Source organism: Pristiophorus japonicus, chromosome 14, assembly GCF_044704955.1.
Source record: "Pristiophorus japonicus isolate sPriJap1 chromosome 14, sPriJap1.hap1, whole genome shotgun sequence".
Lineage (NCBI taxonomy): Eukaryota > Metazoa > Chordata > Chondrichthyes > Pristiophoridae > Pristiophorus > Pristiophorus japonicus.
Window position 1 is genome coordinate 106668337 of NC_091990.1, and position 288358 is coordinate 106956694.

General features: G+C 47.8%; 1 protein-coding gene across 1 annotated transcript; it reads right to left on the reverse strand.

Moving 5' to 3' along the window:
- Window positions 1-20044: 20044 nt before the first annotated feature.
- galnt18b (UDP-N-acetyl-alpha-D-galactosamine:polypeptide N-acetylgalactosaminyltransferase 18b) lies at window positions 20045-200412 on the reverse strand. The gene is made up of 12 exons (XM_070898742.1): window positions 200347-200412; window positions 198858-198918; window positions 196687-196882; window positions 169445-169611; window positions 129692-129875; window positions 124630-124827; window positions 112456-112570; window positions 76856-77041; window positions 72871-73008; window positions 56483-56578; window positions 40048-40212; window positions 20045-21488 (listed from the first exon to the last, which is right to left on the reverse strand). The coding sequence occupies exons 1-12, from the start codon at window positions 200410-200412 to the stop codon at window positions 21351-21353; spliced, it is 1710 nt and encodes a 569-aa protein (XP_070754843.1). The 3' UTR covers window positions 20045-21350.
- Window positions 200413-288358: the final 87946 nt, after the last annotated feature.

The following is a 288358-nucleotide window of genomic DNA, read 5'->3' on the forward strand; positions in this document are numbered from 1 at the left end:
AATAAATGTCTTATGAAAAAAAATATTTTTCTTATTTTTTTAAAAGATTTTAAATTATGATTTAAAATAAACTTACCTTAGTGGGCAGGGTTTTTAACATTAAAATGTGTTTTAAAAATGTTATTTGACTATGTTTTTGTACGTTTTAAAACTCTGACGCTGGTAAACGTAGGCTATGCGCCTGCTTTTATCGGGTGCAAGAGTTGGGTAAATACTGCAATCTTGCCCACGTGAATGTCCTGGCTGTGGGGATATGGAGAATCTGTCAAACCAGAACTTAACAGATCGGAAAAGCTGGTTTTCGGCGCATGCGCATTGCGTGCTGAAAACCGTTTTTTGCGATGCCTTCCCGGGTCCGTACACACTCCGTACACACTCCGTCTGAACTTGGGGAGGCCGGGATTTCTGTCCCATTGAAATCACGTAGTGGGGCTATGGGCAGGAAATAATGCAGAAGTTATTTGCCTTAAACCAGCTCAGTTGGGCTCTGGTTTTAATCTTGCAGGTTGTGGTTTTGTGAACAAAGTTTTATTGGGCAGTTACTGTCCGAAGACATATATTGAAAGGTGTGCGAGAGTCACGTTGGGACTTCTGGGTTGCTGGAAAAGTTGCTTCCTCTTCTGAAAGGATTCTGACTCCAGTATAACCCGGGATCGATAGAAAAATGATGGAAGCCATTGCCGTTACAAAATAAGTAACATTTTAAGAACCTTAAGTTGCTTCTCAAATAATTGCAGACACACAGACACAGGGGCATTGCATTTGGGGCTTAAAGCACTTGACACGAATCTACCGGATCAAAGTGCAATCATAATGATAAACAGAATTGTGTCCTTTATCAAAAATAGAAATCAAACTAGTCAGAATCCAGCTGCAGATCTCGGGGGCGGGAAGGCAGCAATAATAACCGTGCGTCTAACAGCAGAGGGCGCTGTGGGCCTGGTCATAACTGAGTTCGAGGTAATCAGGGGCAACGAGGGAACAGGAAACAGCTAACGAGTTGAGAATAACTTTACCTGACTGCACCCAAACTCATCAAACATCCTATTTGTTGGGCTTCCCAATATTGTGCACAGTTTGTGGACTCCAATTATAGGGAGGGTCGTCTTCTTCGGCAGTCCCTTGGGGTCGAGGATGACTTGCTTTCACACTAATATGAGTTCTAAGGTGACTGAAGAGACCAATGTGGGATCTACAGTCTCTGTCACAGGTGGGGCAGATAGTGGTTGGAGGAACGGGTGGGTGGCGTGCTTGGGTTGCCGTGCGCTCCTTCCGCTGTTTGCACTTGGCTTCTACGTGCTCCCGGTGAAGAAACACGAGGTGTTTGGTGCCTTCCCGGAAGCTTTTCCTCCACTTTGAGCGGTCTTGAGGGATTCCCAGGTGTCGGTGAGGATGTTGCACTTTATCAAAGAGGCATTGAGGGTATCTTTGAAACGTTTCCTCTGCCCACCTGGGGCTCGCTTGCCGTGTCGGAGCTCTGGGTAGAGCGCTTGCTTTGGGAGTCTAGGAAAACAATAGGGAGGGTATAAAAGTAGTGTGAGTTCACTGGGACCTTCCTAGGGGTGAGGGGTCACCCTTGTCAAGAGAGATTGGAGGAGTTTGTGTTTGTCCCCTTTCCCTAGGCTGAGACAGTCAAGGGGTGACCAGGGTTATGATGGGACAAAGCGTGTCACCACACATCAAAAGTAAGTGATTGGCTGTAAAGTGCTTTGGGACATCCTGAGGTCATGAAAGCTGCTGTAAAAATCATAGAATCATAGAAATTTACAGCACGGAAGGAGGCCATTTCGGCCCATCGTGTCCGTGCCGGCTGACAAAAAGCTATCCAGTCTAATCCCACTTTCCAGCTCTTGATCCGTAGCCCTGCAGGTTATGACACTTCAAGTGTATATCCAAGTATTCATTAAATATGGTGAGGGTTTCTGCCTCTACCACCTTTTCAGGCAAGTCTTTCTTTCTTTAAGAACATAAGAACCTAAGAATTAGTAGCAGGAGTAGGTCACACAGCTCCCCGAGCCTGCTCCGCCAGTCAATAAGATCATGACACTAGTTTGAGACCTAGCTTTCTCACCCTCAAACTGAATTTGAAATTCTACCATGCTATGATCACTCTTCCCAAGAGTCTCCTTCACTACGAGCTCAATAATTAATCCAGACTCGTTACACATCTAAGATAGCCTGCTCCCTGGTTGGTTCTACAATGTATTGTTCCAAGAAACCATCTCACATACACTCGATGAACTCTTCCTCAAGGCTACCTTTGCCAATTTGATTTGTCCAATCAATATGAAGATTAAAATCACCCAAATTGATTGTACATCTTGATCTTCTAAGCCAATATAATTTCTCACTACTGCGCCGATCTCAATCTTTATCAACAGAGCTACCCCACCTCCTTTTCCTTTCTGCCTATCCTTACAAAATGGCAAATACCCCCGAATATTCAGTTCCCATCCTTGGTCACCTTGCAACCACGCCTCTGTAATGGCTATCAGGAGCTGGGTGCGTGAACTCATTCATTTTCTTCTTCTTCTCCTCCTTCTCTTCTCGGTTAACCACTGGCTGGGCAAGTTGCATTTCTTTGGTGTGTGAAATGAGGAAGGCACACGGGTGGAGTTGTGGTGCGGGGAGGGCAGGAAAGCAAGAAGTGCATGTCAGAAGAAGGATAACATATAAGGATACCAGCATCTTGTATCATTTCAGCCCCAGCGCTGGCCAAGGGCTCGGCCATGTCCCTGCCAAGAATGGCTGAGTGAGTGATTGGGGTGAGGGTTGTGCATTGAGCAGTGTGTGGAGCTAGTGGTGCAGTCGGTAGGAGACGGCTTTTGAAGATGCATTCACTGACCTTGACCAGTGGTCTGAAGTCATGAAGCTACTTTGGGCACTGGAGCCAGGTGGTGGGAGTGACTCTGCTGGCAATGACGGCCTTAGTGATGTGCTCCCACATCGTTCTTTCTGGAGGGCCTCCTGGCCCCTGTGGGTAGAGGACCTCTCTTGCAGTGTTGACCCTCTGCACAAAGCTGGAGTGCTGCGTATGAGACACCCTGGTTTGCCGAGCCATTTATGTTAGTGCTGAGGCACATTTCCCAGTTGTTGAAGTTAGGACGATAATTCAGTTTTAGCAGCTGAATATTCACATTTCGATCTTCTTTTAAAGATTGAATATTTCTTAAAAGTCAGAAAGGGCTGAAAAATGTATTGATTCACTGCATTTTATTTTGTGTAGCTTCAGTGTGCATGGCTCTTTTAATTCTCAGGCCTCTTCATTGCCCACAATGCCCTGCAAGCTCCACAGCTTTTGCTCCCAGAGGCTGTGGGAAGCTGCAAGGCCGGACCTGGACAGGAACTTCGGCCTGGATCCCTCCAGCAACACCACCCTGGTGTAGCATGGAAGATGAGCACTGCACCAGCTTTCTCCATGGACCCACAGACCAATTTCACTCGGTTAGCGTTGCAGCCATTTCCAGCGGCCGTTAACCGCAGTTGCTGGTATCATGGCAACTTTGCTAGCGAACATGAATTTTCCCCCCTCAGTGTTTTAAAATCTATCGATCTCTGTCTTGAAAATATTCAGAGGCTAAGCATCCACAGCCCTCTGAGGCAGAGAATTCCAGAGATTCACCACCCTCTGAGTGAAGAAATTCCTCCTCATCTCAGTCCTAAATGGCGACACCTTATCCTGAGACTGTGCCCCTAGTTCTAGACTCTCCAGCCAGGGGGGAAACAGCCTCTCAGCATCGACCCTGTCAATCCCCCTCAAAATCTTATATGTTTCAATATCACCTCTCATTCTTCTAAACTCCAGACATTATAGGCCCATCTTACACAATCTCTCCTCATAAGACAGCCCTCACATCCCAGGAATTAATCTATTGATGCCAGGAATCAATCTCTTTCTCTCTTCCCCTTTCTCTCTCTTTCACTTTCCAACAAGGCGGCAACCAGAGTGTCCAAATTTACATTGATCACTGAAAGAATGAAAGGGAAGGTTAGAAACAGATTCTGCGCTGTTTGGGCTGAATTCACTGCCAGACCATTGCTTCGATCAGTCTGTAAATGCTGCGTGGAACGTGCTATCATTCAAGGGGGGGGGGGGGGGGGGTGTCTGTTTTGCTCAATTAACCTCTGTTCTTTCCGATTTTAGGACTGTGATGTATAATTTGTGCCCTGGCCAGGAAACTGGAGCATGTTTGGAGAGCGTGAAACGAGGGTAATTGGAGGTTGATTGACGTGACCCCAGTTTTGCACAGCAAGGATGTCATGGCAGTTTTAAGAATGTCAGTAAAAGTGACCATGATGGATGGTGGGTCTCCTTCCCTAAAGGGACGTCAGTGAACCAGTTGTGTTTTTACGACAATCCAATAGCTTCACGGTCACTGTTACTGAGACCGGATTTATATTTTCTGATTTTTAAAAAACGGAATTAAAATTCTCAAACTGTGCATGGTGGGATTTCAACTCGGGTCCTCGGGATTATAAGTCCAGGAACATTACTATCACAAGCCACCGTGCCTGAGAGCTAGCAATACAAGCGTGCAGAATGGATAGAATGGGGTTTCTGTCCTGCGAGACGAGCTGCCCACGTGGCCAGAGTGGGTTTCTATGGCAACCAAACTGCTTCACACTGATGATACGCTTGAGTGCCGGGATAGTGCACACACTCGCCATGTTTACGATGCCCCAATTTACTTTTCTGCTCCAGTATTTTTCCATCTGCGATCTATTTTTGAAACCAGGTTGGGTGAGGCGCAGGCTTAGGGTTCCCAACTCAGATTGGGCCCATCCCTGGAGGTGTGGCCACATGACCCCCCTGCCCGCTATTGATCGCCCGCCCTTGCAGAGCCCCGCCTTTTCCGCGGCCAATTGGAAAGCGAGCAGACTCTTCGTTACCTGATTGGGTGATTCTTGACAGTCAGCCCACTGTCCGATATTTATACAACTAATTCTTTTTCATTCATTCACGGAATGTGGGCATCGTTGGCAAGGCCGGCATTTATGGCCCATCCCTAATTGCCCTTGAGAAGGTGGTGGTGAGCTGCCTTCTTGAACCGTTGCAGTCCGTGTGGTGAAGGTGCTCCCACAGTGCTGTTAGGGAGGGAGTTCCAGGACTGTGACCCAGCGACGATGAAGGAACGGCCGATATATTTCCAAGTCAGGACAGTGAGTAACTTTGAGGGAACGTGGAGGTGGTGGTGTTCCCATGCTCCTGCTGCCCTTGTCCTTCTAGGTGGTAGAGGTCGCAGGTTTGGGAGGTGCTGCCGAAGAAGCCTTGGCGAGTTGCTGCAGTGCATCTTGTAGATGGTACACACTGCAGCCACGGTGCTCCGGTGGTGGAGGGAGTGAATGTTTAAGGTGGTGGATGGGGAGCCAATCAAGTGGGCTGCTTTGTTCTGGATGGTGACGAGCATCTTGTGTGTTGTTGGAGCTGCACTCATCCAGGCAAGTGGAGCGTATTCCATCACACTCGTGACTTGTGCTTTGTCGATGGTGGAAGGCTTTGGTTGTCAGGAGGTGAGACACTTGCCACAGAATAACCAGCCTCTGACCTGCTCTTGTTGCCATGGTATTTATAATAAACAAAACAGTTTGAAGAAAATGAAAAAAAAAACATTGTTTCTCACACCCCAATAATTTTCCTCAGGGTTGCTGGGAGCAGTGTCCCAGAGATTGATCAGTAATCCCCAATCCCCACTGTACTCTTCTCCACTTACAATGATGGGGCAAACATATTCTGCGCCTCCGTCAGCTATAGGATACTTGGGAGCAAGGACAAGAACATAAGAACATAAGAAGCAGGAGTAGGCCACTTGGCCCCTCGAGCCTGCTCTGCCATTTCATAAGGTCATGGCTGATCTAATCATGGACTCAGCTCCACTTCCCCGCCCACGCCCCATAACCCGGTTAAGCAACGCCACATAAGAACATAAGAACATAAGAAATAGGAGCAGGAGTAGGCCATTTGGCCCCTCGAGCCTGCTCCACCATTTAATAAGGTCATGGCTGATCTGATCATGGACTCAGCTCCACTTCCCTGTCAATCAAAAATCTGTCTATCTCCACCTTAAATATATTCAATGACCCAGCCTCCACAACTCTTTGGGGCAGAGAATTCCACTGATTTACAACCCTCTGAGAGATGAAATTCCTCCTCCTCTCCGTCTTACATGGGCAACCCCTTACCCGCTTACAAGGCCCTAACTTACCCCCAGAATCCAGCTCTCCCAGTGAACTTGGCCTGCGATTATATTGGGATCATGTTGGAACAGCCACGGATTATTGCGAGTCGCTGCAACCAAACCTCTATAATCGAACCGCCTGGAGGGACAAGGGCAGCGGGCCCAGGGGAGCACCACCACCTCCAGGTTACCCTCCCTCCCCAGGCCCTTCGCAAGGAACCGGTGGATGGACAGAACCAGTTACTGTCATTGACTTCAGGGTCCAGGCTGGGACTGACACCTAAACTGCCCCCAACCTCCTCCCCCTGTCTCCGCACCCCCAAAGAAAGAAGGATATTTGTTTCATCTAAAGGAGTTTCCCTTGGTAAGGGGTTTGCGTTAAGCTCTGATATCACCCGTCCTGGCCTGACAGCCTCCACCTGAGGCCAAGGGCAGGCATCCCAGGTACACCCACCACAGGCATTTCAGCAAAAGGGCCGACCCCCTGACCCTGTGGGGTCAACACTGGGAGGCTGAGTGGATGGGCCTCCTGCGGATTTCTGAGGCACAAACCTCTTTACTGCCCCTCTGACAGTGCGGCGCTCCCTCAGTACTGTCCCTCCTGCAGTGCGGCGCTCTTTCAGTACTGCCCCTCTGACAGTGCTGCATTCCCTCAGTACTATCCCTCCGACAGTGCAATGCTCCCTCAGTACTGTCCCTCTGACAGTGCAGCACTCCCTCAGTACAGCACTGGTTTGTCAGCCTGGATTTTGTGCTCACGTCCCTGGAGTGGGACTTGAACCCACAAACTTCTGACTCCTAGGTGAGAGTGCTGCCCACAGAGACACGGCTGACACCTTCCATTTGGAAGCACAGCAGATTAGACACAAATGCTTGGGCTTCGGTTTAAGACACATGATGGTCAGGACAGTTACATATGTTCCAACTTGTTGGTTCCTCCTGCCTGCAGTCACATCACAGTTGGGACAGTTCATGAGATCGAGGCAGCCAAAGCCTTCAAATCCATGTTTTCTCAATAGAACCCTTCACTGAAACATGTTGCTATGGTAACTGAAGCTGAGAAATCCGCCACTGAGGTCGTAGGGGCTGAAATACATTTCCTGCAAAAGAAAGAAATCTGAAGAAGTAATCACTGAAATGTTTTGAAAAGGCTCCAATGGGCAATTTTAGTCAATGGTCAATTATCCGAAAATTACGTGAGTTACATTTATTTTCTGATCCCATCATTTCTTTTCATTTCCCAAGGTTCCTGCTGCACCGGTTTGTGAAATGACTTCCAATATGATCTTCAAAACGCAATGGTCAGTAATTTGCAGCCCGCAGAGGCGTGTATGCGGTCTGCGCGCACCCGCAATGGCCACACACGTTCCATGTTTGGGAACGCGCTGCGCGTGCGCTAAAATCCGCAACTTGCAATCTGTCAAGTATCTTCTCGACCGATCTAGCACAGCGTCAGGAACAGGCCCCCCCTGCCGTGGCCGGAGAGTTGGGCTATTTGCTCAACTTCTGCCCAACGAATGCCCGGTAAATTCTTACGTCTGGGGAAAGCTGGCCTAAGGTCTACTTTTGCCAGCGTAAGAGTTTTAAAAAACAGAAAAATAAATTGCGATCAATAATTTATGCATTTAAAAACCTGTGAAATAAGGTAAGTTTATTTTTAGCCCCTTTGAACATGTAATTTTTTTTAATGTCAATTACATTTTTGTTTTAAATATTTAATTAAATGCCATTTTAATTAATTTTAAACCGGTGATATTTTTATCTATTTATTTGATGTGTAGTATGGGGGTATTCCCATTCATGGTTACAGGGTTTCTGTACATACCGAATCCCCGTAAGTTTGAATGGGGATTCCTTTCTCTCATTGGTTGGAGCCAGGTCACGTGATCCCAAGGGCACTTGCGAACCACCTGCACCCAATATACGTGGGCCTCGACCTGCGGGTACCCAGATAGACCCAGGACCGCGAGTCTCCGTACCTCCCGGACCACCAGGTACGCGGGCATTTTATTTGCGGATTGGAGGCATTTCCTCTGGCCGCAAATTCAGATCCATTGGAATCGGTGAGATTGTTCGAGGAGTAATTCAAGCACACATTACCGCAAGTTCCACAGAAACTTACGCCACAGGAAGAGGCCATTCTGTCCATCGTGTCTGTGCTGGCTCTTTGCGAGAGCAACATAAAACTAATCTCACTGCCCCGCTCTCTCCCCATAGCCCTGTATCAATCCCAAACTAATCCCACTGCCCAGCTCTGTCCCCATAGCCCTGTATCAATCCCAAACTAATTCCATTGCCCTGCTCTCTCCCCATAGCCCTGTATCAATCCCAAACTAATCCCACTGCCCCGCTCTCTCCCCATAGCCCTGTATCAATCCCAAACTAATCCCATTGCCTCGCGCTCTCCCCATAGCCCTGTATCAATCCCAAACTAATCCTACTGTCCTGCTCTTTCCCCATAGCCCTGTATCAATCCCAAACCAGTCCCACTGTCCCTCTCTCTCCCCATAGCCCTGAGTCAATCCCAAACTAATCCCACTGCCCCGCTCTCTCACCATAGCCCTGTAACAATCCCAAATTAATCCCACTGCCCCGCTCTCTCCCCATAGCCCTGTAACAATCCCAAATTAATCCCACTGCCCCGCTCTCTCCCCATAGCCTGTATCAAACTCAAACTAATCCCACTGCCTCGCTCTCTCCCCATAGCCCTGTATCAATCGCAAACTAATCCCACTGCCCTGCTCTCTCCCCACAACCCTGTATCAATCCCAAACTAATCCCACTGCCCCCTCTCTCCCCATAGGCCTGTATCTTCTTCTGCTTTAGATATTGATGCAATTTTCCCTCCAACAACACTCAAGAAGCTCGACGCCATCCAGGACAAAGCAGCCCATTTGATTGACACCCTATCCACCACCTTAAACATTCACTCCCTCCACCACCGGCGCACCGTGGCTGCAGTGTGTACCATCTACAAGATGCACTGCAGCAACTCGCCAAGGCTTCTTCAGCAGCACCTCCCAAACCTGCGACCTCTACCACCTAGAAGGACAAGGGCAGCAGGCGCATGGGAACACCACCACCTCCACGTTCCCCTTCAAGTCACACACTATTCTGACTTAGAAATATATCGGTTGTTCCCTCATCTAACTGGGTCACAATCCTGGAACTCCCTCCCTAACAGCACTGTGGGAGCACCTTCAAGGGGCAATTAGCGATGGGCAATAAATGCCGGCCTTGCCAGCAATGCCCACGTCCTCAATACTGCCCGTCCGACAATGCAGCATTCCTTCAGTACTGCCCCTCCGAGAGTGCGGCGCTCCCTCAGTACCGCCCCTCCCCTCCGACAGCGCAGTACGGCGCTCCCTCAGTACTGCCTCTCCGACAGTGCAGCGCTCCCTCAGTACTGCCCTTCTGACAATGCGTCGCTCCCTCAGTACTGCCCCTCTGACAGTGCGGCCCTCCCTCAGTACTACCCCCTCCGACAGTGCAGCACTCCCTCAGTACTGCCCCTCTGACAGTGCAGCACTCACTCAGTACTGCACCTCCAACAGTGCAGCACTCACTCAGCACTGGCACTGGAGGAGGCGAGTATGTGAGCAGTGAGGTAAAGACTCCACATCTCCCTTTACAATTTATTGCCGTGTGTACGCTACCTCGGATTACTTTTAATTTTCCGATTCATTTTCTATTAAACCGTGCCTGTTATATATGTAAACCTGTAAATACCTTGTGTAACCACCAGAGGGCTCATCCACTGGAGTCCCAAGGGAGCCCAGAATCCCTTGGGAGCACCTATACTTTCGGAGGCCTCACAGGCTGGAGAGGCACTCTGGAGACCTGCAGTGAAAGACTAAGGTCACCAGATGACGAACCCCACTGCAACAATGCAGAGAACTGTGGGCATTCTGGAGAAATTTTCAGAGGGAGATGATTGGGAAACCTTCGTGGGGCTACTCGACCAATACTTCGTGGCCAAGGAGTTGGAAGGAGAAGCGAACGCTGCCAAACGAAGGGCGATTCGCCTCACCGTTTGCAGGGCACCAACGTATGGCCTCATGAAAAATCTGCTTGCTCCAGCGAAACCTACAGAGAAATCATATGATGACTTGTGCACACTGGTCCGGGAGCATCTTAACCCGAAGGAAAGCATTCTGATGGCGAGTTATCGGTTCTACACACACAAGAGGTCTGAAGGCCAGGAAGTGGCGAGCTATGTCTCCGAGCTAAGACGCCTTGCAGTGTATTGCGAATTTGAAGGACATTTGGAACACATGCTCAGGGACTTCTTTGTACTTGGCATTGGCCATGAAGTAATACTTTGCAAGCTTTTGATTGTAGGGACCCCAACCTAGAGTAAAGCCATAGCAATAGCCCAGGCGTTCATTGCCACCAGTGACAATACAAAGCAAATCTCGCAGCACACGAGTGCTGCTACAAGTACTGTGAACAAAGTAATGTTGTTTTCGAATCATAACGTACAGGCTAGGCCTCACATGCCTGTAGTTGCACGTCCGCAGATGTCTCAGAGTCCACCATCAAGGGTGATGAATGTAGGCCATTAACACCTTGTTGGCGCTGCGGGTGATCATCATTTCCATTCATGTCGCTTCAAAGGGTATGTTTGCAAGGGCTGTAGAACAATGGGACACCTCCAACGTTTGTGCAGGCGAGCTGCAAACCCTGCTAATCCTGCAAATCACCATGTTGCAGAGGAGGACAGATACACGGTGGATCACGATGAACCAGAGCTTCAGACTGAGGAGGCAGAGGTATATGGGGTGCACACATTTACCACAAAGTGTCCCCCGATAATGCTGAAGGTTGAATTAAATGGACTCCCGGTGTCAATGGAGCAGGACACGGGCACGAGCCAGTCCATTATGAGCAAAAAGACTTTTGAATGCACCAAGGCCTCGAGGCCAGTCCTGACTCCCATTCACACTAAACTGAGAACTTACATAAAGGAACTGATCCCCGTAATCGGCAGTGCTACTATAAAGGTCTCCTGCGATGGAACGGTGCATAAGTTACCACTCTGGGTGGTACCGGGCGATGGCCCCACGCTGCTCGGCAGGAGCTGGCTAGCGAAGATACGCTGGAACTGGGATGACGACTCTCGTCCGTCGACGACAATTCATGTACCCAGGTCCCAGGAGATTTGAGTACAGGGGCAGGGAGGTGTTGCTACAATTGTACAGGGCCTTGGTGAGGCCACACCTGGAGTATTGTGTACAGTTTTGGTCTCCTAACCTGAGGAAGGACATTCTTGCTATTGAGGAAGTGCAGCGAAGGTTCACCAGACTGATTCCCGGGATGGCGGGACTGACCTATCAAGAAAGACTGGATCAACTGGGCTTGTATTCACTGGAGTTCAGAAGAATGAGAGGGGACCTCATAGAAACGTTTAAAATTCTGACGGGGTTAGACAGGTTAGATGCAGGAAGAATGTTCCCAATGGTTGGGGAAGTCCAGAACCAGGGGACACAGTCTAAGGATAAGGGGGAAGCCATTTAGGACCGAGATGAGGAGGAATTTCTTCACCCAGAGAGTGGTGAACCTGTGGAATTCTCTACCACAGAAAGTTGTTGAGGCCAATTCACTAAATATATTCAAAAAGGAGTTAGATGAAGTCCTTACTACTAGGGGGATCAAGGGGTATGGTGAGAAAGCAGGAATGGGGTACTGAAGTTGCATGTTCAGCCATGAACTCATTGAATGGCGGTGCAGGCTAGAAGGGCCGAATGGCCTACTCCTGCACCTATTTTCTATGTTTCTATGTTTCTATGTCCCAGCTCACCTCGCTGTTTGAACCAGGCATCGGGAGGTTCCAAGGAGCAAAAGTGCAGATCCACCTAATTCCGGGGGCACGACCCATCCATCGCAAGGCGAGAGCAGTACCGTACATGATGAGAGAGAGGGTGGAGGTTGAGCTGGAGCAAGGAGAGGGCATAATTTTGCTGATCGAATTCAACGAGTGGGCAAGTCTGATTGTTCCAGTCCTCAAGGGAGATGGCACCGTCAGAATCTGTGGAGATTACAAAGTAACTATCAATTGTTTCTCCCTGCGGGATCAATACCCACTACCAAAGGCAGACGACCTTTTTGCGACGCTTGCGGGAGGAAAGACGTTCACGAAGCTGGACTTGACCTCGGCCTACATGACGCAGGAACTGGAGGAATCATCGAAGAGCCTCACCTGCATCAACACGCACAAAGATCTCTTCATTTACAACAGATGCCCGTTTTGGACTCGATCAGCGGCGGCGATATTCCAGAGAAACATGGAAAGTTTACTGAAGTCGGTCCCGCGAACCGTGGTCTTCCAGGACGACATCTTGGTTACAGGTCGGGACACCGTCGAGCATCTGCAGAACCTGGAGGAGGCTCTTAGTTGGTTTAATCGCATGGGGCTCAGGTTAAAACGCTCGAAGTGCGTTTTCCTGCTGCTTGAAGTGGAGTTCCTGGGGAGAAGAATCGCGGCGGACGGCATCAGGCCCACCGATTCGAAGACGGAGGCAATCGAGAACGCACCGAGGCCACAAAATGTGATGGAGCTGCGGTCGTTTCTAGGACTCCTGAACTACTTTGGTAACTTCTTACCGGGTCTTAGCACACTGTTAGAACCACTGCACTCTTTACTGCGTAAAGGAGATGAATGGGTATGGGGTAACAGCCAAGAAAATGCCTTTGTAAAAGCTAGAAAACTGTTATGCTCAAACAAATTGCTTGTGTTGTATGATCCATGTAAGCGTTTGGTACTAGCATGTGATGCGTCATCAGATGGTGTCGGGTGTGTATTGGAACAAGCTAATGAATCTGGGAAATTGCAACCGGTTGCTTATGCATCCAGAAGTCTGTCTAAGGCTGAGAGGGCCTACAGCATGATTGAAAAAGAAGTGTTAGCGTGTGTTTATGGGGTAAAGAACTGCATCAATATCTGTTTGGGCTCAAATTTGAATTGGAAACTGACCATAAGCCACCGATATCCCTCTTTTCCAAAAGTCAAGGGCATAAATATGAATGCATCGGCTCACATCCAGAGATGGGCGCTCATGTTGTCCACATACAACTACGCCCTCCACCACAGGCCAGGCACAGAAAACTGTGCCGATGCTCTCAGTAGGCTACCATTGCCCACCACCGGGGTGGAGATGGCACAGCCCGCAGATTTAGTTATGGTAATGGAAGCATTCGAGAGTGAGCAATCACCTGTTACTGGCTGACAGATTAGAACCTGGACGAGCCAGGCCCCCTTATTGTCCTCAGTAAAAAACTTCACGGGAGCTGGTCCAGTGTCCCGTTAGAGATGCAGGAAGAAATAAAGCCGTACCAGCGGCGCAAAGATGAAATGTCCATACAGGCAGACTGCCTTCTGTGGGGTAATCGAGTAGTGATATCAAAAAAGGGTAGTGACACTTTCATTAGTGATCTCCACAGTACCCACCCAGGCATTGTAATGATAAAAGCGATAGCCAGATCCCACGTGTGGTGGCCCGGTATCGATGCAGACCTCGAGTCCTGTGTGCACAAATGTAACACATGTTTACAGTTAAGCAATGCACCCAGGGAGGTGCCACTAAGTTTATGGTCTTGGCCCTCCAAACCTTGGTCTAGGGTTCATGTCGCCTATGCAGGCCCATTCTTGGATAAAATGTTCCTTGTGGTTGTAGATGCGTACTCCAAATGGATTGAATGTGAGATGTCAGCAAGCACGTCCGCTGCCACCGCTGAAAGCCTGCGGGCTATATTTGCCACGCACGGCCTGCCTGACGTCCTTGTGAGTGACAACGGGCCATGTTTCACCAGTGCCGAGTTCAAAGAGTTCATGACCTGCAATGGGATCAAACATGTTACATCTGCCCCGTTCAAACCAGCATCCAATGGTCAGGTAGAGAGAGCAGTGCAAACAATCAAGCAGAGCTTGAAGAGGGTAATTGAAGGCTCACTGCAGACTCGCCTATCCCAAGTCCTGCTTAGTTACTGCACGAGACCCCACTCGCTCACTGGGATTCCACCCGCTGAACTGCTCATGAAAAGGGCACTTAACACAAGGCTCTCGTTAGTCTACCCTGATCTATACGAACAGGTAGAGAGCAGGCGGCTTCAACAAAGTACATATCATGATAGCGCAAATGTGTCATGTGAAATTGAGATTAATGATCCTGTATTTGTGTTGAACTATGGACAAGGTCCCAAGTGGCTTCCCGGCACTGTCGTGGCCAAAGAGGGGAGCAGGGTGTTTCGGGTCAAACTTTCAAATGGACTCATCTACAGGAAACACTTGGACCAAACCAAACTCAGATTCACGGATTATCCAGAGCAACCCACATTAGACCCTACCTATTTTGACCCCCCAACACACACACCAGTGGCAACCGACACAGCGAAGCAGAACCCATCACCCGCAGCTGCCCAGCAGGATTCACCATACCAAGGCCAACTGCACAGCAGCCCAGCGAGGGCCCAGCAAACGACTCACCAAAACCAGTATTTCCACCGAGACGATCAACCAGGGAAAGAAAGGCCCCAGATCGAGTAACCTTGTAAATAGTTACACTATAGACTTTGGCGGGGAAGTGTTGTTAAGTACAGGTGCTCCCTAAGGGATCCCACAATCCCTTGGGAGCACCTGTACTTAGGGAGGCCTCACAGGCTGGAGAGGCACTCTGGAGACCTGCAATAAGAGGCTAAGGTCACACTTTGAGCTCACAGTATCTGGTCAGACTCTCTATTCATACATACCAGTGTCCCCAAAGAGAAATTACCCATTGTAAAGCCAAACCCTCGCCCATGTGTGGCCGTGTGAGGCACTGTGGATGAGAGTGAATGGAAATGATTTCAGACAATAACCAACCTAAAACCAAGTGCTGTTTTTAACATGATTTAGTTTGAGGGACACAACCGGCAATGAAAAATGGTGTTGAGGAAGGCCATTCGGCCCATCTGAATTCATCCGTCCAGATCAGCCCGACACTCCCGAGTGCTGCGTCCCCTCCACTCTGCCCGGCGTCCATCCCAAGTGGTATCCGTACTGCATTTACCCTTTACTGGTCTGACCCCGTGTCCCTGAGTCTGACCCTGACAGTGGCATTGTGGATAAAGTAGCAGCCCACCACCACATCCACCGGGCAACTAACGGAAATAAGGACTTGAATTTGTACAGCGCCATTCTCGACTAGACGTCCCAAAGATAAAGAAACACTTTTTGAAATGTAGTCACTGTTGTAATGTAGGAAACGCAGCAGCCAATCTGTGCACAGCAAGCTCCCACAAACAGCAATGTGATAATGACCAGATAACCTGTTTTTGTTATGTTGATTGAAGGATCAATATTGACCCCAGGACACCAGGGATAACGCCCCTGCTCTTCTTCACAATAGTGGCCGTGGGATATTTTACGTCCACCTGAGAGGGCAGACGGTGACTCGGTTTACCATCTCATGTGAAAGACGGCACCTCTGACAGTGCGGCACTCCCTCAGTACTGCCCCTCCGACAGTGCAGCACTCCCTCAGTACTGCCTCTCGGACAGTGTGGCACTCCCTCATTATTGTCCCTCCGACAGTACAGCGCTCCCTCAGTACTGCCTCTCCGACAGTGCGGCACTCCCTCAGTACTGCCCCTCCGACAGTGCAGCACTCCCTCAGTACTGCCCCTCCGACAGTGCAGCAGTCCCTCAGTACTACCCCTCCGACAATGCGGCGCACCCTCAGTACAGGCCCTCCGACAGTACAGCTCTTTCTCAGTACTGCCCCTCCATCAGTGCAGCACTCCCTCAGTACTGACCCTCCGACATCGCAGTGTTCCCTCAGTACTGGCCCTCCGACAGTGCAGCACTCCCTCAGTACTGCCCCTCCGACAGTGCAGCACTCCCTCAGTACTGCCCCTCCGACAGTGCGGCACTCCCTCAGTACTGCCCCTCCGACAGTGCGGCACTCCCTCAGTACTGCCTCGCCGACAGTCCGGCATTCCCTCAGTACTGGCCCTCCAACAGTGCAGCACTCCCTCAGTACTGCCTCTCCGACAGTGCAGTACTCCCTCAGCAGTGTGTACGCTACCTTGGATTACTTTTTATTTTCCGATTCATTTTCTATTAAACCGTGCCCCCAGAGAGAAATTACCCATTGTATAGCAGAACCCTCGCCCAAACATGGCCGTGTGAGGCACTGTGGATGAGAGTGAATGGAAAGGATTTCAGACAATAACCAACCTAAAACCAAGATCTGTTTTTAACGTGATTTATTTTGAGGGACACAACCGGCAATGAAATATGTATGAAATCATGGAACATGATTCCCAAAACACCGGAACGAATCACAACTCTGCAAAGCAAACAATAAAAAACCAGAGGCCCCTCCAATATCCCTGAGAGTTCCCACTGGTTCCTGGCGTGGCTCCAGTGGGGCACCTGAAATACCCTTCGATAAACGGCAGACTTGCTGCCATCAGAATCTCCGCTGTCTCTGGGAGCTTCCTGTGTGCCGGGCAAGGTGGGGGAGGGGTTCAGTCAAGGCCAATGGTGGCTGGGGTGGGGGGTGTCACTGAGCCACGGACCTTCCTACTTTGTCAGTACACTCCTGAGGCTGACATGGGACCTCGCTTATCAGTGGAGCGGCCTTTGAGGTGCGGTGTATTGGATTTGGTTTGCCATTCTCATCCTTGTGTTCAAATCATCTCTAGGGCCTCAGTCCCTCCCTATCTCTGTAACCTCCTCCAGCCCTACACCCCTTCCTATCTCTGTAACCTTCTCCAGCCCTTCACCCCTCCCTATCTCTGTAACCTCCACCAGCCCCTACACCCCTTCCTATCTCTGTAACCTCCTCCAGCCTTACACCCCTCCCTATCTCTGTAACCTCCATCAGCCCCTGCACCCCTCTCTATCTCTGTAACCTCCACCAGCCCTACACCTCTCCCTATCTCTGTAACCTCCTCCAGTACCTACACCCCTCCCTATCTCTGTAACCATCACCAGCCGCTACGCCCTTCCCTATCTCTGTAACCATCTCCAGCCCCCACACATCTCCCTATCTCTGTAACCTCCTCCAGTCTCTAAATCCCTCCCTATATCTGTAACCTCCTCCAGCCTCGATAACCCTCCAAGATCTCTGTGTTCCTCCAATTCTGGCCTCTTGCTCATCCTCGATGTCCATCGCTCCACCATTGGTGGCCGTGCCTTCAGCTGCCTAGGCCCTAAGCTTTGGAACTCCCTCCCTAAACCTCTCCGCCTCTCTACCTCTCTTTCCTCCTTTAGGGCCCTCTTTGAAACTCTATCTCAGCTTGCCCTACTATCTCATGTGGCCTGGTATCAAAGTTTATTTGGGTACCCCTTGGGACGTGAAAGGCGCTAACTAAATGGATGGAACTCCTTCCCGAGGGGCGGGGCGAAGACTGCGATGGTGAGGGGGCAGGGATGCGGGGTGGGGGCAGGGCTGGGAGGTAGCGGGGTGGGATGGGGGCAGGGTGGGGAGGTAGCGGGGTGGGATGGAGGCGGGGTGGGGGTGGGGTGGGGGTGGCGATGCGGGGTGGGGAGGGGGTTGGGGATGTGGGGTGGGCGCAGGCTGGGGATGTGGGGTGGGCGCAGGCTGAGGATGGGGGCAGGGTGGGAAGGTAGCGGGGTGGGATGGGGGCAGGGTAGGGATTGGATGGGGTGGGGGTGGCGATGCAGGGTGGGGAGGGGGTTGGGGATGTGGGGTGGGATGGAGGCAGGGTGGGGAGGTAGCGGGGTGGGATGGGACGGGGTGGGGAGGGGGTGGGGTCAGGGCTGGGAGGTAGCGGGGTGGGATGGGGCGGGGTGGGGAGGTAGCGGGGTGGGGGGCGGGGGTGGGGGCAGGGCTGGGAGGTAGCGGGGTGGGATGGGGGCGGGGGTGGGGTAGGGAGGGGATGGGGTGGGGGTGGCGATGCGGGGTGGGGAGGGGGTTGGGGATGTGGGGTGGGCGCAGGCTGGGGATGCGGGGTGGGGGCAGGGTGGGAAGGTAGCGGGGTGGGATGGGGGCAGGGTGGGGGTGGGGTAGGGATTGGATTGGGTGGGGGTGGGGTAGGGAGGGGATGGGGTGGGGGGCGGCGATGCGGGGTGGGAGGCGGTTGGGGATGTGGGGTGGGATGGGGGCAGGGTGGGGAGGTGACGGGGTGGGGGTGGGGTAGGGAGGGGATGGGGTGGGGGCGGCGATGCGGGGTGGGGAGGGGGTTGGGGATGTGGGGTGGGGAGAGAATGTGAGATCAGAGTGCCACGGAGAGGCGAGCTCCCGAGGTGTAATGGGGCGCCCGCCCGCTGACAGCGTAAATGCGAATGAAGGGCGAGGGACAGTCCGTGCTGAGGGTCTCTGTGTGACTGCCGGGGTCACGACCCGGGAATGTTCAGCCCCAATCACCAAAAACCAGTGAGCCCCCAGTGTTAACCGTGGACACTGGGAACTCTCTCCCCCAAAAAGCTGCTGAGGCTGGGGGTCGATTGAAAATCTAAAATCTGAGAACAATAGATTCTTGTTGGGTAAGGGTATTACAGAACTGGGGCGGGTCATCCAGGAAGGAATTCAGGAGAAACTTCTTTCTCTAGAGAGGGGTGAGAATGTGGAACTCGCTACCGCAGGGAGTGGTAGAGGCGGATAGTATGGGTACATTTAAGGGGAAGTTGGATAAGGGAGAAAGGAATAGAAGGATATGTTGATGGGGTGAGATGACGAGGGGTGGGAGGAGGCTGGTGTGGAGCAGAAACACTGGCAGGGACCAGCTAGGCCGAATGGCCTGTTTCTGTGCTGTAAGATCCATGTAATAAATGGACAGAATCAGGGACCAAAATGGCAGCAAGCAAATTGCAGAAACCCATTGGATTTTCTCAGTCACACAAGGTCTTTGATTAATGGAGAAAGACGGTGAGCAAATCTGCTCCGGAATTCTCATCGGATCACACTGTGCTTGGGGGTTGAGGAAGGCCATTCGGCCCATCTGAATTCATCCGTCCAGATCAGCCCGACACTCCCGAGTGCTGCGTCCCCTTCAGTCCGCCCAGCGTTCATCCCAAGTGGTATCCATACTGTATTTACCTTTTACTGGTCTGACCCCGTGTCCCTGAGTCTGACCCCAACAGTGGCATTGTGGATAAAGTAGCAGCCCACCACCACATCCACCGGGCAACTAACGGAAATAAAGACATGGATTTCTACAGCGCCATTCTCGACTAGACGTTCCAGAGCGTCTCACAGCTAAAAAAACACTTTTTGAAATATAGTCACTTTTGTAATGTAGGAAACGTGGCAGCCAACCTGCACACAGCAAGCTCCCACAAACAGCAACATGATAATGACCAGATAATCTGTTTTTGTTATGTTGATTGAGGGATAAATATTGGCCCCAGGACACTAGGGATAACGCCCCTGCTCTTCTTCACAATAGTGGCCGTGGGATATTTTACGTCCACCTGAGAGGGAGACGGTGACTCGGTTTACCATTGCATCCGAAAGACGGCACCTCCGACAGTGCGGCACTCCCTCAGTACTGCCCCTCCGACAGTGCAGCACTCCCTCAGTACTGCCCCTCCGACAGTGCGGCACTCCCTCAGTACTGCCCCTCTGACAGTGCAGCACTCCCGCAGTACTGTCCCTCCGACAGTGCAGTGCTCCCTCAGTACTGCCCCTCCGACAGTGCAGTGCTCCCTCAGTACTGCCCCTCCGACAGTGCAGCACTCCCTCAGTACTGCCCCTCCGACAGTGCAGCACTCCCTCAGTACTGCCCCTCCAACAGTGCAGCGCTCCCTCAGTACTGACCCTCCAACAGTGCAGCACTCCCGCAGTACTGTCCCTCCGACAGTGCAGCGCTCCCTCAGTACTGCCCCTCCGACAGTGTGGCTCTCCCTCAGTACTGCCCCTTCGACAGTGCAGCGCTCCCTCAGTACTGTCCCTCCAACAGTGTGGCTCTCCCTCAGTACTGCACTAGGAGTGCCAGCCTAGATTTTTGTGCTCAAGTCTCTGGAGTGGGATTTGAACCCACAACCCATGGCTGGCATGGATGGGCAATAAAAGCCGGCCTTGCCAGCGACGCCTACATCCTGAGAATGAATAAAGAAAAGATACATAACAGAAAGGATGGATTTGGACATGGCAGTACATGATAAGTGAGTGATTTCAATACAATGCCAGTGCAGAACCTCCAACAACACTCAAGGAACTCGTCACCATCCAGGACAAAGCAGCCCGTTTGATTGACACCCCATCCACCACCTTAAACATTCACTCCCTCCACCACCAGCGTACTGTGGCTGCAGTGTGTACCACCTACACGATGCACTGCAGCAACTCATCAAGGCTTCTTCAGCAGCACTTCCCAAACCCACGACCTCTACCACCGAGAAGGACAAGGGGAGCAGGCGCATGGGAGCACCACCACCTCCACGTTCCCCTCCGAGTACTGTGGGAGCACCTTCACCACACGGACTGCATTGTTCAAGAAGGCGGCTCACCACCACCTTCTCAAGGGCAATAGGGATGGGCAATAAATGCCGGCCTTGCCAGCGACACCCACATTCTGTGAATGAATAAAAAGCAGGATTTGAGAGGATTGGATGGAATGCTGGCTAGTGCAGTATGTATCATACGATGTGTAGTCTCTCTGTGATGCTTTTGTGAGTGGCCTTCAATTAACTGGAGCAGTGAAGAATTTATCTGGCACCTAAACTGATTTCAGTGACCAATGTCACTGATTAGATTAATGGGACCATTTCCAATCTACAACAACAACTTGCATTTATATAGTGCCTTTAACGGAGTGAAACGTCCCAAGGTGCTCCACAAGAACGTAATCAAACAAACTTTGACAGCTATTCGCACGAACATGTGTCAAAGCAGGTATTTTACTTCATAGAATCATAGAAAAAGTCCGACACAGAAGGAGGTCATTTGGCCCATCGAGTCCGTGCCGCTGATCGTTACATTGTCACACGGCAATCATATAAATATTGTCCATCTCTCGTGTAGCTCTGTACACGTAGACAATATTTCACTATTTCGACTCTAGTTTGCTGCTTCCTGACACCAGCTCGCTGTAAAAACCCCGACAACTTCAAAAGTGACAGATTCCTCTTCATCCTCACAAACCTGAGACCCCAAAAGATAATGACACAAAACGTGCTGCACAGCAGCACAGAAGCAGGGAGGGAGGGAGGGAGGGCGCGGACGGAGGTTCATTGTTGAGGGATCTTCTTGAGGACATTGGAGATGGTCCATCGCTGGCCAGTGCATTCCTGGAGCAAAACACGGAGCTCGGGATGTTCCTGAAGCTCCAGGCACCTCTTTGATATTCTGTTCTGTATTAAACCATCCTGAGTAAGATAAACAAGAACAAAAAAACATTATGGCCTGAAAATTCAACGGCACAAAACCGGTGGCTGGTAATCCAAAATCGGTGGTTGGCACGCACGCTGGTTACAGGCTGGAATCTTGGTGGGGCGTAGGGCTAATTCTATACACTTGGATTAGATCATCCCTCAACCTTCGAAACTCAAGACAATACAAACCTGTCCTCATAAATTAACTCTTCAGGCCCTGATGTCATGGGCCAGTGACCACCTCTATTTCATCTGTGGAGGGAACGTTCTGCATAAACACTCACTCATCCATGATAATTTAGTAAATCTCCAGCATATGCATTCCTTTTCTCACAAATCCACTAGTCCACTCCCAGCCCGCCACCCCCCCTCTCCCCCCCACTCCTACCCCGGCTGATCACCCTCCCCCCGCTCCTCCCTCTCCCCCCTGCTCCTCCCCCTCCCCCTCCTGGAGGTGGGAGATGGAGAGAGGGCGACATCCCAGCCACCCGGTGACAGAATTACACATCATACAGCCACATGGCATACAGTAGTCACTGGTATGGGGACTGATGTCAGCAGCCACTGAATGTTCATCATGTGCACAATGGTATCTGTCATGTATGTATGCTTGTAGTTACTATCCACCAGGTGGCGCCACTGTCGGAGGTCATTGGGCTGTACGCACATGTGTGCGGCCCAGGTATAAAAGGAAGTCATCATATAATGTAATCACTGTGGGCCCTAATAAAGCAGAGCCAGGTTTGTACCTGTGTTAGTTTACAGTATTCAGTCTATCGAATTATTACATACACAGCATTTGGCGACGAGGTAACTTAAGAACCTTCGCATGCAAAAAAATGAGCACAATTGGAATTCTGGAGAGATTCATGGAGGGAGAGGACTCGGCACATTTTATAGCTCGCCTGGACCAGTACTTCTTGGCAACAAAATGAAGGGACCCACTGATGCAGTTAGGCGCAGGGCGGTCTTCCTCATGGTTTGCGGTCCGAAAATCTATGGACTCATAAAGAATCTTCTCTCATCTGCAAGTCCAATGGACAAGGACTATGAGGAATTGTGTGCTCTGGTACGTGATCATCTCAAACCAGAAGAAGGCATCATCATCTCACGATATCAATTCTACAAGCACATTCGTTCTGAGGGCCAGGATGTGTCAGAATTCGTTGCCGACCTAAGATGTCTAGCTGGACTGTGTAAGTTCGAAAACGCGCTGGGAGACATGCTGTGGGACTTCTTTGTAATCGGCATTAATCACGAGGTGATCCTGCGTAAGCTGCTGGCGGCGGAGATGCTGGATTTGAGCAAGGCCATCACGATTGCCCAGGCATGGATGACGATGGACAAAAACTTAAAGCAGATATCATCGAAAAATCGGAACTCGGCAAGTACTGTAAACAAGATTGTATCATCGTTTGGCAGAGCTGCATAGGGCAGGGCCTACTTGATTGCATATGCGAAACCTGTGGCTGCCCAAAGTCCGCCAACGGGAATTAATCCGATTTCACCATGTTGGCATTGTGGGGGCAATCATCGGCCTCATCAGTGTCGGTTTAAATAGTACATTTATAAAGGCTGTTCGAGACAGGAGCATCTCCAGCGCATGTGTCCACAACTGAGCAAGCGTGCTGCGACACACCACGTGGAGGATGATGACCAGTATAGCGCGGGTCTGGATATGCACTCCGAGATACCAGAGGAGGAAGTGTATGGACTGTATTCGTTCCTAACAAAGAGCCAACCAATAATGATTAATGTGAAACTTAACGGTCTGCCGGTACCAATGGAATTGGACACGGGTGCAAGTCAATCAATAATGAGCCAGAGGACATTCGACAAGCTGTGGGATACTAAGGCTGTGAGGCCTAAGCTGAGTCCAGTCAATGCCAAGTTGCGTACCTACACTAAAGAACTCAAAATGGTGAATGGCAGTGCAGTGGTCAAGGTGTCGTATGATGGTGCGGTTCATGATTTACCGTTATGGATTGTTTCAAAGTATGGCAGAGAAGCACTATTGGTGCGAATCCATGATCTCATCTCTCTTATTTGGAAGGAGGAAAGCATTCCAGGGGACCTCAGAGACGATGTAATCATGATCATCTTCAAGAAAGGTGACAAGTCTGATTGTGATAATAGAGGAGTTTCCCTGCTGTTTGCCTCAGGGAAAGTCATCGCAATAATCCTCCTGAATCACCTTCTCCCAGTGGCTGAAGAGCTCCTCCCAGAGTCGCAATGCGGATTCCGCCCACTAAGGGGCACAGTGGACATGATCTCCACCACGTGGCAAATCCAAGAGAAATGCAGGGAGCAGCATCAACCTCTGTACATGGCCGTCTTTGACCTCACAAAGGCACAGCAACATAGAAACATAGAAAATAGGTGCAGGAGTAGGCCATTTGGCCCTTCGAGCCCGCACCGCCATTCAATAAGATCATGGCTGATCATTCCCTCAGTACCCCTTTCCTGCTTTCTCTCCATACCACTTAATCCCCTTAGCCGTAAGGGCCATATCTAACTCCCTCTTGAATATATCCAATGAACTGGCATCAACAACTCTCTGCGGCAGGGAATTCCATAGGTTAACAACTCTCTGAGTGAAGAAGTTTCTCCTCATCTCAGTCCTAAATGGCATACCCCTTATCCTAAGACTATGTCCCTGGTTCTGGACTTCCCCAACATCGGGAACATTCTTCCCGCATCTAACCTGTCCAGTCCCGTCAGAATCTTATACGTTTCTATGAGATCCCCTCTCATCTTTCTAAACTCGAGTGAATAAAGGCCCAGTTGATCCAGTCTCTCCTCATATGACAGCCCAGGCTTTCGACTCTGTCAACCGTGAGGGATTATGGAGTGTACTCCTCAAATTCTGCTGCCTTCAAACGTTTGTCACCATCCTCCGTCTACTTCATGATGACATGCAAGTCATGATCCTGACCAACTGATTCACCACAGATCCAATACACGTGCAGACCGGGGTCAAACAAGGCTGTGTCATCGCACCAGCGCTCTTCTTGATCTTCCTTGTTGTAATGCTCCATCTCACCCTCAGTAAGCTCCCCGCTGGAGTAGAGCTAATCTACAGACCAAACGGAAAACTTTCAACCTCCGTCGCCTCCAGTCCAGATCTAAGGTCGTCCCATCCTCTCTCATTGAATTATAGTATGCAGATGACGTTTGTGTTTGTGCACACTCTGAGGTTGAACTCCAAACCTTCGTCAACACCTTCACTGAAGCATACGAGAGTATGGGCCTTACACTAAACATCCGTAAGACAAAGGTTCTCTACCAACCAGCCCCTGCCACACAGTACTACTCCCTGATTATCAAGATCCTCGGGAGCCTACTATCAACAAATGGACCACAGCGATTGTTGATAAGAAATAGGAGCAGGAGTAGGCTATTTGGCTCCTCGAGCCTGCTCCGCCATTCAATAAGATCAAGGCTAATCTGAGGGAACAGAAAATAGATTTTTTAATCCATTCATTCTTGGGATGTGGGTGTTGCTGGCAAGGCCGGCATTTATTGCCCATCCCTTGAGCAGATGGTGGTGAGCCTCTTCTTGAACCGCTGCAGTCCGTGTGGTGAAGGTGCTCCCACAGTGCTGTTAGGGAGGGAGTTCCAGGATTGTGACCCAGAGATGATGAAGGAACGGCCGATATATTTCCAAGTCAGGATGGTTTGTGACCCCGAGGGGTACTTGGAGGTGATGGTGTTCCCATGCGCCTGCTGCCCTTGTCTTTCTAGGTGGTAGAGGTCAGGGGTTGGGAGGTGCTACCTGTAAAGTCCTGTCCCTGCAGTACAGACTTACACGAGGCACATGCTGAAGTCAAGGTCACTCAGGACCTGCACCTTTATTTCACAGCTCTGGAATGCCACACTTGCCTGAGACCTGCCTTTATATACCTGTGTGGGACAGGTGTGCAGTGTCTCCTGCAAGTGCACCCCTGGTGGTAAAGTATGCTTATTGTTACAGGTCATATCTAGTTACAGTCATGTATAGCATGGTAAGATACAGTTATATACAGTGGTGTGAGATACATGACATCACCCTCCCCCAAGGTCTTATTGTCTTTATAGATTCAGTCTCTCAGGTGGTCTATGCTCTCGCGTGGAGCGTCTTAGTTGTGGTTCAGTTGTTTGCCTTGATGCCTGTTTTTCTTTCGGTGTGATTGCTGGTATCTCTCCTGGGCTGTCTGTTTCGTTCAGTATGATTGCTGGTATCTCGCCTGGGCTGTCTGTTGAGACTGCCCTTTCCTCAGGTTGTTCCCTCTGTCTGTCCACCAGGTGTGGTGTGTGTTCCACATTGTAGTCTGCCTCTGGTTCTGCAGTGTTGTTGGTGAATCTACTTTTTGCTTGGTCTACATACCTCCTGCAGGTTTGGCCATTGTCCATTTGTACAACCAGTAGCCTGTTTCCTTCCTTGCCTGTTACTGTCCCTGCAAGCCATTTGGGACCACTGCCATAGTTTAGCACAAACACTTTGTCCCCTATCTCATTCCACCTCCCCCACGAATTTCGGTCATGGTACTCAGTTAGCTTCCGGCGCTTTGCCTCAACAATTTCATGCATGTCTGGAAGGATTAACGAGAGCCTAGTCTTTAAGGTCTGTTTCATCAATAGTTGCGTGGGGGGAACCCCAGTCAACGAATGCGAACGAGATCTGTATGCCAGCAGCAGTCGCGACAGACGGCTCTGCAGCGTGGGACCTTGAATTCTGAGCATGCCTTGTTTAACGATTTGCACTGCTCGCTCCACCTGGCCATTGGAGGCTGGCTTGAACGGTGCCGTCTTAACATGATTTATGCCGTGGTCAACTATAAAATCTTGGAATTCTGTGCTGGTGAAGCACGGACCATTATCACTGACCAATATGTCAGGAATTCCGTGCATTGCAAACATGGTTCTAAGGCTCTCCACAGTGGTGGAGGTGGTGCTCGAGTTTAAAATTGGATCCATTTTGAAAATGCATCGACGACTACGAGGAACATTTTGCCCATGAATGGTCCCGCATAGTCTACGTGCACCAGCGACCACGGTTTGGTGGGCCAGGGCCAAGGGCTCAGGGGGGCTTCCCTGGGAGCATTGCTGAGTTGGGCACAAATGGTGCACCGTCGGACGCAGAGCTCCAAGTCTGCGTCAATGCCACGCCACCAGACGTGGGATCTGGCTATGGCCTTCATGAGAACGATCCCCGGGTGCTCGCGGTGGAGCTCCCGGGCAAACGCCTCTCTGCCTCGCAAAGGCATGACTACTCGGCTGCTCCACATTTGCCTGTAGTGATAGTTCATGCATGCGTCTATGGAAAGGTTTGATCTCCTCGGGGCAGGCATTGCGAGCCTCTGCCCAGTCACCAGTTAAAACACATCTTTTGACTAAGGATAACGTGGGGTCGCTGGTCGTCCAAGCTCTGATTTGGCGAGCCGTCATGGGCGAACCTGTTGACTCAAAGGCATTGATTGCCATGACCATATCACAGTCCTGTTCGTCAGACCCTTCCGTGGTCGCCAGGGGTAGCCTGCTAAGTGCGTCGGCACAGTTGTCTGTGCCTGGTCTGTGCCTTATTGGGTAGTCGTAAGACGCCAGCATGAGTGTCCATCGCTGAATGTGCGCCGAGGCATTGGCGTTTATTGCCGCTCTCGGATAGGAGGGACGTGAGGGGTTTGTGGTCGGTTTCTGACGCGAACTTGGCCCCAAAAAGGTATTGGTGCATCTTTTTGACACCGTACACGCACGCGAGCGCCTCCTTCTCTACCATACTGTACCCGCGCTCGGCCCGCGAAAGTGACCTGGAGGCATAAGCAATGGGTTGTAATTTACTAGCATATTGACATGCTGTAAAACGCACCCGACCCCGTACGCTGACGCATCGCATGTAAGAACTAGCTTTTTACCTGGGTCAAAAAATGTCAAAACACTGTTGGAACATAGAAGTTTGAGTGCCTTATTGAAGGCGCGTTCTTGGGTGCCCCCCAAAACCAATCGCAACCGTTTCTGAGTAGCACATGGAGAGGCTCCAGCAGCGTGCTCGAGTTCTGCATAAAGTTCCCAAAGTAATTGAGTAGCCCGAGAAAGGCGCACAGTTCCGAGACATTCCGGGGCCTGGGTGCCAGACGAATTGCTTCGGTTTTGGATTCTGTTGGGCGGATTCCATCAGTGGCAATCCTTCTGCCCAAAAATTCAACCTCGGGTGCGAGAAACAGACTTGGATTTCTTAACTCTTCGGCCTACTCGATCCAATCGCTTTAGTACTTCCTCCAAATTGCGGAGATGGGAGTCGGTGTCCCTGCCCGTGATGAGTATGTCGTCTTGAAACACAACCATCCCCGGGATGGACTTGAGCAGACTCTCCATGTTGCGCTGGAATATAGCAGCCGCCGACCTGATGCCGAATGGGCATCGATTGTACATGAAAAGGCCTCGATGTGTGTTGATGGTGGTGAGTAGCTTAGACTCTTCGGTCAGTTCTTGCGTCATATACGCAGATGTGAGATCAAGTTTCGAGAAAAGTTTTCCTCCAGCCAATGTGGCAAATAGGTCCTCCGCTCTGGGCAGCGGGTATTGGTCCTGTAGGGAGACTCTGTTTATGGTAGACTTGTAATCCCCACAGATTCGTACGGATCCATCAGGCTTCATGACTGGGACGATGGGACTTGCCCAGTCGCTAAATTCCACGGGTGAGATAATGCCTTCCCGCAGAAGCCGGTCCAGTTCATGTTCAATCTTTTCCCTCATCACATAAGGCACAGCTCTAGCCTTGTGATGGACCGGTCCAGCATCCTGTGTGATGTAGATTTTAACTTTAGCCCCTTTGAAGATGCCCACACCTGACTGAAAGAGATGTTCAAATCGACTTAGAACTGTTGATCAGGAGGTCTGTTCCTCTGACATCATCCCATTTCCAATTTAGTTTTGCCAACCAGCTTCTCCCCAACAGTGCTGGGAGATCTCCAGGGACAATCCACAGGGGAAGTCGGTTCACTGTCCCTTCGTGTGTGACTGAGAGCATGGCGCTGCCAAGGACTGGGACGATTTCTTTGGTGAAGGTCCTTAGTTTGGTGTCGACCCTTGTGAGTTTTGGTCTGTTGCTTTTGTGCGGCCACAGCTGTTCAAATTGTTGGACGCTCATGAGAGATTGACTCGCTCCCGTGTCTAGTTCCATGTTGACGGGTATCCCGTTGAGTAGGACCCTCATCATTATTGGAGGCGTCTTGTTGTAAGAACAGTGAACATTGATCGTGTTGACCCGCTGTACCTCGGTGTCCCGGGCACTGTCCCCACTGTCTTCTGGTCCGCTTTCCGACCCTTCCAATTCGTATACCAGCTGAGTTGCTGTTTTTCTGCACATGCGGGCCAGATGCCCTGTATAGTTGCAGTTTCTGCAAACGGCATGCTGAAATTGACACCCCCTTGATGAGTGCCTTCCCCCACATCTCCAGCACAGACCGCTTCCATTGTTTCCGAAGGAGGAGCTGCGTCTGGCTGATCTCTCTTGAGCTTCTCTCAGTTTGTAGTTGATTGTTCGCATTGTGGGTTGATGAGGTGTGAACCGCCGTTCATGTGGCCCTTGATGGCTTCTGGCACCACTGCCTGCTGTTGAAGGCCTGCTCTCCTGCCTTTGTCTGTGTGTGGAGGTAGAAGCTTGTTTCATGCTGTGAACCCCTTGTTCCGATGTTTCGTTAGTTGTCGTACCCGCAATATAGATCAACCTCGTTTCTTCTTCTCCTGCCAAGAATATCTGTGCAACCAGTGCTGCTGCCTCTAGGGTCAAGTTCTTGATCTCTATGAGCTTACGGAATATGCCTGCGTGGCCTATTCCTTCAATAAAAAAGTCTCTCAGTACTTCTCTCCTTAGTTCATCGGAGAACTCACATAAACTAGCCAGCCTCAGAAGTTCCGCCACAAAGTCGGGTATGCTCTGGCCCACACAGCATCTGTAGTTGTAGAACCTGTGTCTGGCCATGTATAGGCTGCTCGCTGGCTTCAGGTGGTCTCTCACCAGTGTGCTCAACTCTTCAAACAACTTGCCTGCTGGTTTCTCGGGTGCCAGCAGGTCCTTCATTAAGGCGTATATTTTTGAGCCACAGCTGGTCAAGAGATGGGCTCTTCTCTTGTCTGCCTTATCGTCGCCCAACCAGTCTTTGGTTACAAAGCTTTGCTGGAGCCTTTCTATAAAGTCCTCCCAATTATCTCCAGCATTATATTTCTCATCTTAGCCATTGGTAGCCATTCTGTGGATTCTGTGATCCCGTAACTCGTCGCCACTGTAAAGTCCTGACCCGGCAGTACAGACTTACACGGGGCACATGCTGAAGTCAAGGTCACTCAGGACCTGCACCTTTATTTCACAGCTCTCGAATGCCTCACTTGCCTGAGACCTGCCTTTATATACCTGTGTGGGACAGGTATGCAGTGTCTCCTGCAAGTGCACCCCTGGTGGTAAGGTATGCTTGTGGTTACAGGTCATATCTAGTTACAGTCATGTATAGCATGGTAAGATACAGTTATATACAGTAGTGTGAGATACATGACAGTACCGAAGAAGCCTTGGCGAGTTGCTGCAGTGCATCTTGCAGATGGTACACACTGCAGTCACGGTGCGCCGGTGGTGGAGGGAGTGAATGTTGAAGGTGGTGGATGGGGTGCCGATCAAGTAGGCTGCTTTGTTCTGGATGGTGTCGAGCTTCTTGAGTGTTGTTGGAGCTGCACTCATCCAGGCAAGTGGAGAGTATTCCATCACATTCCTGACTTGTGTCTTGTCAATGGTGGAAAGACTTTGGGGAGTCAGGTGAGACACTTGCCACAGAATACCCAGCCTCTGACCTGCTCTTGTTGCCACAGTATTTATGTGGCTGGTCCAGTTAAGTTTCTGGTCAATGGTGATCCCCAGGATGTTGATGGTGGGGAATTCGGCGATGGTAATTGTCATGTATTTAACCATCTTGCAACGACATAGTCATGTAACTGTAACTCATGTACACTGTACGTTTACCATAGAAATGCACACCCTGACCACAGGGGTGAACTTACGGGAGACACTCCTCACCTGGGTTTCCAGGTACAAAAGGGGAGGTCCCACCCAGGGTCAGCATTCCTTGGTCCTGGCAATAAAGGTGAAGGTCACAGAGTGATCGTGTCTGATATATCCATGCCTTGTGTGAGATTGTAGTAAGGTACAGGGACACTACATTTGGCAACAAGAAACGGGAATCACCGAACCACGAGGATGGCCACCGGTGGCACAGAGGAACGCTATTGTGTGGGTGAGGACTGGGACGACTTCATGGAAAGACTCCAGCAGAGCTTTGTCACAAAGGACTGGCTGGAAGAGACAACGGCTGACAAGTGGAAGGCGCATCTACTGACCAACTGCGGAACACAGATGTATGCGCTGATGAAAGACCAGCTCGCACCCCAAAAGCCGGCGGACATGTCATTTGAAGAGCTCAGCCAGCTGATCAGTGAGCATCTCAAGCTGGCGAGTAGTGTACACATGGCCCGGCACCGGTTCTACTCTCACTGGCGTCGGGAGGGACAAAACGTCTCGGTCTTCATGGCGGAACTGCGGAGTTTGGCCAGTCTTTGTAAGTTCTCCGATGCCTGCAGGGGCGAGATGTTAAGGAACTTTTTCACCGAGGGCATTAATCATGCCGGCATTTTCAGGAAGCTTATAAAGACTAAGGGCTTGACTTTAGAAGGGGCAGCATTGATAGCTCAGACCTTTATGGCAGGGGAAGAGGAGACCAAGCTAATTTACGCGCGCAGCCCTGGTCCCAACGTGGTGATGGACCAGGGAGTTAACATGGTGAACGCGGCTCTGGACCCCACAGGCAGGCAAGGGCATTTCGAAACCACCCAGGCAGCAACAGACTCTAGGGTGGGCCCGCAAAAGGGACAATGGAAAGGGGATCGGCAATTCACGCCATCTCGAGGAACAATGCGTCCCGAGATGGGACCATTAACACCCACCATCACAGTGCTTAGAAAGAGCCAAATGGGCAATCAGAGAGGAATGCCTGGTAATAGTCCTTTTGATAACAGCAATCTCAATCTCAGCTCATGCTGGAGGTGCGGGGGTAGACACACTGCGAGAAGCTGCAGGTTCCAGCAATATACCTGTAGGATTTGCAATGTCAGTGGACACTTGGCCAGGATGTGCAAAAAGGCAGTGGTGAGGCTAATCTGCGAGACAGAGGAACCAGATGAGTGGTCTGCAATGCAGGATGAGGACTGGGGTAAAGCCATAGATGCTGAGGTTCAGCGGATTCATGTGGCTGACGTCCACAGCTCATACACTAAAATGCCACCCATGATGATGCAAGTCTTACTGAATGGTATCCCCGTGCACATGGAGCTGGATACGGGAGCTAGTCAGTCACACATGAGCACCCAACAATTTGAAACACTATGGCCACACAGAGCTAGCAGGCCCAAACTGAAACGTATTGAAACACAGCTATGGACGTACACCAAAGAGATCATCCCAGTGCTAGGCAGTGCAAACTTGGTGGTAACGCATAATGTATTACAGAACCGGCTGCCACTCTGGATCATTCCGGGAAATGGCCCCACGCTTTTGGGGAGGAGTTGGCTAGCTGAGATGAATTGGAAATGGGGGGATGTGCACGCCATTTCAGCCATGGAGCGAAGTTCATGCTCACAGGTCCTGCAAAAATTCTGGTCACTGTTTCAACCTGGTGTCGGAATATTCAAGGGCACTAAAGTAGTGATACGCATCACTCCGGACGCCAGACCAGTGCACCACACAGAGCGGTGCCTTATGTGATGCGTGGAAAAATTGAATGTGAACTGGACAGGCTGCTCAGAAAGGGCATAATTTCGGCCGTTGAATTCAGCGACTGGGCAAGTCCCATCATTCCCGTCCTCAAAGCACATGGCTCAGTTAGGATTTGTGGCGAATACAAAGCCACCATCAATCAAGTATCGCTGCAAGACCAATACCCGCTTCCGAGAGCGGAGGACCTTTTTGCCACGCTGGCAGGTGGCAAGCTGTTCACGAAGTTGGACCTCACTTCGGCCTACATGACTCAGGAACTGGCTGAAGAATCCAAGCTTCTGACCACCATCACGACACACAAAGGATTATTTATCTACAACAGGTGTCCGTTTGGCATTCGTTCGGCAGCAGCCATCTTTCAGAGAAACATGGAAAGCTTGCTCAAATCCATCCCTGGAATGATCGTATTCCAAGACGACATCTTTATAACGGGTCGAGACACCGAAGAACACCTCCACAACCTGGAGGAGGTGCTACGCCGATTGGACTGGGTAGGCTTGCGGCTGAAAAAGGCCAAGTGTTTGTTTTTGGCCCCAGAGGTCGAGTTTTTGGGCAGGAGGGTTGCCGCAGACGGGATCCGGCCTACTGAGTCAAAAACGGAGGCGATCCACCGGGCGCCCAGGCCCAGCAACACGTCGGAGTTGCGATCATTCCTGGGACTTTTGAACTATTTCGGGAACTTTCTGCCGAACTTAAGCACATTGTTGGAGCCTTTGCACATGCTCCTGCATAAAAGATGTGAATGGTTTTGGGGGGAGTGTCAAGATCGGGCTTTCAATAAGGCGAGGAAACTGTTGACTTTGTATGACCCTTGTAAAAAACTGTTTTAACATGCGATGCGTCATCCTACGGGGTTGGGTGTGTGTTGCAGCAGGGTAATGATGACGGCCGACTCCAACCGGTGGTTTACGCCTCCAGGTCGCTCTCCCAGGCAGAGCGTGGATACGGCATGGTCGAGAAGGAGGCACTCGCTTGTGTGTACGGTGTGAAAAAGATGCACCAGTACCTTTTTGGTAGACAGTTCGAGCTAGAGACGGACCACAAGCCGTTAACATCCTTGTTGTCCGACAGCAAGGCTGTCAACGCTAATGCGTCAGCTCGCATACAGCGCTGGGCCCTCACGCTGGCTGCGTATGACTACACCATACGGCACCGGCCAGGCACCGAAAATTGCGCTGACGCGCTCAGCAGGCTCCCACTGGCCACCATCGAGGGCGTGTCGGAGCAGAGCGCTGAGATGGCCATGCCCGTTGAGGCTTTTGACACTGCGGGCACCCCCATCACAGCCCGCCAGATCAAACTCTGGACCAACAGGGACCCCCTCCTATCCATGATAAAGAAATGTGTCCTGACTGGGAATTGGGTGTCCGCACACAGGGCGCGCCCCGAGGAAGTCAGAACGTTTCAGAGACGGATGGATGAGCTCACCATCCAAGCCAACTGCCTGCTATGGGGCAGCCGGGTAGTCATGCCCCAGAAAGGAAGGGAAGCGTTCATCAGGAACCCCACGCCGAGCACCCTGGCATCGTGTTAATGAAGGCCATTGCCCGGTCACATGTAAGGTGGCCGGGGATTGACTCAAACCTGGAACACTGGTTTCGACGTGTGCCCAGCTGGGCAATGCTCCCAGGGAGACCCCACTCAGCCCGTGGCCCTGGCCCACCAGACCATGGTCACGTATTCACGTAGACTATACGGGCCCGTTCATGGGGAAAATGTTCCTGATCGTTGCCGATGCATACTCGAAGTGGATCGAGTGCATCATATTGAACTCGTGCACGACATCCATCACAATGGAGAGTCTGCATACGGTTTTCGCAACCCGTGGCTTGCCGGACATCCTGGTCAGCGACAATGGCCCGTGTTTCACTAGCCATGAATTCCAGGAGTTTATGTCGGGCAATGGTATCAAGCACGTCCGGACAGCGTCGTTGAAGCCAGCTTCCAATGGCCAGGTACAAGTTAGAAAACAGGGCATGCTACGCATCCAAAGACCCTCCCTTCAGTACCGCCTATCGCGCCTCCTGCTGGCCTACAGGTCCCGCCCGCACTCACTCACGGGAGTCCCGCCAGCGGAACTCCTCATGAAATGCACGCTCAAGATGCGGCTGTCCCTCATTCACCCAGCCCTGGCAGACATTGTTGAGGGCAAGCGCCAGTCCCAAACCGAGTTCCATGATCGAAACTCAAGGGGGAGGTGTATAGAAAAAGATGACCCGGTATTTATTCTTAACCATGCTTTGGGACCCAAGTGGCTTGAGGGCACCGTAATTGGCAAAGAAGGAAATAGAGTCATGGTGGTCCGACTAAACAATGGGCAGATATGCCGCAAACACTTGGACCAAGTAAAGAAAAGGTTCAGCATAGACACGGAGGAACCTGAAGAAGAGCATGAGATGGCACCCACACCACTGCCAGCAGACGAGCAACAAAGACAGCCCTCAGCATGCACAGTCCCTGCGGACAGCCCGGACAGGCCGGAATCACCTCAAGTGACAGAGACGCGTGCTGAGGCTCAGCCACCAGAGCCACAACTGCGGCATTCCACGAGAGAGCGTCGACCACCTGACAGACCTAACCTCTGAAACAAAAACACATAAGGGGGGAGGTGATGTCATGTATGTAACCATCTTGCAACGACATAGTCATGTAACTGTAACTCATGTACACTGTACCTTTACCATAGAAATGCACACCCTGACCACAGGGGGTGAACTTGCGGGAGACACTCCTCACCTGGGTTTCCAGGTATAAAAGGGGAGGTCCCACCCAGGGTCAGCACTCCTTGGTCCTGGCAATAAAGGTGAAGGTCACAGAGTGACTGTGTCTCGTGTGAGTTTGTAGTAAGGTGCAGGGACACTACAGTAATGCCATTGAATATCAAAGGGAGGTGGTTAGACTCTCATTTGTTGGAGATTGTCATTGCCTGGCACTTGGGTGGTGCAAATGTTACTTGCCACTTATCAGCCCAAGCCTGAATGTGGTCCAGGTCTTGCTGCATGTGGGCACGGACTGCTCCATTATCTGAGGAGTTGCGAATGGCACTGAACACTGTGTGGTTCTCCCTCAGCACTGCACTGGGAGTGTTAGCCTTGTTTTTGTGCTTGAGTCTCTCGAGTGGGACTTGAACCCACGACCTTCTGACTCAGGGGCGAGTGTGCTACGCCCTGAGCCAGGGCTGCCAACGAGGACCTCCAGCAGACCGGACCGTCCAGTCCTCAATCTTCCCCACAAATCTCTGCTGATAAATGCTTTTCAAAGTATGTATTTGCAACAATTCCTGTCTGATTTGTGATGCGATAATAAATTCCCCCACAGATTGTGTGACATTTTCGGATCGAGGCCAGATGGTGAACTTCTGGATGAGCACAGCAAGGTTCTGATCTGGCTTCCCCATCATGATGGAGTTCAAATTGCTGCGACATATCCCATTCATATTTTACCACAATTTGCATTTATATAGCACCTTTAACGTAGAAATAGGAGTCACAGTCTCAGGACAAGGGGTCAGCCATTTAAGACTGAGATGAGGAGGAATTTCTTTACTCAGAGGGTGGTGAATCTTTGGAATTCTCTGTCCCAGAGGGCTGTGGAGGTTGGATCGTTGAGTATATTCAAGACAGACATCAATAGATTTTTGGAGTCTAGGGGATTCAAGGGATATGGGGATCGGGCGGGAAAATGGAGTTGAGGTCGATGATCATCCATGATCTAATTGAATGGCTGAACAGGCTCGAGGGGCCGAATGGTCTACTCCTGCTCCTAATTCTTATGCTCTTATGTTCCCTCTCCTAAGACAGTATCATTGATCCATACTGCCACCCTCTCCTCCTAGGTTCTCTCCCTGGATTTCCTGAATATCCTGTACCCAGGAATGATAAGATGCCAATCCTCCTCTCCGCTATTTCCACTATGTCATAATTCCATATGCTGAGTTGTGCTTGCAGCTCGCCAACCTTATTTACCGCGCGCTCTGTGCATTTACGCACATGGACTGCAAATCCATCTTAACCTGCAGTGAATTGTCCCCTTCCCCCACCCATGTCTGAGCCCTGCTATTTCTGCACGACTCCAGTAAATTAGAGTGCATGCAGGACAGTCACACAATACAAATTCTCTGCCTAAGATCCAATCCCCGTCACTGACAGCGTGATTGACGGGGTAATGACCCAATCATCTTCAGTCTGGCCGGTTCTGGTGACGTTCGATGCAGCTGGTACAAACAGCCTCAGGTCTTGGCTAGTAATAAACTAAAACCTCGGCCTCTCTCTATTTAGGTTCCAGTCTCGGATTTTTCCAAGACCATTTCACATGTTGTTTGTTTTTTTTCTTGCGAGATCTCTATCTTTTAAAATTCCTTCTCGCCCCAGGGTTTTGTTTGCAAAGCCTTGCTTCCCACATTATTTGTTAACCGTCTTCTTCCCATCGGTGGTAGGGACGCCTCAGCCTCATTCTCGGGAAGACTCTCCCTTAACTCCTCTGCCACTTATCGCTGATATAGCTACTCAAAGCCCAAATGTGTACGAATAGTGTCAGAGGGACACTACCGTATAGGGACAGAAGTGTGATGCCACTAAGGCACATTCTAAACTCCATCGTGGAAAGATAAAAGCAAGGACAGAATGTCTGGATAGCACTCTCACCTCTGAGTCAGAAAGTTGTGGGTCAAGTCCCACTCCAGAGACTTGAGCATGTAAATCTCCAGTGTAGTGCTGAGGGAGTGCTGCACTGTCGGAGGGGCAGTACTGAGGGAGTGCTGTACTGTCTGAGGGGCAGTACTAAGGAAGTGCTGCACTGTCGGAGGGGCAGTACTGAGGGAGTGCTGTACTGTCTGAGGGACAGTACTGAGGAAGTGCTGCACTGTCGGAGGGGCAGTACTGAGGGAGTGCTGTACTGTCTGAGGGGCAGTACTGAGGAAGTGCTGCACTGTCGGAGGGGCAGTACTGAGGGAGCGCCGCACTATCGGAGGGGAAGTACTGAGGGAGCGCCGCACTGTCAGAAGGACAACTTCACAGCCAATGAATTGTCTTGTGGGACAAATGTGGCAGCCAATCTGCACATAAGAACAGGAAAATGGCAGAGAATTTGAACAAATATTTTCACAGTAGAAAACACTAAAAATATCCCAATAGTGGATAATCAAGGGGCTATAGGGAGGGAAGAACTTAATACATACAATCCCTACCACTGAAGAAGTATTACTCGGTAAAATAATGGGACTAAAGATGGACAAATCCCCTGGTTCTGATGGCTTACATACTAGGGCCTTAAAAAAGATGGCTGCAGAGATAGTGGATATTGGTTGTAATCTACCAAAATTCCCTGGATTCTGGGGCGGTCCCAGTGGATTTGAAAACCGCAAATGTAATGCTCCTATTTAAAAAAGGAGGCAGACAGAAAGCAGGAAACTATAGACCAGTTAGCCTAACATCTGTCTTTGGGAAAATGCTGGAGTCCATTATTAAGGAAGCAGTTGCAGGACATTTGGAAAAGCATGATTCAGTCAAGCAGAGTCAGCATGATTTTATGAAAGGGAAATCATGTTTGACAAATTTGCTAGAGTCCTTTGAGGATGTAATGAGCAGGGTGGATATGAGAACCAGTAGATGTGGTATATTTGGATTTCCAGAAGGCATTTGATAAGGTGCCACATAAAAGGTTACTGCACAATATAAAAGTTCATGGGGTGGAAGTAATATATTAGCATGGATAGAGGATTGGCTAACTAACAGAAAACAGAGTCATGTTAAACGGGTCATTTTACAGTTGGCAAACAGTAACTAGTGGGGTGCTGCAGGGATCGGTGCTGGGTACTCAACTATTTATAATCTATATTAATGACTTGGATGAAAGGACCGAGTGTAATGTAACCAAGTTTGCTGATGATAAAAAGATTGGTGGGAAAGCAAATTGTGAGGAGGACACAAAAAATCTGCAAAGGACTACAGACAGGCTAAGTGAGTGGGCAAAAATTTGACAAATGGAGTACAGTGTGGGAAAATGTGAGGTTATCCACTGTGCCAAAAATAAATAGAAAAGAAAATTATAATTTAAATGGAGAAAAATTGGAAAGTGCTGCAGTACAGAGGGTCCTGGGGGTCCTTGTGCATGAAACACAAAAAGTGAGTATGCAGGTACAGCAAATAATCATGAAGGAAAATGGAATGTTGGCCTTTATTGCAAGGGGGATAGAGTATAAAAGCAGAGAAGTCCTGCTCCAACTGTACAGGGTATTGGTGAGGCCACACCTGGAGTACTGCGTGTAGTTTTGGTCTCCGTATTTAAGGAAGGATATACTTGCATTGGAAGCTGTTCAGAGAAGGTTCACTAGGTTGATTCCAGAGATGAGGGGGTTGACTTATAAAGATAGGTTGAGTGGGTTGTGCCTATACTCATTGGAGTTCAGAAGAATGAGATGTGATCTTATTGAAACATAAGATAATGAGGGGGCTCGACAAGGTGGATGCAGAGAGGATATTTCCACTCAGAGGAGAGACTAAAACTAGAGGGCATAGTCTCAGAATGAGGGGCCGCCCATTTAAAACTGAGTTGAGGAGGAATTTGTTCTCTCAAGAGGGTTGTAAATCTGTGAAATGCTCTGACCCAGAGAGCTGTGGAGGCTGGGTCATTGAATTTATTTAAGGTGAATTTAGACAGATTTTTGAGCAATAAGGGAGTAAAGGGTTATGGGGAGCGGAGCTGAGTCCATGATCAGATCAGCCATGATTTTATTAAATGGCAGAGCAGGCTCGAGGGGCCAGGTGGCCGACTCATGCTCCTATTTCTTATATTCTTATGGTGAGGTCCCACAAACCGCAATGAGTTTATTTAATGAACTGAATTTAAATTTGGCAGGTGCTGGGGTGGGATTTGTACTCAAATCTCCAGATCATTAGTCTAGTAACATAACCACTATGCTACCATTCTGTACTAAACATAGGGCTGATATTGCACAAAGGCAAACTCTCGCTGGTTGCCATCAGCATCTTTCCAATGGGCAAAGAATCTTTCCCTTGCATTGTACCAGCAAAACTCTGAACAACAGTTTCCGCAGATCACACAGAAATCATGTTGTGTCTGACCACATTCTGCACAGGATGGCAGGAGGTAGAACTGTGCATAATTTGGTCAGACCCAACTTGGAGTAACTGCGTTCAGTTCTGGTCCCCGCCCCTCATGAAGGCCTCGGAGGGGGAGCACGGCAGATTCACCAGAATGATACCGGGGCTAAAAGGGTTAAATTACGAGGGCAGGTTGCACAGACTGGGCTTGTATTCCCTCGAGTTTAGAAGGTTAAGGGGCGATGTGTTTGTGGTGTTTAAGATGATTGAAGGATTTAATCGGGTCAATAGAGAGAAACTATTTCCTCTGGTGTGGGGAGTCCAGAACAAGGGAGCCTCACCTTAAAATTAGAGCCAGGCCGTTCAGGGGTGATGTCAGGAAACACTTCTTCACACAAAGGGCAGTGGGAATCTGGAACTCTCTCCCCCAATGGATGCTGGGTCAGTGTTGAAGACTGAGGTCGATAGATTTTTGTTGGGTAAGGATATCGAGGGATATGGAGCAAAAGTGGGTAAATACAGGATGTGATTGAATGGCGGAATAGGCTTGAGGGGCTGAACGACCCCCTCCTGTGCTGGATCATTCTATGGTCTAGTTGAAAGGAAAATGAACTAAAGCCTTTCATTGCCTGACCATCCCCATTTCTCAAGCCATTCTCTGTGGATTTTGGCAAGGGGCTCACACCAATGTACTGACCTGAGTGAGGAGCCAAGACATGTTCATTCCCTTGGCTTTGGCTTGCTTGCACTCAATCAGCCTGGGCGTGCTGTCCACATCTACCAGGCACTTGTTGTCATCCTCATCAACCAGGGGCTTCAGTATCCCGATATAGATCTGCCCGTTGCTCAAGTAATAAATGCTCTGTGAGAGGAAGGTGAAGAAATATCAGTTGCCACGGACACACCATCTATGCTTTTCTAATCACATGTATTTAATTCATTCTCTGGATGTGGGCGTTGCTGGCAAGGCCGGCAGTTATTGCCCATCCCTAGTTGCTCTGAGAAGGTGGTAGTGAGCTACCTTCTTCTACTTGAACTGCTGGTAGCAATTTTAAAACAGCAGAGTGGCCATTTCAGAGTGAAGTTAACAGTCAAACCACGATGCATATTTTTAAAATGTGGTGAGGGTTTCTGCCTCTACCACCCATTCAGGCAGTGGGTTCCAGACCCACACCACCCTCTGGGTGAAGAGATTTCCCCTCAAATCCTCTCTAAACCTCCAACCAATTACTTTAAATCTATGTTCCCTGGTTGTTGACCCCTTGCTTAGGGAAATAGGTCCTTCCTATCCACTCTGTCCAGGCTCCTCATAATTTTATACATGTCTGAGGTCCACTGTTCCAGGGACCGTGTAGCTCTCCATTACCCCCTCAAGGTGGCGATTTTTCAAGTGTGAGTCTGCAATGTAGATATTCAAACAGGGATGGAGGTGGTGGGGGCGGGGGGCGAACGAGGGGCTGCGTTAGGGGGAAATCATAGTCAAATTTGACCCTATCACCACTTGGCGTCCATACTCATGAGCTTACAGCAAGGAGCACTGGGTAATGACACATAAACAACAACAACTTGCCTTTGTTCCCTCCAGGACTTGACTATTCCAACGCACTCCTGGCTGGCCGCCCACATTCTACCCTACGTAAACCTCAGCTCATCCAAAACTCGGCTGCCCCGTGTCCCAACTCACACCAAGTCCTGCTCACCCATCACTACCTGTGCTCGCTGACCTACGTTATCTCCCGGTCCGGCAACGCCTCCATTTTAAAAGTCTCATCCTCGTGTTCAAATCCCTTCATGGCCTTGCCCCTCCCTATCTCTGTAATCTCCTCCAGCCCCAGAACCTCCTGAGATCTCTGCGCTCCTCCAATTCTGGCCTCTTGCGCATCCCCAATGTTCTTCGCTCCACCATCGGTGGCCCTACCTTCAGCTGCCTGGGCCCCAAGCTCTGGAACTCCCTCCCTAAACTTCTCCACCTCTCTACCTCTCTCTCCTCCTTTAAACTGCTCCTTAAAACCTACCTCTTTGACCAATATCTCTATATGTGGCTCGGTTTCAAATTTTGTCTGATTTATGCTCCTGTGAAGCACATTGGGACGGTTTAATACATTTAAGGCATAATATACGAACATAAGAAATAGGAGCAGTGGGCCATTCGGCCCCTTGAGCCTGCTCTGCCATTCAATAAGATCATGGCTGATTTTTGACCTCAACTCCACTTTCCCGCCCAATCCCCATATCCCTTGATTCTCTTTATTCCTCAAAATTTATACACCTCTGTCTTGAATATACTCAGTGACTGAGCCTCCACAGCCCTCTGGGGTAGAGAATTCCAAAGATTCACAGCCCTCTGAGTGGAGAAATTTCTCCTCTTCTCAGTCCTAAATGGCCGACCCCTTATTCTGAAACTGTGACCCCTGGTTCTAGACTCCCCAGCCAGGGGAAACATTTTCTCAGCAGTAACCCTGGCAATCCCTGTAAGAATTTTGTATGTTTCAATGAGATCACCTCTCATTCTTCTGAACTCTAGAGAATATAGGCCTAGTCTGCCCAATCTCTCCTCATAGGACAATCCCCCCATCCCAGGAATCAGTCTGGTGAACCTTCGTTGCACTCCCTCTATGGCAAGTATATCCTTCCTTAGGTAAGGAGACCAAAACTGTACACAATACTCCAGGTACAGTTTCACCAGGGCCCTATATGACAGTAAGACTTCTTTACTCATACTCTAATCCCTTTGTAACAAAAACTAACATACTATTTGCTTTCCTAATTGCTTGCTGTACCTCCAAGTTAACGTTCTGTGATTTCTGTACAAGGACCCCCCAGGTCCCGCTGAATGTAAGTTGTTGTTGTTGAGAACTGAGACCTAATTCCGATTGAGCCTCGGCCCAGTTGTCCTGCACTTCCTACTCCATCGCGTCAAGGGAAAGAAAAGGTTAGCGCTTTGTAGGAATTTGGAAATGTAATCACCCTGTAATCATCGTGCAGGGAGCTCATTATTTCCTTCTAATGGGACACTTTTCAACACTGCAGAAAATCCGACCTTCATTCTATACCTCGAAAGTCCCCACGAACTACTGAGACGAGGGCGGAGAGGCACACACCATAAACCAGATAAAACGCAACGGAAATGATGAGCTGAATTCACAAGTCGAGATAAGCAGACAAATACTAGCAAAATATTTTCTGTGAAGTGTTATCATCTTTGGTGTCAGCCGTGGCTCAGTGGGCAGCACTCTCGTCTCTGAGTCAAAAGATTGTGGGTTCAAGTCACATTCCAGGGACTTGAGCACAAAAATCTAGGCTGACACTACAGTGTAGTGCTGAGAGAGAGCTGCACTGTCGGAGGGGCAGTACTGAGGGAGCACTGCACTGTCGGAGGGGCAGTACTGAGGGAGCACTGCACTGTCGGAGGGGCAGTACTGAGGGAGAGCTGCACTGTCGGAGGGGCAGTACTGAGGGAGCGCTGCACTGTCGAAGGAGCAGTACTGAGTGAGCGCCACACTGTCGGAGGGGCTGTTCTGAGGGAGCGCTGCACCGTTGGAGGGGCAGAAATGAGGGAGCGCTGCACTGTCGGAGGGTCAGTACTGAGGGAGCGCTGCACTGTTGGAGGGGCAGTACTGAGGGAGCGCTGCACTGTCGAAGGAGCAGTACTGAGTGAGCGCCACACTGTCGGAGGGGCAGTTCTGAGGGAGCGCTGCACCGTTGGAGGGGCAGAAATGAGGGAGCGCTGCACTGTCGGAGGGTCAGTACTGAGGGAGCGCTGCACTGTTGGAGGGGCAGAAATGAGGGAGCGCTGCACTGTCGGAGGGGCAGTACTGAGGGAGCGCTGCACTGTCGAAGGAGCAGTACTGAGTGAGCGCCACACTGTCGGAGGGTCAGTACTGAGGGAGCGCTGCACCGTTGGAGGGGCAGAAATGAGGGAGCGCTGCACCGTCGGAGAGGCAGTACTGAGGGAGCGCCGTACTGTCGGAGAGGCAGTACTGAGGGAGCGCTGCACTGTTGGAGGGGCAGAAATGAGGGAGCGCTGCACTGTCGGAGAGGCAGTACTGAGGGAGCGCCGTACTGTCGGAGGGGCAGTACTGAAGGAGCGCCACACTGTCGGAGGGGCAGTTCTGAGGGAGCGCTGCACCGTTGGAGGGGCAGAAATGAGGGAGCGCTGCACTGTCAGAGGGTCAGTACTGAGGGAGCGCTGCACTGTTGGAGGGGCAGAAATGAGGGAGCGCTGCACTGTCGGAGGGGCAGTACTGAGGGAGCGCTGCACTGTCGAAGGAGCAGTACTGAGTGAGCGCCACACTGTCGGAGGGGCAGTTCTGAGGGAGCGCTGCACCGTTGGAGGGAGAGAAATGAGGGAGCGCTGCACTGTCGGAGGGTCAGTACTGAGGGAGCGCTGCACTGTTGGAGGGGCAGAAATGAGGGAGCGCTGCACTGTCGGAGAGGCAGTACTGAGGGAGCGCTGCACTGTTGGAGGGGCAGAAATGAGGGAGCGCTGCACTGTCGGAGAGGCAGTACTGAGGGAGCGCCGTACTGTCGGAGGGGCAGTACTGAAGGAGCGCCGTACTGTCGGAGGTGTTGTCTTTCCAATGAGATATTAAACCGAGGCTCCGTCTGCTCTCTCAAATGGACATAAACGATCTCATGGCACTATTTCAAAGACAAGCAAGGGAATTATCCCCAGTGTCCTGGGGCCAATATTTATCCCTCAATCAACATAACAAAAACGGATTATCTGGTCATTATCACATTGCTGCTTGTGGGAGTTTGCTGTGTGCAAATTGGCTGCTGAGTTCCCACATTACAACAGTGACGACACTGCACCTTATCGAATACCTTCTGGAAATCCAAATACATCACATCCACTGGTTTCCCCTTATCCACCCTGCTCATTCCATCCTCAAAGAACTCCAGCAAATTTGTCAAACCTGATTTCCCTTTCATAAAACCATGCTGACTCTGCTTAATTGAATTATGCTTTTCCAAATGTCCTGCTACTGCTTCCTTAATAATGGACTCCAGCATTTTCCCAATGACAGATGGTAGGCTAATAGTCTATAGTTTCCTGCTTTCTGTCTTTTTTATATAGGGGCGTTACATTTGCGGTTTTCCAAATGGCTGGGACCTCCCCAGAATCCAGGAAACTTTGGGAGATTACAACTAATGCATCCACTATCTCTGCAGCCATTTATTTTAAGACCCTAGGATGCAAGCCATTTGGTCCAGGGGACTTGTCCGCCTTTAATCCCATTATTTTACCGAGTACTATATCTTTAGTGATAGTGATTATATTAAGTTCCTCCCTCCTTATAGCCCTTTGATTGTCCACTATTGGGATGTTTTTAGTGTCTTCTACCGTGAAGACCGATACAAAATATTTATTCAACATCTCTGCCATCTCCCTTTTCCCCATTATTAATTCCCCAGTCTCATCCTCTAGGGGACCAACATTTACTTTAGCCACTCTTTTCTTTTTCATGCTAGTTTACTTTCATAATCTATCTTCCCTCGTTTTATTATTTTTTTAGTCGTTCTTTGCTAACTTTTAAAGGTTTCCCAATCTTCTGGCCTCCCACTAGTCTTGGTCACATTGTATGCCCTTGTTTTCAATTTGATACCATCCCTTATTTCCTTAGTGAGCCACGGATGGTTGTCCCTTCTCTTACAGTCTTTCCTTCTCATTGGAATATATTCGGGAGGGACCAAGTGTAATGTAGCCAAATTTACTGACGATACAAAGATGGGTGGGAAAGCAAATTGTGAGGGGGACACAAAGAATCTGCAAAGGAATAAAGACAGGCCGTGAGTGGGCAAACATTTGGCAGAGGGAGTATAATGTGGAAAAATGTGAGGTTATTCAATTTGGTGGGAAGAATAGAAAAGCAAAATATTATTCAACTGGAGAGAGACTACAGAATGCTGCAGTACAGAGGGACCTGGGGGCCCTTGTGCATGAAACACAAAAAGTTAGTATGCAGGTACAGCAAGTGATCAGGAAGGCAAATGGAATGTTGGCCTTTATTGCAAGGGGGATAGAATATAAAAGTAGGGAAGTCCTGCTACAACTGTACAGGGCATTGGTGAGACCACACCTGGAGTACTGCATACATTTTTGGTCTCCTTATTTAAGGAGGGATATACTTGCATTGGAGGCAGTTCAGAGAAGGTTCACGAGATTGATTCCGGAGATGAAGGGAAGTTGAGTAGGTTGGGTCTATACTCATTGGAGTTTAAAAGAACAGTGTAACTATTTATACTGCACTGTCAAGCCCTGCCCCCTGTCAAGCTCCACCCCCTCCCTGTCCCACCCCGGCACCGAATCATTCCCTCCACGTGGTGCCGAGAAGCAGGACCTGAGGCCCAAGACTCTGCTGAGGCCCCGACTCTCTTCATCCGCTCTGATCCCACCCCTCTCAGGGGGCCGAGAATGGTGGCCGACAGGGCCTGTGGGCGGCCGAGAGCTGCGTCGGGGGACCAAGAGGTGGTGGAAGAGGGAGAGAGAGAGCGAGAGGCTGAGTGAGAGAGAGAGAGGCTGGGAGAGAGGCTGGGAGGGAGGGCGAGAGAGAGAGAGGCTGGGGGAGCGAGACTGGGAGAGAGAGAGATGCTGGGGGAGTGTGAGAGAGACTGGGAGAGAGAGAGAGAGAGGCTAGGGAAGTGTGAGAGAGGCTGGGAGAGAGAGAGAGAGGCTGGGGGAGAGAGAGAGAGAGAGAGAGAGAGAGAGGCTGGGGAGAGAGAGAGTGAGAGAGGCTGGGAGAGAGAGAGAGCAAGAGAGAGAGGCTAGGGAAGTGTGAGAGGCTGGGAGAGAGAGAGAGAGAGAGAGAGGCTGGGAGAGAGAGAGAGCGAGAGAGAGCTGGGGGAGAGAGCGAGTGAGAGAGGCTGGGGGAGTGTGAGAGAGGCTGGGAGAGAGAGAAAGAGAGAGAGAGGTTGGGGGAGTGTGAGAGAGGCTGGGAGAGAGAGGGAGAGGCTGGGAGAGAGAGAGAGAGGTTGGGGAAGTATGAGAGAGGCTGGGGGAGAGAGAGGCTGGGAGAGAGAGAGAGTGCGACTAGGGGAGAGAGACATGGATGGGGAGGGGGATTGGAGGGGGGAGAGAGGGAACTCAGAGAACATCGGACATTGTTGAGATGGATGAAATCCAGAAGTCACTACACTGTCACTATTCACTTCATACCCAGTAAACCTGTTAACAATCCGTACACAATGCCTGCCCCATCTATGGTGGGGGTGGGTTGGGGAAAGGATGCATTTGCGCTGGGGTAAGGCACTTTGGCTGGGGGAGGCATGCACTTGGACTGGGGTAAGGCACTTTGGCTGGCCCTTGCTGTTTTCTGGGGAGCTCCGTCCTCTGTCGCTTCAGAAAGTCAGTGGATCGAGTTACAATTTGCAAAGTCAGTGAGACCTTGAAATGGACATTTCCAGTTACACATTCCTGTGAAATTTCAAGATGTGGCTTCTGCTCCATGAGGACCAATCAGAAACAAAGGGTGGAGCATGGTGGCCATTTTTGCAGTACAAATAAGCGCATCCTTAAAAGAATGAGAGGTGATCTTATTGAAACATGTAAAATTCTGAGGGGGCTTGACAGGGTAGATGCAGAGAGGATGTTTCCCCTCGAGGGGGAATGTAGAACTAGGGGACCTACTTTCAGAATAAGGAGTCGCCCATTTAAGACAGAAATGAGGAAGGATTTCTTCTCTCAGAGGGTCGTGAAACTTTGGAATTCTCTACGCCAGAGAGCTGTGGAGGCTGGGTCACTGAATATATTCAAGGCAGAGTTGGACAGATTTTTGAACAATAAGGGAATCAAGGGTTATGGGGACCGGGCAGGGAAGTGGAGTTGAGGCCAAGATCAGATCAGCCATGATCTTATTGAATGGCGGAGCGGGCTCGAGGGGCCAAATGGCCAACTCCTGCTCCTACTTCTTATGATCTTATGTTCTTAACTGCCCGAAATAATTGCCACAATTAGCACGTTATAAAACGAAGCCTTAGCCATCAATTGAATCGTGTGGTAATGAGAAACGGTTAGCGCTGCTTGTGCCCGATAGGTGGGTGTCAGGGGGACCGAAGTGTAAAATGGGCAATAGCGTATTGACAACCCACCCAATCTCTTGTTCCGTGCATAAGAGTACGTGTCAGTGTATATGAGTGTGTGTATCCAAGTACAGGTACATGAATTTGTGTGTTTATAGAATCATAGAAACTTGCAGCATAGAAGGAGGCCATTCGGCCCATCCTGCCTGTGCCGGCTCTGTGAATGATCCGTCGTGTTCAGTCCCACATCCCCGATAAGTTCCTCATCCTCAAGTACTTCTCCAACTCCCCTTTAACATTAGAGATGGGATCGGCTTCCACCACCTTTTCAGGAGAATAACTTCTCCAGTCTCTCCTCGTAACTGAGGTCCCTCATCCCTGATACCGTTCTGGTAAACCCCCTTTGCACCCTTGCGAAGGCCTCTAAGGGGTATGGTAGCATAGTGGTTATGTTACTGGACCAGTAATCCAGAGACGTGAATTCAAAGCCCACCAAGGCAGCTGGGGAATTTAAATTCAGATAAATAAATAAATCTGAAATAAAAAGCTAGTGTTAGTAATGGTGACCATGAAACTACTGAATTGTCCTTCAGGGAAGGAAATCTGCCACCCTTACCCGGTCTGGCCGCCATGTGACTCCAGACCCACAGCAATGTGGTAGACTCTGAACTGCCCTCTGAAATGGCCCAGCGAGACACTCATTTGTCTCAAGGGCAATTAGGGATGGGCAATAACTGCTGGCCTGGCCAGCAATGTCCACATCCAATGAATGAATTAAAAAAATTCTTTCGTCAAGTGAGGTTATATATCATCATCATAGACGGTCCCTCGCAACGAGGATGACTTGCTTCCATGCCAAAAAAAGATGAGTTCACAGGTGTTTTGAATGAAGGACCCGAACTACATCCTCAAGGGTGGAAGATGCCGGTGCGTTGATTTTTTAACGTGTGGTGGCCGTTGCACACCAGCCACCACACGGGCTTGACAGAGCTCGGTCTTGGTCCAGTGGCAAGGATCACCCAAGACGACTGGAGACCTGCTCTGCTGCACAGACCTAGTGTGCTCACAGTGTGGGCTGGCCCTGGGCCCCTGGCCCCGAACTCACGCTTCTCCTGGACCCTAATCACATCCCTCCACAGTCTCTCGCTGCTCCTTCGCCCCGACCTCGCCGCCCCTGCTGTATCTGCCCACGTCCAATCACCGACCCAGACCTTGATGACGTCACTCTTCGCTGCCGTCGCTCTCCTGCACCAGCTCGCGCTGTTCCCTGGGGTGGCATGCCTCCACGCTGCCCCCGTGCCATTCACCTCCACTCCTTTCATGGCCCCGACCTGCCGCTGGTGTTCTCACGCAGGTCGGAGCCTGCGTGAGGTTATATATATTGTCAACAATACCCCAGTTGAGGCCGAACCAGTGATTTATAAAGTTCTATGTGTGCGCGTGCATGTGTGCATTTGGTGGAAGGTTAGTGCATTGCTGGTACATGTCTGAATCTGTGAGGAAAGCCCTTTAAATTAGTTACAGCATGGGGAGCTGCTGAGGAGGGAGAGAGGAGAGTGAGAGACGCTCCAATGACATGATGAGAGCTGTGACGGTGATCGAGAGAGGCCCGGGGGGAGCAGAGGTGGTGAGAGGGACAAGAGTGAGGAATCTCAATAAAGAAGACGATTGACTAACACAATGGACCAGAGTTCTGACAGATATAATTAGGTGAAGAGAGACATCGAAGTGAATGAGAAGAATAAAAGGAGCTGATAGAAAGCGAGTGGGGGAGAGAGGGAGAGAACGAGCGTGAGAGAGAGGGAGAGAGAGAGAAAGAGCGTGAGAGAATGACAACTAGAGAAGGAGTGAGAGAGTGAGAGAAAGAACATGAGAGAGAGGGAGAGAGAAAGAAAGAGAGTGAGGGAGAGAGAGAGAGAAAGAGCATGAGAGTGAGGGAGAGAGAGAAAGAGCGTGAGAGAATGACAACTAGAGAATGTGCGATAGAGTAAGAGAAAGAGCATGAAAGTGAGGGAGAGAGAGAGAAAGAGTGTGAGAGAGAAAGAAGGAGGGAGAGAGAAAACGTGAGAGAGAGGGAGAGAGAAAGAGAAACAGAAAAAGTGACAAAGGAGGATAGAGAAAGGGAATCTGAATTTAAAATGATCTCAATAATGGCTTGGAGCAAAGATTGAAAATGATGTCCTCAGAACTATAGCTTGTTAACATTCAAGAACAGCGATGGTAAATGATTTCAATGTGATTTGTATATTTCATTAATTTGCATTAATTGAGCCGGGCAGTGACCGAGATCTGCATGTTAATTAGCCTTCTGCCTGAGGCCTTTTACCAACACTAATAGATTTTTAAGGCTAGTCAATCATTTTTGGTATTTTTAACCTGTGCAAAGAGTTAGCAAGGGGAGAAATTCACCGGGCTATGGGGAAAGGGCAGATGGGAGTAGGACTAATTGGATCGCTCTTTCACAGAGCCGGCACAGGCTCGATGGGCCGAATGGTCTCCTTCTGTGCTGTATTGTTCTATGATTCTGTGAACTATGGACTTCTGATGGAAGTTTTCAGGATATTGAGGGGAACTGACAGGGTAGATGGAGAGAAACTAGTTCCTCTGGTTGGGGAGTCCAGGACCAGGGGGCATAGTCTAAAAATTAGAGCCAGACCTTTCAGGAATGAAATTAGGAAACACTTCGACACACAAAGAGTGGGAGAAGTTTGGAACGCTCTTCTGCAAATGCCAATTGATACTGGAGGTCAATTATTAATTTTAAATCGGAGATTGATAGCTTTTTGTTAAGCAAAGTATTGAGGGATATGGGACAAAGGTGGGTATATGGAGTTAGATCGCAGATCAGCCATGATCTCACTGAATGGTGGAACAGGTTCGAGGGGTTGAATAGCCTTCTGTTCCGATGTTCCTAACTATTGCTCAGTTGTCACGTGAACCGGGTAAACTCTCTCATCCACACTTCCAGTGAGAGGCTGCGTTCCAAGGAAGCTTGGGCCAGAGGATTGATGGGTCAGAGAGTGAGGCCCAACATCCAGCCTGGGCTGTCTTTGACTGAGACTCCTAGCTGTGGGGGGGGGGGTGCGTAGATTGGTGAATTCACCCTGGTGTGTCCAACAAACACATTAGGATGCACAGTCAGTTGTGTAGATGGGAGGAGGGACATGGGCAGATTAAAGGAGTCGTCAAAACTGCGGCAGATAAGAACATAAGAATTAGGAGCAGGAGTCGGCCATTCGGCTCCTCGAGCCTGCTCCGCCATTCAACTCCACCTTCCTTGATTCCCTTAATATCTAAAAATCTATCTCTGCCTTGAATATACTCAAAAACTGAGCCTCCACAGCCCTCTGGGGTAGAGAATTCCCAAGATTCATCACCCTCTGAGTGAAGCGGTTTCTCCTCATCTCAGTCCTAAATGGCCGACCCCTTATTCTGAGACTGTGACCCCTGGTTCTAGACTCCCCAGCCAGAGGAAACATCCTCCCTGCATCTACCCTGTCAGGCCCTGTAAGAATTGTGTATGTTTCAATGAGATCACCTCTCATCCTTCTGAACTCTAGCTGGAGTTCAATGAGGGGAAGAGTGAGGTCACCCGCTTTGGATCTGGGAAAGACAGATTGGAATATTCTCTTATTGGAGAGAAACTAGGGAGTGTGGGGAGCAAAAGGATTTGAGTGTGCATGTACACAACTCCCTAAAGGCTAGTGCACACCTGCAAAAACAAATCCGAAAGGCTGATGGAACGTTGGCCTTTATCTCGGGGGGAACTGGAATGTAAAGAGGAGGAAGTGATGCTGCAGCTGCACAGAGCTCTGGTCAGACCCTGTCTGGAGTATTCCGTTCAGTCCTGGGCCCCGCCCTCAGGGAGGATATATCGGCCTCAGAGGGGGAGCAGATTCACCAGAATGATACCGGGGCTAAAAGGGTTAAATTACGAGGGCAGGTTGCACAGACTGGGCTTGTATTCCCTTGACTTTAGAAAATTAAGGGGTGGATCTAATCAAGGTGTTTGAGATGATTAAAGGAGTTGATGGGGTCGATAGGGAGAAACTATTTCCTCTGGTGCAGGAAGTCCAGAATAAGAAGGCATCACCTTAAAATTAGAGCCAGGCCGTTCAGGGTTGATGTCAGGAAGCACTTCTTCACACAAAGGGCGGTGGGAATCTGGAACTCTCCTCCCCCCCGCAAAACGCTGTGGATGCTGGGGGTCAATTGGAGCTTTCAAGACTGGGATTGACAGATTTTTGTTGGGTCAGGGTATCGAGGGATATGAAGCTAAAGTGGGTAAATGGAGTTAAGATACAGATCAGCCATGATATGATTGAATGGTGGAGCAGGTTCGAGGGGCTGAATGGCCTACAACAACAACAACTTGTATTTATATAATGCCATTATCGTATGAAATGTCCCAAGGCACTTCACAGGAATGTTATGAGATTAAAATTTGACAGCGAGCTGCATAAGTATAAATTAGTACAGGTAACCAAAAGCTTGGTGAAAGAGGTTGGTTTTAAGGAGCTTTTTGAAGGAAGAAAGAGAGGTAGAGAGGCGGAGAAGTTTAGGGAGGGAGTTCCAGAGCTTGGGGCCCAGGCAACAGAAGGCACGGCCACCGATGGTTGAGCAATTATAATCATGGATGCTCAGGAGGGAAGAATTTGAGGAGTGTAGACATCTCAGGGGGTTGTGTGGGCTGAAGGAGATTACAGCGATAGGGAGGGGCAAGGCCATGGAGGAATTTGAAAACAAGGATCAGAATTTTGAAATCGAGGTGTTGCTTAACCGGGAGCCAATGTAGGTCAGCGAGCACAGGCGGGACTTGTTGCAAGTTAGGACATGGGCAGCCGAGTTTTGGATCACCTCTAGTTTACGTAGGGTAGAATGTGGGAGGTCAGCCTATGTTCTTATTGGAGGAACAGCAGGAAGCTCTCCAAGTGTCTGAAGCAACACTTCCCCTTCGAGCAACGCCACTAAAGCCAGGGAGGGGGAAATTCAGAAGCACCCCGTCTGAGGCCCTAACTTTGAAAAGTTGAAAAAATAGTGCCTGCCACTAATAATTTCAACTTTCAAAAACTGTGCTGGTTGTGCTCCAGGAAGGAAGTAGAGCATTACACTCCACTTCCTTCCTGGAGTGCTACAGGACGCAGGTCGGTGTGTGGCATTGGTGCGATCCCAGGCTCCTCCCCTCCCTTAAAGGGAAAGGCTATCGCTGCTGGCTCTGCATTGGGCCCAGTGAGTTGGTCCCCAAGGGCAGCCCCGATCCAGCCCAATCAGCCCCACGCACTCCCCCGATCTGGCCCGATCGGCCCCACGCACTCCCCCGATCCGGCCCGATTGGCCCCGCGCACTGCAGCAGATCCGGGCTGATTGATCACGGGCAAAGAGGAATCCAAAAAATTAAAAAACATTAGTTTAACATTTTTTTGCACTTACCTCGGCCACCTCCCTTTCTACCATTGCCCCCCGCCCCCGATCAACGCCTCCTGCAGCTGTTGGCGAGGGGGGGGGGGTGAGACGGCGGGGGCAGGAATACGGAGATTGAAATGAGGAATCATCGTGAGAGTAGTGGGAAATGGATCCGCTCCATTTCAACATCTCCCCCGGCTCAATCCCACCGGTCGGGAAGAAAATGTTTGATTGGGTTTCCATTTGTGGGGGAGACCAGAACTAGGGGCCGTCAATATAAGACAGTCACTAAAAAATCCAATAGGGAATTCAGGAGAAACTTCTTTACCCAGAGAGTGGTGAGAATGTGAAACTCGCTGCCACAGGGAGTGGTCGAGGCAAACAGCACAGATGCATTCAAGGGGAAGCTGGATAAAAACTCGAGGGAGAAAGGAATAGAAGGAGATGCTGATGGAGTAAGATGAAGAGCGGTGGGAGGAGGTTCGTGTGGAGCATAAACACCGGCACGGACGAGTTGAAATTTAGAATTGAGATGAGGAGTAATTTTTTCTCTGAGAGGGTTGTAAGTCTGTGGAATTATCTGTCCCAGAGAGCTGTGGAAGCTGGGTCATTGAATATATTTAAGGTTTTTTGAACAATAAGGGAGCCGAGGGTTATGGGGAGCAGGCGGGGAAGTGGAGCTGAGTCTATGATCGGATCAGCCATGATCATATTGAATGGCGGAGCAGGCTCGTGTGGCCTAATGGCCTACTCCTGCTCCTATTTCTTATGTTCTGATGAATGGCTTATTTCTGTGCTGTAGATCCGATGTAACTTTCCCTTCTTGCAACAAGCATGTAGCGGCCATTGTTTGAACTATAATAATTTAGTGTGAGATACTTACAGAGAAATCCAAGTGCCAGATTGTGATCGCCGTTGACTGTGAGTTACGTAGACGGTGCAGTGGAGAAACAATGTTCGTTCAGTCCACTCAGTTTTACCCGAACTGATTGGCTAGCTGCGTCTCCATGGAAGCCAGCAATCTCAGCAAGGTCGGGGATTGCTGTTCCAAACAGTTAGGTAAGAGGACAAGGCCTGTGGGATTATTTATCCGGGCTCGGTCCACGTTAGTCTGCGTGTACGGGTCAAACGGCATCACGTGGAGTTAGGCGTCAGGAGCAGGCAAAGTCTGACTTTCGACGCAAAAGCATTTAAACTTTCTGACACTTTTAATTACATGTAAGATGCTTTGCCTCGTTGCTGACTTGATTCATTGTGGTTGACAAATAAGAGGTCATTGTGAAATGTGCCTCTTATAATTGTAGTCAGTACCCTGTCAGCCAAAGTTATTGTCAAAACATTTGGCAACAAATTGAGGAACCTGTCAGTACCAGCCACATTTGCAAAACCACAAATCTCTACCTGCAAATCAAACTTGTCCACACCCTGCAACACGAGGTGCTGTTACCTCACTGCCCAGTGTTTTGTGCAACTCCTAATTTGCCAATCGAACTCTAGCTTCCCACCGTGAGTTCACTGCTGAGCTGAGCCATTTCACCTCGTCAGTGTCTTCACTGCATGGCACAAGCAGGCTGGCACAGGCGACAGGCTCAACATCCAATTCCCATTGGGGCATACACAGTGCTGAAACACTGACTCTACGAGCGGCGAGGTCGGGATCGAGGAGTCCAGCAGCGAGGCAGAGGCCCAGGAATGGCATAGCATGTAACAACAGCGGGGTCAGGGCCCAGGGAAGGTGCAGCACGGGCCAGCCCACACTGCGATCTATGAACAGTAGGCGTTTGTGTGTGCATTAGGTCCGTGCAGCAGAGCTGGTCTCTGGTTGTCTTGGTTAATCCTTACCACTGGACCAAGACCTAGTTCTGTCAATCATTATCATCATAGGCGGTCCCTCGAACCGAGGATGACTTGCTTCCACGTCAAAAAGTTCACAGGTGTTTCAATGAAGGACCTAAAATTCCAGGTCCCAAACTAAATCTTGAAGGGTGGAAGATGCCTGTGCATGGATTTTGTTAACGTGTGGTGGCCGTTGCACACCAGCCACCACACGGGCTTGACAGAGCTAGGTCTTGGTCCAGTGGCAAGGATTAACCAAGACGCTTGGAGACCAGCTCTGCTGCACAGACCTAGTGCGCTCACACATCGCAGTGTGGGCCGGTCCGTACTGCCTCTGGGCCCTCGCCTCTTCTGGGCCCTGAACTCACGCCTCTCCTGGGCTCCCATCACGTCCCTCTGAAATCTCTCATCGCTCCTTCGCCCCGACCTCGCCACTCGTGCTGTACCTGTCCACGCTCCAATCACCGACCTGGAATATGGTGACTTCCCTTTTCACTGCCGTTGCTCTCCTGTTCCAGCACGTGCTGCTCCCTGGAGTGGTATGCTGCCACAATGCTCCTTCCGCTCCCCGGCCTGCTCCGATGGTGCTCTGTCAAGCCCGTGTGGTGGCTGGTGTGCAGCAGCCACCACACGTTAAAAAAATCCAAGCACAGGCATCTTCCACCCTTCAACATGTAGTTCATGATCTGGAATATCAGGTCCCTCATTGAAACACCTGTGAACTCATCCCCTTTTTGGTGTGGAAGTGAGTCATCCTCGATACGAGGGACCGTCTAATACTATACCAGCCCAAGGGGCTCATGTGGATTTTAATGTTTTACAGACAGCCTACATGGAGGCCACATCCCTCCTCCTATCTACACAACTCACTGTGCCTCCTAACGTTGTGTTTGTTGGACACACCAGGGTGAATTCACCAATCCACGCCCCCCAGCTAGGAGTCTCAGTCAAAGACAGCCCTGGCTAGATGTTGGACCTCACTCTCTGAACCATCAATCCTCTGGCCCAAGCTCCCTTGGAACACAGCATCTCACTGGAAGTGTGGATGATAGCGCTTACCCGGTTCACGTGACAACTGAGCAATAGTTAGGAACATAGAAAGAAAGAAAGACTTGCATTTATATAGCGCCTTTCACAACTACCGGACGTCTCTAAGCACTTTACAGTCAATGAAGTACTTTTGGAGTGTAGTCGCTGTTGTAATGTGGGAAGCGCAGCAACCAATTTGCGCACAGTAAGCTCCCACAACAGCAATGTGATAATGACCAGATCATCTGTTTTACGTCCACTTGAGGGCCTCGGATTAATGCCTCACCCGAAAGACGGCACCTCCGACAGTGCAGCACTCCCTCAGTACTGCCCCTCTAACAGTGCAACTCTCCCTCAATACTGCCCTCTCCGACAGAGTAGCGCTCCCTCAGTATTGCACCTCTGACAGTGCAGCGTTCCCTCAATACTGCCCCTCCGACAGTGCGGCGCTCCCTCAGTACTGCCCCTCTGACAGTGCGGCGCTCCCTCAGTACTGCCCCTCCGACAGTGCAGTGCTCCCTCAGTATTGCCCTTCCGACGGTGCGCTGCTCCCTCAGTACTGCCCCTCCGACAGTGTGGCGTTCCCTCATTACTGCCCTTCCGACAGTGCAGAGGTCCCTCAGTACTGCCCCAACGACAGTGTGGCGCTCCCTCAATACCAGGTATCAGGTTAATATCTAAATTGTCTTCATTTGCGTGGGACAGGCTGGATGGGCCAGAGGGTCTTTATCTGTCCGGCATTGACCGTATGTCTGTATGTTCATACCATGATCGGAAACACAGCCCTCCCATACGGAACAGTGACTTTGTGTGACTCTGCCCCGGGTCTTTGTTGCACATACCTGTGGCGCCCATCCATGGCAGCCGTACATAATGGGAATATTGTCTGTCGCTGGCCCCTGATCAACGCATAAATCGCTTTTCAGGGAATTTTTGAGCTGCAATAAACAGAGAAATAAAACATGCTTGTATTAGACGATGCCTAGGAATAACTAGGGCGGTAGACAGCACTTTAAACTAATGAAGGGTGAGTGGGAGGATTCAGGAATAGTAAATTTAAAGGCAGCAAGAGAAATGTCAAGGCTCTAGAGCAGAGCAGAGTTTGGGGTAAAAATAAGCAGAGTGTGTCAGGAAGGGACAGAGAGAGGAACCAAGGTCACAGGGCATCAGTGACTGAGGTGACATCAGGGAAAAATAGAAAAAAGTCAAAGCTAAAGACATTATAGCCCCGAAATTGCCCCCCACCCAAAAGAGGCTGCACGCACCCTGTTTCTGAGGTTTTTACCGCCACGGTGGTTGAGGGGGAGCCGCTTGAGCGAAACTCTGCTCTTTGTTGTTTTTTTTTCAGGCGGACCGGAAGTCACTCATAATGGGGGCAGAAGTTGGGAGGTAAGTACACCCGAGGGGCGGAGGTTAGGGAAGGGTGCAGTGACCGCCGCGATGATGTCCCCACAGCGCTCCCCTTCCCTTAAAGGGGAGAGCCTGCACGATTTCTAAACTTGGGCCCACTGGGCCACCAGGGACGGTTTCAGCCGGGGCAGAGGGGGTGCCAGGCTACCTGTTGGCAACCCGGCCGAACCCTGGGAGCATAATTGTCGGCCCGACCTGGCAGTCGCCCGGCAAAAAACAAACATGGTGGCAGCAGCAGCGCGCCCTCCCCTTTAAGGGAAGCCGCACCGCCGTTGCAGAAGCCACAGCCTCACTGCTCCGCCGGGAAAAAGCTTGTTTTGGCACTGCCCAGCGGGAGGAAGATTTTCACGGTGGCATTTCGCCGTTGGGTGGTAGAGCGGCGGTGTGCATGGTGATGACACACCAGCGGAGCAGAGGGGAGCGGGTCACCGCCAGGATACCACAGGAGTAGAATTTTGATAATGGCAGCATTTCACGAAAAGTCAGCGGCCATTGCACGTCCCACGTGGCCGGCAATTTCCGGTGTTAACAGGCCTTCAGGAAAGGGGCAATTTCGGCCCCGATATCTGAAAGCGCGAAGCATTCGCAACAAAATAGATCAATTAATAGCGCAGATAAAAATTAATAATTTGCTCTAATAGCCATTACAGAGTCGTGGTTGCAAAGTGACCAAGGTTGGGAACTTAATATTCCAGGATACTTAACTTTTAGAAGAGATAGGCAAAGTGGAAAAGGAGCATGGGTAGCCCTGATAATAAAGGATGGGATAAAGACAGTAGAGAGAAAGGATCTTAGCTCCGAAAATTAAGAAGTAGAATCAGTTTGGTTGGAGCTAAGAAACAGCAAGGGGCAGAAAACATTGGTGGGAGTTGTTTATAGGCCCCCAAACAGTAGTGGTAATGTAGGGCACAGTATAAATCAGGAAATTAAAGGTACCTGTAACAAGGATAATACAGTAATCATGGGGGCTTTAATCTACATATAGACTGGGCAAACCAAATTTGCAGTAATAATATGGAGGACGAGTTCATGGAATGTATACAAGATAGTTTTCTACATTAGTATGTTGAGGAACCAACTAGAGAACAGGCTATTTTAGATCTAGTATTGTGCAATGAGAAAGGGTTCATTAATAACTTTGAACTAAATGGGCTTTTAGGGAAGAGTGACCATAATATGATAGAATTTTACGTTGAGTTTGAAAGTGATTTAGTTAAATCCGAAACTAGGGTCTTAAATCTAAACAAAGCAAACTACGTAGGTATGAGGTGTGAGTTAGTTAAGGTAGATTGGGAAACTACACTAAAAGGTATGACGGTAGACAAGTAACGGCTAGCATTTAAAGAACTAATACATAATTTACAACCAACATACATTCCTTTAAGGTGCAAAAAACCCACAAGAAAAGTGGTCCAACTGTGGATAGTATTAGATCAGAGGAAGAGGCTTACAATGTTGTCAGAAAGAGCAGTAAGCCCGAGGATTGGGATTTTAGAATTCAGCAAAAGAGGACCAAGAAATTGATAAAGAAAGGGAAAATAGAATATGCGAGTAAACTAATGAGAGACATAAAAACAGACTGTAAAAACTTCTATAGGTGTGTAAAAAGGAAAAGATTAGCAAAAGTAAATGTGAGTCCCCTACAGGATGCGACACGAGAAATTGTAATGGGGAATAATGAAATGGCAGAGAAATTAAACAAATACTTTTGTGTTTGTTTTCACGGAAGAAGACACAAAAAACCTCTCAGAAATTGCGGAGTATCAAGGGTACAGAGCATAATCACTAGCATGGAGCAGTTGGACTGATGGTCTGATTCTGTAAACTCTATGTAAACCTGTCGTTTTTACATTCATTTCTCTCACCTGGACTATTTGAAAATTCACATCGTTTTGCTTATACATAAAAGTTAAAATACAACTCCCTGTGAGGAGAATTTAATTGAACTTGTTCCTTATTGACAACTTCAGTTAATGAGCTGGATTCCTTATTTAGCTAGCTCTTCCATTGGGTGGATCATCATCATAGGCAGTCCCTCAAAATCGAGGAAGACTTGCTTCCACTCTAAAAGTGAGTTCTCAGGTAGCTATACAGTCCAATACGAGAACCACAGTCTCTGTCACAGGTGGGACAGACAGTGGTTGAAGGAAAGGGTGGGTGGGGAGTCTGGTTTGCCGCACGCTCCTTCCGCTGCCTGCGCTTGGTTTCTGCATACTCTCGGCGACGAGACTCGAGGTGCTCAGCGCCTTCCCGGATGCTCTTCCTCCACTTAGGGCGGTCTTTGGCCAGGGACGCCCAGGTGTCGGTGGGGATGTTGCACTTTATCAAGGAGGCTTTGAGGGTGTCCTTGAAATGTTTCCTCTGCCCACCTGGGGATCACCTGCCATGTAGGATTTTCGCGTAGAGTGCTTGCTTTGGGAGTCTCGTGTCGGGCATGCGGACAATATGGCCCGCCCAACGGAGCTGGTCGAGTGTGGTCAGTGCTTTGATGCTGGAGATGTTGGTCTGATCGAGAACACTGACATTGGTGCGTCTATCCTCCCAGGGGATTTGCAGGATCTTGCGGAGATAATGGGCGAATGGGATCACTATATCTCCCTGACTCTGTTATATTATCAATAATTTCACTCTTGTTACATACAATTGCTATTCCATCAAGCAAAACCATTAATTATGAGTCTGCCTTTGATTCTGCTCCAGCTAATTCTCCCATTCTACAGAAACCCCAATTAAAAAGATAATATCGATCCCGTTGCAAGACTGACTGCTGTCCTTGATTGCATTATCAGTGATTACAGGCCGCTAAAACCTCAGCAGCAGTATGCAGGGGCACATGTTTAATTAGGTTTCCTCATTAAGCACTGATTCCTTCGATGCTGAAACTTTACGAGAGAAAACTAGCAAGAGACATAAAAACAGACTGTAAAAGCTTCTATATGAACGAAAAAAGAAAAAGATTTGCGAAAGTTACAGGCTGAGACAGGAGAAATTATAATGGGGAATAAGGAAATGACAGGGAAATGAAACAAATATTTTGTGTCTGTCTTCACGCAAAAAACCTCCCAGAAATAGTGGCGTACCAAGGGTCTAGCGAGAATGAGGAATTGAAAGAAATGAGTACCGTATATACTCGCGTATCATGCGACTTTTGAAGACCTAAATTGTAACCTAAATTTGGGGGGTCGCATGATACGCGAGATACAAAATTTGCGGGTGTGAAGTGCTGGCCAAGATTAGGCTGTTAGGCTGTTAAGCAGACCGTATCCACGCTGAATCTCGGCAGGTATCTCCTGGGCTGGATTGCAGCCTCTATTGTCACTTGTACTGTATCTTTGCTGTGGTCTAGAGATCGCCACCCACAACTCCCTCTGAAGTTTGCTGCATTATTAGAGGCTCCATCTATCTCAGCCCATGCTTCTTTTACCCGCAAACACAGTAGAGGCTGTGGCTGAACGACGCTAGTCAAGCCAGCTGGAATGATTGCTAAATCGGTGTTCGATTCGCGAACAGCTTTCACAACAGAATCCACTCGATGTTTCATGATTCGGTTGTTAAGGTCTGTATTCGATCGTTGTTATGTATTAGGGTACTTGTTACGTGTTGGGTACTTGTTAAACTTGTTTGAAAGCCTAGCCTAGTGGCATCTGGTATCTCAAAAAAGTGACTCGCATGATACATGAGATATATGATAAAATCATGTTTTGGGGACGAAAATTTAGGGGTCGCATGATACGTGAGATCGTAGGATATGCGAGTATATACGGTATTAGTAAAAAAATAACACTGGAGAAATTAATGGGATTTATGTTCTTATGTTCTAACTGGTCAGTGCTGTCAAGTCTGCCCCAGTTTAGTGGGTGCTACTTTAAAACGGAAGACAAACTTCCCAGCTTAGCAAGCAAAAGCAAGAACTTACATCACTTCACTAAACAGAGAGAAATCATCAGCAGGATTACATTTGCAGACTTCAAGTCAGTCTGATTAACACACAAACTTTTACAGACAAGAAATAAGAGCAAGAGTTGGCCATTCGGCTCCTCGAGACTGCTCCTCCATTCAATAAGATCATGGCTGATCTTCTACCTCAACTCCACTTTCCTGCCCGATCCCCATATCCCTTGACTCCCTTAGTGTCCAAAAATCTAGCGATCTCTGTCTTGAATATGCTCAAAGACTGAACCTCCACAGATCTTTGGGGTAGAAAATTCCAAAGATTCACCACCCTTTGAGTGAAGAAATTCCTCCTCATCTCAGTTTTAAATGGCTGACCCCTTATCCTGAGATTGTGGCCCCTGGTTCTAGACTCCCCAGCCAGAGGAAACATTCTTTCAGCATCTACTCTGTCAATCCCTCTCAGAATCTTGTACGTTTCAATGAGATCACCTCTCATTCTTCTAAACTCCAGAGAGTATAAGGCCAATCTACACAAACTCTCATCACAAGACAACCCTCTCATCACAGATATTAATCTAGTGAACCTTTGTTGCACCACCTCTAAGGCAAGTATATCATTCCTCAGATAAGGAGTCTAAAACTGTGCGCAGTGCTCCAGGTGTGGTTTCACCAAAGCCCTGTACAGTTGCAGCAAAACTTCCTTACTCTTGTACTCCAACTCCCTCGCAATTTCAGACATAATACATGTACCATGTTATTATGTTAAACCTGTATAGAACCTTGGTTGGACCATATTTGAAGCATTGTGAACAGTTCTGGTCGCCATATTATAAAAAGGATACCGAGGCACTAGAGAAGGTCTACTTGAATGATACCAGAACTGAGAAGTTATACCCATCAGGAAAGATCGAACAGGCTGGGGCTCTATCTGTAGAAAAGAGAAGGCTGAGGGGTGACCTAAAAGAAAGAGAGAAAGAAAAACATGCATTTACGAGAATAGCTCCAGGGATGAGGGACTTCAGTTACGTGGATAGACTGCAGAAGCTGGTGTTGTTCTCCTTAGAGCAGAGAAGGTTGAGAGGAGATTTGATCGAGGTGTTCAAAATCATGAGGGATCTGGATAGAGTAGATAGAGTGAAAGTGTTCCCATTGGCGGACACAGATTTAAGGTGATTGGCAGAAGAACCAAAGGTGACATGAGGGGAAACTTTTTTACACAGAATCTGGAATGTACTGCCTGAAAGGGTGATAGAGGCAGACTCAATCGTGGATTTCAAAAGAGAAGTGGATAATTACCTGAAGGGAAAAAATTTGCATGGCCTCGGGGAATGGGAGGGGGAGTGGGACGAGCTGAAGTGCTCTTGCAGAGAGCCGGCATGGGCTCGACGGGCAGAATGGCTCCTTCTGTGCTGTAACCATTCTATGATTCTATTTCTATATGTTGATTAAGGGTTACATTTTGGCCAGGACACCTCCCCTGCTGTTCTTCGAAATAGTACCATGGGATCTTTTATGTCCACCTGAGAGAGCAGACGGGGCTCAGTCTAACGTCTCATCTGAAAGGTGGCACCTCTGACAGTGCAGCGCTCCCTCAGTACTGCCCCTCCGACAGTGCAGCACTCCCTCAGTACCGCCCCTCCGACAGTGCAGTGCTCCCTCAGTATTGCCCCTCCGACAGTGCAGTGCTCCCTCAGTACTGACCCTCCGACAGTGCAGCGCTTCCTCAGTACTGCCCCTCCGACAGTGCAGTGCTCCCTCAGTACTGTCCCTCCAACAGTGCAGCACTCCCTCAGTACCGCCCCTCCGACAGTGCAGTGCTCCCTCAGTATTGCCCCTCCGACAGTGCAGTGCTCCCTCAGTACTGACCCTCCGACAGTGCAGCGCTTCCTCAGTACTGCCCCTCCGACAGTGCAGTGCTCCCTCAGTACTGTCCCTCCAACAGTGCAGCGCTCCCTCAGTATTGCCCCTCTGACAGTGCAGCACTCCCTCAGTACTGCCCCTCAGACAGTGCAGTGCTCCCTCAGTACTGCCCCTCCGACAGTGCAATGCTCCCTCAGCATTGCACTGGGATTATCAGCCTAGATTTTTGTGCTCAAGTGCCTGGACTGGGACTTGAACCCACAACCTTCTGATTCAAAGTTGAGGGTGCTACCCACTGAGCCACAGCCAACACCTAATTTAGGTCTTCAAGATTATGAAAGCATTTGATAGGGTGAGACCCGACTCGGAGCCATCATTGTAAGATAGTCACCAATAAATCCAATGGGGAATTCAGGAGAAACATCTTTACCCAGAGAGTGGTGAGAATGTGGAACTCGCTACCACAGGGAGTGGTTCAGACGAATAGTACAGATGCATTTAAGAGGGGGCTAGATAATCACATGAGGGAGAAAGGAATAGAAGGATTTGTTGATAGAGGGAGATGAAGAGGGGTGGGAGCAGGCTCGTGTTAGATGATGGCATAAAAAGTCATATAATCCAAATTTGTCTTTGACACAAAAATAGGCAGCATTATAGGCAGTGTAGATGAAAGCAGAAAATTATAAAGGGACAGATTAAGTGAATGGCAAAACTGTATTTCAATATAGGCAAATGTGAGGTCATCCACTTTGGGCCTTAAAAGGATAGAACAGAGTACTTTCTAAATGGTGAAAACCTAAAAACAGTGGAGGTCCAAAGAGACTTGAGGATCCAGGTACATAGAACATTAAAATGGCATGAACAGGTACAGAAAATAACCACAGAGGCTAATGGAATGCTGGTCTTTATATCTAGAGGACTAGAATACAAGGGTGTCATCATCATAGGCAGTCCCTCGGAATCGAGGAGGACTTGCTTCCACTCCCAAAGTGAGTTCTTTGATGAACAGTCCGATACAAGAGCCTCAGACCCTGTTACAGGTGGAACAGACATTTGTCAAGGGAAGGGGTGGGTGGGGCTGGTTTGCCACGCGCTCCTTCCGCTGCCTGCGCTTGACCTCTTCACGCTCTTTGTGTTGAGACTCGAAGAGCTCAACACCTTCTCTACCTCAGGTTGTCCTCGGCCAGGGTCTCCCAGGTGTCAGTGGTGATGTTGCACTTTACCAGGGAGGCTTTGCGGGTGTCCTTATCGCGTTTCTGCTGCCCACCTTTGGCTCGTTTACCATGAAGGAGCTCCACATAAAGCATTTGCTTAGGGAGTCTCGTATCTGGCATGCGAACTATGTGGCCTGCCCAGCGAAGCTGATCGAGTGTGGTCAGTGCTTCAATACTGGGAATGTTAGCCTGGTCGAGGACACTGATGTTGGTGCACCTGTCCTTCGAGGGGATTTGCAGGACCTTGTGGAGACAGCGTTGGTGATATATCTCCAGCGACTTGAGGTCTATACATCGTCCATGCCTCAGATCCATACAGGAAGGCGGGTATTAACTACAGCCCTGTAGACCATGAGCTTGGTGACAGATTTGAGGGCCTGGTCTTCAAACACTCTTTTCCTCAGACCGCCGAAGGCTGCACTGGCGCACTGGAGGCGATGTTGAATCTCCGCATCATTGTCTGCCTTTGTTGATAAGAGGCTCTTGAGATATGTGAAATGGTCCACGTTGTTGAGGACTGCGCCATGAATCTTGATGATTGGAGAGCAGTGCTGTGCAGCAGTGACAGGCTGGTGGAGGACCTTTGTCTTACGGATGTTAAGCATAAGGCCTATGCTTTCATATATCTCAGTGAATACATTGACTATATCCTGGAGTTCAGCCTCAGAATGTGCACAGACGCAGGTGTCGTCCGCATACTGCAGCTCAACAACAGAGGTTGGGGTGATCTTGGACCTGGCCTGGAGGCGGCGTAGGTTAACCAGCTTCCCACTGGTTCTGTAGTTTAGTTCCACTCCAGCGGGGAGCTTGTTGATTATGAGGTGGAGCATGGCGGCGAGGAAGATTGAGAAGAGGGTTGGAGCGATGACGCAGTCCTGTTTGACCCCAGTCCGGACGTGGATTGGGTCTGTAATGGATCCGTTGGTAAGGATCACAGCCTGCATGTCATAGTGAAGCAGGCGAAGGATGTTGACAAACTTTTGGGGGGATCCAAAACGGAGGACGACGCTCCATAGACCCTCATGGTTGACAGTGTCAAAGGCCTTTGTAAGATCGAAAAAGGCCATGTATAAGGGCTGGCGCTGCTCCCTGCATTTTTCTTGCAGCTGTTGTGCTGCAAAGATCACGGCTGTTGTGTCCCGTAGGGGACGAAATCCGCACTGTGACTCCGGGAGGAGCTCCTCGGCCACAGGGAGAAGACGATTGAGGAGAACTCTAGCGACAACCTTCCCAGTGGCTGATAGTAGGGAGATTCCTCTGTAGATGCCGCAGTCGGACTCGTCCCCTTTTTTAAAGATGGTCACGATCACTGCATCTCTGAGATCTCCCAGCACGCTCTCCTCCCTCCAGATGAGAGAGATGAGGTCATGTATCCGCGCCAACAGCGCCTCTCCGCGATACTTTAGCGCCTCAGCAGGGATTCCATCTGCACCCGTATCCTTGTTATTCTTGAGCTGTTTTATGGCTTTGCCTACCTCGTGCAACGTTGGAGTTTCACTGATGGAATCGAGAACACTCGAGTCAAAGGCAAAGTCTCGATTGAGGAGATCTTCAAAGTGCTCCTTCCATCGGGCCCTGACAGCCTCGGTGTCCTTGATGAGTGTTTCCCCATTCTTGGCCAAGAGTCGGGTGGGGCCTTGGGAGTTTGGACCATAGGTGGCCTTGACTGCAGTGAACATATCGTGGCTGTCGGCCAGTTGTTGTATCTCCTGTGCTTCCTCCATCCACCACCTGTACTTTAGGTCCCGGGTTTTTTGTTGGTCCTGAGCCTTGAGCCGTCTGTAATGTTGTTTTGCAGCTCCCGAGTTGGGTTGTTGCTTGAGACTCAGAAATGCTTTGTGTTGCGATCTATTAGTTCTTCGATCTCCTGATCATTATCATCAAACCAGTCCTGATGGTTGAGTGACCAAGTGTCTCTTCACAGGCAGTGGTTATAGAGGCCTGGAGGGCAGAACAAGCTCTGTCGGCATTCAGCATCTCAGGGTCATCAAGGCATGCCAGATTGGCTGTGAGGCGCTGGCAGTAAAGGGCTCTCTTAGCTGGGTCTCTAAGTGCCCCGGTATTAACTTTTATACGGAACTGCTTCTGCTGGCCCCTCTGCTTTGGGGCAATGTTAATGTTGATGATGGATCAGATTAGGCGGTGGTCCATCCAGCAGTCGTCAGCTCCTGTCATGGCGCGAGTGATGCGCACATCCTTGCGATCCCTGGCTCGGACGATGACATAGTCAAGCAGGTGCCATTGTTTGGAGTGAGGGTGTTGCCACGATGCCTTGTATTTGTCCCTCTGGCGGAACAGGGTGTTGGTGATGAGGAGTTCATGTTTTAGACATTTTGTCAGGAGTAGGGTACCACTGGAGCTGGCTTTCCCTACCCCCTCTCTGCCAATCACGCCTCCCCAGAGGACTGTGTCTTTGCCGACCCTGACATTAAAGTCACCTAGGAGGATCAATTTGTCGCCCATGGGTACGCGGGACAAGGATGTCTCAAGGTTGGAATAAAAACCCTCTTTAGCCTCATCCGTTGCATCGAGTGTAGGGGCGTACGCACTAAAAGTATTTCGATTAAAAGTCTAAAATGTAAGTTTTTAAAGTTCTCAAAAATTGTTTAAAAAGTTTAAAAGTTGATTAAAAGTTTAAAAATTAATTAAAAGTTGGTTAGAAGTTTAAGATGTTGGGTCGAACGCCGGCGGCCGGTTCAGCTCCGGCCTCGGAGTCCTGTCAGCCGGTTCAGCTCCGGCCTCAGAGTCCTGTCAGCCGGTTCAGCTCCGGCCTCGGAGTCCCGTCAACCGGTTCAGCTCCGGCCTCGGAGTCCCGTCAGCCGGTTCAGCTCCGGCCTCGGAGTCCCTACGGCTGGTTCAGCTCCGGCCTCGGAGTCCCGTCAGCCGGTTCAGCTCCGGCCTCGGAGTCCCGTCAGCCGGTTCAGCTCCGGCCTCGGAGTCCCGTCAGCCGGTTCAGCTCCGGCCTCGGAGTCCCGTCAGCCGGTTCAGCTCCGGCCTCGGAGTCCCGTCAGCCGGTTCAGCTCCGGCCTCGGAGTCCCGTCAGCCGGTTCAGCTCCGGCCTCGGAGTCCCGTCAGCCGGTTCAGCTCCGGCCTCGGAGTCCCGTCAGCCGGTTCAGCTCCGGCCTCGGAGTCCCGTCAGCCGGTTCAGCTCCGGCCTCGGAGTCCCGTCAGCCGGTTCAGCTCCGGCCTCGGAGTCCCGTCAGCCGGTTCAGCTCCGGCCTCGGAGTCCCGTCAGCCGGTTCAGCTCCGGCCTCGGAGTCCCGTCAGCCGGTTCAGCTCCGGCCTCGGAGTCCAGTCGGCCGGTTCAGCTCCGGCCTCGGAGTCCTGTCGGCCGGTTCAGCTCCGGCCTCGGAGTCCTGTCAGCCGGTTCAGCTCCGGCCTCGGAGTCCTGTCAGCCGGTTCAGCTCCGGCCTCGGAGTCCCTACGGCTGGTTCGACGTCCGCCCCGAGTCTGTCAGCACAATGAACAGCTGGTGTGAGACCACAGGGATAGGTATGGGCAGGTATGGAGTCCTTTCGGCCCGGGATGGGTGCGGGCCGGTGCAGAGTCCCTTCGGCCCGGGATTGCAGCGGGCCGGTGCAGAGTCCTTTGCTTAACCGGAAGCCAATGTAGGCCAAGGGTGTAGAAGTTATGCTGCAGCTGTACAGAGTCCTGGTTAGACCACACCTGGAGCACCGTGAGCAGTTCTGGACACCACACCTTAGGGAGGATATATTGGCCTTGGAGGGAGTGCAGCGTAGGTTTACCACAATGTTACCCGGACTCCGAGGGTTAAGTTACAAGGTGAGATTACACAAACTAGGGTTGTGTTCCCTTGAAATTAGAAGGTTAAGGGGCGATCTGATCGAATATTTCAAGATATTAAGGGGAACAGATAGGGTAGATAGAGAGAAATTATTCCTGCTGGTTAGGGAGTCTAGGACTAGGGTGGCACACTTTAAAAATTAGAGCCAGATCTTTCAGGAGTGAAGTTAGGAAACACTTCTATACACAAAGGGTGGTAGAAGTTTGGAACTCTCTTCCGCAAATGGCAATTGATGCTGAGGGTCAATTGTTAATTTTAAATCGGAGATTGCTAGCTTTCTGTTAGTCAAAGGTATTAAGGGATATGGGCCAAAGGCAGGTATATGGAGTTAGGTCACAGGTCAGCCGTGATCTCATTGAATGGCAGAACAGGATCGAGGGGCTGAATGGCCTTCTCCTATTCCAATGTTCCACTGAGAGTGCTGTTATATATGTATACTTGTATTTACTCTGTCCAGCCACCGGAGGCTTCACAGATTGGAGAGGCACTCTGGAGACATGCAATAAAACATTAAGGTCACACTTTACTTTGAGTTCACAGTGTTCAGTCTGACTCTTTCTCCATACACAACAACTGGCGACGAGATACAGATAGCAAACCCAAAGATGCAGAGAACAGTGGGCGTCCTGGAGAAATTCTCAGAGGAAAATGATTGGGAAACTTTTGTGGAGCGACTCGACCAATACTTCGTGGCCAACGGCTAGATGGGGAAGAGAGCGCTGCCAAAGGAAGGGCGATCCTCCTCACTGTCTGTGGGGCACCAAAGTACGGCCTCATGAAGAATCTGCTCATCCAGCGAAACCCACAGAGAAATTGTACGATGATTTGTGTCCGAGAGCATTTAAACCCGAAGGAAAGCATTCTGATGGCGAGCTACCGGTTCTACACCTACAAAAGGCTTGAAGGTCAGGAAGTGGCGAGTTATGTCGCCGAGCTAAGATGTCTTGCAGGACATTGCGAAGTTGAAGGACATTTGGAGCACATGCTCAGAGACTTTTTCGTACTTGGCATTGGCCACAAAACCATACTTCGCAAACTTTTGACTGTAGAGACCCCAACCTTGAGTAAGGCCATAGCGATAGTCCAGGTGTTCATTGACACCAGTGACAACACGAAACAAATCTCTCAGCACACAAGTGCTGCTACAAGTACTGTGAACAAAGTGATGTTGTTTTCGAATCGTAACGTACAGGGCAGGTCACACATACCTGCGGCTGCACGTCTGCAGATGTCTCAGAGTCCACCATCAAGTGTGATGAATGCAAGGCCATTAATACCTTGTTGGCGCTGCGGGTGTGATCATCGTTTCCATTCATGCCGATTCAAAGAGTATGTTTGCAAGGGAAGTGGAACAATGGGACACCTCCAACGAGTGTGCAGGTGAGCTGCAAAGCCTGTTAAACCTGCAAACCACCATGTTGCAGAGGAGGACAGATCCATGGAAGATCACGATAAACCAGAGCCTCAGATTGAGGAGGCAGAGGTACATGGGGTGCACACATTCACCACGAATTGTCCCCCGATAATGCTGAATGTTGAACTAAGTAGTCTCCCGGTGTCAATGGAGCTAGACACGGGCACGAGCCAGTCCATCATGGGCAAAAAGACTTTTGAAAGGTTGTGGTGCAACAAGGCCTCAAGGTCAGTCTTAACTCCAGTTCGTACGAAACTATGAACTTACACGAAAGAACTGATTCCTGTAATCAGCAGTGCTACCGTAAAGGTCTCCTACGATGGAGCGATGCACAAGCTACCACTCTGGGTGGTACCGGGCGATGGTCCCACGCTGCTCGGCAGGAGCTGGCTGGGAAAGATACGCTGGAACTGGGACGATGTCCGAGCGCTATCGCCCGCTGACGACACTGTCCAGGTCTTAAACAGATTTCCTTCGCTGTTTGAACCAGGAATCGGGAAATTCCAAGGAGCAAAAGTGCAGATCCACCTAATTCCGGGGGCGCAACCCATCCATCACAAGGCGAGAGCAGTACCACACATGATGAGAGAAAGGGTAGAGATCGAGCTAGACCGGCTGCAAAGAGAGGGCATTATTTCCTCGATCGAGTTCAGCGAGTGGGCCAGTCCTTTCGCCCAGTCCTCAAGGGAGATGGCACCGTCAGAATCTGTGGCGATTACAAAGTAACTATCAATCGTTTCTCCCTGCAGGACCAATACCCACTACCAAAGGCCGACGGTCTCTTTGCAATGCTGGCGGGAGGAAAGAAGTTCACGAGCTGGATCTGACTTCAGCCTACATGACGCAGGAACTGGCGGAATCATCGAAGGCCCTCACCTGCATCAATACTCACAAAGGTCTTTTTGTTTATAACAGATGCCCGTTTGGAATCCGATCGGTGGCGGCGATATTCCAGAGAAACATGGAAAGCTTACTAAAGTCGGTCCTGCACAACATGGTCTTCAGGACGACATCTTGGTCACAGGTCAGAACACAGTCGAGCATCTGCAGAACCTGGAGGAGGTTTTTAGTCGACTCAACCGCGTGGTGCTCAGGTTAAAACGCTCGAAGTGCGTTTTCCTGGCGCCTGAAGTGGAGTTCCTGGGAAGGAGGATTGCGGCGGACGGCATCAGGCCCACCAACGCGAAGACAGAGGCAATCGAGAACGCACCGAGGCCACAGAACGTGACGGAGCTGCGGTCGTTTCTGGGACTCTTGAACTACTTTGGTAACTTCTTACTGGGTCTCAGCACACTGTTAGAACCACTGCATGTCTTACTATGAAAAGGGGATGAATGGGTTGAGGGTAAAAGCCGAGAAAATGCCTTTGTAAAAGTGAGAAAATTGTTATGCTCAAACAAATTGCTTGTGTTGTATGATCCATGTAAGCGTTTGGTACTAGCATGTGATGCGTCGTCATATGGCATCGGGTGTGTACTGCAACAAGCTAATGATTTCGGGAAACTGCAACCAGGAGTCTGTCTAAGGCTGAGAGAGCCTACAGCATGATTGAGAAAGAAGCGTTAGTGTGTGTCTATGGGATAAAGAAAATGCATCAATACCTGTTTGGGCTAAAATTCGAATTGGAAACTGACCATAAGCCACTAACATCCCTGTTCTCCGAGAGTAAAGGGATAAATACCAATGCATCGGCCCGCATCCAGAGATAAGTGCTCACGTTGTCCGCATACAACTACGCCATCCTCCACAGGCCAGGCACAGAAAACTGCGCCGATGCTCTCAGTAGGCTGCCATTGCCCACCATGGGGGTGGAAATGGCACAGCCCGCAGATCTAGCCATGGTTATGGAAGCATTTGAGAGTGAACAATCACCCGTCACTGCCTGGCAGATCAGAACCTGGACAAGCCAGGACCCCTTGTTATCTCAAGTCAAAAGCTGTGTGTTTCACGGGAGCTGGTCCAGTGTCCCAGTGGAAATGCAGGAAGAGATAAAGACGTTCCAGGGGCGTAAAGATGAAATGTCTATACAGGCAGACTGTCTTCTGTGGGACAATCAAGTAGTGGTCCCCAAGAAGGGCAGAGACACCTTCATCAATGACCTCCACAATACCCACCCAGGCATCATAATGATGAAAGCGATAGCCAGATCCCACGTGTGGTGGCCCGGTATCGATGCAGACTTAAAATCCTGCGTTCACAGATGTAATACATGCTCGCAGTTAAGCAATGTACCCAGGGAGGCGCCGCTAAGTTTATGCTCTTGGCCCTCCAAACCGTGGTCTAGGGTACACGTCGACTATGCAGGCCTGTTCTTGGGTAAAATGTTCCTTGTGCTTGTTGACGCGTACTCCAAGTGGATTGAATGTGAGATAATGTTGGCTAGCACGTCCGCTGTCACTACTGAAAGCCTGCGGGCCATGTTTGCCACACAGAGCCTACCCGATGTCCTAGTGAGCGACAACGGGCCATGTTTTACCAATGCTGAGTTCAAAGAATTCCTGACCCTTAACGGGATCAAACATGTCACATCTGCCCCGTTTAAACCAGTGTCCAATGGTCAGGCAGAAAGAGCAGTGCAAACCATCAAGCAAGGCTTGAAGAGGGTAATTGAAGGCTCACTGCAGACTCGCCTATCCCGAGTCCTGCTTAGCTACCGCACGAGACCCCACTCGCTCACTGGGATCCCACCTGCTGAACTGCTCATGAAAATAGCACTTAAGACAAGGCTCTCGTTTGTTCACCCTGATCTACATGAACAGGTAGAGAGCAGGCGGCTTCAACAAAGTGCAAACCATGATAGCGCAAATGTGTCATGCGAGATTGAAATCAATGATCCTGTATTTGTATTAAATTATGGACAAGGTCCCAAGTGGCTTCCCTGCACTGTCGTGGCCAAAGAGAGGAGCAGGGTATTTGAGGTCAAACTTTCAAATGGACTCATTCACCGGAAACACTTGGACCAAATCAAACTCAGATTCACGGACTATCCTGAGCAACCCACCTTGGACAATACCTTTTTTGATCCCCCAACATACACACCAGTGGCAACCGGCACCACGGTTGACCACGAAGCAGAACCCATCATCCACAGCAGCCAGCAGGGCCCAACACACCAGGCAGCCCAGCAAGGCCAGCTGCACAGCAGCCCAGCAAGGGCCCAACAAATGATTCAACAATGCCAGCTTTCACACCGAGATGATCAACCAGGGCAAGAAGGACCCCAGATCGACTCACATTGTAAATAGTTACACTATTGACTTTGGGGGGGAATGTTGTTATATATGTAAACTTGTATTTACTCTGTACAACCACCAGAGGGCTCATCCCCTGGAGTCCCAAGGGATCCCATAATACCTTGGAAGCACAGGTATTTAAGGAGGCTTCACAGGTTGGAGAGGCACTCTGGAGACCTGCAATAAAAGACTAAGTTCACTTTACTTTGAGCTCACAGTGTTCAGTCTGACTGTTTCTCCATGCACAGCAAGTGTCAGCCTAGATTTCTTTGCTCAAGCCTCTGGAGTGGGACTTGAACCCACAACCTTCTGATTTTGTGATGAGTGTGCTGCCCACTGAGCCAGGGCTGATGCCGAGATATAAAACAAACCGCGTTTGTTTTAGGAGGTTTGTCCTTACCGTGCCGTAGGCCACAATGTCCATGTACATTCTCATCTCTGGGTACACGTTTTGCAGATACCATTTAAAGTCCTTGCATTTCAACCTTTGCCTCAAAGCCTTTCGCTCCGAGATGTCTCCAATGTCAATCCCTGAATTCTGGAGAGACAGAAAAAAAAAGACAGCGTGCTCGTAAATTGTGCAAAGATTGAGGCCAGTGCGAAACCCACTGGGTCCCACAACCCCAATCGGGCTAAAGTAAAAGTTCAACCAACTCTTGCAGTGAGATAATGGGCTGGATCTTGCTGGCGTGAGGCGTCTCATCAGGAACTCTGCCACCCTGACCCGGTCTGGGCCTATATGTGACTCCAGACCCACAGCAATGTAGATTATAGAATCATAAAAAAATTACGACACAGGAGGAGGCCAACCAGCCCATCGTGTCCTCGCCAGCCGACAAAGAGCTTTCCAGCCTAATCCCACTTTCAAGCTCTTGATCCATAACCCTGTAGGTTACGGCACTTCAAGTGCACATCCATGTACATTTTAAATGTGGTGAGGGTTTCTGCCTCTACCACCCTTTCAAGCAGTGAGTTCCAGACCCCCACCACCCTCTGGGTATAGACATTTTTTCTCATCTCCCCTCTAACCCTCCTACCAATTACTTTAAATCTATGGCCCCTTGTTGTTGACTTCTCTGCCAAGGGAAATAGGTCCTTCCTATCCACTCTATCTAGGCCCCTCATAATTTTATACGCCTCAATAAGGTCTGCCCTCAGCCTACTCTGTTCGAAGGAAAACAACCCCAGCCTATCCAATCTTTCCTCATAGCTAAAATTCTCCCGTCCATGCAACTTCCTTGTAAATCTCCTCTGAACGCTCTCCAGTCCAATCACATCTTTCCTATAATGTGGTAACCAGAACTGTACGCAGTACTCTAGCTGTGGCCTAACTAGTGTTTTGTACAGTTCTGGAATAAATTTCCTGCCCTCTTACCTGCCCTCTGAAATGGCAGCTCACCACCACCTTCTCAAGGGGCAATTAGGGATGGGCAATAAATGCTGGCCTTGCCGGCGACGCGCATATCCCGTGAAGGAATATAAATATAAAAATCTCACAGCATGCCCCGTTAGTTAGACTGTTTCCTTCTCCATTAACCTCGAAAATTTCTTGCATCCTAACTTGCTGGGAGAGCGAGCTGATAACAGGCGGGCAAGGACAATGGGACATCTGGGACCTCAGTCAGGGGCGGCTTGGCAAGGTTCACTAGATTGATTTACAGCAGTCAAGAACAAGCCCTTGGTTGGTCCCCGAGGTGAGGCACCCAGGACAAGGTAGGCCGGACCAGCCCTTGTGTCTGGGGAGCATAAAAAGGAAGCACGTTGGTATTTACACTGTATGTGTTGTGCTGAATTTTGTTTAGCTAAGTATCATCATTGCCTCTGTGTAGGATTTAACTTTAATTACACAAACTACAACTGTATAAGGTATTGGTGAGGCCACACCTGGAGTACTGCGAACAGTTTTGGTCTCCGTATTTAAGGAAGGATATACTTTTATTGGAGGCTATTCGGAAAAGGTTCACTAGGTTGATTCCGGAGATGAGGGGGTTGACTTATGAAGATAGGTTAAGTAGGTTGGGCCCATTGGAGTTCAGAAGGATGAGAGGTGATCTTATCAAAACATATAAGATAATGAGGGGGCTCGACAAGGTGGATGCAGAGAGGATATTTCCACTCATAGGGGAAACTAAAACTAGGGGACATAGTCTCAGAATAAGGGGCCGCCCATTTAAAACTGAGATGAGGAGGAATTTCTTCTCAAAGGTTTGTAAATCTATGGAATTCTCTGCCCCAGAGAGCTGTGGAGATTCGGTAATTAAATATATTTAAGGCGAAGATAGACAGATTTTTGAGCGATGAGGGAATAAAGGGTTATGGGGAGCGGGCAGGGAAGTGGAGCTGAGTCCATGATCAGATCAGCCATGATCTTATTAAATGGTAGAGCAGGCTCGAGGGGCCAGGTGGCCTACTTCTGCTCCTATTTCTTATGTTCTTATGTAGAAGTCTTCACAGTTAATCTGACATTGTGTGTCTATGTCTACAATTCCTGGAGTCACGAACACTGTAACTGAGGGTAAAGGCAAGTTCCTTTCTACCCACAATGTGTAGACATTCTACGTAGACATTCGTGCGGAACAGGCTCGTGGGGCCGAATGGCCAATTTCTGCTCCTATTTCCTATGTTGGCCTGGAGAGCGTGGGAGTGCTCGCTGTTCAACGTTGAAGGGGCAACACTGCTGACAACAATCCTGGCCTCATCCAACATGGCCACAATCACACCTTCGAACAGATAGCACGAGACAAGGTTTCGGAGGCCTTTTTCTGTTTCTCTCATGGGTTCCGGGCTTCTGAATTCAACTTTATCAGCCGCGCTGATGCCCCAAACAACAGGAGTTAATTCAACAACAACATATATTTATATAGCATCCTTAACATAGTGAAATGTCCCAAGGGGCTTCACTGGAGTGTTATAAGACCAAAAAGGTTTGACATCGAACTACATGAGGGCAGGTGACCAGAAGCTTGGTCAAATGGATCGGTTTTAAGGAGCATCTTAGAGGAGGAAAGAGAGGCGGAGAGGTTTCGGGAGAGAGTTCCAGAGCTTGGGGCCCAGGCAACAGAAGGCACGGCCACCAATGGTTGAGTGATTATAATCAGGGATGCTCAGGAGGGCAGAATTAGAGGAGCGCAGCGATCTCAGGGGGTTGTGGGGCTGGAGGAGATTACAGAGATAGGGAGGGGCGAGGCCATGGAGGAATTTGAGAACGAGGATGAGAATTTTGAAATCGAGATGTTGCTGGACCGGGAGCCAATGTAGGTCAGCGAGCACAGGGGTGATGGGTGAGCGGGACTTGGTGCGAGTTAGGGCACAGGCAGCTGAGGTTTATGGAGGAACTCAAGGCCAGAATCCAAAGCGGCTGAGGGCCACACCACCCATGTGACCACTGTAAACATAGACACAGCAATTTCTAACGTAAATAGAGATACACGTTCAGGATGTATGACGTAGAACAGTGGCTGAATTACGTCCCGGGTCCATCTTTCGCCCTCTGTCTCCACTTCACTTTGAAACTACACTCGGACTTTCGCCTATCCATTTGGCTGTCTTGTCTTTTGTTGCTGACAAACCAACTTGGTCGATGACACATTCCTGAGGAACTCCTGTTTTACTGGCTGTGCTGTGCTCACTGTTGGCAATAATTGGAGTAAAGACCTCATTCTGTTGTGGGTGCTCGTGAATCGAATGGAAATCAGCCGGAAACCCGCTCGCATTTTAAACCCTCTCCCCGCCCCACCCCATATATTTTGCCTATATTTCCACTCTGGCCTCTGTTGCATGTCCCCCTCCCTTTGCCCCATTATTGGATCCCGCTATGTGGGAGCAGTGGTCCCGTCAATTGCCCAGAGGTTTGTTGGGGAAATGTCCTGTAAACTGCCTGAAAGAAAGACTTACATTTATGTAACGCCTTTCTCAACCACCGGATGTCCCAAAGCGCTTTACAGCAAATAATGTCATTTTTGAAGTGTGGTCACTGTTGTAGAGTGGGAAACGCAGCAGACAATTTGCGCACAGCAAGCTCCCATGAATAGCAATGTGATAATGGCCCGCTGATCGAAGCCAATGGAGGTGAGCGAGCACAGGGGATGATGGGTGAGCGGGACTCGGTGTGAGTTAGGACAAGGGGTGGCTGAGTTTGGGACGTGCTGAAGTTTACGGAAGGTGTAAGATGGGAGGCCATTCTGGAGAGCGATGGAATAGTCGATTCTAGAGGTCATGGATGAGGGTTTCAGCAGCAGATGAGCTGAGGCAGGGGCGGAGATGGGCGGTGTAGACAGTTTTGATGATAGTCTTGGTATACAGCCATCTTCTCATCACGGAACGCACAGTGAGCAGGTGCATCAAAGGAAGCCATTGGATTGTCTGCCATCTCCCAATGAACCCACCTCGATTGGGATGTTCCAGGCCATGTAGACATGACTTTTGAACTCATCCATCCAGACCTCTGCGAGCCGCAATGCGTTTCTGCGGACAAAGGCGCCGAGATCTGTGGTGTAAGGTTTGTGGGCTCTCTCGATGTGGGCGAGCCTGGAACATGGGAGGACCTCGACACTGCCCCCACACTGCCAGACCTGTGGAGAGACACACCAGCCATTAGCTCGTCGAACAGAATTTAATATTGTCCCTGTGCAGAATGCTGTAAAAGATTAGCTGGATGAGAGACACAAACCCACCGAACACAAGCATCCCACAGACCTCAGCCGGTATCGAAGTTCTCAGGATATTTAGAGGAACAGATAGGGTAGATAGGGAAAAACTATTCCCGCTGGTTGGGGAGTCTAGGACCAGGGGACACAGTCTAAAAATTAGAGCCAGACCTTTCTGGAGTGAAATTAAGAAACACTTCTGTACACAAAGAGCGGTAGAAGTTTGGAACTCGCTTCCGCAAACTGCAATTGATGCTGGGTCAATTATTAATTTTAAATCGGAGATTGATGGCTTTCTGTTAACCAAAGCTATTAAGGGATATGGGGAAAAGGTGGGTATATAGGGCCCAAGTTTACACACGATAAAAAACGGGCGCCCCTCCGAGCTGGGCGCCCGTTTTTCGCGCCTAAAACGGCGCCGGAAAAAAAACTCGCGATTCTGGAGAGCCCTGCAGCTCCTTGTCTGTTTGGCGCGGCGCCCAGGGGGGCGGAGCCTACACTCGCGCCGATTTTGTAAGTGGGAGGGGGCGGGTACTATTTAAATTAGTTTTTTCCTGCCGGCAACCCTGCGCGTGCGCGTTGGAGTGTTCGCACACGCGCAGTGTGAAGGAGACATTGGCACTCGGCCATTTTTGTAGTTCTTTGTAGTTGTTTAATTTTTGAACATTTTTTAATAAAAGCACATTGCCATCAGCACATCAGCACTGAGGCTTCCTGCAGCCTTCTCACTGTCTCCTTCCCGCCCACCGTCTGGAACGGCTTCCTCCTCCCCCCCTGCCGTCGGGAACGAACGAACGAACTTGTGAGGCTGGCTGAAGCACTTTCACACAGGTAGGAAGATGGTTTATTTAATCTTTTCTTTGCTTATAAATGGTTATTCAGGTTGGATTTATTTGTATAATATTTGTAGAAGTATAACTAAGGATTTATTGTAGAATTTAATGACTTCCCTTCCCCCCCCCCTCCCCCCCACCTCGTTCTGGACGCCTAATTTGTAACCTGCGCCTGATTTTTTAATGTGTCGAACAGGTTTTTTCAGTTCTACAAAAATCTTCACTTGCTCCATTCTAAGTTAGTTTGGAGTACGTTTTCACTGTGGAAACTTTGAAATCAGGCGTCAGTGGCCAGACACGCCCCCTTTTGAAGAAAAAAATCTGTTCCAAAGTAGAACTGTTCTACCTGACTAGAACTGCAGAAAAAAAAATGTGGAGAATTGCGATTTCTAAGATAGTCCGTTCTCCACCAGTTGCTCCTAAAAATCAGGCGCAAATCATGTGGAAACTTGGGCCCATAGAGTTAGGTCGCAGATCAGCCATGATCTCATTGAATGGCGGAACAGGCTCGAGGGGCTGATTGGCCTCCTCTTGTTCCCATGTCCCTACGCTCCAGAGCCGAAGCTGTCTGGAGTGGGGTTCAAAATTAAGACCTTCTGACTCAAAGGTGGGAATGTTAGTCCTGGGCCAAAGTCAAATAATAATCCTGTTAGCTCACTCACTACTGCCAAACCCAACAATGACTTGTGCGGTACAACTAGATTACATGTTACATAGAATCTACAGCACAGAAACAGGCCATTTGGCCCAACTGGTTATGCTCCACTCGAGCCTCCTCCCACCCCTCTTCATCTCACCCCATCAGTATATCCTTCTATTCCTTTCTCCCTCATGTGTTTATCCAGCTTCCCCTTAAATGCATCGATACTATTCGCTTCAACCACTCCCTGTGGCAGCGAGTTCCACATTTATAGAATGCATACGGGATTGTTTCTTCGAACAGTATGTTACAGAACCTACAAGGGAGCAAGCTATCTTAGATCTGGTCCTGTGTAATGAGACAGGAATAATAAACGATCTCCGAGTAAAAGATCTTCTCGGAATGAGTGATCACAGTATGGTTGAATTTGTAATACAGATTGAGGGTGAGGAAGTAGTGTCTCAAACGAGCGTACTATGCTTAAACAAAGGGGACTACAGTGGGATGAGGGCAGAGTTGGCTAAAGTAGACTGGAAGCACAGACTAAACGGTGGCACAATTAAGGAACAGTGGAGGACTTTTAAGGAGCTCTTTCATAGTGCTCAACAAAAATATATTTCAGTGGAAAAGAAGGGCGGTAAGAGATGGGATAACCAGCCATGGATAACCAAGGAAATAAAGGAGAGTATCAAATTAAAAACCAATGCGTATAAGGTGGCCAAGGTTAGTGGGAAACTAGAAGATTGGAAAAATTTTAAACGACAGCAAAGAATGACTAAGAAAGCAATAAAGAAAGGAAAGATTGATTACGAAAGTAAACTTCCGCAAAACATAAAAACGGATAGTAAAAGCTTTTACCAATATATAAAACGGAAAAGAGTGACTAAAGTAAATGTTGGTCCCTTAGAAGATGAGAAGGGGGATTTAATAATGGGAAATGTGGAAATGGCTGAGACCTTAAACAATTATTTGCTTCGGTCTTCACAGTGGAAGACACAAAAACCATGCCAAAAATTGCTGGTCACGGGATGTGGGAAGGGAGAACCTTGAGATAATCACCATCACAAGGGGGGTAGTGCTGGACAGGCTAATGGGACTCAAGGTAGACAAGTCCCCTGGTCCTGATGAAATGCATCCCAGGGTATTAAAAGAGATGACAGAAGTTATAGCAGATGCATTCGTTATAATCTACCAAAATTCTCTGGACTCTGAGAAGGTACCAGCGGATTGGAAAGCAGCTAATGTAATGCCTCTGTTTAAAAAAGGGGGCAGACAAAAGGCAGGTAATAGGCCTGTTAGTTTAACATCTGTAGTGGGGAAAATGCTTGAAGCTATCATTAAGGAAGAAATAGCGGGACATCTAGATAGGAATAGTGCAATCAAGCAGACACAACATGGATTCATGAAGGGGAAATCATGTTTAACTAATTTACTGGAATTCTTTAAGGATATACGAGCATGGTGGATAGAGGTGTACCGATGGATGTGGTGTATTTAGATTTCCAAAAAGCATTCGATAAGGTGCCACACAAAAGGTTACTGCAGAAGATAAAGGTACGTAGAGTCGGAGGAAATGTATTAGCATGGATCGACAATTGGCTGGCTAACAGAAAGCAGAGAGTCGGGATAAATGGGTCCTTTTCAGGTTGGAAATCGGTGGTTAATGGTGTGCCACAGGGATCGGTGCTGGGACCACAACTGTTTACAATATACATAGATGACCTGGAAGAGGGGACAGAGTGTAGTGTAACAAAATTTGCAGATGACACAAAGATTAGTGGGAAAGCGGGTTGTGTAGAGGATACAGAGAGGCTGCAAAGAGATTTAGATAGGTTAAGCGAATGGGCTAAGGTTTGGCAGATGGAATACACTGTCGGAAAAAGTGAGGTCATCCACCTTGGAAAAAAAAACAGTAAAAGGGAATATTATTTGAATGGGGAGAAATTACAACATGCTGCGGTGCAGAGGGACCTGGGGGTCCTTGTGCATGAATTCCAAAAAGTTAGTTTGCAGGTGCAGCAGGTAATCAGGAAGGCGAATGGAATGTTGGCCTTCATTGCGAGAGGGATGGAGTACAAAAGCAGGGAGGTCCTGCTGCAACTGTACAGGGTATTGGTGAGGCCGCACCTGGAGTACCGCGTGCAGTTTTGGTCACCTTACTTAAGAAAGGATATACTAGCTTTGGAGGGGGTACAGAGACGATTCACTAGGCTGATTCCGGAGATGAGGGGGTTACCTTATGATGATAGATTGAGTAGACTGGGTCTTTACTCGTTGGAGTTCAGAAGGATGAGGGGTGATCTTATAGAAACATTTAAAATAATGAAAGGGATAGACAAGATAGAGGCAGAGAGGTTGTTTCCACTGGTCGGGGAGACTAGAACTAGGGGGCACAGCCTCAAAATATGGGGGAGCCAATTTAAAACCGAGTTGAGAAGGAATTTTTCCTAGAGGGTTGTGAATCTGTGGAATTCTCTGCCCAAGGAAGCAGTTGAGGCTAGCTCATTGAATGTATTCAAGTCACAGATAGATAGATTTTTAACCAATAAGGGAATTGGGGGTTATGGGGAGCGGGCGGGTAAGTGGAGCTGAGTCCACGGCCAGATCAGTCATGATCTTATTGAATGGCGGAGCAGGCTTGAGGGGCTAGATGGCCTACTCCTGTTCCTAATTATTATAGAAACATAGAAACATAGAAAATAGGTGCAGGAGCAGGCCATTCAGCCCTTCTAGCCTGCACCGCCATTCAACGAGTTCATGGCTGAACATGAAACTTCAGTACCCACTTCCTGCTTTCACGCCATACCCCTTGATCCCCCGAGTACTAAGGACTTCATCTAACTCCCTTTTGAATATATTTAGTGAATTGGCCTCAACTACTTCCTGTGGTAGAGAATTCCACAGGTTCACCACTCTCTGGGTGAAGAAGTTTCTCCTTATCTCGGTCCTAAATGGCTTACCCCTTATCCTTAGACTGTGACCCCTGGTTCTGGACTTCCCCAACATTGGGAACATTCTTCCTGCATCCAACCTGTCCAAACCCGTCAGAATTTTAAACGTTTCTATGAGGTCCCCTCTCACTCTTCTGAACTCCAGTGAATACAAGCCCAGTTGATTCAGTCTTTCTTGATAGGTCAGTCCCACCATCCCGGGAATCAGTCTGGTGAATCTTCGCTGCACTCCCTCAACAGCAAGTATGTCCTTCCTCAAGTTAGGAGACCAAAACTGTACACAATACTCCAGGTGTGGCCTCACCAAGGCCCTGTACAACTGTAGCAACACCTCCCTGCCCCTGTACTCAAATCCCCTCGCTATGAAGGCCAACATGCCATTTGCTTTCTTAACCGCCTGCTGTACCTGCATGCCAACCTTCAATGACTGATGTACCATGACACCCAGGTCTCGTTGCACCTTCCCTTTTCCTAATCTGTCACCATTCAGATAATAGTCTGTCTCTCTGTTTTTACCACCAAAGTGGATAACCTCACATTTATCCACATTATACTTCATCTGCCACGCATTTGCCCACTCACCTAACCTATCCAAGTCACTCTGTAGCCTCATAGCATCCTCCTCGCAGCTCACACTGCCACCCAACTTAGTGTCATCCGCAAATTTGGAGATACTACATTTAATCCCTTCGTCTAAATCATTAATGTATAATGTAAACAGCTGGGGCCCCAGCACAGAACCCTGCGGTACCCCACTAGTCACTGCCTGCCATTCCGAAAAGTACCCATTTACTCCTACTCTTTGCTTCCTGTCTGACAACCAGTTCTCAATCCACGTCAGCACACTACCCCCAATCCCATGTGCTTTAACTTTGCACATTAATCTCCTGTGTGGGACCTTGTCGAAAGCCTTCTGAAAGTCCAAATATACCACATCAACTGGTACTCCTTTGTCCACTTTATTGGAAACATCCTCAAAAAATTCCAGAAGATTTGTCAAGCATGATCTCCCTTTTACAAATCCATGCTGACTTGGACCTATCATGTCACCATTTTCCAAATGCGCTGCTATGACATCCTTAATAATTGATTCCATCATTTTACCCACTACTGAGGTCAGGCTGACCGGTCTATAATTCCCTGTTTTCTCTCTCCCTCCTTTTTTAAAAAGTGGGGTTACATTGGCTACCCTCCACTCGATAGGAACTGATCCAGAGTCAATGGAATGTTGGAAAATGACTGTCAATGCATCCGCTATTTCCAAGGCCACCTCCTTAAGTACTCTGGGATGCAGTCCATCAGGCCCTGGGGATTTATCGGCCTTCAATCCCATCAATTTCCCCAACACAATTTCCCGACTAATAAAGATTTCCCTCAGTTCCTCCTCTTTAATAGACCCTCTGACCACTTTTATATCCGGAAGGTTGTTTGTGTCCTCCTTAGTGAATACTGAACCAAAGTACTTGTTCAATTGGTCTGCCATTTCTTTGTTCCCCGTTATGACTTCCCCTGATTCTGACTGCAGGGGACCTACGTTTGTTTTTACTAACCTCTTTCTCTTTACATACCTATAGAAACTTTTGCAATCCGCCTTAATGTTCCCTGCAAGCTTCTTCTCGTACTCCATTTTCCCTGCCCTAATCAAACCCTTTGTCCTCCTCTGCTGAGTTCTAAATTTCTCCCAGTCCTCAGGTTCGCTGCTATTTCTGGCCAATTTGTATGCCACTTCCTTGGCTTTAATACTATCCCTGATTTCCCTAGATAGCCACGGTTGAGCCACCTTCCCTTTTTTATTTTTACGCCAGACAGGAATGTACAATTGTTGTAATTCATCCATGCGTTCTCTAAATGTCTGCCATTGCCCATCCACAGTCAACCCCTTAAGTATCATTAGCCAATCTATCTTAGCCAATTCATGCCTCATACCTTCAAAGTTACCCTTCTTTAAGTTCTGGACCATGGTCTCTGAATTAACTGTTTCATTCTCCATCCTAATGTAGAATTCCACCATATTATGGTCACTCTTCCCCAAGGGGCCTCGCACAATGAGATTGCTAATTAATCCTCTCTCATTACACAACACCCAGTCTAAGATGGCCTCCCCCCTAGTTGGTTCCTCGACATATTGGTCTAGAAAACCATCCCTTATGCATTCCAGGAAATCCTCCTCCACCGTATTGCTTCCAGTTTGGCTAGCCCAATCTATGTGCATATTAAAGTCACCCATTATAACTGCTGCACCTTTATTGCATGCACTCCTAATTTCCTGTTTGATGCCCTCCCCAACATCACTACTACTGTTTGGAGGTCTGTACACAACTCCCACTAACGATTTTTGCCCTTTAGTGTTCTGCAGCTCCACCCATATAGATTCCACATCATCCAAGCTAATGTCTTTCCTAACTATTGCATTAATCTCCTCTTTAACCAGTAATGCTACCCCACCTCCTTTTCCTTTTATTCTATCCTTCCTGAATGTTGAATACCCCTGGATGTTGAGTTCCCAGCCCTGATCATCCTGGAGCCACGTCTCCGTAATCCCAATCACATCATATTTGTTAACATCTATTTGCACAATTAATTCATCCACCTTATTGCGGATACTCCTTGCATTAAGACACAAAGCCTTCAGGCTTGTTTTTTTAACACCCTTTGTCCTTTTAGAATTTTGCTGTACAGTGGCCCTTTTTGTTCTTTGCCTTGGGTTTCTCTGCCCTCCACTTTTCCTCATCTCCTTTCTGTCTTTTGCTTTTGCTTCCTTTTTGTCTCCCTCTGTCTCCCTGTATAGGTTCCCATCCCCCTGCAATATTAGTTTAACTCCTCCCCAACAGCACTAGCAAACACTCCCCCTAGGACATTGGTTCCGGACCTGCCCAGGTGCAGACCGTCCGGTTTGTACTGGTCCCACCTCCCCCAGAACCGGTTCCAATGCCCCAAGAATTTGAATCCCTCCCTGCTGCACCACTGCTCAAGCCATGTATTCATCTGCGCTATCCTGCGATTCCTACTCTGACTAGCACGTGGCACTGGTAGCAATCCCGAGATTACTACTTTTGAGGTCCTACTTTTTAATTTAGCTCCTAGCTCCTTAAATTCTTTTCGTAGGACCTCATCCCTTTTTTTACCTATGTCGTTGGTACCAATGTGCACCACGACAACTGGCTGTTCTCCCTCCCATTTCAGAATGTCCTGCACCCGCTCCGAGACATCCTTGACCCTTGCACCAGGGAGGCAACATACCATCCTGGAGTCTCGGTTGCGTCCGCAGAAACGCCTATCTATTCCCCTCACCATCGAATCCCCTATCACTATCGCGCTCCCACTCTTTTTCCTGCCCTCCTTTGCAGCAGAGCCACCTACGGTGCCATGAACTTGGCTGCTGCTGCCCTCCCCTGATGAGTCATCCTCCCCAACAGTACTCAAAGCAGTGTATCTGTTTTGCAGGGGGATGACCACAGGGGACTCCTGCACTATCTTTCTTGCACTGCTCTTCCTGTTGGTCTTCCATTCCATATCTGGCTGTGGACCCTTCTCCTGCGGTAAGACCAACTCACTACACGTGATACTCACGTCATTCTCAGCATCGTGGATGCTCCAGAGTGAATCCACCTTCAGCTCCAATTCTGCAACGCGGACCGTCAAGAGCTCGAGGCGGATACACTTCCCACACACGTAGTCGTCAGGGACACCGGAAGTGTCCCCGAGTTCCCACATGGTACAGGAGGAGCATATCACATGACTGAGCTCTCCTGCCATGTCTTAACCTTAGATACCCTTAAATTGGTAATAACAATGTTATAGTTCACTTACTGATATAAAAAATAAAAGAAAAGCTACTCACCCAACACCAGCCAATCACTTACCCCATTGGCTGTGACGTCACTTTTTGATTACTTTCTACTTCTATTTTGCTTTCTCTCCCGCTGTAGCTGCACCAGTATGCTTTTGACAGGTCGCTCCCCTCTCACCAACTGCCGCTGGCTCTCGATCTCCCGCTGGGCTTTTGACAGGTCGCTCCCCTCTCACCAACTGCCGCTGGCTCTCGATCTCCCGCTGGGCTTTTGACAGGTCGCTCCCCTCTCACCAACTGCCGCTGGCTCTCGATCTCCCGCTGGGCTTTTGACAGGTCGCTCCCCTCTCACCAACTGCCGCTGGCTCTCGATCTCCCGCTGGGCTTTTGACAGGTCGCTCCCCTCTCACCAACTGCCGCTGGCTCTCGATCTCCCGCTGGGCTTTTGACAGGTCGCTCCCCTCTCACCAACTGCCGCTGGCTCTCGATCTCCCGCTGGGCTTTTGACAGGTCGCTCCCCTCTCACCAACTGCCGCTGGCTCTCGATCTCCCGCTGGGCTTTTGACAGGTCGCTCCCCTCTCACCAACTGCCGCTGGCTCTCGATCTCCCGCTGGGCTTTTGACAGGTCGCTCCCCTCTCACCAACTGCCGCTGGCTCTCGATCTCCCGCTGGGCTTTTGACAGGTCGCTCCCCTCTCACCAACTGCCGCTGGCTCTCGATCTCCCGCTGGGCTTTTGACAGGTCGCTCCCCTCTCAACAACTGCCGCTGGCTCTCGATCTCCCGCTGGGCTTTTGACAGGTCGCTCCCCTCTCACCAACTGCCGCTGGCTCTCGATCTCCCGCTGGGCTTTTGACAGGTCGCTCCCCTCTCACCAACTGCCGCTGGCTCTCGATCTCCCGCTGGGCTTTTGACAGGTCGCTCCCCTCTCACCAACTGCCGCTGGCTCTCGATCTCCCGCTGGGCTTTTGACAGGTCGCTCCCCTCTCACCAACTGCCGCTGGCTCGATCTCCCGCTGGGCTTTTGACAGGTCGCTCCCCTCTCACCAACTGCCGCTGGCTCTCGATCTCCCGCTGGGCTTTTGACAGGTCGCTCCCCTCTCACCAACTGCCGCTGGCTCTCGATCTCCCGCTGGGCTTTTGACAGGTCGCTCCCCTCTCACCAACTGCCGCTGGCTCTCGATCTCCCGCTGGGCTTTTGACAGGTCGCTCCCCTCTCACCAACTGCCGCTGGCTCTCGATCTCCCGCTGGGCTTTTGACAGGTCGCTCCCCTCTCACCAACTGCCGCTGGCTCTCGATCTCCCGCTGGGCTTTTGACAGGTCGCTCCCCTCTCACCAACTGCCGCTGGCTCTCGATCTCCCGCTGGGCTTTTGACAGGTCGCTCCCCTCTCACCAACTGCCGCTGGCTCTCGATCTCCCGCTGGGCTTTTGACAGGTCGCTCCCCTCTCACCAACTGCCGCTGGCTCTCGATCTCCCGCTGGGCTTTTGACAGGTCGCTCCCCTCTCACCAACTGCCGCTGGCTCTCGATCTCCCGCTGGGCTTTTGACAGGTCGCTCCCCTCTCACCAACTGCCGCTGGCTCTCGATCTCCCGCTGGGCTTTTGACAGGTCGCTCCCCTCTCACCAACTGCCGCTGGCTCTCGATCTCCCGCTGGGCTTTTGACAGGTCGCTCCCCTCTCACCAACTGCCGCTGGCTCTCGATCTCCCGCTGGGCTTTTGACAGGTCGCTCCCCTCTCACCAACTGCCGCTGGCTCTCGATCTCCCGCTGGGCTTTTGACAGGTCGCTCCCCTCTCACCAACTGCCGCTGGCTCGATCTCCCGCTGGGCTTTTGACAGGTCGCTCCCCTCTCACCAACTGCCGCTGGCTCGATCTCCCGCTGGGCTTTTGACAGGTCGCTCCCCTCTCACCAACTGCCGCTGGCTCGATCTCCCGCTGGGCTTTTGACAGGTCCAGTGAGACACTCAGTTGTACCAAGCAAAGTCAGCATTGTGGGAGCACCTTCACCACACGGACTGCAGCGGTTCAAGAAGGCGGCTCACCACCAGCTTCTCAAGGGGCAATCAGGGATGGGCAATAAATGCCGGCCTTGCCAGCGATGCCCACATCCCCTCAATGAATACTGTTGTGTATAGAGAAAGAGTCAGACTGAACACTGTGAGCTCAAAGTAAAGTGTGACCTTAGTCTTTTATTGCAGGTCTCCAGAGTTGTTCTTATTCTCACCATCTCTGGGTAAAGAAGTTCCCTATTGGATTTCTTGGTGACGATCTTATATTTATGGCCTCTAGTTTTGCTCTTCCCCACAAGTGGAAACATTCTCTCTGTATCCACTCTATCAAAATCATGATTTTAAAGACCTCTATCAGATCACCCCTCAACCTTTTTTCAAGAGAAGAGACCCAGCCTGTTCCTAATATGTATACCCTTGCATTTTTGGTATCATCCATGTAAATCTTCCCTGCGACCTCTTCAGTGCCTCGATATCCTTTTTCTAATATGGCGACCCTATCACCATAACCCAAACAAAGGCGACGAAAGAAAAACCTTCTTTATGCAGGATCTAGGTTAGGATCTGGACTGCACTGCCGGAAAGGGTGGTGGAGGCAGATTCAATTGTGGCTTTCAAAAGGGAATTGGATAAGTGTCTGAAGTCACAAAAGGACACAGACAGCGGAGGTCAGCACGGGTCAAGGGCAGAGTCGAGCCATAACATGCCTCGGCTCTCCCTAAACAATCGGGTGTCTGTGGGGGGTGGGCGGGAGCAGGGCGCGGGGTAAGTGTAAGTACTCCAAAGAAAGACTGGGAGTCGGACATCTTGTGGAACAGGAGGGAGGCAAGACACAAAGAGGGTGCAAGAGGCAGGAGCCTTAAAGGGGCAGCAGGATGGGAGCAGGGAGATAAAGATGGCAAAAGGGAGCAAGATGGGTGAAGAGGCGCCATTGCCGCTGAGAGAGAAGAAACGGGGAGCAAGGGTCAGCGGTGGAGGTGATAGAGAATTCAAGCTCTGCAGCCTGGCTGCAGTTTTGAAAATTCACAGACCCCAAGTCAAAGCTGCTACATGCAATCAGCATGTTGCATTAAGTCATCAATCAACTTGACATTTTAGGACCTTTGTGTAGCGAGCCAATTAAAAGGTTAACAGACTATCAATTGAGCCAATAAGGTCAAAGAAGGCGAGTTCTTTTCTGTAAATTGAACCAGGTATAAGTACAGCCATTTTGACCATGTGGTCTCAGAAGGACAAAGGCCTGGCTTAAAGCCAGAAGCTTGTTGCTGCTGCCAGAATAAAGTTACATTAAAACTACAACCGGAGTTCGTATTGGAAATTAAGAGATCTAACAATTTTGCCGTCACAAACAGGATCGCTGAGGGAAGAAACTGAATTTTGGACATCGGACCTACATAGTGAGGTGAGAACTCCTCTTTATAAAAGTCCTCGTTCAAAAGTCTAAATTCGCCTCTCCTTCTACGCGATTCCGAAAGCCTCCGGTTTGCGAACCCTCCGGTTGGTTGTCGGCTCGAGGTCCCATAGACGTCTAACTTCGGTGGTGTGTTAGTTAATTAATCACCGACCCACTGATCGGCTGGAAAGCCTACAACTCGAGACCCCAGTAAAGAAATCAGTATTATGGCAGCAGGAGATAAGAGCAAGAATTGCCTACAACTGTTAAAGGTGGGCAGGTACCACCTGAGGTTTTGATAGATGAAATCCTCGAACAGTTGAAAGAATACATAGAGCAACAATTCAACTTATCTAAAACCTGTATTAAGATCGAAGAAAAATACGGTACCTCCAAAGGACAATGGTCCTTGGACGAGATTAAAAGGGTTTGGAGAAAAACGACCCATATGAAAATTAAAGAGCGAACTAGATGGTCCCTAGCCGTTATGGGACAGATCCGAAAGCGGAATGAAATTATAATGTGTTCCCAACATGATCGAGAACTGACCAGTACAAAGGACCAATTGCAAGCAGTTTGTGCACAGCTGTGACAGAAAAGATTTGAACTTGAAAAGGCAGAAGCGGAAGTTAAAGATCTGAAAGGTGAAATTAAAGAATGGTAAAAATCATTAGGTCAAGAGACAGTAATAGGAAAAGGAAAATGTATCAGTCAATTCCCAGGGTACCCATGTTTGGATAAATTAAAAGCGCAAACCCGAAGACACGACCGAGGAATAGATACGGTTTCTGAGTCCTCCGACGATACAGGGTCGGAGGATGAAGAATTAGGGGTGTGCTTTGCCCCGTTTAAAAAAAGACGAGTTGTAGTCAAATCAGAAGAGACTGCGGATGAGGGCGGAACCAAAAAAACGAGGAAAAGGGTGTATGCAGAATATTTAGTTCATGATCCGGCAGACCCAGAGAAAATTGATAAATGGTCCAAGGAATTGCCCAATCCAAAGAAAGGGGGAGTAAAACCGTGGGACCAATTGGACCGCTTAAGAAATATATATCAACTTCATCCCTGGGACGGAGTGCAAATTTTGACCATAATGGTGCCAAAAACACAAGGAAGAAAATTGCACGACAAGGTAGATGAAGCTTTGGGGCAGGATTAGCAAGAATTAGACGCAGGATGGGAGGCGATTAAACACTGGCTGCAAACCTTCAGTCCAGCTAAGACAGACTGGGGAAAAATTGCAGCCTGCCAACAGAAAGGAACAGAGGAGGTCCTGGAGTATGACGAGCGATTTAGATGCACGTGGCTAGAACATTCGGGTATGAATAATACGGATGAGGAAATGGATGAACAAGTGTTTGGACCCCTGAAAGCAGCTTTCGTGGCAGGTCTAAAGCCGGAACTGTCCAAAATGCTTAAGGTAGTGTTACCGGACTGGGAAGATAGAGGAACTATCTTTGCAGCATTGGTGGATCGATGTAACCAATTAGATCGGGATATGGGAGCTAAAGTCCGAGCTGTACAGGCTATGGGATGGAAATCCCAGGATTCCGATAAACAGTTATTAGGAAAATTACCCAGAAAATGTCATTATTGTGGGAAAGAAGGTCACTGGGCCAAGACGTGCAGGGCAAAACAGCAAGGTCGTGGCTGGGGAAGAGGACGCAGCCAGGGATACAATTCAACCAACAAACCAGGTTTGTCACAAGATAACGACCTCATAGAAGCATTTAAGCGACTGACAATACAACAACAGAAGGAGTTATTTGGGATAGCAAAAAACGATTAGAGCCCACCCTGGCCCCCCTCCTCGCACTAATACAACAAAGGGGAGATGGGCTATATATAACTGTGAGGGACTGTCTTTTAGACACAGGGGCGGAATTAACATGCTTACCCCTACAATATGGAGACTTTTTGTCGTTGGATGGTAGAGCACATACAGCCTATGGAGTTGGGGGCCATAAAATGGAAATTAAAATGACAACACTGGTATTTATAGGGCTGGGTCCACATGAACTAACCACGCTGGTCTGGATCGGCCCAGCAGATCAACCCCTTTTGGGAATGGACGTTCTAATCCAAGTAGATTCATCGTTGCATTTCGAGAATGGTCGGGTGACATGGTCAATTAGAACTTTGAAGAAAGAAGAATTGAAAGAACACCCGATATGGGCTAAAGATAAGAACGATTGTGGCCTACTCCAGATGGAGCCTGCGTCAGTTACCGGGACCAAGCCTCCATGCACTAAACAGTATCCCATCAGTCCAACTGCCATCGCGGGAATCTTAGCAATTGGAGAAACAAGGGGTGCTTATTAAAACGCATAGCTCCTCCAATAGCCCCGTGTGGCCGGTACAGAAATCTAATGAGACTTGGCGTTTGATTGTCGATTATAGGAAAGCTAACCAGTGTATTGATCAAAAAGTTCCTTTGGTCGCAGAATCCTCCACCATTTTTAATGCCCTCAAACCGGAACATAAATATTTCTCGGTTATAGATATGGCCAACGGATTTTGGTCGGTGCCTCTGGCACCGGAGGTTCGACAGTGGTTTGCTTTCACGGTCCAAGGACAACAGTATACTTGGACCCGGTTACCGCAGGGTTTCCACAACAGCCTTACGGTATTCCACATGGCTTTACAAAGCCATTTGCGAGAATTACCTCCCCTGTCATCCACAGTCATCCAATATGTAGACGATATCCTGCTAGCTTCAAACATGGAAGAACAGCATGAACAAGATTTACGAGCTTTGCTGGACCACCTTTGGCTGAAAGGACATAAAGCCAGCATCGACAAAGCACAAATATCCCAAGAAGAGGTTGTATACCTGGGACAAAAGATTTCACAAGGAAAGAGAGAACTTACCCAGGATAGAACTGCAGCCATTCGGGCTGCTAAAAAACCCACCACTATTCAGGAACTAAGGTCTTTTTTTGGGATTGTGTAACTTTAACAGAAATTGGATTGACTCCTTCACACAGCTTGCTCAGCCATTGAATGATATCTTAAAGGGGAAACGTGCCTCTAAAGAAGCCATCACCCTCACTAAGGAACAGCAAGAGGCCTTCCCGAGTTTGAAAAAGGCTTTGTGTTCGGCACCGGCTCTGGGAATCCCCGACAGTGGTAAGCCATTTACCCTGTTTGTCCATGAGAAAGAAGGATATATGACAGCTATACTGACACAAGAACATGGGGATCGGCAAAGACTTATTGGCTATTATTCGGCAAAACTGGATGCGGTAGCCCTCGGATGGGGAAGTTGCCTAAGGGCCATGGAAGCTACATGTCGAGCGGTAATGATCACTGCGGGTCTAGTCCTTGACCAAAAGCTGATTGTCAAGTGTCCCCACACCGTACATGCTTTGCTGTCTATGAATAGAATGTCTCAGGTGACGGCAGCTAGATGGACCTGCTGGACAGCAGTTTTGGAAGCTCCTAATCGTCCGGGCAAGCCCGGTTAATCCCGCAACTATGCTCCCGATGTCAGAATCGAGGGAGCAAGAGGGGGGAGAATGTGAAGAGCATGACTGCGTGGAGATTTTAAAAGAAACAGAAGAAGCAGTCTTAGCAGCAGAGGAGCCTCTGCACAACCCAGACCTCATCCTGTTTACAGATGGTTCCTCCTTTGTTGACAATGGTACCAGAAAAGCAGGATGGGCAGTTACAACCTTATATGAGGTAGTGGCAAAAGGATGTTTACCCTCAGCAACGTCAGCACAACAGGCTGAGTTACGGGCCCTGTCAGAAGCATGTCGAATAGCAGAAGGACAGACAGCTAATGTCTACACAGATTTGCGTTATGCTTTTGGAGTCGCTCACGACTTTGGTCTGTTATGGCGGAAAAGGGGATTCCTCACTGCTGCTGGTACACCTATCCGAAATGGAAAAGAAGTCCGAGACTTACTGGAGGCCATACAATTACCTCAGGAAGTGTCCATCCTGAAATGTAAGGCCCATACCAAGGAAAATACCACAGAAGCACAGGAAAATGCCCTAGCCGACCAGGCAGCTAAAGATGCCGCCTCACAGGGCGTTCCTCCAGAAGAACCAACACAGATGTGCAGATTGAAAGCACTCAGGACTCTGACACGAGACCTTCAAACAATGCAAGGCGAGTGCTCCCGAGAGGAAAAATGGAATGGATTGAGGCAGGAATTAAGCTATGTGAAGATGGTGTCTGGAGACAAAGAATTATCGACAAGCCAGTCGCGCCACAAGCGCTTATGCTTTTTTTAGCCCAACAGATCCACTCGTGGGGACACTTGGCCTCACAACAGATAACGGCACGGTTCCAGAAAAGCTGGTGGGGTCGAGGATTTAAAAAACATGCCCAGCTGGTAACAGACCGCTGTGTGGTTTGCCAGAAAAATAATTCTGGACCCATCACGGTAATGCCCCAACTGAGGCCCCCTGCCCCTGTCGGAACATTCCAGCATCTGCAGGTTGATTATATATCTCTTCCTCCATGCCAAGGATACACTAACATTCTTGTCATGGTCAACAGATTCTCTAGATGGGTATAAGCTGTCCCAACTAAAAGAGCCACAGCCAATCACACTGCAAAGGTCTTGTGTAAGGATTACATTCCCCAATGGGGAGTTCCGAGTAGCATTGACTCAGATCAGGGAACACACTTCACAGGTGCTGTCTGACAAGAAGTCTGTAGGTTACTGAACATTACGTGGGATTTACACTGTCCTTATCATCCACAATCATCAGGACAAGTAGAGCGAATGAATCGAACTCTGAAACAACAGCTTGCCAAATATCACCAAGAAGGAACACCATGGCCCCAGGCACTACCAATAGTGCTATGTAACATTAGGGCAACCCCGAACAGAACTACAGGTCTAAGCCCATTTGAAATCATAACAGGAAGACCCATGTCGCTGCCAGGAACTATCAATTTAAGGAAAGCCGATGTTCACTTAATGAGTGACACTTTGTTATCATACTGTCAGAACCTAACCAATGCTATTAGTTCTGTTTCTCGACAGGTATCGGCAGATGGGGTAATCCACCCGAAGGAGAACACGACATCATCCCGGGAGTCTGGGTGTATGTGAAAAAAGTTGCATAAAGAACCTTTGGGTGCCAAGTGGGAGGGACCTTATCAAGTGTTATTGACCACCCAGGCAGCTGTTAAAGTCCAAGGAAAGAAAACCTGGATCCACGCTTCACACGTTAAACGAGCACCCATAACTGAAGCTGAAATCTGATAAGGACAATTACTTTTTGCCAAAATGTATAAATTTACTTTATTACTGATTGTAGGTATTCTAGTCATAGGCCTACTTCTTACTAGCCGACCCTCTGCACCAAAGGGATATAGTAGGGTAGCAAAGGAATTACATGTAAATCCCTTGAACAGTGGTGCAAGAGGGAGGGATTCAAATTCCTGGGACATTGGAACCAGTTCTGGGGGAAGTGGGACCTGTACAAAAGGGACGGTCTGCACTTGGGCAGGACTGGAACTGATGTCCTAGGGGTAACATTTGCTAATGCAGTTCGGGAGTGTTTAAACTAATATGGTAGGGGGATGGGAACCTATGTAGCGAGATAGGGCGAAGTAATATGGAGTCAGAAACAGATGGTAGAAAGGTAAAACGCAATAGTGGAAGGCCGAGTAAACAAAGGCAAGAAACAAAAAGGGCCACACTACATCATAATTCTAAAAGGACAAAGGGTGTTAAAAAAACAAGCCTGAAGGCTTTGTGTCTTAATGCAAGGAGTATCCGTAATAAGGTGGATGAATTAACTGTGCAAATAGATGTTAACGGATATGATGTGATTGGGATTACGGAGACGTGGCTCCAGGATGATCAGGGCTGGGAACTCAACATCCATGGGTATTCAACATTCAGGAAGGATAGAATAAAAGGAAAAGGAAGTGGGGTAGCATTGCTGGTTAAAGAGGAGATTAATGCAAAAGTTAGGAAGGACATTAGCTTGGATGATGTGGAATCTATATGGGTAGAGCTGCAGAACACCAAAGGGCAAAAAATGTTAGTCGGAGTTGTGTACAGACCTCCAAACAGTAGTAGTGATGTTGGGGAGGGCATCAAACAGGAAATTAGGGGTGCATGCAATAAAGGTGCAGCAGTTATAATGGGTGACTTTAATATGCACATAGATTGGGCTAGCCAAACTGGAAGCAATACGTTGGAGGAGGATTTTCTGGAGTGCATAAGGGATGGTTTTATAGACCAATATGTCAAGGAACCAACTAGGGGGGAGGCCATCTTAGACTGGGTGCTGTGTAATGAGAGAGGATTAATTAGTAATCTCGTTGTGCGAGGCCCCTTGGGGCAGAGTAATCATAATATGGTGGAATTCTACATTAGGATGGAGAATGAAACAGTTAATTCAGAGACCATGATCCAGAACTTAAAGAAGGGTAACTTTGAAGGTATGAGGCGTGAATTGGCTAGGATAGATTGGCGAATGATACTTAAGGGGTTGACTGTGGATGGGCAATGGCAGACATTTAGAGACCGCATGGATGAACTACAACAATTGTACAACCCTGTCTGGCGTAAAAATAAAAAAGGGAAGATGGCTCAACCGTGGCTATCAAGGGAAATCAGGGATAGCATTAAAGCCAAGGAAGTGGCATACAAATTGGCCAGAAATAGCAGTGAACCTGGGGACTGGGAGAAATTTAGAACTCAACAGAGGAGGACAAAGGGTTTGATTAGGGCAGGGAATATAGAGTACGAGAGGAAGCTTGCAGGGAACATTAAGACGGACTGCAAAAGTTTCTATAGATAGGTAAAGAGAAAAAGGTTAGTAAAGACAAACGTAGGTCCCCTGCAGTCAGAATCAGGGGAAGTCATAATAGGGAACAAAGAAATGGCAGACGAATTGAACAAGTACTTTGGTTCGGTATTCACTAAGGAGGACACAAACAACCTTCCGGATATAAAAGGGGTCAGAGGGTCTAGTAAGAAGGAGGAACTGAGGGAAATCCTTATTAGTCGGGAAATTGTGTTGGGGAAATTGATGGGATTGAAGGCCGATAAATCCCCAGGGCCTGATGGACTGCATCCCAGAGTACTTAAGGAGGTGGCCTTGGAAATAGCAGATGCATTGACAGTCATTTTCCAACATTCCATAGACTCTGGATCAGTTCCTATCGAGTGGAGGGTAGCCAATGTAACCCCACTTTTTAAAAAAGGAGGGAGAGAGAAAACCGGGAATTATAGACCAGTCAGCCTGACATCAGTAGTGGGTAAAATGATGGAATCAATTATTAAGGATGTCATAGCAGCGCATTTGGAAAGAGGTGACATGATAGGTCCAAGTCAGCATGGATTTGTGAAAGGGAAATCATGCTTGACAAATCTTCTGGAATTTTTTGAGGATGTTTCCAGTAGAGTGGACAAGGGAGAACCAGTTGATGTGGTATATTTGGACTTTCAGAAGGCTTTCGACAAGGTCCCACACAAGAGATTAATGTGCAAAGTTAAAGCACATGGGATTGGGGATAGTGTGTTGACATGGATTGAGAACTGGTTGTCAGACAGGAAGCAAAGAGTAGGAGTAAATGGGTACTTTTCAGAATGGCAGGCAGTGACTAGTGGGGTACCGCAAGGTTCTGTGCTGGGGCCCCAGCTGTTTACATTGTACATTAATGATTTGGACGAGGGGATTAAATGTAGTATCTCCAAATTTGCGGATGACACTAAGTTGGGTGGGGCAGTGTGAGCTGCGAGGAGGATGCTATGAGGCTGCAGAGTGACTTGGATAGGTTAGGTGAGTGGGCAAATGCATGGCAGATGAAGTATAATGTGGATAAATGTGAGGTTATTCACTTTGGTGGTAAAAACAGAGAGACAGACTATTATCTGAATGGTGACAGATTAGGAAAAGGGGAGGTGCAACGAGACCTGGGTGTCATGGTACATCAGTCATTGAAGGTTGGCATGCAGGTACAGCAGGCGGTTAAGAAAGCAAATGGCATGTTGGCCTTCATAGCGAGGGGATTTAAGTACAGGGGCAGGGAGGTATTGCTACAGTTGTACAGGGCCTTAGTGAGGCCACACCTGGAGTATTGTGTACAGTTTTGGTCTCCTAACTTGAGGAAGGACATTCTTGCTATTGAGGGAGTGCAGCGAAGGTTCACCGGACTGATTCCCAGGATGGCGGGACTGACATATCAAGAAAGACTGGATCAACTGGGCTTGTATTCACTGGAGTTCAGAAGAATGAGAGGGGATCTCATAGAAACGTTTAAAATTCTGACGGGTTTATACAGGTTAGATGCAGGAAGTATGTTCCCAATGTTGGGGAAGTCCAGAACCAGGGGTCACAGTCTAAGGATAAGGGGTTAGCCATTTAGGACTGAGATGAGGAGAAACTTCTTCACCCAGAGAGTGGTGAACCTGTGGAATTCTCTACCACAGAAAATTCACTAAATATATTCAAAAAGGAGTTAGATATAGTCCTTACTACTAGGGGGATCAAGGGGTATGGCGAGAATGCAGGAATGGGGTACTGAGGTTGCATGTTCAGCCATGAACTCATTGAATGGCGGTGCAGGCTCGAAGGGCCGAATGGTCTACTCCTGCATCTATTTTATATGTTTCAATGGGCCCAAGTTTCCACAAGAAAAAAAACGGGCGCCCCTCCGAGCTGAAACGGCGCCTAAAAAAATCCTCGGTATTCTCCACCTACTTACAGGTCCTCTGGCCCTCGGCGCAGCCAGCACGAGCTGTGGGGGGGGGGCGGAGCCAGGTCCCGGCACTGAAAACAGTGCCGGGACCTCTGCACATGCGCGCTACAGTCGGCATGCATGTGCAGTAGCTCCAGGCGCCGAACTGTGTGGGAGGGGCCCGAAGCACGCAGCCCCTAGCCCTGGCCCAATGGCCTCACTGGGGCTGCGTGAATGAGGCTCCTCCCACGGCCAGCTCCTGCTCCCCGCCCGACCAGACCCGACACCCGCTCCCCCCCCCCCCCCCCGCTGACCAGACCCGACCCGACACCCGCTCCCCCCCGCCGACCAGACCCGACTCGACACCCGCTCCCCCCCCCCGCCCGACGACCAGACCCGACCCGGCACCCGCTCACCGCCCCCCCGCCGAGCAGACCCGAGACCCGCTCCCCCCCCCCCCCCCCCGCCGACCAGACCCGACCCGACACCCGCTCCCCCCCCGCCGACCAGACACCCGCTCCCCCCCACCCCACCGCCGACCAGACACCCACTCCCCCGCCCCGATCCGAGACCCGCTCCCCCCCCGCCTCCCCGACCGACCCGACCCGCGCTCCTGTTCCCCGACCCGACCCCCCCCCCCCCCACTGGACCCAAATTCCAAACGGCCCCCATTTTTTGTTATCACTAATACAACGGGAATAGGAAGACCGGGGGAATCGGTCTGTCTGATTAGAAACATCAAAGGAGGCCAAAATATGGGGTATAGTAACTGCTCCCAGAATTATAATATAATCAAGCCACGGAACCGTCCAAACTGGGCCGATGTGGAATTTTTAACGTAACAGGGATTCTGAATAAAACAGATGGAAAAGCCTGGACAGGCCCCGGAGTGTTGCTGACAAAGAAACAGCTAACATTCATTGCCTATAATTGCACCTATTGGGTGTGTGGCCACAAGGCCTACCCTTGGCTGCCCCAGAATTGGACGGGATCCTGCTATTTAGCCTACATTGTGCCTTATATGTATCATATAAAGTCACTGTCGGAACATTTACACCGTCATAAGAGAACTATCACAGAAACAGAGAGGTTCTTTGCCATTCTGATTCCCAGGTATGGGACCGCCAAACTGGCAAGGGAATCCATTAACATGGTATCCGTTGTGGAACGGGTAGCCAATGATACCTCAGAGGCCCTAGTTAAAATCAATGCAGAAATGGTAGCAATCTGCACAGTAGCCCTACAGAATAGACTGGCCCTTGACTACATCCTGGCTGAAAAGGGAGGTATTTGCACCCTACTCGGAACTGAGTGTTGCACATATATCCCAGATAGCTCCGAAGAAATTACCCACTTAGCGGAGCATATCCAAAAGGAGGTAGAAAAACTTAAGCAACCCCTATCATTCACTTTGTGGAGCGGGGCCACTGAATGGCTAGGTTCAATAGGAACTTCATTGGTGGAAGGTTTAATGCTATTCATTGTAATTATTTTACTTTTATATTGTTTGTTTATGTTGATTAAATGTTGTTGCAACCAGGCGGCTGTAGCTGCTGTCCCTAAGGTGAGACACCTTGCAGGTCCCAGCAGACCGTCTGTATGTGGCACAGGGGTGTGTTATGCTTAAGGGAAGGTTCTTTACTGGTTGAATTATTATATTGATTTGGATTAAATTGGAATAAGGTTAAATAACCTACTAAAACCAGACTTCCATTGTGGCAACGATGGAACTTGGGTTGGTGTAAATTTGTGTGGAAGCTACTAGTCCGGACATGTGGCGAAACACATCAACAGATTTTAGAAGGAAACTCTATTAACATGTATGACATTATTTTGTAGAATGTTTAACCAGTGATACCTGATGTTTTATGATTCAGTTTGTGAAAGAATCAAAGGGGGGATTGATAGAGAATTCAAGCTCTGCAGCCTGGCTGCAGTTTTGAAAATTCACAGACCCCCAAGTCAAAGCTGCTATGTGCAATCAGCATGTTGCATTGTCATCAATCAACTTGACATTTTAGGACCTTTGGGTAGCGAGCCAATTAAAAGGTTAACAGACTATCAATTGAGCCAATAAGGTCAAAGAAGGCGAGTTCTTTTCTGTAAATTGAACCAGGTATAAGTACAGCCATTTTGGCCATGTGGTCTCAGAAGGACAAAGGCCTGGCTTAAAGCCAGAAGCTTGTTGCTGCTGCCAGAATAAAGTTACATTAAAACTACAACGGGAGTTCGTATTTCATTGGGAATTAAGAGATTTAACAGGAGGTGAGGCCGAAGGGAGCGGCACTGTTGGAGAAACCATGATAGCAGGAAGACTCTCTAAGGGAGATAAGGGGCTAGAAATTCGGTGGGACACCGCCCCACGCGAGGGTCGGAACAGGGGCGCTAAAGGGTTTGTAGCCCCGAGTGTCGGTATTCGTGCCGCTCGGCAAATTCAGTGAGCCGGTACCGGCGGCGCTGAGGAGTATTGCCCAGGAGTGTTGCGCCGGTGTGCAACGCCCCCGGTATCTACACGGAGGCAACATTTGGTTTGCGCTGCACCCGTAGCGCCCCCTGGTGTCCGCGCCAGAGAAAGCTGGTGTGCAGAGCTGTTCTGGGGCGCTACGGGAAGGAATGACTGCATGAGGGAAGTGTGAGTGATATTTGTTTTTGCAATTTAACTTTATTTCGGGTGTGTAATGTATAGGGAATGTTTATGTGTTTTATGTTCCAATTTGTTTTTTTGCAGGGAAGCCTCTCTTAGGGTGCTCCAAAGCCGGCTGTTTAGCCCGGGATATTCAGTTGCTCACCCGGCCTAGTGCCCTAAGAGAGGTGTGGAACGCCTCCCTTCACGCTCCGCTCCGCTCTCAGGGCGCAACCACTGAAATTTGGTTGCCGACACAAACCATTTCCTGGCGCTAAATTTATCCATTGCCCGAGATTACCGCCTCAAAAAACTGTCACCCTCATTCCCAGCCCTATGTATCTGATGGGGAGCAGGGGCAGGATGTGGGTTCCACCCCATCGCTGACAAGGCCGGCATTTGTTGTCCATCCCTAATTTCCCTTGAGAAGGTGGTGGTGAGCCGCCTTCTTGAACCGCTGCAGCCTGTGTGGTGAAGGTGCTCCCACACTGCTGACTTTGTCATAGTGGTGTGATACAACTGAGTCCATTTCAGACAGCAGTTAAGAGTCAACCACTGTGGGTCTGGAGTCACATATAGGCCCAGACTGGGTAAGGACGGCAGATTTCCTTCCCAAAAGGACATTAGTGAACCAAATGGGTTTTTATGACAATCCGGTAGTTTCACGGTCACCATTACTGATATAGCTTTTAAATTTCAGATTTATTTAAATTTAAATTCCCCAGCTGCCGTGGTGATATTTGGATTCGTGTGTCTGGATCATTAGTCCGGGATTCTGGATTACTAGTCCGGTGATATAACCACAATGGTACCGTACCCTTTGCTACCTAAATGTTGACACAATTTCTGCCCCAACCACTAACCCCGGCAGTGAATTCCACAATCTCACAGCTCTCCATGTGAAGAGATTTTTCCTGAACTCTCTTCCAAATCTCTGCAGGTTTAATCCTGTATCCCTGGCCCCTCGTTCCTGAGTCCTCAGTCACTGGGAACAGTCTGCTTCTCTCTACCCTGTCCCATCCTTCCATCATTTCAAAAACTTTGATCATATTGACCTGGATTCTGTGTTCTAACAAAGGAACAACCTGCATTTATATCACGCCTTTAACATAGTAAAATATCCCAAGGCGCATCACAGGAGCGATTATCAGGCAGGAATTTGACACCAAGCTACATAAGGTGATATTAGGACAGGTGACCAAATGTTAGGTCAAAGGAACGTCTTACAGGAGGAGAGAGAGGTGGAGAGGTTTAGGGAAGGAATTCCAGAGCTTAGGGCACAGGCAGCTGAAGGCACAGCTGCCAATGGTGGAGCGATTAAAATCAGGGATGTTCAAGAGGCCAGAATTGGAAGAGGGCAGGTTCCCAAATGTCCGACTAAAGAGTTAGAACATTTTAAATGCATTTTGGGACCCAGCTGTAAGTAACTAAAGCTGTGGTTGTATTTCACTTTTGGAATAATCTTAATAGAGAACCAAATAATAAATTAAATGCCAAATAGCAGGGCTTTGTACCATGAGGAAATAAATGTTAACACCGTCAGCACTGAGAGAGTGCGGGGTACATCAGTGTGTGAGAGTGAAGTACATCAGTGAGAGAGTAAGGTACATCAGTGTGAGAGAGTGAGGTACATCAGTGTGAGAGAGTGAGGTACATCAGTGTGAGAGAGTGAGGTACATCAGTGTGAGAGAGTGAGGTACATCAGTGTGAGAGAGTGAGGTACATCAGTGAGAGAGTGAGGTACATCAGTGTGAGAGAGTGAGGTACATCAGTGTGAGAGAGTGAGGTACATCAGTGAGAGAGTGAGGTACATCAGTGTGAGAGAGTGAGGTACATCAGTGTGAGAGAGTGAGGTACATAAGTGTGAGAGAGTGAGGTACATCAGTGTGAGAGAGTGAGGTACATCAGTGTGAGAGAGTGAGGTACATAAGTGAGAGAGTGAGGTACATCAGTGAGAGAGAGTGAGGTACATATCTGTGTGAAAGTGAGGTACATCAGTGAGAGAGTGAGGTACATCAGAGAGAGGGAGTGAGGTGCATCAATGAGAGAGAGAGAGTGAGGTACATCAGTGAGAGAGAGTGAGGTACATCAGTGTGAGAGTGAGGTACATCAGTGAGAGAGTGAGGTACATCAGTGAGAGAGAGTGAGGTACATCAGTGAGAGAGTGAGGTACATCAATGAGAGGGAGTGAGGTACATCAGTGAGAGAGTGAGGTACATCAATGAGAGAGAGTGAGGTGCATCAATGAGAGAGAGTGAGGTACATCAGTGAGAGACTGAGGTACATCAATGAGAGAGAGTGAGGTACATCAGTGAGAGAGTGAGGTACATCAGTGAGAGGGAGTGAGGTACATCAGTGAGAGAGTGAGGTACATCAGTGAGAGAGTGAGGTACATCAATGAGAGGGAGTGAGGTACATCAGTGAGAGAGTGAGGTACATCAATGAGAGAGAGTGAGGTACATCAGTGAGAGAGTGAGGTACATCAATGAGAGGGAGTGAGGTACATCAGTGAGAGAGTGAGGTACATCAATGAGAGAGAGTGAGGTACATCAGTGAGAGAGTGAGGTACATCAGTGAGAGAGTGAGGTACATCAGTGAGAGAGTGAGGTACATCAATGAGAGAGAGTGAGGTACATCAGTGAGAGAGTGAGGTACATCAGTGAGAGTGAGTGAGGTACATCAGTGAGAGAGTGAGGTACATCAGTGAGAGAGTGAGGTACATCAGTGAGAGAGTGAGGTACATCAGTGAGAGTCAGGTACATCAGTGAGAGAGAGTGAGGTACATCAGTGAGAGTGAGGTACATCAGTGAGAGAGTGAGGTACATCAGTGAGAGAGTGAGGTACATCAGTGAGAGAGTGAGGTACATCAGTGAGAGAGAGTGAGGTACATCAGTGAGAGGGAGTGAGGTACATCAGTGAGAGAGTGAGGTACATCAATGAGAGAGAGTGAGGTACATCAGTGAGAGACTGAGGTACATCAATGAGAGAGAGTGAGGTACATCAGTGAGAGAGTGAGGTACATCAATGAGAGGGAGTGAGGTACATCAGTGAGAGAGTGAGGTACATCAATGAGAGAGAGTGAGGTACATCAGTGAGAGAGTGAGGTACATCAATGAGAGGGAGTGAGGTACATCAGTGAGAGAGTGAGGTACATCAATGAGAGAGAGTGAGGTACATCAGTGAGAGAGTGAGGTACATCAGTGAGAGAGTGAGGTATATCAGTGAGAGAGTGAGGTACATCAGTGAGAGAGAGTGAGGTACATCAGTGAGAGAGTGAGGTATATCAGTGAGAGAGAGTGAGGTACATCGGTGAGAGAGTGAGGTACATCAGTGTGAGAGAGTGAGGTACATCAGTGAGAGAGAGTGAGGTACATCAGTGAGGGAGTGAGGTACATCAGTGAGAGAGAGTGAGGTATATCAGTGAGAGAGTGAGGTACATCAGTGAGAGAGAGCGAGGTACATCAGTGAGAGAGTGAGGTACATCAGTGAGAGAGTGAGGTACATCAGTGAGAGAGTGAGGTACATCAGTGTGAGAGAGTGAGGTACATCAGTGAGAGAGTGAGGTACATCAGTGAGAGAGAGTGAGGTACATCAGTGAGAGAGTGAGGTACTTCAGTGAGAGAGTGAGGTACATCAGTGAGAGAGTGAGGTATATCAGTGAGAGAGAGTGAGGTACATCAGTGAGAGAGTGAGGTACATCAGTGAGAGAGTGAGGTATATCAGTGAGAGAGTGAGGTACATCAGTGAGAGAGAGTGAGGTACATCAGTGTGAGAGAGTGAGGTACATCAGTGTGAGAGAGTGAGGTACATCAGTGAGAGAGTGAGGTACATCAGTGTGAGAGAGTGAGGTACATCAGTGTGAGAGAGTGAGGTACATCAGTGAGAGAGTGAGGTACATCAGTGTGAGAGAGTGAGGTACATCAGTGTGAGAGAGTGAGGTACATAAGTGTGAGAGAGTGAGGTACATCAGTGTGAGAGAGTGAGGTACATCAGTGTGAGAGAGTGAGGTACATAAGTGAGAGAGTGAGGTACATCAGTGAGAGAGAGTGAGGTACATATCTGTGTGAAAGTGAGGTACATCAGTGAGAGAGTGAGGTACATCAGTGAGAGGGAGTGAGGTGCATCAATGAGAGAGAGAGAGTGAGGTACATCAGTGAGAGAGAGTGAGGTACATCAGTGTGAGAGTGAGGTACATCAGTGAGAGAGTGAGGTACATCAGTGAGAGAGAGTGAGGTACATCAGTGAGAGAGTGAGGTACATCAATGAGAGGGAGTGAGGTACATCAGTGAGAGAGTGAGGTACATCAATGAGAGAGAGTGAGGTGCATCAATGAGAGAGAGTGAGGTACATCAGTGAGAGACTGAGGTACATCAATGAGAGAGAGTGAGGTACATCAGTGAGAGAGTGAGGTACATCAGTGAGAGGGAGTGAGGTACATCAGTGAGAGAGTGAGGTACATCAGTGAGAGAGTGAGGTACATCAATGAGAGGGAGTGAGGTACATCAGTGAGAGAGTGAGGTACATCAATGAGAGAGAGTGAGGTACATCAGTGAGAGAGTGAGGTACATCAATGAGAGGGAGTGAGGTACATCAGTGAGAGAGTGAGGTACATCAATGAGAGAGAGTGAGGTACATCAGTGAGAGAGTGAGGTACATCAGTGAGAGAGTGAGATACATCAGTGAGAGAGTGAGGTACATCAATGAGAGAGAGTGAGGTACATCAGTGAGAGAGTGAGGTACATCAGTGAGAGTGAGTGAGGTACATCAGTGAGAGAGTGAGGTACATCAGTGAGAGAGTGAGGTACATCAGTGAGAGAGTGAGGTACATCAGTGAGAGTCAGGTACATCAGTGAGAGAGAGTGAGGTACATCAGTGAGAGTGAGGTACATCAGTGAGAGAGTGAGGTACATCAGTGAGAGAGTGAGGTACATCAGTGAGAGAGTGAGGTACATCAGTGAGAGAGAGTGAGGTACATCAGTGAGAGGGAGTGAGGTACATCAGTGAGAGAGTGAGGTACATCAATGAGAGAGAGTGAGGTACATCAGTGAGAGACTGAGGTACATCAATGAGAGAGAGTGAGGTACATCAGTGAGAGAGTGAGGTACATCAATGAGAGGGAGTGAGGTACATCAGTGAGAGAGTGAGGTACATCAATGAGAGAGAGTGAGGTACATCAGTGAGAGAGTGAGGTACATCAATGAGAGGGAGTGAGGTACATCAGTGAGAGAGTGAGGTACATCAATGAGAGAGAGTGAGGTACATCAGTGAGAGAGTGAGGTACATCAGTGAGAGAGTGAGGTATATCAGTGAGAGAGTGAGGTACATCAGTGAGAGAGAGTGAGGTACATCAGTGAGAGAGTGAGGTATATCAGTGAGAGAGAGTGAGGTACATCGGTGAGAGAGTGAGGTACATCAGTGTGAGAGAGTGAGGTACATCAGTGAGAGAGAGTGAGGTACATCAGTGAGAGAGAGTGAGGTACATCAGTGAGAGAGAGTGAGGTATATCAGTGAGAGAGTGAGGTACATCAGTGAGAGAGAGCGAGGTACATCAGTGAGAGAGTGAGGTACATCAGTGAGAGAGTGAGGTACATCAGTGAGAGAGTGAGGTACATCAGTGTGAGAGAGTGAGGTACATCAGTGAGAGAGTGAGGTACATCAGTGAGAGAGAGTGAGGTACATCAGTGAGAGAGTGAGGTACTTCAGTGAGAGAGTGAGGTACATCAGTGAGAGAGTGAGGTATATCAGTGAGAGAGAGTGAGGTACATCAGTGAGAGAGTGAGGTACATCAGTGAGAGAGTGAGGTATATCAGTGAGAGAGTGAGGTACATCAGTGAGAGAGAGTGAGGTACATCAGTGAGAGAGTGAGGTATATCAGTGAGAGAGAGTGAGGTACATCGGTGAGAGAGTGAGGTACATCAGTGTGAGAGAGTGAGGTACATCAGTGAGAGAGAGTGAGGTACATCAGTGAGGGAGTGAGGTACATCAGTGAGAGAGAGTGAGTTACATCAGTGAGAGGGTGAGGTACATCAGTGAGAGAGAGCGAGGTATATCAGTGAGAGAGAGTGCGGTACATCAGTGAGAGAGTGAGGTACATCAGTGAGAGAGTGAGGTACATCAGTGAGAGAGTGAGGTACATCAGTGTGAGAGAGTGAGGTACATCAGTGAGAGAGTGAGGTACATCAGTGAGAGAGAGTGAGGTACATCAGTGAGAGAGTGAGGTACTTCAGTGAGAGAGTGAGGTACATCAGTGAGAGAGAGTGAGGTACATCAGTGAGAGAGTGAGGTATATCAGTGAGAGAGAGTGAGGTACATCAGTGAGAGAGTGAGATACATCAGTGAGAGAGAGTGAGGTACATCAGTGAGAGAGTGAGGTACATCAGTGAGAGAGTGAGGTACATCAGTGAGAGAGTGAGGTATATCAGTGAGAGAGAGTGAGGTACCTCAGTGAGAGAATGAGGTACATCAGTGAGAGAGTGAGGTACATCAGTGAGAGAGTGAGGTACATCAGTGAGAGAGTGAGGTACATCAGTGAGAGTCAGGTACATCAGTGAGAGAGAGTGAGGTACATCAGTGAGAGTGAGGTACATCAGTGAGAGAGTGAGGTACATCAGTGAGAGAGTGAGGTACATCAGTGAGAGAGTGAGGTACATCAGTGAGAGAGAGTGAGGTACATCAGTGAGAGGGAGTGAGGTACATCAGTGAGAGAGTGAGGTACATCAATGAGAGAGAGTGAGGTACATCAGTGAGAGACTGAGGTACATCAATGAGAGAGAGTGAGGTACATCAGTGAGAGAGTGAGGTACATCAATGAGAGGGAGTGAGGTACATCAGTGAGAGAGTGAGGTACATCAATGAGAGAGAGTGAGGTACATCAGTGAGAGAGTGAGGTACATCAATGAGAGGGAGTGAGGTACATCAGTGAGAGAGTGAGGTACATCAATGAGAGAGAGTGAGGTACATCAGTGAGAGAGTGAGGTACATCAGTGAGAGAGTGAGGTATATCAGTGAGAGAGTGAGGTACATCAGTGAGAGAGAGTGAGGTACATCAGTGAGAGAGTGAGGTATATCAGTGAGAGAGAGTGAGGTACATCGGTGAGAGAGTGAGGTACATCAGTGTGAGAGAGTGAGGTACATCAGTGAGAGAGAGTGAGGTACATCAGTGAGGGAGTGAGGTACATCAGTGAGAGAGAGTGAGGTATATCAGTGAGAGAGTGAGGTACATCAGTGAGAGAGAGCGAGGTACATCAGTGAGAGAGTGAGGTACATCAGTGAGAGAGTGAGGTACATCAGTGAGAGAGTGAGGTACATCAGTGTGAGAGAGTGAGGTACATCAGTGAGAGAGTGAGGTACATCAGTGAGAGAGAGTGAGGTACATCAGTGAGAGAGTGAGGTACTTCAGTGAGAGAGTGAGGTACATCAGTGAGAGAGTGAGGTATATCAGTGAGAGAGAGTGAGGTACATCAGTGAGAGAGTGAGGTACATCAGTGAGAGAGTGAGGTATATCAGTGAGAGAGTGAGGTACATCAGTGAGAGAGAGTGAGGTACATCAGTGTGAGAGAGTGAGGTACATCAGTGTGAGAGAGTGAGGTACATCAGTGAGAGAGTGAGGTACATCAGTGTGAGAGAGTGAGGTACATCAGTGTGAGAGAGTGAGGTACATCAGTGAGAGAGTGAGGTACATCAGTGTGAGAGAGTGAGGTACATCAGTGTGAGAGAGTGAGGTACATAAGTGTGAGAGAGTGAGGTACATCAGTGTGAGAGAGTGAGGTACATCAGTGTGAGAGAGTGAGGTACATAAGTGAGAGAGTGAGGTACATCAGTGAGAGAGAGTGAGGTACATATCTGTGTGAAAGTGAGGTACATCAGTGAGAGAGTGAGGTACATCAGTGAGAGGGAGTGAGGTGCATCAATGAGAGAGAGAGAGTGAGGTACATCAGTGAGAGAGAGTGAGGTACATCAGTGTGAGAGTGAGGTACATCAGTGAGAGAGTGAGGTACATCAGTGAGAGAGAGTGAGGTACATCAGTGAGAGAGTGAGGTACATCAATGAGAGGGAGTGAGGTACATCAGTGAGAGAGTGAGGTACATCAATGAGAGAGAGTGAGGTGCATCAATGAGAGAGAGTGAGGTACATCAGTGAGAGACTGAGGTACATCAATGAGAGAGAGTGAGGTACATCAGTGAGAGAGTGAGGTACATCAGTGAGAGGGAGTGAGGTACATCAGTGAGAGAGTGAGGTACATCAGTGAGAGAGTGAGGTACATCAATGAGAGGGAGTGAGGTACATCAGTGAGAGAGTGAGGTACATCAATGAGAGAGAGTGAGGTACATCAGTGAGAGAGTGAGGTACATCAATGAGAGGGAGTGAGGTACATCAGTGAGAGAGTGAGGTACATCAATGAGAGAGAGTGAGGTACATCAGTGAGAGAGTGAGGTACATCAGTGAGAGAGTGAGATACATCAGTGAGAGAGTGAGGTACATCAATGAGAGAGAGTGAGGTACATCAGTGAGAGAGTGAGGTACATCAGTGAGAGTGAGTGAGGTACATCAGTGAGAGAGTGAGGTACATCAGTGAGAGAGTGAGGTACATCAGTGAGAGAGTGAGGTACATCAGTGAGAGTCAGGTACATCAGTGAGAGAGAGTGAGGTACATCAGTGAGAGTGAGGTACATCAGTGAGAGAGTGAGGTACATCAGTGAGAGAGTGAGGTACATCAGTGAGAGAGTGAGGTACATCAGTGAGAGAGAGTGAGGTACATCAGTGAGAGGGAGTGAGGTACATCAGTGAGAGAGTGAGGTACATCAATGAGAGAGAGTGAGGTACATCAGTGAGAGACTGAGGTACATCAATGAGAGAGAGTGAGGTACATCAGTGAGAGAGTGAGGTACATCAATGAGAGGGAGTGAGGTACATCAGTGAGAGAGTGAGGTACATCAATGAGAGAGAGTGAGGTACATCAGTGAGAGAGTGAGGTACATCAATGAGAGGGAGTGAGGTACATCAGTGAGAGAGTGAGGTACATCAATGAGAGAGAGTGAGGTACATCAGTGAGAGAGTGAGGTACATCAGTGAGAGAGTGAGGTATATCAGTGAGAGAGTGAGGTACATCAGTGAGAGAGAGTGAGGTACATCAGTGAGAGAGTGAGGTATATCAGTGAGAGAGAGTGAGGTACATCGGTGAGAGAGTGAGGTACATCAGTGTGAGAGAGTGAGGTACATCAGTGAGAGAGAGTGAGGTACATCAGTGAGAGAGAGTGAGGTACATCAGTGAGAGAGAGTGAGGTATATCAGTGAGAGAGTGAGGTACATCAGTGAGAGAGAGCGAGGTACATCAGTGAGAGAGTGAGGTACATCAGTGAGAGAGTGAGGTACATCAGTGAGAGAGTGAGGTACATCAGTGTGAGAGAGTGAGGTACATCAGTGAGAGAGTGAGGTACATCAGTGAGAGAGAGTGAGGTACATCAGTGAGAGAGTGAGGTACTTCAGTGAGAGAGTGAGGTACATCAGTGAGAGAGTGAGGTATATCAGTGAGAGAGAGTGAGGTACATCAGTGAGAGAGTGAGGTACATCAGTGAGAGAGTGAGGTATATCAGTGAGAGAGTGAGGTACATCAGTGAGAGAGAGTGAGGTACATCAGTGAGAGAGTGAGGTATATCAGTGAGAGAGAGTGAGGTACATCGGTGAGAGAGTGAGGTACATCAGTGTGAGAGAGTGAGGTACATCAGTGAGAGAGAGTGAGGTACATCAGTGAGGGAGTGAGGTACATCAGTGAGAGAGAGTGAGTTACATCAGTGAGAGGGTGAGGTACATCAGTGAGAGAGAGCGAGGTACATCAGTGAGAGAGTGAGGTACATCAGTGAGAGAGTGAGGTACATCAGTGAGAGAGTGAGGTACATCAGTGTGAGAGAGTGAGGTACATCAGTGAGAGAGTGAGGTACATCAGTGAGAGAGAGTGAGGTACATCAGTGAGAGAGTGAGGTACTTCAGTGAGAGAGTGAGGTACATCAGTGAGAGAGAGTGAGGTACATCAGTGAGAGAGTGAGGTATATCAGTGAGAGAGAGTGAGGTACATCAGTGAGAGAGTGAGATACATCAGTGAGAGAGAGTGAGGTACATCAGTGAGAGAGTGAGGTACATCAGTGAGAGAGTGAGGTACATCAGTGAGAGAGTGAGGTATATCAGTGAGAGAGAGTGAGGTACCTCAGTGAGAGAATGAGGTACATCAGTGAGAGAGTGAGGTACATCAGTGAGAGAGTGAGGTATATCAGTGAGAGAGTGAGGTACATCAGTGAGAGAGAGTGAGGTACATCACTGAGAGAGTGAGGTACATCAGTGGGAGAGTGAGGTACATCAGTGGGAGAGAGTGAGGTACATCAGTGAGAGAGTGAGGTACAGCAATGTGGGAGAGTTATACACATCAGCACTGCGAGAGACATTCAACGGCATTACCATCGCCAAATCCCCCACTATCAACATCCTGGGTTCACCATTGACCAGAAACTTAACTGGACCAGCCACATAAATACTGTGCCTACAAGAGCAGGACAGAGGATGGGGCGATTGTCTCACCTCCTGACTCCCCAAATCCTTTCCACCATCTCCGAGGCATAAGTCAGGAGTGTGATGGAATACTCTCCACTGGCCTGGATGTGTGCAACGCCAAAAACACACAAGAAGCTTGACACCATCCAGGACAAAGCGGCCCACTTGATCGGCGCCCCATCCACCACCTTCAACATTCACTCCCTCCACCACCGGCACACAGTGGCTGCAGTGTGTACCATCTACAAGATGCACTGCAGCAACTCACCAAGGCTTCTTCGGCAGCACCTCCCAAACCCGCGACCTCTACCACCTAGAAGGACAAGGGCAGCAGGCGCATGGGAACACCATCACCTCCACGTTCGCCTCCAAGTCACACACTATCCTGAATTGGAAATATACTGGCCGTTCCTTCATTGTCACTGGGCCACAATCCTGGAACTCCCTCCCGAACAGCACTATGGGAGCACCTACACCACACGGACTGCAGCGGTTCAAGAAGGCGGCTCACCACCACCTTCTCAAGGGCAATTAGGGATGGGCAATAAATGCTGAGCTTGTCGGCAACGCCCACATCCCGGAACCAATTTTTAAAAAAGGCCAATGTTTAGCATCTTTGCTGACCTCAGGAAGTCTCAAATCGCTTTATGTTTACATAATGAGGTGCTTCTGGAGTGTAGTCACTGTTCTAATGTAGGAAGTGCAGCATCCAATTTGTGCACAGCAAGCTCCCACAAACAGCAATGACCAGATAATCTGTTTTTAGTGATGTTAGTTGAGGGATAAATATTGGCCCAGGACATTAGGGATAACTCCCTTGCTCTTCTTCAAAATAGTGCCATGGGATCTTTTACGTTCACCTCAGAGAGCAGATGGGGCCTTGGTTTAACCTCTCATCCGAAAGGTGGCCCCTCCGACAGTGCAGCGCTACCCCTCCAACAGTGCTGCACTCCTTCAGTACTGCCCATCTGACATTGCAGCGCTCCCTCATTACTGACCCTTCGACAGTGCTGCACTTCCTCAGTATTGCACCTCCGACAGTGCGGCGCTCCCTCAGTACTGCCCCTCTGATAGTGCAGTGCTCCCTCAGTACTGACCAGATAACCAGTGTTTAGTGATGTTGATTGAGGGATAATTATTGGCCAGGGCACCGAGGAGAACTCCCCTGCTCTTCAGGCAAATGCAAGTCCATTTGCGGGCTCAATAAAATGAATGGGAGTGCCAGTCTGGATAATGTGCTCCAGAGTGAGAGACTGACAGCAGTCTCAATAAAATTAGCAAAATCTGCCCCATTACATCCTTTAAGTTGCCCCCAATGATACTCTCAATGTTCAATCCCCTGGCTGGGAAGTCTGGAACTAGAGGTCACAGTCTCAGGATAAGGGGGCGGCCATTTAGGACTGAGATGAGGAGAAATTTCTTCACTCAGAGGGTGGTGAATCTTTGGAATTCTCTACCCCAGAGGGCTGTGGAGGTTCAGTCATTGAGTATATTCAAGGTTGAGATCGATAGATTTTTGGACTCTAAGGGAATCAAGGGATATGGGGATCGGGAGGGAAAGTGGAGTTGAGGTCGATGATCAGCCATGATCTCATTGAATGGTGGAGCAGGCTCGAGGGGCCGAATGACCTACTCCTGCTCCTAATTCTTTTGTTCTTAGAATATTTAGAAATATCTACAACAGGCCAATCCCAGCATCCAGGATAGACCCAAGCTGTCTTCACCAGGACTCCACAATCAGAAGTGAGCTGGAATTAATACCATCACAAACTCAGGAGATCAGGAACTGGGCAATGTGTCAGCAGACCAGGTAGTCCGTGCTGTTACCAAAGTAAATCCAAGATTCAGTAGCGCTTAAAGAAGAAAAGGCGGATGTTGAGCCTTGTGTGATAGTTACCCGCAGACTCAGCTCCACATTCTCCCCTCCGTAGACCTCCATTCCTTCATCCAGCATGCCAATCTCCCCAAAGTACTGTCTGTCCACCACAAAACAACCAATCAGAGAAGGGCTTCTACAAAACAAAAAAAGAGAGACAAAGAAATAAGGCGGAGTCGACCACACTCCTGTTGGAAATTTCTGAAATTACAAAATATGTGCGGAGGTTTGACAAGCTCCTGAACAAGTTCTATTTCGTAATCCTTTTACAAGTCAATGTGATTGCGATGGTAGATTCTGGCACACTGTCAGATTCACAACGGGAAGTCCCGTCCCGGCCGCGAAATTGTGGTTACCACTCCTCACGACATCGCGGGCTCTACTTCCTGTTGGTGCGGGTTCCAGGGGGGCGTTGCACGGGGGGGGGGGCGGGGGGGGTGGGGTCGGTCAGCGCTAGGCGGCTGCACCGCGTGATGCTGCCACCTTTCAAAGCCCCTCCCCTTCGCGCGGCGCTCCCCGCCTCCCTGTTAACTTGCGCACCGTGAGCGGAGGTTCAGCCCGGTTCGCGACCCGCGAGACTGGCGCTAACACCCGCTCATGGCAGCCAATATCCGTCGCGGGACACGGGGCAATATCCGCCGGGGGGCGGGAATGGGTCGGCGCGTGCCGCTAGTGACAGGGAGCGTTGTTACCATGCCGGTGGTGGAGGGAGAGAATCCCTTTTGGCATTTAATCTCTCCTGCCTCCCACCCGATCACAGACCTTCCCTTTTGTTCTTTCCTCCCCTCCCCCTTTCCTCACCCCTGCCCTTCCTTAAAACCTGTTACATCGTTTAACGTTTTCCAGTTCTGACGAAGGGTCACCGACCTGAAAGGTTAACTCTGTTTCTCTCTCCACAGATGCTGCCTGACCCGCTGAGTGGTTCCAGTATTTCCTGTTTATATTCCCTTTATAGCCGATTGACCTGATTAATCGAGGGCCTCGCGAGAGGTTTGGACAAACTGCTCCACTTCGAGAGAGAAAAATAAAACACCAGCGGGGAGAAATTCGAGAGAGCCCTGTTTGGGCTGCTAACTTTTGAAAGCTGCAAAAATTTGTGCCAGGCACGAATGTGTTTCAGCTTTCTCTAAATTCGGTGTTGGCACTCCAGGACGGAAGTGGAGCGCTAAAATCAAGCTCTCTGCTTCCGTCCTGGAGCGCTGCAGGACGCAGGCGTGGCGGTGTCGCGATCTGAGGCTCCACCCCTCCCTTAAACGGAAGGGCCATCGCTGCCGGTTCTGCATTGGGCCCAGTGAGCTGGTCCCCGACGGCAGCCACTGTCATGTATTCAACTGTCATTGTAACCCATGGATAAACTGACCTAAATGGTACACCGTGAGAACACTGACCACTAGGTGGCGAACTTGTGGGAGACACTCCTAACCTGGACTTTCAGGTATAAAAGGGGAAGCTTCACCCACCTTCATCACTTCAGTGCTGGCTAATAAAGGTCACTGGTCACAGAGTGACCTTCTCTCATGTATGGGCCTCGTGTGCATTTATACTGTATAGTAAGGACATATTATTGGCGCCGAGAAACTGGGATTTAAACCACGCGAGCATGGCCACTAGCAGCACAGACGAGAGGTACTGTGTTGGTGATGATTGGGACGATTTTATTGAGAGACTACAGCAAAGTTTTGTCACTAAGGAATAGCTGGGACAGGATTCGGCCGACAAACGCAGGGGTCATCTCCTGACAGTTTGTGGATCCATGACGTACTCCCTGATGAAGGACCTTCTAGCACCAAAGAAACCGGCGGACAAGACTTTTGAAGAGCTCAGTAAGTTGATCGGGGAACACATTAAACCGGCGAGCAGCATCCACATGGCGAGACACCGGTTTTACACGCACCGGCCGTGAGAAGGGCAAAGCGTTCCAGACTTTGTGGCAGACCTCTGGCGACTGGCGAGCCTATGTAAGTTCCCAGATGCATGCAGAGCGGAGATGCTATGAGACTTTTTTATTGAGGGCATCGGGCACGCTGGGGTTTTCAGGAAACTGATTGAGACCAAAGACCTGACCCTGGAAACGGCGGCTTTGATGGCCCAGACATTTATCTCAGGGGAAGAAGAGACCAGAATGACGTTTGACAAAATTCTTGGTTTAAATGCAGCAAATGGACAGGGAGTCAACATTATTAACGCGGCACACAGTTCTCCAGGCAGATAGGGGCAATCGGACATGCCCCAGTATGTAGTCGAACCCAAAGGGGGAATTCAACAGAGACAATGGCTAGCTGAACACAGTCAGAGGCAATCAACTGGTAATGGACCTTTTGTTTCCAACAATGGCTCATGTTGGAGGTGTGGAGGCAAACACACAGCCAGAGCTTGCAGGTATCAGCAATATACCTGCAGAAAATGCAACGTCAGCGGTCACTTGGCACGTATGTGCAGGAAGCCTGCAGCCAGGTTGATGTACGAGGAGGATGGGCCCAATGTCAGCCCTACGAGGCCAAATCGACATTGGGGGAACTCACTGGAAGCTAAAGTTCAGCGAGTTCATGTGGAGCACATATACAGTTCATACACCAGGACGCCACCGATAATGATGAAAGTGCTCCTCAATGGCATCCCAGTAACAATGGAGCTAGACACGGGGGTCAGCCAGTCCCTGATGAGTATCAAACAGTTCGACAAGTTGTGGGCGTTCAAGGCCAGGAGGCCAAAATTATTGCCAATTGACACACAACTATGGACATATACAAAGGAGATCATTCCGGTGCTAGGCAGCGCCACGGTAGTCGTGACCCATAAAGATTCGGAGAACAGGTTGCCACTCTGGATTGTCCCGGGGGACTGTCCCGCACTGCTGCGGAGGAGTTGGCTTGCTGTCATGAACTGGAAATGGGGCGATGTCAATGCAATTTATTCTGTGGAGCGAATATCATGCTCACAGGTCCTGGACAAATTTGACTCACTATTTCAACCCGGCATTGGCACTTTCATGGGGACCAAGGTAGTGATTCACATAAACCCGGACGCCAGGCCAGTACACCACAAGGCCAGAGCGGTGCCGTACATGATGCGGGAAAAGATAGAAGGCGAATTGGACCGCCTGCTGAGGGAAGGCATCATCTCGCCAGTCGAATTCAGTGACTGGGCGAGCCCGATTGTGCAGGTGTTCAAGGCGGATGGGTCGGTCAGGATATGTGGTGATTACAAGGCCACCATCAATCGGGTGTCACTCCAAGACCAGTACCCGCTACCGAGAGCGGAGGACCTCTTTGCGACGCTATCCGGTGGCAAACTTTTTTCAAAATTGGACCTGACCTCAGCTTCCATGACCCAGGAATCTGGCGAGTGAGTCGAAGAAGCTGACCACCATCACAACACACAAGGGGTTGTCTGAGACAACAGATGACCGTTTGGGATTCGCTCGGCCGCCACGATCTTTCAACGAAATATGGAGTCGATTCCAAGGACAGTGGTTTTTCAAGACGACATCCTCATCACGGGTTTTGGTACTGAAGAACACCTCCACAACCTGGAGGATGTGCTACGCAGACTGGACCGGGTAGGTCTGCGACTGAAAAAGGCGAAGTGCGTCTTCCTAGCTCCAGAGGTAGAATTCCTTGTTGATGAGGGTAGCAGCAGACAGGATCAGACCTACTGCGTCCAAAACAGAAGCGATCCAGAGAGCACCCAGACCCCGTAACATGACGGAGCTGCGTTCATTCCTGGAGCTCCTGAACTATTTTGGTAACTTTCTTCCCAAATTGAGCATGCCGCTACACGTGCTCCTACGCAAAGGTCGCGAATGGGTCTGGGGGAACAGCCAGGAAAGGGCTTTTGATAGAGCACGAAATTTGTTATGCTCCAACAATCTGTTAACGCTATATGACCCATGTGAGAAACTTGTTTTAACGTGCGATGCATCGTTCAATGGGGTCGGGTGTGTGTTGCAGCATGTCAATGCCAAGGGTCAGTTACAGTCGATAGCTTATGCCTCCAGAAGTCTGTCGCAGGCAGAACGGGGCTACGGGATGGTAGAAAAGGAAGCGCTTGCATGTGTAAATGCGGTAAAAAGAAATGCACCTGTTTGGCAGGAAATTTGATCCTGCACCTATTTTCTATGTTTCCATGGGATCTGGCGCTCTGCTTGAGTGCAGGATCTGGGAAGGCCCATATCTTCACTGCTTGGGCCCTTCCCTATAATGAAAGGAAGAGCCGCTCCTACGCGGCGGTGCTGCGCGGCCCAGTGCGTAGCTCCGCGCCCCGCTGCTGACCCAGCCGCCGCACCACTGCCCTAGAAAGGGAGTGGGGCGTGTCATTTTGCGTTCAATTTTCTGACGGGGTGGTAACCGAATTTTTCGAGCGGGGCGGGATTTCCGTGCCCGTAGAATAATGTCCCGCCTCCCGGATGTTACCGCCCCCAAACGGGGCGCTACGGAATTCCCCCCGCAAAGTATTTCATTAATTTCTCTGCCATTTCCTTTTTCCCCTTTATCATTTCTCCTGTCTCAGCCTGTAGGGGACGCACATTTACTTTCACTAATCTTTTCCTCTTTACATACCTATAAAGCTTTTACAGTCTCTATTTTTGTCTCTCGCTACTTTACTCATTCTGTTTTTCCTTTCTTTATCAATTTCTTGGTCCTCCTTTGCTGAATTCTAAAATCCACCCAATCCTCAGGCTTACTGCTCTTTTGTCAACATAATAAGCCTCTTCCTGTGAAACTAATACCATCATTAACTTCTCTTGTTATCCAGGGTTGAATTGCTTTACCTTTGGGTTTTTTGTACCTTAAAGGTAGTATATGTTATAAATTATGTATTAATTCTTTAATTGCTAGTCATTGCTTGTCTACCGTCATACTTTTTAATGTAGTTTCCCAATCTACCTTGGCCAACTCGCCTCTCATACCTATGTTGTTTGCTTTAGCTAGTCCCACACCTCCGACTTTTCCACGTAAACCTGTGAATTTTTTTCCTTCAGGTACACGTACTTACCCAATTCCATTTTGAAAGCCAACATTGAATCTGCCTCCATCACCGTTTCAGGCAGTGCTCGGGGATTGAGTGAATGGCAATAAATGCCAGCCTTGGCAGCAACGCCCACAACCTGAGTTAGTGTACACCCTCACTGATATACCTCATTCAGTGTACACCCTCACTGATATACCTCATTCATAGAAACATAGAAACATAGAAAATAGGTGCAGGAATAGGCCATTCAGCCCTTTAAGCCTGCACCGCCATTCAATGGGTTCATGGCTGAACATTCAACTTCAGTACCCCATTCCTGCTTTCTCGCCATACCCCTTGATCCCCCCTAGTAGTAAGGACTACATCTAACTTCTTTTTGAATATATTTAGTGAATTGGCCTCTAACTTTCTGTGGTAGAGAATTCCACAGGTTCACCACTCTCTGGGTGAAGAAGTTTCTCCTCATCTCGGTCCTAAGTGGCTTACCACATCCTTAGACTGTGACCCCTGGTTCTGGACTTCCCCAACATTGGGAACATTCTTCTTGCATCTAACCTGTCTAAACCCGTCAGAATTTTAAACGTTTCTATGAGGTCCCCTCTCATTCTTCTGAACTCCAGTGAATACAAGCCCTGTTGATCCAGTCTTTCTTGATTTGTCAGTCCCGCCATCCCGGGAATCAGTCTGGTGAACCTTCGCTGCACTCCCTCAATAGCAAGAACGTCCTTCCTCAAGTTAGGAGACCAAAACTGTACACAATACTCCAGGTGTGGCCTCACTACAGTTGTACAGGGCCTTGGTAACACCTCCCTGCCCCTGTACTCAAATCCCCTCGCTATGAAGACCAACATGCTATTTGCTTTCTTAACCGCCTGCTGTACCTGCATGCCAGCATTCAATGACTGATGTACCATGACACCCAGGTCTCGTTGCACCTTCCCTTTTCCTAATCTGTCACCATTCAGATAACAGTCTGTCTCTCTGTTTTTGTTTTGTAATGATGTGTGTATCGTCCCAGTACCTTAAATGTAATGTAAGCACTATGCCACACCACAGAGAGTGCTGCGGTGGGAAACCCTGGTAGTACCTGTAAGAAGGACTATATAAGGGTGACCACCACACCTGGGAGGCACTCTGGAGCTGAACAATAAAGGACGAAGGTCACAGCAGTTAGATTTACACCAAACCGTGTATATGTGTGTTACAGTGATTTGTGTGCTACATACACCACATTGGCAACGAGGAAGCGGACGAACTCCACGCAACCATGGCTACTCTGGGCTCGCTAAAGGATTTTACCGTGGGCAATTATTGGGAGGCCTTTACGGAAAGGTTCAAGTACTACTTCACAGCAAACGACCTGACGGAGGACACATACGCAATGAGAGATAAGCGTAAGGCGATATTGCTCTCCAGTTGTGGAGATGAGGTTTACTGTCTCGTCAGGGATTTGCTGGCACCCGGGAGCGCCAGGGACAAGTCATACGAGAAGCTGACTGAATTCATTCGTGACCAGTTGAAACCGAAGGAGAGCATCCTCACAGCCAGATACAAATTTTACCATCACTGCAGACCCGAGGGCCAGGATGTCACCAAATATGCTGCTGACCTCAGGAGACTCGTGGCGCCGTGTGATTTTGGGGCACACCTTGACGAGGCTTTGCGGGACGTTTTCGTTATGGGGATTGGCCACGAGGGCCTCCTTCACAAGCTGCTGGCCACGGAACCCACAGTCACTCTGACAAAGGCCATCACCATCAGCTGGGCACATATGATCTCGACTTGCAGCACCAAGCAAATAATCCACACAGTCTCGAACCCGGCAGGCACTGTCCACAGGATAGCGCCCACCACGGACAAAACTGCAGAACGTGGCTCTGCCCGGGGCAGAGAGCACAGACCTCGGGATCCTGGAGCTCAGAGTCCGCTGAGGGGGGCCAATCAAGCAGCACCATGCTGGCGCTGTGGAGGAAGCCATGGGGTTCACCAGTGCAGGTTTGCGGAGTACACGTGCAATACATGCCACGTTAAAGGCCACCTTCAGCGTATGTGTAAAAGAAATCGGACTCACCGTGTGGCTGAGGAGATGTGGGATGATCTACTGTTCAGCGAGGAGCAGGTAGAAGATGATGAGGTGTTCGGACTGCACACGTGCACCGACGATTCGCCCCCAGTGATAAGGGAAGTAAAAATCAACGGAGTCCCAGTGAGTATGGAAGTGGACACGGGCTCGGGTCTGTCGTTGATGAGTCGGAGAACTTTTGATAAACTGTGGATTAACTCAGCTGCACGACCCGAGCTGGTCCCGGTCACGGTGAAGCTGCGTACCTACACCAGGGAACTGATACCTGTTCTTGGCAGAGCGGAGGTGCAGGTATCCCACGGGGACGAGATGCACGGTTTACCTTTGTGGGTCATTGCAGGCGATGGGCCGACACTCCTCAGCCGGAGGTGGATGGGGATGGCCCGTGGGAGCTGGGAAGACTTCATCACTCCACAGGCTGCTGCTCCCCGGGGTGCTGCCATGCCCCGGGTCCCCAGAGAGCAACGCCGACCGAGCTGGAGCTGCAGCCTCAATCCAACCACAGGCAAGCCCCAGGCCCGGGCCTCACACAGAGACCCTGCAGCCCCAGCCCCCACAGGCAAACAGCCCTGTAGAGAGGGGCCTAGTGGGGGGGGAGTGAGCCGGCGGGGCTCTGCGGGCGGGGTGCGAGAGATCCAGGATGGCCGGCGGTTCGGAAGAGCCCCGCCGAGGAGCTGTTAGCGTCGGGCGGCGGCAGCAGCTGGAGGTCGGCGGCTACGGAGGCCGCGGGGGACGCGGCAAGTGCGGCCGCTGGAGAGGCTACAACGGCCGCAGCAGAGGCGGCAAGTCAGGTGGCAGCGGAGGGGAGCGGAGGCGGCGACGGCGGAGAGCATCCGGAGCGGCGGAGAAGAAGGTGGCAGCGGCATCGTGTCGGAGCTGCAGAGCATCAAAGATGGCGGCGCCCAAGGAGAAGCCTCGTGGAATCCTCCTGCATCAAAGATGGCGCCTTAAAAAGGAAATGCACCCGGGAGTCTTAAAAGGGCCTTACCAAGAGGTGGTCCCCACAAAGGATTTCTGTCAGGCAGAGCGAGTCTATAATGAGCAATGTTAATGTGAGATAGTGAATTTATAATAAGAATTACTTTTTTAATGCTGAATGGCCACTGTATTTGTCTAAAATAATGGATGAAGTACAATTAATGATAACGGCTAACAAGGAAATCAAGGATCCGCTACCAGTCAATAGCCAGTTAATGTACCAGATAATATGTACCATACTAACGCACTGTCTATGCCCACCTGCCATCCATTGGACAAGTGTGATGTTATGTAATGATGTGTGTATCGTTGTCCTGCGTCCTGGTGGGGCGGGGGAAGGTGATGATATGTAATGATGTGTGTATCGTCCCAGTACCTTAAATGTAATGTAAGCACTATGCCACACCACAGAGGGCGCTGTGGTGGGAAACCCTGGTATTACCTGCAACAAGGACTATATAAGGCTGACCACCACACCTGGAAGGCACTCTGGAGCTGAACAATAAAGGACGAAGGTCACAGCAGTTAGACTTACACCAGACCGTGTGGAGTCAGTGATTTGTGTGCTACATACACCACAGTTTTTACCACCAAAGTGGATAACCTCACATTTATCCACATTATACTTCATCTGCCATGCATTTGCCCACTCACCTAACCTATCCAAGTCGCTCTGCAGCCTCATAGCATTCTCCTCGCAGCTCACACTGCCACCCAATTTAGTGTCATCCACAAATTTGGAGATACTACATTTAATCCCCTCGTCTAAATCATTAATGTACAATGTAAACAGCTGGGGCCCAAGCACAGAACCTTGCGGTACCCCACTAGTCACTGCCTGCCATTCTGAAAAGTACCCATTTACTCCTACTCTTTGCTTCCTGTCTGCCAACCAGTTCTCAATCCACGTCAGCATACTACCCCCAATCCCATGTGCTTTAACTTTGCACACTAATCTCTTGTGTGGGACCTTGTCGAAAGCCTTCTGAAAGTCCAAATATACCACATCAACTGGTTCTCCCTTATCCACTCCACTGGAAACCTCAAAAAATTCCAGAAGATTTGTCAAACATGATTTCCCTTTCACAAATCCATGCTGACTTGGACCTATCATGTCACCTCTTTCCAAATGACATCCTTAATAATTGATTCCATCATTTTACCCACTACTGATGTCAGGCTGACCGGTCTATAATTCACTGTTTTCTCTCTCTCTCCTTTTTTAAAAAGTGTGGTTACAATGGCTACCCTCCACTCCATAGGAACTGATCCAGAGTCTATGGAATGTTGGAAAATGACTGTCAATGCATCCGCTATTTCCAAGGCCACCTCCTTAAATACTCTGGGATGCAGACGATCAGGCCCTGGGGATTTATCAGCCTTCAATCCCATCAATTTCCCCAACACAATTTCCCGACTAATAAGGATTTCGCTCAGTTCCTCCTTCTTACCAGACCCTCTGACCCCTTTTATATCCGGAAGGTTGTCTGTGTCCTCCTTAGTGAATACCGAACCAAAGTACTTGTTCAATTGGTCTGCCATTTCTTTGTTCCCAGTTATGACTTCGCCTGATTCTGACTGCAGGGGACCTACGTTTGTTTTACTAACCTTTTTCTCTTTACATATCTGTAGAAGCTTTTGCAGTCCATTTTAATGTTCCCTGCAAGCTTCCTCTCGTACTCTCACACCCTCACTGATATACCTCATTCAGTGTACAGCCTCACTGATATACCTCATTAAGTACACACCCTCACTGATATACCTCATTCAGTGCACACCCTCACTGATATACCTCATTCAGTGCACACCCTCACTGATATACCTCGTTCAGTGCACACCGTCACTGATATACCTCATTCAATGCACACCCTCACTGATATACCTCATTCAATGCACACCCTCACTGATATACCTCATTTAGTGCACACCCTCACTGATATACCTCATTCAGTGAATACCCTCACTGAAATACCTCATTCAGTGCACACCCTCACTGATATACCTCATTCAGTGTACAACCTCACTGATATACCTCATTCAGTATACACGCTCACTGATAAACCCCATTCAGTGTACAACCTCACTGATATACCACATTCAGTGTACAGTCTTACTGCTGTACCCCATTCAGTGAACACATTCACTGATATACCTCATTCAGTGTACAAACTCATTGATATACCTCATTCAGTGTACACATGCTCACTGATATACCTCATTCAGTGTACAGTCGCACTGATATATCCCATTCAGTGTACAGTCTTACTACTGTACCCCATTCAGTATACAATCTCACTGATATACCCCATTCAGTGCACACACTCTCACTGATATGCCCCATTTAGTGTACAGAGTCTCAGTTAATTCTGCATTTTCCACTGGAGAGCACTGTGAAGCAGTGGGAGGATTTTGGGGCTGATTAACATTCAGATGGGCCGCGATGTGAACGATCGTTCCATGGCTCTGTATCCCAGCGATGGCGGGTCTGTCCTATATGGTGGGAGGGGTTTTATTTGTTCTCATAACCCATATGATGAAGTGGGGGGGGGGGAGGTGAAGGGTGGTTTTGGGCAGAAAGGCGGGGTGGGGAGGAAGGTGAAGGGGGGTGTTTTGGGAGGAAGGCGGGGACAGGGGTGGGTGGGGGGGTTGGGGAGGAAGGCCGGAGAGGGGGGGTTTGGAGAGGAAGGTGGGGGGGAGGGGGGGGGGGTTGGGGAGAAAGGCAGGAGGGTTGTTTGGGGAGGAAGTCAGGGTAGGGGGGGTTTGGGGAGGAACTTGGGGGGAGGGGGTGTTTGGGGAGGAAGACGGAGGGAGGGGGGTTTGGGGAGAAAGGTGGGGGGGGTTTGTGGTGGAAAGTGGGGGGGGTTTGGGGAAGAAGGCAGGGGGGGCTTTGGGGAAGAAGGCACGGGGGGTTTGGGGGGGGTTGGGGAGGAAGGCGGGGGGGTGTTTGGGGAGGAAGGCGGAGGGGGTTTGGGGAGGAAGGTGCGGGGTGTGATAGGATTTGCCGATTGAAGGATTCTAAAGGGACTGGATAGTGTCGAGTGTGACCGGCCGTCCTGCCCTGTTGGAAGAGTGGGAATGAGGACACGATCTGAGCCGGAATGGGGTGAACCTGCAGAAACCGTGTTTCAGTGAGCGAGGTGTCAAACTATGGAACAGGTTGCCTGGGGTGACATTGGAAGCAGTTAGTGCTGATTCATCAAATGAAATTACACGATGTCTCTCAAATAATAATATATTGACAGTGTGTGAGTGATTAGAGAAATTTGGGGCCCAATTTTCTCCAACCCCTTTTTTCGGTGCATTTACCCTAAATGCACCGACTTTGCGCGCTGGAAACGCCGCCGAAAAAAAGTGGCCCCATCCTGCCCGCACTGCCAGGTCTCCGGTGTCCCAGCGTAGCGTAGATAGTGAAGTGGGGGGCAGAGCAACAGCCCAGCACAGAAAACACTGCCGGCAGCTGTGTGCATGCGCAGTGGAGTCTGCGCGCATGCTCCTCGCCCTCCCAGCATGTCCTGCGGGCTGTGAGCAAGACCTGATGCCGGTGGTGGAGGGAGTGAATGTTGAAGATGGTGGATGGGGTGCCAATCAAACAGGTTGCTTTGTCCTGGATGGTGTCGAGCTTCTTGCGTGTTGTTGGAACTACACTCATCCAGGCAAGTGGAGATTATTCCATCACACTCCTGACTGATGCCTTGTAGATGGTGGAAAGGCTTTGGGGAGTCAGGAAAACATACGAACATAAGAATTAGGGGCAGGAGTAGGCCATTCAGCCCCTCGAAACTGCTCCGCCATTCTATAAGATCATGGCTGATCATCGATCTCAACTCCACTTTCCTGCACTATCCCCATATCCCTTGCTTCCCTTAGTATTCAAAAATCTATTGATCTCTGTCTTGAATATACTCAAAGCCTGAGCCCCCACAGCACAATGGGGTAGAGAATTCCAAAGATTCACAACCATCTGAGTGAAGAAATTCCTCCTCATCTCAGTCCTAAATGACCGACCCCTTTGTGAGGGGGTGAGACCCTCGCCGCAGAATACCCAGCCTCGGACCCTCTCTCGCAGCCACTTAGGCCACAGCATGACACAGTTCTCCAAGCGACTATATGAATAACAAATAAAATCAGCCAAGCCACGACATAATTTATTGGTGTTTAATTACCTGATGGGAATAGTCTTATTTCCCAAGCCCCACCATTCCTGGGAAGGATTTAAGTATCGGCACCACAGCTGCCAATCGAACCCATGGGACGTTAAGCCATACTGCGTGTACTCAAAGGTGTCAAATTTGATATTATCGAAGGAGGTAGATATGATGCGTGTTCGGTCTTCCTTTATTCTTGAGAGTATTGGCTCAGCCCTGCAAAAGGACAAGAGGTTCTGAGTGAGACGGAAGTGTCGGTGAGATCCCGGAGTTACCTGTGGAGTTTGCAATCAGCAACTTAGGTTGAAACTCACGCCGCTCTTTTGCCCACGTTGTGGCAATTTACGCCGAAATAAATCTGGGAATGTGTAGATAAAATGACTCTGAAACCTGGTGGATTGTCGGTAACAAAACCCCAACTGGTTCACTAATGTCCTTCAGAGAAAGGAACCCTCCACCCTGACCTGATTTGGGCTTCCATGTGACTCCAGTTCCACACATCATGGCTGACTCTTAACCCTCCTCAGGGCAACAAGGGGTGGGCATTAAACGTGGCCTTTTCCAGCATCGCCCAAATATAAACATAAGTATTAGGAGCAGGAGTCGGCCATACGGCCCCTCGAGCCTGCTCCGCCATTCAACATGATCATGGCTGATCATCAACCTCAACTCCATTTTCCCGCCTGATCTCCATATCCTTTGATTCCTCTGGAGTCCAAAATCCCCCAAATACTTGAGCCCTAATTTTGTTTAATAACCTCTTGTGTGGCACCTTATCGAATGCCTTCTGAAAATCCAAATACACCACATCCACTGGTTCCCCCTTGTCTATTCTGCGAATTTCAACCTCAAAAAATTCTAACAGTTTGTCAAACATGATTTCCTGTTCATAAATCCGTGCTGAGTCTGCCCAATCCTATTATTATTTTCTAATTGCCCTGTTACCACATCCTTAATAATAGATTCTAGCATTTTCCCTACGGCTGATGTCAGGCTAACTGGTCTGCAGTTCCCCGTTTTTTCTCTCCCTCCTTTCTTACATGGTGGGGATCATATTTGAAAATCCTGATAACAAATATATGTATTTGTATCTCATTCTGGGACAAAAGTCACATTGCTGTTTGTGGGAGCTTAATGTGTGTAAAATTGGCTGCAGCGTTTCCCACATTACAACAGTGACTATACTTCAAAAAGTACTTCAATGGCTATAAAGCGCTTTGTGACGCGCTGAGGTCATGAAAGGCGCTATATAAATGCAAGTCCTTCTTTCTTTCTATGTGTGGTGGCCCCTTGGTTAGGATCTTCAGCAGCATCAGGCTTGTAATTAGCTGGTTTTTGAGTCTAATTTCATTACACAATCCCATCACTGTGCCTGACAAGAGGAAAACACAAGCTAATGGAGTTCAGAGCATCAATTTTACTTCAAAACGTTCCATGACTCTTCCTCTTGCTTGAAAACACAGGACCATTTAAGGAAGGATATACTTGCATTTTGGCAGTTCAGAGAAGGTTCACAAGGTTGATTCCTGAGCTGAAGGGGTTGAAATATGAAGAACGGTTGAGCCTTTACTCATTGGAGTTTAAAAGAATGAGAGGTGATCTTATTGAAACATATAAGATTCTCAGAGGGCCGTGAATCTTTGGAATTCTCTGCGTCAGAGAGCTGTGGAGGCTGGGTCACTGAATGTATTTAAGGTGGAGATAAATAGATTTTTGAGCGATAAGAGAATAAAGGGTTATGGGGATCGGGCAGGGAAGTGGAGATGTGGCCAAGATCAAATCAGCCATGATCGTATTGATTGGCGGAGCAGGCTCGAGGGGCCAAAGGCCGACTCCTGCTCCTATTTCTTATGGTTTTATGTAAGACACATAAGACACAGTCTTAAAATTAGAACTCGGTCGTTCAGGGATGATGACAGGAAGCACTTCTTCACTAAAAGGGGAGCGGGAATATGGAACTCTCTCCCGCAAAAAGCTGTTGAGGCTGGGGGTCAATTGGAGCTTTCAAGACCGAGATCGATAGATTTTTGTTGGGTCAGGGTATCGAGGGATATGGAGCCAAGGTGGGCAAATGGAGTTGAGGTGCAGATCAGCCATGATCTCACTGAATGGTGGGAGGGGCTGAAAGGCCTCTGAAATCGTTCACCTGATGTTGCTATCTGATTTGCACCCTTATCCTCACCGTTACATTTTGGTGGTAAATTCTGGTCCATTGTGTCTCTGAGACATTTCAGAGACCTGCAATCAGGCGCAAACTCTGCAACTGATAACAATCGAGTGAGCTTTTAATAGGCTCCACCAAACTATTTTTCAAATTCACTACTTTTATCAAGACTTGTCACATTGCAGAGAAAAATCCAGGTAGAAATTAAAATTGAAGCCCTTTCAAAGACATGGGGGAGAAATTGGCCAGCTTTGTGCCTCCCGTTAGTGCCTGTGGGGCCGCTAACGGGCCACCGTCCGGGCGCGGCAAATTTACCGACGCCCGCAAGCTTCCCTGGCGGTTTTGCTCTGGCGTTAACACTTACCGCCTCGCTCTCTTGCGCCCCGCAGATCGTGACTTCATCCAATATAAAAAGCGCTTGTGCAAATTCTGACGTGCAACTCCTGTTAATTTTCAATGAGTGTTTTACAGAAATTTGGGAAGTGTTTTGAGGAAGCAATGCCTGATTTATACAATAAGTATGTAATTGTATTCCTTTGGCATGTATAAAAGCTGCTTGGTAGCTGCTTGATAGCTTGAAAGCTCCAATTCCCTCTTGCATCGCTAAAGCACAAGTTCCCGTCAGCTGCAAATCTTTACCGCCTGGCGATATTTTCGTGCGCCCTGAAAAGTTATGGCCCCAAACGGGGCACTATGTGATTTCTGGCCCCTTGTCTCTGACAGCTTTTAGTGTTCATTGCAAGGTGGAACTGCATCAGCCAGCGAGGCTGATTTGCATCATAGAGAAATAGGCTGAACTCTCATAAAGCTTAATGGCCCACGGCATTATTTAACGTTAAAATCCTTCCCCAAATAGACCTTCACTTGATCTGACAGCCTTCAAACATCACGTGGAGGCACGGGGCATTAAAAGGACATGGCCTTGGTTCCAAGAGGGATTTAAACGGGCTTAGTTCCACAAACAGCCTGTTTCTGAGCAATCTGCTGTGATGCTGCAGTGTTAATCTCAGGGAAAGCACCAACCTTTCAAGCTTCTTTCTCGAGGGCTTTTATGTTAAATAAAGACGAATAATAAGATTGTGTTATCGATTGTATCGATCAGGTATTTAGAAAGCAGCCAAATGAAAGAAAACAAAAATAAAGAAAACCTTAGGATGTTCCAAAGCGCTTTACAGCCAATGAAGTACTTTTGGAGTGCAGTCACTGTTGTAATGTAGGAAATGCGGCAGCCAATTTGTGCACAGCAAGCTCCCACACAGCAATGTGATAATGACCAGATAATTTGTTTTTGTTATGTTGATTGAGGGATAAATATTGGCCAGGACACCGGGAATAACTCCCCTGCTTTTCTTCGAAATAGTGCCATGGGATCTTATACATCCACTTGAGAGGGCAGATGGGGCCTCGGTTTAACCAAGTATCATCCCAAAGACGGAACCTCCGACAGTGCAACGCACCCTCAGTACTGCCCCTCCGACAGTGCGGCGCTCCCTCAGTACTGCCCCTCTGACAGTGCAGTGTCCCTCAGTACTGGACTGCGAATGTCAGCCTAGATTTCTGTGGTTCAGTCTCTGGAGTGGGACTTGAACCCACGACTTTCTGATTCAGAGTGTTACCCACTGAGCCACAGCCGAATCACTTTATAAAAAAGCAACAACTTGCATTTATATAACATCGGAAAAAATCCCAAGGGGTTTCACTGGAGCGTTAACAAACTAAATGTGACAGCGAATCACATAAAGATATCAGGACAGGCGATCAAAAGCTGGGCAACGAGGTAGATTTTAAGGAGCGTCTTAAAGGAGGAGAGACAGAGAGGCAGCAAATCGCAATGGTTCAGAAAGATAACCTTCCCGGCAACGCAGACAGCCAGAGAATGACTATATAAAACAGAAACTTGTCCATGTTCTTTGTTGGGCTGCAGTTGAAACATGGTGTGCAGTGCAGGTTCACTGGGTCAGTACCATCGAGGATGTAGAGAGACTTGAGAAGCTTTGTACATGAGAGCTGTGAAGGGTAAGGTACTATTCCTCACTATGAAATGTTGCAGAAGATGAGCATGTCAATGCATTTCAAAGATAATTAAATAGCTGATGGAAAAAGAGACATCTTAAAGGGTGCGGGGAGTGAGGGGGAGAGTGGGATTAGACCGGGTGGGATATTAAAGGGTATGAGGAGTAAGGGGAGAGGGGGATTAGACTGGGTGGGATATTAAAGGGTATGGGGAGTGAGGGGAGAGGGGGATTAGACTGGGTGGGATATTAAAGGGTATGGGGGAGTGAGGGGGAGAGTGGGATTAGACTGGGTGGGATATTAAAGGGTATGGGGAGTGAGGGGGAGAATGGGATTAGATTGGGTGGGATATTAAAAGGTGCAGGGAGTGAGGGGAGAGGGAGATTAGACTGGGTGGGATATTAAAGAGTGTGGGGAATGAAGGGAGAGTGGGATTAGACCGGGTGGGATATTAAAGAGTATGGGGAGTGAGGGGGAGAGTGGGATTAGACTGGGTGGGATATTAAAGGGTATGGGGAGTGAGGGGGAGAGTGGGATTAGATTGGGTGGGATATTAAAAGGTGCAGGGAGTGAGGGGAGAGTGGGATTAGACTGGGTGGGATATTAAAGGGTGCAGTGAGTGAAGGGAGAGGGGATTAGACTGGGTGGGATATTAAATGGTATGGGGAGTGAGGGGGAGAGTGGGATTAGACTGGGTGGGATATTAAATGGTACGGGAAGTGAGGGGGAGAGTGGGATTAGACTGGGTGGGGTATTAAATGGTACGGGGAGTGAGGGGGAGAGTGGGATTGACTCTGTAAATGTTACACTCTCATTGTGCAGTTATAAGTGGATATATCTGACCTTCGATTGGATGGAGCCACGTGAGAATGCTGTAGACGGACTGTGTACAATGATAGTTACCATTGATAACTGAACTCCACGTGAGCATCTAAGAGTGCAACTACCGGTGCTGTTGCAGCTCTCCAGCCACTGACCCGTGATCGGATCAGCCCTTCCTGCTTACTGTGTCTGACCATCTTGACAAATCCTGGCTTGCGTTTGTTCAACTCCTCAACGTAAGCGTGTAAAGTCTCTTTGAGCTCAACTGCAAATTGAAGAAATATCAGCCATTAGTCACACATCACACTGGAGCCTTCCAGGCCAATAACAACTTGCATTTATATAGCGCCTTTAACGTTGTAAAACATCCCAAGGCGCTTCACAGGAGCATTAATCAAACAAAAATTGACACCGAGCCACATTAGGAGATAGTAGGGCAGGCGATCAAAAGCTTGGTCAAAAAGTAGGTTTTAAGGAGGGTCTTATAGGAGGCGTCAAAGGTGAAGAGGCGGAGAGGTTTAGAGAGGTGTAATGTAGGCACCTGCGAGTATGTTCACAGGTTTGTGGAGCTGTTGACAACAAGTTTTTAAGTTGGTTTACAGACTCCCAAGCCGCCTGCAATTTCTGGGATCTGGAGGAGTCCATGTTCCATGTTTATGTTGAATGTGTGAGGTTGCATCCCCTATTCTAGTATCTGAAGTGGCTGCTCCTCAAATTCTGGTTGCACTTCAGTCCCACACTCCTGATCTTTGGGCACCCTGTGCGGAGGGGAGCGGGCAGGTCGGAAGGCCTCCTCGTAGGACTGCTCCTGAGCACGGCCAAGGGTGCCATCAGTCGGTCCAGGCAGCGGGCGGTCGAGGGGATCGTTCAGCCCAACTGCCTGCCTCTCTTCCACGGTTACATCCGAGCCAGGGTATCCCTGGAGATGGAGCTCGTGGTGCCCACCAGTATGCTCGCGGCCTTCCGAGAGAGGTGGGCGCCGGAGGGACTGGAGTGCATCATCATCCCTGGGAACCAAATTTTAATTTGATTTAAGTTTACTGTTCAAAGTCTAATTTGTTTGAGTTTGTGGTTTTAGTTCCCCCCTTTAATCAGAGGCACTTGATTTATAGGTTCTACCAAAAATAGTTGTAGAGCTGATGAGTTGGAAGTGGCTTAGTCAGCCATGTGATGTTCACTTCCCCTCCCCCTCAGCATTCCGATGCGACACCCTGGTCCATTCTGCAATCACCTCCAGCACCCCCTCCCCTTCCCACGGCACCTTCCTGTGCAAGCGCAGGAGATGCAACACCTGCCCTTTTACCTCCACCCTCCCCCCTCTCCAGGGACCCAAATACTCCTTCAAGGTGAAACAGTGATTTACTTGTACTTCTTTCAATTTAGTATACTGTATTCACTTATCACGATTGTTGTCTCCTCTACATTGGGGAGACTAAACGCAGATTGGTTGACCACTTTGCGGAACACCTCCGTTCGCTCCGCAAGTGTGACCCTGAGCTTCCGGTCGCCTGTCACTTTAATTCTCCACTATGTCCTTGGTCTCCTACACTGTTCCAATGAAGCTCAACGTAAGCTCGAGGAACAACACCTCATTTTTTGTTTGGGCATTTTACAGCCTTTTGGGCTCAACATCGAGTTCAACAATTTCAGACCATAACCTCTGCCCATATTTGGCTCCCTTTCCTTTTTTTAAACGACCTCTTTTTCTCTCTGTCTCCCATTGCAGCAGATAATTATTCCGACATTTACACCATATCCAGACTAACCTTTTTCTAACTTCTGCCATTACCATTTTCCCCTCCCCTCTCAGCATTCCGATGGGACCGTTCCCTCCACGACACCCTGGTCCATTCTGCAATCACCCCCAGCACTCCCTCCCCTTCTCACGGCACCCTTCGATTGTAAGGGGAATAGATAGGCGTTTCTGCAGCTGCAACCGAGATTCCAGGATGGTATGTTGCCTCCCTGGTGCAAGGGTCAAGGATGTCTCGGAGCGGGTGCAGGATATTCTGAAAAGGGAGGGTGAACAGCCAGTTGTCGTGGTGCATATAGGTACCAACGATATAGGTAAAAAACGGGATGAGGTTCTACGAGACGAATTTAGGGAGCTAGGAGCTAAATTAAAAAGTACAGCCTCAAAAGTAATAATCTCAGGATTGCTACCAGTGCCACGTGCTAGTCAGAGTAGGAATCGCAGGAAAGCTCAGATGAATACGTGGCTTGAGGAGTGGTGCAGAAAGGAGGGATTTAAATTCCTGGGACATTGAAACCGGTTCTGGGGGAGGTGGGACCAGTACAAACCGGACGGTCTGTACCTGGGCAGGACTGGAACCAATGTCCTAGGGGGAGTGTTTGCTAGTGCTGTTGGGGAGGAGTTAAACTAATATGGCAGGGGGATGGGAACCTATGCAGGGAGACAGAGGGAAATAAAATGGAGGCAGAAGCAAAAGATAGAAAGGAGAAAAGTAAAAGTGGAGGGCAGAGAAACCCAAGGCAAAAAACAAAAAGGGCCACATTACAGCAAAATTCTAAAGGGGCAAAATGTGTTAAAAAGACAAACCTGAAGGCTCTGTGCCTCAATACGAGGAGTATTCGGAATAAGGTGGACGAATTAACTGCGCAGATAGCAGTTAACGGATATGATGTAATTGGCATCACGGAGACATGGCTCCAGGTGACCAAGGCTGGGAATTCAACATTTAGGAAGGATAGACAGAAAGGAAAAGGAGGCGGGGTGGCGTTGCTGGTTAAAGAGGAAATTAATGCAATAGTAAGGAGGGACATTAGCTTAGATGATGTGGAATCGGTATGGTGGAGCTGCGGAATACCAAAGGGCAGAAAACACTAGTGGGAGTTGTGTACAGACCACCAAACATCAGTAGTGAGGTTGGGGACAGCACCAAACAAGAAATAAGTGATGTGTGCAATAAAAGTACAGCAGTTCATAGAAACATAGAAAATAGGTGCAGGAGTAGGCCCTTCTAACCTGCACTGCCATTCAATGAGTTCATGGCTGAACATGCAACTTCAATACCCCATTCCTGCTTTCTCGACAAATCTCTTGATCCCCCTAGTAGTGGGGACTTCATCTAACTGCTTTTTGAATATATTTAGTGAATTGGCCTCAACAACTTTCTGAGGTAGAGAATTCCACAGGTTCACCACTCTCTGGGTGAAGAAGTTTCTCCTCATCTCGGTCCTAAATGGCTAACCCCTTATCCTTAGACTGTGACCCCTGGTTCTGGACTTCCCCAACATTGGGAACATTCTTCCTGCATCAGAATTTTAAACGTTTCTATGAGGTCCCCTCTCATTCTTCTGAACTCCAGTGAATACAAGCCCAGTTGATCCAGTCTTTCTTGATAGGTCAGTCCCGTCATCCCAGGAATCAGTCTGGTGAACCTTCGCTGCATTCCCTCAATAGCAAGAATGTCCTTCCTCAAGTTAGGAGACCAAAACTGTACACAATACTCCAGGTGTGGCCTCACCAAGGCCCTGTACAACTGTAGCAACACCTCCCTGCCCCTGTACTCAAATCCCCTCGCTATGAAGGCCAACATGCCATTTGCTTTCTTAACCGCCTGCTGTACCTGCATGCCAGCATTCAATGACTGATGTACCATGACACCCAGGTCTCGTTGCACCTCCCCTTTTCCTAATCTGTCACCATTCAGGTAATAGTCTGTCTCTCTGTTTTTACCACCAAAGTGGATAACCTCACATTTATCCACATTATACTTCATCTGCCATGCATTTGCCCACTCACCTAACCTATCCAAGTCACTCTGCAGCCTCATAGCATCCTCCTCGCAGCTCACACTGCCACCCAACTTAGTGTCATCCGCAAATTTGGAGATACTACATTTAATCCCCTCGTCTAAATCATTAATGTACAATGTAAACAGCTGGGGCCCCAGCACAGAACCTTGCGGTACCCCACTAGTCACTGCCTGCCATTCTGAAAAGTACCCATTTACTCCTACTCTTTGCTTCCTGTCTGACAAGCAATTCTCAATCCATGTCAGCACACTACCCCCAATCCCATGTGCTTTAACTTTGCACATTAATCTCTTCTGTGGGACCTTGTCGAAAGCCTTCTGAAAGTCCAAATATACCACATCAACTGGTTCTCCCTTGTCCACTCCACTGGAAACATCCTCAAAAAATTCCAGAAGATTTGTCAAGCATGATTTCCCTTTCACAAATCCATGCTGACTTGGACCGATCATGCCACCTCTTTCCAAATGCGCTGCTATGACATCCTTAATAATTGATTCCATCATTTTACCCACTACTGAGGTCAGGCTGACCGGTCTATAATTCCCTGCTTTCTCTCTCCCTCCTTTTTTAAAAAGTGGGGTTGCATTGGCTACCCTCCACTCGATAGGAACTGATCCAGAGTCTATGGAATGTTGGAAAATGACTGTCAATGCATCCGCTATTTCCAAGGCCACCTTCTTAAGTACTCTGGGATGCAGTCCATCAGGCCCTGGGGATTTATCGGCCTTCAATCCCATCAATTTCCCCAACACAATTTCCCGACTAATAAGGATTTCCCTCAGTTCCTCCTCCTTACGAGGCCCTCTGACCCCTTTTATATCCGGAAGGTTGTTTGTGTCCTCCTCAGTGAATACCGAACCAAAGTACTTGTTCAATTGGTCTGCCATTTCTTTGTTCCCCGTTATGACTTCCCCTGATTCTGACTGCAGGGGACCTACGTTTGTCTTTACTAACCTTTTTCTCTTTACATATCTATAGAAACTTTTGCAATCCGTCTTAATGTTCCCTGCAAGCTTCTTCTCATACTCCATTTTCCCTGCCCTAATCAAACCCTTTGTCCTCCTCTGCTGAGTTCTAAATTTCACCCAGTCTACTATTACTGGCCAATTTGTATGCCACTTCCTTGGCTTTAATACTATCCCTGATTTCCCTTGATAGCCACGGTTGAGCCACCTTCCTTTTTTTATTTTTATGCCAGACAGGAATGTACAATTGTTGTAGTACATCCATGCAGTCTCTAAATGTCTGCCATTGCCCATCCACAGTCAACCCCTTAAGTATCATTCGCCAATCTATCCTAGCCAATTCACGCCTCATACCTTCAAAGTTAGCCTTCTTTAAGTTCTGGACCATGGTCTCTGAATTAACTGTTTCATTCTCCATCCTAATGCAGAATTCCACCATATTATGGTCACTTCCCCAAGGGGCCTCACTCAACGAGATTGCTAATTAATCCTCTCTCATTACACAACACCCAGTCTAAGATGACCTCGCCCCGAGTTGGTTCCTCGACGTATTGGTCTGGAAAACCATCCCTTATGCACTCCAGGAAATCCTCCTCCACCGTATTGCTTCCCGTTTGGTTAGCCTAATCTATGTGCATATTAAAGTCACCCATTATAACTGCTGCACCTTTATTGTATGCACCCCTAATTTCCTGTTTGATGCCCTCCCCAACATCACTACTACTATTTGGAGGTCTGTACACAACTCCCACTAACGTTTTTTGTTCTTTGGTGTTCTACAGCTCTACCCATATAGATTCCACATCATCCAAGCTAAATGTCCTTCCAAACTATTGAATTAATCTCCTCTTTAACCAGCAATGCTACCCCACCTTCTTTTCCTTTTATTCTATCCTTCCTGAATGTTGAATACCCCTGGATGTTGAGTTCCCAGCCCTGATCATCCTGGAGCCACGTCTCTGTAATCCCAATCACATCTTATTTGTTAACATCTATTTGCACAGTTAATTCATTCACCTTATTACGGATACTCCTTGCATTAAGACACAAAGCCTTCAGGCTTGTTTGTTTAACACTCTTTGTTCTTTTAGAATTTTGCTGTACAGTGGCCCTTTTTGTTCTTTGCCTTGTGTTTCTCTGCCCTCCACTTTTCCTCATCTCCTTTCTGTCTTTTGCTTTTGTCTCCTTTTTGTTTCCCTCTGTCTCCCTGCATTGGTTCCCATCCCCCTGCCATATTAGTTTAACTCCTCCCCAACAGCACTAGCAAACACTCCCCCTAGGACATTGGTTCCGGTCCTGCCCAGGTGCAGACCGTCCAGTTTGTACTAAACCCACCTCCCCCAGAACCGGTTCCAATGCCCCAGGAATTTGAATCCCTCCCTGCTGCACCACTGCTCAAGCCACGTATTCATCTGCGCTATCCTGCGATTCCTACTCTGACTAGCACGTGGCACTGGTAGCAATCCCGAGATTACTACTTTTGAGGTCCTACTTTTTAATTTAGCTCCTAGCTCCTTAAATTCGTTTCGTATTTTTACCTATGTCGTTGGTACCAATGTGCACCACGACAACTGGCTGTTCTCCCTCCCTTTTTAGGATGTCCTGCACCCGCTCCAAGACATCCTTGACCCTTGCACCAGGAAGGCAACATACCATCCTGGAGTCTCGGTTGCGGCCGCAGAAACGCCTATCTATTCCCCTATTGAATTGAATCCCCTATCACTATCGCTCTCCCACTCTTTTTCCTGCCCTCCTGTGCAACAGAGCCAGCCACGGTGCCATGAACTTGGCTGCTGCTGCCCTCCCCTGATGAGTCATCCCCCTCAACAGTACTCAAAGCAGTGTATCTGTTTTGCAGAGGGATGACCACAGGGGACCCCTGCACTATCTTCCTTGCACTACTCTTCCTGCTGGTCTTCCATTCCCTAGCTGGCTGTGGACCCTTCTCCTGCGGTAAGACCAACTCGCTACACGTGCTACTCACGTCATTCTCAGTATCGTGGATGCTCCAGAGTGAATCCACCTTCAGCTCCAATTCCGCAACGCGGTCCGTCAGGAGCTGGAGGCGGATACACTTCCCTCAGATATAGTCGTCAGGAACACCGGAAGTGTCCCTGAGTTCCCACATGGTACAGGAGGAGCATATCACGTGGGGATATGCTCCTCCTGTACCATGTGGGAACTCAGGGTTCATGGGGAACTTTAATCTACATATTGACTGGGCTAACCAACTTGGTAGCAATGCGGTGGATGAGGATTTCCTGGAGTGTATTAGGGATGGTTTTCTAGACCAATATGTCGAGGAACCAACTAGTGAGCTGGCCATCCTAGACTGGGTGATGTGTAATGAGAGTGGACTAATTAGCAATCTTGTTGTGCGAGACCCCTTGGGGAAGAGTGACCATAATATGGTAGAATTCTTTATTAAGATGGAGTGTGACACAGTTAATTCAGAAACTAGGGTCCTGAACTTAAGGAAAGATAACTTCGACGGTAAGAGGCGCGAAATGGCTAGAATAGACTGGCAAGTGATACTTAAAGGGTTGACGGTGGATAGGCAATGGCAAACATTTTAGGATTACTTGGATGAACTTCAGCAATTGTACATCCCTGTCTGGAGTAAAAGTAAAACGGGGAAGCTGGTTCAACCATAGCTAACAAGGGAAATTAAGGATAGTGTTAAATCCAAGGAACAGGCATATAAATTGGCCAGAAAAAGCAGCAAACCTGAGGACTGGGAGAAATTTGGAATTCAGCGGAGGAGGACTAAGGGTTTAATTAAGAGGGGTAAAATAGAGTACGAGAGGAAGCTTGCCAGGAAGATAAAAACTGACTTCAAAAGCTTCTATAGATATGTGAAGAGAAAAAGATTAGTGAACACAAACATAGGTCCCTTGCAGTCGGATTCAGATGAATTTATAATGGGGAACAAAGAAATGGCAGATCAATTGAACAAATACTTTGGTTCTGTCTTCACGAAGGAAGACACAAATAACCTTCCGGATGTACTAGGGGACCGAGGGTCTAGTGAGAAGGAGGAACTGAAGGATATCCTTATTAGGCGGGAAATTGTGTTAGGAAAATTGATGGGATTGAAGGCCGATAAATCCCCGGGGCCTGATAGTCTGCATCCCAGAGTAAGAGGAAGTGGCCCTAGAAATAGAGAATGCATTGGTGATCATTTTCCAACAGTCTATTGACACTGGATCAGTTCCTATGGACTGGAGGTTAGCTAATGTAACACCACTTTTTAAAAAAGGAGGGAGAGAGAAAATGGGTAATTATAGACTGGTTAGCCTAACATCAGTAGTGGGGAAAATGTTGAAATGACTCATTAAGGATGAAATAGCAGCACATTTGGAAAGCAGTGACAGGATCGGTCCAAGTTAGCATGGATTTATGAAAGGGAAATCATGCTTGACAAATCTTCTGGAATTTTTTGAGGATGTAACTAGCAGAGTGGACAAGGGAGAACCAGTGGATGTGGTGTATTTGGACTTGCAAAAGGCTTTTGACAAGGTCCCACACAAGAGATTGGTGTGCAAAATCAAAGCACATGGTATTGGGCGTAATGTACTGATGTGGATAGAGAACTGGTTGGCAGACAGGAAGCAGAGAGTCGGGATAAACGGGTCCTTTTCAGAATGGCAGGCAGTGACTAGTGGGGTGCCGCAGGGCTCAGTGCTGGGACCCCAGCTCTTTACAATATACATTAATGATTTAGATGATGGAATTGAGTGTAATATCTCCAAGGTTGCAGATGACACTAAACTGGTGGCGGTGTGAGCTGTGAGGAGGACGCTAAGAGGCTGCAGGGTGACTTGGACAGGTTAGGTGAGTGGGCAAATGCATGCAGATGCAGCATAATGTGGATAATTGTGAGGTTATCCACTTTGAGGGCAAAAACACGAAGGCATAGTGCAGGAAAGTGGAGTTGGGTATGTAAAGTCCTGACCCTGCAGTACAGACTTACACAAGGCACATGCTGAAGTCAAGGTCACTCTGGACCTGCACCTTTATTTCACAGCTCTCCAGTGCCACACTTGCCTGAGACCTGCCTTTATATACCTGTGTGGGACAGGTATGCAGTGTCTCCTGCAAGTGCACCCCTGGTGGTAAAGTATGCTTGTGGTTACAGGTCATATCTAGTTACAGTCATGTATAGCATGGTAAGATACAGTTATATACAGTAGTGTGAGATACATGACAAGGTAGAAGATCAGCCATGATCTTATTGAATGGTGGAGCAGACGCGAGGGACCGAATGGCCTACTCCTGCTCCTAATTCTTATGTTCTTATGTTATGTAATGTTATGTAATGACAAATCATTTCCTTGTAATGACAAATCGTTCCCTTGCACAGATTTGTATTGATCCTGGACCTTGGTTGACCATGGTTACAGTGTAGACCTATGGACAACCGCCCCAATGTACTAACTCAAGTAATTAACGTAATATTATGACGCTTCCATTCTCTGAATTATACTCAAAACAGTGATGAAGCTGCTTGTAAACAATGAGAACAGCTTTCTACAAATTTCATTCTGGGGGTGTGGGCGTCGCTGGCAAGGCCAGCATTTATTGTCCATTCCCTATTTGCTTTGAGAAGGTGGTGGTGAGCCGACTTCTTGAACCACTGGTAGCGGGCTTGATACCGAGTGTCTCACTAGGCCATTTCAGAGGGACAGTTAACCCCATTGGTGTGTGACTGGAGGCACATATAGGCCAGACCGGATAAGGACAGCAGATTTCCTTCCTTAAAGGGACATCAGTGACCCAGTTGGGTTTTTACGACAATCCGATAGACACATGGTAATTTTTACTGTATTTTTTTCCAGAGACAGCATTTAATTTTCAGTGTTTTAAAAACTGATCTCAAATTCTCAAACTGCCCTGGTGGGATTTGAACTCGTGTTCCCTGGATTATTGGTCTTGAACATAAGCACCAAGATAGGCCTGTCTTGGTGCAGGCAAAGAGCTTTATGTGAAAGGAACAAATCCATACAGTTTGCATTGGGCAAGCTTACCCAACATGCTGCTACATACAATGATATAATCTTACAGCACAGAAAGAGGCCATTCGGCCCATCGTGCCTGTGCCGGCTCCGTGAAAGAGCGATCCAATTAGTCCCACTCCCCCGGCTCTTTCCCCACAGCCCTGCAAATGTTTTTCCTTCAAGTATTTATCCCATTCCAGTTTTGAAAGTTTCAGGCAGCGCGTTCCAGATCACAACAACTCCCTGTGTAAAATAATGTTTCCTCCTGTCGCCTCTGGCTCATTTGCCAATCACCTTCAATCCGTGTCCTCTGGTTATTGACCCTCCTGCCACTGGAAACAGGTTCTCCTTATTTGCACGATCGAAATCCTTCATGATTTTTTAAACACTTTTATCAAATCTCCTCTTAGCCTTCTCTGCTCTAAGCAGACTCTACATGACTCAAAGGAGCCCAAGAGAGCAAGTGCCGATCAGGATGTGAGCATCAATAGGAAAGGATGGTGTCTCAAATTACCAACAACAACACTGCTTTTAACAGAGTGAAATGCCCAACGGTGCTTCACAGGAGTGTTATGAGATTAAAAATTTGACACCGAGTCGCATAAGTGGCAATTAGCGCAGGTGACCAAAAGCTTGGTCAAAGAGATAAGTTTTAAGGAGCGTCTTGAAGGAGGAAAGAGAGGTGGAGAGACGGAGAGGTTTAGGGAGGGAATTCCAGAGCTTGGGGTCCAGGCAACAAAAGGCACGGTCACCAATGGTGGAGCCATTATAAGCAGGGATGCTCAGGAGGGCAGAATTAGAGGAGCGCAGAGATCTCGGAGGGTTGTGGGGCTGGAGGAGATCACAGAGATAGGGAGGGACGAGGCCATGGAAGGATTTGAAAACAAGGATGAGAATTTTGAAATCGAGGCGTTGCCGAACCGGGAGTCAATGTGGGTCAGCGAGCACAAGGGTGATGGGTGAGCGGTACTTGGTGCAAGTTAGGACACGGGGCAGCCGAGCTTTGGATCACCTCGAGTTTGCGAAGGGTAGAATGTGGGCGACCAGCCAGAAAAGTTAAGAAAAACTTTTAAATTTAGATTTGAGCCCAGTGAAGTGAGGGATTTGAGTCCCACGAAATGGAACTCTTCCCATTTCAGTGTCAGCATCAAGCACCCGGCAGTCAGGTTTAGGACAGCCAGATGCAGAGCGAAGCTCTCTCTGCTCCCCTCGCAACAGGTCCAAGATGAGAAGCATGCCCCTGTAAGACCAGTGTGGCATTATTTCCCACAGCAGCCAGCCTCTGGCCTCTCTGCATGGGAGTGACCATTAGTGTCGTGTCCCCAGGGAATGGGATTTCATAACAGACCCTGACATCAGGCGGCGAGAGGATGTCTTCAACACCCTCCGTCTGGGCGCAAATTAAACCCAGGCTCCAGAGAGGAAATAAAAACAGAAACTGATGGAAATCTCAGCAGGTCAGGCAGCATCTGTGGAGAGAGAAACAGAGTTAACGTTTTGGGTCTATGACCCTTCGTCAGAACTGGAGAGTGTTCGGAAAGAACAGATTCTTAAGGAGCACTGAAAGGGGGAGGGGAGGAAAGAACAAAAAGGAAGGTCTGTGATAGGGTGGAAGGCAGGAGAGATTAGAGAGACAAAAAGGATGATGGGCCGAATTGAAATGGTAATGACAGGAGTTAGAAAAAGGTTAGTCTCAATAGGGTGTGAATGGTGGGATAATGACCAGCTGCCATTAGAGACAAGGAGAAAAAAAGAAACAGGCTCGGGGCACCAGAGGAGGGAGGGGAGGGGGGGAAGGGAGCCAAAGATTGGCAGCAGTTACGCTCTGAAACTGTTGAACTCGATCTTGAGTGCAGAAGGCTGTAAAATGCCTAAACGAAAGATGAGGTGCTGTTCCTCGAGCTTGCATTGAGCTTCATTGGAACAGTGTAAGAGGCCGAGGACGGTGAGGTCAGAATGGGAGTGGAGTGTGGAATTAAAGTGACAGGTGACTGGAAGCTCGGGGTCGCGCTTGCGAACTGAACGGAGATGCTCCGCAAAGCGGTCACCCAATCTACACTTGGTCTCCCCAATGTAGAGGAGACCACATCGTGAGCAGCGAATACAACATACTAAGTTGAAAGAAATACAATAAGTCCCTGTTTCACCTGGAAGGAGTATTTGGGGCCCTGGTTAGTGGGGAGGGAGGAGGTAAAAGGGCAGGTGTTGCATCTCCTGCGCTTGCACGGGAAGGTGCCGTGGGAAGGGGAGGGGGTGCAGGGGGTAACTGAGGAATGGACCAGGGTGTCGTGGAGTGAACGGACCCTTTGGAATGCTGAGAGGGGAGGGGAGGGGAAGATGTGATTGGTGATGGGATCACGCTGGAGGTGGCGGAAATGGTGGAGGATGATCCGTTGAACGTGGAGGCTGGTGGGGTGAAAGGGGAGGACAAGGGGAATCCTGTCATGGTTCTGAGAGTGAGGGGAAGGGGTGAGAGTGGAGGTGTGGGAAATAGAATAGACACAGTCGAGGGGCATGTTAACCACGGCGGAGGGGAATCCTCTGTTGAGAAAAAAGGAAGATATGTCAGAGGCACTAATGTGAAAGGTGGCGTCGTCAGAGCAGATGCGGCAGAGATGGAGAAACTGGGAGAATGGAATGGAGTCCTTACAGGATGCAGCATGGAAGGAAGCTTAGTCCAGCTAGCTGTGGGAGTCAGTGGGCTTATAATGGATACTGGTCGAAATCCTATCCCCAGGGATGGAGACAGAGAAGTCGAGGAAGAGAAGGGAAGAGTCGGAGATGGACCATGTGAGGGTGAGGGAAGGGTGGAAATTGGATGCAAAGTGAATCGGAAGATGCTCCAGAGGAAACTTCAGTGAGAAGCAGAGAAATTTTTTGGAGTTCTTTGAAGATGTAATGAACAAGGTGGGTAAAGGGGAACCAGTGGATGTGGTGTATTTAGGCTTCCAAAAGGCATTTGACAAGGTGCCACATAAAAGGTTACTGCACAAGATAAAAGTTCATGGGGTTGGGGGTAATATATTAGCATGGATAGAGGATTGGCTAACTAACAGAAAACAGAGAGTCGGGATAAATGGTTCATTCTCTAGTTGGCAACCAGTAACTAGTGGGCTGCCGCAGGGATGAGTGCTGGGAACCCAGCTATTTACAATCTATATAAACAACATGAAGAAGGGACCGAGTGTAACGTAGCCAAGTTTGCTGACTATACAAAGATGGGAGGAAAAGCAATGTGTGAGGAGGACACAAAAAATCTGCAAAAGGACATAGACAGGCTAAGTGAGTGGGCAAAAATGTGGCAGATGGAGTATAATGTTGGAAAGTGTGAGGTCATGCACTTTGGCAGAAAAAATCAAAGAGCAAGTTATTATTTAAATGGAGAAAGATTGCAAAGTGTCGCAGTACAGAGGGACCTGGGGGTACTTGTGCACGAAACACAAAAGGATAGTATGCAGGTACAGCAAGTGATCAGGAAGGCCAATGGAATCTTGGCCTTTATTGCAAAGGGGATGGAATATAAAAGCAGGGAAGTCTTGTGACAGTTATATAAGGTATTGGTGAGACCACACCTGGAATACTGCGTGCAGTTTTGATTTCCATATTTAAGAAAGGATATACTTGCTTTGAAGGCATTTCAGAGAAGGTTGATTCCGGGGATGAGGGGGTTGACTTATGAGGAAAGGTTGAGTAAGTTGGGCTTCTACTCACTGGAATCCAGAAGAATGAGAGGTGATCTTATCGAAACGTATAAGATTATGAGGGGGCTTGACAAGGTGGATGCAGAGAGGATGTTTCCACTGATGGGGGAGTCTAGAACTAGAGGGCATGATCTTAGAATAAGGGGCCACCCCTTTAAAACTGAGATGAGGAGAAATTTTTTCCCTCAGAGGGTTGTTAATCTGTGGAATTCGCTGCCTCAGAGAACTGTGGAAGCTGGGACATTGAATAAATTTAATATAGAAATAGACAGTTTCTTAAACAATAAGGCGATAAGGGGTTATGGGGAGCGGGCGGGGAAGTGGAGCTGAGTCCATGATCGGATCAGCCATGATCTTATTAAATGGCGGAGCAGGCTCGAGAGGCCGTATGGCCTACTCCTGCTCCTATTTAGGAACATAGAAAATAGGCCCTTCGAGCCTGCACCACCATTCAATAAGATCATGACTGATCATTCACCTTAATACCCTGTTCCTGCTTTCTATCCTTACCCCTTGATCCCTTTAGCTGCAAGGGCCATATCTAACTCCCTCTTGAATATATCCAATGAACTGGCATCAACAACTCTCTGCGGTAGGGAATTCCACAGGTTAACAACTCTTTGAGTGAAGAAGTTCCTCCTCATCTCAGTCCTAAATGGCTTACCCCTTATCCTTAGACTGTGTCCCCTGGTTCTGGACTTCGGGAACATTCTTCCTGCATCTAACCTGACCAGTTCCGTCAGAATTTTATATGTTTCTATGAGATCCCCTCTCATCCTTCTAAACTCCAATGTATAAAGGCCCAGTCGATACAGTCTCTCCTCATATGTCAGTCCGGCCATCCCGGGAATCAGTCTGGTGAACTTCGCTGCATTCCCTCAATAGCAAGAACGTCCTTCCTCAGATTAGGAGACCAAAATTGAACACAATATTCCAGGTGAGGCCTCACCAAGGCCCTGTACAACTGCAGTAAGACCTCCCTGCTCCTATACGCAAATCCCCTTGCTATGAAGGCCAACATACCATTTGCCTTCTTCACCGCCTGCTGTACCTGTATGCCAAATTTCAATGACTGATGAACCATGACACCCAGGTCTCGCTGCACCTCCCCTTTTCCTAATCTGCTACCATTCAGATAATATTCTGTCTTTGCGTTTTTGCCCCCAAAGTGGATAACCTCACATTTATCCACATTATACTGCATCTGTCATGCATTTGCCCACTGACCTAAACTGTCTAAGTCACCCTGCAGCCTCTTAGCGTCCTCCTCACAGCTCACACCGCCACCCAGTTTAGTGTCATCTGCAAGCTTGGAGATATTACATTCAATTCCTTCATCCAAATCATTGATGTGTATTGTAAAGAACTGGGGTCCCAGCACTGAGCCCTGCGGTACTCCACTGGTCACTGCCTGCCATTCTGAAGAGGACCCGTTTATCCCGACTCTCTGCTTCCTGTCTGCCAACCAGTTCTCTATCTACATCAGTACATTACCCCCAATACCATGTGCTTTGATCTTGCACACCAATCTCTTGTGTGGAACCTTGTCAAAAGCCTTTTGAAAGTCCAAATACACCACATCCACTGATTCTCCCTTGTCCACTCTACTCGTTACATACTCAAAAAATTCCAGAAGTTTTGATCACCTTACTTAAGGAAGTATATACTAGCTTTGGAGGGGGTATAGAGACGATTCACTAGGCTGATTCCGGAGATGAGGGGGTTACCTTATGATGATAAATTGAGTAGACTGGGTCTTTACTCGTTGGAGTTCAGAAGGATGAGGGGTGATCTTATAGAAACATTTAAAATAATGAAAGGGATAGACAAGAGGCAGAGAGATTGTTTCCACTGGTCGGGGAGACTAGAACTAGGGGGCACAGCCTCAAAATACGGGGGAGCCAATTTAAAACCGAGTTGAGAAGGAATTTCTTCTCCCAGAGGGTTGTGAATCTGTGGAATTCTCTGCCCAAGGAAGCAGTTGAGGCTAGCTCATTGAATGTATTCAAGTCACAGATAGATAGATTTTTAACCAATAAGGGAATTATGGGTTACGGGGAGCGGGCGGGTAAGTGGAGCTGAGTCCACGGCCAGATCAGCCATGATCTTGTTGAATGGCGGAGCAGGCTCGAGGGGCTAGATGGCCTATTCCTGTTCCTAATTCTTATGTTCTTATGTTCTTATATAAGCATGATTTCCCCTTCATAAATTGACTTGGACCGATCCTGTCACTGCTTTCCAAATGTGCTGCTATTTAATCCTTAATAATTCATTCCAACATTTTCCCCACCACTGATGTCAGGCTAACCGGTCTATAATTACCCGCTTTCTCTCTCCCTCCCTTTTTAAAAAGTGGTGTTACATTACCTACCCTCCAGTCCATAGGAACTGATACAGAGTCGATAGACTGTTGGAAAATGATCACCAATGCATCCACTATTTCTAGGGCCACTTCCTCAAGTATTCTGGGATGCAGACTATCAGGCCTCGGGGATTTATCGGCCTTCAATCCCATCAATTTCCCGAACACAATTTCCCGCCCAATAAGGATATCCTTCAGTTCCTCCTTCTCACTAGACCCTCGGTCCCCTAGTACTTTCGGAAGGTTATTTGTGCTTTCCTTCGTGAAGACAGAACCAAAGTATTTGTTCAATTGGTCTGCCATTTCTTTGTTCCCATTATAAATTCACCTGAATCCGACTGCAAGGGGTCTACGTTGTCTTCACTAATCTTTTTCTCTTTACATATCTATAGAAGCTTTTGCAGTCAGTTTTTATGTTCCCAGCAAGCTTCTTCTCGTACTCTATTTTCCCCCTCTTAATTAAACCCTTTGTCCTAAAATTCTAAATTTCTCCCAGTCCTCAGGTTTGCTGCTTTTTCTGATCAATTTATATGCTTCTTCCTTGGATTTAACACTATCCTTAATTTCCTTTGTTAACCACAGTTGAGCCACCTTCCCATTTTATTTTTACTCCAGACAAGGATGTACAATTGCTGAAGTTCATCCATGTGATCGTTAAATGTTTGACATTGCCTATCCACCGTCAACCCTTTAAGTATCATTTGCCAGTCTACTCTAGCCAATTCACACATCGAAGTTACCTTTTCTTAAGTTCAGGACCCTAGTTTCTGAATTAACTGTGTCACTCTCCATCCTAATAAAGAATTTTACCATTTTATGGTCACTCTTCCCCAAGGGTCTCGCACAACAAGATTGTTAATTAGTCCTTTCTCATTGCACATCACCCAGTCTAGGATGGCCAGCTCCCTGGTTGGTTCCTCGACATATTGGTCTAGAAAACCATCCCTAATACACTCCAGGAAATCCTCCTCCACCGCATTGCTACTAGTTTGGTTAGCACAATCAATATATAGGCTCAAACCCCCGAGGCTAAAGAACAGGCTACGCCGCACCAAATTCAAAAAATAGAATGGGGAAACTTGCTACTTTTTTTGGAGTAGTCGGGGCCAAAAGAAATGGGTGTAACTCTGGCAATACGCAAAAAAACGGCATTGGGGAAAATTGCGCCCAAAATTACATGTTACATTGCAATAATTACGTGTTTTGTGTTCACGTATCGGATCTTTTTGTGCTAAATGCAATAAGTTTGATTCACTATTTAATTACTGCAATTATATCATCATTATCATGCAATTATATAGGGCCTGCACCTGGAGTATTGTGTACAGTTTTGGTCTCCTTACCGAAGGAAGGATATACTTGCCATAGAGAGAGTGAAACAAAGGTTCACCAGATTGATTCCTGGGATGGAGTGATTGTCCTATGAGGAGAGATTGAGTCGACTAGACCTATATTCTCTAGAGTTTAGAAGAATGAGAGGTGATCTCATTAAAACATACAAAATTCTTACAGGGCTTGACAGGGTAGATGCAGGGAGGATGTTCTCCCTGGCTGGTAAGTCTAGAACCAGGGGTCACAGTCTCAGGATAAGGTATCGGCCATTCAGGACTGAGATGAGGAGAAATTTCTTCACTCAGAGAGTTGTGAATCTTTGGAATTCTCTCGCCCAGAGGGCTGTGGAGGCTCAGTTGTTAAGTATATTCAAGGACAAGATCGATAGATTTTTGAATATCAAGGGAGTTAAGGGATTATGGGGATAGTGCAGGAAAGTGGAGTTGAGGTAGAAGATCAGCCATGATCTTACTGAATGGCAGAGCAGGCTCAAGGGGCCGAATGGCCTAATCCTGCTCCTAATTCTTATGTTCTTAATCACACCCTTCGAAGAATAATCCAAACTATTCTCATGGAGAGGCTGGAGAAGAATCTCTATTGGTCTATTTCTGACGTCAATACCTTCTTGATAGTATCTGCTGATGCACACAGTGGTCTTAAACATAGTGTTAAAGTTGGAAATTTGGAGAGTGGGAAGGTGTTGCTGCTTTTTTGCCTCCAATATTTGTAATGGTTTGTGTTACAGCTAAATATTTAATTTAATCTACCTGTAACTTAAACTAGATCTAGTAACTTCTAAACTATAAGTTAAGTTACTTATCAAATCTTCTCTTGGCCGTCTCTGCTCTGAGGAGAACAACCCCAGCTTCCAGGGGATCATAGATTCATAGAGCGGTTACACCACAGAAGGAGGCCATTCGACCCGTCGAGCCCGTGCTGGCTCTCTGAAAGAGCACTTCAGTCAGTCCTGCTCCCCCGCCCTTTCCCCAAAGCCCTGCAAAGATTTTTCCTTCAGGTACTTATCCAATTCCCTTTTGAAAACCACGATTGAATCTGCCTCCAACACCCTTTCAGGCCGTGCATTCCAGATCCTAACACCTCGCTACATAAAAAGTTTTCCCTCATGTTGCCTTTGGTTCTTCTGCCAATCACCTTAAATCTGTGTCCTCTGGTTATCAACCCTTCCACCAATGGGAACAGTTTCTCTCTATCTATTCTGTCCAGACCTGTCATGATTTTGAACACCTCTATCAAGTCTCCTCTCAATCTTCTCTGCTCCAACCCCAGCTTCTTCAGTCTCTCCACATAAGTCCCTATCCCTGGAACCGTTCTCGTAAATCTTTTCTGCACCCTTTCCAAGGCCTTCACATCCTTCCTAAAATACGGTGCCCAGAATTGGACACACTACTCCAGTTGAGTCTGAACCAGTGTTTTATGAAGGTTCATCATAACTTCCTTGCTTATGTACTCAGGATGATCCTCATCGAAGCCAGGGGATTTTTCTCGAGTTACTAAACCTCATGCCTGTCCACTAATGGGTTGAACCCTCTACTGTTGCTACGGCAACACTTCCCCTGACACCAAGGCACCCCGTGCACGAAGCAAAATGGCCGCTATTAAGGTGTTGCCGCCATTTCGGTGCATTACATTTCAATAGAAAATATTTCAACTCCAGGAATGTGGAAATGTATTTTTATCTAAGCTGATACCATACGGTATTTGTGTGCCCTTTGCAATATATATATATATCAAAATGGAGTCCTGGTCTTTCCAGAACTTTCTGCATAAAATCAGTCAGCTTGCATAAACAGCTAAACCTGGTTTGAGATGGCTGATGGCTATCAGACAGCTAGGAGACAAGTCATGCTGAGACAAGTACCCACCCCCCCCCCCCATGGTGCTCTCCTATTGTCTACACGACAAGAGTTCCATGTCACCCCACCCTTTTCTTCTAGACTCAAACCACCAGCCACTATCTCTTGTAGAGACCTCATCCATTTGATGCAAACAGATAAACTGACTAGGAAACTGAACAATCCTGACACAATGCAAGACAGGTAATAGCTCAATACCTCACTCTCATGGAGTAATGGCCGGCTGGCCAACTAATAACCCTGACAAAAGGAAATATCTGGAAACCATGTCAGGACAAGGATGTAGTAATTAACTCTTTATCTGTATTCACTGACTGCGAGACAGAGCCAATACACAGGGAGAGGCCAGAACTTGGGTTTTACTGTATAAATATCTTGTGAAACTGTACCATTGCGGAGGTGTTCACTTAGCCATTGACTGAGTGTGACCTGCCCCTTGCTAGCAAGTAAATTAAATAAACTTCTGCCGGAGCTGAAAGTGTCGGAGTCATTCTTTTCGGAGGTCGAGATTTCGACAGTTACTTCTTGGAGGTTCCACCGAGATGCATACTCTCTGTCCTGTGAGTAAAACGGATACAGGCATAGTGCCTCTCCAGTGAAAGGCTTCAGTGGCCAAAACAAGGTGAGCCTTTTGCTCACAAGAAGGTTTCTTCACTGTTGAATCGCATATGTAATCTGTTGTTCACAGGGGAGGCAATGCAATCTACAAGACTCGACATTTAAAAGCTAAAGTTATTTTTTATAACCATTTCTTTCTCAGCTTGCAAGCAGAAGAGAACGGGTTCAGGAAAAATCTCGAAACAGTCCGGGGAAGGTTTCAGTAGGTAAGGTAGAAACAGCACTAGTCGATCGAAAAAGGTTCCTGAAGGTTCTTATGTGATAAGATTAGAAAAAAAAAAGCGCTAATCGATCGAAGGTTCTTATGTGATAAGATTTTTATTGTTTTTAATTAGGAAAGGGTTCTTATGTGATAAGAGTAGGAAAAAAAAAGAAGCGCAATTGATCAAAGGTTCTTATGTGATAAGAGTTAGGGTAATGGAACCATAAGTTTTATCAGTTTTATAAGTTTTATTAGGATAAGTTAAGGACTCAGTCTGTAGTGGCGTACAACGCAGACTGAGAATTGATTATTTGTTTAGATAGAGTGTAAGGTTATGATTTGTGTACTCGCGTGAATATTGTTTGTTGTCCTTGTTATACTGTTGTGTGCAATACCTTTGTGCGACATTGCCATTAGAGAAACGGGAAGAGTCACTAGGGAAAGTTGTGATTCGGAAAAAAAAAACACAAGGATTGATTAAGAAAAGAAACAGTAACTGATTGATCAACTACGGTTGGTTCGTGCCAACATATCTCACACACCTAGACTGAGCCCGAATTAAGAGCCTTTTCAGGCCACGTAACGGCCAGGAGAAGTGGGCGTAGAGAACTCGGTTGGCCGAAAGAATTGTGAGATCAGAAACTGTGGAAAATCTTAATCATCCAGAATGGGTGCCGGAGCAAGTTAAAACGCCACAAAAGGCACACAAGCCTATGTCATGCTCCAGAATTGTGGTCAGTCTTCAATTGACCAAAGAAAAAAAAACGGTAAAGTGGACTAAGGGTGAAAACAGGCCATTTCCACCCGATGGTTCATTTAATTTAGAGAGAACAACATGTCTAGAGGAGTGTCTTATAAACAGAGATCCAGGTAGAAGAAAAAAAAAAGGAAAGTAATAGAAAAGGCCTGGTTTCCGATTCTTCAAGCCCATGTAAAATTAACAGAGGAAGTAAATCAAATGTAAAAAAAAAAGAGAACCTGATAGTGACTTATGGATTCAAAAAATAAATAAAGCTCGCCAAAAAAAAAGCTTTATTGAATGGAGAGAGACTTTCGTGAATGTCTTGTCTTTGAATGAGAGTGCTTTTGTGTTTTTTTTCTTGTGTCTGGAAACCTGTTTGGAAAAGTTGTGGAGCTGCCTGTTTGTTTTAGCTCCACCCACTTTTTCAAACAAAGCGAAGTTTTTTTAACCCTTCATAGTGTTGTCCTGTATGTGGGAAGTTTAAGACATATAAAGTTAGAAGCGCAGGTGTGGATTTATTCGGATGAGAAGTTACGGAGCTAGGAAATGCACAAAGGATAGGTTTGTTGAGACATGGTCCCGGTGGTTAAAAGTTGTAATGCCTTGGGAAGTTGTAATGCCTTTTTTTTTTTAAAAAGCCTTTGTGGGTCTCTCGAGGTGCAGGCTGGGGGAGTACACTCTCATTGTCCTTGGTGTAAAATCTTGGTACAAAAGCTTCTAGCTCAGTAAGAGGATTTTTTTTTTAGATAAAGAGTGGCAGTAAAATATTTGAATTGGGATTTTGAGATATTTCAGATGATCTCCTTGATCAACATTTTGGGTGTATTGGAAAAATCTTGGGTTTGGAAGCCTTTTAATAAAATTACAAAACAAGTACTTTACATTCTGTGATCTGTGAATCACTATAAGCATACATGAGAAGTCCGTGTAACACACCGATTCTTCCGGTTCAGAAGCCCAATAGTGACAAATGGAAGTTTGTCCAAGACCTACGAGCTGTGAATGAATCTACCATATTCTCACAATGCTTAAAGAAGGATTTGGAATGAAGTATCCCGGGATGCTTTCCAGAATCTTAAACAGACCCTCACTTCAGCACCCGCCTTGGGATTACCAGATTACACTAAGCTATTCAACTTATTTGTGCATCACAAGTCGGGTTTTGCACAATCTATTTTGACTCAGTTACATGGGGACAGGCAGCGACCGGTAGCGTATTTCAGTACCCAACTAGACCCAGTGGCACGCGGACTACCAGGATGTCTTCCTTCGCTGGCAGCAGCTTATTATGCTATGCAACAGGCTCAGACAATAACCTTAAATCATCAGACCATTTTGTATATCCCACACTCTGTCGAGATCTTACTTACTAAATGTGCCACCCAACACCTAACCTCCGCAAGAACCACTAAATATGAAGTTGAACTGTTATCAAATCTGAACATTATAATTGCTCAGACCCGCCACCTACTATTAATGACGTGCTGACTTTTCAGACACAGGCCAGTACGGAGGAGGTGGTGACCTGGACGAAGGATCAATGTTATAAAAATCCAGAAGGAATATGGGTTCACCACGACGGCCGCGTGGTGGCACCCAAATCCTTACTTCCATGGATTGCCCGATGTGTTCATACATTCACACTTGCAGGCAAAGGGGGAATGGCAGATTATATTTTGGCAACTTGGTATGCACCAGGTATTTCGGCAATTGCAGAACAAATCTGTGAAAATTGTGTTACCTGTCAGACAATGAATCCGGGTAAGACGGAAAAAGTAGAATCTGCCTCCCACCCAAATCCAGTCGGGCCTTTTGTACATTTACAAATGGATTTTATTGAATTACCTATGTGTATGGGATTCAAGTATGTATTAGTTATTGTAGATGTGTTCTCTAGATGGATTGAAGCCTTTCCATGTAAAAAGGCCGATGCCACTACTGTTGCTAAATGTTTGTTAAAAGAAATCGTACCGCGCTTCGGAAGCCCTGCTAAGCTTTCTAGTGATAACGGGTCACATTTCACGGGAACTGTTATAAGAGAAATGTGTAAAGCTTTACAGATTAATCAACGTTTTCATTGCAGTTATCATCCACATTCAGCTGGACTTGTTGAAAGATATAATGGCAAAACTATGCAATGACACTGGACTGAAATGGACAGAACTGCTGCCCTTAGCTTTGATGGTAATGCGATCTGCAACCTTCAGAACAACAGGCCTGTCACCGCATGAGATAGTTATGGGACGTTCCCAACGACTACCTTTTACAGCACCATTTACTGCAAAACAAATGGACATCCACAAAATGGAGGAAAATATGTTGAATTATTGTATTGCACTAACCAAATGTATTTCCAGCTTTCATTCACAGGTAAAGGGAGCGCAAGTCAAGCCAGCGGAAAGGAAGTGTCATAACCTGGAGCCAGGGGAATTCGTTTACATCAAGATTTTTAAAGGAAAAAGCAGTCTACAGCCAAGATTCGAAGGACCATACCAGGTCTTGCTGGCGACCAATACTGCAATCAAGGTAAAGGAAAGACCAACATGGATCCACGCATCCCATTGCAAATGGGCACCCGACCAGGAGGAAGGGAAGAAGGAACCAGAGGAACAGAAAAAGAAAGACTGAATAAGGAACTGTATGGACTATGGGGACTGATGGTGCTGGGCTTGACAGGGTTTTACTTTACATTATTGATTACACCAGGGGTACAGACCCGCCACCGAAGGAAACTGCAAGTAAACGTATTTATGGCACTGAGTCATAAGTATGCTTAAGAAAGAAACTTGTCAAGTTGTTGGATATGTTCCCATGTACCTGTCCACTCTGAAGGGGGTATTCCCCTGAGATCTGTCCCCTTTAACGAATCAGAAATGGTAGAATGGTTGACAGTGCAAAATAGGACAAACCTAACTAAGGGGCCAGAAACAAAGGAGCAAACAGAATGGAGGTCGGCAGGGTATAAACTTACAGCCTTCCAGGGATGGTACCAGCCCAATTATGATAATAACCGTCAGCCTCCCTTTCTAAGCATTACTCCCAGAATAGAAAATCCCGAAGGTATAATATGCCTAGTGAGTAATGAGACTAAAGGACCAGAAATGGGACGCAGCAAGTGTTCCCAAATGACTAAATGGCAAGCCACAACTAATCCCACTGAGAGAAAGATAGCAACCGTTGGCTGGACAATGGTCGATAACAGAGCCCCAGGTGAAGGGTGGGAAGGTGAGACCACTCGAGTATGGATGGCGCGAAAGGACCAGGAGCTGACGTCCTATAATTGCACCTACTTTATTTGTGGCCATAAAGCCTACCCATGGTTACCAGCCAACTGGACAGGGTCCTGTTACTTGGGATATGTGGTACCCTTTATCAGATCAATAAAAACTCTAAGGGATGCCTATGGAAGTCAGATTTAAACGGGATTTGACATGGCTAAACGGAATATTCAAGGTAATGGTGCCACCCTATGGAATAGCATCGACCGAATGGCAGTTACGGGAACTGGCTAACTTAGTCGAATCAGTAGCCAACGCAACTTCCCAAGCCTTTGAAGGGGTAAATGATGAAATGGTAGCTATTCGAACAGTGGCTCTCCAAAATCGTATGGCCTTAGATTATCTCGTAGCCAAGGAAGGAGGGACATGCGCATTAATAGATGAAGAATGCTGTACGTATATCTCAGATAAATCAGAAGAAATCGGCAGTCTAGCTGAATACATCAGGAAAAAAGTAATAGAGTATAAACAGACAGTTGGCCAGGACGGTATCACCTTGTGGGGTTGGGCATCGGGATGGTTGGGATCCCTAGGGAAATCTGTGGTACAGGGTTTGATCATATTCCTGCTGATAGTCTTCACCCTGTATCTATTATTTGTCGTCGTTAAGTGTTGCTGTGCCAGGGTGGGAGAAACTATGTTATCTACCGAGACCACGGCTAGAGTTATGGTAGCAACAACTGCTGAAGGCTTTTGTGTGGAAATGGAAATGGAGAGACTGTACAAGATCAGAATGGATTAAGTTGTCCTTGTGAAGGACAAAATGGGGGAATGTGGAAATGTATTTTTATCTAAGCTGATACCACACGGTATTTGTGTGCCCTTTGCAATATATATATATCAAAATGGAGTCCTGGTCTTTCCAGAACTTTCTGCATAAAATCAGTCAGCTTGCATAAACAGCTAAACCTGGTTTGAGATGGCTGATGGCCATCAGACAGCTAGGAGACAAGTCATGCTGAGACAAGTACCCCCCCCCCCCCCATGGTGCTCTCCTATTGTCTACACGACAAGAGTTCCATGTCACCCCACCCTTTTCTTCTAGACTCAAACCACCAGCCATTATCTCTTGTAGAGACCTCATCCATTTGATGCAAACAGATAAACTGACTAGGAAACTGAACAATAGCTCATTACCATATTCTCATGGAGTAATGACTGGCTGGCCAACTAATAACCCTGACAAAAGGAAATATCTGGAAACCATGTCAGGACAAGGATGTAGTAATTAACTCTTTATCTGTATTCACTGACTGCGAGACAGAGCCAATACACAGGGAGAGGCCATAACTTGGGTTTTACTGTATAAATATCTCGTGAAACTGTACCATTGCGGAGGTGTTCACTTAGCCCTTGACTGAGTGTGACCTGCCCCTTGCTAGCAAGTAAATTAAATAAACTTCTGCCGGAGCTGTAAGTGTCGGAGTCATTTTTATCAGAGGTCAAGATTTCGACAGAGGAAACATTTGTACGGGGAAGGGGAGGGAGAGTGAGTTGAATGAATGAGAGAAACCTCTATTTCGGCTTCAGGGCCTCCGGGGTATTTCTGGTCCATAAAAGCAATCTTTAGTCCCGGAGACTGGAAACAGGACATACGCGACAGGGCAAATAACTGAACAATGCAAACTGAAAATGGTTCCAGAAATTTCTACATGCGCCTACAAAGCTGATGGTGATAGAAATGAGCAGGTGGAAGGAGAGGCTGCCCCAAGCGCTGGGTGCGTGACAACAACTGAAAAATTCTGTCAAAATAATAACAGTGCTGCTTTCCGCAGCTGCTAAATCCGGGCCACATGACGTCTGCATTGTAATCGGCTCTTGATGTCCCAAACAGCTGTCCCATCAAAGCGATCTTTCTGTACTCTGCACTGCGAAAAGTTTTATATCACACACGCCGCAATAGATACAGAACCAGCACTGGGAAATATCAAGTCATCAGAGCAGGAATGGACCATTTAGCCCATCAATGATTCACCATTTTGTTAATCATGGCAGCTCTCTTTAACCTTTTTAATCCATTTGCCCTACTTTGGGCTGGACCATGTAAAGCACTATCGGGTCATACTCACGTCTGACAAAATTGCTCACTATTCCAGAATCATAATTGTGTTCTGCCATCTTAAGGCTTGTGTGTTTGTGAGTTGTACTGAAGATATAACAATAATGGAATGCAAAGATAAACCCCAGCTTCTATTCTCTCCACTGCTAACCGTCTTCTTAAACCCCTCTCCCCAGTCTCCACCTGCAACTCCGACAAGGAGCTCATGGACTACTTTGCCTCTGAGATTGAGACCATCCGTTCGGCTGCCTCTGCCTCTTCCCTTCCTGCCCCTAGCCTACCGGGCCAAACTTCCTCTAAGGTTTCCCCCGCGCTAGCCCTAGACCGCACATCTTTCTCCAGTTTCTGATCACCCCTCATGACCTCTCCGAGCTCATCCTGTCTGTAAAGTCCTTACTCTACAGCATGAAACCACACGAGGCACATTCCAGGGATAAGGCCACTCTGTGACCTTAACTCTTTATTACAGGACTCCAGAAGTGATGACCCTGCGTGGGACCTCCCTTTACATACCTGGATGACCAGGTAAGGAGTGTCTCCCACAAGTTCACCCCCTATGGTCAAGGTGTGCATCTAAGTTGAGTGTATACAGTAATACAGTGGTGTTACGTTGTAGTTACAAACATGACACAGTCCATGAGACCCACTTCCTGCTCCCTTGACTCTATTCCCACCAAACTGCTGACCACCCAACTTCCTTTCCTGGCTCCCATGTTAGTTGCAAACTAACCCTCTTCATCCTTCTCGACCTGTCTGCAGCTTTTGACACGGTTGACCACTCCATCCTTTTCCAACGCCTCTCCACCATCGTCCAGCTGGGTGGGACTGCACTCGCCTGGTTCCATTCTTATCTATCTAATTGTAGCCAGAGAATCACCTGCAATGGCTTCTCTCCCTGCTCCCGCATTGTTACCTCTGGTGTCCCCCAAGGATCTATCCTTGGCCCCCTCCTATTTCTCATCTACATGTTGCCCATTCTTATTTTCAAATCCCTCCAGGGCCTCGCCCCTCCCTATCTCTGTAATCTCCTCCCACACAACCCCCTGTGACAGCTACGCTCCTCTATTTCTGCCCTCTTGAGCATCCCTGACTATAAAAGGCCAGGAGTTCGGGCAGTCGGAGCAGCTAGTTGGTGCAGGGACAAGAGTAAACAAAGAAGTAATAAGGAATTGAAGTGTGACGTCACAGCTAAGCGGGTAAGTGATTGGCTGGTGGATTGGTGAGTATTTAATCTTTTTTGTTTTCTTTTTCTTTTCTTATCAGTAGGTAACCTTTGGCATTGTTGCCAAATTAAGTTAATTTAAGTCATGGCAGAAGAGCCCAGACCTGTGTCATGCTCCTCCTGTACTATGTGGGAAGTCAGGGACGCTTCCTGAGTCCCTGACTACTATGTGTGCAGAAAATGTGTCCAGCTGTAGCTCCTGACAGACCGTATTGCGGCACTGGAGCTGTGCATGGACTCACTCTGGAGCATCCGCGATGCTGAGGATGTCGTGAATACACGTTTAGTGAGTTGGTCACACCGCAGGTAAAGGTTACACAGGTAGACTGGGAATGGGTGACCATCAGGCAGAGCAGGAGTAGGAAGGTAGTGCAGGGGTCCCCTGCAGTCATCTCCCTCCAAAACAGATATACCATGTTGGTTACTGTTGGGGGAGATGACTCATCAGGGGAAGGCAGTAGCAGCCAAGTTCATGGCACCATGGCTGGCTCTGCTGCACAGGAAGGCAGGAAAAAGAGCGGGAGAGCTATAGTGGTAGGGGATTCTATTGTAAGAGGAATAGATAGGCACTTCTGCGGCCGCAATCGAGACTCCAGGATGGTATGTTGCCTCCCTGGTACAAGGGTCAAGGATGTTTCGGAACAGCTGCAGGGCATTCTGGAGGAGGGTAAACAGTCAGTTGTCCTGGTGCATATAGGTACCAACGATATAGGTAAAAAACGGGATGAGGTCCTACAGGATGAATTTAGGGAGCTAGCAGTTAAATTAAAAAGTAGGACCTTAAAGGTAGTAATCTCAAGATTGCTACCAGTGCCAGGTGCTAGTCAGAATAGAAATAGCACGATAGTTAAGATGAATACGTGGCTTGAGGAATGGTGCAAGAGGGAGGGATTCAAATTCCTGGGATATTGGAACCGATTCTGGGGGAGGTGGGACCAGTACAAACCGGACGGTCTGCACCTGGACAGGACCAGAACCAATGTCCTAGGGGGAGTGTTTGCTAGTACTGTTAGGGAGGGTTTAAACTAATATGGCAGGGGGATGGGAATCTATGCAGGGAGACAGAGGGAAGTAAAATGGGGGCAGAAGCAAAAGGTAGAAAGGAGATAAGGAAAAGTGGAAGGCAGAGAAATCAAAGGCAAAAATCAAAAAGGGCAACATTACAACATAATTCTAAAAGGACAAAGAGTGTTAAAAAAAACAAGTCTGAACGCTCCGTGCCCCAATGCGAGGAGCATTCGTAATAAGGTGGATGAATTAACTGCGCAGATAGCTGTTAACGGATATGATGTAATTGGGATTACGGAGACATGGCTCCAGGGTGACCAAGGCTGGAAACTCAACATCCAGGGGTATTCAATATTCAGGAAGGATAGACAGAAAGAAAAAGGAGGTGGGGTAGCGTTGCTGGTTAAAGAGGAGGTTAATAAATAGTAAGGAAGGACATTAGTTTGGATGATGTGAAATCGGTATGGGTAGAGCTGCGGAACACGGAAGGGCAGAAAACACTAGTGGGAGATGTGTACAGACCACCAAGCAGTAGTAGTGAGGTTGGGGATGGCATCAAACAGGAAATTAGAGATGCATGCAATAAAGGTACAGTAGTTATCATGGGTGACTTTAATCTGCATATAGATTGGGCTAACCAAACTGGTAGCAATAGGGTGGAGGAGGATTTCCTGGAGTGTATAAGGGATGGTTTTCTCGACCAATATGTTGAGGAACCAACTAGAGAGCTGGCCATCCTAGATTGGGTGTTGTGTAACGAGAGAGGATTAATTAGCAATCTTGTTGTGCGAGGCCCCTTGGGGAAGAGTGACCATAATATGGTAGAATTCTTCATTAAGATGGAAAGTGACACAGTTAATTCAGAGTCTAGGATCCTGAACTTGAAGAAAGGTAACTTCGATGGTATGAGACGTGAATTGGTTAGGATAGACTGGCAAATGATACTTAAAGGGTTGATGGTGGATAGGCAATGGCAGACATTTAAAGGTCACATAGATGAACATCAACAATTGTACATCCCTGTCTCGTATAAAAATAAAACGGGGAAGGTAGCTCAAGGGAAATTCGGGATAGTGTTAAATCCAAGGAAGAGACATATAAATTGGCCAGAAAAAGCAGCAAACCTGAGGACTGGGAGAAATTTAGAATTCAGCAGAGGAGGACAAAGGGTGTAATTAGGAGGGGGAAAATAAAGTATGAGACTAAGCTTGTCAGGAACATAAAAACTGACTGCAAAAGCTTCTATAGATTTGTGAAGAGAAAAAAATTCGTGAAGACAAATGTAGGTCCCTTGCAGTCAGAATCAGGTGAATTTATAATGGGGAACAAAGAAATGGCAGACCAATTGAACAAATACTTTGGTTCTGTCTTCACTAAGGAAGACGCAAATAACCTTCCAGAAATACTAGGGAACCGAGGGTCTAGCGAGAAGGGGGAACTGAAGGAAATTGTGTTAGGGAGGAAATTGTGTTAGGGAAATTGATGGGACTGATGGCCAATAAATCCCCAGGGCCTGATATTCTGCATCCCAGAGTACTTAAGGAAGTGGCTCGAGAAATAGTGGATGCATTGTGATCATTTTCCAACATTCTATACTCTGGATCAGTTCCTATAGATTGGAGGGTAGCTAATGTAACCCCACTTTTTAAAAAAGGAAGGAGAAAGAAAACAGAGAATTATAGACCTGTCAGCCTGACATCAGTAGTGGGGAAAATGTTGGAATCAATTATTAAAGATGAAATAGCAACGCATTTGGAAAGCAGTGACAGGATCGGTCCAAGACACCATGGATTTATGAAAGGGAAATCATGCTTGACAAATCTTCTAGAATTTTTTGAGGATGTAACTAGTAGCATAGACAAGGGCGAACCAGTGGATGTGGTGTATTTGGATGTTCAAAAAGCTTTTGACAAGGCCGCACACAAGAGATTAGTGTGCTAAATTAAAGCACATGGTATTGGGGGTAACGTATTGACGTGGAGAGAGAACTGGTTGGCAGACAGGAAGCAGAGAGTCGGGATAAACGGGTCCGTTTCAGAATGACAGGCAGTAACTAGTGAGGTACCGCAAGGTTCAGTGCTGGGACCCCAGCTATTTACAATATACATTAATGATTTAGACAAAGGAATTGAATGTAATATCTTCAGATTTGCAGATGACACTAAGCTGGGTGGCAGTGTGAGCTGTGAGGAGGATGCAAAGAGGCTGCAGAGTGACTTGGACAGGTTAAGTGTGTGGGCAAATGCATGGTAGGTGCAGTATAATGTAGATAAATGTGAGGTTATCCACTTTGGTGGCAAAAACAGGAAGGCAGAATATTATCTGAATGGTGACAGATTTGGAAAAGGGGAGGTGCAACGAGACCTGGGTGTCATGGTACATCAGTCATTGAAAGTTGGCATGCAGGTACAGCAGGTGGTGAAGAAGGCAAATGGCATGTTGGCCTTCATAGCGAGAGGATTTGAGTATAGGAGCAGGGAGGTCTTACTGTAGTTGTACAGGACCTTGGTGAGGCCACATCTTGAATATTGTGTACAGTTTTGGTCTCCTAATCTGAGGAAGGACATTTTTGCTATTGAGGGAGTGCAGCGAAGATTTACCAGACTGATTCCCGGGATGGCAGGACTGACATATGAAGAAAGACTGGATCGACTAGGCTTATATTCACTGGAATTTAGAAGAATGAGAGGGGATCTCATAGAAACATATAACATTTTGTTGTGATTGGACAGGTTAGATGCAGGAAGAATATTCCCGATGTTGGGGAAGTCCAGAACCAGGGGTCACAGTCTAAGGGTAAGGGGTAAGCCATTTAGGACCGAGATGAGGAGAAACTTCTTCACTCAGAGAATTGTGAACATGTGGAATTGTCTACCACAGAAAGTTGTTGAGGCCAGTTCGTTAAATATATTCAAAAGGGAGTTAGATGTGGCCCTTACGGCTAAAGGGATCAAGGGGTATGGAGAGAAAGCAGGAATGGGGTACTAAGGTTGCATAAATGATCAGTCATGATCATATTGAATGGTGGTGCAGGATCGAATGGCCGACTGGCCTACTCCTGCACCTATTTTCTCTGTTTCTATTTATCTAAAACAGATAATCTGGTCATTATCACATTGATGTTTGTAAGAGCTTGCTGTGCGCAAATTGGCTGCCACGTTTTCCACATTACAACAGTGACTACACTCCAAAAGTACTTAATTGACTGTAAAGCGCTTTGGGATGTCCTGGAGTCGTGAACGGCGCTATAGAAATCTAAGTCTTTCTATAAGTGCTTGAATAAATTATAGTAACTTAAGACCAACATTTTTACATGTCGATTAAGTACAGCAATATTTTAAGATGCTCCAGCTACAAAGGAGGCGTTGTCATTAATTTCACGAACTTATTATTTGTTCACCGTTGACATTTGTGTGGAAACACCATGGTCCGTACTCTGAGTTGGGATCTCGCATGTCTGCTGTGGATTATTGACCACAAGATGGTGTCAGGAAGGTTGCACAGGGCTGCCCACTTCTCTGATGCTACTCCTTAGAGAGGAAATGTATGTAAACAGGGCCATGACAAATCCAGCAGTTTTCGTCTGTGATTAAATCTCTTTAAGTCTGTGCTGAAATGGCCTCTAGGGCTCTGCTCATTAAGCATGTACATAAAATTACAAAGGATATACAGCACAGAAACAGGCCATTCAGCCCAACCAGTCCATGCCGGCATTTGTGCTCCACTCGAGCCTCCTCCCGTCTTTCCTCATCTAAATCTATCAGCATAACCCTCTATTCCCTTCTCCCTCATAAGCCGTCCCGTAAATGCATCTATACTATTCACTTCAACCACTCCCTGTGGTAGCGAGTTCCTTTTCTCACTGCTCTCTGGGTAAAGAAGTTTCTTCTGAATTCCCTATTGGATTTCTTGGTGACTACTTTATATTGATAGCCTCTAGCTATATTCGTTCCCACAAGTGGAAACATTCTCTCTGTATCCACTCTATCAAAATCTTTCATAATTTTAAAGACCTCTATTAGGTCACCCTCAGCTTTCTCTTTTCAAGAGAAAAGAGACCCAGCCTGTTCATCCTTTCCTGATATGTATACCCTCACATTTCTGGTATCATCCTTGTAAATCTTCTCTGCACCCTCTCCAGTGCCTCTATATCCTTTTTATAATATGGTGACCAGAATTGTACACAGCACTCCAAATGTGGTCTAACCAAGGTTCGATACAAGTTTAGCATAACTTTCCTACTTTTCAATTCTATTCCTCTAGAAATAAACCCTAGTGCTGGGTTTGCTTTGTTATGGCCTTGTTAACCTGTGTCGATACATTTTGTGATTTGTGTATTTGCACTCCCAGATCCCCTCGCTCTTCTATCCCATTTAGATTCTTATTTTCCAAGTAATATGTGAGCTTCATATTTTTCTTCATGAAATGTAATACCTCACATTTATCTGTGCTGAATTTAATTTGCCAAAAGAGAGGGATGATGCAGACATTGTAATCAGGGAGGAGGAGTGTGAAATATTAGATGAAATAAACATAGTGAGAGAGGAAGTATTAAGGGGTTTAGCATCTTTGAAAGTGGATAAGTCCCCAGGCTCGGAGGAAATGTATCTCAAGATGTTAAGGGAAGCAAGAGAGGAAATAGCTCAGAGAGGACAGCTTCTGACCATCATTTTCCAATCCTCTATGGCTACAGTCAGGGTTCCAGAGGACTGGAGAACTGCTAACGTTGTACCGTTGTTTAAAAATGGAGCGAGGAATAGACATAGAAACATAGAAACATAGAAAATAGGTGCATGAGTAGGCCATTCAGCCCTTCGAGCCTGCACCGCCATTCAATAAGATCATGGCTGATCATTCCCTCAGTACCCCTTTCCTGCTTTCTCTCCATACCCCTTGATCCCCTTAGCCGTAAGGGCCATATCTAACTCCCTCTTGAATATACCCAATGAACTGGCATCAACAACTCTCTGCGGCAGGGAATTCCATAGGTTAACAACTCTCTGAGTGAAGAAGTTTCTCCTCATCTCAGTCCTAAGTGGCCCTTATCCTAAGACTATGTCCCCTGATTCTGGATTTCCCCAACATCGGGAACATTCTTCCCACATCTAACCTGTCCAGTCCCGTCAGAATTTTATACGTTTCTATGAGATCCCCTCTCATTCTTCTAAACTCCAGTGAATAAAGGCCCAGTTGATCCAGTCTCTCCTCATATGACAGTCCAGCCATCCCTGGAATAAGTCTGGTGAACCTTCGCTGCACTCCCTCAATAGCAAGGACGTCCTTCCTCAGATTAGGAGACCAAAACTGAACACAATATTCCAGGTGAGGCCTCACTAAGGCCCTGTACAACTGCAGTAAGACCTCCCTGCTCCTGTATTCAAATCCCCTAGCTATGAAGGCCAACATACCATTTGCCTTCTTCACCGCCTGCTGTACCTGCATGCCCACTTTCAGTGACTGATGAACCATGACACCCAGGTCTCGTTGCACCTCCCCTTTTCCTAATCTGACGCCATTCAGATAATATTCTGCCTTCTTGCTTTTGCCACCAAAGTGGATAACCTCACATTTATCCACATTATACTGCATCTGCCATGTATTTGCCCACTCGCCTAACCTATCCAAGTCACCCTGCAGCCTCTTAGCTTCCTCCTCACAGCTCACACCGCCACCCAGTTTAGTGTCATCAGCAAACTTGGAGATATTACTCAATTCCTTCATCTAAATCATTAATGTATATAGTAAAGAGCTGGGGTCCCAGCACTGAGCCCTGCTGGACTCCACTAGTCACTGCCTGCCATTCTGAAAAGGACCCGTTTATCCCGATTCTCTGCTTCCTATCGGCCAACCAGTTCTCTATCCATGGCAAGCTTCCTCTCGTACTCTATTTTCCCCTTCTTAATTAAACCCTTTGTCCTCCTCTGCTGAATTCTAAATTTCTCCCAGTCCTCCGGTTTGCTGCTTTTTCTGGCTAATTTATATACCTCTTCCTTGGATTTAACACTATCCTTAATTTCCCTTGTTAGCCACGGTTGAGCCACCTTCCCCGTTTTATATTTACTCTAGACCGGGATGTACAATTGTTGAAGTTCATCCATGTGATCTTTAAAGGTTTGCCATTGCCTATCCACCGTCAACCCTTTAAGTATCATTTGCTAGTCTAATCTAGCCAATTCGCACTTCATACCGTCAGTTACCTTTCCTTAAGTTCAGGTCCCTTCTCATTACACATCACCCAGTCTAGGATGGCCAGTACTCTAGTTGGTTCCTCGACATATTGGTCTAGGAAACCATCCCTAATACACTCCTCCACCGCATTGCTACCAGTTTGGTTAGCCCAATCAATATGTAGATTAAAGTCGCCCGAGTAATTACAGACCAGTCAGCCTAACCTCAGTGGTGGGATAATTATAGGAAAAAATAGTGAGGATGAGGATAAATCTTCATTTAGAAAGACATGGATTAATCAAGGACAGTCAGCACGGATTTGTTAAGGAAAGGTCGTGTCTGATTAACTTAATTCAATTTTTTGAGGCGGTAATGAGGAGTGTCGATGAGGGCAGTGCAGTCATTTCAGCCATTTCAGTCATTTCAGTCATTTCTGTCATTTCAGTCATTTCAGTCATTGGATTTTAACTTTTGATAAGATCTTACATAGCAGACTGGTCACGAAAGTAACCGCCCATGGGAGATGCAGAGCAAAGTGGCAAGTTGAATCCAAAATTGGCTCAGAGGCAGGAAGCAGAGGGTAATGGTTGATGGGTGTTTTTGTGACTGGAAGGCTGTTTCCAGCGGGGTTCCGCAGAGCCCAGTGCTGGGTCCCTTGCTTTTTGTGGTATATATCAATGATTTAAACTTGAATATAGGGGGTATGATTAAGAAGTTTACAGATGATATAAAAATTGGCTGTGTGGTTGATAATGAAGAAGAAAGCTGCGGACTGTTGGAAAATATCAATGTACTGGTCAGGTGGGCAGAACAGTGGCAAATGGAATTCAATCCGGATAAGTGTGAGGTAATGCATTTGAGGAGAGCTAACAAGGCAAGGAAAAACACAATAAATGGTCGGACACTGGGAAGTGTAGAGGAACAAAGTGACCTTGGAGTGCAGATCCACAGATCCCTGAAGGTAGCAGGCCAGGTAGATAAGGTGGTTAAGAAGGCATACGGAATAGTTGCTTTTATAAGCCGAGGCATAGAATACAAGAGCAGGGAGGCTATGCTTGAACTGTATAAAACACTAGTTAGGCCACAGCTAGAATATTGCGTACTGTAAGATATCGCCTATTGACAAGTGCTAGAAGTTAGAATTAAGAAACTTATTTTAAACGTCTTTAATTAATGAATAACCTTCATGCTTGTAACTTCCTTTATATGCATTGATTGTATGTAAAACTCACTTATAAATGATAGAAAATGGCCGTATAACATAATATGGGTTTTAAAATGGCTAAAGGCTGAGAAGCAAAGCATCATGGTAGATTGAGCCATTATTATGTTAACCATTTTTGTAACTGCTGATACAGCTTCATTTAGAACCAGAATGATCATGGCCAAAATTATTAATCAATAAGATGAAGGTATGCAGCATGTAGCACTTCTTATCATAATTTTGTAAAGCCAAGGTCATTATAATTCTGTGTGACATGGTCTGTCTACTTGTTCTCAGAGAAGTGATTCCTGCCACAGAGAGGGAGGGGAGATAGAGATAACATAAAAGGTCAAAAACAGTAGACTCAGTATGATCTATTGTAAGGCTGAAACAGCTGCAGTGTTTCACAGCATTTCAAGGGGAGGAAAAGGGTATAAAGTAACAGCTCATCTACCAAGAAGGCAGTGCGAATCAAGAAACAGGAGATAAGGGGTCGGCACCATGGTCTCTCGAGAGGACGCTATCGGGAACAGGCAGTGACTATCATTGGTTAACTTTTTGTAACAGAATGTAATTTACTTGATAAATCTCTGTTGTTTTTACTCAATATACCTGTATTAAAAGCATTTGTTATTATCTGAACAAGTGTCTCCTAGTTTGAATTAAATATAAACCCTGAGAATAGTTGAATTGCTATAATTAGCAAAGCGGCAAAAAGCTGCTAAGTAGTTAAAACTACAGTACAGTTCTAGTCAGCACATTACAGGAAAGATGTGATTGCACTAGAGAGAGTACAATCGAGATTTATGATGATGTTGCCTGCACTGGAGAATTTTAGCTATGAGGAAAGATTGGATAGGCTGGGGTTGTTTTCTTTGGAACAGAGGAAGATGAGGGGAGACCTTATTGAAGTGTATAAAATTATAAGGGGCCTGGATAGAGTGGATAGGAAAGACCTATTTCCCTTATCAGAGAGCCAGGAACCAGGGGACATCGATTTAAAGTAATTGGTGGGAGGTTTAGAGGGGCTTTGAGGGGAAATTGTTCACCCAGAGAGTGGTGGGGGTCTGGAACTCACTGCCTGAAAGGGTGGTAGAGGCAGAAACCCTCACCAGATTTAAAAAGTACTTGGATGTGCACTTGAAGTGCCGTAACCTACAGGGCTACAGACCAAGAGCTGGAAAGTGGAATTAGGCTGGATAGCTCTTAGTCGGCCGGCGACATGATGGGCGGAAATATCCTCCTTCCGTGCTGTAAATTTCTATGATTGTATGATTCTATAACCATTACCCTTTGCTTCCTGCCTCTGAGCCCATTTTGGATCAAATTTGCCACTTTGCCCTGGATCCCAATGGCTTTTACTTTCGTGACCAGTCTGCCATGTGGGACCTTATCCACTTTCAAAGCTGCTAAACCCCTTAATACCTCCTCTTTCACTATGTTTATTTCATCTATTATTTCACATTCCTCCTCATTGATTGCAATATCTGCATTGTCCCTCCCCTTTGTGAAAACAGACGCAAAGTATTCGTTAAGAACCATACCCACATCTTCTGCCTCCACACATAGATTATCTTCAAGGTCTCTAACAGGCCCACTCTTTCTTTAGTTATCCTCTTGCTCTTAATGCATTTATAGAACATCTTTGGGATTTCCTTGATTTTACTTGCCAAAATGTTTTCTTGCTCTCTCTTTCCTTTCCTAATTTCCTTTTTAATTGCACCCCTGCACTTTCTATACTCCTTTAGGGTTTCTACAGTATTGCGCCCTCGGTATCTGTCATACACCTCCCTTTTTTTCTTTATCCTACCCTGTATGTCCCTCAACATCCAGGGGGCTCTAGATTTGTTCGTCCCACTCTTTTTCTTTAAGGGAACATACTTGCTCTGTACCCTCCGGATCTCCTCCGTGAATGCCTCCCACTGCTCTGACACTGATTTACCTAAAGTAGCTGTTTTCAGTCCACCTCAGCTTAGTAAAATTGGCTTTTGGAGCTAAGATCCTTTCTCTCTACTGTCTTTATCCCATCCTTTATTATCAGGGCTACTCTCCTCCTTTTCCATTTTGCCTATCTCTTCTAAAAGTTAAGTATCCTGGATTATTTAGTTCCCAATCTTGGCCACTTTGCAACCATGTCTCTGTAATGGCTCTTAGATCACACCTATTAATTTCTATCTGCACTATTAATTCATCTATTTTGTTGCAGATGCTTCGCGCCTTCAGATACAGTGTCTTTAACTTTGACTTATTTCTATTTTTCCCTGCTAGCACCTCAGTCACTGATGCCCTGTTACCTTTGTTACTCTCTCTGTCCCTTCCTGACCCACTCTGTTTATTTTTACCCAAAACCCTGCTCCGTTCTAGAGCCTTGACATTTCTCTTGCTGCTTTTAAATTTACTCTTTCCTGAATCCTCCCCCTCACCTTCATTAGTTTGAAGCCCTGTCTACTGCCCTGTTGTTTGATTCACCAGGACACTGGTTCCAGTCCAGCTTAAGTGGAGCCCATCCCAACAGAACAGCTCCCCCCTTTCCCCAGTACTGGTGCCAGTGCCCCATGAAGCAAAACCCCTGCCTCCCACACCACTCTTTGAGCCACGCATTGAACCTTCTAATCTGCTTATCCCGATGCCAATTGGCGCATGGCTCAGGAAACAATCCAGAGAGTCTTACCTTTGAGGTTCTACTTTTTAATTTGGACCCCAACTCCTGAAAATCTTGCAGCAGAACCTCATTCCTGGTTCTACCTATGTCGTTGGTTCCTACATGGACCACAACAACTGGATCCTCCCCTTCCTACTCCAAATTCTTCTCCAGCCATGAGGAGATGTCTTTAACCCTGGCACCACGCAGGCAACAAAACCTTCAGAAGTCCTGGTCATGGCTGCAGAGAACAATATCTATCCCTCTGACTACACTGTCCCCTACCACAACTACATTACCTTTCACTCCCCCCACTTTAATGGCCTCCTGCACCATGGTGCCATGATCAGACTGCTCATCCATCCTGCAGGCAGCAAGAACCTCATACCTGTTGGATAAGGTCAACACTCACTCATTCACACACGCACGAATGCGCATTCACACACGCACGAATGCACATGCACACATGCACGCACATATGCATATACGCACACACAATTACATGCACAGATGTATGCACACAAGCGCACACACACACATGTGCACACACACACTCACCCATGCACACACTCACACATGCGCACACTCACGCACACACGCGCACGCACACTCACACACACATATATGCGCACACATATACACACGCATGCGCACACACACACGCACACTCACACACACATATATGCGCACACACATACACACACATGCGCACTCATACTCACATGCACACACACACAGACACAGATGCGCACATACACACGCACACACACGTGCACTCATTCGCGCACACACACACACACATGCACAGACACACACGTGCACACTCACACACACATGCGCACACGCACACACACACACATGTGCACACACACATATATTCGCACTCACATATGCACGCACACACATTCGCACACACACACACATGCGCACACACACACGCGCACACACACACATACACATATTCGCACACTCACACATGCACGCACACACATTCACACACACGCGCGCACACACACACGCGCAAACTCACACATGCACGCACACACATTTGCACACACACATGTGCACACACACACGTGCGCACATATGTGCACACACAAATGATTACACGTACACATGCACACATTCACGCACACATATGCACACACACACACACAGACACACAACTGCACACACCAGCATACACGCAAGCAAACATGATTACACACACACGCACACGATTATACACACATGCACAGACACACACACACACAATTACACGCTCACCAGATGTACACACACATGATTACATGCAGACGGACACACACACATATCCATACGCACAAACGATTACACGTACAAATGCGCACGCATGCACACTATACATGGTGTAATGTTCCTGACCTCATAAAGCCGAGCACCCCATGACTTACTGTACGTGACGCCATAGGAGATCCGCTTCTGTTTACTGAAAGGGCAATAAATCGTGGTTGGAAATTACATGGGGAGACTTTGAAATAAATCGAATAAGAGGCACATGAATAGGTTCGTGGGGCGGACAGAGCAGTTCGAAGAAAGGGTGGCGATCTCTGCGAAAGGGTCAAGGTTAGTTGGGACTTATGGGCGCCTGCTGTGTATAACAAGCGATGTTCTTCAGAGTCCCCGGCCTATCCCAGATAAAAACAATGGCCAACAGGCTCACCATTGTGGCTGTTGTCATCGACCAGCACGATCTCCTTGAGCAGGTGAGCGGGGGTCTTGGCCATCACCGAGTGCATGGATCGCAGAATGACAGAAGGAGCTTCGTTGACAAAGATGAAGGCGACGGTGATTTGAGGGAGATCCGGTGGGAAGCTGAGGTTCTTACAGCTGAAACAACACAAGCACAAACACAAATTAGCCGCGTCAAATAATGGCCCGAAAATTGCGGTCGGAGGTTTCCCGCGGGCGAACGCCCCCGACCGAAAGTGTGTTACAAAAGTACCCGATGTCCCAGAGGAACGAGCACTTGCGCTCCGGGAAGGCCTAGTTGCGCAGTCCAGCGCGGAGGCCCCCGTATTCCAGGAGCGTATGTGTATCCTGGGGTCACGTGGGCCTGAACCGCCAATTACAATGCAGCATTCTCATTCATGGTGATGGGAGCTCCGAGCTCCCAGCTCCCGTTACCATCAATAATACCCCTAAAATCAAATAGAACACACATATCAATAATAAAACACTTCATCTTTTTTAAATTAATAGAAATTGCATGAAATTAAATGTTTGAGAAGAATTTTCTTTTTCGAAATTAAAAAAAAATGTTTTTTAATAGTGCTAAAAATAAACTATAGACAGGGTTTTTAATATAAAAATAAATAGTAACATTTAAATTTTCTGTGTTTTAAAACTCTTACACTTGCTTTTACCAGTCATAAGAGTTTGAAGGACATTCGCTGGGCAGGAGTTGGGCAAATAGCCCAAATCTCTGCCCGTGGAGGCCCATCTTCCGATCTGTCAAAGGACATTTTGTCAGATCGCAAAAAACGTTTTTTGGCGCATGCACATCGCGCCCCGAGAAGCAGCATTTGCGAGGCCTCTTCGGCTGGGTGCGCACATCGTACACACTCGGAGAGGCCGCAATTTATGAGCGTCACTGTAAGGCTTCTCTGTTACACACGCGATTGATGTTAGGCCTGCACCTAAATCTCCATCTGTAGCTCCGGGTGAAAGCGTTTTTCTGCACAACAACTCTAAAAAAATACAAAGATTTGCCTTTCTATAGCGTCTTTCATGACCAAAGCACTTCACAGCCAATGAAGTAATTTTTGAAGTGTAGTCACAGTTGTAATGTAGAAAATGTGGCAGCCAATTTGTGCACAGCAAGATCCCATAAACAGCAATGTGATAATGACCAAATAATCTGTTTTAGTAATGTTGGTTGAGGGCTAAATATTGGCCCCAGGACACCGGGGAGAACTCCCCTGCTCTTCTTCGAGATAGTGCAATGAGAGCTTTTACGTCCACCTGAAAGGGCAGACTGGGCCTCGGTTTTAAGTCTCATTCGAAAGACGGCACCTCTGACAATGTAGTGCTCTCTCAGTACTGCCCCTCCGACAGTGCAGCGCTCCCTCAGTACAGCCCCTCCGACAGTGCAGCGCTCTCTCAGTACTGTCCCTACGACAGTGCAGCGCTCCCTCAGTACTGCCCCTCCAACAGTGCAGTACTCCCTCAGTACTGCCCCTCCAACAGTGCAGCACTCCCTCATTACTGTCCCTCCGACAATGCAGCGCTCCCTCAGTACTGCACTGGAGTGTCAGCCTGGATTTCTCTGTTCAAGTCCCTGGAGTGGAAATCGAACTTACGACCTTCTGACTCAGACTGAGCCACAGCTGACAAGTTAAATCCAAGATGAAAGTTAAATGAAGTGTCATATCTGGAGGGAATCTCACTCTGCTTCGCTCCAAGTTGAGGATAGGCATAAAAATGGTACAATTTTAAAGGGTTTGCGGGAATAGATGGGTATGCAAAAAGGTAAAGATTAGCAAAAGTATCTATCGATCCCTTACAGGCTTAGACAGGAGAATTGGGCACAGTCAACACGGATTTATGAAAGAGAAATTGTGGCGTAACTAGCAGAATAGATAAGGGAGATCCAGTCACTGTGGTGTACCTGGATTTTCAGAAGGCATTTGATAAGCTACAACACAAGAGGTTATTAAATAAAATTAGGGCTCATGGGATTGGGGGTAATATACTAGCATGGATTGAGGATTGGCTAACAGACAGAAAACAGAGAGTAGGAATAAACAGGTCATTTTCAGGTTGGCAGGCTGTAACTAATGGAGTGCCGCAAGGATCAGTGCTGGGCCCCAGCTATTCACAATCTGTATCAATGATTTGGATGAGGAGACCAAATGTAATATATCCAAGTTTGCTGATTATACAAAGCTAGGTGGGAATGTAAGTTGTGAGGAGGATGCAAAGAGGCTTCAACGGGATATAGACAGGCTAAGTGAGTGGGCAAGAACATGGCAAATGGAATATAATGTAGAGAAATGCGTAGTTATCCATTTTGGTCGGAAAAATAGAAAAGCAGTGTTTTTTAAATGGTGAGTAATTGGAAAATGTTGGTTTTCAGAGGGACGTGGATGTCCTTGTACACGAATCACTGAAAATTAACATGCAGGTACAGCAAATAATTAAGAAATCAAATGGTATGTTGACCTTTATTACAAGAGGATTTGAGTATAAAACTAAAGACGTCTTACTGTAATTATATAGGGCACTGGTGAGACCATACCTGGAGTATTGCGTGCAGTTTTGATTTCCTTACCTCCTTGCCATTGAGGGAGTGCAACAAAGGTTCACCAGATTGATTTCTGGGATGGGGGAATTGTCCTATGGGTGGATATACCTCACTTTTATCTGTGTTGAACTTCACTTGCCAATTATATGCCCATTGTGTAAGTTTATTAATGTCCTTCTGTAATTTGTTGCAGTCCTCCTCAGTATTGACTATTCCCCCAATTTGGTGTCATCCACAAATTTAGAAATTGTGTTTTTGATTCCAAAGTCTAAATAGTTAATATAAATTGTGAACAACAGTGGTCCCAGCACTGATCCTTGTGGAACACCACTACCCACCTTCTGCCACTGTGAATAGTTACCCTTTACCCCGACTCTCTGCTTTCTGTCTTGAAGCCAGCTAGTTATCCATTCTACTACTTGTCCCCTGGCTCCGCATTCTCTGACCTTGATCATCAGTCTATTATGGGGTATCATCGAAAGCCTTTTGAAAATCTTGATAAATTACATCTACTGCATTACCATTGTCTACTCTCTCTGCTCTCTCTTCAAAACATGTTATGAGGTTGGTCAAGCAAGACTTTCCCTTTTGAAATCCATGTTGAGTATTCATTATTATATTTCTGGTTTCTAGATGTTGTTCTACTTTCTCCTTTAGTAGGGTTTCCATTATTTTTCCTACCACCAATGTTAGCTGACTGGTCTATAATTCCCTGGACATGTTTTGTCCCCGTTCTTAAATATAATTAGTACATTAGCTATCCACCAGTCCTCTGGCACTACATCTTTTTCTAACGAATTATTAAATATGTGTAGTAATGCCTCTGCTAGCTCTTCCCTAGATTCTTTTAAAATGTGTGGTTGCAATCCATCCAGACCAGGGGTTTTTGTCCTCTTTGAGTTTGATTAGTTTATTTAATATATCCCCTCTTTTTATTTTAAATGTAGTTATCTCATTACTAATCTCATCATCCAGTGGCATATCTCCCTGGTAAATACTGAAGCAAAATAATTATTTCATACTTCTGCCAGCTCCCCATCATTACCTGTGATATTATCCTTTCTATCTCTTAATGGCCCTATTCTCATCCCAACTATCCTTTTTTTAATTGATATTTTACCATTTCTTTTTATGTTCATTGATAATTTAAATTTCATAGTTCCTCTTTAGCCTGCCAACTTGTTTTTTTTACTTCTTTCCTAATCTTTTTGTATTCTCTCTTATCATGCACTCCCCTGCTGTCTATGTACTTAATGGATGCCTCTTTCCTTACCCTTAATTGTTCCCTTGTGGCTTTATTCATCCACGGAGTCTCATTAGTGTTTAGTTTATGCTTTCCTTTTAGCGGAATATATTGTTCCTGCACTCTGTTGAACCATTTTAACTGTTTCCCATTGCTATGGGTAGCTGTTGTTGCCACCTATTCAGGAGAGCAGGTTAAAATGGCGGCTCAAGGATGGGCGAGTAATTCAGGGTTTCTTAAACCGTCCAGCCAAGGCTTTCCACTAGGCGCATAAGGTTAAAATCACCCCCTGGAGCTGCCATTGACTGAAAGCGTGCATCCTGTTGCATAGCTACCAGCAAACCTTTTGGCAATGTTCTTCTTTATGCAAGTCCTCCAGGATTGATTTCTCAGGAAGTCAGCCCACGTCGAGGAGAATTGTTCTTTTATAGTTTTGATCTGGAACCTTTCCTTTTAATCTGGAGGCTCAGATGAGAGCGCTGATTAGCCGTGGAGCTGCTGGATTGATTATTGGTCTTTGCGGTTGTGTACAGATGCTAACCGCTGCCTCTCAGTGAGATACTGAGCTGGAATCCTTTCCCTTCCTGGATCAGAGCTGGTTTAATTTTTTTAAGCACACAGATCATTTCTTTCATTTGAAGAAATGCCTGGATAAACAGCTAGCATTTTAAAGAGGCTGTGTTGCCAAGGGTTTCTCAGCAGCAAGACAAACATTCCTCTCTGCTCGACATGTCTGACATCGAGTGATTGCCCATGTGGAGGGACTGGCTCCAGGGACACACAAGAAAGAAAGAACTTGCATTTCTACAGCACCTTACACAACTTCGCCAAAGCACTTTACAGCCAATGAAGTACTTTTTGAAGTGTAGTCATAAGAAACATAAGAACATAAGAAATAGGGGCAGCAGTAGGCCATTTGACCCCTCGAGCCTGCTCCACCATTCAATCACATCATGGCTGATCTGATCATGGACTCAGCTACACTTCCCTGCCCGCTCCCCAGGACCCTTTACTCCCTTATCACTCAACAATCTGTCTATCTCAGCCTTAAATATTTTAAATGACGCAGCCTCCACAGCTCTCTGGGGTAGAGAATTCCAAAGGTTCCTCCTCATTTCCGTTTTAAATGGGTAAACCTTTATTCTGAAATTAAGCCCCCTAGTTCTAGATTCCCCCACGAGGGGAAACATCCTCTCTGCATTTACCCTGTTCAGCCATGATCTTATTGAATGGCGGAGCAGGCTCGAGGGGCAAAATGCCTACTCCTGCTCCTATTTCTTATGTTCTTATGTTCTTAAGCCCCTTCAAAATCTTATATGTTTCAATAAGATCCCCTCTCATTCTTCTAATCTCCAGTGAGTATAGACCCAACCTGCTCAACCTTTCTTCATAAGACAATCCCTTCATCTCAGGAATCAACTTCATAAACCTTCTCTGAACTGCCTCCAATTCAAGTGTATCCTTCCTTATATAAGGAGAGCAAAATTGTACATAGTACTCTAGGTGTGGTCTCACCGATACCCTGTACAGTTGTAGCAGGAATTCCCTACTTTTCTACTCCACCCCCTCTTGCAATAAAGGCCAACATTTAATTTGCCTTCCTTATTACTTGCTGTACCCGCATACTGTTATGTATGTGAACCTCATCTGTGTGTAAGACTTGCCACTCGGGGGAATACCTATGGGAGACCTATGGGTCACCTGTGTACCCTGGAGCAAGCAGGTATAAAAGGCAGTCAACCACACTGCTGTCTCACTTTGGAGTTATATTAAAGAGACCAAGGTCACAATGGTTTGAGCTTACAACACAGTCTCATGGAGTTATTCTGAACTTAACAACTGGCGACGAGTTACAGATCACGAAAGTTCACACGGAAATGGCTGCCGTTGGTATTCTTGACAGATTTTTTGAGGGTGATGATTGGGAAGCCTTCGTTGAGCGTCTCGACCAGTACTTCGTGGCAAATGAGCTGGACACGGCTGAGGCGGAGACCAAGCGCAGGGCGATTCTCCTCACTGCATGTGGGTCGTCGATATATGGCCTCCTCGAAGATCTACTGGTCCCAGACAAACCAATGGACAAGACTTACACAGAGCTGTGTGCGCTGGCTCGGGAACACCTCGAGCCGAAGGAGAGCATCCTAATGGCCAGGTATCGCTTTTACACCATCGCTCTGAGGGCCAGAACGTGGCGAGTTTTGTCGCCGACCTAAGACGCCTTGCAGGACAGTGCGAATTTGCAGGATCTTTGTGGAAAATATTGCTGGACTTTTTCGTGCTCGGAATTGGCCACGGAGCCATCCTCCGCAAACTACTGTCTGCCGAATCCTTAGATCTGAGCAAGGCCATCACGATAGCCCAGGCCTTCACATCCACGAGCGACAACACAAAACAGATATCTTCACAGAATCGAAGCTCACCGGCAAGTACTGTGCATAAAATAATGCCTTCAGCAAGCAGAACTATACATGGCAGGGACCACACGACCGCAGAGGCCAGGCCTAGGGTGATTCAGAGGCCGCTATGGAGTGCTAATGCAAACCCATTAACACCATGCTGGCACTGCGGGGGCAGTCATAGAGCCCATCGATGTCCATTCAAGCACTATGTGTGCAAGGGCTCTGGAACAATGGGGCACCTCCAGCGAATGTGCAAGTGACCTCTGACTCACCACGTGGCAGAGTCAGCAGAGGACTACCGATCCAGCGCGGATCACACTGAACGAGCAGGAGAGGCAACTCAACCTGACAATGAAGAGGAAGTGTATGGGGTACACACCTTCACCACCAAAAGCCCCCTGATAATGTTAAAAGTTAAACTTAACGGAATTCCAGTCTCCATGGAATTGGACACCGGGGCGAGTCAATCGATTATGAGCCAGAATACTTTTGAGAAACTGTGGGGCAACGAGGCACAGAGGCCAAAACTGAGCCCGATTCACACTACGCTGCACACTTACACCAAAGAACTCATACCTGTTATCGGCAGTGAAAGTATCATATGACGGAATGGTGCATGATTTACCACTATGGATGTACCAGGCCATGGCCCAACGCTGTTCAGCAGGAGCTGGCTAGGCAAGATCCGATGGAATTGGGACGACATCAAAGCACTGTCTTCGGTGGATGACGCCCCGTGCGCCCAGGTGCGAAACAAATTCCTAGCGTTATTTGAGCTAGGCATCGGCAACTTCACAGGTGCCAAAGTGCAGATCCATCTTGTTCCTAGGGCACGGCCCGTTCATCACAAGGCCCGAGCAGTCCCACATATGATGTGAAAGTTGAAATCGAGCTGGACAGACTTCAACGAGAGGGAATTGTATCGCCAGTCGAGTTCAACGAGTGGGCCTGTCCAATCATGCCAGTACTAAAGAGCGATGGGACAGTCAGAATCTGCGGGGACTACATGGTGACGATCAACCGAGTCTCGTTACAGGACCAGTACCCACTACCCAAAGCGGAGGACTTAATCACAACGCTAGCAGGACTTATTCACCAAGCTAGACCTAACCTCCGCTTACATGACACAGGAGCTGGCAGAACAGTCAAAGAAGTTGACGTGCATCAACACGCACAAAGGACTGTTCGTGTACCACAGATGCCCCTTTGGGATTCGCTTGGCGGCGGCCATCTTCCAGAGGAACATGGAAAGTCTGCTGAAATCGATTCCATGCACAGTGGTGTTCCAAGATGGCATCTTGATCACTGGTCGCAACATCACCGAACACTTGCACAACCTGGAAGAGTGGGACTCAGGCTGAAACGCTCCAAGTGTGTTTTCCTGGCGCCAGAGGTCGAATTTCTGGGGAGAAAGATTGCGGCAGACGGTATCAGACCCACGGACTCCAAGACGGAGGCCATCAAGAATGCACCCAGACCACAGAATGTGATGGAGCTGCGTTCGTTCCTGGCACTCATACACTACTTTGCTAACTTTCTACCGGGGTTGAGCACTTTGCTGGAACCCTTGCATTTATTGCTACACAAGGGTGACGACTAGGTTTGGGGTAAATCCCAAGAGACGGCCTTTAATAAGGCCAGAAACGCTTTTGAGAGCGAGGGGTCACCCATTACGGCTCGCCAGATCAGGACCTGGACCAGCAAAGACCCCGTGCTATGCTCTAAAAAGTTACTTGTATTGTATAACCCATGTAAATGCTTAGAACTAGCTTGTGATGCATCGTCGTACGGAGTCGATTGTGTGTTACAGCAAGCAAATGTGTCAGGCAAACTGCAACTGATTGTATATGCGTCCAGAAGTTTATCCAAGGCTGAAAGAGCCGACAGTATGGTTGAGAAAGAAGCGTTGGCTTGTGTATACGGGATTAAGAAAATGCACCAATATCTCGAAACTGACTACAAACCGCTTACTTCACTGCTCTCAGAAAGCAAAGGTATCAATACCAATGCTTCGTCCCGCATCCAGAGATGGGCACTAACATTGTCTGCGTATGACTATGTAATCCGTCACAGACCAGGCACTGAGAACTGTGCTGATGCCCTCAGTCGGCTGCCATTGCCCACCACCGGAGTGGAAATGGCGCAATCCACAAACTTGCTTCTGGTAATGGATGCTTTTGAGAGCGAGGGGTCACCCGTTACGGCTCGCCAGATCAGGACCTGGACCAGCCAAGACCCCGTGCTATCACTAGTAAAAAGCTGCTTCCTCAATGGGAGCTGGTCGGGGGTTCCCGAGGAAATGCAAGATGAAATGAAGCCTTTTCACCGACGCAAGGATGAAAGGATGCCACCTATGGGGGAATCACATGATTTTGCCCAAAAAGAGCAGGGAAACATTTATACGCGACCTACACAGTACCCACCCAGGCATAGTCGTGATTGAAGGCTATTGCCAGGTCACACGTTTGGTGGCCCGGCATTGACTCTGAATTAGAGTCATGCATACACCAAGGCAACACTTGATCACAGCTGAGCAACGCACCCAGGGAGGCTCCCCTGAGCCTGTGGTCATGTCCCTCCAAACCGTGGTCCAGGGTCCACCTAGATCTCGCTGGCCCTTTTCTCGGGAAGATGTTTCTAGTAGCAGTGGACGCTTACTAAAAATGGATTGAATGTATAATAATGTCGTCGTGTACGTCCACTGCCACCATTGAGAGCCTTAGGGCCATGTTCGCCACCCATGGATTGCCCGGCGTTCCTGTCAGTGACAATGGACCACGTTTCACCAGCTCGGAATTCAACGAGTTCATGACCTGCAATGGCACTAAGCATGTCAGGTCTGACCCATTTAAGCCCGCAACCAACGGCCAAGCGGAATGGGCAATCCAAACCATCAAGCAAAGCGTAACGGATGGTTCCTTGCAGACCCGGTTAACCACAATCCTGCTCAGCTACTGGACACACCCCCACTCGCTCACCAGGGTTCCCCCTGCAGAATTGTTAATGAAGAGAGCACTCAAAACCAGGCTCTCCTTAGTCCACTCGGATCTCAATGATCACGTAGAAACCCGGTGGCACAGGCATAATGTGTACCATGATCGCGCGGCGGCCTCGCGTGACATTGAGGTTAATGATCTGGTGTTTGTTCTAAATTACAGTCACGGTCTCAAGTGGATTGCTGGCACGGTCTTAGCCAAGGAGGGAAATAGAGTGTTTGTTGTGAAATTGCTGAATGGGCAAACGTGCAGAAAGCACCTGGATCAGACCAAACTGCGATTCACAAACAACCAAGAACAGTTTGAAGAAGACCTTACCATCTATGATCCACCAACACACACCCAACCAGCAATTGACTTCGCTGTCAACCACGAGGATGAACCCACCATGTCCGACAGTCTGATCAGACCAGCCGCGCTGCCGTGCAGCAATGATCCATCCAACTCACCCATGCCAGGACTTCAACTCAGGCGATCGACCTGGGAATGCAGAGCGCCAGATCACCTCAACCTGTTAATAACTTGTACTCAAGACTTTGGGGGGAAGTGATGTTATGTATGTGAACCTCACCTGTGTGTCAGACTTGCCACTAGGGGGCACACCTGTGGGAGACCTATGGGTCACCTGTGTACCCTGGTGCAAGCAGGTATAAAAGGCAGCCCACCATGCTGCTGCCTCACTTTGGAGTTATATTAAAGAGACCAAGGTCACAATGGTTTGAGCTTACAACACAGTCTCATGGAGTTATTCTGAACTTAACACATACTAACTTTTTAAGTTTCATGCACAAGGACCCCCAGGTCCCTCTGTACTGCAGCACTTTGCAATTTTTCTCCATTAAATAATAATTTGTGTCCTCTACACAACTTGCATTCCCACCTATCTTTGTATCACCAGCAAATTTGGCTACAATACACTCGGTCCCTTCATCCAAGTCATTAATATAGATTGTAAATAGTTAAGGCCCGAGCACCATTCCCTGTGGCACCCCACTAGCTAGAGTTTGCCAACCTGAAAATGACCATTTATCCCGACTCTCTGTTTTCTGTTAATCAGCTAATCCTCTATCCATGCTAATATATTACCCACAACTCTGCGAGTTCTTATTTTGTGCAGTAACCTTTTATGTGTCACCTTATCAAATGCCTTCTGGAAATCCAAATACACCACATCCACTGGTTCCCCCTTATCCACCCTGCTCGTTACATCCTCAAAGAACTCCAGCAATTTGTCAAACATGATTTCCTTTTCATAAAACCATGCTAACTCTGCTTGACTGTATTGTGATTTTCTAAATGTCCTGCTACTACTTCCTTAATAATGGACTCCAGCATTTTCCCAATGACAGATGTTAGGTTAACTGGTCTATAGTTTCCTACTTTCTGTCTCCCTACTTTCTTAAATAGGGACGTTACATTTGCGGTTTTCCAGTCCTCTAGGACCTCTCCAGAGTCCAGGAAATTTTGGTAGATTACAACCAAAGCATCCACTATCTCTGCAGCCACTTTTTTAAAGGCCTTAGGATACAGGCCATCAGGACCAAGAGATTTGTTAGCCTTTAGTCCCATTATTTTACCGAGTACGACTTCTTTAGTGATAATGATTGTATTAAGCTCCCCCCTCCCAATAGCCCCTTGATTATCAATTTTTGGGATGCTTTTAGTGTCTTCTACCGTGAAGACTGATACAAAATATTTGTTCAACGTCTCTGCCATTTCCCTGTTTCCGATTATTAATTCCCCAGACTCATCCTCTAAGGAACCAATGTTTACTTTAGCTACTCTCTTCCTTTTTATATGCCTGTAGAAGCTCTTACTGTCTGTTTTATATTTCTTGCTAATTTACTCTCATAAACTATCTTCGCTCTCTTTATTTTTTTTTAGTCATCCTTTCCTGGTTTCTAAAAATTTCCCAATTCTCTGCCCTTCCACTATTCTTCACAACATTTTATGCCTTTGTTTTCAGCAGCAAGCTGCCACAAACAGCAATGAGATAATGACCAGATAAACTGTTTTAGTTATAGCATCATAGAATCCTAGATATTTACGGCACAGAAGGAGGCCATTTGGCCCATAATGTCTGTGCAAGCTGAAAAAGAGCTATCCAGCCTAATCCCACTTTCCAGCTCTTGGTCCGTAGCCCTGTACGTTATGGCACTTCAAGTGCATATCCAAGCACTTTTTAAATGTGGTGAGGGTTTCTGCACCCTTTCAGGCAATCGCAGTCACAAAGGATGTAATTTGTGACTTTGATGAGAGCCGTTTCGATACTGTGGCAGGTGCAGAAACCTGATTGGAGGGATTCAAACATGGAATTGCGGGAAAGATAGTCACGGGTTTGGGAGGTGACAACATGTTCAAAGACTTTGGAGAGGAAAGGGAGGTTGGAGATGGGGCAGTAGTTTGCAAGGACAAAGGGGTCGAGGGTTGGTTTTTTGACAAGAGGTGTGATGACGGCAGATTTGAGGGAGAGGGGGACAGTGCCTGAGGAGAGAGAACCGTTAACAATGTCAGCTAACATGGGAGCCAGGAAAGGAAGTTGGATGGTCAGCAGTTTGGTGGGAATAGGGTCAAGGGAGCAGGAAGTGAGTCTGATGGGCAGGATGAGTTCGAAAAGGTCATGAGGAGAAATCGGAGAGAAACTGGAAAGAGAAGTGAGGTCAGGGCTAGGGCAGGGGGAATCCTTAGAGGAAGTTTGGCCCAGTGGGCTAAGGGAAGGAAGGGAAGAGGCAGAACTGGCAGAACGGATGGTCTCAAACTTAGAGACAAAGAAGTCCATGAGCTCCTCACACTTATTGTCGGAGGTGAGGTAGAGTGGGGAGAGGGGTTTAAAAAGACGATTAGCAACGGAGAATAGAAGCTAGAGTTTATCTTTACATTGCAGAATGATTCTGGAATAGTGAGCGATTTTGTCAGACGAGAGCAGGACCGGATAATGCTTTATGAGGTGCAGCCAGATCTGGCGGTGAATGGCTGAACCAGTTGTCCACCATATCGGTTCAAGTCTGCGTCCCTTGGACTTGAGGGAGCGAAGATCAGGGCTGTACCGGGGGAATGGCCAGAGTCAGACAGTAATGGTTTTAACAGGGACTAGGGCATCAAATGTGGTGGTGAGGGTGCAATTGAGCAGATCGGTAGCTGCAGGAATGTCGTGGTGACTGGGGGGGGCCAAAGGCTGGGCAGTTGGGAGTTTATAAGTGCAGTTGTAGGAGAGTCGGGATAAAATTTGTTCCAGGGGCATAATCCCCGCGCGCATCGCCTTGGACTCAAAATCGACTTCCGCCCCCTGCCGGGCGCAAACACCGACAGCTGCAGGAGGCGTGCATCGGGCGGTCGGCCGTTTCAGGGGGCGATGCTTAAAGAGCAGGTAAGTTTTTTTTTTTAAGTAGCATTTATCTTCAAGGTTTTTCGGCAGTTCCTGCCGGCGATCGATCAGCCCACCACTCTGCTCGAATGCTGGGCTGATCGCGCGGGATCATCGTTCCCTGGGTGGTCCGGATAGGTCCCCTTCATATCGCAGAGCCTGCAGCGATGGCCCTTCCCTTTCAGGGAGGGGAGGAGCCTTTGACCGTGGCAGCGCTGCATGGCCCAGTGAGGTCTCTGTCCCGTCTGCTGCCGTTAGCGCTCCAGCAATGACGTGCGCCTGATGCAGTGCACCACCTCCTTCTTGCAGCGCAAACAGCAAACTTTTAAAAAGTTTGACTTCGTTAGCACCTGGAGCTAACTTTTGAAACTTTTAAAAGTTACCGCCCCAAAAGGAGCGCTATTTCTCCCCCAATAAGCATTATGGGAAAAGGAGTAGGCCATTCAGCCCCTCCTCCTTGCTGTCTCATCCTGATCATTGCTCTCTCCCATTTCCCCGCCTTTGCTCCATATAACTTAATATTACCAACAAAAATTGACTAATCACAGTTTTTAAAGCTCCAATTGAATGCTGGCAGTCACAGCTTTTTTGGGGGAGAGAGTTCCAGATTTCCACCGCCCTGTGTGTGAAGAAATGCTTCCTGACATCACCCCTGAACAGCCTGGCTCTAATTATACCCCCTTGTTCTGGACTCCCCTACCAGAGGAAATCGTTTCTCTGTTTACAAGACCCCTACTCTCTGCTTCAAGACAGGCAGCAGAGAGTAGGGGTAAAGGGTAGCTATTCATAGTGGCAGAAGGTGGGTAGTGGTGTTCCACAAGGATCAGTGCTGGGACTACTGTTGTTTATAATTTATATTAACGATTTAGACTTTGGAATCAAAAACACAATTTCTAAATTTGTGGATGACACCAAATTGGGGGGGATAGTCAATACTGAGGAGGACTGCTACAAATTACAAGAGGACATTAATTAACTTGCACAATGAGCATATAATTGGCAAATTAATTTCAACACAGACAAATGTGAGGTATTACATTTTGGTAGGAAGAATAGGGAGGTCACTTATTACTTGGAGGGTGTGAGTCTGGGTGGGGTAGAGGAACAAAGGGATCTCGGAGTACAAATACATAAATTACTAAAAGTTGTGACACAGATTAACAAGGCCATTAAAAAAGTACTAGGGTTTATTTCCAGAGGGATAGAATTGAAAAGTAGGGAAGTTAGGCTGAACCTGTATCAAACCTTGGTTACATCACACAGTACTGCGTACAGTTCTGGTCGCCATATTATAAAAAGGATATAGAGGCACTGGAGAGGGTGCAGAGAAGATTTACAAGGATGATACCAGAAATACGAGGGTATACATATCAGTGAAGGATGAACAGGCTGGGTCATTTTTCTCTTGAAAAAAGAAGGCTGAGGGATGACCTAATAGACCAAATAAAATTAGAAAGGTTTTGATAGAGTGGATACAGAGAGAATGTTTCCACTTGTGGGGAAGAGCATAACTAGAGGCCGTCAATATAAGATAGTCACCAAGAAATCCAATAGGGAATTCAGAAGAACCTTCTTTACCCAGAGAGTGGTGAGAATGTGGAACTCGCTGTCACAGGGAGTGGTTGAAGCGAATAGTATGGATACATTTAAGGGGAGGCTAGGCACGCATATGAGGGAGAAGGGAATAGAGGGTTATGGTGATAGATTTAGATAAGGAAAGACAGGAGGAGGCTCGAGTGGAACATAAACACCGGCATGGACTGGTTGGGCTGAATGGCCTGTTTCTGTGCTGTATATCCTATGTAATCCTATGTAGTTTAATCTACTGTATCAATTCCTTTAATTATTTTAAAGACCCCTCAACCCTCTAAATCCAAGAGAATACTTAAATCCGAAAACCATGGAAGTCTTCTGTTCTTCGAATAGTGCCATGGAATCTTTAACAACATCCCCTTGTGCAGGCAGACGGGGCCTCAGTTTAACACAGCAACTCGGAAACTGCACCACCGACAGTGCGGCACTCCTTCAGTTCAGCTTGGGGATTGGCAGTCTGGATTATGTGCTCACATCACTATAGCGGGGCCTGAACCCGTGACCCACTGCCTGGAGGCGAGAGTACTACCAACTGAGCCAAGCTGACAAAGGTACACAGCGGTTCTGTGATGCTGTAACCAGATAGGACAGCATCAATAAAATCAAAAAATGCTGGAAACACTCAGCGGGTCAGGAAGCATCTATGGAGGGAGAAAAAGGGTTAAGGTTTCAGGTCGGTGACCCTTCGTCAGAACTGGAATAAGTTAGAGATGTAACAGGTTTTAAGCAAATGCAGGAGCAGGGAAAGAACAAAAGGGAAGTGGAAGGCAGGAGAGATTAAATGACAAAAGGGATGATGGTGTGAGGCGAAAGGAGATGGTAATGGGACATTAAGAAACAAAAGATGGGCCTAAACACAAAATGTTAGTATGCAGGTACAGCAAGTGATCAGGAAGGCAAATGGAATGTTGGCCTTTATTGCAAGGGGGATAGAGTATAAAAGCAGAGAAGTCCTGCTACAACTGTACAGGGTATTGGTGAGGCCACACCTAGAGTACTGCGTACAGTTTTGATCTCTGTATTTAGGAAGGATATACTTTTATTGGAGGCTGTTCAGAGAAGGTTCACTCGGTTGATTTCGGAGATGAGGGGATTGACTTATGAAGATAGGTTGAGTAGGTTGGGCCTATATTCATTGGAGTTCAGAAGATTGAGAGGTGATCCTATTGAAACACATAAGATAATGAGAGGGCTCAACAAGGTGGATGCAGAGAGGATATTTCCACTCATAGGGGAAACTAAAACTAGGGGACATAGTCTCAGAATAAGGGGCCGCCCATTTAAAACTGAGATGAGGAGGAATATCTTCTCTCAGAGGTTTATAAATCTATGGAATTCTCTGCCCCAGAGAGCTGTGGAGGCTGGGCCATTGAATATATTTAAAGTGGAGATGGACAGAGTTTTGAGCGATAAGGGAATATAGGGTAATGGGGAGCGGGCGGGGAAGTGGAGCTGAGTCCATGATCAGATCAGCCGTGATCTTATTGAAGGCTCGAGGAGCCAGGTGGCCTACATCTGTTCCTATTTCTTATGTTCTTATGTAGAGAAGGGGTAAATGGGAATGGCAGAATCATTATCAGCAGCTACTGTCTGAAAAAATGGGGGCAGAGGTTATAATCTGTAATTGTTGAACTCGATGTTGAGTCCAGAAAGCTGTAAAAAGCCTAATCTGAAGATAAGATGCTGTTCCTCCAGCTTCCGTTGTAGGAGGCTGAGGACAGAGAGGTCAGATTGGGAATGGAGCGGAGAATTAAAGTGACAGGCGACCGGAGCTCGGGGTCACATTGGCGGGCTGATTCTGGTGAAAGGTCATCGACCCGAAACGTTAACTCTATTTCTCTCTCCACAGATGCTGTCGGATCTGCTGAATGTTTCCAGCATTTTCTGTTTTTATTTCAGATTTCCAGCATCCTGTCACATAGCACCAAGATCATTCGAAGTTAAAGCAAACAGTGGGAGTGAAGTTTAATTCAGAGACACATAAATCACATCTACTTCAAACAAAAATGGATAATAAATCCACAGTGAGGCTAAAAACAAAACAAATTAACCTCACAACAATGCAATCATAGGAACATCGGAACAGGAGGAGGTCATTCAGCCCCTCGAGCCTGCTCCGCCATTCAATGAGATCATGGCTGATCTGCGACCTAACTCCATATACCCACCTTTGGCCCATAACCTTCAATATCTTTGGGTAACAAAAAGCTATCAATCTCAGATTTAAAATTAACAATTGATGTAGCATCAATTGCTGTTTGCGGAAGAGAGTTCCAAACTTCTCCCGCCCTTTGTGTGTAGAAGTGTTTCCTAATTTCACTCCCAAAGGTCTGGCTCTAATTTTTAGACTATGTACCCCCTGATCCTAGACTCCCCAACCAGCGGAAACAGTTTCTCTCGATCTACCCTGTCTGTTGCCCTTATTCTATGAATAAAACACCAGGGTAGTGCCCAATGTCACAACCGAGAGTTATTCCTTTTATTGATTAATGCACCTGCTACACATACAAAAAAATAACATTTTCATTTGGAAAAGCAACGAATCGTTGGCAGTTGTTGTCAGAAAGACGTCTTGCACTTGGAGACATGGTGATGACAGAATGGTTTCTGCACAAACTGCGGTCCCTAGCCACCGACCCCATCCCTCTCCCTAACATCTGTCTGAGGCTGAACCAGACTGTTCACAACCTTGGTGTCATATTTGACCCTGAAATGAGCTTTCGACCACATATCTGCAGCATAACTAAGATCGCCTATTTCCACCTCCGTAACATCGCCCGTCTCCATCCCTGTCTCAACTCATCTGCTGCTGAAACCCTTATCCATGCCTTTGTTACCTCTAGAACTTGACTATTCCAACGCACTCCTGGCTGGCCTCCCCCATTCTACCCTATGTAAACTTGAGAGTATCCAAAACTCGGCTGCCCATGTCCTAACTCGCACCAAGTCCCCTCACCAATCATCCTCTGTGGTCGCTGACCTACATTGGCTCCCGGTTAAGCAACGCCTTGATTTTTAAATTCTCATCCTTGTTTTTAAATCCCTCCGTGGCCTCTCCCCTCCCTCACTTTGTAATCACCTCCAGCCCTATAATCCAGCCGAGATCTCTGTGCTCCACCTATTCTGGCATTTTAAACATCCTTGATTTTAATCGCTCAACTATTGGTGGCCATGCCTTCTGTTACCAAGACCCTAAGCTCTAGAATTCCCTCGCTAAACTTCTCCGTCTCTCTACCTCTCTCTCCTCCTATAAGACGCTCCTTAAAACCGACCTCTTTGACCAAAGTTTTGGACATCTGCCCTACGGTCTCCTTATATGGCTCAGTGTCAAATTTTGTTATTTTTTGCCAACGCTGCTGTGAAGCGCCTTGGGATGTCTTATTACGTTAAAGGCGTTATATAAATATAAGTTGTTGTTGTAAGCAGGAACTGAAAAACTTAAAAAAGCCAGTGGAAGAAACGTTTTTTTGACCCGTCGACTCGAAAGTCTATCTCTGATTACTGTGTGATGGACTCCCCAACTGCCCTCCTCCTGGTCCCATTGTGTAAAGAACACTGAGAGGAGTGAAAATCCATTCAAGGCAACGGGAAAGAAGTTCGGCCGGGTTGTAAAGTGAGCATTCAATTTGCTATTGCCCGCTTGTGACACCATGCAAATGCAATGTCAGCCCATCGGGGCATAAGGGTGATAGGATTTGCCGATTAAAGGGACTGGATAATGTCGAGTGTGACCGGCCGTCCTGCCCTGTTGGAAGAGTGGGAGTGAGGACACGATCTGAGCCGGAATGGGGTGAATTCAAAACTAACCTGCAGAAACCGTGTTTCAGTGAGCGAGGTGTCAAACTATGGAACAGGTTGCCTGGGGTGACGTTGGAAGCAGTTAGTGCTGATTCATCAAATGAAATTACACGATGTTTCTCAGATAGAAACAATGGCCCCAAGTTTCCACATGATTTGCTCCTAATTTTTAGGAGCAACTGGTGTAGAACGGAGTATGTTAGAAATCGGAATTCTCGGCATTTAGTTTGCTCCAGTTCTAGTCAGTTAGAACAGTTTCACTTTTTTTTTCAAAAGGGGGCGTGTCCGGCCACTTACGCCTGTTTTCAAAGTTTCGTCAGTGAAAACTTACTTCAAACTAACTTAGAATGGAGTAAGTGAAGATTTTTGTACGCACGAAAAAACCTTGTCTGCACTTTAGAAAATCAGGCGTAGGTTACAAATCAGGCATAGGGAATGGGGGGGGTGGTTTAAAGGGAAGTTTACAAACATTAAACACTTCAGTTTTACAAATAAAGAGCCATCATCAATAATAAATGATAAAAACATAAATAAATCAACCAATAAATCAATCAAAAAAAATTAATAAGAAAAAATGTTTTTTTTAAATCAATAAATAAAAAATTTTCTACTTACCGACTGCAGCACCGGGAGCCCTCCAACAGCGTGCTGGGATGCCCTCCCCCCAGCGTAGGGAGATGGGGGGGGGGGGAAAGGAGATGGGGGGGGGGAAAGGAGATGGGGGAGGGGAGGTTGAACGGGCCGGGCCCGAGACTTCGGGCAGGACCCGTCCCCAGTACCAGATTTACAGGTAGGTGTCGGGGGGGGTGGTGGGAGGGAGGTCGGTTCGGGTCGGGGGGAGGGAGGGAGAGGGAGGTCAGGTCGGGGAGAGGGAGGTCAGGTCAGGTCCAGTCTGGGGGCGGGGGGGGAAGCGGGAGTCGGGTCGGTGTCGGATCCGGTCCGGGGGCGGGGGGGGTGGGGAAGCGGGAGTCGTGTCGGGTCCAGTCCGGGGTGTCGGGTCGGGTCCCGTCCAGGGGCGGGAAGGGGTGGGGGGAAGCGGGAGTTGGGCCGGTGTCGGTGTCGGATCCGGTCCGGGGGCGGGGAGGGGGGGAAGCGGGAGTTGGGTCGGGGTCGGGTCCGGTCCAGGGGCGGGGGTGGGCGGTGGGGGGGAAGCGGGAGTCGGGTCGGAGTCGGGTCGGGTCCGGTCCAGGGGCTGGGGGGGGGGGGGGGGGAAGCGGGAGTTGGGTCGGTGTCTGGTCCGGTCCGGAAGCGGGGGGCGGGAAGCGGGAGTCGACTCGGGTCGGGAGGAAGCAGGAGCTGGCCGTGGGAGGAGCCTTAGTCACGCAGCCCCAGTGAGGCCATTCGGCCAGGGCTAGGGGCTGCGTGCTTCGGCCCCTCCCACACAGTTTCGGGTGCCTGGAGCTACTGCACATGCGCGCCCACTGTAGCGCGCATGTGCAGAGGTCCCGGCACTGTTTTCAGCGCAGGGACCTGGCTCCGCCCCCTACAGCTCCTGCTGCGCTGCGCCGAGCTGCAAACGACCTGCAGGGAGCTGGAGAATCTGGAAGTTTTTACGCCGCACTTTGTGGCGCGAAAAACGGGCGTCCAGGTCGGGACTGCGCCGTTCTAGACGCGGCTCGAAACTTGGGCCCATAGAAACATATAAAGTAAGTACAGGAGTAGATCGTTCGGCCCTTCGAGCCTACACCACCATTCAATAAGATCATGGCTGATCATTCACCTCAGTACCCCTTTCCCACTTTCTCTCCATACCCCTTGATCCCTTAAGTCGTAATGGCCATATCTAACTCCCTCTTGAATATATCCAATGATCTGGCATCAACAACTCTCTGCGGTAGGGAATTCCACAGTTTAACAACTCTCTGAGTGAAGTAGTTTCTCCTCATCTCAGTCCTAAATGGCTTACCCCTTATCCTTAGATTATGTCCCCTGGTTCTGGACTTCCCCAACATCGGGAACATTCTTCCTGCATCTAACCTGTCCAGTCCCGTCAGAATGTTATATGTTTCTATGAGATTCCCTCCCATCCTTCTAAACTCCAGTGTATACAGGCCCAGTCGATCCAGTCTCTCCTCATATGTCAGTCCTGCCATCCCGGGAATCAGTCTGGTGAACCTTCGCTGCACTCCCTCAATAGCAAGAACGTCCTTCCTCAGATTAGGGGACCAAAACTGAACACAATATTCCAGATGAGGCCTCACTAAGGCCTTGTACAACTGCAGTAAGACCTCCCTGCTCCTATACTCAAAACCCCTAGCTATGAAGGCCAACATACCATTTGCCTTCTTCGCCGCCTGCTGTACCTGCATGCCAACTTTCAATGACTGATGTACCATGACACCCAGGTATCGTTGTACCTCCCCTTTTCCTAATCTGCCGCCATTCAGATAATATTCTGCCTTCGTGATTTTGCCACCAAAGTGGATAACCTCACATTTATCCACATTATACTGCATCTGCCACGCATTTGCCCACTCACCTAACCAAGTCACCCTGCAGCCTTTTAGCGTTCTCCTCACAGCTCACCCCGCCACCCAGCTTAATAATATATTGGCAGTGTGTCAGTGATTAGAGAGATAAGGCACTAGAACGTCCACTTTTTTTGCATGCTTAACGCCCACTTAACGCCCATTTTACCACTGAAATGGTGTCTAACACCCAGATATCGCCCATTTAGCAACAAAATGGAAACTGATGTCCATTTTTCGGACACTTATCGCCAAGCGTTACTTTCCCATGTGCTTAACGCCAGGAAAAAATATTACCGCCTGCCCACTTTTCTTGGGCGGAATCTTCAAAATGGGCGAAATCAACCGCCATAATATTGCCCAGCGTTAATTTCCACACTGATTTAACGCTGAGATTCAAAAATACCGCCTGCCCACTGTTTTTTGTCATAAAGAGCATATTTACCGAAAGTAGCAGCCATGAGATCGCCCAGCATCAATTTCACCACCTCGCACACATATCGCCCACAATATCGCTCGCCCAAAAAAAGTGGAACTCTTCTGAACAAACGCCAGCGGTGTGGCTGGCATTTTAAAAATCACACTCTTATGTGAGGAGCTGATATCTGAACGATTTGCCTGAAAGAGCATTGATGTGAGTGACAACGCTGACACACTGCTGTGTGGGTGAAGCTCAGACATCAATGGTGCCCATCACCTTGGTGCCAGATAAAGTTTACGTTGATTGATGTTAAGTTGTATTTAACCCTTTCATGGTAAGGAATCACCAGTGTGTAATGGTGCAGCTATTTGAGACAATGCTCAACAAGGTTATGTTCAATAACAGAAATTTTATACCAACATTGGTTTGAAATCATAAGTATCACAGGCAACAACACCCAACCCCCACCCACACCCCACTTTTTGTACCATTGACATAAATCACATGGTCAACATGTCCAGCAACACAGAATACAAAGGCAAAGCAGGAGCGTAGTCCCCAGCCCCCATAGATTGCAACAAATTGCTTACACCCAGATGGAGATATAATACAGCCATCACGTGCGGACATGCACCTCACTTTCCTTGCTCCCTCCCCTTCTTCTCCCCACTTCTATCCCTTCCCCTCCTCGCTCCATGGCGCCTGACCGAGGAACTCCTCAGGCGGTGCCTCATTGGGGGGGTTGAAGGCAGATGCGGTGGTTGCACGGGTACGGGAGTGGGGGGGTGCCGAGGGGGCAACATTCTCTGATGCAGAAGCAGGATCTTGGTCCTTGCTCTCATCTGTCATTCACAGTGGTGGTGCAGAACCTAGGGGCGGAGTGCCGTGCTCGGGGACCACTGGGAGGCCTGTGGCAACAGTATTCCTGGCTATCGCATCCAGGGCCTCCGCCATCCGCGGAATGTACTTGGTCATGGTGGCCAGCTGTCGGGATATGCCCCCCAAAGCTTCGATGAGCTGGTCACCAATGTCTACAGTCGTCCTGGACAACTGTACCATCTCTCCGCTGTCATTTGGCGCTTGAGGACCAGACCTGCCGTGTTCACGAGGCCTCCGCGGGGTCGGCGCCGTCCTGGGGACAAATAGGGTGTCCTGTGGCGAGGTGCTTGGGGCTGGTACCTCCAGAGTGGAGGCGGGAATGACCGGAGGACCACAAGATGGCCTTGGGGTGGAATGGCTTCTGGAGCATGGCGATGCAGGTTCCTAGAAGTCCATGCTCTCATCCGTGGAGAACAGACCCAGCGGATGGATGGGCGAGAATCGGGGCTCCTCCAGATGTAGGATTGTCCGCCGACTGCTGCCCCGTGCCCCCGCCTTCTGGTCTCTGTAGTCTTTCCTTGGGACGCACTGCTGGCTGAGCTGAAAAACACAAATGAGGTTATTAGAGGAGAAGGGGGTGCTAAGGTGTCAAGTTGAGTCCAGCGCTACACACAGCATGTGCACAACAAAAGCACTACCGCTCTCAAAATCATCGCAGACATCACATTGTGCAATCCAATGATTTTCATTGGGCCATCATTATTTCTATGACAATTTTAGAAATCATCTATCATATATGATTGTTCGGATATGAGTGGGTGTGGCATCTATTGACTTTACATCACGCAATGGTGTAAGCTTTACTCACGTGGCATCACTTCAGGGTCTGCAGATGCGTCGTGGCTGTCTGGGAGTGCTTCCCCACGAGTGCGAGCACCGGGTCCTCCATCTCAGTGATGTTGCTGGGGACTGGTGGCCCCCCCCACCTGTTCGCCTCTGCACGGACCTCATCGTCGATAGCATCTTCTGTAAAAGGTGACAGGACGACATGGCATGAGATCATTGCGTGATATCATTGCTAGGTACTGTCACAGAGACTGATAGCTCCGACAGATGTAATCATGATTATTATGATAATTATCATTCTTTACCTAAAGACGTACACCGTGACCGCAGGCTTTGAGTAAAACAAAGACCTCACATCTGATGATAGTCAATCATGACTGTTACAAATCAAATTATATAAATACATAAGTACATGTAAATCAATGTAATACTTACTCTTGCGGATCCCACAAGGTCGTTCCATCGTTTGCGGCATTGGTTGCCTTCACCCACCTCGTTGGTCACCTCTGCTACCTCGGTCCATAGCCTCTGGTAGGCTTTTGGAGTAGGCTTCCCACGCCCTCCCTGTGTCAAATCACCCCAGCATGACTTGACCTCCTGCAGGAGGGAGGCATCATCCGAGAAACTCCTGGCTCTTTTGCGCCCTCCAATGTGCTCCTCTCCCAGCTCACTGCTCTCTCCAGCGTCAGTCTCCACAGTGTGCTGTGATGCCTCCTCCTCTCCCTCCATTATAGGCCAAATTCAGGCAAATGTGTGGCTGGTAACAGCTACTTTTTATTTGCCTACTTGCTGTGAAGCTCTAAAGTCTCCCTACTTCCTCCCAAAGCAGCCACACCACACCCAGACACGCCTTTAGTCCCTTTGAGCTTCCTCTCTCTCTGTCTCCTCTTCTGCACATGTCATGGTGACCCTTGACCTCCTGAATCACGAGAATCGAGCGTTGCCATGCTATTGCTAAGGACGGCCACACTTTACAGCAGAAGGTCAAAAAAATTTAACGATACCGCCCATTTTATATCGCTCGCGGTAACGCCCATTTTCAAAAGTGGAGACCAGGTTCTTTGAGAATGGGCGAGAAGCCGGCGATCTGAAAACCTTTTTTTACCGCCCACGCCGGTAACCACAAAAGTGGAGGTTCTAGCCCAAGGTGTGCTGAGTGTAATGTTTCGGAAGAGGTTTTGTTTTAAATTGGTTCCTGGGATGTGGGCGTCGCTGGCTAGCCCAGCAATTATTGCCCATCCCTAATTGCCCTTAAGAAGGTGGTGAGCTGCCTTCTTGAACTGCTGCAGTCCGTGTGGTGAAGGTGCTCCCACAGTGCTGTTAGGGAGGGAGTTGCAGGATTGTGACCCAGTGACGATGAAGGAACGGCGATATATTTCCAAGTCAGGATGGTGTGTGACTTGGAGGGGAACGTGGAGGTGGTGGTGTTCCCATGCGCCTGCTGCTCTTGTCCTTCTAGGTGGTAGAGGTCGGGGGTTTGGGAGGTGCTGCCGAAGAAGCCTTGGTGAATTGCTGTAGTGCATCTTGTAGATGGTTACTTTGGACCTGTGATTCCCAAAGCTCTTCACCACTGGGGCTTTTTCGCTCCTCGTGTTTGGGTCTGTTTTAGACGCATCGGCTGGGATTGTGCTCACACGGCGGGTCCAGTGCAGCCCATGTCGGTCGCGGGTCGCGACCCCGCTGCTGGCTCCATCCCGCTGCCTAAAATGAGCTTAGCTCATTGGGGCTTGTTAAGCCCATCTAGCACATTTCCCGGCCCAATTAGATGGAGCACTTTTGATGACGGGTCATCAGCTGGTTCCCTTAAAGGGACCGTGGCCAACTTTATTTTGACAGTTGAGGTGCTGCAAACACTGACAATCACTGCACAGAGGTGCAGGGCTGCACCCAGGCTCTCCCATGGAGTCATAAGCACGCAGGGAGATTCTCTTCCATTGCAATGGGCGGAAGAGACCTCCCCAGGACACCAACGCAGCCCAGTTGCACATTGCAGAAAGGGGCACAAGCAGGGATGTTGTCAGGAGGACCAGGCTGCAGTGGTGCAAACCTTTCAATGATCTCAGTAGATCAGGAAACGTGAGTACAAAGCCACACTCAACCTCATCCTGCTGTGCCACTCATCGCATCCCCGTCACTCTGCCTTCCCTACCCCCTACTCCTGCACATCCGTACTCACACCAAATGACCTTGTACCTCCACCCATCCCTCTCTCTCTATCTTCATTTTCACAACTGAATCTCACGAGCCACCCCCACACCCCCTCATTCTAGTGCAAGCATACCAACTAACAACACACAAGGGTAGCCACTTGACTGTTTTATCCAAGTTTCTGTTAATGTGGTGTCAAACATTTAAATCTTTATTTTCAAAACTTTGCATTCTTGGACTAATTTGTCTGCAGCTTAGTAAGTTGCAGTGAATGGTGAGACATAACGGTATTCCCCCTGCAATGCTGATGAGTGTGAAAGGAATGGCTTGGGCAATGTAGCGATGGTTATGGTGGTGTGGGCACATCATGTGGCAGCCAGGGTGTACAGCATCAGACGAAGTAAATGTGGCCATGGTGAGGCCATCCCTGGCCTCCCGGGCAGCAACGTGGTCATGTGCTGATGCCCTGTGTCCTGTGCAACATCAGTTGATTGCGGAGAAGGTTGGTGGTGTTGTTGGTGCTGCTGGTGTGCCTGGTGATTCTGGTGTTGGGGATGATCGTGGTGGAATTCTGAGCACCAAAGTGAGAGCGTATAAAAGGCACCCATGCTGATGGAATAGGTGGCAGGTGAAGTTGAGATGACAGAAGCGATCTGTCAATGCTGAGAGAGGTGACACTGGATAGAGAGTTTGATCCAAACACCTGCAACCTGCATAAAGCTCAATCTGCCTTCCAAATGGAGTAAACAACAGCTTCTGTGCTTGGAAAGGGAAGAGCTGTGAGGTGCGAGCTTTTATAGCACATTTCAAGCTGTCAAACTAATCAGCTGATGCAGTGGCCATTTAATTCCCGCCTCAGGTTAACAGATGTGGTCCATGAGCAGCATAGATCCCATGGGCGAGCAGTTAAAGTTATAAGGTAAGGTTAAAACCGTTATTAATGGTCTGTCAACAAGCCAGAAATTGGATTGACTGGGTCACCCGCCTCCACGATCGGGTCCGATCCGAGATCATGGACACACTATTGGGACATGCTGTCAAAAAAAATCTAATTACCCACCCTCGACCTGCCACAGATCCTGCCCGTTGACCCCTCCGTCATCCCCCTAGGAAAATTCCAGCCATTGATTGAGATTGATCACAGTGATTATTCAACAGCTCCGTTATGGTTGGATCGTGCTTCTCGCAGGATGGGAAAAGGTGAACGAGATGCACCTTTGTTGAAAACAGATGGGTTGTTCTCCTTTACTGGAGTAGTAACAAAAGGAGTTGTTGCTTCAGGTTCAATGCCTGTATATCTTCATTCAGTATGCTAAGCTATTTTATAAGCGAGGTGTAATGTGTGCACCTGTGAGTATCACAGGTTGATAGAGCTGTTGAGTGGCTTAGTCAGTCATGTGATGTTCACAAGGCTCAATAAAACCCCAGCCAGTTGGGTTCGGGGGATCCACGATGAGGCAGGTGGTTGTGAGCCTGGTGGATGAACTGGTAATGTGTAGTGTGATTGTTAAACCTTTGCTAATAAACCAACTAGCTCTTAATAGCAATGTCTTGCTCTGAATTCTTAAGCAAAGAACCCAAGAAGCAAATACGTTGCACGAGGTAGATCAGATACAGAGCACAATAAATGTAAGCATGCATTGTACTAAACATTAAAACACAGAATGCCTGTTTTTATTTGGTTCCTGTACTTTATTAAACTCGAACTTGCCTCTTTCTTTGATTGGATGCCTTCTGTCACGTGATCTAATATGAAACAATGTTCAAATTTGTTTTTTGTTGGGTGTCCCAGCAGTGTTAAATGCCAGCAGCTCGGGATCACTGTCCGATTAGGATCTGCTAATATTGGAGGTTAGTCAGAATGATGGGTGAGTAGGGGAGGTGCCAGTGTCAGATTGGTCAGAGCAATGGACACACTGAAGCTAACACGGAGCAATGTCACTTTAACTATCGCATGGTTTAACCGCAACAGCCGCGATTCAATCTTCCACCTGTTTTCCTGCTGAACCAGTTACTTCGTCTAATATTAGCCCGGCCTTCCCATCAGCCTTTCTGTCTGTACCTCCTCCATGTTCCAGCAACCTTGGCCTTTTCTTGTGTCTCGCAATCCCGATATTTGGCAGAAAAAAATCAAAGATCATGTTGTTATTTAAATGGAGAAAGATTGCAAAGTGCTGCAGTACAGCGGGACTTGGGGGTCCTGGTGCATGAAACAAAAAAGGTTAGTATGCAGGTAGAGCAAGTGATCAGGAAGACCAATGGAATCTTGGCCTTTATTGCAAAGGGGATGGAGTATAAAAGCAGAAAAATCTTGTTACAGTTATACAGGGTACAAACCTTTGTTAATAAACCAACTAATACTTAATAGCAATGTGTTGCTATGAATTCTTAAGCAAAGAACCCATGAAGCAAATACATTGCACCACCGGGGATGATTAGGTGAATCCACCCAACCCCCCCCCCCCCCCCACCAGCCCCCACCCCATAGAATTTCAGGGTCGCAATTTCCTTCCCTTCCTCCCGCGAAAATAAAATAATGCAGCAGTGTAGTGCGTAGAACGTACCCGTCAGGCCTGAGATCGGGAATGGTCCTATCCATTGACAGCTGGTCACTGAGGTAGCTGTTGTAGCCATAGTACTGGAACTTCTCCAAAGCAATCCGCTGCTTTTCGGGACTGAGATCGTGGCCCCAGTTGGCGAAGAGCACGGAATTCGGGATGGCTTCAGCCGCCTCTTGCTCCTCCTTCTTCTGCGGAATTTCTGAAGGGCGAAAGGTGGTTGCATGTCAGGAATCAAATGGTCGGAGAAAGGCTGATCAACCAATAATATTTTCACAGCAATGTGAACAATGTGTTTGTTATTATCACAGATAATAGAATAGCAGTATTAGGCAGTCCCTCGTATCAAGGATGACTTGCTTCCACACCAAAAAGGGATGAGTTCATAGGTGTTTCAATGAGGGACCTGACATTCCAGGTCCTGAACTACATATTGAAGGGTGGAAGATGCCTGTGCATGGATTTTTTTAATGTGTGGTGGCCGTTGCACACCAGCCATCACACGGGCTTGGTCCAGTGGCAAGGATTAATCAAGACGACTGGAGACCAGCTCTGCTGCACGGACCTAGTAAGCACTCATGCTCCTACTGTCCATAGGTCGCAGTGTGGGCTGGCCCGTGCTGCCCCTGGGCCCTCGCCTCTCCTGGGACCCAATCTCTCACCGCTCCTCCGCCCCGATCAAAAATGGAGCAGTCAGTAACAGGACATCAAAAAGAATATTACAGCACAGAAGGAGGCCATTCACCCCATCGATCCTTTCCAAGAACATAGGGTCAGTCCCAATCCCCCGCTCTCTCCCCATAGCCCTGCAATATTTTCTCCTTCAAGTATTTATCCAATTCTCTTTTGAAGGCGACTATTCAATCTGTTTCCACCATCCTAGCAGGCAGCGCGATCCAAATCCTAACCACTCATTGCGTGGAAAAGCTTTTCCTCATGTCGCCTCTGGTTCTTTTGCCTTTCACCTTCAATCTGACAGAATGTATGGCAGGTATGGAAAGGGGAAATATTCACACTGTTCAAATTGGGATCATGTGTCAGCCGTGGCTCAGTGGGTAGCACTCTCACCTCTGAGTCAGAAGGTTGTGGGGTCAAGTCTCTCTCCACAGATCTTCAGCACGAAAATCGATGCTGACACACCCAGTGCAGTACTGAGGGAGTACTACACTGTCGGAGGCGCAGTACTGAGGGAGTACTGCACTGTAGGAGGAGCAGTACTGAGGGAGCGCTGCACTGTCAGAGGGGCAGTACTGAGGGAGTGTTGCACTGTCGGAGGGGCAGTACTGAGGGAGTGCTACATTGTCAGAGGGGCAGTACTGAGGGAGTGCTGCACTGTCGGTGGTGCAGTACTGAGGGAGTACTGCACTGTAGGAGGGGCAGTACTGAGGGAGCGCCACACTGTCAGAGGGGCAGTACTGAGGGAGTGTTGCACTGTCAGAGGGGCAGTACTGAGGGAGTGCTGCATTGTCAGAGGGGCAATACTGAGGGAGTATTGCACTGTCGGAGAGGCAGTACTGAGGGAGTGCTGCACTGTAGGAGGGGCAGTACTGAGGGAGTGCTGCATTGTCAGAGGGGCAATACTGAGGGAGTATTGCACTGTCGGAGGGGCAGTACTGAGGGAGTGCTGCACTGTCGGAGGGGAGGTACTGAGGGAACGCTGCACTGTTGGATGGGCAGTACTGAGGAAGCGCCTCACTGTTGGAGGGGCAGTACTGAGGAAGTGCTGTACTGTCGGAGGGGCAGTACTGAGAGAGCACCGCACTGTCGGGGGAGTGAAACCTCGTGATTAAAAGCCTCTCTCAGTAAGGAATCTGTCGCCGATACATTTGAAAGTCAGGGCTAAGGTTAGCAACGATTCAGTGCCGATGGAAGCCTCCTCAGTTAGCACAATGTATGTTTGGTGATTCTGCCAACTCCATTTACGCTCTATCTAGACTCATCTTTTGCAAAAGCAAAATACTGCGGATGCTGGAATCTGAAATAAAAGCAGAAAATGCTGGAAACACTCAGCAGGTCAGGCAGCATCTGTGGAAGGAGATAGAGTTAACGTTTCAGGTCAATGACCCTTCTTAGACTCAACTTTTGTTTCTTAACTTGACCCATTACCATCTCCTTTTGCCTCGCACCATCATCCCATTTGTCACTTAATCTCTCCTGCCTTCCACCCTGTCACAGACCTTCCCTTTTGTTCTTTTCTCCCCTGCCCCCTTTCACAGCCCCTACACTCTGCACATACACCTGAAAGGTAAACATAGACAGCTTCAGGATCGCATTGGAACTTGTACAGCAATGAGAGCTAACATCTGTTTTCACCTCAAGCATGTGACTGACATATTTCCATTCCCAGAATCTCACACCGCAGAGGGAGGCCATTCGGCACATCGTGCCTGTGCCGGCTCTGTGAAAGAACGATCCAATTAGTCCCACTCCCCCTGCTCGTACCCCATAGCCCTGCAAATATTTTCTATTCAACTATTTATCCAATTCCCATTTGAAAGTTACTATTGAATCTGCTCCCACCGCCCTTTCAGGCAGCGTGTTCCAGATCACAACAACAATTCTCCTCAGCTCACCTCTGGTTCTTTTGCCAATGACCTTAAATCTGTGTCCTCTGGTTACTGACCCTCCTGCCACTGGAAACAATTTCTCCTTATTTACTTTTTCAAAATCCCTCCTCAAAATTTTCTGACCCAAATGTTCTTTTCTATTTTTACTTGTCAGCCGTGGCTCAGCGGGTAGCGTCCTTGCCTCTGAGTCAGTAGGTTAGTGGTTCAAGTCCCACTCCAGGGCCTTGAGCACATAAATCCAGGCTGACACTCCCAGTGCAGTACTGAGGGAGCGCTGCACTGTCGTCTTTCGCATGAGATGTTAAACCGAGGTTCCATCTGCCCTCTTAGGTGGGCGTGAAAGATCCCATGGCACTATTTCGAAGAAGAGCAGGGGACTTCTCTCCAGTGTCCTGGGGCCAATATTTATCCCTCAATCAACATCACTAAAACAGATTATCTGGACATTATCACATTGCTGTTTGTGGGAACTTGCTGTGCGCAAATTGGCTGCTGCATTTCCTACATTACAGCAGTGAGTACACTTCGGAAGTACGTTGTTGGCTGTGAAGCACTTTGAGACATATTGAGGCCATAACTGATGCTATATATAAATGCAAGTCTTTTTATAAAATCTCATTACTGTTTGTGAAGCCTTTCGGACAGCAAATTGCCCAATTAATCACAGTGAGCAGTGATTACTTCAAAATTAGCTCATTGGTTGTGAAGCACTTCGGGACATCCCAAGAACATGAACAAATCACAGCATCATACAGCACAGGAGAAGGCCATTGGGCTCATCGTTCCTCTGCCGGTTCTTTGAAAGAACTGTCCAATCAGTCCCACTCCCACTGCTCTTTCCCACAGCCCTGCACATTTCACCTTTCGAACTATTTATCCAATTCCCCTTTTGAAAGTTACTATTGAATCTGCTCCCACCGCCCTTTCAGGCAGCGCGTTCCAGATCACAACAAATCGCTGCGTAAAAAAATGATTCCTCATTCCAGCCTGGCTAATTTTGCCTATTACCAGCACTCCCATTATGGGAAACGGGTTCTTGCTCAATACTCAATCACACACCCCTCATGAATTTAAATACCTCTATTAAATATCCTCTTACTCTTCTCGGCTCTAAGGAGAACAACCCCAGCTTCTCCAGTCTCGCCACGTAACTGAAGTCCCTCATCCCGGGAACCATTCCAGTAAATCCACTCCACACCCTCTCCAAGGCCTTGACATCGTTCCTGAAGTGTGGTGCCCAGAAATGGACACAGTACTGTGGCTGGCACCTAATCAGTGTTTTATAAATGTTGGGCATAACTTCCTTGTTTTTTATTGGGTCAGAAATCCCGGTCTCTGCGGATCCGGACAGAGTGTGTACGGATGGCGCTGAAAACCGGCTTTTCCAATTCGTCAAGTTCTGGCTTGATCGCACGTGTCTCGGCAGCCAGGACATTCGTGCGGGCAAGATTGCGGTATTTGGCCATCTCTTGCCCAGCGAATGCCGTGAAAACTTTTGCGCCTGATAAAAGCAGGCGCATCGCCTACTTTTACAAGCGTAAGAGTTTTAAAACATACAAAAACATATAAAAATAAAATTTCAAAAACACATTTTAATATTAAAAACCCTGCCCACGAAGGTAAATTTATTTTTAACCCTAATTACAAAACTTTTTTTTTTTAAATCGAAAAATATTTTTTTTCTAAGACATTTATTAACTTTAATTTCAATTAATTTCAATTATGTGAGGTGTGTTGTTTATTTTTTATTGTGGTGTTTAGTGTGTTTGTTTTTTTTCTCATTAATAGCAATGAGACCTCATAGATACGGAGTCCCGATTGATATTAATGAGAAAGCTGTGGAATACTGTTCCTGATTGGTTGAGCAGTCACACGTGACTGCACCTTCTGCGTGGGGACCTGGAGGATGGGAGCGCGTTTTGCAGTGCGGGAAGAGAAGGCCTCCCCCAACCACCAATCCCAGCCACCTCTGGGACCACCCGGTAAATTCGCAACAATTCTCCGGTCAGAGGCGTTCGTCCGAAAGAAGCCCTGACCGAAACGTCAGCGTCAATCTGTCTGCTACCGTTCCTTATCTATTTTATGTCCCGTTCATTCAGCATTACTTTTCCAGATAATATTCTGTTCTGAATATCACGCGCCAACCCAGATACTGCTAATGTGGAGAAGGTGAAGGATGTCGAACCATTGGAGCCATGGTTAGAAATTAGGATGAAAGGTTTCCTAACGATTATAATAGTGGAATGTTGGACTGTTAGTGGAATAATGTATAGATTTACAGTGCTGTAGTTTGGTGAAGTCTGTTAGGAAAGTAATAGTTACAGCTTCCTTTTAACCAGCCAAGTATAACCTTGTCACAGACCTTCCCTTTTGTTCTTTTCTCCCCTGCCCCCTTTCACAGCCCCTACACTCTGCACACACACCTGAAAGGTAAACATAGACAGCTTCAGGATCGCATTGGAACTTGTACAGCAATGAGAGCTAACATCTGTTTTCACCTCAAGCCTGTGACTGACATATTTCCATTCCCAGAATCTCATACCGCAGAGGGAGGCCATTCGGCCCATCGAGCCTGTGCCGGCTCTGTGAAAGAACAATCCAATTAGTCCCACTCCCCCTGCTCTTACCCCATAGCCCTGCAAATATTTTCTATTCAACTATTTATCCAATTCCCATTTGAAAGTTACTATTGAATCTGCTCCCATCGCCCTTTCAGGCAGCGCGTTCCAGATCACAACAACAATTCTCCTCATCTCACCTCTGGTTCTTTTGCCAATGACCTTAAATCTGTGTCCTCTGGTTACTGACCCTCCTGCCACTGGAAACAATTTCTCCTTATTTACTTTTTCAAAATCCCTCCTCAAAATTTTCTGACCCAAATGCTCTTTTCTATTTTTACTTGTCAGCCGTGGCTCAGCGGGTAGCTTGTGAAAAACAACCGAGAAATGCTAGAGTCCATTAAGGAAGCAGTAGCAGCACATTTAGAAAAGCATAATGCAGTCAAGCAGAGTCAGCATGGTTTTATGAAAGAGGAATCATGTTTGACAAATTTGCTGGAGTTCTTTGAGGATGTAACGAGCAGGGTGGATAAAGCGGAACCAGTGGATGTCAAGATCTCATTAACCGAGACTCTGCCTTTGACGTGAGTGTTTTCGGCTCCATCCAGCAGCATGCTACCCGCCACTATCTCAGCAAAACCCCAGCCCTGCACGAGGCCATCCGTCAGCTCAAGAACAACAAGGCAACGGGAGCGGGTGGAATCCCCGTCGAGGCACTAAAGTATGTCGGGGAAGCACTATTGGTACAAATGCATGACCTTATCTCTCTTATCTGGAAGGAGGAGAGCATGCCAGAAGATCTCAGAGATGCCGTAATGGTGACCATCTTCAAAAAAGAGGACAAGTCCGAATGCGGTAACTACATAGGAATCTCCCTGCTGTCAGCCAATGGGAAAGTCATCTTCAACCATCTTCTCCCTGTGGCTGAAGAGCTCCTCCCAGAGTCACAGTGCAGATTCCTCCCACTAAGGGGTACACCGGACATGATCTTCACTGCGCGACAACTGCAAGGGAAATGCAGGGAACAGCACCAACCCTTGTACATGGCTTTCTTTGACCTCACAAGGGCCTTTGACATGGTCAACCGTGAGGGACTATGGAGGGTCCTCCTCCGTTTTGGCCGCCCCCAAAAGTTTGTAGCCATCCTCCGCCTGCTCCACGACGACATGCAAGCTGTGACCCTGACCAACTGATCCATCACAGACCCAATCCAGGTTCGGACCGGGGTCAAACAGGGTTGCATCATCGCACCAACGCTCTTGTTGATCTTCTTTGCTGCAATGCTCCATCTCACTCTCAACAAGCTCCCCGCTGGAGTGGAACTAAACTATAGAACCAGTGGTAACCTGTCCAACCTTCATCGCCTTCGTTCCATCCTCTGTCATCGAACTACAGTACGTGGACGACGCTTGCTTCTGCTCACACTCAGAGGCCGAATTCCATCGTCAACATCTTCACCGAGGCGTACGAAAGCATGGACCTAGCGCTAAACATCCGTAAGACAATGGTCCTCCACCAACCTGACCCCGCCACACAACTGCCCCCCATTCATCAAAATCCATGGCGTGGCCTTTTACAACATGGACCATTTTCCATACCTCGGGAGCCTACAATCAGCAGGGGCAGACATCAATGATGAGGTCCAACACCATCTTCATGTGCGCCAGCACAGCTTTGGTCGCCTGAGGAAGAGAGTGTTTGAAGACCAGGACCTCAAATTTGACACCAAGCTTATGGTCTACAGGGCAATAGTGATTCCCGCCCTCCTACATGGCTCAGAGACGTGGACTATATATATACAGCAGACACCTCAAAGCACGGGAGAAGTACCACCAGCTCTGCCTCCGGTAGATCCTGCAAATCCTCTGGGAGGATAGACGCACCAACGTCAGTGTTCTCGCTCAGGCCAACATCCCCAGTATTGAAGCACTGACCACGCTCGACCAGCTCCGTTAGGCGGGTCAGATCATCCGCATGCGGCAAGCGAGACCCAGGTGGGCACAGGAAACATTTCAAGGACACCCTTAAAGCCTCCTTGATAAAGTGCAACATCCCCACCGGCACCTGGGAATCCCTGGCCCAAGACCGCCCAAAATGGAGGAAAAGCATTCGGGAGGGCATAGAGCACCTCAAGTTTTGTCGCCAAGAGCATGCGGAAATCAAGCGCAGAGAGTGGAAGGAGCGTGCGGCAAACCAGGCTACCCACCCACCCTTCCTTCAACCACTGTCTGCCCCACCTGTGACAGAGACTGTAATTCCAGCTTTGGACTGTACAGCCACCTGAGAACTCACTTTTAGAGTGGAAGCAAGTCTTCCTCGATTTCGAGGGTCTGCCTATGATGATGATGATAAAGGCGAACCAGTAGACATCATGTATTTGGATTTCTAGAAGGCATAAAAGGTTACTGCACAACATAAGAGCTCACGGGGTTGGAGATAATATATTAGCACGGATAGAGGATTGTCTAACTATCAGGAAACAGAGAGTCGGGATAAATGGGTCATTTTCCGGTTGGCAAAGTGTAACTAGTGGGGTGCCACAGGGATCAGTGCTGGGGCCTCAACTATTTACAATCTATATTAATGACTTGGATGAAGACACTGAGTGTAACATAGCCAAAGATAGGTGGGAAAGCAAGTTGTGAGGAGGACACAAAGAATCTGCAAAGGGATAGATACGCTATGTGAGTGGGCAAAAAATTGGCAGATGGAGTACAATGTGGGAAAATGTGAGGTTATCACTTTGGTAGGAAAGATAAAAAAGCAAATTATGATTTAAATGGGGAGAGATTATAAAACGCTGCGGTACATAGGGATTTGAAGGTCCTTGTACATGAAACACCAAAAGTTAGTATGCAGGCAAATGAAATGTTGGACTTTATTGCAAAGGGGATGGAGTATAAAAGTAGGGAAGGCCTGCTACAACTGTACAGCGCATTGGTGAGACCACACCTGGATCTCAGTGTACAGTTTTAGTCTCCGTTTTTAAGGAGGGATGTACTTGCATTGGAGGCAGTTCAGAGAAGGTTCGCGAGATTGATTGCTAAGATGAAGGGTATGAAGAAAAGTTGAGCAGGTTGGGCCTATATTCAATGGAGTTTAGAAGAATGAGAGGTGATCTTATTGAAACGTATAAGATTCTGCTTGACAAGGTAGATGCAGAGAGGATGTTTTCCCTCGTGGGGGTATATAGAACTAGAGGGCATAGTTTCAGAATAAGGGGTCGCCCATTTAAAACTGAGATGAGGAGGAATTTCTTCTCTCAAAGGGTCATGAATCTTTGGAATTCTCTGTCCCAGAGAGCTGTGGAGGCTGGGTCATTGAATATATTTAACGTGGAAATAGACAGATTTTTGAACAATAAGGGAGTCAAGGGTTATGGGGAGCGGGCGGGGAAGTGGAGTTGAGACCAAGATCAGATCAGCCATGATCTTACTGAATGACTGAGCAGGCTTGAGGGGCCAAATGGCCTTCTCCTGCTCCTATTTATATTTCTTATGTAAAGGTATAAATATTGAGAGCTCGGATGAGGTTTTTTAGATTCACTTAGACTCGCTTAAGCATCTCTCGACTATAGAGCAGGGCAGAGGCATGGTGCCAGCTTCTACTACTCGGGGATTTAAGGTCAATGCTAGCTTGATAATTGATGGATATCATGCTTACAAAATTTTAAGAACTGTAATATTGTAACAAAATTTAGATTGAAAAGTTAGATTCTCTACTAGATATAAGATTGTATTTTCACCTTTTTTAAGAACTGTTAACGTTGCGATTGACTGTCTCACCAAGTGTAAATTGCAGATAGGTTCTTTAATAAACCTCGGCATATTTTAGAATTGTCTCTCATAGTCTTCTGTATCACTAATTAACAAACCACATCTCCGGACAAGCTTTTGGTGAAGAGGTATTCTCTTAGGCGGTCCCTTGGAGTCGAGGATGACTTGCTTCCACACTAATACAAGTTCTCAGGTGACTGATGAGTCCAATATTGGACCTACAGTTTCTGTCACAGGTGGGGCAGACGGTGGTTGAAGGGACGGGTGGGTCGGGTGCTTGGGTTGTCGTGCGCTCCTTCCGCTGTTTGTACTTGGCTTCCTTGTGCTCCCGGCGAAGAGACTCGAGGTGTTCGGCGCCTTCTTCGATGCTTCTCCTCCACTTTCAGGGATTCCCTGTCGGTGGGGATGTTGCACTTCTTCAAGGAGGCTTTGAGGGTGTTCTTGAAGTGTTTCCTCTGCCCACCTGGGGCTCGCTTGCTCTGTCGGAGCTCTGAGTAAAGCGCTTGTTTTGAGAGTCCAGAATTGGGTATGCGGACGATGTGGCCCATCCATCGGAGCTAATCAAGTGTGATCAATGCTTCGACGCTGGGGATGTTGGCCTGAGCGAGAACACTGACGTTGGTGTGTCTATCCTGCCAATGGATTTGCAGGATCTTGCGGAGGCAGCGTTGGTGGTCTTCTCCAATGCTTTGAGGTGCCTGCTGTACATGGTCCATGTCTCAGAAGCATAAAGGAGGGCACGTATCGCCACTGCCCTGTAGACCATGAGCTTGGCAGGGTTTGAGGTCGTGATCTTCAAACACTCTCTTCCTCAGGCGACCAAAGGCTGCACTGGCACGCTGGAGGCGGTGTTGGACCTCGTCATCGACGTCTGCCCTTGTTGACAGTAGGCACCGAGGTATGGAAAATGGTCCACGTTGTTCAAGGCCTCGTTGTGGATTTTGATCATCGGGGGTCAGGTTGGTAGAGGATATTTGTCTTACAAATGTTTTGTGTAAGGCCCATGCTCTCGTACGCTTCGGTGAAGGTGTTGACGATGGATTGGCGTTCGACCTCCAAATGTGCACAGACACATGCTCCATCTCACCCTCAGTAAGCTCCCCGCTGGAGTGAAGCTAATCTACAGAACCAATGGGAAATTGTTCAACTTCCATCGCCTCCAGTCCAGATCCAAAGTCGTCCCATTCTCGGTCATTGAATTACCGACGCTTGTGTCTGTGAAGACGTATATTACTGAGGATAGACCCCCGGACCCTTACAATATCCAGGACATTATAATCTGGCTGAAACTTGCTACAAAGTGCTATCTGGAGGACGATAACATTCTCGGGTTGTCCCTTTCCTTTCGGAAGATACAGACCGGACCTTCAGGCCCATTCAACGCCTTCAGGATTTGGCTACCTCAACCTTAAGTTGAGAGTGAACACCTGAGAAGTGTGCCTGATCTGGACTGGGACTGTAAAATCATCACATAGCAACATCATAAGAAATAGGAGCAGGAGTCGGCCATTCGGCCCCTCGAGCCTGCTCCACCATTCAATAAGATCATGGCTGGTCTGATCATGGACTCAGCTCCACTTACCCGCCCGCTTCCCATAACCCTTGACTTCCTTATTGCTCTAAAATCTGTCTATCTCCGCCTTAAATATATTCAATGATCCAGCCTCCACAGCTCTCTGGGGCAGAGAATTCCGCAGATTTACAACCCTCTGAAAGAAGAAATTCCTCATCTCCATTTTAAATGGGTAACCCCTTATTCTGAAACTATGACCCCTAGTTCTAGATTCCCCCACGAGGGGAAACATCCTCTCTGCATCTACCCTGTCGAGCCCCCTCAGAATCTTGTATGTTTCAATAAGATCACCTCTCATTCTTCTAAACTCTAGAGTATAGGCCCAACCTGCTCAACCTTTGTTCATAAGACAACCCCTTCATATCAGGAATCAACCGAGTGAACCTTCTCTAAACTGCCTCCCATGCAAGTATATCCCTCCTTAAATAAGGAGACCAAATCATCATCATCATAGGCAGTCCCTCGAAATCGAGAAAGACTTGCTTCCACTTTAAAGTGACTGTACAGTCCAATACGGGAATTACAGTCTCTGTCACAGGTGGGACAGACAGTGGTTGAAGGAAAGGTTGGGTGGGGAGTCTGATTTGCCGCACGCTCCTTCCGCTGCCTGCACTTGTTTTCTGCATGCTCTCGGCATGCTTTAGGTCCTGCAGCATAGTTGAGGACAAAGACAGGGTCATTGACATCAATACATCGTGCCCTCGCATTCCCGTCATGGTAGTCACATTGTGACTGGCGCCTGCTCTCAACAATTTCTTTCATGGTGGGGTGTATAAGGAATAACCTGGTTTTGAGCGTCCTTTTCATTAGCAGCTCTGCGGGTTGGACCCCTGTGAGTGAGTGTGGTCGGGATCTATTGGCTTGATAAGCGGCTTTGTAGGGAACCCTCTTGGATTCTGAGCATCCACTGTTTGATTATCTGCACTGCTCGTTCCACCTGGCTGTTTGAGGCCGGCTCGTTCTGACATGGTTGATACCATTTCCTGCCATGAAGTCCTGGAATTCAATGCTTGTAAAGCACGGCCATTGTCGCTGACCAAGACGTCCAGTAGACCATGGGCAGCGAACATTGTCCGTAGACTTTCTACCGTCGCAGAGGATGTGCTTGAATTGAGAATTTCAATGTCACACTTGATCCATTTGGAGTAGGCGTCTACGACAACTAAAAATATTGTTCCCATGAAAGGACTTGCGTAGTCCACATGGATGCGTGACCATGGCTTGGCGGGCCAGGACCAGGGGATAAGGGGGGCTACCCTGGGCGCATTGCCCAGCTGGGCACACGTGTTGCACCTACGAACACAAAGTTCCAGGTCTGCATCTATCCCTGGCCACCAAACGGGTGACCTGGCAATTGCCTTCAGCATGACAATGCCCGGGTGCTCATTGTGGGGTTCTCTGATGAACATCTCTCTGTCCATCTGGGGCATGACTACTTGGTTTTCCCATAGTAGGCAATCGGCTTGAATTGAGAGTTCATCCTTGCGTCTGTGAAATGGTTTGAATTCCTCAGGGCATGCCCCGTACGTGGCTGCCCAGTCCCCATTCAGGACACATTTCTTGACTAAAGACAGTAGCGGGTCTCTATTTGTCCAGACTTTAATCTGACGGGCTGTCACGGGTGAGCCTTCGCTTTCGAAAGCTTCAACAGCCATGACCATCTCAGCAGCATGCTCGGTTGCCCCCTCGGTGGTGGCTAGTGGGAGCCTGCAGAGTGCATCGGCGCAGTTTTCAGTGCCCGGTCTATGCCGAATTGTGTAGTCATAGGCAGCTAACGTGAGTGCCCACCTTTGTATGCGGACAGATGCATTTGCATTTATGGCCTTGTTGTCGGCCAAAAGGGACGTTAGGGGTTTGTGATCTGTCTCCAGCTCAAATTTCCTGCCAAACAGATACTGGTGCATTTTTTTATAGCATATACACATGCAAGCACTTCCTTTTCTACCATCTCGTAGCCCCGTTCTGCCTGGGACAGACTTATGGAGGCATAAGCTACCGGCTGTAACTGACCCTTTGCATTAACATGCTGCAACACACACCCAACCCCATAGGACGCGTCGCATGTTAACACAAGTTTCTTACACGGGTCGTATAACACTAACAGATTGTTGGAACATAACAAATTGCGTGCTCTATCAAAAGCCCTTTCCTGGCTGTCCCTCCAGACCCATTCGCGACCTTTGCGTAGGAGCATGTGTAGCGGCTCTAACAACGTGCTCAATTTGGGAAGAAAGTTACCAAAATAGTTCAGGAGCCCCAGGAATGAACGCAGCTCCGTCGTGTTACGGGGTCTGGGTGCTCTCCGGATAGCTTCTGTTTTGGATACAGTAGGGCTAATCCCGTCTGCTGCTACCCTCATCCCCAGGAATTCTATCTCTGGAGCTAGGAAGACGCACTTCACCTTTTTCAGTTGCAGACCTACCCGGTCCAGTCTGCAGAGCACCTCCTCTAGGTTGCGGAGGTGTTCTTCAGTATCATAACCCGTGATGTGGATGCCGTCTTGAAAAACTACTGTCCTTGGAATCGACTTGAGGAGGCTTTCCATATTTCGTTGAAAGATCGCGGCGGTCGAGCGAATCCCAAACGGACATCTGTTCAAACAATCCCTTGTGTGTTGTGATGGTGGTCAGCTTCTTCGACTCACTCGCCAGCTCCTGGGTCATGTAAGCTGAGGTCAGGTCCAATTTTGAAAAAAGTTTGCCACCGGATAGCATCGCAAAGAGGTCCTCCGCTCTCGGAAGCGGGTACTGGTCTTGGAGTGACACCCGATTGATGGTGGCCTTGTAATCACCACATATCCTGACCGACCATCCGCCTTGAGCACCGGCACAACCGGGCTCGCCCAGTCACTGAATTCGACTGGCGAGATGATGCCTTCCCTCAACAGGCGGTCCAATTCGCCTTCTATCTTTTCACACATCACGTACGGCACCGCTCTGGTCTTGTGGTGTGCTGGCCTGGCGTTCGGGTTTATGTGAATCACTCCCTTGGTCCCCATGAAAGTGCCAATGCCGGGTTGAAATAGTGAGTCAAATTTGTCCAGGACCTGTGAACATGATATTCGCTCCACAGAGGAAATTGCATTGACATCGCCCCATTTCCAGTTCATGACAGCAAGCCAACTCCTCCCCAGCAGTGCGGGACCGTCCCCCAGGACAATCCACAGTGGCAACCTGTTCTCCAAACCTTTCTGGGTCATGACTACTGTGGCGCTGCCTAGCACCAGAATGATCTCCTTTATGTATGTCCGTAGCTGTGCGTCAATCGGCAATAATTTTGGCCTCCTGGACTTGGACGGTCACAACTTGTCGAACTGTTTGATACTCATCAGGGACTGGCTGGCCCCTGTGACTAGCTCCATTGTTACCGGGATGCCATTGAGGAGCACTTTCATCATTATCGGTGGCGTCCTGGTGTATGAACTGTATATGTGCTCCACATGAACTCGCTGAACTTCAGCTTCCAGCGATTTCCCCCAGTGTCGATTTGACCTCGTAGGGCTTACATCGGGCCCGTCCTCCTCGTACATCAACCTGGTTGCAGGCTTCCTGCACATACGCGCCAAGTGACCGCTGACGTTGCAGTTTCTGCAGGTATATTGCTGATACCTGCAAGCTCTGGCTGTGTGTTTGCCTCCACACCTCCAACATGAGCCGTTGTTGGAAACAAAAGGTCCATTACCAGTCGATCGTCTCTGACTGTCTCTGTAACTGTTCTTAAGCGCAGCATTGACAGGTGTTGATGGCCCCATTATTGGCCGCATTGTCCCTTGCGATGGCATGAATCACCGTTCAGCTAGCCATTGTCTCTGTTGAATTCCCCCTTTGGGTTTGACTACATGCTGGGGCATGTCCAATTGCCCCTGTCTGCCTGGAGAACTGTGTGCCGTGTTAACAATGTTGACTCCCTGTCCATTTGCTGCATTTAAACCAAGATTTTTGTCAAACATCATTCTGGTCTCTTCCTCCCCTGAGATAATCATCTGGGCCATCAAAGCCGTCATTTCCAGGGTCAAGTCTTTGGTCTCAATCAGTTTCCTGAAAACCCCAGCGTGCCCGATGCCCTCAATAAAAAAGTCTTGCAGCATCTCCGCTCTGCATGCATCTGGAAACTTACATAGGCTCGTCAGTCGCCGGAGGTCTGCCACAAAGTCTGGAACGCTTTCACCTTCTCGACGCCAGTGCGTGTAAAACTGGTGTCTCACCATGTGCATGCTGCTCGCTGGTTTAAAGTGTTCCCCGATCAACTTACTGAGCTCTTCAAAGTCCACCGGCTTCTCTGGCGCTAGAAGGTCCTTCATCAGGGAGTACATCCTGGATCCACAAACTGTCAGGAGATGAGCCCTGTGTTTGTCGGCCGAATCCTGCCCTAGCCATTCCTTAGTGACAAAACTTTGCTGTAGTCTCTCAATAAAATCGTCCCAATCATCACCAACACAGTACCTCGTGTCTGTGCTGCTAGTGGCAATGCTCACGTGGTTTAAATCCCAGTTTCTCGTCGCCAATAATATGTCCTTACTATACAGTATAAATGCACACGAGGCCCATACTTGAGAGAAGGTCACTCTGTGACTAGTGACCTTTATTAACCAGCACTGAAGTGATGAAGGTGGGTGGAGCTTCCCCTTTTATACCTGAAAGTCCAGGTTAGGAGTGTTGCCCACAAGTTCACCACCTAGTGGTCAATGTTCTCACGGTGTACAACTTAGGTCAGTTTATACATGGGTTACAATGACAGTTGAATACATGACATTGAGCCCCATCGTAATCTTATACATTTCATTAAGATCACCTCATTCTTCTGAATTCCAAAGATTAGTGGCCCAACCTACTCAACCTTTCCTCATAAGTCAACCCCCTCATCTTCTTACATCCATTCTGCTAATCCCTAATTGGAGCAAGGTACATTGTGTCACAACGCCATTACAACAGGGCATTAACATATTGAAGAGCGACCTATTGAAAGAGGACAAAGTGGCCATTTAAACTAAATTTGGACCAAGATTTCACTTGCTCTTGAGCATTGAAAGATAAAGAAAAGCAGAGGTAATGTTCTGGCCAACTACCATAGAGTAACCTTCTTAAGCCAGCGTTTGTTAACTTCCTTAACTCAACTGATCCTGCAACAGAGTATGGTCAAATTTCCTGGGGATGACTCGGTAAAACTGTCCCTAACACACAAGCACAACACTGCAGATGTGGGAAATCTGGGTGTCAGGGTTACATCGAACGTTACAGCACAGAAACAGGCCGTTCGACTCCACTGATCCGTGCTGGTGTTTATGCTCTAAACGAGCCTCCTCCCACCCTCTTCATCTCACCCCATCAGCATATCCTTCTATTCCTTTCTCTCTCATGTGTTTATCCAGCTCCCCCTTAAATGCATCGATACTATTCACCTCAACCACTCCCTGCGGTAGCGAGTTCCACATTCTCACCACTCTCTGGTTTCTCCTGAATCCCTATTGGATTTATTAGTGACTATCTTATATTGATGGTCCCTAGTTCTGGTCGCCCCCCACAAGTGGAAACATCTTCTCTACCTCCACCCTATCAAACCCTTTCATAATCTTAAATCCCTCGATTAGGTCACTCCTCGGTCTTCCCCGTTTCTGGAGAAAAGAGCCCCAGCCTGTTCAATCTTTTCTGATGGGCACAACCTCTCCATTCTGGTATTATTCTAGCAAATCATTTTTTATACTTTCTCCAGTGCCTCTATATCATTTTTATAACATGGAGACCAGAACTGTTCATAGTGTGGTTTAACCAAAGTTGATACAAGTTTAAGATATCTCCTGTGTTTCTCAATTTGATCCCTCTAGAAATGAACCCCAGAACTTGGCTTGCTTTTTTAATGGCCTTTTTACCTGCGGCACCACTTTTAGTGATTAGTCATTGGTTACAGTTCATCCAATAGTTCAGCAGGTAAATCAGGTTTGGTACTGAGTCAAACTGACCAGATGTCCCAACAGTCACTCTCTGAATGATCTTATCTCATCTAAATGTCTCAGACCTGGAATGGGCTGGATTTGGGGTATGGGTAGGGAAAATCCAAAATCAAACTGGTATCCTTTGTGCAGAGAAGGTTGAGAGGAGATTTAATGAAGGTGTTCAAAATCATGAGGGGTCTGGACAGAGTAGATAGAGAGAGACTTCCCATTGGCAGAATGGTCAAGAACCAGAGGGCACAGACTTCAGGTGATTGGCAAAAGAACCAGAGATGACATGAGGAAAAACATTGTTACGCAGCGAGTGGTTAAGATCTGGAATGTACTGCCTGAAAGGGTGGAGACAGACTCAATCATGGCTTTCAAAAGGGAGTTGGATAAGTATCTGAAAGAAAAGATTTGCAGGGCTACGGGGAAAGCGCGGGGGAGTGAGACTAGCTGAAGTGCTCTTGCAGAAAGCCAGCACGAGCTCGACGGGCTGAATGGCTTCCTTCTGTGCTGTAAATATTCTATGATCCCACGCCTGATTACTGTCGCCAAGTCATCCCGGTGGTTGTGTGTATGCAGCATGGCTGTGATTCCCCCCCCTACCACACCCAGATCCTCCCTGCGCTCAACGTCTAACGTTCACACATGGATCAATGGCCACTTGGCTGAGGTATTGGAAAAAAAGACTTGCATTTCTATAGCGACCTTCACAACCATCAGATGTCTCAAAGCCAATGAAGTACGTTTTGAAGTGTAGTCACAGTTGTAATGTGGGAAATGCGGCAGCCAATTTGTGCACAGTAAGATCCCAAACACAGCAATGTGATAAATAACTATGCCTTTGTTATCTCTAGATTTGGCTATTCCAACACAATCCTGGCTGGCCTCCACATTCTACACTACGTAAACTTAAGTGCATCCCAAACTCGGCTGCCCGTGTCCTAACTCACACCAAATCCCGCTCACCCATTGCTCCCTGTGCTCCCTGACCTACATTGGTTCCCGGTTAAGCAAACCCTCGATTTCAAAATGGAAAGAAGGAAGGTAGGATGGTAGGAAGGATGGTAGGAAGAAAAGAAGGGAAGGGAAGGAAGGAAGGAAGGAAAGAAGGAAAGAAGGAAGGAAGGAAGGAAGGAAGGAAGGAAGGAAGGAAGGAAGGAAGGAAGGAAGGAAGGAAGGAAGGAAGGAAAGAAGGAAGGAACTTGCATTTCTAAAGCGCCTTTCACAACCACCAGAGAGTTCAGATGTCTCTCCAGTTACAGCCAATCAAGTACTTTTTGAAGTGTAGTTAGTCACTGCTGTAATGTGGGAAATGTGACAGCCAATTTGCACACAGCAAGCTCCCACAAACAACAATGTGATAATGATCAGATGATCTGTTTTTAGTGATGTTGATTGAGGGATAAATATTGGCCCAGGACACTAGGAAGAACTCCCCTTCTCCTCTTCAAAATAATGGCTGTGGGATCTTTAATGTCCACCTGAGAGAGCAGACGTGGCCTCGGTTTAACGTCTCATCTGTAAGTCAGATTAGAAAGTTGTTATGTATGTTAACTGGGTTTTACCTGCCACCGGAGGGCGCGACTGTCGGAGACCTAATGGTCACTGGCAGACACGAACAAGCCGTGTATATAATGTTGGCAGTCATGTTGAATCCTCACTTTGAGAATAAATAAACTGGAGTAAGGTCATGCTTGAACTAGCTCACTGTACTTAGCCTCGTGGAGTTATTAGATACTTAACAATTGGCGACGAGTTAAAAATACGAACTTTCACGCAACCATGTCTGTTGGAATTTTGGAAAGATTCATGGAAGGGGAAGACTGGGAAGATTTCACTGATCGCCTCGACCAGTACTTTGTAACCAACGTATTAAAAGGAACCGATAACGCAATTAATTGCAGGGCGGTTCTCCTCACCGTTTATGGATCAAAAATTTATGGCCTTATCAAGAATCTACTCTCACCGACTCCACCAACGGATAAGACTTACGATGAATTGTGTACTCTGGTTTGGAACCACTTTAAACCGAAGGAAAGCATCATCATGGCGAGGTATCGTTTCTATACGCACAATCGTTCCGAGGGCAAAGACGTGACGGAATTTGTTGCCGACCTGAGACGTCTCGCTGGGCCGTGCAACTTCGGAACTGCGTTGGAGGAAATGCTGCGGGACTTTTTCGTGCTTGGCATTGGCCACAAGGTCATCCTTCGAAAGCTGCTGGCTGCTGAATCTCTAGACCTGAGCAGGGCCATCATGATCGCCCAGGCATGCATGTCCACGGTCGAAAACTCGAAACAGATATCTTCCCAGCATCGAAACTCACCGGCAAGTACTGTGCATAAAATAATATCATCGGCAGGCAGAGCTGCACATGGCAGGGTCTACTCATCCGCGTTCATATGCCCTGTAACTGCTCAAAGTCCGCGAGATTTGATTCACGGGGGTGAATCAAATCTCGCCTTGCTGACGTTGTGGGGGCTATCATCGGGCCCATCAATACCAATTCAAGCTATACGTGTGCAAAAGCTGTGCAACAATGGGGCACCTTCAGCGAATGTGTCCGCAACCGAGCGGGCGTGCTGCGACACACCACGTGGCTGAGGATGATCGATCCAGCGAGGATCAAGCGGCACAGGCAACTCACCCTGAGGTACAGGACGAAGTGGTGTATGGGGTACATTCTCTTACCAAAAGTCCTCCGATAATGCTGGAAGTTAAATTAAATGGGGTTCCACGGAATTGGACACGGGTGCGAGTCAGTCAATAATGAGCCAGAGGGCTTTCGAAAAGCTGTGGGACACTAAGGCAAAAAGACCCAAACTGAGCCCAATCAATGCGAAGCTGCGTACTTACACCAAAGAGCTCATACCAGTCATTAGCAGCGCGGCAGTAAAGGTATCATACGATGGAGCTGTGCATGATTTATCGTTGTGAATCGTTCCAGGCAATGGCCCAACGCTGTTCGGCAGGAGTTGGCTTGAGAAAATTAAATGGAACTGGAACGATATTAAAGCCTTACCATCAGTGGATGACACTTCGTATGCTCAAATGCTGAGCAAGTTTCCTTCGTTGTTCGAACCAGGTATCGGCAACTTCACAGGAGCCAAGGTGCAGATCCACCTAGGCCCGGATGCACGAACTGTCCATCACAAGGCTCGGGCGAATCTGAACATGATGAGGGAGAAGGTCGAGATCGAACTGGACAGACTTCAACAGGAAGGAATCATATCACCAGTCGAGTTCAGCGAATGGGCCAGTCCAATTGTCCCGGTGTTGAAAAGTGATGGCACGGTCAGGATCTGCGGTGACTACAAGATAACGATCAACCGAGTCTCGATACAGGATCAGTACCTGTTACCCAAGGCTGACGACTTGTTTGCAACGTTGGAGGGGGAAGTCGTTCACCAAATTGGACCTGACCTCCACTTACATGACACAGGAGCCGGTCGAATCTTCGAAAAAACTGTTGTGCATCAACACGCACAAAGGACCATTTATATATGACAGATGCCAGCCATATTTCAGAGAAACATGGAGAGTTTGCTGAAGTCTGTCCCGAGAATCGTCATGTTCCAAGATGACATCCTGATCGCCGGTTGCGATGCCACCGAACACCTGCACAACCTGGAAGAGGTTCTACGTCGTCTGGACAGAGTGGGACTCAGGCTAAAACGCTCCAAGTGTGTTTTCATGGCACCAGAAGTCGAATTCCTGGGGAGAAAGATTGCAGCAGATGGCATCAGGTCTACGGACTCGAAGACAGAAGCCATCAAAAATGCACCCAGACCCCAGAGCATCGTTCGTTCCTGGGTCTTCTCAACTATTTCGGTAACTTTCTATCTAGTTTGAGCATATTGCTCGAGCCCTTGCACATGTTGCTGAGAAAGGGTAACGACTGGGTTTGGGGCAAATCTCAAGATAGAGCCTATGAGAAGGCCAGGTACCTGCTACGTTCCAATAAATTACTGGTACACTATGACCCATGTAAGCGGTTAGTGCTGGCCTGTGACGCCTCATCATATGGGGTTGGTTGTGTGCTCCAGCAAGCCAATGTATCAGGCAAACTCCAACCAGTTGCATATGTGTCCAGAAGTCAGTCTAAGGCTGAAAGAGCCTATAGTATGTTAGAGAAAGAGGCTTCAGCATGCGTTTATGGGGTTAGGAAAATGCACCAATACCTGTTTGGGCTTCAGTTTGAGCTTGAAACAGACCACAGTCCACTCATTTCATTGTTTTCTGAGAGCAAAGGTATAAACAACAATGCCTTGTCCAGCTTCCAAAGATGGGCACTGACATTATCCGCTTATGATTATGTCATCGCCGCAGACCAGGCACTGAAAACTGTGCTGATGCACTTAGCCGGCTACCATTGCCCACAACTGGGGTGGAAATGCCGCAGACGGCAGACTTGCTGCTGGTCATGGATGCCTTCCAGAGTGAGGGGTCACCCATAACAGCTCGCCAAATTAGGACCTGTCAAGCGTAAAAAGATGTGTCCTAAATGGAAATTGGTCTGCCATTCCTAGGGAAATGCAGGATGAAATTAAGCCTTATAGCCGCCGCAAAGATGAATTGTCTATTCAGTCTGATTGTCTGTTATGGGGTAATCGTGTTGTTATGCCAAAAAAAGGCAGGGAAACTTTTGTGCAAGAGTTACACAGTACCCACCCAGGCATTGTCATGATGAAGGCCAGGTCTCACGTTTGGTGGCCTGACATTGACTTGGACTTGGAGTCATGAGTGTATCAGTGGAACACTTGCCTGCAACTGAGTAACGCAACTGTGGAGGCTCCGCTGAGTCTGTGGTCATGGCCTCAAGCACGTGGAGAGATCCCGTCCGAACTGACCCCCATCCGGACGGAATTCCTCCCTCGGGAGCCGCAGCCTCACAACTTGAGCCGCCTCAGGGAAATCCCCTCCGTGCCTTTCAGTTCTGCGCGGAGGGGTTTCCTGTACGGGCTGCTCCTGTACACCCTCAACCTTTCCATCCTCGCCTGCCGTCCGGACACGCCATGGCGCACCATCTTGCCGTCCGGAGGAGGTGGGGGTCCCCGATGGAGTGCACTCTACGCGCGAGTCCTCCCACTATTTATCGGGGACTTGGCCTGGAGGGTGGTGCACGGAGCAGTCCCGTGCAATAAATTTTTAAGTCAGTTCACGGGCTCCCAGGCCGCCTGCAATTTCTGCGGCCTGGAAGAGTCCGTGTTCCATGTTTTTACTGAATGCACGAGGTTGCAGCCCCTGTTCAACTATTTAAAGGAGCTGCTCCTGAAATTCTGTTTGCACTTCAGTCCCACACTCCTGATCTTTGGGCACCCTGTACGGAGGGGAGCGGGTAGGTCCGAGGGCCTCCTCGTAGGACTGCTCCTGGGCACGGCCAAGGGTGCCATCAGCCGGGCCAGGCAGCGGGCGGTCGAGGGGGTCGTTCAGCCTGACTGCCTGCCTCTCTTCCGCGCCTACAGCCGGGCCAGGGTGTCCCTGGAGATGGAGCACGCGGTGTCCACCGGTACGCTCACGGCCTTCCGCGAGAGGTGGGCGCCGGAGGGACTGGAGTGCATCATCACCCCCGGCAACCAAATTTTAATTTAATTTTATATGTTTTAAAGTTCTGTTTGTTTTATTGCTGGGTTCTTAGTGTCCCCCGAGTCAGGGGGCCACTTGTATAATTTGCCTCTCGGTGCCCAAAAAAAAAACATTAAAAAAAAAGACAAAAAAAGGGCACTTGTTTGAAAGTTTTGGAGTGTTCCCCTCCCCCCCCCCCCCTTTAATCAGGGGACCTTTGATTTAATTGTTTGTCTGTTCACAACAAAAGAGTTGTGGTCATGGCCATCCAAACCATGGTCAAGAATCCACATAGACTTTGCCGGCCCCTTTCTCGGCAAAATGTTTTTAGTGGTAGTGGACGCTTACTCCAAATGGATTGAATGCGTAATCATGTCATCCAGCAATCCAGTCATCCACAGCCATACTGAAAGCCTCCGGGCCATGTTCGCCACCCATGGCCTGCCCGACGTCCTTGTCAGCGACAACGGACTGTGGTTCACCCGTTCGGAGTTCCACGAGTTTATGGTCCGTAATGGCATCAAGCATGTCAGGTCTGCCCCTTTCAAACCTGCGTCTAACGGTCAAGCGGAGCAGGCTGCCCAAACCATTAAGCAGAACCTAAAACGCATGACTCACGGCTCCCTACAGACCCACTTGTCCCGCATTCTGCTCAGTTACTGGACGAGACCCCACTCACTCACCGGGGTCCCTCCTGCCGAGTTGTTAATGAAGAGAGGCCTCAAAACCAGGCTCTCCCTTGTACCTGGATCTCAATGATCATGTCGAAACCAGCAGGCAACGGCAGCAATGGTACCACAATCGCGTGGCCGTATCACGTGACATTGATGTTCATGACCCTGTGTTTGTCCTGAATTATGGTCATGGTCCAAAGTGGGTTGCTGGCACGGTTTTGGCCAAGGAGGGGAACAGGGTGTTTGTAGTCAAACTGTTAAATGGCCAAATGTGCAAGAGGTACATCGACCAAACCAAACTGTGATTCACAGACAACCCAGAACAAATTGAAGATGACATCATCATCGACCAACCAACACATATCCAATCATCAGTTGACCCTTGTGTCATTCACGAAGACGAACCTATCATCCCCGACAGTCCTGTCAGACCGACTGCTCCGCAATGTAGCAATGGTCCTAATAACTCACCCAAGCTTGGGTTCGAACTGAGAAGATCAACCAGGGAACGGAAGGCCCCCAACCGTCTCAACTTGTAAATATAACGTGTACCAAGGACTTTGGGGGGAATGATGTTATGTATGTTAACTGGGTTTTACCTGCCACCGGAGGGCGCGACTGTCAGGTAAAACCCAGTTTGGTCACTGGCAGACACGTGCAAGCCGTGTATATAATGTTTACAGCCATGTTGAATCCTCACTTTGAGAATAAATAAACTGGAGGAACGTCATGCCTGAACTAGCTCACCGTACTTAGCCTCGTGGAGTTATTCGATACTTAACATTGCATGCAACATATGTCCGTCACACTCCGTTACAGATGCGAAATAATCTTTAAAAAAGCCAGTCATTTTATGCTCGGTTCTCCTGACCTTACGGCAGAAATTAAAGTAGCTGTAATTGCCTACAGGAGCTAATGAGTAGCTACAGTCACTGAAGCAGAGGCCTTGGAGAGACGGGCCAGATTAAATATAGATCAGCCGCTAAACATCGGAGCCAAGCTCTAGGTCACCTGTCAGTAAACCATTAGAACCAATAGCCACTGCGCAGTGGGGTCGTGCACTGACCTTTCACCTCTGGGGCCTAGGTTAAATCCAGCCAAGTGAGATGGAAATCTTTCCCAGCTGCTCACAGTAGGGGCTCTCTGTGACTAGTCTCAGCCACATTCCAAGCAGTAGGGCTCTAAACCACAAAACCACCGCCAAGCTGCCATTTCTCGAGAAGACAGGTCGGGCAATTTGCTTCACATTGGACATCCTAAATTACGGCTGAATCAAACTAATGGTGGATTTTTAATTGGTTAACTATTAATATAATTTCAATAAAATAGAAAGTGAGAATAGAGAAAAGTACTAAATAATAAACCATGTAAAAATTTTACTGAAATGTACATAGCTAAGGGATATGGAACCAAGGGGGGTAAATGGAGTTGAGATGCAGATCAGCCATGATCATACGAACACAAGAACATAAGAAATAGGAGCAGGAGTAGGCCATTCGGCCTCGCGATCCTGCTCCGACATTTAATACGATCATGGCTGATCTTCCACCTCAACTCCACTTTCCTGCACTATCCCCATATCCTTTGATTCCCTAAATATCTAATTGAATGGTGGAACAGGCTCAAGGGGCTGAATGGCCTCCTCCTCTTCCTATGTTCATTCCTTGGAATAACCACCACAGGCTTATGCAAGTATTCTCTGTTAAATGCAGATACTGGTCAGCTTAAAAATTATTTAGGATAAATATCAGTGAACTGTGAATTACACTATTTCTTAAAAAAAGCTTATTTTTAGAACAATCAGCGAGAGAGAGAAAGAGAGAGAGGCAGACAGAGAGTCAGAGACTGAGAGAGCAAGAGACAGAGAGAGAGTACACGCAAGAGAGAGATAGAGAGTCAGAGAGAGAGATAGAGAGGGAGAGAGACAGAAAAAAAGTGAGTTAGAGCGAGAGAGAGAGAGACAGACAGAGAGATGGAGAGAGACAGAGAGAGAGAGACAAAGAGAGAGACAAAGAGAGAGACAGAGAGAGAGAAACAGAGAGAGAGAGAGGGATAGAGAGAGATACAGAAACAGAGGTCCCAAGTTTCGTCCCGCGGCGAAAACGGCGCACCTCCGAGCTTGGCGCCTGTTTTTCGCGCTGAAAACTGCGCCTAAAAAAAAGTCCGATATTCTCGAGCTCCTTGGCGCTCGATGTCTGTTTGGCGCGGCGCGCACTTCGCAGCAGGGGGCGGAGCCTAACACTCGCGCCGATTTTCTAAGTAGCAGGGGGGCGGGTACAATTTAAATTAGCCTTCGTGGTGCCGGCAACCCTGCGCGTGCGCGTTGGAGCATTCGCGCACGCGCAGTCTCACACAAACATTGGCACTCGGCCATTTTTAAAAATACTGCAGAAAAAGTGAAGATTTGTTTCTTGGACCCCTGCAAAGACTTGTAATTTAATTTTTTTTGATATTTCTGTGTGTGAGGGAGTGCTTTTAGCAGCACTGCTGAATAAATCACCTGCTGAAATCAGTGAGTTCAGCTTTTCACTGCTAAACTTGCAGAACCGGTGCTGCATTGGTGCATGCAAATTAAGGACTGTGTGTTTGGAGAAATGAGTGCCAATTCAACTTTGCAATAATACGTGGCGTTGACAATGCAGCACCCATTCTGCAAATTTAAATATAAAACTGTTGATGTGGCTGCCTCTCCCTGTCCAAATGGCCTCAGTCCCCCTCACAGCTCGAAGGCTGCTGCTGTATCTTCGGCTGCCGGCCAACCACTGACGCCGCTGCTATCTCATGGCCGAATGGCCTCACATCGGTCCGCTGATTCTTCGGCTGCCGGCCAACCACTGACGCCGCTGATATCTCATGGCCGAATGGCCTCGGGTCTGTCCGGTGCTGCTTCTTCGCGGCCAGCCACGAAGAGAATAAAGGCCTGCCTCAAGCACTGCAGCTCAGCTCGAAGCTTGCTGCCGCTGCCGCTGAGACACTGACGCCACACCCCTGCCTGTCTCCAACATGAAAGGCCTGCCTGAAGCACTTTCACACAGGTTGGAACATGGTTTATTTAATCTTTTCTTTGCTTATAAATTTTTATTCAGGTTGGATTTATTTGTATAATATTTGTATAAGTATAACTAAGGATTGATTGTAGAATTTAATGACTTCCCTTCCCCCCCCCCCTCCCCCCCCATCTCGTTCCCTACGCCTAATTTGTAACCTACACCTGATTTTCTAAAGTGTAGACAAGGTTTTTACGAGCGTACAAAAATCTTCACTTATTCCATTCTAAGTTAGGTTGGAGTAAGTTTTCATTCACGAAACTTTGAAATCAGACGTAAGTGGCCGGACACGGCCCCTTTTGAAAAAAAAATTCTGTTCCAAAGTGAAACTGTTCTAACTGACTAGAACTGGAGCAAACTAAATGTCGAGAATTCCGATTTCTAAGATACTCCGTTCTACACCAGTTGCTCCTAAAAATCAGGAGCAAATCATGTGGAAACTTGGGGCCAGAGAGTGTCAGATAGAGAGGAAGAGAGAGAGAGACAGAGAGAGACAGACAGACAGACAGAGAGCGAGAGACAGACAGACAGACAGACAGACAGAGAGAAAGAGATAAAGAGAGAGAGAGAGAGAGACAGAGCGAGAGACACGGAGAGATAGAGAAAGAGAGAGAGACAGAGAGAGAGACAGTGAGAGAGAGAGAGACAAAGAGAGAGACAGAGCGAGAGAGACAGAGAGATACAGAGAGAGAGACCGAGGGAGACCGAGGGAGACAGAGAGAGAGAGAGAGAGAAAGAGAGACAGAGAGATACAGAGAGAGAGAGAGAGAGAGAGAGAGAGAGACAGTGAGAGACGCAGAGATGAAGAGAGAGAGAGAGAGAGAGAGAGAGACAGAGGCAGAGACAAAGAGAGGTGGAGAGAGACTTGAAAGACTATCTGGGATCACTCACAGCCCATTTTACCAACAGCAAACCTGTCAAACTAACAGCAATTTTCACCGTTATTCATCGATTGTTAGATACAATCTCCTTATGAATGGAAACTTGGCAATGAAAAACTCTCTTAAGAAGTTAGAACATAAGAAATAGGAGCAGTAGGTCATTTGGCCCCTCGAGCCTGCTCTGCCATTCAATAAGATCATGGCCTCAACTACCCTTTCCTGCCCGTTCCCATAACCCTTGACTCCCTTATAGTTCAAGAATCTGTCTAACTTTGCCTTAAATATATTCAATGAGCGAGCCTCCACAGCTCTGTGGGGTAGAGATTTCCACAGATTCACGATCCAGAGAGTCGAAATTCCTCCTCATCTCTGTCATAAATGGGTGACCCATTATTCTGAAACTATGCCCCCTAGTTCTAGATTCCCCCACAAGGGGAAACATCCTCTCTGCATCTACCCTGTCAAGCCCCCTCAGAATCTTATATGTTTCAATAAAATCATCTCTCATTCTTCTAAACTCCAGTGAGTATAGGCCCAACCTGTTCAACCTTTCTTCATAAGACAACCCCTTCATCTCAGGAATCAACATGGTGAACCTTCTCTGAACTGCCTCCAATGCAATATATCCTTCCTTAAATACGGAGATCAAAACTATACGCAGTACTCCAGGTGTGGTCACACCAATACCCTGTACAGTTGGAGCAGGACTTCTCATGCTTTTATACTCCATCCCCCTTGTAATAAAGGCCAATATTCTATTTGCCTTCCTGATTACTTGCTGTACCTGCCTGCTAACTTTTTGTGTTTCATGTACGAGGACCCCCAGATCCCTCTGTACCGAAGCATTTTGTAATCTCTCCCCATTTAACTAATATTTTGCTTTTCTATTCTTCCTGCCAAAGTGGATAACCTCACATTTTCTCACATTATACTCCATCTGCCAAACTTTTGCCCACTCACTTAACCTGTCTATATCCCTTTGCAGACTCTTTGGGCTGGATTTTGTGGTGCTGTCCGCCTCTGTTTTTGTCCGGAGAGGTAGCAACGCCGGCGGTGAGCTTTTCCAGGAGGGCGGCCAGCTTTCAGTGTCCCGCCGATATTTTCGGTGCTAGTCTCGGCGGGGCGGGGAGCATTACCGCCCGGGAAAGACGAGCCGCTGTGCAACGCCCCTGGTTGCCTGACCCGTGGCGCCCCACACCGCCCCCTGCTGGGACCGCCTGGGTGCTCCGAGCTGTAACGGTCGCAGTGAGGTAAGTAACGCCGACCTCAAGTAAGTGTGATTGTTTTTTTTACATTTTTTTGCGATTTATTTTGTGGTGGCGTGAGGTATATATTGTGAATGTTTTCCTGGTGTTTTTTCCAGGTTTTTTTTTATCCCCAGGCCGCTCTCAGAGTGCTCCTGGGCCGGCTGTTTAGCTCAGGATTTTCACAAGCTCAGCCAGCCTAGCGCCCTGAGAGAGGTGTTCAACGCCCCCTTTAGCGCTCCGCCCCACACTCAGGGCCCAGCTGCCCAATTTTGCTGACTGAGGCGCAAACTGTTGCCAGGTGCAAACTTTATCACCCCATTACCGCTCCGAAATCAGCAAAGCCGAAAATCCAGCCCTACGTAGTTTCCATCTCACAACTTGCTTTCCCACCTATCTTTGTATCATCAGTAAATTTGACTACAGTACATTCGGTCGCTTCATCCATTAATATAGATTAATATTGATCCCTGTGGCACCCAACTAGTTACTGTTCACAACAATATTAAAAGCAATAAAGTCCATGGGAACCTGTTGGCAAATGTGCAGTGATCCTAGTCCAGGGCACCCCCCCTCACCTGCCCCCGCCCCCGCCCCCCCCCCCCCCCCACCACCCCCAGATACTTTGGCTTTTTGCTTTGTGTTTTGCTGAATAGGTTCACCAGTGCAACACGCAAAGAGTGGAGACAGGGGAAGCTGCTTATGATAAGCCCCTCAACTATAAACCAATGTCTTTTGCTTTGTTCTAAAAACTTAAACCCATAATCTAACTTGAGTGGCAGCAGGAATGCCCCAAGTGGTTCTACACTCAGGATAACATGATCGTAGAATCATAAAGTACAGACGGAGGCTCTTTGGTTTATTGCACCTGTGCCGGCTCTTACACAGGATGCACAGGATACATGGGATATACGGCACAGAAACACGCCATTTGGCCCAACCGGTCCATGCTGTCGTTTATGCTCCACTCGAGCCTCCTCCCATCTTTCCTCATCTAAATCTATCCGCATAACCCTCTATTCCCTTTTCCCTCATATACTTGTCTAGCCTCCCCTTAAATGCATCCATACTATTCGCTTCAACCACTCCCTGTGGTAGCGAGTTCCACATTCTCACCACTCTCTGGGTAAAGAAGTTTCTTCTGAATTCCCTATTGGATTTCTTGGTGACTATCTTATATTGATGGCCTCTAGTTATGCTCTTCCCCATAAGTGGAAACATTCTCTCTGTATCCACTCTATCAAAACCGTTCATAATTATAAAGACCTCTATTAGGTCACCCCTCAGCCTTCTTTTTTCAAGCCTGTTCAGCCTTTCCAGTTATGTATACCCTCGCATTTCTGGTATCATCCTTGTAAATCTTCTCTGCACCATCTCCGGTGCCTCTATATCCTTTTTATAATCTGAGGGAGCACTGCACTGTCGGAGGGGCAGTACCGAAGGGGCACTGCGCTGTCGGAGGGGCAGTACTGAGGGAGTTCTGCACTGTCGGAGGGGCAGTACTGAGAGAGTGCTGCACTGTCGGAGGGGCAGTACTGAGGGAGTGCTGTACTGTCGGAGGGGCAGTACTGAGGGAGCGCTGCACTGTCGGAGGGGCAGTACTGAAGGAGCACTGCACTGTCGGAGGGGTAGTACTGAGGGAGTGCTGCACTGTCGGAGGGACAGTACTGAGGGAGCACTGCACTGTCGGAGAGGCAGTACTGAAGGAGCACTGCACTGTCGGAGGGGCAGTACTGAGGGAGTGCTGTACTGTCGGAGGGACAGTACTGAGGGAGTGCTGCATTGTTGGAGGGGATGTCTTTCAGATGAGATGATAAACCGAGGCCCTGTCTGCTCTCTCAGATAAATGTAAAGATCCCATGGCAACTATTCTGAAAAAGAGCAGTGGAGTTATCCCCAGTGTCCTGGGCCAATATTTATCCCTCAATCAACAAATTATCTGGTCATTATCACATTGCTGTTTGTGGGAGCTTGCTGTGTGCAAATCGGCTGCCGCATTTCCTACATTACAACAGTAACAAAACTTCAAAAGTACTTTGCTGACTGTGAAGTACTTTGGGACATCCTGAGGCTGTGAAGGCGCTATATAAATGCAAGTCATTTTTTTTCTCCTTTGTTATTTACATGCAGTACCCACGAGATTGGTGTCAACTGCACTCACAAATTCTTCGGGACTGGTGAGTTGGCTTCTCTCCAGCACTTACAGTCATCCTGGGTCAGACAGGATCAGACTGGACAGTCGGGGGATGTGCATTCAAAGACCCTGGTAACAGCACAGAGTCAGGCAGACATCACAATTGGCCAACCAGCAAAAGGAGTATGTTTTATCTGGCCAAACAGGACTGGACATCGGGCTATCACAGGGAAGAAGCATGCTATGAGGTATAACAAGCAAGGACAAAGGAGTGCTCTTTCTCTGGAGCTGAAGACGCAAACTGAAGGGAGATGTTTTGAGCCGGCCTCCAAATTCTCGGAACCTATGATCCACTCGAACTGATCACTGAAGAGAGATTGTAGGTATGCCAGTTAATGCAAGTGCATAGATATTGCGAGGAAAGGATTTTTAACTATATATATACCACATAGTTCAGAGCATGCTTATTGCAGGGGAAATACATTGTATTGGAAAAATCAAGAATATTGTATTGGGTAAAATTTAACTCTTTGTTGCATCTCAGTGTTTTTATAAGTCTTGGGGCTAGACTTTCCACTATGGTCGCTATAGCCCAAAAATGGGCGATATTTCCGGCCTTAGTGCTTTTTTTATTTTTCAGGATCACTAGAATATCGCCCATTTTAAAAACCGCTAGTTTTGCCTTTTTAATTTGGGCAATAGCCTTAGTGATGTGAAATGGGCCTTAGCGATGTATTCAGTCGTGCAAGGCTGGCATCCATAGCAAAGGCCGTTCTGCGCATGCGCATTTTTTTTTCAGGCAAAGAACTTTTCCCACGGGGGTTGACAGGGAGAACAGTGGACCTGGTCTCCATCAATAACATAATAGAACCTAATATAAAAGCAAAATACTGCGGATGCTGGAATCTGGAATAAAAACAGAAAATGCTGGAAATCTCAGCAGGTCAGGCAGCATCTGTGGAGAGGAAGCAGGGTTAATGTTTCGCGTCGATGACTCTTCGTCAGAACTAATAGAACCTTTCTTTTATTCTAGCCCCTATTGTTTTTTAAATAAAATCTATCAGCCAACTGAGGTGAACTCCATTTCCTTCCTCATGGGATGACATACCGTAGTTCTGCTTCTACTTGTTCTGTGGACCGGAGGGAGAAAAAATCCATGATTAATATTAACTCTGACATTACAGCAATGTACTTGTATGTAACTTTTCTCATTTTATTCTCCCATCTCTATTCTGCAGCATGTGATTAGTGATCAAAACTGGTTGAGAAATTACAGGCCCCATCAATATAAATCGCTATAAATGCCCTTAATTTGTCCTCAACAAATACAAATGTGATTAGATGATTGGCAAGAGTCAAAAAGGCCCTTAAAAATCACTCACAAATTGATTCTCCTGACAGCTTTGTACTCTCCGTAGTGCCGAGATATTGCAGATTTTCTTCAGCCTATTTTTGGACCAGCGATCATTTGGGCGAATTATGGGCAACATGCCGAAAGTAGCGCTCGGCGATAATCTGGGCCATAATCGGGCGCAAGTTTCCATTATAAGCACTATTCTCAGCCTTGCACGAAGATGATGTCATATTTTTTTAAATAGGCCAGGCGATGCAGCTCATTCATGTGTGCCGAAAGTTGGGCTGGCGATAAATGGGCGATAACCGGGCGCTAGTTTCCACTTTTCAGCAAATATGGGCGATAGCCTGCATCTCAGCGTTTATATGGGTGCTAAATGGGCGATGATGTGTCGAAAGTCTAGCCCTAGATGTCTGAAACCCGTAGGGAAAAATCCGACAGTACACACGCACGCGAGCAGTCGTGTAGATTGAGTAGGTTGGGCCTATATTTATTGGAGTTTAGAAGAATGAGAGGTGATCTAATTAAAACATATAAGATACTTAGGGGGCTTGACAAGGTGGATGCAGAGAGGATGTTTCTCCTCATGGGGGAATCTAGAACTAGGGGGCATAGTTTCAGAATAAGGGGTTGGCCATTTAAAACTGAGATGAGGAAGAATTTCTTCTCTCAGAGGGTTGTAAATCTGTGAAATTCTCTGCCCCAGAGAGCTGTGGAGGCTGGGTCATTGAATATATTTAAGGTGGAGATTGACAGATTTTTAAACGATAAGGGAGTGAAGGATTATAAGAACATAAGAAATAAGAGCAGGAGTCGGCCACTTGGCCCCTCGAGCCTGCTCCGCCATTCAATATAATCACGGCTGATCTGATCATGGACTCAGCTCCACTTCCCTGCCCGCTCCCCATAACCCTTAACTCCCTTATCACTCAAAAATCTGTCTATCTCCGCTTTAAATACATTCAATGATCCAGCCTCCACAGCTCTCTGGGGCAGAGAATTCCATAGATTTACAACCCTCTGAGAGAAGAAATTTCTCCTCATCTCAGTTTTAAATGGCCAACCCCTTATTCTGAGACTATGTTCCCTAGTTTTAGTTACCCCCATGAGTGGAAATATCCTCTCTGCATCCACCTTGTCGAGACCCCTCATTATCTTATATGTTTCAATAAGATCGCCTCTCATTCTTCTGAACTCCAATGAGTATCTTCATAAGTCAATCCCTTATCTCTAGAATCAACCTAGTGAACCTTCTCTGAACAGCCTCCAATGCAAGTATATCCTTCCTTAAATATGGAGACCAAAACTGTATGCAGTATTTCAGGTGTGGCCTCGCCAATACCCTGTACAGTTGTAGCAGGATCCCTCTGCTTTTATACTCTATCCTCCTTGCAATAAAGGCCAACATTCCATTTGCCTTCCTGATTACTTGCTGTACCTGCATACTTTTTGTGTTTCATGCACAAGGACCCCAAGGTCCCTTTGCAATTTTTCTCCATTTAAATTATAATTTGTTTTAGGATTTATTCTGCCAAAGTGGATAACCTCACCTGTTTCCCACATTACACTCCACCTGCCAAATTTTTGCCCACTCACTGAGCCTGTCTATATCCCTTTACAGATTTTGTGTGTCCTCCTCACAATTTGCTTTCCTCCCCATCTTTGTATCATCAGCAAACCTGGCTACATTACACCCGGTCCCTTCATCCAAGTCATTAATTTAGATTGTAAATAGTTGGGGACCCAGCACCGATCCCTGCGGCACCCCACTAGTCACTGTTTGCCAACCGGAAAATGACCCGTTTATCCCAACTCTCTGTGGGGAGTGGGCAGAGAAGTGGAGCTGAGCCCGTGATCAGATCAGCCATGATCTTATTGAATGGTGGTGCAGGCTCGAGGGGCCAAATTGCCTACTCCTGCTCCTATTTCTTATGTTCTTATGTTCTTGACCACTCTATCCCTCTCCAATACCTCTCTACCATCATCCAGCTGGTAGAGGGTGGGACTGCACTCTTATCTATCTAAGTGTCACCAGAAAATCTCCTGCAATGGCTTCTCTTCCCACTTCCACATTGTTACCTCTGGTGTTCCCCAAGGATCTATCCTTGGCCCCCTCCTATTTCTCATCTACATGTTGCCCCTATGCGACATCATCTGAAAACACAGCTTTAATTTCCTACCTCCTTCTTCTTAGGCAGTCCCTCGGAGTCGAGGGTGACTTGTTTCCACACTAATATGAGTTTTCAGGTGACTGATGAGACTAATGTGGGATAAGAACATAAGAACATAAGAAATAGGAGCAGAAGAAGGCCATACGGACCCTTGAGCCTGCTCCGCCATTTAATACGATCATGGCTGATCTGAACATGGACTCAGGTCCACTTCCCCACCCGCTCTCCATAACCCCTTATTCCCTTATCATTTAAGAAACTGTCTATTTCTGTCTTAAATTTATTCAATGTCCCAGCTTCCACAGCTCTCTGAGGCAGCGAATTCCACAGATCCACAACCCTCTGAGAGAAAACATTTCTCCTCATCTCAGTTTTAAATGGGCGGCCCTCTAGTTCTAATCTCCCCTATGAGTGGAAACATCCTCTCTGCATCCACCTTGTCAAGCCCTTCTTATACATCTTATAAATCTTTCGATAAGATCACCTCTCATTCTTCTGAATTCCAATGAGTAGAGGCCCAACCTACTCAACCTTTCCTCATTAGTTAATCCTCTCATCTCTGGAATCAACCTTGTGAACCTTCTCTGAACTGCCTCCAAAGCAAGCATATCCTTTCGTAAATATGGAAACTAAAACTGCATGCAATATTCCAGGTGTGGCCTCACCAATACCCTGCACAAATGTGGCAAGACTTCCCTGCTTTTATACTCCATCCCCTTTGCAATAAAGGCCAAGATTCCATTGACCTTCCTGATCACTTGCTGTACCTGCATACAAAATTTTTGTGTTTCATGCATAAGTACCCCCAGATCCTGCTGTACTGCGGCACTTTGCAACCTTTCTCCATTTAAATAATAACTTGCTCTTTGATTTTTTTCTGCCAAAGTGCATGACCTCATACTTTCCAACATTATACTCCATCTGCCAAATGTTGCCCACTCACTTAGCCTGCCTATGTCCTTTTGCAAATTTTGTGTGTCCTCCTCACATATTGCTTTTCCTCCCATCTTTGTATCATCAGCAAACTTGGCTACGTTACACTCAGTCCCTTCCTCCAAGTCGTTAATATAGATTGTAAATAGTTGGGGTCCCAGCACTGATCCCTGCGACACCCCACTGGTTACTGATTGCCAACCCAAGAATGAACCATTTATCCTGACTCTCTGTTTTCTGTTCATTATCCAATGCTCTATCCATGCTGATATATTACCCCCAACCCTGTGATCTTTTATCTTATGCGGTAATTTTTTATGTGGCACCTTGTCAAATGCCTTCTGGAAGTCCAAATACACTACATCCACTGGATCCGCTTTATCCACTATGTTTGTTACATCCTCAAAAAATTCTAACAAATTTGTCAAACATGATTTCCCCTTCATAAATCTACGCTGACTCTGCCTGACTAAATTTTGTTTTGACCAGTCTCTGTCAAAGGTGGTTGGAGGGATGGGTGGGTGGGGTGTTTGATTTGTCGTGCGCTCGTTCCGCGGTTTGTACTTGGCTTCCACGTGCTCCCGGCGAAGAGATTCGAAGTGTTCGCCGCTTTCTCAGATGCTACTCCTCACTTTGAGCGGTTTTGGGCTAGGGATTCCCAAGAGTCGATGGGGATGTTACATTTTTTCAAGGAGGTTTTGAGGGTGTCCTTGAAGTGCTTTCTCTGCCCTCCTGGGACTCGCTAGCTGCGAAGTAGCTCGGAATAGAGCGCTTGTTTTGGGAGTCTAGTATCGGGGATGCGGACAATGTGGCCCATCAATCAGAGCTGATCGAGTGTGGTCAAAACCTCGATGCTGGGGATGTTGGCCTGAGAGAGAATGCTGATGTTGGTGCACCTATCCTGCCAATTGATTTGTAGGATTTTGTGGAAGAAGTATTGGTGGTACTTCTCCAGTGCTTTGAGGTGCCTGCTGCATATAGTTCATGTTTCTGAAGCATATAGGAGGGCGGCTATCATAGAAACATAGAAAATAGGTGCAGGAGTAAGCCATTTGGCCCTTCGAGCCTGCACCACCATTCAATAAGATCATGGCTGATCATTCCCTCAGTGCCTCTTTCCTGCTTTCTCTCCATATCTTTGATCCCTTTAGACGTAAGGGCCATATCTAACTCCCTCTTGAATATATCCAACAAACTGGCATCAACAACTCTACGCGGTAGGGAATGCCACAGGTTAACAACTCTCTGAGTGAAGAAGTTTCTCCTTATCTCAGTCCTAAATGGCCTACCCCTTATTCTAAGACTGTGTCTCCTGGTTCTGGACTACCCAATCCTCTATCCATGCTAATATATTACCCCCAACACTGCTGCTCTGTAGACCATGTGCTTGGTGCCGGGTTTGAGGACCTGGTCTTCAAACACTCTCTTCCTCAGGTGACCGAAGGTTGCACTGACACACTGAAGGCAGTGTTGGACTTCGTCATTGATGTCTGTCCTTACTGATAGTAGGCTCCCAAGGTATGGGAAGTGGTCCACATTGTCCAAGGTCTTGTCATAGATCTTGATAATCGGGGGGCAGTACTGTGTGGCGGGGGAAAGATTGGTAGAGAACTACGGATGTTTAGTGTAAGGCCCAGACTCTTGTACACTTCGGTGAAGGTGTGAACGATGGTTTGGAGTGTGCACAAATGCAAGAGTCGTCCACATATTGTAATTCAGTGAAAGAGGATAGAACAACCTTGGATCTGGACTGGAGGCGTCGGAGGTTGAACAAATCGATATTGCGGTAGAGATTGTACGTAAACCGGTTAACTCAAGTGCATAGATATTGCGAGGAAAGGATTTTTTAACTGTATATATACCAGTTAGTTCGAAGCATGCTTATTGCAGGGGAAATCCATTGTATTGGAAAAATCAAGAATATTGTATTGGGAAAATTAAAATCTTTGTTGCATCTCAGTGTTTTTATAAGTCTTGTTGTCTGAAACCCATAGAAAAAAGTCCGACAGCACGCACGTACGCGAGCAGTCATGTAGATAACTTCCCCATTTCGCACATGTGCACTGCGGCTCAAGCGACCCCTTGTTCTCCGTCTGACTTGAGCCGTCAAACTGGTCTTGAGTGATTAGCACTTTCTACATCATACTTCTGTATCCAATGTAGCTGTCGGTTGCCTGAGGACCTCAAACCCGGCACCAAGCTCATGGTCTACAGAGCAGTAATGATACCCGCCCTCCTATATGGCTCAGAGACATGGACTATGTACAGCAGGCACCTCAAAACACTGGAGAAGTACCACCAATGCTGCCTCTGCAAGATCCTGCAAATCCATTGGCAGGGTAGGTGCACCAATGTCAGTGTTCTCTCTCAGGTCAATATCCTTAGCATCGAAGCACTGACCACCCTCAATCAGCTCCGATAGACGGGCCACATCGTCCATGTAATGTCTGTAAAGCTTGTAATGTTTGTAGCTCCACACTGTGGATGTGGACGTATTGTGTACTGCAACTGCAGAGTTAATAATAAACAGAACCAGGCAGATTCCGGAGACTTCCGAGAGAGCTGCCTGCCATGTTAGAAAGCTGTGTGTGCTGTGCTCTGTGAATATATCACAGTTGGCGATGAGATGGGATTTTTCGGATGATTTAAAGCTTAAATTTTGTTGGGGAAGGATTCAGCCAGCCGACAGAGAGACTTTGGAAGTTTCTGTCTTTGGAAAAAAACTACAAAATCCGAGGTAAAATACAGCACACAGTGTGAACAGCTAGAGATTAAAATGGCAGGTGTAATCGGACATTTGGGGGAATATAGACACGACCGGGAACGTTTTAAAGCATATGTGAATCGGCTAGAAATGTATTTCATTGCAAATAACATAATCGATGTTCCAGACAATGCAGTCCAGAACCGAGCTGTGTTGGAATGTAAGAAAGCGATCTTCTTATCGGAGACGGGTAAATTGTACGAACCCTTGTAAATCTGTTTGTGCCTGACGAACCAAAGGACACAACGCTTAAAGAGATTTTGACGGAGCTGGAGCAGCACTATAACCCCAAACCGTTAGAAATTGCTGAAAGCTATCGTTTCGGGATTCGGAATTAAAAGGGTGATGAAAATATCAGTGATTACATCGTAGCATTAAAAAAGCTATCAATGCACTGTAATTTTGGAAACTTTCAAAACGAGCATTACGGGATCGGTTTGTTTGTGGGGTGAAAAATAATGCGATCAGAAGGAAGTTATTGACCACGGATGACTTGACTTTGAAATTGCTTATCAGACAGCGAGGTCGATGGGCATGGCCGAACAATATTTCCGAGAATTAAATAATAATTACGGTCATCAGTCAACTGAGGTAAATCACTTGCAGGTTCAAAGTAAAAGACGGTGGGGGCCCAAAGTCTCAGAAACTGGAAATTCCATCAGAGCGTCGAAGTCGTGCTATAGGTACCTGGGACAACACATTGCTCAAAGTTGTCCATACGTGAAGGCAGAGTGTTTCTTCTGCAGGAAGACTGGCATCTTGCGAAGGCATGCCGACTGAAGGGTAAGCCAGCTCCCAAATCTATGAGTCCAGCGTTCAAAGCTATGAGTAGAAATCCCAAGAGACTACATAGCATGGAAGAACAACAACAGGACGAGGAGATGTTAGAGTTACACGTCATCAGGAGTACGAGGTTAACGGACAGCGATTCGGAAAGCATCAAAATCCACATAGATGTTGCGGGATTCAAGACACCAATGGAAATTGACACAGGTGCATCCGTGAGTGTAGTACCGGAGTTGCTGTACCTCGACAAATTGCGTGATTTCCAACTGGAGAAATCCAAGAGGCTACTCGGGAGAGAAAATTCCTGAGATAGGTCGTATCACCGTACCGGTGAAATATAAAGATCAATTTCAGAACTTGCCTCTAATAGTAGTGAAAGGAGACAAGTCTGCCTTACTAGGAAGAAATTGGTTGAGCTCACTGAAGCTGGATTGGAGTAAGATATTCTGTGTGGAAGCGAGATTTTCATCAACGGATGAGGTTATCAAGAAGTATCCAAAGGTGTTCTGCGAAACGGGCAGTCCGATCCAAGGCTTCAAGGCGGGTGTCAGGGTACAGAAGGACGTTAGATCGGTTTACTACAAGCCATGTTCCGTATCATATACACTCAAGGAGAAAGTTGAGCAAGAACTCAAAAGACTAGAGACTGAGAACAGTATTTGTAAGATAGATCGATGTAATTGGGCTACACCCATTGTTGTTGTACCTAAGTCCGATGGTAAGGTAAGATTTTGTGGTGATTATAAAGTAACTGTAAACCAGGTTCTAGAGGATAATGTCCCTAATACATTGCCGAATATAGAAGATTTGTTCACAACACTGACAGGTGGTCAGATCTTCTCAAAACTGGACCTTACAGCTTGAACTAAATGAGGAGTCCAAGTCATGTTTGACTATAAATACTCATTTAGGCCTATATCAATTTAATAGGCTACCGTTTAGAGTGTCTTCCGCCCCTGCCATATTCCAAGGGGTGATGAACCAGATTTTGCAAGGTATTAAAGGGGTAGTATGTTATTTAGATGACATACTAATTTCAGCACCAAACAGGCAAATTCATAATAACATATTGAATGAAGTCCTCAAACGGCTGGAGAAGCACAGAGTACGAGTGTCTGCTCACAAGTGTGAGTTATTTCAAAACTCAGTGGAGTACTTAGGGTACAGAGTAGACAAAGATGGTTTACATCCAACCATGGAAAAATTTAATGCAATTAGAAATGCACCCACTCCCAGGAATGTCACTGAACTTCATTCATTCTTGGGTCTTTTGAACTATTATAGGAAGTTCCTACCAAATTTGGCTACAGTATTACATCCACTGAATGAACTTTTGAAAAAACAGGTCCATTGGAAGTGGTCAAAAGAATGCAATACAGCTTTAAAGGAGTGTAAAAGCAAATTGGTAGAGAGCACCATGTTAGTTCACTATGACATATCTAAGGGGATTAAGCTAGCATGTGATGCCTCTCCGTATGGAGTTGGGGCAGTGATCGCTCAAGTATTAAGTAGTGGGGAGGAGAGACCAATTGCTTTTGCTTCATGCACTCTCAGTGCCAGTGAGAGTAATTATGCGCCAATTGAAAGGGAAGCTTTGGCATTCATTTTTAGGGTCAAGAAGTTTCACAATTAGTTGTATGGTCGTAAGTTACAGACCATAAGCCCCTAACAGCAATCCTCCATCCAAATTCCCCAGTTCCAACATTAGCTGCAGCACGAATGCAGAGATGGGCTTTGATTTTGTCAGCATATACATATGATATTGAATACAGACGATATATTGCAAATGGATGGCCAAACCAGGTAATAGACAAAGATACAAATCCATTCTTCATTCGTAGGAATGAATTATCAGTCAATAAAGATTGTATCATGTGGGGTGCAAGAGTGGTTATACCAAATAAATTCAGGTCCAAATTATTAGGAGACCTCCATGACCAGCACCTGGGAATGTACTTGACCAAGAGTTTTGCACGCAGTTATTTATGGTAGCCAGGTCTTGATAAAGATATAGAGTACATCGTGAGTCAGTGTACGACATGTCAATCGGTAAGCAAGCAACCACCACCAGTACCATTACAGCCATGGAAATGGCCTCCCAGGGTGTGGCAAAGGCTACATATTGATTTTGCTGAGTTAGAAGGACAACAATTGTTCATTGTGATTGATAGCCATTCGAAGTGGGTTGAGGTGTTTCCAATGTGGAAAATAACAACAAGTAAATTATTTTCTTCATTTGGCCTCCCTGAGGAGTTTGTTTCGGATAATGGACCACAATTTCATTCAGAAGAATTGCACAATTCACCAGCAAAAATGGTGTGAAATATACCAAGGTTCCACCATACCATCCTGCTTCGAATGGTGCAGCAGAGCGCATTGTACAAATTGTAAAACATGCACTCATAAAACAAAGGTTAGATCCAAATCCAAGGAAACGACAGTTGTCATTTGATCACAAGTTGGCCAATTTTTTGATTACATATCGAAATACTTCTCATACAACTACTGGTAGAACACCAGCAGAATTGTTTCTCAAACGACAGCCACGAACCAGATTCTCGTTGTTAAAGCCAAATTTGGCACAGTCCGTAGAAGAGACACAATTAAGAGAATCATGATAGAGGTAGAGTAAAAGAGAGAAGTGTGAAATTAAAACAAAAGGTGAGAGTGAAGAACCATCACCATAAATGGTTAAAGTGGTTACCAGGGAGAGTGGTGAAGATATGTGGTCCTCGCACATATTTGGTAAAGATGTTTGATAATGGACAGGTTAGGTTTGTTCATATTGATCATATTTTACCTACAGACAAAGAAGGAGTTGAAGGTGGGAATGATTCAATTATTTCTGACTCATCAGATAGTTTTGATACACCAGTGGCAAATCCTAAATCCAATGTACTGGAAACAAATCCAGGAGAGAATCAGAATGAAAGTCTGAGTCCGAGTCAGGAAAACAAAGAGCCTGAAGTTAGAGTGAGTTCAAATGAAAATCAAGGAAATTCCGTAGAGGAATACGTTCCTCAGGATGAGCCTCAAATGAGTGTGAAATCGACACCAGGTTTGGAAGGTTCTGTTCGAGAGCGAAGGTATCCTCTTCAAAACAGAAAACAAGTGGTAAAGTTAAATTTGTAAATATGGAAAAAAAAAGTTTATATCCTGTGTTATGTATAAACATGAAAGTTATGTATGATGTTTGTTATAATAACTTCTTCATTAAGGAGGGAGAAGTGTAATGTCTGTCAGCTTGTAATGTTTGTAGCTCCACACTGAGGATGTGGACGTATTGTGTGCTGCAACTGCAGAGTTAATAATAAACAGAACCAGGCAGATTCCGAAGACTTCTGAGAGAGCTGCCTGCCATGTTAGGAAGCTGTGTGTGCTGTGCTCTGTGAATATATCACAGTCTGCATGCCCGATACTGGACTCCCAAAAGAAGCGCTCTATTCGGAGCTCTGCCACGGCAAGCGAGCCCCAGGTGGGCAGAGGAACCGCTTCAAGGATACCCTTAAAGCCTCCTTGAAAAAGTGCAACATCCCCACCAACACCTGGGAATCCCTGACCCAAGACCGCCTAAAATGGAGAAGCATCCGAGAAGGCGGCAAACACCTCGAGTCTCTTCGCCGGGAGTACACAGAAGCCAAACGCAAACAGCGGATGGAGCGCACGGCAACCCTAGCTCGCCACCCACCCGTCCCTTCAACCACCGTCTGCCCCACCTGTGACAGAGACTGTAGTTCCCGCATTGGTCCCATCAGTTACCTGAGAACTCATGTAGTGTGGAAGCAAGTCATCCTTGACTCCGAGGGATTGCCTTAGAGGAGAAGTATCCATAGCAACCCCCTCTTAACTACCTTAAACTTAAGTATTGTGATACAATTTTCACCTGAGTCAATTGTCAGAAGAATACAGTTAATTACATCTACACAGCTGTTTATCTTGCTCAATTGGTTTCCGGTTTCAATCTGGTTTTCGCCCCTGCCATAGACTCTCATCAAAGTCACAAATAACATCCTTTGTGACTGTGACAAAGGTAAGTTATCCCTCCTCGTACTTCTACACTTGTCTGCAGTCTTTCTTCTCCAAAACCTCTCCACCATCGTCCAGCTGGGTGGGACTGCACTCGCCTGGTTCCATTCTTATCTATCTAATCGTAGCCAGAGAATCACCTGCAGTGGCTTCTCTTCCCGCTCCCGCATCGTTACCTCTTGTGTTCCCTAAGGATCTGTCCTTGGCCCCCTCCTATTTCTCATCTACATGCTGCCCCTCGGTGACATCATCCAAAAACACAGAGTCAGCTTCCACATGTACGCTGACGACACCCAGCTCTACCTCTCCACCACTTTCCTCGACCCCTCCATGGTCGCTAAATTGTCAGACCTGCTTGTCCAACTGGATGAGCAGAAATTTTCTCCAATTAAATATCGGGAAGTCCGAAGCCATTGTTGTTGGTCCCCGCCACAAACTGCGTTCCCTAACCACTGACTCCATTCCTCTCCCTAGCATCAATCTGAGGCTGAACCAGATTGTTCGCAACTTAGGCGTAATATTTGACCCTGAAATGAGCTTCCGGCCACATATCCACGGCATAACGAAAACCGCCTATTTCCACCTCTGTAACATTACCCTTCTCTGCCCCTGCCTCAGCTCATCTGCTGCTGAAACCCTCATCCATGCCTTTGTTACCTCTAGACTCGACTATTCCAACACACTCCTGGCTGGCCTCCCACATTCCACCCTACGTAAACTTGTCATCCAAAACTCGGCTGCCTGTGTCCTAACTTGCACCAAGTCCCACTCACCCATCACCCCTGTGCTCGCTGACCGACACTGGCTCCCAGTTAAGCAACGCCTCGATTTCAAAATTATCATCCTTGTTTACATGGCCTCGCCCTCCCTATCTCTGTAATCACTTTCAGCCTCACAACCCCCCGAGATGTCAGCACTCCTCTAATTCTGTCCTCTTGTGCATCCCTGATTATAATCACTCAACCATTGGTGGCCGTGCCTTCAGCTGCCTGGGCCCTAAGCTCTGGAATTCCCTCCCTAAACCTCTCCACCTCTATACCTCTCTTTCCTCCTTTAAGACGCTCCTTAAAACCTACCTCTTTGACCAAGCTTTCATTCAGCTGCCATAATTTCTTCTTATGTGGCTCAGTGTCAAATGTATTTATTCTGTCTTATAGCACTCCTGTGAAGCGCCTTGGGACGTTTTACTACGTTAAAGGCGCTATATAAATAAAAGTTGTTGTTGTTCAACTGTCTGTCCTTGGAGAGGAATATCTCTGACTTTCAAAATGTCTCTCACTCCCTTCCCCTCCCTCACACATATTCACTATAACCTCTGTACCGATTGACCCATGATGCTTTCTGCTCATCAAGTTAAAGCCAACCTATTGCCCCTAAAACCTAGACAAGCTTCAAACAATGCTTCTCCTGAGCACCCTGTGATCAATTTACGATGGAGAAGCCAACGGGCAGCCTGTGCAGAACCTTTCCCATTACTGCATGCCCGCCCGGCGTAAAGGGAATATATAGCTCCACCCAGTGGACTACTGTGGCATTGTAGCCATTGCTGTTTACAACAAGAAAGAGGGAGTCACCTGACTGGCTTCCTGAAGTTATCAGCCGTCTTACAGCCTGTGTGTTTGTGAGGTCATACCGAAAACATAACAGGAACATTGCCTGCAACCCCCTGGTCTGTACGCTGACTTCAGTAACTCCAGACTTATATTCTCATTTTGAAATCTGTTTCCATTTCACACCTGACTCTCAACCGCTGCTCTCCACATTTGCCATCTCTCCCATTTTCTCGAGGCCTCCTATGCCCTCAGCCATTCACACACCCCTTTGTTTTTTTAATGACTTGAGGCCCAGTTAGAGAACTGTGTTCATTATCGGGCTCCGCACCAGAGGTAAGCTATTGAGGCTGTAAAGGGAGTATAATGCTGAGTCACTGTGGATGCTGCCTGGTGTGAGGAAAGACGAAGGAAGGCTTTAAAAGTGGGATCCTTTTTTTCCATTGGAGCATCACAGACAACTGGGCGATAAAATAGTACAAAAGCAAAATAGTGTGGATGTTGGAATTTGAAATACAAACAGAAGATGCTGGAAATACTCAGCGGGTCAGGCAGCATCTGTGGAGAGAGAAACAGAGTTAACGTTTCAGGTCGATGATCCTTCGTTAGCACTCTCCACAGAGGCTGCCTGACCTGCTGAGTGACTCCAGCATTTTCTGATATGATAGAAGTGTTTAAAGTGATGAAAAGGGACAGGGGTTGATAAAAGCAAACTGTTCCCAGTGACTGACGGCTCAGGAATGAGGGCGCCAGGTATACAGGATTAAACGTTCAGAGATTTGGAAGAGAGGGCAGGAGAAACCTCTTCACACAGAGGCTGTGGGATTCACTGCCGGGGTTAGTGGTTGGGGCAGAAACTGTGTCAACATTGAGGATTAGATTGGAGAGGGGGATGGAGGAGAGGGGGATGGAGGAGAGGGGGGGGTCGGAGGAGAGGGGGATGGAGGAGGGAAAAATGGAGGATGGGGTGGAGGAGAGGGAGATGGAGGAGAGGAGAATGGAGGAGGGAAGAATGGAGGAGGGGTGGAGGAGAGGGGAATGGAGGAGGGAACAATAGAGGAGGGGGTGGAAGAGAGGAAGATGGAGGAAAGGGGGATGGAGGAGGGAAGAATGGAGGAGAGAGAGATGGAGGGGGTGATGGAAGAGGGGGGAACGGAGGAGAGGGGGACGGAGGAGAGGGGGACAGAGGAGGAGGGGGATGGTACAGCACGGGTTAGATACAGAGTAAATCTTCCTCTACACTGTCCCATCAAACACTCCCAGGGAATGTACAGCTCGGGTTAGATATAGGATAAAGCTCCCTCTATACTGTCCCATCAAACACTCCCAGGGCATGTACAGCTCGGGTTAGATATAGGATAAAGCTCCCTCTACACTGTCCCATCAAACACTCCCAGGGCATGTACAGCTCGGGTTAGATATAGGATAAAGCTCCCTCTATACTGTCCCATCAAACACTCCCAGGCCGGGTACAGCCCGGGTTAGATACAGGGTAAAGCTCCCTCTACAATGTCCCATCAAACACTCCCAGGGCATGTACAGCTCGGGTTAGATATAGGATAAAGCTCCCTCTATACTGTCCCATCAAACACTCCCAGGCCGGGTACAGCCCGGGTTAGATACAGGGTAAAGCTCTCAGGGTCAAACATTCTCAGTGCAGCGACTCCCATTCCTCGAATTGCTCTGAGCTCCTCCGAATAGCCAAACATTTAGCGGAAACCCAATTTTCAGGTCAGTCTGGGAGTTTCTGCCCAAGTCACAGTTACTGATTGGGAACACCATTCAGCATCAGTTTATTTTTATGCCTTTTGATACACAAGCACTATTTATAAATCACTTTATCACACACTCACAAAGTGCTTCATGTACAAGGAATTGTAAAGTGCTGTGCGGTGTGGTTATGCAGTCACTTTGCAAAGATCTCACAAACAGGACTGAGATGAATAATGCTGTCATGTATGTACTTTTGGGATCTCTAGCCACTAGATGGCATCACTGTTGGAGGCCATTGTGCAGCCCAAGTATAAAAGGCCAGCCATTTTGTATATTACTCACTTTGGGCATTAATAAAGCAGAGCCAAGGTCATACCTCTTGGAGTTAAACAGTACTCAGTCTAACAGTTATTGCATACACAACAAATGCGGTAGTGTGATTTTAGTGATGTTGGTTGAGGGATACATATTGGCCCCAGAACACCAGAGAGAACTCAGCTGCTCTTCTTCCAAATTGTGCCATGGGATTCTTTTACATCCACCTGATCAGGCAGAACTCGGGTTAATGTCTCATTCAATCAACAGCAGCTCCGACAGTGCAGCACTCCCTCAGCACTGCATTAATTGTTATGTATAGAAGAACTCCACGAGGCTGAGTACTGTGAGCTAAACTTAGTGTGACCTTAGTCTTCTTTATTACAACTCCAGAGTGCATAAACAACATGGCAGCCAACCTTTTATACTGGCCCTGCACATGTGTGCAGGTGACCATGAGGACTCCAACAGTCGCGCCCTCTGGTGGCAAGTATTACATAGTTACATACATAACATTAACCAGTCCAGATTAAAGAACTCAAGTCTCTGGAGTGGGGCTCGAACCCACAACCTTCTGACTGTAGGCGAGAGAGTGCTGCTTACTGAGCCACGGGGTCACTGAGCCCTCCGAATGTTTACGCCTGAAATATCAACCTTTTCTATCCGATGAACTGCCTGTTCTATTTTCACGTTCTTGGGGATTGTTCTCTGTTGTTATTTTAAAATCTCATTTCATTTAGGCCACAGCTGGAGTACTGCGTGCAGTTCTGGTCACGATTACAGGAACGATGTGATTGCACTGGTGAGGGTACAGAGGAGATTTACGAGGATTTTGCCAAGACTGGAGAATTTTAGCTATGAGGAAAGATTGGATAGGCTGTTTTTTTTCCTTTGGAAACGATGAGGCTGAGGGAGGACCTGATTAGCCTGAGAAGCCTAGATAGGGTGGTTAGGAAGGACCTATTTCCCTTAACAGAGGGGTCAATAATCAGGGGGCATAGATTTAAAGCAATGGTAGGAGGTTTAGAGGGGAGATGAGGAGAAATGAGGATAGTGGGGGTCTGGAACTCACTTCCTGAAAGGGTGGTAGAGGCAGAAACCCTCACCACATTTAAAAAGTACTTGGATGTGCACTTGAAGTGCCGTAACCTACAGGGCTACGGACCAAGAGCTGGAAAGTGGGATTAGGCTGGATAGCTCTTTGTCGGCCGGCACAGACACAAAGTGCCGAATGGCCTCCTCCCGTGCAGTAAATTTCTATGATTCTATGATTAAGATAAGGAATCACTATCGGCGGGGCAAGTAGAAATTAGCAGCTCCTGTGAAAGCCTTTCTCTCTCCTCCCACGCACAGCACTCAATGCTCGCAGCTGCAAATCATTTTAAAACAGAATTAATTTTAAATTAAACCCTTTCCTTTTAATGTCAGTGAATTTCAAACATTAAAATACCCAGGTTTATTTCTGCATTTTCCAGTTGAACAGTAACACAAATGCCACAAATGTCAGTACACTCTGGATTTCACCCTGTTGTAAAGCACTGATCTAGAGATTGGGCTCAATTTTCCCTAAGCACATTTTCTGGCGTATTGCCAAAGTTACGCCCGTTTTTCTAGGCCAGAAATGCGCCGGAAATAATTTACCAAAGTTTCCCCGATCTATAATTCGAATTTGGCGGCGCACAGCGTGTCCAGTCTCCTCGGGGGGGGGTGGAGCCTGCTGTCTGCACCGAGAAACCTTCTGTGCATGCGCGGGGAAAAAAAGTTACGTTTCTGACATTGTTGCAATGGACACGCACGCACAGTATATCTCCGAGTTGGCAATGGGCCATTTCTAAAGAGCAGTTGTGTGTGTGTGAGAAGGAGTGCTGTGTGAGAGTATTGGAAAAATCGCAGCTGCAGCAAACCAAGATGCAACGCGGTGCAAGGACCAAGAATTTCTTACAGGATGAAGTGGAGGCACTAGTTACTGTGATTGAGACCAGATGGCAGGAGCTGGACACTGGCAGAGGTCACATAAAAGTTCCACCCAAAGAAATGAAGAAACGCTGGAACCAAGTTGCAGAAGATTACTGTGCAATGGTGACTACCACGAGATCTGAAGGCCAGTGCAAAAAGTGGCAGGACCTTGGTCAAGTAGTTAGTATAAGTGATATTTTCATTTATTCAAAGCCATTGCAATAGTAACTATGACCATCTGTATATGTCCCACCCAACAGAAAGACACCCTCTCTAAAAAGTTATGTTTTCATCTTTGCAGAGGAAGGTGGCACACAACAAATAAGAAAGAACCTGAACAGGAGGAGGCCCGGCAAATCTGCAGCCACTGACACACTTGGAAGAGAGGGTCGCTGCTTTGATGGGTCCTGCCTGGAGAAAAGCAACCACCACTACACAAGCTGGGCCCACACTCAAGGGAGAGGGTAAGTCCAGCAAATTCCACATTCTGGCTTTGCTAAATGTTAAGTACTGCGTGGGCTAGCCATGCTTCGGTTCATGGGGATGTCTCCATCAGCTACGCTTTGGTTGATGCAATATGCTATCATTCATCGTGGTCCTTCAAATGAGCCTGCTGCCTGCGCTGTGTGAGCCTACTCATGCCACCCACCCTGCCCCCTCCTCTGCTGCTAACCATTTGTCTGTGTTCTGTTATATTTTGCAGAACTTGAGGCCGACCCTGACGATGCAGAAGAAAATTCAGACGAGGACCAGCCAGAACAGGATAACATCTTTGAATACAACCCTGCAGACCAAGAACATGGGTGTGAGGGGGAGGGGATGGATGAAGCCCCCGCTGTTTTACTGACTTTGGAGGATGTGCCCCTTCCATGATGAGTTGTTTGAGTGGGACATTCCATCATTTCCCACCTTCCGAGGTTGTGGGTCCCAGTGGTGGGATGCAGCGAGGCACACTCAGGGCCCCACCTTCCCAGGCCGTGGGTCCTAGGTGCACGATCTAACAGATGTGGTTCAGATGATGTCATTGAGTATGGAGAGCATTGACCTTACCCGATCACTCCTGGACGCCATCAGTGGGGTGAGTGATGAGGTAGCGGGAATGTCGGGAGAAGTGACAGCAGTGACACAAGAAATAGGAACGATGTCCGGGACCATCAATGAATGAATAGTGGCCACGAGGGAGGGAATGTCAGAGGTAGCTGATGCGCTGTCAGTGACCATCAGGGAGGGAATGTCATAGGTAGTGCAAACACTGTCACTGACCATGAGGGAGGGAATGTTGCAGGTCGTTGAGACACTGTCAGGACGCATGAGGGATGGCATGTTGGAGTTAGCTGCTGCAATAAGGGACCTCGCGTCCATTGACAGGATCAACTGTCACTCCCACCCCAATTCCCACTCCAGCTTCAGAAGAGCCCAAAGCCGGGCCCTCCAACTTTCTGCCTGGGCCCTCCAACTTGCCGCCTGATGCCAACGACCCCCACCCTCAAGAGGTGCGCAGTACCCGAGATGTTAGAAAGAATAAGCTTGGTACCATGCCAAGAAACACCACGCCACCGTCTGTGGGCAGGGGTGGTGGTGTGTCCAAGACCAAGTGCAGCGGGCGGTCTTAGAATAAGGGGAATGAGAGATGGGTGCAGCCTTTCTTTGCTGCTGTTGTTGTTGTTATTGTTGTATGTCTGTGAAGCATGCACTCCCATGTTCCGCCACCAGGGAGCGCATCCCCTGAAGTCCCAAGGGATCCCAGCATCTCTTGGGAGCACTGTATATCATCCGGCTCCTTATGCCAATTCCTCAATCTGGAATGTCTTAATAAATTGGAGTGTCTGGAGGTCACTGTTTAACCTCCCTGTGTGCAGTCTCATCAGTGTTAGGAACACAATAACTGATGACGAATATACGAGTCCAACGCAGAGATGCAGCAAACTGTGGGCATCCTGGAGAAGTTCTCTGAGGGTGAGGACTGGGAAGCCTATGTCGAACGGCTAGACCAGTACTTTGTAGCCAACGAACTGGACGGAGAAGGAAGCGCTGCAAACAGGAGAGCGGTCCTCCTCACGGTCTGCGGGGCACCGACCTACAGCCTCATGAAGAATCTTCTGGCTCCAGTGAAACCCACAGATAAGTCGTATGAGGAGCTGTGTACACTGGTTCAGGAGCATTTTAACCCGAGGGAGAGCATGCTGATGGCGAGGTATCGGTTGTACACGTGCCAGCGATCTGAAGGTCAGGAAATGGCGAGCTACGTCGCCGAGCTAAGGAGACTTGCAGAACAATGTGAGTTTGATGGCTACCTGGAGTAAATGCTCAGAAACTTTTTTGTACTGGGCATTGGCCACAAGACCATCCTACGAAAACTTTTAACTGTAGAGACAGCGACCCTCAGTAAGGCCATTGCGATAGCACAGGCGTTTATGTCCACCAGTGATAACACCAAACAAATCTCTCAGCACACAAGTGCTAGCAATGTTCATAAATTAACTGGAACTGTGTTTGCGAGCAGAAATGTACAGGACAGAAACCACGAGTCTGCAACTGCCAGCAGGCCTCAGGTGACCCAGATGACTCAAGGTCCGCAACAAAGGATAAATGCAAGGCAATTCACACCTTGTTGGCGTTGTGGAGGCTTCTATTCAGCCTATTCATGCCGCTTCAAAGGATATGTTTGCAAGAGCTGTGGAACAATGGGGGCACCTCCAACGAGCTTGCAGATGAGCTGCAAGCTCTGCAAAACCTGCTAACCACCACGTGGCAGAGGAAGGTCGATCCATGGTGGATCAAAGCAATTTCGAGCCTCAGAGAGAGGAGGCAGATGCTGAAGTACACGGGGTGCACACATTTTCGACGAAATGTCCACCTATAATGCTAAACGTAAAATTGAATGGCTTACCGCAGCCATGGAACTGGACACTGGCGCTAGCCAATCCATCATGAGTAAAAAGATGTTTGATAGACTGTGGTGCAACAAGGCACTTGGACCAGCCCTGAGCCCCATCCACACGAAACTGAGAATGTACACCAAAGAGCTTATCACTGTCCTGAGCAGCGCCATGGTCAAGGTCACCTACGAGGGCACGGTGCACGAACTGCCTCTCTGGATTGTCCCGGGTGATGGCCCCACACTGTCTGGAAGGAGCTGGCTGGGCAAAATCCGCTGGAACTGGGATGACATCTGAGCGCTATCACATGTCAATGATGCCTCATGTACTCAGGTACTGAACAAATTTCCTTCCCTTTTTGAACGAGGCATTGGAAACTTTTCCAGGGCAAAGGTGCGGATCCACTTGGTCCCAGAGGCACGACCCATTCACCACAAGGCGCGAGCAGTACCTCACATGATGAGGGAGAGAGTGGAAATCGAGCCGGACAGGCTGCAACGCAAGGGTATCATCTCCCCAGTGGAATTCAGCGAGTGGGCCAGCCCAATTATTCCAGTACTCAAAAGTGATGGCACGGTCAGGATTTGCGGTGATTAAAAAGTAACTATTAATCGTTTCTCGCTACAGGACCAATACCCGCTACCTAAGGCAGACGACCTATTTGCGACGTTGGCAGGAGGCAAGACGTTCACCAAGCTCGACCTGACTTCGGCCTACATGACACAAGAGCTGGAGGAGTCTTTGAAGGGCCTCACTTGCATCAACATGCACAAGGGACTGTTCATCTACAACAGATGCCCGTTTGGAATTCGGTCGGCTGCAGCAATCTTCCAGAGAAACATGGAGAGCCTACTCAAGTCGGTACCACGCACAGTGGTTTTTTAGGATGACATATTGGTCACGGGTTGGGACACCTTCGAGCACTTACAAAACCTGAAGGAGGTTCTCCAGCGACTGAATCGTGTAGGGCTGTGGCTGAAGAGGTCGAAATGCGTCTTCATGGCGACAGAAGTGGAGTTTTTGGGGAGAAAGATCGCGGCGGATGGCATTTGGCCCACAGACGCCAAGACAGAGGCGATCAGGAACGCGCCCAGGCCACAGAACGTCACGGAGCTGCAGTCGTTCCTGGGACTCCTCAACTATTTTGGTAACTTCCTACCGGGGTTAAGCACCCTCTTAGAGCCCCTACATGTGTTATTGCGTAAAGGTGAGAACTGGGTATGGGGAAAAAAAACAAGTAATTACTTTTGAGAAAGCCAGAAACATTTTATGCTCCAACAAGCTGCTTGTATTGTATAACCCGTGTAAAAGACTTGTGCTCGCATGTGATGCGTGGTCGTACGGAATCAGGTGTGTATTACAACAAGCTAATGTTACGGGGAAGTTGCAACCTGACTCCTATGCCTCCAGTAGCTTGTCTAAGGCCGAGAGGGCCTACAGCATGATTGAGAAAGAGGCATTAGCGTGTGTTCGGGGTAAAGAAAATGCATCAGTACCTGTTTGGCCTCAAATTTGAGCTGGAAACCGATCACAAGCCCCTCATATCCCTGTTCGCTGAAAACAAGGGGATAAATACCAATGCCGCAAAGGTGGCCACTCACACCATCAGCGTATAACTATACCATCTGCCACTGGCCAGGCACCGAGCGGATGCTCTCAGTTGGCTACCATTGCCCACCACGGGGGTGGAAATCGCACAGCCTGCAAACTTGTTGATGGTGGTGCAGCCCGCAGACTTGTTGATGCTCATGGAAGCGCTTGAAAATTATAAATCACGTCACGGCCCACCAGATTAGGACTTGGACCAGCCAAGATCCTCTGCTGTCCCTAGTAAAAAACTGTGTACTGCATGGGAGCTGGGCCAGCAAGAGCTAATCAAGCCGTTCCTGCGGTGAAAGGACGAGCTGTCCATTCAGGCAGACTGCCTGTTGTGGGGTAACTGCATAGTGCTACCCAAAAAGGGCAGGGAGACGTTCATCTCGGATCTCCACAGCACACACCCGGGTATAGTAATGATGAAAGCGATAGCCAGATCCCAAGTGTGGTGGCCCGGTATCGACTCTGACTTAGAGTCCTCTGTACGGCAATGCAGTGTGTGTGCTCAGTTGAGCAACACGCCCAGAGAGGCATCACTAAGTTTGTGGTCCTGGTCCTCCAGACCATGGTAGAGGATCCATGTTGACTATGCGGGCCTGTTTCTCGCTAAAATGTTCATGGTGGTGGTGGATGCTTTTTCAAAATGGATTGTAACATCTCCTTACTATACAGTATAAATACACATGAGGCCCATACTTGAGAGAAGGCCACTCTGTGACCAGTAACCTTTATTAACCAGCACTGAAGTGATAAAGGTGGGTGGAGTTTCCCCTTTTATACCTGAAAGTCCAGGTTAGGAGTGTCGCCCACAAGTTCACCACCTAGTGGTCAGTGTTCTCACGGTGTACAACTTAGGTCAGTTTATGCATGGGTTACAATGACAGTTGAATACATGACATCACCTCCCCCCCAAAGTTTTATTGGGATCACAGGTTAAGTCTCTCTGGTGGTTTACGCTCCCTTGTAGAGCGCCTGAGTTGGGGCTCCGGTTGTTGGGCGCTGGCCTGAGTGTCTGCTGTTTGCGGTGCCTCAGGCCTGTCTGGACTGCCCACAGTGACTGGGCTCTCCTCCGCTTGGTTCGGGTGTTCGGTCACCTGCGGAGGAGTGAACTCTACATCGTGTTCTTCCTCTGCTTCTTCTATGGGGTTGCTGAATCTCCTTTTTGTTTCATCCATGTGTTTGCAGCAGATTTGTCCATTGATAAGTTTAACTAACAGAATCCTATTCCCCTCTTTGGCAATCACAGTGCCTGCGAACCATTTAGGCCCTGCAGCGTAGTTGAGGACAAAGACAGGGTCATTGACATCAATACATCGCGCCCTCGCATTCCTGTCATGGTAGTCATATTGTGACTGGCGCCTGCTCTCAACAATTTCTTTCATGGTGGGGTGTATAAGGGATAACCTGGTTTTGAGCATCCTTTTCATTAGCAGCTCTGCGGGTGGGACCCCTGTGAGCGAGAGTGGTCGGGATCTATTGGCCAACAGGAGGCGTGATAAGCGGCTTTGTAGAGAACCCCCTTGGATTCTGAGCATCCACTGTTTGATTATCTGCACTGCTCGTTCCGTCTGGCCGTTTGAGGCCGGCTTGAACAGTGCCGTTCTGACATGGTTGATACCATTTCCTGCCATGAAGTCCTGGAATTCAATACTTGTAAAGCACGGGCCATTGTCGCTGACCAAGACGTCTGGTAGACCATGGGCAGCGAACATTGCCCGTAGACTTTCTACCGTGGCAGAGGATGTGCTTGAATTGAGAATGTCACATTCGATCCTTTTGGAGTAGGCGAATACTACAACCAAAAACATTTTTCCCATGAAAGGACCTGCGTAGTCCACATGGATGCATGGCCATGGCGTGGCGGGCCATGGCCAGGGGCTAAGGGGGCTTCCCTGGGCGCATTGCCCAGCTGGGCACACGTGTTGTACCTGTGAACACAAAGTTCCAAGTCTGCATCTATCCCTGGCCACCAAACGTGTGACCTGGCAATTGCCTTCATCATGACAATGCCCGGGTGCTCATTGTGGAGTTCTCTGATGAACACCTATCTGCCCCTCTGGGGCATGACTACTCGGTTTCCCCAAAGTAGGCGAATCGAGAAATGGTTTGAATTCCTCAGGGCATGCCCCGTACGTGGCTGCCCAGTCCCCATTCAGGACACATTTCTTGACTAAAGACAGTAGCGGGTCTCTATTTGTCCAGACTTTAATCTGACGGGCTGTCACCGGTGAGCCTTCGCTTTCAAAAGCTTCAACAGTCATGACCATCTCAGCAGCATGCTCGGTTGCCCTCTCGGTGGTGGCTAGTGGGAGCCTGCTGAGTGCATCGGCACAGTTTTCAGTGCCCGGTCTGTGCCGAATTGTATAGTCATAGGCGGCTAATGTGAGTGCCCACCTCTGTATGCGGGCCGATGCATTTGCATTTATGGCCTTGTTGTCGGCCAAAAGGAATGTTACAGGTTTGTGATCTGTCTCCAGCTCAAATTTCCTGCCAAACTGGTACTGGTGCATTTTTTTTACTGCATATACACATGCAAGTGCTTTCTTTTCTACCATCCCGCAGCCGCGTTCTGCCTGGGACAGACTTCTGGAGGCATAAGCTACCAGCTGTAACTGACCCTTGGCATTAACATGCTGCAACACACGCCCGACCCCATAGGACGACGCATCGCACGTTAAAACAAGTTTCTTACATGGGTCATATAACGTTAACAGATTGTTGGAGCATAACAAATTTCGTGCTCTATCAAAAGCCCTTTCCTGGCTGTCCGCCCCCAAACCCATTCACGGCCTTTGCATAGGAGCACGTGTAGCGGCTCTAACAGCATGCTCAATTTGGGAAGAAAGTTACCAAAATAGTTCAGGAGCCCCAGGAACGAACGCAGCTCTGTCGTGTTACGGGGTCTGGGTGCTCTCTGGATTGCTTCTGTTTTGGACGCAGTAGGTCTGATCCCGTCTGCTGTTACCCCCATCCCCAGGAATTCTACCTCTGGAGCTAGGAAGACGCACTTCACCTTTTTCAGTCGCAGACCTACCCGGTCCAGTCTATGTAGCATCTCCTCCAGGTTGCGGAGGTATTATTCAGAATCACAACCCGTGATGAGGATGTCGTCTTGAAAAACCACTGTCCTTGGAATCGTCTTGAGGAGGCTTTCCATATTTCGTTGAAAGATCGCGGTGGCGGAGCGAATCCCAAATGGACATCTGTTGTACTGAAACAAACCCTTGTGTGTCGTGATGGTGGTCAGCTTCTTCAACTCACTCGCTAGCTCTTGGGTCATGTAAGCTGAGGTCAGGTTCACTTTTGAAAAAGTTTGCCACCGGATAGCGTCGCAAAGAGGTCCTCCGCTTTCGGTAGTGGGTACTGGTCATGGAGTGACACCCAATTGATGGTGGCCTTGTAATCACCACATATCCTGACCGACCCATCTGCCTTGAGCACCGGCACAATCGGGCTCGCCCAGTCACTGAATTCAACTGGCGAGATGATGCCTTCCCTCAGCAGGCGGTCCAATTCGCCTTCTATCTTTTCCTGCATCACATACGGCACCGCTCTGGCCTTGAGGTGTACTGGCCTGACGTCCGGGTTTATGTGAATCATTACCTTGGTCCCCATGAAAGTGCCAATGCCGGGATGAAATAGTGAGTCAAATTTGTCCAGGACCTGTGAACATGATATTCGCTCCACAGAAGAAATTGCATTGACATCGCCCCATTTCCAGTTCATGACAGCAAGCCAACTCCTCCCCAGTAGTGCGGGACCGTCCCCTGGGACAATCCAGAGTGGCAACCTGTTCTCCGAATCTTTGTGGGTCACGACTACCGTGGCGCTGCCTAGCACCGGAATGATCTCCTTTGTATATGTCCGTAGCTGTGCGTCAATTGGCAATAATTTTGGCCTCCTGGACTTGGACACCCACAGCCTTTCGAACTGTTTGATACTCATCAGGGACTGGCTGGCCCCTGTGACTAGCTCCATTGTTACTGGAATGCCATTGAGGAGCACTTTCATCATTATCGGTGACGTCCTGGTGTATGAACTGTATATGTGCTCCACATGAACTCGCTGAACTCGCTGAACTTCAGCTTCTAGCGATTTCCCCCAGTGTTCATTTGGCCTCGTGGGGCTTACATCGTCCCCGTCCTCCTCGTACATCAACCTGGCTGCAGGCTTCCTGCACATTCGCGCCAAGTGACCGCTGACATTGCAGTTTCTGCAGGTATATTGCTGATACCTGCAAGCTCTGGCTGTGTGTTTGCCTCCACACCTCCAATATGATCTGTTGTTGCAAAGGTCCATTACCAGTTGATCGTCTCTGACTGTATCTGTAACTGTCCTTAAGCGCAGCATTGACAGGTGTTGATGGCCCCATTACTGGCCGCATTGTCCCTTGCGTTGGCATGAATCGCCGTTCAGCTAGCCATTGTCTCTGTTGAATTCTCCCTTTGGGTTCGACTACATGCTCGGGCATGTCCGATTGCCCCTGTCTGCCTGGAGAACTGTGTGCCATGTTAACAATGTTGACTCCCTGTCCATTTGCTGCATTTAAACCAAGATTTTTGTCAAACATCATTCTGGTCTCTTTCTCCCCTGAGATAAATGTCTGGGCCATCAAAGCCGCCGTTTCCAAGGTCAAGTCTTTGGTCTCAATCAGTTTCCTGAAAACCCCAGCGTGCCCGATGCCCTCAATAAAAAAGTCTTGCAGCATCTCCGCTCTGCATGCATCTGGGAACTTACATAGGCTCGCCAGTTGCGAAGCCACGAAGTCTGGAACGCTTTGCCCTTCTCGCCGCCGGTGCGTGTAAAACTGGTGTCTCGCCATGTGCATGCTGCTCGCCGGTTTAAAGTGTTCCCCGATCAACTTACTGAGCTCTTCAAAAGTCTTGTCCACCAGCTTCTCTGCCGCTAGAAGGTCCTTCATCAGGGAGTACGTCCTGGATTCACAAACCGTCAGGAGATGAGCCTTTGCTGTAGTCTCTCAATAAAATCGTCCCAATCATCACCAACATAGTACCTCTCATCTGTGCTGCTAGTGGCCATGCTCGCGTGGTTTAAATCCCAGTTTCTCGTCGCCAATAATATGTCCTTACTATACAGTATAAATGCACCCGAGGCCCATACTTGAGAGAAGGTCACTCTGTGACCAGTGACCTTTATTAGCCAGCACTGAAGTGATGAAAGTGGGTGGAGCTTCCCCTTTTATACCTGAAAGTCCAGGTTAGGAGGTCTCCCACAAATTCACCACCTAGTGGTCAATGTTCTCACGGTGTACAACCTTGGTCAGTTTATACATGGGTTACAATGACAGTTAAATGCATGACAGATTGAATGTGAAATAATGTCGGGAAGCACCGCCACCGCCACCATTGAAAGCCTGAGGGTCATGTTTGCCACCCACGGCCTGCCTGACATACTGGTCAGTGACAACGGGCCATGTTTCATCAGTGCCGAATTTAAAGAATTCATGACCCGCAATGGGATCAAACATGTCACCTCGGCCCCTTTTAAACCAGCCTCCAATGGGTAGGCAGAGCGGGCAGTACAAACCATCAAACAGAGCCTTAAACGAGTCACAGAAGGCTCACTCCAAACCCGCCTGTCCCGAGTACTGCTCATCTACCACACGAGCTACTCATGAAAATTGAATGGCGGTGCAGGCTCGAAGGGCTGAATGGCCTACTCCTGCACCTATTTTCTATGTTTCTATGAAAAGGACACTTAAAACCAGACTTTCGCTGGTTCACCCCAACCTGCATGATCAGGTAGAGAGCAGGTGGCAGCAACAAAATGTAAACGATGGTCGCGCCACTGTGTCACGGGAAATTGATCTGAATGATCCTGTGTATATGCTAAACTATGGACATGGTCCCAAGTGGGTCGCGGGCACGGTAATAGCTAAAGAAGGGAGTAGGGTGTTTGTAGTCAAACTAGACAATGGACAAATTTGCAGAAAGCACCTGGACCAAATGAGGCTGTGGTTCACAGACTGCCCTGAACAACCCACAGCAGACACCACCTTTTTCGAGCCCACAACACACACCCAAAGGATCAACAACACCACGCCGGACCAGGAAATCGAACCTATCACGCCCAACAGCCCAGCAAGGCCAGGTTCACCCAGCAGCCCTGCAGGGCCAACAACACGCCAGCCCAGCGAAGGCACAGCCAACACACCAGAACAGACATTTGTACCGAGGTGGTCCATCAGGGAAAGAAAGGCTCCCGACCGCCTCACCTTGTAAATAGTTTTCACTTTGACTTTGGGGGGGGAGTGATGTTGTGTATCTGTGAAGTATGCACTCCCATGTTCTGCCACCAGGGAGCGCATGCCCTGAAGTCCCAAAGGATCCCAGCATCCCTTGGGAGCACTGTATATAAGCCGGCCCCTAAGGCCTGTTCCTCACTCTGGTGTGTCTTAATAAAGACTAAGGTTACTGTTACTTTAACCTCCCTGTGTGCAGCCTCATCTGTGTTAGGAACACAATAGTTATTATTATTGTAACTGTCATAACTGTTCTCAAATTAAAACTTTTTTTGTAAGTTTTGTAAATTTACAAGTTTAAAAGTTTGTAGATGATCTTAAAGTTTTTAAGTGATCTTAAAGAGTGATCTTAAAGTAAAGTTTGATACAAGGATAATTTTATTAAAGTTAAGTACAAAAGAACTGTTTGTTAAACTTTTCAATAAAATATATTTTACATTAAAACTGAATCATTTCCATTATTTGTTCCATTCTTCACACAACTTTTGGAACTCAAGAAGAATCATTTCCATTATTTGTTCGATTATTAAAACAACTTTTGAAGTAAACAAGAATAATTTCAATCATTTGTTCCATTAACACAACACAACTTTACGGAACAGGTCCAAACAGTAAACATGGTCCATGTGGAATAGTTGTCGCTGAGCCCTCAGGCAGCAAAGTGTTCACGGATGAGCTGCTGGCGCAAGGCTCGAGCAATCGATAAAAGGGGCACGATGGCCCGCCCTCCTCCGCCATCGTGCTCCAGCCTCAGCCACCTGCATGGCTTCCGCACACTCATTGTCCTCCTCCTGCTTGTCATCTGCATCTTCCACATCATTATCATCAGCCACTCTCACCACAGGTGGGTCTTCTACTGCCAGCTGCTGCTGCCTCATGATGGCTAAGTTATGCAGCATGCAGCACACAACAGTGAACTGACCGACAATCTCAGGGGAGTACAGCAAGTAGCCTCTGGAATGGTCCACGCATCGGAAACACTCTTTCAATATGCCAATGGTCCTCTTTATCATGCTGCATGTCGCAATTGTATTGACAGTCAGCTTCCGTCCAGGTTATGCGTAGGGGCGTCATGAGCCAGCTGGCGAGGCCGTACCCTTTGTCTCCCAGTAGCCAGCTCTGCCCTCCTGGCTGCTGCTGAAACATGGCAGATATAACGCATAGGATGAACACATCATGGGTGTTCCAAGGGTATCTTGCATTGACTGACATGATATGATGCATGCCGTCATACACGAGCTGTACATTAATGGAGTGGAAGCCTTTTCTGCTCCTGTACATCTCGGAAACCTTCAAAAAGGCTCGTAAGGCGATGTGGGTACAATCAATGCAGCCCTGTACCTTTGGGAAGTCAGCAATCCTGGAGAAGCCCACAGCCCCTGTCATGGAGTGCTTGGGCGGTCATGGGGAACTTTACGAATTCATTACTCCGCGCGTACAGTGCAGCCGTCATCTGGCGAATGGAGACATGTGTTGCATGTTGAGAGATGGCGCACACATCCACAGTTGTAGTTTGAAACGATCCGGATATATCGAATGAAAGTGCAACTGTAACCTTCACTTCAACTGACAAAGCAGTCCGCCTGATGCTTCTAGGTTGCAAGTCTGCTTTGACCAACTTACAGCTCTCACTTATAACTTCTTTGCAGAAACGCAGCCTTTTGACACAGTCTGCATCACTCAGGTGGAGGTACGAACGTCTGTCTCGATATACCCGAGGTGGGTAAGGCCTCCTTCCCAGCATCCTACGGGCTCTGATGTTCCTGATGCAATGATATCGAATCAATTGTCTCCTACGTAGCACCATGATGCAGAAGGCTCGCACAAGGTATGGCATTGCCAGTATTGCCCCCATACTTAAATTTTACCTTTGAAAGAAGCTCAAAATGGCAGGAAAGCAGGCAGGACAGGTTCACAGTTCAAGGTCTGTATGGATGGACTGTCAAAATCAATGATAAAGTTCAACTTATTTTACCTGTCAACGTAGTAAATGGAAGTTTGTTGGATTTCAGAAGTTTTCTCTTTTTTTTTTTACTCACTCACATGCCACCACAGAACGTCTTGAAGCAGGGCTGGAGGGTCATAGCTTTGGTCGACAGAATCAGCCCAGCGTCCGTATGCAGGGGCTCAGGGCTCAGCTGGAAAACAAGCCCGGGGGGGCAGGTCTTTGACTTCTCCTCTCTCTCTCTCCCCCCCCGTAACTAATTGCAGTCTTGTGACTTCTCCCCTTCTCTCTCTCTCCTCCCCCCCCTCCTCCACCCCCCCCCCTACTCATTGCAGTCTACAGAAGCCTTCCGATCGGCACTTCATTCCTCAGGCTCAGTGCAGAAGCCTTCCGATCGGCATCTTGCGCTCTATCTCTCCTCCCCCTCACCCCACGCCCCCCCGCCCCCTGCCCCCCCCCCGGGCTTGTTTTCCAGCTGAGCCCCGAGCCCCTGCGTACAGACGCTGGGCTGATTCTGTCGACCAAAGCTATGACCCTCCAGCCCTGCTTTAAGACGTTCGGTGGTGGCATGTGAGTGAGTAAAACAAAGAGAAAACTTCTGAAATCCAACAAACTTCCATTTACTACGTTGACAGGTAAAATAAGTTGAACTTTATCATTGATTTTGACAGTGTTCTTGACTCCCTCAAAAACCTTCGATGAAAAACAATGGCGTCTTTCAGCGTCGATTTATGATTGTGCGCTGGTTTTCTTAACTCACCAGAAGGTTTTTCGGGAATGACCAGATACTCCGACCTATGAGGAAAAAATGTTGGCCAAACTGCGAACAATTGAAAAAACCGGCGCAGACATGAGGGAATGCCCCCTACGACGTAAAAAAAAACTGCACTAGAAAAATCATAACTAAGTCAGTTAAGCCAGCGTAGATCGCAGAGGGAAACTTGGAAAACGATAAACACGCCAAAAAAAAGGCGCGTGACAAAAAAACAGCACTCCCTCAGTACTGACTCTCCGACTTACGGCGCTCCCTCAGTACTGCCCCTCCGACTTACGGCGCTCCCTCAGTACTGCCCCTCCGACTTACGGCGCTCCCTCAGTACTGCCCCTCCAACTTACGGCGCTCCCTCAGTACTGACTCTCCGACTTACGGCGCTCCCTCAGTACTGCCCCTCCGACTTACGGCGCTCCCTCAGTACTGCCCCTCCAACTTACGGCGCTCCCTCAGTGCTGCTCCTCTGACAGTGCTGCACTCCCTCAGTACTGCCCCTCTGACAGTGCGGCACTCCCTCAGTACTGTACTGGGAATGTCAGCCTAGAACTTTGTGTTCAAGTCTCTGGACTGGGACTTATAACCACGACGTTCTGACTCAGAGGCAAGGGTGCACTGAGGCTTGGCACCTCTCTGTTCTTCAGTCTTCATTGTGGACAAAGCCAGAGCTCGATCTGCTGGATATAAAAGCAGTGGATTGTCTCGTTTGTCATGGATCGTGGGAGTGAGACGAAGACCCGATGAATCACTGTAGCAAGTAACCTGACTAGGCAGCCATCAAATCCAATTGTTTGACAAACTGCTTGACATTAAACTGCAGCAATCCTGCAATGGTGACCAGCACTAGAGCAAAGTATTCGCTCAACTCTGAGTTAGCTTAACAACTTTGGAAAATAACAATCCTCTGAAATTGTCCCGAAAATAATATTGCTAATGGAAGAGTAAAAAAAATAGCAACCTACAACCTGTTGCTAACAGACTGAAGAGCAGAGAGGTGCCGAGCCTCTGTCGTACTGAAAGAGCACCGCGCTGTCGGAGGGGCAGTACTGAGGGAGCGCTGCATTGTCGGAGGGGCAGTACTGAGGGAGCGCTGCATTGTCGGAGGGGCAGTACTGAGGGAGCGCTGCATTGTCGGAGGGACAGTACTGAGAGAGCACCGCACTGTCGGAGGGGCAGTACTGAGGGAGCGCTGCATTGTCGGAGGGGCAGTACTGAGAGAGCACCGCACTGTCGGAGGGGCAGTACTGAGGGAGCACCTCACTGTCAGAGGGGTAGTACTGAGGGAGCACCTCACTGTCAGAGGGGTAGTACTGAGGGAGCGCTGCACTGTCGGAGGGGCAGTACTGAGGGAGCACCGCGCTGTCGGAGGGGCAGTACTGAGGGAGCACCGCACTGTCGGAGGGGCAGTACTGAGGGAGCACCGCACTGTCGGAGGGGCAGTACTGAGGGAGCGCTGCACTGTCGGAGGGGCATTACTGAGAGAGCACCGTGCTTTCGGAGGGGGAGTACTGAGGGAGTGCTGCACTGTCGGAGGTGCCGTCTTCCAGATGAGAAGTTAAACCAAGGCCTCTCAGGTGGATGTAAAAGATATCATGGCATTATTTCAAAGAAGAGCAGGGAGTTCTCCCCGGTATGCTGGGGCCAATATTTATCCCTCAATCAACATCACAAAAAAACAGATTAACAGGACATTATCACATTGCTGTTTGTGAGAGCTTGCTGTGCGTAAATTGGCTGCTGTGTTTCCCACATTACAACAGTGACTACACTTCAAAAGTATTTCATTGGCTGTAAAGCGCTTTGAGATGTCCGATTGTCATGAAAGGTGCTGTAGAAATGCAAGTCTTTCTTTCATTAATTCAAGATCATTCACAGTTGTCCCAAAGTTCAAACAAATTAAAATGGAGGTGTGTGGTACTCAACCACAAGACAAGTTGGAATCTCATCTCGAACACTGCCCCTCTCTCTGCTCCATCAGCTATAACATTGCTTTTCAGGCTGAATTTTTTGTTTGTCAAAAAAATATTCTGGCAAGTACAGACAGGTTAGCATGACTATGATATGTGTCTTTCAGCCTCCAGCCAGCTACACAACTCAGGAATCTTGAGAGAGGTTAAACACTGATCTTTCTAACTGACAATGCATCGATGCTATTCGCCTCAACCACTCCCTGTGGCAACGAATTCCACATTCTCACCACTCCCTGGATAAAGAAGTTTCTCTTGAATTCCCTATTGGATTTATTAGTGGTCATCTTATTGTTATGTTTTCGGTACGACCTCACAAACACGCAGGACGCAGGCCGTAAGATGGCTGATAACTTCGGGAACCAGTCAGGTGACCTGTTCCTTCCTTATTGTTGTAAATAGCAATGGCTGCAATGCCACAGTAGTACACTGGGTGGAGCTATATAAAATACTCCCTCCTTAATGAAGCAGTATTTATAACAAACAATCATCATACATAACTTGCATGGTTATACATAACAAAGGATATGGACTTATTTTGCCATATTTACAAATCAAGCTTAACCACTTGTTTTCTGTCTCGAAGAGGAAACCTTCGTTCTCGAGCAAAACCTCCCAAACATGGTGTCGAACTTAGATTCATTCGAGGCTGATCCTGAGGAAAGCCTCCAAAGGATGCCCTTGATTTACATTTGAACTCTCTGCAACTTCAGAGTGTTTGTCTGCCCGACTCGGACTCAGACTTAAATTCTGACTTTCTCTTGGACTTGTTTCCAGTACTTTTGATGTAGGATTTGCTACTGATACTCTACTTGTATCAGAACTATTTGATGAGTCATAAATAATCGAATCATTCCAAACTTCAACTCCTTCCATGTCTGCAGGTAAAATATGATCAATGTGAACAAACCTAATCGGTCCATGATCAAACACCTTGACCAAATATGTGCGAGAACCACATATCTTCACCACTCTTCCTGGTAACCACTTTAACCATTTATGGTGATGGTTCTTCACTCTCACCTTGTGGTTTAATTTCACACTACTCTCTTTTACTCTGTCTCTATCATAAGAACATAAGAACATACAAAATAGGAACAGGAGTAGGCCTGTTCCGCCATTCAATAAGATCATGGCTGATCTGATCATGGAATCAGCTCCACTTCCCTGCCCACTCCCCATAACCTCTTATCCCCTTATTGTTTCAGAAACCGCCTATTTCTGTCTTAAATTTATTCAATGTCCCAGCTTCCACAGCTCTCTGAGGCAGCGAATTCCACAGATTTACAACCTTTAGCGAAGAAATTTCTCCTCATTTCTGTTTTAAATGGGCGGCTCCTTATCCTAAGATCATGCCCTCTAGTTCTAGTCTCCCCTATCAGTGGAAACATCTTCTCTGCGTCCACCTTGTGAGGCCCTCTCATAATCTTATACGTTTCGATAAGATCACCTCTCATTCTTCTGAATTCCAATGAGTAAAGGTTCAATCTACTTAACCTTTCCTCATAAGTCAACACCCTCATCCCCGGAATCAACCTAGTGAACCTTCTCTGAACTGTCTCCAAAGCAAGTATATCCTTTCGTAAATATGGAAACCAAAACTGCACGCAGTATTCCAGGTGTGGCCTCACCAATACCTTCCCTGCTTTTATACTCTATCCCTTTTGCAATAAAGGCCAAGATACCATTGACCTTCCTGATCACTTGCTGTACCTGCATACTAACCTTTTGCATTTCATGCACAAGTACCCCCAGGTCCCGCTGCACTGTGGCAGTTTGCAATTTAAATAATAACTTGCTCTTTGATTTTTTTTCTGCCAAAGAGTATGACCTCTCACTTCCCAACATTATAATCCATCTGCCAAATTTTTGCCCACTCACTTAGCCTGTCTATGTCCTTTTGCAGATTTTTTGTGTCCTCCTCACACATTGCTTTTCCCCCCATCTTTGTATCATCAGCAAACTTGGCTACGTTACACTCAGTCCCTTCTTCCAAGTCGTTAATATAGATTGTAAATAGCTGGGGTCCCAGCACTGATCCCTGCGGCACCCCACTAGTTACTGATTGCCAACCAGAGAATGAACCATTTATCCCGACTCTGTTTTCTGTTCATTAGCCAATCCTCTATCCATGCTAATATATTACCCCCAACCCCGGGAACTTTCATCGTGCAGTAACCTTTTATGTGGCACCTTGTCAAATGCCTTTTGGAAGTCCAAATACACCACATCCACTGGTTCCCCTTTATCCACCCTGTTCGTTACATCCTCGAAGAACTCCAGCAAATTTGTCAAACATGACTTCCCCTTCATAAATCCATGCTGACTCTGCTTGACCGAATTTTGCTTTTCCAAATGTCCTGCTACTGCTTCTTTAATAATGAACTCCAACATTTTCCCAACCACAGATGTTAGGCTAATTGGTCTATAGTTTCCTGCTTTTTGTCTAGCTCCTTTCCTGAATAGGGGCGCTACATTTGCAGTTTTCCAATCTGCTGGGAGTTCCCCAGAATCCAGGGAATTTGGGGAAATTACAACCAATGCATCCACTATCCCTGCCGCTACTTCTCTTAAGGCCCTAAGATGCAAGCCATCAGGTCCAGGGGATTTATCTGCCTTTAGTCCCATTATCTTACTGAGTATCACTTCCTTAGTGATTGTGATTGTGTTAAGTTCCTCTCCCCCCTTAGTATCCTCTACCGTAAAGACTTAAACAAAATATTTGTTCACAGTTTCTGCCATCTCCATGTTCACCATTACTAATTCCCCGGTCTCATCCTCTAAGGGAACAACATTTACTCTAGCCACTATTTCCCTTTTTATATACCTATGGAAACTCTTGCTATCTGTTTTTATATTTTGTGCTGGTTTACTTTCATAGTCGATCTTCCCTTTCTTAATCATTTTTTTAGTCGTTCTTTGCTGGCTTTTAAAAGCTTCCCATCTTCTGTCCTCCCACTAGTTTTGGCCACTTTGTATGCCCTTGTTTTTAATTGTATACTGTCCTTAATTTCCTTAGTTAGCCACGGATGGCTATCTTTTCTTTTACACGCTTTCCTCTTCACTGGAATATATTTTTCTTGAGTGTCGTGAAATATCTCCTTAACTGTTCATCAACCGTCCTACACTTTAATCTATTTTCCCAGTCCACTTTACCCAACTCTGCCCTCATACCTTCATAGTCTCTTTTATTTAAGCTTAATATGCTGGTTAGAGATCCAACTTTCTCACCCTCCATCTGGATTTGAAATTCAATCATGCTATGATCACTCATTCCGAGGGGATCCTTTACTAGGAGATTGTTTATTAATCCTGTCTCATTACACAGGACCAGATCTAAGATAGCCAGGCCCCTGGTTGGTTCCGTTACATACTGCTCAAGCAATCCATCCCTGATGCACTCTATGAACTTCTCATGATTCTCTTTCTGTCTCAATTGTTTCTCTTCTACGGACTGTGCCAAGTTTGGTTTTAACAATGAGAATCTCATTCGTGGCTATCGTTTGAGCTCAGCAAAATCTATATGTAACCTTGCCACACCTGGGAGGCCATTTCCATAGCTGTAATGGTACTGATGTTGGTTTCTTGCTTACCGATTGACATGTTGTACACTGACTAATGATGTACTCTATATCTTTATCAAGACCTAGCCACCATAAATAATAACGTGAAAAACTCTTGGTCAAGCACATTTTCAGGTGCTGGTCATGAAGATCTCCTAATAATTTGGATCTGAAATTATTTGGTATAACCACTCTTGCCTCCCACATGATACAATATTTATCGACAGATAATTCATTCCTACGAATGAAGAATGGATGAATATCTTTTTTGTTATCTGGTTTGGCCAGCCTTTGCGATGTAATCATACACCTTTGACACAACTGGGTCATGTTTGGTTGCTCTACCAATCTCTTCAGCTGTGACTGATCATTCACCTGAGTACCCTTTTCCTGCTTTTTCTCCATTCCCCTTGATCCCTTTAGCCGTAAGGGCCATATCTAATTCCCTCTTGAATATATCCAATGAACTGGCATCAACAACTCTCTGCTGTAGGGAATTCCACAGGTTAACAACTCTCTGAGTGAAGAAGTTTCTCCTCATCTCAGTCCTAAATGGCTTACACCTTATCCTTAGACTGTGTCCCCTGGTTTTGGACTTCCCCAACATCGGGAACATTCTTCCTGCATCTAACCTGTCCATTCCCGTCAGAATTTTATATTTTTCTATGAGATCCCCTCTCATCCTTCTAAACTCCAGTGAATACAGGCCCAGTCGATCCAGTCTCTCCTCATATGTCAGTCCAGCCATCCCTGGAATCAGTCTGGTGAACCTTCGCTGCACTCCCTCAACAGCAAGAACGTCCTTCCTCAGATTAGGAGACCAAAACTGAACACAATATTCCAGATGAGGTCTCACCAAGGCCCTGTACAACTGCAGTAAGACCTCCCTGCTCCTATACTCAAATCCCCTAGCTATAAGGCCAACATGCCTTTTGCCTTCTTCACCGCCTGCTGTACCTGTATGCCAACTTTCAATAATTGATGTACCATGACACCCAGGTCTCATTGCACCTCCCCTTTTCTTAATCTGCCGCCATTCAGATAATATTCTGCCTTCCTGTTTTTGCCACCAAAGTGGATAACCTCACATTTATCCACATTATACTGCATCTGCCATGCATTTGCCCACTCACCTAACCTGTCCAAGTTACCTTGCAGCCTCTTAGCATCCTCCTCACAGCTCACACTGCCACCCAGCTTCGTGTCGTCTGCAAACTTGGAGATATTATACTCAATTCCTACATCTAAATCATTAATGTATATTGTAAATAGCTGGGGTTCCAGCACTGAGCCCTGCGGCACCACACTAGTCACTGCCTGCCATTTTGAAAAGGACCCGTTTACCCCGACTCTCTGCTTCTTGTCTGCCAACCAGTTCTCTATCCATGTCAGTACATTAGCCCCAATACCATGTGCTTTAATTTTGCACACCAATCTCTTGTGTGGGACCTTGTCAAAAGCCTTTTGCAAGTCCAAATACACCACATCCACTGGTTCTCCATTGTCCACTCTACTTGTTACATCCTCAAAAAATTCCAGAAGATTTGTCAACCATGATTTCCTTTTCATAAATCCATGCTGACTTGGACCGATCTTGTCACTGCTTTCCAAATGTGCTGCTATTTCATCTTTACTTATTGATTCCAACATTTTCCCCACTACTGATGTCAGGCTAATTACCTGTTTTCTCTCTCCCTCCCTTTTGAAAAAGTGGTGTTATATTAGCTACCCTCCAGTCCATAGGAACTGATACAGAGTCGATGAACTGTTGGAAAATGATCACCAAGGCATCCACTATTTCTAGGGCCACTTCCTTAAGTACTTTGGGATGCAGACTATCAAACCCCGGGGATTTATCGGTCTTCAATCCCATTAATTTCTCTAACACAATTTCCCGCCTAATAAGGATTTCCTTCAGTTCCTCCTTCTCACTAGACCCTCGGTCCCTTAGTACTTCCGGAAGGTTATTTGTGTCTTCCTTTGTGAAGACAGAACCAAAGTATTTCTTCAACTGGTCTGCCATTTCTTTGTTCCCCATTATGAATTCACCTGAATCTGACTGCAAGGGTTGTCTTCACTAATCTTTTTCTCTTCACATATCTATAGAAGCTTTTGCAGTAAGTTTTTATGTTCCCGGCAAGCTTCCTCTCATACTCTATTTCCCCCCTCCTAATTAGCCCTTTGTCCTCCTCTGCTGAATTCTAAATTTCTCCCAGTCCTCAGGTTTGCTGCTTTTTCTGGCCAATTTATGTGCCTCTTCCTTGGATTTAACACTATCCTTAATTTCCCTTGTTAGCCACGGTTGAGCCACCTTCCCGTTTTATTTTTACTCCAGACAGGGATGTACAATTGTTGAAGTTCATCCATGTGATCTTTAAATGTTTGCCATTGCCTATCCACCGTCAACCCTTTAAGTATCATTTGCCAGTCTATTCTAGCCAATTCACGTCTCATACCATCAAAGTTACCTTTCTTTAAGTTCAGGACCCTAGTCTCTGAATTAACTATGTCACTCTGCATCTGAATGAACAATTCTACCATATTATGGTCACTCTTCCCCAAGGGGCCTCGCACAACAAGATTGCTAATTAGTCCTTTCTCATTACATATCACCCTGACATCGGTAGTGGGTAAAATGATGGAATCAATTATTAAGGATGTCATAGCAGCGCATTTGGAAAGAGGTGACATGATAGGTCCAAGTCAGCATGGATTTGTAAAAGGGAAATCATGCTTGACAAATCTTCTGGAATTTTTTGAGGATGTTTCCAGTAGAGTGGACAAGGGAGAACCAGTTGATGTGGTATATTTGGACTTTCAGAAGGCTTTCGACAAGGTCCCACACAAGAGATTAATGTGCAAAGTTAAAGCACATGGGATTGGGGGTAGTGTGCTGACATGGATTGAGAACTGGTTGTCAGACAGGAACCAAAGAGTAGGAGTAAATGGGGACTTTTCAGAATGGCAGGCAGTGACTAGTGGGGTACCGCAAGGTTCTGTGCTGGGGCCCCAGCTGTTTACATTGTACATTAATGATTTAGACGATGGGGATTAAATGTAGTATCTCCGAATTTGCGGATGACACTAAGTTGGGTGGCAGTGTGAGCTGCGAGGAGGATGCTATGAGGCTGCAGAGTGACTTGGATAGGTTAGGTGAGTGGGCAAATGCATGGCAGATGAAGTAAAATGTGGATAAATGTGAGGTTATCCACTTTGGTGGTAAAAACAGAGAGACAGACTATTATCTGAATGGTGACAGATTAGGAAAAGGGGAGGTGCAACGAGACCTGGGTGTCATGGTACATCAGTCATTGAAGGTTGGCAGGCAGGTACAGCAGGCGGTTAAGAAAGCAAATGACATGTTGGCCTTCATAGCGAGGGGATTTGAGTACAGGGGCAGGGAGGTGTTGCTACAGTTGTACAGGGCCTTGGTGAGGCCACACCTGGAGTATTGTGTACAGTTTTGGTCTCCTAACCTGAGGAAGGACATTCTTGCTATTGAGGGAGTGCAGCGAAGGTTCACCAGACTGATTCCCGGGATGGCGGGACTGACCTATCAAGAAAGACTGGATCAACTGGGCTTGTATTCACTGGAGTTCAGAAGAATGAGAGGGGACCTCATAGAAACGTTTAAAATTCTGATAGGTTTAGACAGGTTAGATGCAGGAAGAATGTTCCCAATGTTGGGGAAGTCCAGAACCAGGGGTCACAGTCTAAGGATAAGGGGTAAGCCATTTAGGATCGAGCTGAGGAGAAACTTCTTCACCCAGAGAGTGGTGAACCTGTGGAATTCTCTACCACAGAAAGTTGTTGAGGCCAATTCACTAAATATATTCAAAAAGGAGTTAGATGAAGTCCTTACTACTCGGGGGATTAAGGGGTATGGCGAGAAAGCAGGAATGGGGTACTGAAGTTGCATGTTCAGCCATGAAGTCATTGAATGGCGGTGCAGGCTAGAAGGGCCGAATGGCCTACTCCTGCACCTATTTTCTATGTTTCTATGTTTCTACCCAGTCTAGGATGGCTAGCCCTCTAGTTGGATCCTCGACATATTGGTCCAGAAAACCATCCCTAATATAGTCCAGGAAATCCTCCTCCACCATACTGCTACTAGTTTGGTTTGCCCAATCTATATGTAGATTAAAGTCGCCCATGATAACTGCTGTACCTTTATTGCACGCATTCCTAATTTCTTGTTTGATGCTGTTCCCAACCTCACTACTCCCACTAGCGTTTTCTGCCCTTTGGTATTCCGCAGCTCCACCCATACAGATTCCACATCATCCAAGCTAATGTCCTTCCTTACTATTGTGTCAATTTCCTCTTTAACCAGCAACGCTACCCCACCTCCTTTTCCTTTCTGTTTATCCTTCCTGAATGTTGAGTACCCCTGGATGTTGAGTTCCCAGCCTTGGTCACCCTGGAACCATGTCTCCGTGATGCCAATTATATTATATTCATTAATTGCTGTCTGTGCAGTTAATTCATCCACCTTATTACGAATACTCCTTGCATTGTGACAGAGAGCCTTCAGGCTTGTCTTTTTAACACACTTTGTCCCTTTAGAATTTTGCTATAATGTGACCCTTTTTGATTTTTGCCTTGGGTTTCTCTGCCCTCCACTTTTACTTTTCTTCTTTCTATCTTTTGCTTCTGTCCCCATTCTACTTCCCTCTGTCTCACTGCATAGGTTCCCATCCCCTTGTCATATTAGTTTAACCCCTCTCCAACAGCACTAGCAAACACTCCCCCTAGGACATTGGTTCCGGTCCTGCCCAAGTGCAGATCGTCCGGTTTGTACTGGTCCCAAGTCCCCCAGAACTGGTTCTAATGTCCAGGTATTTGAATCCCTCCCTCCCACTCCTCAAGCCCCGTATTCATCTGAGCTATCTTGCGATTCCTACTCTGATTAGCACATGGCACTGGTAGCAATCCTGAAATTTCTACATTTGAGGTCCTACTTTTTAAGTTAACTCCTAGCTCCCTAAATTCAGCTTGTAGGACCTCATCCCGTTTTTTACCTATATCTTTGGTTCCTATATGCACCACGACAACTGGCTGTTCACCACCACCCCCCTTCAAAATATCCTGCAACCGCTCCAAGACATCCTTGACCCTTGCACCAGGGAGGCAACATACCGTCCTGGAGTCTCGATTGAGGCCGCAGAAACGTCTATCTAGTCCCCTTAAAATAGAATCCCCTACCACTATAGCTCTCCCACTCTTTTTCTTGCCCTCCTGTGCAGCAGAGCCACCCATGGTGCCATGGATTTGGCTGCTGCTGCCCTCCCCTGATGAGTCATCCCGCCCAACAGTACCCAAAACGGTGTATCTGTTTTGCAGGGGGATGACCGCAGGGGACCCCGGCACTACCTTCCTTCCACTGCACTTCTGTTGGTCACCCATTCCCTATCTGTCTGTGTAACCTTTACCTGCGGTATGACCAACTCACTAAATGTGCTATTCATGGCATCCTCAGCATCTTGGATGCTCCAGAGTGAATCCACCGGCAACTCCAGTGCCGCAAAGCGGTCTGTCAGAAGGATGCACTTCCCACACATGTCGTCATCAGGGACACTGGATGCGTTCCTGAGTTCCCACATAGCACAGCAGGAGCATGACATGTATCCGAGCTCTTCTGCCATGACTTAACCCCTAGATTAACTTAATCTGGCAACAACAATGATAAAGATTACCTACTGATAAAGGAAAAGAAAAAGAAAAACTACTCACCAATCACCAGCCAATCACTTACCCCCTTGGCTGTGAAGTCACCCTTCGATTTCTTTCTACTTCTTTTTTGCCTTCTCTCCCTGCAGCTGCACCAGTTGGTTCCTCGACGACGAACTCCTGGCGCTCCGACCGATGGGCCTTTTATAGGCCTCCCTCCGACCTCCCGCTCCTCAACGACGAACTCCCGCTGCTCCGACTGATGGGCCTTTTATAGGCCTCCCTCCGACCTCCCGCTCCTTGACGACGAACTGGTCGTTAACGATGGTAAACTTACGACCATATAAGTATTTGTGGAAATTCTTGACCCCAAAAATGTATGCCAAAGCTTCCCTTTCGATTTGCGCATAATTATGCTCACTGGCACCGAGAGTGCGTGAAGCAAAAGCAATTAGTCTCTCCTCCCCAATAACTAGTACATGAGAGATAACTGCCCCAACTCCATATAGAGAAGCGTCACATGCTAGCTTGATCTCCTTCGATACATCATAGTGAACTAACATGGCGCTCTCTACCAATTGGCTTTTACATTCCTTAAATGCTGTGTCGCATTTTTCTGACCACTTCCAATGGTCCTATTTTTTCAATAGTTCATTCAGTGGATGTAACACTATAGCCAAATTTGTTAGGAACTTCCCATAATAGTTTAAAAGACCCAAAAACGATCGAAGTTCAGTGGCATTCTTGGGAGTGGGTGCATTTCTGATTGCATCCAGCTTTCCCATGGTTGGATGTAAACCATCTTTGTCTACTCTGTACCCCAAGTACTCCACTGAGTTTTGAAATAACTCACACTTACGAGCAGACACTCGTACTCTGTGCTTCTCTAGCCGTTTGAGGACTTCATTCAATATGTTATTATGAATTTTTCTGTTTGGTGCTGAAATTAGTATGTCATCTAAATAACATACTACCCCTTCAATACCTTGCAAAATCTGGTTCATCATCCCATGGAATGTGGCGGGGGCGGAAGACACTCCAAACGGTAGCCTATTAAATTGATACAGGCCTAGATGAGTATTTATAGTCAAACATGACTTGGTCTGACCATCTGTCAGTGTTATGAACAAATCCTCTACATTTGGCAATATATTGGGGAGATTACCCTCTAGAATCTGGTTTACGGTTACTTTATAATCACCACACAACCTTACCTTAACAACAGACTTAGGTACAACAACAATGGATGTAGCCCAATTACATCGATCTATCTTAGAGATAATGTTCTCAGTCTCTATCTAGTCTTTTGAGTTCTTGCTCAACTTCACATCCTTCCTAAAGTGCGATGCCCAGAATTGGACACAATACTCCAGCTGAGGCCTAACCAGTGTTTTATAAAGGTTTACCATAACGTCCTTGCTTTTGTAATCTATTTCTCTATTAATAAAGCCAAAGATCCCGTATGCTTTTTTAACAGCCTTCTCAACTTGTCCTGCCACCTTCAAAGATGTGTGTACAGACACTCCCAGGTCTCTCTGTTGTCAGGGAAGTATACGTCACTTTCAATTACCACTGGGCTATTGGGCCAGGTCTGACACTCCAGTAATTATATAGTTACATCGAATGTCCAGCACTGAAACAGGCCATTCGGTCCAACGGGTCCATGCCGGTGTTTATGCTCCACACGAGCCTCCTCCCACCCCTCTTCATCTCACCCCATCAACATATTCTTCTATTACTTTCTCTCGTGTGTTTATCCGGCTATGACTTAAATGTATCTATACTATTCGCCGTAGCTATTCCCTGTGGTAGCGAGTTCCACATTCTCACCACTCTCTGGGTAAAGAAGTTTCTCCTGAATTCCCTGTTGGATTTATCAGTGATGATCTTATATTTATGGCTCCTAGTTCTGGTTTCCCCCACAAATGGAAATGCCTTCTCTACATCTACCTTATCAAACCTTTCATAATTATAAAGATCTCTATCAGGTCACTCCTGAGTTCTCTCTTTTCTAGAGCAAAGAGCCCCAGCCTGTTCAGTCTTTCCTGATAGGTTTCACATCTCAGTTCCAATATCATCCTATAATGGTCGGTTTCAGTAGGACGTAACAAGAGGCTTAACTGATTCATGTGATAAGAGTGTCGGAAAAGAGTGCTGCAACAGTAACCCTATGGGCCTACAGCATCCTTTTCAACTGGGATGAATGATACAGAAACAAAGGGGGAAATTTTAACCTAAAATGCTGGTTTTATGTATTTGTTTCATGGGTTATTTCTACCACCGTAACATCGCCCCTCTCCACCCCTGCCTCAGCTCATCCGCTGCTGAAGCCCTCATCCGTGCCTTTGTTACCTCTAGAATTGACTATTCCAAGGCACTCCTGGCCGGCCTCCCACATTTTACTCGACAAAAACTAGAGGTGATCCAAAAGTCGGCTGCCCCCTGTCCTAACTCGCAACCAATACAGCTCACCCATCACTTCTGTGTTCACTGACCTACATTGGCTCCCGGTTAATCAACGCCTCGATTTCAAAATTCTCATTCTTATTTACAAATAGGGAGCGGGCGGGGAAGTGGAGTTGAGACCAGGATCAGATCAGCCATGATCTCATTGAATGGCGGAGCAGGTTCAAGGGGCCAAAGGACTGATTCCTGCTCCTATTTCTGATGTTCTTATGTATGTTCTTAAAACCTACTTCTTCGACCAAACTTTTGGTCACCTGCCCGAACATCCTATATGCTCGGTGACAACGTTTTTTTGTTATAACACTCCTGTGAAGTGCCTTGGCTCATTTTATAACATTAAAGGCACTATGTAAATATAAATTGTTGTTGATAAAATATTATCTGAGATAAATCTATCTTATTTGCAGTCAGATTGTTGGGATATTGGGTCCTGGTCCTTCTGCGGGGGTATGTGACAAATCTTGTGTTCTCTGCTTGCTCTCTATCTGTCTCTTCCAGAGCCCAGAATGGGGCATTACCACAACACCAGCCTCACTCCACCACAATGAGGGCCTTAGTACTAGCACCTTCATTGGAGGTAATGGTCTGTGGGAACCCAACCAAAACAAGTTCATCGTGCAGTGCTAATTGAAAATTATGGTCTGGCAGGCTGTGTTGGGAAATGAAGGAAATAAAATGTTTTAAGTGCGATGCAAGAATTGTGAGGATGTTTCCCCTGGCTGGGGAGTCTGAAACCAGGGGTCACAGTCTCAGAATAAGGGGTCGGCCATTTAGGACTGAGATGAGGAGAAATTTCTTCACTCGGAGGGTAGTGAATCTTTGGAATTCTCTACCCCAGAGGGTTGTGGAGGTTCAGTCGTTGAGTATATTCAAGAGATCATTAGATTTTTTGATATTAAGGGAATCGAGGGATATGGGGACAGTGCAGGAAAGTGAGGTAGAAGATCAACCATGATCTCATTGAATGGCGGAGCAGGCCCGAGGGGCCGAATGGCCAACTCCTGCTCCTAATTCTTATGTTTTTCCCTCCCCCAGCCTCTGTCATTAAAACACAAACTGCATTAGATTCGAACTTTAACCAGTATTCTTTCAGACAGTGCTCACTCAATTCTATCCAGAATCTCTGTTAAGCTAACTTTTGTTAATGGGATTCAGTCAGATACAGTTCCTAGCCTGGGACCACGGAACATCATGGCAGCACTTATTAAACTTTGGCGCGGTCCTATGATTTGACTCAAAGGTTTACAATCTCAAAATGTATAGAACCCATTCTTAATCCATCCTGAGAGGAATTTATATCACGTTAATGGTATCAGTCATGGCTCAGTAGGCAACACATTAACCACTCAGTCAGCAAATTATGGGTTCAAGTCCCAATCCAAATACTTGGGCACAAAACTTGAGGCTGGCACTCTCAGTGCAGTGCTGAGGGAGCGCAGAAGTGTCAGAGGGGCAGTACTGAGGGAGCACAGCACTGTCAGAGGGGCAGTACTGAGGGAGAGCTGCACTGTCAGAGGGGCAATACTGAGGGAGCGCTGCACTATCGGAGGGGCAGTACTGAGGGAGTGCTGCACTGTCGGAGGGGCAGTACTGAGAGAACGCTGCACTGTCGGCGGGGTAGTACTGAGGGAGTGCTGCACTGTCGGAGGGGCAGTACTGAAGGAGAGTTGCACTGTGGAAGGGTAGTATTGAGGGAGCGCTGCACTGTTGGAAGGGTAGTATTGAGGGAGTGCTGCACTGTTGGAAGGGTAGTATTGAGGGAGTGTTGCACTGTTGGAGGGGCAGTACTGAGGGAGAGCTGCACTGTTGGAAGGGTAGTATTGAGGGAGCGCTGCACTGTTGGAAGGGTAGTATTGAGGGAGTGCTGCACTGTTGGAAGGGTAGTATTGAGGGAGTGTTGCACTGTTGGAGGGGCAGTACTGAGGGAGAGCTGCACTGTTGGAAGGGTAGTATTGAGGGAGCGCTGCACTGTTGGAAGGGTAGTATTGAGGGAGTGCTGCACTGTTGGAAGGGTAGTATTGAGGGAGTGTTGCACTGTTGGAGGGGCAGTACTGAGGGAGAGCTGCACTGTTGGAAGGGTAATATTGAGGGAGCGCTGCACTGTTGGAAGGGTAGTATTGAGGGAGTGCTGCACTGTTGGAAGGGTAGTATTGAGGGAGTGTTGCACTGTTGGAGGGCCAGTACTGAGGGAGAGCTGCATTGTCGGAGGGGCAGTACTGAGGGAGTGCCGCACTGTCGAAGGGGCAGTACTGAGGGAGTGCTGCACTATCCATCAGAATTAACAAACAAGTAATGGTTTACAGTCCTTCCCATCTCTGTAACTTCCTCCAGCTCCACAACCTTTTGGGAGCTCTGCGTTGCACCAACTCTGGCTTCTTATGCATTCCCACATCCATTTTCCCACCATTGGTGGCCATGCCTTCAACAACAACAACTTGTTTATATAGCACCTTTAACGTAGTGAAATGTCCCAAGGCACATCACAGGAGTATTATGAGATTTTAAAAATGTCACCAAGCCACATAAGTAGAAATAAACACAGGTGATCAAAAGCTTGGTTAACGAGATAGGTTTTAAGGAACTGAAGGAGGAAAGAGAGACGGAGAGGTTTAGGCAGGGAGTTCCAGAGCTTGGTGCCCAGGCAACTGAAGGCACGGCCACCGATGGTTGAGCGATTATAATCAGGGATGCTCAAAAGGGCAGAGTTAGAGGAGCACAGGTATCTTGGGAGGTTGTGGGGCTGCAGGAGATTACAGAGATAGGGAGAGGCGAGGGCCATGGAGGGATTTCAAAACAAGGATGAGAATTTTGAAATTGAGGCGTTGCTTAACCGGGAGCCAGTGTAGGTCAGTGAGCACAGGGGTGATGGGTGAGCGGCACATGGTGCGAGTTAGGACACGGGCAGCCGAGTTTTGGATGACCTCTAGTATGTGTAGGGTTGAATGTGGGAGGCCAGCCAGGAGTTTGTTGGAATAGTCAAGTCTAGAGGTAACATAGGCATGGATGAGGACTTCAACAGCGGATGAGCTGAGGCAAGGGCGGAGACGGGCGATGTTACAGAGGTGGAAATAGGCGGACTTAGTTATGTTGCGGATATGTGGTCGAAAGCTCATTTCAGGGTCAAATACGACACCAAGGTTTCGAACTGACTGGTTCAGCCTCAGACAGAAGTTGGAGAGAGGGATGGGTTCAGTGGCTAGGGAATGGAGTTTGTGGCGGGGACCAAAAACAATGGCTTTGATCTTTCCAATATTCAATTGGAGAACATTTCTGCTCATCCAGAACTGGATGTCAGACAAGCAGTTTGACAATTTAGAGACCGTGGAGGGGTTGAGAGAAGTGGTGGTGAGGTAGAGCTGGGTGTCGTCGGCGTACATGTGGAAACTGACGCTGTGTTTTTGGTTGATGTCGCCAAGGGGCAGCATATAGATGAGAAATAGGAGGGGCCAGGGATAGATCCTTGGGGGACACCAGGGGTAACGATGCGGGGGACGGGAAGAGAAGCAGTTGCAAGTGATTCTCTGGCTACGATTAGATAGATAAGAATGGAACCAGGCAAGTGCAGTCCCACCCAGCTGGACGACGGTGGAGATGCGGTGGAGGAGGATGGAGTGATCAACCGTGTCAAAGACTGCAGACAAGTCAAGAAGACGAGGAGGGATAGCTTGCCTTTGTCACAGTCATTTGTCATTTGTCACTTTGATGAGAGCCGGTTGGGTATTTTGGCAGAAGCAGAAACCAGATTGGAGGGATTCAAACATGGAATTGTGGGAAAGATGGGCACGGATTTGGGAGGCGACAACACAGTCAAGGACTTGAGAGGAAAGGGAGGTTGGCGATGGGGCGTTAGTTTGCAAGGACGGAGAAGTCGAGGGTTGGTTTTTTGAGAGGGGTGATGACCGCAGATTTGAGGGAGAGGGGGACAGTAATAGAGGAGAGGGAACCGTTAACAATGTCGGCTAACATGGGAGCCACAATAGGAAGTTGGGTGGTCAGCAGTTTGGTGGGAATAGGGTTGAAGGAGCAGGAAGTGAGTCTCATGGAAAAGATGAGCTCGGAAAGGTCATGAGGGGAGATCGGAGAGAAACTGGAGAAAGATGTGAGGTCAGGGCTAGGGCAAGGGGGAATCTTAGAGGCAGTTTGGTCCGGTGGGCTAGGGGAAGGAAGGGAAGATGCAGAGGCAGCAGATCAGATGGTCTCAATCTTAGCGAGAAGGAAGTCCATGAGCTTCTCACACTTATTGTCGGAGGTGAGGGTGGAGACTGGGGAGAGGGGTTTAAAAAGACGGTTAGCAGTGGAGAATAGAAGCTGGGGTTTATCTTTACATTCCAGAATGATTCTAGCGTAGTTAACAATTTTGGCAGATGAGAGCAGGACCCGATAGTGCTTCAGCTGCCAAGGTCCGAAGCTCTGGAATTCCCTCCTTCAACCTCTCCGCCTCTCTGTCCTCCTGTAAGATACCTCCTAAAACCCACCTCTTTAACCAAGCTTTTGGTCACCTAACCCAATGCCTCCTTCTTTGACTTGGTGTCAATTTTTGTCTGATTATGCTCCTTTTAGAACAATGGATATTATGCCATGCAATGTACAACAGACTGAGTGCCACTTATAGGAACAGGAGGAGGCCATTGAGCCCCTTGAGCCTGTCCCACCATTCAATTCGCTCATGGCTGATCAACTCCATTAAGCTGCCCTTGGTTCCATATTCCTTGATACCCTTACCCAACAAAAATCTATCGATCTCAGCCTTGAAAATTTCAATTGATCCCCAACATCCACAGCTTTTTGGGGAGAGAGTTCCAGATTTCCACGGCCTTGTGTGTGAAAAAGTTCGACCTGACTTCACTGCTGAATGGTCTGGCTCTAATTTTAAGGTGATTCCCCCTTGCTCTGGACTCCCCCCACCAGAGGAAATAAATAGTTTCTCTCGATCTACTCTATCGAATCCCTTGATCATCTTAAACACCTCAATTAGATCACCCCTGAATCTTCTATACTCGAGGGAATACAAGCCCAGTCTGTGCTATCTGTCCTCGTAATTTTGAAAATCTAGATCTGCTCCATTATCATTGTCTGCTCTCTCTGTTACCTCTTCACCCTTTTAGCCCCGGTATAATTCTGGTGACTCTGCACTGCTCCCCCTCTGAGGCCGATATATCCTTCCTGAGGGGCGGGGCCCAGACTGAATGGAATACTCCAGACGGGGTCTGACCAGAGCTCGGTACAACACTTCCTCCTCTTTGTATTCCCCATGAGATAAAGGACAACGTTCCATCAGCCTTTTTGATTAATTTTTGTACCTTCCCACAAGCTTTTAGTGATTTGTTTGCCCCGACATCCAAATCCTTTGCTCCTCTGCAGCCCCTAGTCTCTCACCAGCAGGAAAATATTCCGAGAGAGCTGGGATGACCGAATACAGCAGCATTGCAGAAACAACTCCCTAACAACACAGCCAAGAGAGAGAACCCAGCAACATGGACACAGCAGGTTAGGTCTCCGTTCCATCTCAACCACCCACATCCAGTTAAAGACTCACTTCAAAATGCAATTTGACAAAAATGTCCGGAGAATGTCGAATAGATTTAACAGAGGTGTTCAAAATCATGTAGAGTAAATAGGGAGAAACAGTTTCCAGTGGCAGGAGGGTCGGTAACCAGAGGGACACAGATTGAAGATAATTAGCAAAAGAACCAGAGACGACATAAGGAGAATTTTATTTTACACAGCGAGCTGTTGTGATCTGGAACACGCTGCCTGAAAGGGCGGTGGGAGCAGATTCAATAGTAACTTTCAAAAGGGAATTGGATAAATACTTGAATAGAAAAAATTTGTAAGGCAATGGGGAAAGAGCAGTGGGGAGAGGGACTGATTAGATCGCTCTTTCACAGAGCCGGCACAGGCACGATGGGCCGATTGGCCTTCTCCTGTGCCGTGTCATTCTATGAATGTAATCTGGAGAAAGAGGGTAAAATATATTTGACCTTTAAAAATAAATTAAAATGTGCCACTTATTTATTTTGATTGGGTTGCCAATGTATTGGCCAGTTCACAGCGGGGTGGGGGTTTGATTGTGTTACAGATCACTTTATGGAGTCTTTGTTTAAAATGCAATTTTAATTCTTACTGAACTTGTGCACTTTGAAAATAAGGCTCGATGTTGCAACTGTGAGTCAACAAGAATCAGTGGTATAGAATCGTCGACCCGAAACGTTAACTCTATTTCTCTCCACAGATGCCACCTGACCCGCTGAGATTTCCAGCATTTTGTGTTTGTATTGTAGACACCAGTGTGTGTGCTCACTGTACAATGGTAGCATCAGTGTAAAGCAGAGCAGAAATTAGGTATAAAACTGACTCCAAAATGAACCAGTCACATTACCTCCTCTTCACTCCACCTATGGACTGTCTTTACACTCTAATAAAAAAGACTTGCATTTATTTAGCACCTTTCATATCCTCAGGATGTCCCAAAGTGCTTTACAGCCAATGAAGAACTTTTTGAAGTGTAGTCACTGTTGTAATGTATGAAACACGGCAGCCAATGTGCACACAGCAAACTCCATGAAATTAGTGACATTAGTTGAGGGATAAACATTGGCCAGGACAACTCCTTCTCTTTTCAAATAGTGCCGTGGGGTTTATTACACCACCTGAGAGAGCAAACTTGGTTTAACGTCTCATCTAAAGAACGGCACCTCCGACAGTGCAGCACTCCCTCAGCACTGTACTTGGAGTGCTGTTTTTGTTTAGAACACATCTATGAAAGCCAGTTTGCCAATATGGCTTTCTAATTAAGTTACTGACCTTGATGTCATCTGTGACTCACTGGTAGCACTCTCGCCTCTCAGTCAGAAGATTGTGAGTTGAAAACCAATAGCTAGATTTATTTACAAATAAGATAACAGAAGCAGAAAAACACCGCACGTTATCAATAGTACAAATACTTAGAAGACAATGAAAGATTGGTTTTAGCCTGAAATTAAATGCCTCTTGAAGTAGACAGGAGATTGTGGTGTTGATGCATCCCTCATTAGTTCTGTGACATGTTATCCATTCAAGGCATCCAAGAAAGGTGAATGGGTCCACAAGAGATCTTCAGATCTCATTTCCTTCACATTGTCCAATAACCTTGATGAAATATTCTTTCAAAGACTTTTTTGCGGGTGAGGTGATAATCTTGCCCACTTCACTCTGTCCACATGTCAATTTCCCAAACTGTAACAAGAGCTGAAACTCAGAACACAAAAATCTTGAACTGCGGTTGAATACCCATCTTTCTTTCCCTTCCGATGCGCATCCACTATATATCATCCACTATATATCATCCACTATATATTTTTTTAATGACATTTACTCTGACTATCTAAAGTCATATAAACAGGAACACAGATCTGTCCTTATTTGACACAAGTCTGAAATTCTATTTTCATGTCAATATACAATATACAATTGTATCATCCAACTTACTATAAGCACAGCAGCAGAAAACATGCTCATTTAAAAACAATTATTTCAAGTGCAAGGGAATAATTATGCACACACACACACACACACACACACAAACACACGTGCATGCACACGCATTTCGCCGATACTTACACGCATACTAGTGCGTGCAAACAAAGACACAAGTGCACATACACTTGCCCGCACACGCACAGGTAGTACATTCCAAGGTAGAAGTTACACCATAGTCCCCTCTAAATAATGCAACTGACACCATGAATGTAACTATACTCTGAGCATTTAGGAGTACAGCACTCAGCATCTGAAGCCTTCAGCTCAGCCGTTCAGAACTTGAGCAGGAATCCTGGGGCAATATTGGCGTGAGGTTGATTCAGTGCTGCATTCCACAAAGTCAAGCTGTTGCTGGATTATCCTTGCAGACAGTCTGATTGTACTTAAAGCTCACTCGAGGAGTGTCTGGTCACAATCCTCTTAGATACTTTGAAAAGATAGAGCATCAGAGATAGCATCCTGCCTTTAACACTCGGTTACATCTCCAACATCCTAGGGGTCACCACTGACCAGAAACTTAACTGGACCAGCCACATAAATACCATGGCAACAAGAGCAGGTCAGAGGCTGGGTATTCTGGTGCGAGTCTCACATCTCCTGACTCCCCAATGCCTTTCCACCATCTACAAGGCACAAGTCAGGAGTGTGAGGGAGTACTCTCCATTTACCTGGATGAGTGCAGCTCCCACAACACTCAAGAAGCTCGATATCAAACAGGACAAAGCAGCCCGCTTGATTGGCAACCTAGCCACCATCTTAAAAATTCACTCCCTCCACCACAGGCGCACCGTGGCTGCAGTGTGTACCATCTACAAGATGTACTGCAGCAATTCGCCAAGGCTTCTTCGGCAGCACCTCCCAAACCCGCAACCTCTACCATCTAGAAGGACAAGGGCAGCTGGCGCATGGGAACACCACCACCTCCAAGTGCCCCTCCAAGTCATACACCATCATGACTTGGAAATATCTCGGTAATACCTTCATCGTCGCTGGGTCAAAATCACTTGAGGGGCAATCTAGAACTAGGGGGCATAGTTTCAGAATGGGGGTCACCCATTTAAGACGGAGATAAGGAAGAATTTCTTCTCTCCAAAGGTCGTGAATTTTAGGAATTCGCTACCCCAGAGAGCTGTGGAGGCTGGGTCATTGACTATATTCAAGGCGGAGATAGACAGATTTTTGAACTACAGGGGATCAAGGGTTATGAGGAGCGGATGGGGAAGTGGAGTTGAGGTCAAGATCAGATCAGCCATGATATTGAATGGCAGAGCAGGCTCGAGGGGCCAAATGGCCTACTCCTGCTTCTATTTCTTATGTTCTTATATTCTTATAATAAATCTTTAGCACTTGGAGAAATCAGAAAGTTTAATCTTGCTCTGAGCTTTGGGCTGACGATAGATGGGGCATTGTAAAATATTGCTGCGATCGGCACTTTGTCACCTCATTATAATTAATTAAACCTAATCACAGATCATATTTACATGCATGAAAATAAAGTTATCAAGCACTGATTTAACTGCCCACACTTGCCAATTCCGTACACAATAAGCTGTACTTTCTAATCAAATCATCCCCCACCCATTCACTTCATCACCATGGCAACGCTATAATGTGGTTTACAAAATGTAGTCTGCAGAAATCTACAGTGAAAACACGTCGAACTGCAGCAGACAGATGTTGTGGGGAAATTGCTGGATGGCTTGCAGTTGTGCACTGTGTGTCTTTACCAGGCGCTCTCATGGTGAAGCACACAGCTAGTGGCTCTCACTTGCAGAACCATCACTCTGCAAAGGGGTTTAAGGTTGACAAGTCGCTGCCCGTGGAATTATACTCCCAGTGCCTGGTTCCGGCATCTCTGTGTCATTGTGTCTTCAACATCCCCCCCCCTCCCCTCCGCCACCTCCTTCCTTCCCTCCCCCTCCCCCTCCCCAATATCCAGGATCCAACTGCTTTTTAACAGGAGTGGTAGCAATTAGAACCCGCATACAAACACAGCAGACCCACAGATTTACAATTCGATCCGTTCCTTTCTTCACCAGTGGGAAAGAGAAATTTGAGCTGGTCTTTGATCGACTTGTTGTAGCCTGTCTAAACTGGAGACCAGGTGCAACATTTTCTGCTGCATTGCAATGCTGACAATAATTGATATGCACTGTGCATCACTCATAGGGAAATCTGTGCAGCATCTGAAAACAATCCAGAGGCACCGTCTTGAGTTCCACCTCCCGGTAATTAAGAGGTGCCCATTGTAATTGTTGTGTATCTGTAAAGCATGCACTCCCATGTTCCGCCACCAGGGAGCGCATCCCCTGAAGTCCCAAAGGATCCCAGCATCTCATGGGAGCACTGTATATAAGCCGGCCCCTAAGGCCTGTTCCTCATTCTGGAGCGTCTTAATAAAGACTGAGGTCACTGTTACTTTAACCTCTCTGTATGCAGTCTCATCAGTGTTAGGAACACAATAACTGGCGATGAGTATACGAATCCAACACAAAGATGCAGCAAACTGTGGGCATCCTGGAGACGTTCTCTGAGGGTGAGGACTGGGAAGCCTATGTCGAACGGCTAGACCAGTACTTTGTAGCCAATGAGCTGGACGGAGAAGGAAGCGCTGCAAAAAGGAGAGCGGTCCTCCTCACGGTCTGCGGGACACCGACCTACAGCCTCATGAAGAATCTTCTGGCTCCGGTGAAACCCACAGATAAGTCGTATGAGGAGCTGTGTACACTGGTTTGGGAGCATCTTAACCCGAGGGAGAGCGTGCTGATGGCGAGGTATCGGTTCTACACGTGCCAGAGATCTGAAGATCAGGAAGTGGCGAGCTACATCGCCTAGCTAAGGCGACTTGCAGGACAATGTGAGTTTGATGGCTACCTGGAGCAAATGCTCAGAGACTTTTTTGTACTGTGCATTGGCCACGAGACCATCCTATGAAAACTTTTGACTGTAGAGACACCGACCCTCAGTAAGGCCATTGCAATAGCATAGGCGTTTATGTCCATCAGTGATAACACCAAACAAATCTCTCAGCACACAAGTGCGAGCAAAGTTCATAAATTAACTGGAACTGTGTTTGCGAGCAGAAATGTACAGGGCAGAACCCATGAGTCTGCAACTGCCAGCAGGCCTCAGGTGACCCAGATGACTCAGAGTCCCCAACAAAGGATAAATCCAATGCAATTCATACCTTGTTGACGTTGTGGAGGCTTCCATTCAGCCTTCAAAGGGTATGTTTGCAAGAGCTGTGGAACAATGGGACACCTCCAACGAGCTTGCAGACAAGCTGCAAGCTCTGCAAAACCTGCTAACCACCACGTGGCAGAGGAAGATCGGTCCATGCTGGATCAAAGCAATTTCGAACCTCAGAGAGAGGAGGCAGATGCTGAAGTACACGGGGTGCACACATTTTCGACGAAATGTCCACCTATAATGCTAAATGTAAAATTGAATGGCTTACCCGTGGCCATGGAACTGGACACTGGCGCTAGCCAATCCATCATGAGTAAAAAGATGTTTGAGAGACTGTGATGCAACAAGGCACTCAGAGCCCCATCCACACGAAACTGAGAACGTACACCAAAGAGCTTATCACTGTCCTGGGCAATGCCATGGTCAAGGACACCTACGAGGGCACGGTGCATGAACTGCCGCTCTGATTGTCCCGGGCGAAGGCCCCACACTGCTTGGAAGGAGCTGGCTGGGCAAAATCCGCTGGAACTGGGCAAAATCCGCTGGAACCGAGCGCTATCACATGTCGATGAGGCCTCATGTACCCAGGTTCTTAACAAATTTCCTTCCCATTTTGAGCCAGGCATTGGAAACTTTTCCGGGGCGAAAGTGCGGTTCCACTTGGTCCCAGAGGCACGACCCATTCACAAGGCGCGAGCGGTACCTCACATGATGAGGGAGAGAGTGGAAATCGAGTTCGACAGGCTGCAATCGAGGGTATCATCTCCCCAGTGGAATTCAGCGAGTGGGCCAGCTCGATTGTTCCAGTACTCAAAAGTGATGGCATGGTCAGGATTTGCGATGATTATAAAGTAACTATTAATCGTTTCTCGCTGTAGGACCAATACCCGCTACCTAAAGCAGACGACCTTTTTGCGAAGCTGGCAGGAGGCAAGACGTTCACCAAGCTCGACCTGACTTCGGCCTACATGACGCAGGAGCTGGAGAAGTCTTTGAAGGGCCTCACCTTCATCAACACGCACAAGGGACTGTTCATCTACAACAGATGCCCGTTTGAAATTCAGTTAGCTGCAGCGATCTTCCAGAGAAATATGGAGCGCCTACTCAAGTCGGTACCACACACAGTGGTATTTTAGGACGACATATTGATCAAGGGTCGGGACACCGCCGAGCACCTACAAAACTTAGAGGAGGTCCTCCAGCGACTGGATTGCGTAGGGCTGCGGCTGAAGAGGTTGAAATGCGTCTTCATGGCAACAGAAGTGGAGTTTTTGGGGAGAAAGATCGCGGCGGACGGCATTCGGCCCACAGACACCAAGACAGAGGCGATCAGGAACGCGCCCAGGCCACAGAACGTTACGGAGCTGCGGTCGTTCCTGGGACTCCTCAACTATTTTGGTAACTTCCTACCGGGGTTAAGCACCCTCTTAGAGCCCCTACATGTGTTATTGCGTAAAGGTGAAAACTGGGTATGGGGAAAAAACCAAGTAATTGCTTTTGAGAAAGCCAGAAACATTTTATACTCCAACAAGCTGCTTGTATTGTATAACCCGTGTAAAAGACTTGTGCTAGCATGTGACGTGTCGTCGTACGGAGTCGGGTGTGTATTACAAGCTAACGTTGCGGGGAAGTTGCAATCTGTCTCCTATGCCTTCAGGAGCTTGTCTAAGGCCGAGAGGGCCTACAGCATGATTGAGTAAGAGGCATTAGCGTGTGTGTTCGGGGTAAAGAAAATGCATCAGTACCTGTTTGGTTTCCAGCTCAAATTTGAGGCCAATCACAAGCCCCTCATATGCCTGTTCGCTGAAAACAAAGGGATAAATACTAATGCCTCAGCCCGCATACAAAGGTGGGCACTTGCGCTATCAGTGTATAACTATACCATCCACCACAGGCCAGGCACCGAGAACTGTGCGGATGCTCTCAGTCGGCTACCATTGCCCACCATGGGGGTGGAAATGGCGCAGCCTGCAAACTTGTTGATGGTGGTGCAACCCACAGACTGGTTGATGGTCATGGAAGCGTTTGAAAAAGATAAATTACCTGTCACGGCCCGCCAGATTATGACTTGGACCAGCCAAAATCTTCTGCTGTCCCTAGTAAAAAACTGTGCACTGCATGGGAGCTGGGCCAGCATCCCCATTGAAATGCAGAGCTAATCAAGCCGTTCCGGAGGCAAAAGGACGAGCTGTCCATTCAGGCAGATTGTCTATTGTGGGGTAACCGCGTAGTGCTACCAAAAAAGGGCAGGGAGACATTCATCTCAGATCTCCACAGCACACACCCGGGTATAGTAATGATGAAAGCGACAGCCAGATCCCACGTGCGGTGGCCCGGTATCGACTCTGACTTAGAGTCCTGTGTACGGCAATGCAGCGTGTGTGCTCAGTTGAGCAACGCGCCCGGAGAGGCACCACTAAGTTTGTGGTCCTGGCCCTCCAAACCATGGTCGAGGATCCATGTCGACCATGCGGGCCCGTTTCTCGTAAAATGTTCCTGGTGGTGGTGGATGCTTTTTTAGAATGAATTGAATGTGAAATAATGTCGGGAAGCACTGCCACCGACACCATTGAAAGCCTGAGGGCCATGTTTGCCACCCACGGCCTGCCTGACATACTGGTCAGTGACAACGGGCCATGTTTCACCAATGCCGAATTTAAAGAATTCATGACCCGCAATGGGATCAAACATGTCACCTCGGCCCCGTTTAAACCAGCCTCCAATGGGCAGGCAGAGTGGACAGTACAAACCATCAAACAGAGCCTTAAACGAGTCACAGAAGGCTCACTCCAAACCCGCCTGTCCCGAGTACTGCTCAGCTACTGCACGAGACCCCACTCGCTCACAGGGGTGCCCCTGGCTGAGCTACTCATGAAAAGGACACTTAAAACCAGACTCACGCTGGTTCACCCCAACCTGCATGATCAGGTAGAGAGCAGGCGGCAGCAACAAAATGTAAACAATGGTCGCGCCACTGTGTCACGGGAAATTGATCTGAATGACCCTGTGTATGTGCTAAAGGGGGAGGGAAGGGGGAGAAGGGGGGAGGAGAAGGGGAAGGGGGAAGGAGAAGGGGAAGGGGGGTGAGGAGAAGGGGGGAGGAGAAGGGGAAGGCGGGGAGGAGAAGGGGAGGAGAAGGGGAAAGGGGGGGGAGAGTAGAAGGGGAAAGAGAAGGGGGGGAAAGGAGAAGTGGGGGGGAAGGAGAAGCGGGGGGGGAGGCTGAACGGGCCGGGCCTGGCCGGGCCCAAGACTTCGGGCAGGGCCCGTCCCCAGCACCAGATTTACAGGTAGGTGGCATTGGGTCGGGTCGGGTCCGGGGTCCAGGGTCGGGAGCATGGGTCGGGTCGGGGTCCGGGGTCGGGAGCGCGGGTCGGGTCGGGGGGGCGGAGGGAGGTCAGGTCGGGTCCGGTCCGGGGGGGGGGGGCGCGGTTGGGAGCACGGATCGAGTCGGTCGGTGGGGGGAGGAGGGAGGTCGGGTTGGTTCGGGTGGGGGGGGGGTGAGGGAGGGAGCGTGGGTCGGGTCAGGGGGGGAGGAGGGAGGGAGGGTTGGTTCGGGTAGCGGGGGAGGGAGGGAGCGTGGGTCAGTTCGTGTCGGGGGCGGGGTGAGGGAGGTCAGGTTGGGTCGGGTCGGGTCCGGTCCGGGTTGGGGGGGGGGGATTGCAAGCGTGGATCGGGTGGGGGGGGGGGGGCAGAGGGAGGTCGGTTCGGGTCAGCGGGGGGAGGGAGGGAGAGGGAGGTCAGGTCGGGTGGGGGCGGGGGCAGCGCGGGTCGGGTCCAGTCCGGGGGGTCAGGTCGGGTCCGGGGGCGGGTGGGGAAGCGGGAGTCGGGTCGGGTAGGGGGCGGGGGCAGGGGGGCGGGGGAAGCGGGAGTCGAGTCGGGTCGGGAGGAAGCAGGAGCTGAGCTTGGGAGGCAGCCTTATGCACGCAGCCCCAGTGAGGCCATTGGGCCAGGGCTAGGGGCTACGTGCTTCGGGCCCCTCCCACACAGTTTTGGGCGCCTGGAGCTACTGCACATGCGCGCCCACTGTAGTGCGCATGTGCAGAGGTCCCGGCACTGTTTTCAGCGCAGGGACCTGGCTCCGCTCCCTACAGCTCGTGCTGCGCCGCGCCCGGCTACAGAGGACCAACAGGGAGCCGGAGAATCTGTAAGTTTTTTTTAGGCGCACTTTGTGGCGCGAAAAACGGGCATCCAGATCGGGGCTGCGCCGTTCTAGGCACGGCCCGAAACCTGGGCCCATGAAGAGGAGGAGAGTGGCTAAAGTAAACATTGGTCCCCTAGAGGGTGAGACTGGGGAATTAATAATGGGGAACATGGAAATGGCAGAGCCTTTGAACAAATATTTTGTATCGGTCTTCATGGTAGAAGACATTAAAAACATTCCAATAATAGATAATCAGGGAGCTATAGGGAGGGGTGAACTTAAGACAATCACTATCACTAAAGAGAAAGTACACGGTAAAATAATGGTACTAAAGGTGGACAAGTCCCCTGGACCTGATGGCTTATATCCTAGGGTCTTAAAAGAAGTGGCTGCAGAGATAGTGCATGCATTGGTTGCAATCTACCAAAATCCCCTGGATTCTGGAGAGGTTCCAGAGGATTTGAAAACCACAAATGTTACATCCCTATTTAAGAAAGGAGGGAGATATAAAGCAGGAAACTATAGACCAGTTAGCCTAACATCTATCATTGGGAAAATGCTGGAGTCCATTATTAAGGACGTTATGATGTTTTCGGTATGACTTCATAACTTAAGGAAACATATAGGCTCTAAGATGACTGATAACTTAAGGAAGCTAGTCACGTGACTGGTTCCCTCTTTATTGTTGAAAACAGCAATGGCTGCAATGCCACAGTAGTACACTGGGTGGAGGTTTATATATATTACGCTTCTACCTCCTTAATGAAGAAGTAGTTATAACAGTCATCATACATTACTTGCATGGTTATACACAACAAAAGATATGGACTTATTTTGCCATATTTACAAATCAAGCTTAACCACTTGTTTCAACGAGGATACCTTCGCTCTCGAACAGAACCTTCCAAACATGGTGTCAAACTGAGACTTATTCGAGGCTGATCCTGAGGAAAGATTTCCTCCAAGGGATGCTCTTGATTTATATCTGAACTCTCTACAACTTCAGACTGTTTGTCTGCCTAACTCGGACTCGGACTTAAATTTTGACTTTCTCGGACTTGTTTCCTTAAGTTATGTAGGATATGCTACTGGTACTTTACTTGTATCAAAATTATCTGATGAATCAAAAATAATCGAATCATTCCAACCTTTAACTCCTTCCACATCTGTCGGTAAAATATGATCAATGTGAACAAATCTAACCTGCCCATGATCAAACATCTTGACCAAAAATGTACGAGGACCACATATCTTCACCACTCTTCCTGGTAACCACTTTAACTATTTATGGTGATGGTTCTTCACTCTCACCTTCTGATTTAATTTCACACTTCTCTTTTTTACTCTAACTCTATCATGATTTTCTTTCTGTCTTAATTGTTTCTCTTCTACGGACTGTGCCAAGTTTGGTTTTAACAACAAGAATCTGATTCGTGGCTGTCGTTTGAGAAACAACTCTGCTGGTGTTCTACCAGTAGTTGTATGAGGAGTATTACGATACGTAATTAGAAAATTAGCCAACTTGTGGTCCAATGACAACTGTCGTTTCGTTGGATTAGGATCTAACATTTGTTTTATGAGGACACGTTTTACAATTTGTACAGTGCGCTCTGCTGCACCATTTGAAGCAGGGTGGTACGGTGGAACATTGGTATGTTTCACACCATTTTTGCTCATCAACTGTGCAAATTCTTCTGAACAAGACTGTGGTCCATTATCAGAAACAATTTCTTCTGGGAGGCCAAATGAGAAAATAATCTTCCCAAAATGTCTAATGTTTTACTTGTTGTTATTTTCCGCATTAGAAACACTTCGACCCACTTCGAATGGCTATCAATCACAATGAACAATTGTTGTCCTTTTAACTCAGCAAAATCGATACGTAGTCTTTGCCACACCCTGGGAGGCCAGTTCCATGGCTGTAATGGTACTGATGGTGGTTTCTTGCTTACTGATTGACATGTTGTACACTGACTCATGATGTACTCTGTATCTTTATCTAGAACTGGCCACCATAAATAACTGCGTGCAAAACTCTTGGTCAAGCACATTCCCAGGTGCTGGTCATGAAGATCTCCTAATAATCTGGACCTAAATTTATTTGATATAACCACTCTTGCACCCAACATGATACAATCTTTTTCCACTGATAATTAATTCTTATGCATGAAGAATGGATGAATATCATTGT

Bases quoted from the DNA above. Each gene is read 5' to 3' on its own strand.
- galnt18b (XM_070898742.1), bottom strand. From the start codon at position 200,412: ATGAGGGACTTCAGTTACGTGGCGAGACTGGAGAAGCTGGGGTTGTTC. The intron at 129,876-169,444 runs GTGAGCCTGTTG...TTCAATTTGCAG, and splicing joins CGATGACAACAGCCACAATG to TTGAGCTCAAAGAGACTTTA. The intron at 124,828-129,691 runs GTAACTATCATT...GTCCTTTTGCAG, and splicing joins GTGGAGTTCAGTTATCAATG to GGCTGAGCCAATACTCTCAA.